The sequence below is a fragment of the Oreochromis niloticus genome, linkage group LG7 (genome assembly GCF_001858045.2).
Source record: "Oreochromis niloticus isolate F11D_XX linkage group LG7, O_niloticus_UMD_NMBU, whole genome shotgun sequence".
In the NCBI taxonomy this organism is placed as follows: domain Eukaryota; kingdom Metazoa; phylum Chordata; class Actinopteri; order Cichliformes; family Cichlidae; genus Oreochromis; species Oreochromis niloticus.
Window position 1 is genome coordinate 21,195,567 of NC_031972.2, and position 216,157 is coordinate 21,411,723.

Sequence of the window (216,157 nt, forward strand, 5' to 3'; positions counted from 1 at the left end):
ATCCAAAGGGCATTACATGACAGTAGGAAGGAAAACTACCACCTCCAGAATAAAATTCAAAAAGTTGAAGAAGAGAAACTTCAACTGGAGGAGAAGTGTAGACAGATGGAAGCGCAAAATAAAAACCTGGAGGAAAGACAACAACGCCAGCCCGACATAGAAATTATTAATGAGGGCTGGGGAATCAGGTTTGGACAAGCCCGAGAGCAGATCGTCTTCTTGATTAAAGAAAACAAGCAGAAGACGGCGGAACTAAAGGAGATGTCCAACCAGCTTCAAGACAGCAAAGCTACTGTTGAGAAGACAGAATGGGATCTCCAATATATGGACCAAATGAATCAGCTGCTCCAAACCAAGTTCGATGAAGCTGTGAAAAAAAATAAAGAAATCCTCCAACAGAAGGAAGAACAGGAGACAAAGCAAATAGACTTGCAGCACAAACTCAAAGTCACGGAGGAAAAATACAGAATGCTGAAAGAAAAGTTGGATGAAGCACTGTGCCAAAATAAAGTCCTTCTTCAAGAGAAAGTGCAACAGCAAGAAACATTGAAAGAAGAGAAACGTATTGTCAAAGACTTTGAGGGTAAAAATCTAAAACTGCAACAGTTTTGTAATGAACTGAAGAACAAAACAAGTGAACTAGAAGGGGAAAAGGAAAAACTGGACAAAAGATGCTCACAGATGCAGAAAAGGATTGATCACATGGCGAGAAACAACTCCGAGCTCACTAAGGGGATATTGTTGGAATACAACAACTTGAAGCGCAAACACACTGAAATGCAGGCGCAAAAGCAACACCAAGACAAAATACATGACGACCTGCAGCGTACTCTCCAAGACATCCACAGAAGAAATGAGGAGTTAGAAGACATGTACAAAGAAGTACAAGAGAGAAATGCAGACATGCACAAGGACAAGCTAATGCAGGAGGCAACATCCAAAGAACTCAAAGAAAAGCTTGAAGAAAAACAAGCAGCATTAGAAGAGGTGGAGCAAACATGCAAGAAACTTGACAAGCAAAACGCAGAAACAATCGATCAGCTAAGAACCCTCATCTTGGAGAAAAAGGCGCTTGTGGAAAAGTCCATGAAAAAAAAGAAAAAATGCTTCCGCTTGCCCTGGAGGAGGGACTCTGCTGCTTCACCTGATGTAGCCTCATCTTGCTCCACCTCTGTCCTTCCCCCAACCAGTCCCGGCAGTTGACTGTCCCCTCCTGAGCCTGGTTCTGCCGGAGGTTTCTGCCCGTTTAAAGGCAGTTTTTCCTCCCCACTGTCGCCTAGTGCTTGCTCAGAGGGGATTGTTGGGGTTTTCTCTCTTTTACCTTGTTTCATTAGTTACTTGTTTAACATTTTTGTTCTTACTTCGTTTTACCTTGTTTCATTAGTTACTTGTTTAACATTTTGTTCTTACTTCGTTTTACCTTGTTTCATTAGTTACTTGTTTAACATTTTGTTCTTACTTCGTTTTACCTTGTTTCATTAGTTACTTGTTTAACACTTTTGTTCTTACTTCGTTTTACCTTGTTTCATTGTTACTTGTTTAACACTTTTGTTCTTACTTCGTTTTACCTTGTTTCATTAGTTACTTGTTTAACATTTTTGTTCTTACTTCGTTTTACCTTGTTTCATTATTTACTTGTTTAACTTTTTTTGACTTGCTTGTTTATAATAAACCAATTGAATTTATCTTTTGTGTATTTTTGTCTAATCTTTTCAGAATTTTTCAAAAACATTCATATCTGTCGCTTATTTTCTTCTTGAAACCTCATAAATGGTGAAGGAAAAACCCTGGAACATGGTTTGAAACACTGAAATTGTTTCAGCTCAAACCGCCAAAGTCATACGTGTGTGTGTGTGTGTGTGTGTGTGTGTGTGTGTGTGTGTGTGTGTGTGTGTGTGTGTGTGTGTGTGTGTGTGTGTGTCACAGGTGACACGGTGTCACTGATTAGGTCATCATGTTTAGGCTCATTCACTCGAGAAATTATTTAGGCCAAATCTTTAAAACTGTATCATTGCATACACATTTTCAATTCATTTCAATCACAAATGCAGAAATAATTATTTGCAGTATCTTATCTCATTTATTATGAGAACGTCATGCCTGATCATTTGCACCCACACCATCAAAAATGGGGGCAAAAGGGAGGAGATCGCATTTAATCGGTTATAACAAGAGGTCAGAAATATAAGTGCTGCAGAAACCTCTGAATCTCAGCTAAAAGCTCATGTAAACCATTTCTACAATCACAAAACAAATCGAAGTCACCAAACAGTTAAAAGAGCAGTTACGTCACCATGAATCTGTGGACAGGTAATATCCATATTTTGATTTATGATTTCCTGGAGTTCAATGTGTGTGCTTAATCCTTTATGAAACTGATCTGAACCTGCAACTACAACGATGCAGGGAGGAAAGAAAGAAACAATACTTCACCCATGCTTACATTTAGATCACTCTCCTCCTTTTCTGTGATGTCACAGTCAGCAGTAGTGGTGGGGTTGATTGGCTGCTGCAGCCTGCTTTCTGCAGCTCGGTCCTCTCTCTGCTTGCTGAATTTGTCCACTAGCCGAGTGTCTTTAGAGCGTTTGGCCCGCATCACCTCACTGGCTGGTGTCTTACTACTGGAGTTGATTTCGAAGATGGTCTATTTCAGGAGAGAATTATATGTTTCTTTGCTTATTAGAACACATTTTACCAGAAAATGCAGCGCTGTGACGTGTCTGCATCAAACTCACCGCTTTGGATTTGTAGCTCTTGATGGCATCGACTATTTGAAGGCACTCCAGTTCCATTTTTTCCAGACCACACCCTGAAACAATTAAATCAAATTCTCTTACTTAACTGCCATCAGTTCCTCACTATTCCTTTTGATTATTTTCATAATTTCTCTCTTCTTGTTATAATTTATCCTCCTTTGAACTTACCGAGTACTGGATGGACACCCATGCTGGACAGATCTATGTTTTTAACCCGTCTGATGGACTCCGGCGAGGGGTTTGGCCGCGACTTGAGGTACTGCTTGTAGGCGTTCTCTGAGACACGGAGCAGATTTTGCAGGTCCAGCGAGTTTTCATGAGACGTGATCACATGAGCACTTTCATCATCCAAGATCCTCTGAGGGACTCGACCAAACACACCTTCTGAATCTGGAGTACGAAAAGAAATGCAGACATTTCAATACAGTGACAGATAAAAAGAGCACTAAATAAAGTTTATTAGCAACCTCAAATGTGTAGCACATCAGTTAAACTGTTCATCTGACAGGCATGCAGTAGAGTCTACCTTGTGTGTGTTCAGGTGAAGCAAACTGAACTGGTCGCCCTAGGAAGAGGTAGAGGTCATAGACATAAGGCATTTCATCAGGACAAATCAGACTATAGGCTGTGCCACTTCGGCCCGCTCGTCCCACACGCCCTGATGGAAAAGACAGGGGAAAAAATACTCGTAATGCTGGCCTAATCATTTCAAATTCAACAGTCTGAATCACTTTGTTCATTCTGCATACAGCTGCTCACCAACTCTGTGCAAGAAGAGTTTGGCCTTGGAGGGGAAGTTGTAATTGATGACATTATCCAGCAGGGCGATGTCTATACCACGAGCAGCAACATCAGTCACCAGAAGCACCATGGCTTTCCGGTGCACAAATTTCCCAATGTTGATCTTCCTGGCAGTCTGATCAAGGGCACTGTAGATGTAGGCACACTCTAAACCTTCTGACGACAGCAGCTGGACATCAGAAAAAAATAAGAAGTCAACTAAAGCTCTAGTTTTTTAAACAATATTTAACATTTTCACAAATCTATGCTACACTGTTATCTTACCTCCTTTAGGTACTCCACATGGTGTTTGGTGGCAGCAAAGACCACTGTCTGTTCCTGAGGCTTTACTACGTTCCTCAGGAGGTGGAGCAGCAGAGCCGGCTTGTCATCCACACGCAGGTGGAAGAATGACAGCTGATGGAAGTTAGAAGAAATGAAAACATGCTCAAAGCCATGGAAACATCCAGGTGACTGTAAGGACTTTTGCTTTGGGCTTTACATTTAAATCATTCAACATTTCCAGGAGAAGAATACAAAAGGTTTGAATAGCAAGTGTCTGAAGACAGAGCGCCAAGTAGAAAGACCAAGACACTGACACAGAAGCTGATTTGGCATAAGTTAGCATGTAGAGTAGATGCAATAATCCTGTACTGAGGTTGTTAAAAATGTATCAAAACCTTCCATCTAATTTCTGAGATTAAACAAAAGGTAAATAAAACAAAAGCAAGTTCTGCCTTTTACCTTGATCTGATCACTGAGCTTAGAATCCACATCCAAACGAATCAGAACAGGTTCTGTGCCGCCTGTGCATCGAACCACCTGGGGGGCTCTTCAACTGGTGGGGGAGGTTGTCAAATCCTGCAGGAGATTTCCTCTCTTCAGGAACTCTCTCTGCAGGAGGGGGAGATACAGGAGAGGTGGAGGAAGATCTCAGCCTGGGCGTCTATTGTCTTGTGTAGTCTGGAAGATGAGTGGATGATGGGGTGGGTGCAGTTTTCTCTGTGGTGGGGTCAGGTGGACTGTCCCGGGCTCTGTGGGGCCGGGCGGCGTTGCTGCACTGGCCCCGGTCCGGATGGGCCTGGGCCCCCCTTTCCCTGGCGGGTTGCAGAGTATGGGGGTGCCTACTGGGGTCAGCGGGGGAGCTGGCCCCAGGGAGGGGTCACTTGCCCCTCCCTTCCTTCCCTCCCCATCTCCAGCTGCCTCCCTCTTCCCGCTCCACCACAATCACCCACACATGCAGGGCCTTGGGGTAGGGGTGTGTCACCAGGGTGCAGAGGAGACATCCCCCCCTCTGTCCCCTTCTGGCTGCCTCTGCCTCAATTTATCCCACAACTTAGACATTCACATTACTCACACTCTCATTACACATACATATAGGATCTTGGGGGTGGGCACGCTACACGGATTCCAAATTACCATCAGGGTGTACACTTCACCCCTGGCGTCGTTGCCCACCTCTCAATTTTAAATACACGTAGACATTGAGGGCTAGCAGGAGGGCTATACGCTTACCTGCTGCTCTGGCAGGTAGCTCCATGCCCTCCTGGGTTTTAAATGCACCTTAGAACACACATACATCAACACTACATATGAGCGGGTGGAGGGAGGTTTGGAGTCTTCCTACACCCCCGTTCTCTGCAGCCTGCTGGAGCGGGGGGCTAGGAGGAGGAGTTGGCCGTCCGACTGGGGTCTGGAATGTGGGGCCTCCCTGCTGCTGCGGAGTCAGGGCAGTCTGCTTCTCCCCACCGCAGGGAAAAGGGTAACACCACCTGGGTCTGGGCGCAGTTTCCCCCTCCAGGGGCAAGGGTACCTAGACCCGGGGCTTAGAGTACGCTTGGGGAGTGTGATTGTGTGTACAGTGTCTCTCTATGTCTGTCTCCACGTTGGGTGAGTGTTGAGTAATTGTATATGAGAGCATGAGGGTGGGAATAGATGTTTGTATCTGTGTGTGCCTGTTTGTCTGTGTCTATATGTCAGGTTGGGTATCAGACGCCACCTCTCTGGGGACATCTCAGGCCCTCCAAGGTTTGGAGGCCCATCTCCCCCCACCACTTCCCCTGCCGGTGGCAGACGCCCTCAGACATCGGTGCGTTGGTGGTTCTTTGTGTCCGGGGGTGGGCGCCCAGGTACCCACCGGCTCACTCCTTGGCGGCTGCTTATCGGGGCATGGAGCCTGGGGCTCGCTCGGGCCACTTCGGGGATGGGGTGCCCTTGGCCTCTCGGCCCGGGGCTCGGTCACTCAGGCACAGCTGGCTGCCGGCGGAGCTCACGGGCACGTCACTGCAGCCCCCCCGGCTTCTGCTCCGCGGCTGCTGAGTGACCCCTCATCTGGGACTCTCCTCAGCTCTTTCTGGGATAGTGACGCGGCTGCCCCTCTGTTGGTCTTCCTTGGTCTCTTGTGTTCTGGGGGCCTCTGGATGTCTGGAGTTTTGATCTCCTCCATACCTGCTTCATGCCCTGGAGGACGGGGCAGTGGCCCCCACACCCTCTAGCAGATCATTACATGAAGGAACCTTTTAAAAACAAGCGCGTTCATGCTCACAGGTGTACACACAGGTGATCACACACACAAACTACACCCTTTTTGGCTCCTACCTCAAAGCACACACTGCGCTGTCGATCTCACGTGCTGCACCATAATGTTTAATATTTAGTATTTACTGTCATATTCCCATATATCATTGTGATCTTGTTTATTACTCTCGTTTCTTCTGCTTGCTTTCTTTTTCTTTCTCAACAGGTGATCCAGGTGATCGATATATGTATTTTTTGTCTGCTTATTCTGTTGGTTTTTGTTTTTGCCCTTTTCCCCGTCCCTCTTCTCAGGTTTTTTTTTTTTCCCTTTCCCTCTTTCTTTCTCCCCTTTCTTTCCACCAGTCAAGTCTGTCCCGTATTCAGCAAGTGAAAATAAAATAAACAATAAAAGGTGAATCAAATGGACCATTACGGCAAGGCTGGGATGGTCCATTTGGTAAAGTAAATCCGTTGGGCATCTTTCTTCGCCTTTAGACAATAATTCTGATGGCAAAAGAACCAAACGGGACAGGTTAAAAAAAAAAAAAAAAAAAAGAACAGGTTCTGTCAGGCCTGGGAAAAAAGTTTGTATACACCGGTGTGAATATAATTAGGATTATTTGCCTTTAGATGCTAAAAAACATGGAAGCTAAGTTGAATGAATATGTTTTATGATGAGAAAATAAGCCAGAAAAACTTGAGAACCTACACCGTGGAGGGTTAATTTTTTAGATGAACCCAATGTGTAAAGAAAACATTACTTCTTTAGTTATACACAACATTTCATAAAACAGACTGGAACATATATTTGGGATAAAAGCAACTGCACTACCCTGGTTTTAATCATATTTACCAGATAAATTCCAGTTTTTTTACCACATAAAACCAAACAATTTTCTCTTTTTGTTCGGAGCTTAATATTGGTTTCTCAACAAAGGACTGCAAAATTTTAATAACACGCTGATTAAGTTTGCCCAGTGACACACATTTGTAAGCTTCATTTTAATGGTTCTTTTAATACAAAAATGAACATTTTATTTAATTCTAAAAGTCTCTTTTTGCATGTAAGTGCATGAATGGCTTTTATGCCCCGTTATATCTATCATGTGCTGATTGTGAGTTCAATGGACAAGATAAATTCCACAGGGTGTTCATGCTTATCGTACATGTACATGTAAATATACAGATACAATGAATAATAATATCTGTAAATACATCTATGGTTCATTTTGTAGAATATGATCATGTTCCAAAGCCCAAATAAATATTTGTAGATGTGTGTGCATGTAAAAATAAGGTTAATGGACAATCGCTTATATTTTCTTCATATTGCATGATCGCGTTTCTACATGCTACATTCACTGTAGAAATATAATGCATTTTATTTGAGTTATTGGTTTAGCTAGATTTTATATTGTATGCACTGCTTTAGTTGGTAATTATATGTAGCCTTATTTTCTCTCTCTCTCTCTCTTTTAACAAGTAACTGAGGCTTAAAGTGATACTAACAAATTAAAATGCATTCAGGATTTAAATCACAACATGAGTACCGGGTTCAGTTTTGGCCTCTGTTATAAAAAGTGCATTAAACACAAGATCTGCTTACTTTACCCACAGAAAGATAAGTTGATGCGTTTTATGAACGGGTGTGATATAAAGAGCCCACTACTGGGAATTATGACAGTGCTCCATCTCCATGTGTTGTGTTTGCACCAATCAATTGTTTTTCATCTTCAGCTGCATTTTCATCTTCAGCTGCATTCACACAGACAACTGTAAGCCTCAAGTCTTCATGAGCCAGGAGCCAGCAGCAATCAATAAATGGTATGCATGCATATCATCCCGAAACAACAGGAGCATTATAATCACATCCAGATGGACCAAATTAAAATTTGATCTAATACTGCTGTTGTGATTTGGCCCCATTGCATAAAACTGAATTGAACTACATTTAATTTCTTTTGTAAATTTATCTAGTAATTTCCAATTTTATGAATAAAAATAAATGTGGATATTATAGGCATATAAAGTAACTGATGACTTGGTCATTGTGGCTTTTTATAAAACATGAATTATATTTCTTATTTTGTTGGTTTGTTATTTTTGTTGGTTAAGTGAACATGCCCAATACAGTTATAATAAAGGTCGTCAATGTCACAGTTATTTTTCAACATACATGTCAAATTTCCTTTCTTCAAACTTTCCTTCCCTAAATGTCCTTTCCTTCCCTTAGTACCTGGCAAGGTACTAAGAGCATGTGCCCACCAGCTCACCCTCATCTTCACCAGACTCTTCAACTTCTCACTGGATCAGGCAGCCATCCCATCCTGTCTAAAATCAGCCACAATCATCCCAGTGCCGAAGAAGTCTCCCATCACCAGCCTGAATGATTACCGCCCTGTGGCCCTCACGCCGGTAATCATGAAATGCTTTGAGAGACTAGTCCTTCAGCATATCAAGGATTACCTCCCCAGAATTCGACCCCACCAGTTTGCATACCGCACAAACAGATCCACAGAAGACGCCATGGCCACAGCCCTCCACGCTGTGCTGAGTCACCTAGAGCAGCGGCAGAGCTACGTCCGAATGCTCTTCGTGGACTACAGCTCAGCCTTTAATACAATCATCCCGGACATCCTCATCACCAAACTGGTCACTCTTGGCCTCCCTCCTCTCACATGTGCCTGGATAAAGGACTTTCTCACAAACCGGCCCCAGACTGTAAGACTCGGCCCTCATCTCTCCTCCACTCGCACACTGAGCACCGGCTCCCCACAGGGCTGTGTGCTGAGCCCCCTCCTGTATTCTCTCTACACCCACGACTGCAGTTCGACCCACAACAACAATCTCATCATCAAGTTTGCTGATGACACCACGGTAGTCGGACTCATCTCAAAGGGAGACGAGGCAGACTACAGAGAGGAAGTCCTGAAGCTGGCAGCCTGGTGTTCAGAAACAACCTGGCACTGAACACTAAGAAAACCAAAGAGCTCATTATCGACTTCAGGAGACACAGCACTGACTTAGCCCCCTTTACATCAACGGGGAGTGTGTGGAGAGGGTCCACACCTTCCGGTTCCTTGGTGTCCTTATCTCTGCTGACATCTCCTGGACAGACAACATCTCAGCGGTCGTCAAGAAGGCCCAACAGTGGCTGCACTTCCTGAGAGTCCTCAGGAGGTACAAGCTGAACTCCAACCTGCTGCTGACCTTCTACCGCTCGTCCATTGAGAGCCTGCTAACCTACTGCATCACAGTATGGTACGGCAGCTGCACTAAGGCGGATAGAGCGAGGCTTCAGAGTGTAGTCAAGACAGCACAAAAAATCATCGGCTGCCCTCTCCCCTCCCTGATGGACATTTATTCCTCCCACTGCCTCAGCAGAGCAGCAAACATCATCAAGGACAGCTCCCACCCTGGTTTCAACATGTTCAGCCTGCTTCCCTCAGGGAAGTGCTACAGGTGCATCAGCACAAAAGCCCACAGACTCAAATACAGTTTCTTCCCTGAAGCCATAACCATCCTGAACTCACACATGCACCGATAACACAGCCCCCCCCCCCCCCCCCAATTTGTTTTCTTCCCATGTCCTCTATGAACCACCACTGTGCAATACCAAATTCTATGTGCAATAACCCAACTGTACATACACAACACTATTTATTATTACATATTACTTTTTTTAAAACCGGCTTGTATATTTGTACATTTTATATATATATATTTTTCCCTCTGTTAATACTGTCCATATGTATATAGTGCTGCCCCAGCATGTTTGCACTGAGTAGGAGATGTTCTGTATCTCATTGTACAACCGTATAGTGACAATACAGGCATTCTATTCTAAGTGACTGACAAAAAAAGAAAACTTTACCAGACAAGATTAAAAATATTTTATATTTTATAATGATGTTTACTATTAGGTCTGCACTTTACATAAGCAGAGATGTTAAAATTAATAAATTACTTGAAGAAAAAAAACTTCTATACCAGAGCAATAACTGAAAAAACAATATACAATAACACAGTACAGACTCACTATCCACTAACCTATTCAGCTGCTTGTTAATGCACATATCTAAACAGCCAATCACACACCAGAAAAAAGAAGGAAGGTGATTTAAGTGACTTTGAAGGCAGCATTGCTGTTGGTGACAGATGGGCTATTTTACCTCTTTCAGACACTCCTGATCTTCTCAGATTTTCTCAGGAATTTACAGAGAATAGTCCAAACAGAAAAGCGAAATAAACATTTCCCTGGGTAAAAATGCCTTGTTGATGCCAGAAGTCAGAGGGGCATGGCCATGCTGAAGGCAAGAGGAATTCTAAGCCAGTTTCTCAACCCAGCCCATCTGATATCAAAAACCACAACACATTCAAAGTCAATTAAAAGTCGCCTTTCTTGCCCGTTCCGATGCTCGCTTTGAACTTTGAAATGAGACCACTTGGGGAACAGTAATGATAAATAATTGTGAATAGGACATGTTTACAGAATTTAATGTGGTTTTTATACAGCACCTAACTAAGTACTCCAAATTACACATCAGACGCCATTGCTGCTGCCCTTCACTATTCCCTCTCCCATCTGGAAAACAAAGACTTATACATCGAAGTACTTTTTGTTGATTACAGCTCCACCTTCAATACAGTCATCCCTTACAAACTCACTCACAAGCTGGCAACACTCGGCCTGCACCCCACCCTCTGTGGCTGGCTACTGGACTTTTTGACTGGCAGGCCCCAGTCCGTCAGGATCGGCAACAGGACTTCAGCCAGCATTATTACAAACGCTGGCGTTCCACAAGGTTGCGTCCTCAGTCCCATCCTCTACACCCTGTACACCCACGACTGTGTCACCTCCAACAAAGATAACATCATTTTGAAGTTCGCGAGCGACGCTGCACTGATTGGTCGCATCACTGGAGGGGAAGAAGCAGCTTACAGGAGAGAGGTGGCCGGTCTGGTGTCATGGTGTGAGGACAACAACCTCACCCTCAACACTGATAAGACAAAGGAGATAATAGTGGACACGAGGATGAAGAGGAGGCCTCACCAACCGCTGTTTATCCAGGGCTTGAAGTGGAGAGGGTGAGCAGTTTTAGATACCTGGGCGTCTACATCTCTGAGGACCTCACCTGGACACCGAACACCACACAGCTGGTCAAGTCCAGAGTCCAGAGGAGAGCTGCCTCCATCCTCAAAGACCCCACACACACCCAACACGGACTGTTCACACTTCTGCCCTCGAGACGAAGGTTCAGAAGTGTGAAATCCAGAACATCCAGACTCAACAACTCCTTCTTCCCCACTGCTATCAGGCTCATGGACAGCTGACCTATTTTTGAACAGTAATAATAACTTTTGCACATCAGGTCATCCTGCATATTAAGCTCATTACTCTTTTACACACATCTCTGTTTCACACTTCAATATTTGTCTTCTTTTTGTCTTCATTTATTTATTTGTACTATTTGTATTTTATATGTTGTATTTCTATTGTACATATTAATCAGCATCTGTGTGTGGACAGCAAAGAAAGAATTTCATTGCACAGAGAAATGCCTTTTTGTTCTTTGGACACATGACAAAAAACAGTTTGAAATTTTGAATCTTGAAATTAAGCACCAAATATCTGTATTTTCCCAGTTTGATAAGACATATTTCAGTACTCCAAAACACTTTTATTAGACTGCCAACATGCTTACAAGTAGTAAATCCAGATTAGTGGATCATAATTAAACATAACTCTGTGGCAAACGCAGAGTTCAGCAGGCCATCAAGGAAGAAGTGACGTGCATTTCTGCAGCGTAAAGATGCACAAATCATTGTCTCCTTAATCTACAGTCACACAAAGCGCCAGGAAAATCTTTGGTGATGTTCTCAGGTGATTCTGACGCTTACTTCCTCGTGATGTCCTCCACACCATCAACCCTCTGTCCTCCTCACAGTTTCTTCCTCAGCTTGCCTTTCTTATGGCCACCCCTTCCAAAACCTGACTTTTTCACTTCTCCGAGCCACTTTTTGTTCTTGGAGCGGAGCTTGCTCATCCCCCGCCCTGCAGGAACTGGTGCTTCTGCTTTTTCTTGCGCTGCTTCATGATCTGATCCTTTGTTTTCAGCTCCGAGCGTGCTTTGTGGTCACCGGAGCTCTGTACGTTTGGACCTCGTCGGCCACGGCCACGACCTGGGAGAGGCACGACACAACAAAAAGGTTGGAGGTTATAGCTTGCAAGGCTGGAAGAGTGACGTTAAGTATTTACTTTTAGACTTGAGTTAAAACATGGTGGCTGATGGTCTATATTTAACAGGCAGACGTGTTTGTGCTATTCATTTTGATGCCGTCCTACCTCTTGCTGGCTTCCTGCCTCCTCCGCCTGTTTCTCCGTCTGATCCAGATCCTGTATCATCAATCTTGTATTTTTTCTTCCACTCCTCATAACTGACATGTTGTCAAGTGATACAACATCTTCACAGTACAGCTTAACATTGACATAGGAGTAGAGAAGAGGGTCATTAAGAGCAGCACACAGAGAAGCTTTTTGTTGGAAGGATACAAGTTCTTCCTGTTCTTCTTGTTACTGATAACCTGACCGCTGTCTGTTTTGATCTTCTTCTTCTGGTCTTCTTTTCCCGTTTCTCTCACAAAACGCTTCTTCTTACGGTCCCTAATAAAACAAAGGGGGGAAAAAAGACTTTAAATTGTAGTTTTAAATGACCATTTTATGGATATTGAGTCAAACCATAGGGAAATTTGTACCATTTCATCATTTTTTTCTGCTGGTTAAGGCGATCGCCTTCATCTCCCATGAGATCAAGGACAGCTGAAGAGGCCTGCTGTTCAAAAGCACTGCCCTCTCCACCGAGACTCAACCTGTCGACGCGTAACACAGGACAAAACGGCATAAAACACAAAGCCATTCACATTTTTTAGTGAAGAAACAGATGCAACAGTTTAATGCCTCACCCTCTCTCAGAGTCAAAGTCTTTAGGTCTGTAAGGGATATAATACTCTTCATCTTTGCCTGACTGCCTTTTTTTCTTGGTCTTTGGTCGTTCTTCACCATCTTCCTGCTGACCTCTTCTTTTACCACCTACCACCTCTGAAAACACCCCCTGGTGGAAATGGAAAGAATTACATGGTACAAAGTGACAAAACATGATACAGAGATCCTACTATCTTCCTCTTCTAGTTTGTATACAACATCAGCTACATCAAAACTGCATTTTATTTTGCTTCATCTCCATCAGACAGCACAAACAACTTTCTTTTTTTGACTCAAATGTTGGTTTTGAATGAAAATGATGAAACAATCCTGGGTGTTTATTCAACTTGTGAGCAGGTTTCTAATCCACCGTACTATTATTATTGACACTAGTACATGTTCATGCTGCTGGCGAACTAATACACTTAAGAACATAAAGCAAAGCAAAAAAGTGAAAAGTAGGTCTTGCCTATATAAATAAACATAAGACAATTGTGAGACTTTGACATAGTAACATCTGCAGTAATATTTACACCTCTGATGACATCTCACAAGGGTTAGCTTTATTTTGAAACCAAGATTGTTTACACAAAGTTTGTAATTGCAGAGAAATACTCCATTTATTTTGGTCATTTCATTTTCGAGCAGGAAGCTCACCTTTTTTGTTATACCCTTTAGATGAATAGAGAGTTTATTAATTAAATACATATTCTTTAAATAATGTTCCCTCTTATAAAAAGTAGGATAATTAAAAAAAATTTAAATAAAACAGAAAAATGTCTGTTTTTCTGTTGTCTGTTATATAACATTAGGTATGTTCGTGGCAATTAATTTCTTAATCAGCTAAACAGGTCATTTAAGAAACAGTCAAATATTAAGTTAAATTTGAAAACAGTTTAAAAAAAATATCCCCATTCCAAAATTTCACATGACAATCTCATTGGCTCACGGAGTGATGATGTCACAAGGTCGCCTTAAGAACCTTTAATCCTTTGAAGTTTTTTCCACAAATAGGGGTGAGACACAGCTATTCTTAGTTCGTTTCTTCGCAGCATTTGTGTGTGCAGCCTTCAAACGTTCACCACAGAAAGTTTTGGAAAGCTTTTCAGAGTCGTCGTGTACAACCTTCAACATGTATCCAACAAGACACCAGCCAAAACAAAATGAATACGCCGCTTCTCCTTCCTGGCGTGGCCGGCCAATTTCCCCAAATGACCTCTTATCCATCCAAAGGGCATTACATGACAGTAGGAAGGAAAACTACCACCTCCAGAATAAATTCAAAAAGTTGAAGAAGAGAAACTTCAACTGGAGGAGAAGTGTAGACAGATGGAAGCGCAAAATAAAAACCTGGAGGAAAGACAACAACGCCAGCCCGACATAGAAATTATTAATGAGGGCTGGGGAATCAGGTTTGGACAAGCCCGAGAGCAGATCGTCTTCTTGATTAAAGAAAACAAGCAGAAGACGGCGGAACTAAAGGAGATGTCCAACCAGCTTCAAGACAGCAAAGCTACTGTTGAGAAGACAGAATGGGATCTCCAATATATGGACCAAATGAATCAGCTGCTCCAAACCAAGTTCGATGAAGCTGTGAAAAAAAATAAAGAAATCCTCCAACAGAAGGAAGAACAGGAGACAAAGCAAATAGACTTGCAGCACAAACTCAAAGTCACGGAGGAAAAATACAGAATGCTGAAAGAAAAGTTGGATGAAACAGTGAGCCAAAATAAAGTCCTTCTTCAAGAGAAAGTGCAACAGCAAGAAACATTGAAAGAAGAGAAACGTATTGTCAAAGACTTTGAGGGTAAAAATCTAAAACTGCAACAGTTTTGTAATGAACTGAAGAACAAAACAAGTGAACTAGAAGGGGAAAAGGAAAAACTGGACAAAAGATGCTCACAGATGCAGAAAAGGATTGATCACATGGCGAGAAACAACTCCGAGCTCACTAAGGGGATATTGTTGGAATACAACAACTTGAAGCGCAAACACACTGAAATGCAGGCGCAAAAGCAACACCAAGACAAAATACATGACGACCTGCAGCGTTCTCTCCAAGACATCCACAGAAGAAATGAGGAGTTAGAAGACATGTACAAAGAAGTACAAGAGAGAAATGCAGACATGCACAAGGACAAGCTAATGCAGGAGGCAACATCCAAAGAACTCAAAGAAAAGCTTGAAGAAAAACAAGCAGCATTAGAAGAGGTGGAGCAAACATGCAAGAAACTTGACAAGCAAAACGCAGAAACAATCGATCAGCTAAGAACCCTCATCTTGGAGAAAAAGGCGCTTGTGGAAAAGTCCATGAAAAAAAAGAAAAAATGCTTCCGCTTGCCCTGGAGGAGGGACTCTGCTGCTTCACCTGATGTAGCCTCGTCTTGCTCCACCTCTGTCCTTCCCCCAACCAGTCCCGGCAGTTGACTGTCCCCTCCTGAGCCTGGTTCTGCCGGAGGTTTCTGCCCGTTTAAAGGCAGTTTTTCCTCCCCACTGTCGCCTAGTGCTTGCTCAGAGGGGATTGTTGGGGTTTTCTCTCTTTTACCTTGTTTCATTAGTTACTTGTTTAACATTTTTTGTTCTTACTTCGTTTTACCTTGTTTCATTAGTTACTTGTTTAACATTTTTTGTTCTTACTTCATTTTACCTTGTTTCATTAGTTACTTGTTTAACACTTTTGTTCTTACTTCGTTTTACCTTGTTTCATTAGTTACTTGTTTAACATTTTTGTTCTTACTTCGTTTTACCTTGTTTCATTAGTTACTTGTTTAACACTTTTGTTCTTACTTCGTTTTACCTTGTTTCATTGTTTACTTCTTTAACATTTTTGTTCTTACTTCGTTTTACCTTGTTTCATTATTTACTTGTTTAACTTTTTTGACTTACTTGTTTATAATAAACCAATTGAATTTATCTTTTGAGTATTTTTGTCTAATCTTTACAGAATTTTTCAAAAACATTCATATCTGTCGCTTATTTTCTTCTTGAAACCTCATAAATGGTGAAGGAAAAACCCTGGAACATGGTTTGAAACACTGAAATTGTTTCAGCTCAAACCGCCAAAGTCATACGTGTGTGTGTGTGTGTGTGTGTGTGTGTGTGTGTGTGTGTGTGTGTGTGTGTGTGTGTGTGTGTGTCACAGGTGACACGGTGTCACTGATTAGGTCATCATGTTTAGGCTCATTCACTCGAGAAATTATTTAGGCCAAATCTTTAAAACTGTATCATTGCATACACATTTTCAATTCATTTCAATCACAAATGCAGAAATAATTATTTGCAGTATCTTATCTCATTTATTATGAGAACGTCATGCCTGATCATTTGCACCCACACCATCAAAAATGGGGGCAAAAGGGAGGAGATCGCATTTAATCGGTTATAACAAGAGGTCAGAAATATAAGTGCTGCAGAAACCTCTGAATCTCAGCTAAAAGCTCATGTAAACCATTTCTACAATCACAAAACAAAGCAAAGGAGCAGTTACGTCACCATGAATCTGTGGACACGTAATATCCATATTTTGATTTATGATTTCCTGGAGTTCAATGTGTGTGCTTAATCCTTTATGAAACTGATCTGAACCTGAAACTACAACGATGCAGGGAGGAAAGAAAGAAGCAATACTTCACCCATGCTTACATTTAGATCACTCTCCTCCTTTTCTGTGATGTCACAGTCAGCAGTAGTGGTGGGGTTGATTGGCTGCTGCAGCCTGCTTTCTGCAGCTCGGTCCTCTCTCTGCTTGCTGAATTTGTCCACTAGCCGAGTGTCTTTAGAGCGTTTGGCCCGCATCACCTCACTGGCTGGTGTCTTACTACTGGAGTTGATTTCGAAGATGGTCTATTTCAGGAGAGAATTATATGTTTCTTTGCTTATTAGAACACATTTTACCAGAAAATGCAGCGCTGTGACGTGTCTGCATCAAACTCACCGCTTTGGATTTGTAGCTCTTGATGGCATCGACTATTTGAAGGCACTCCAGTTCCATTTTTTCCAGACCACACCCTGAAACCAATTAAATCAAATTCTCTTACTTAACTGCCATCAGTTCCTCACTATTCCTTTTGATTATTTTCATAATTTCTCTCTTCTTGTTATAATTTATCCTCCTTTGAACTTACCGAGTACTGGATGGACACCCATGCTGGACAGATCTATGTTTTTAACCCGTCTGATGGACTCCGGCGAGGGGTTTGGCCGCGACTTGAGGTACTGCTTGTAGGCGTTCTCTGAGACACGGAGCAGATTTTGCAGGTCCAGCGAGTTTTCGTGAGACGTGATCAGATGAGCACTTTCATCATCCAAGATCCTCTGAGGGACTCGACCAAACACACCTTCTGAATCTGGAGTACGAAAAGAAATGCAGACATTTCAATACAGTGACAGATAAAAAGAGCACTAAATAAAGTTTATTAGCAACCTCAAATGTGTAGCACATCAGTTAAACTGTTCATCTGACAGGCATGCAGTAGAGTCTACCTTGTGTGTGTTCAGGCGAAGCAAACTGAACTGGTCGCCCTAGGAAGAGGTGGAGGTCATAGACATAAGGCATTTCATCAGGACAAATCAGACTATAGGCTGTGCCACTTCGGCCCGCTCGTCCCACACGCCCTGATGGAAAAGACAGGGGAAAAAATACTCGTAATGCTGGCCTAATCATTTCAAATTCAACAGTCTGAATCACTTTGTTCATTCTGCATACAGCTGCTCACCAACTCTGTGCAAGAAGAGTTTGGCCTTGGAGGGGAAGTTGTAATTGATGACATTATCCAGCAGGGGGATGTCTATACCACGAGCAGCAACATCAGTCACCAGAAGCACCATGGCTTTCCGGTGCACAAATTTCCCAATGTTGATCTTCCTGGCAGTCTGATCAAGGGCACTGTAGATGTAGGCACACTCTAAACCTTCTGACGACAGCAGCTGGACATCAGAAAAAAATAAGAAGTCAACTAAAGCTCTAGTTTTTTAAACAATATTTAACATTTTCACAAATCTATGCTACACTGTTATCTTACCTCCTTTAGGTACTCCACATGGTGTTTGGTGGCAGCAAAGACCACTGTCTGTTCCTGAGGCTTCACTACGTTCCTCAGGAGGTGGAGCAGCAGAGCCGGCTTGTCATCCACACGCAGGTGGAAGAATGACAGCTGATGGAAGTTAGAAGAAATGAAAACATGCTCAAAGCCATGGAAACATCCAGGTGACTGTAAGGACTTTTGCTTTGGGCTTTACATTTAAATCATTCAACATTTCTGGGAGAAGAATACAAAAGGTTTGAATAGCAAGTGTCTGAAGACAGAGCACCAAGAAAGACCAAGACACTGACACAGAAGCTGAATTAGCATAAGTTAGCAAGTAGAGTAGATGCAATAATCGTGTACCGAGGTTGTTAAAAATGTATCAAAACCTTCCATCTAATTTCTCAGATTAAACAAAAGGTAAATAAAACAAAAGCAAGTTCTGCCTTTTTACCTTGATCTGATCACTGAGCTTAGAATCCACATCCAAACGAATCAGTACAGGTTCTGTCAGGCCTGGGAAAAAAGTTTGTATACACCGGTGTGAATATAATTAGGATTATTTGCCTTTAAATGCTAAAAAATATGGAAGCTAAGTTGAATGAATATGCTTTATGATGAGAAAATAAGCCAGAAAAACTTTGAGAAACTACACCGTGGAGGGTTAATTTTTTAGATGAACCCAATGTGTAAAGAAAAAATTGATCTTCAGTTATACAAAACATTTCATAAAACAGACTGGAACATATACTTGGGATAAAGCAAGTAAACTATACTGGTTTTAATTATATTTACCTGATAAATTTCAGGTGTTTTTTCCCACATAAAAACAAAATTTTCTACACACACACGTTTAACAATACTTATATATTTTACAGGCTTTCTTTAAATGCCTCGGCATAAAACTCAAATCAAACATGCAGAGCTACCCACTGTGGTGACCCCATATAACAAAGGAGCAGCCAAAAGGAGCTTTTCTATATGCTTTCCTTAGGAGAGGGGTTGTGCAGGGCATGTCCCACTGGTGGTTCATAGACCCAATGAATTCCAGTGTAGGTAACCAGGGTAAAATTTAGAGTGAAGCTATGACAGGCCCCGTCACACAGGCTTAGAGACCAGTTATCAACCACCTGGAAGCCTCTGGTTTCTAGGCAAAATATATTCCCCAAATGTTTGTCTGCTGGAGGCTCTGGCTGGAGGCTCTGGCTGTTGCCAGGTTAAAAAAAATAAAAAGTAAAAACAAAAAGGTTTATGTCAACTAAAAGTATTCTTCACTCTTATTGGTAGTTGCCTCAATCGTTTAACAGGAAGTTGAGGAAAGTTTCTCAGGTTACGCCCACTTCTCGTCGTCAGCAGTTATTTCCCATAATCCCCTGAAGTCAAAGAATGTCATTCACTCTCTATGGTCTCTGGTCACATGTCCCTCTCCAGTGAGGATCCAGGTAACAACTGTAGAAGTTTGTGTATTGTATCTATCTTTAAAGCAGGCTTAGGCTACAAAAGAATTTCCCAAGCCTCGAACATCCCACGGAGCACTGTTCAAGTGATCATTCAGAAATGGAAGGAGTATGGCACAACTGTAAACCTACCAAGACAAGGCCGTCCACCTAAACTCACAGGCCGAACAAGGGGAGCGCTGATCAGAAATGGAGCCAAGAGGCCCATGGTGACTCTGGACGAGCTGCAGAGATCTACAGCTCAGGTGGGGGAATCTGTCCATAGGACAACTATTAGTCGTGCACTGCACAAAGTTGGCCTTTATGGAAGAGTGGCAAGAAGAAAGCCATTGTTAACAGAAAACCATAAGAAGTCCCGTTTGCAGTTTACCACAAGCCATGTGGGGGACACAGCAAACATGTGGAAGAAGGTGCTCTGGGCAGATGAGACCAAAATGGAACTTTTTGGCCAAAATGCAAAACACTATGTGTGGCGGAAAACTAACACTGCACATCACTCTGAACACACCATCCCCACTGTCAAATATGGTGGTGGCAGCATCATGCTCTGGGGGTGCTTCTCTTCAGCAGGGACAGGGAAGCTGGTCAGAGTTGATGGGAAGATGGATGGAGCCAAATACAGGGCAATCTTGGAAGAAAACCTCTTGGAGTCTGCAAAAGACTTGAGACTGGGGCGGAGGTTCACCTTCCAGCAGGACAACGACCCTAAACATAAAGCCAGGGCAACAATGGAATGGTTTAAAACAAACACATCCATGTGTTAGAATGGCCCAGTCAAAGTCCAGATCTAAATCCAATCGAGAATCTGTGGCAAGATCTGAAAACTGCTGTTCACAAACGCTGTCCATCTAATCTGACTGAGCTGGAGCTGTTTTGCAAAGAAGAATGAGCAAGAATTTCAGTCTGTAGATGTGCAAAGCTGGTAGAGACATACCCTAAAAGACTGGCAGCTGTAATTGCAGCAAAAGGTGGTTCTACAAAGTATTGACTCAGGGGGCTGAATAATTACGCACACCCCACTTTTCAGTTATTTATTTGTAAAATATGTTTGGAATCATGTATGATTTTCGTTCCACTTCTCACGTGTGCACCACTTTGTATTGGTCTTTCACCTGGAATTCCAATAAAATTGATTCATGTTTGTGGCTGTAATGTGACAAAATGTGGGAAAGTTCAAGGGGGCCGAATACTTTTGCAAGCCACTGTATGTAACCGATTAGACCCTGCAAACACCAGCAACCTCTAGCACCCACCAACTGGTCAGGGAATACACATTTTGTGCTACCAACCAGTGGTTGGCAGGTGTTCACCAACTGTTCTCTAGATCTGAGTGACTGGGACTTAAATGGATATGACTTTGAATGTAATTTTGGTAGTGAAAAGGTAACAAGAGTTCTTCATTAGATTCTACTAACTTTCATTTCCCAAGAAAAAAAGATGCTAACTTTTGTCTTTGTTTCATGATTAACAAAAACTGAGGGATGTGGGGCATGAAGGTGAGAGAAAGGCCAGAAGACAGTTAAACAGCAGCCATGGGAAAATATTAGAAGACAGTTTATGTATTTTCTCTAATATGCAGAAGATATCTCTGCATATTATATCTCTATCTATAATTTAGGCTGTTTACTTACAACACAGAGTTTCAATATTGTGACTTGGACTCAACTGAATTAAACCTAACAGAATAGAAATGAAACAGTTAATCTTACCAGCTCTGGCAAACTCCACCAACAGTTTAGGCAGGGTGGCAGAAAACAGCAGAGTCTGTCTGGTGTCTGGAAGTCTGCGGATGATCTCCTGAAGCTGCTCAGCAAAACCCATTTCGAACAACCTGATTGAGGAAAACATTCCAAAATTCAATTTGGAAAATTAGAACAATAAATAAAAAACAAAACAAAAAAATCATGAAAAATGCAATTTCTCACCTGTCAGCCTCGTCAAACACCACATACGCCACACTGTGCAACTTCAGGTTCATCTCCATGACAACGTGCATAAGACGACCAGGGGTACCGATGATTCTGAAGGGGGAGAATGCAGCTTAGCATTTCAGCATAAAAATCCATAAAATCCTATCTACCCTTTTTCTTAAGTTAAAACATAACTTTCAAAAAACTTGACCTCTGAATCCTAACCTTAAGGTCAAGGTCAGTGGGATTTGATACCTATTTGCAGTAGACACAACTATGGTATCAATTTGAAACTTCTACATGTCTTTGTTAACATATTCATTAACTTAGGTCTCCACGTTGGGGGGTTGGTGGGGGATTAAATAAATAAATAATTAAAAGCACTCACATGTCAGGGTTTTCATGAAGAGCAGCAAACTGATCTTCCATCCTGAAAAACAGCAGAGGTATTCACATTAACAGACGACATGAAAGAGCAACAAGAAGAACAAAGTAACAAGACAGCTAAGTAGTCACGCACCTGTCTCCACCAAGGATCAAAGCAGTCTTGAGACCGGTGAATTTTCCCAGCTGCGAGACCCCAATAGAGAAAGGAAAAGAGGTAGTACATTAATGACACGCCTAAAGATGTAGTTAACGGCTTTATTTCACACTTTTCACCTGCAAGACCTACATGAACGGTAATTTCCACTCACCTCTTTCGTGAACTTCATGGTCTGTAGGGCCAACTCCCTGGTGGGGGTCAGAATGAGGGCCCTGGCTCCTGTTTGGGCCTGAGGGGCCTTCAGCTTCTCAAACATGGGAATCAGGAAGGCAGCAGTCTTACCACTGCCAGTCCGAGCCATGGCTACAACATCTTTTCCATCCAAAATTACAGGTACAGTCTAAAATGGTGAAGAGAAGGATGTAATAATTCACATATTTACATCACAGTGTAACATGACACAAATGTTTGATTACATAACCTTGAACCAGCACAAACAAACCTTTCTTTGGATGGGAGTAGGAATTTTGTAACCCTTCTTCATGACGCCTTTAAAAACAGGGTAACTGAGACCTGAAATCAGATATCAGACAGGTCATCGGGCTTTGTTTAAGCTCAAATGGACACATCCAAGTAGGGAGATAGTGGAAAACCTACCCATGGACTGAAACCCTCCAGATTTCTTTTTCTTCTTGTTTTGAGCTCTGACCAGCTCCCTGGTGTCTGGCTCCACATCTGACAAGCACTCTGATGCTGCGGGGAACCGTGGCAGTTTCCGCCCAGGCTGTGAGACAAAGAAACACGAGCACCACTTCTTAGTAAGATGAAATCTTCAAGACGTCTAAAAACCTGATCAAAACGTTTTACAGTGAAAGATTTCCATATTCCATATACTGAGAATGAATTAATAAAAATCTGAAGTGAGGTGGTCTCAAAACGGTTGTTGCTGTGATGTAAGAGCGGGAGACCTACATCTCTGATGCAGCAAAACACTAAATATCCACAGTGGCCACTTTGTTATTTACAGCTAACAAGACCTCATATAGTGTAAAAAGATGTCATGAAATAAAACACCTGTTCATCTGCCAATCTCACTGCAGCAACTTAATGCATTAAGAATGTCGTCATGGTCAAATTAAGCATCAGAGAGGGGAAGAAAGATGATTTAAGTGGCTCTGAACGTGATATGGTTGTTGGTGTCAGACGGGCTGGTCTGAGTATTACAAAACCTGCTGATCTACCACACAACCATCTCTAGGGTTTACCGACAATGATCCAAAAAAACGAGGAAATATCCAGTGAGTGGCAGTTCTCTTGGTAAAAATGCCTTGTTAATGCCAGAGGCCAGAGGAGAATGGCCAGACGGCTTGGACCTGAAGGTAACAGTAAAATTGTACCCAAATAACCACTGGGTACAGTTAATGTATGCACACGAGCATCTCTGACAAATATTATGGACAAAAATATAGAGAGAAATTAGGGCAGTTCTAAAGGCAACAGTTAATTTAACCTTTTTCTTATTCTAGAGACTAGTTTTTCATTCTACTTTCAGGGTTTAGTTTAGTTTAAAACTAGAGCGGAATGAAACAAACTGCTTTTGTTATTGTACTAACAAATAATTCAGAGTCTATGAGAAGAAATTGTTAAATAATTTTTTCAGGGGGCATCCGGATTTGAACCGGAGACCTCTTGATCTGCAGTCAAATGCTTTACCACTGAGCTATACCCCCTCTGCCTTCCACTAGCTCAGCAAAACCATGAGTAGCTGACACAGGTGCGGGCTCAAAACAGCGAGGCTAGAAATCGCACAGATCGCCGATCAGATGATTGAGAGACTCGAGAGGATGTGTAAGAAGGTTTTAAGGATTCAAAACTTACCGAATCATCGTTTTTAATTTCAACAGCCAGCTCAAAGTCTCCGTCAGAGTCCGTCTCCGGCTCTCTGTTGGCTGTGTGTCTCTTCTTCTTCGTCAGCTTCTTCTTTCTCTGGGCCATCCCGTCACTTTAGTGTCCTTTCAGCCCGCGGCAGGAAATTTGTTTTTCTCTACAGATTTCTGAATTATCGAAATGGCATCAAGTTTTCAAAACACCCCATCAAAAAACACAGCACGCAGACATGTTGAAAACACGTGTGAGCTTCGTTTTCTTCTTCTACCTCCAAGTGCAGTCGTGTGGCTTGAAGCTCAAGGCTGCCCCCTACTGCCAGGGAGTGTGTAACACATCCTAGATCACTGCTGCGCGCGTTAAAGCTTTTTTTCCACCACAACAATATTTCATTTACATACATTATTTAAAGACTGTTTGAATAAGTCTGTGATTACGTTTCTTAAATTTCTAGAATTAATTTGTTCACTCACCCTAAAAGTTAGATTGGATTTTTTTTAAAGAAAGCACTTATATAGTTTAAAATCTGAACGCTTTTAAAGATTAATCTGAATGCTGGTGTGCAGATTCTGAGCTCTCTGGGTTAATCTTTATATGCATGCACCCAAGATTTCACTTTTTATATATATATATATATTGCCAGACTATTTAAATTCTGTTAAAAGCAGCGCAACGTTTGCCACTTGGCCTCTCACAATGGTGGGGTAACATTCATTTCTTAATGTATTCATCTATTTTAATCAGTGTATTGTACAAATGGAATCAAACAGGAACGCTGCTTTTCATTACTTTTTGATACGAAGCATCCTCACCCATTTGCCCTATTGTTTTAGTGTTTCTATATACATATAAAAGCTGGCACAGATGTCTCATTGCTGAGTCATAGTTTGAATCTCTACGATGTATTATTCACAGTCACAGACAGTTCCCGTGTCTTGCAGCTCCAGTGTATCCGGCAAATTCACATTAAGATCACTAGGGTTGCACATTTTCGCAAATATAATCTCTCTTATCTGACTGATAAAAAAATCAAAGTAACAAAGCTGTGTTCTTTTTTTCTTTTCTTTTTTTTGCTTGGTGCTGGGTATAGCTTAGCCGCAGGAAACAACTAAAGAGATAAAAATATTCTTCAAGCATGCAAAAGAGCGTTACCCAAATATGATTTCATTCTGATGACTGTGTTTTTACATGACTCAAAAACTCGTGGAAGACAAATTCTTTCAGTTGCATAACTTTTTGTGAGTGCACAGCACATTTTGGCAGGGAAAGTCTACCCATCCACGCCACAACTGTCCTATATACAACCGTCACCCTGAAATATGCTCCAAAAAAACAGATTTTAGTTGCTGGCACAAACACAGGCTTGGGGGACAGAATCTCTAAGTTTCCGCATTAATTACGTGCAGTGCTAAATTTAGGATTATGCTTTTTAAATGCCACCTTATGAGCACATTAAGCAGAAAAAAAGCATTTTAATCATTGGTTATAACACTATCATTGATGGTATTACTAAACAGAGTGCTCCCTCTACTCTTTAAATGCGCCGTGTCAAAGATATATAGAACACATTCCCCACAAATCTTTGAAATTCAAATTAATCTTACACAACCGGATGAATGAAGGGATCAAATATTAGGATCAAATCTGAGCTTTTTTTATTTCTTGTCTTGTGGTCTTATTTCATTTTAGGCTAAAATGGTTTCGCATAAGACATTTTGGCAATATTTGCCTCTGGTAGTCTCCTGTAATCCACGCATCCATGTATTGATTTTTGCACAAAATAAAATGTCCTTTGTGGTTTCATTAAAATGCAAGTCGTGGTGTTGCTCAAGAAAACAGCTGCCCAAGATATCACCTCCCCACCCCCCAACGGTCATGTTGTAGTCATGCTGTCCGTTCACAATCACTCCCTTGTCCTTTTTCACACCTTTTTGATAAACTACTTTTTTGTTTCCCTCTCAAGGGAACTCTTTTTATTATAAGTATATCATGAATTAAAACTAACAACACGTTTTCTGTTGGGTCGGTGTATCTCCAGCTCAGAGCACATTGTGCCCCTGCTCATAAACTTCACTTGTTCACAGCCAGCCACAGTTGAATTTTTTAAATCGCCCAGTGGAAATGTGTCCTTTGGATGATAACACTGACACTGACAGCCAAAAAAAAAAAAATATGTACTGTGCTGCTTGAAGTCAGTGGGCTGATGTACAGTAAATAAGTCAACACCATGGCAACAGCCTGGAGCTAATGCCATTCACACACACAGACATAGCCTGACTTTGGTGGCCTGCATCCAAATCTGTTCAGGGAGCTGAGAGGGCTGTGGGGCTTGCACACAGGCAATAGGTGCAGCGAGTCGCCAGGATAGGATTCCGCTTTTGTCCTTATGGGTGATTTAAGTGATAAAGCCTCGGGGGGATTAAGATATGAAGCTGGCAGCAGCGGGAAAGTTGTGGTGGTTTCAACTAGGCATTCAAATAAAACCGGGATTTTGGCATCAGCGTGCCTTCGGGTCAGCCTCCAAAGCTCTTGGCAGTGTCTTAACTCTCAGTTTTCCTACTTTGCAGAGCCCTTCTGAATCACTGCTTCATCTCCACATCATGTGACTCGGGCAGTTTCTTTTCTGGGGTTATTTATTATTCATCAGGCAGGGCTTTTAATGTTTTTGTTGATGGGTATCTTGGGCTACAGAGAAAAAAAAACAACGCTACAGTAGCATGTTTTAATTTTCCTGTTGGGGACGTGGCTGCAGAACTTATGTGATCATAAGATCTTTAAACTGCAGATGTATTTTTGGTTGGAGGAGACTTTGCATAGAAGCTAAAACCTCTAAAAACTCTGCAGTGTGTGTTTTAGTGAGTGCACAAATACACTCGTCTGCCATTCAGTCTGTGAGCGAGTGAACGCTGAATGAAAGTCATTAAGGAAACAGATGTCAACATGTGTCAGGTTGGATTTTTCTAAAGATGTTTCTGTGCGTGGCAGATGCTGCCTCTAAGCCTCGGAGATTGAGGGGAATGTTTAAATTAAGAGATTATTGAGCTTATGGTTCGTAAAGCTTAGCTTTTAAATGGGGGTAGCAGTGAAATATTCTTCCATATCTGTGTCGACTCAATAATTTATCACGGCGCTCTTCAAAAAGCTGGCCGTGGGTTCAGTGGACCTTTTAAAAATAGTCCAAACATCCAATTAGTGTTGCGACTGATGCACTGTAGCATATCAGGCATTCAAATCCCTGCAGCAAGCCTTCAAACACTGGTTTGATTTTTCATGCCAGACGCTGTACATCCAAGGGGCACATTAATCTCGGAAATCTGATAACAGCTCCTCAGATAGTTTTAAATGGCCGTATGGGAGGAAATATCTGCTTTGGATTTTTGTTTCATGAAAGAAAATTATATCCAAGTTGTCAAATGCAAGAATTACACTGAGTGATGACCTAAAAAATGCATTTTTAAAATATTATTATTATTACAGCAAATTCTTTCAGCCCTTAAAGAAAACTTTCCATTACCATAATTTTAAAATCAGTCAAGTACAGCAGTTTGGAAAATATGAAGAACAAGACCTCAAATATTTGGACGTGTATTTAAGTTGTATATTTATTTATTATCTCTGTAGTTCTTATTTATACGTTCTGCTCAATATGCCAACAGGCAGAGTGAATCATGCTGATGTGAATAACCTGGTGAGGTAGATAAGTCTCGGAGCTCGAGCAGAGAGGATGTTCTGCACAGTGAGTGTAATTCTCCTACCCCTAGTGAGAGCAGCAGATGGCGAGAGGGCCCTGGGCTTTAACTGCCACCCCCACCCCCCCAAGCTCCTGGGCAAGAAGACAGAGCAGCCATGCACAAAATATCTGGCCACTGACTGGACCCTGCCACGCTTAGTGCCACAGGCTGATAAGACGCTCAGAGGAGCAGCACTCACATGCTCGAGTAGACTTACAAGTATGTTAACCTGGTGATTTCTCTGGACCCCGACTTAAACCATCATGATAGACATTGTAACCTCTGAGATCAACTCTTAATAGGTGATTTTGAATTTTGAAATGTTTCGTGGTTTTTGATCAAATTCAACTGAAAATAAAACACAAAGACACTTTGAAATGTTGAAATGGAACTTTTATATTTGGCCTGTTTTTTAATAATATGTCTTAACTTTGAATTTGGCACTAGCAGCATGTTTTCAGAACTATGCAATGCTGTGTATTGATGTAATAAAAAGCTCTTTAGGTTAGGTGTTTTTTTTAAAAGCGTGTCGGAGAAACTGATCCTATCAGATGTAAAAATGGGCAGGGGCTCGCCACTTTGTAAAAGACAGAGAAGATAAAAGGTTCACCAATTTAAGAATAACTTTTCTAAACGTAGGATTGCAAAGAATTTAGGCATGTCATCATCTACTGTAATATTATTAAAAGATTCAGAGAATCCAGAGAGAAAGCTCTTTATGCGAGGCTCAAGGCCCAAAACTAAGCTTGTGTTTGCATTACACTTCTTGAAACCGCTCAGTCTTTTCTCAGAACTCTCACTAAACCTCGTTCTCTTGTGGCAATATCTCACAATCGGATCAAAACACTTTTATTTATGCTCGAAACCATACAGCACCATCACGCGCAAGACACAAAGCAATGACTCTACTGAGGTTTCATTACATGCTACATCAGAAAATTGTACGGGTGGGTTTTTCCAGCCTCATGAGGCTGTCTGGCAATTCTACACAAGTTGCAAAATATGGAACAAATCAGGGATTGAACGCAACCCCCTCGCCTTCCTGGATCTCCTGCAACATGACTATACAGTAAATAGCAAAGATTATGGCAGCAACAGAGGATCTCTACTGAGGTAGGTTGTTCAATGTGTCCTACTTGTTTTATTCACAAAAGAAACTCAAACAAAGAACAAACGATATGATAAACATTTATGCTTTACGTGTACGATACAGCTCATTGGACTAACTATACGTCTCATGCTGTGTTTACAGTTTTTCCTCATTTTATACCCCAAAAAAATAGAACTATGCAGACATTTCTAATATCATGAAGCTTGTGTGTCAACAACGTGACTTCAAACTGCTGAACTCTGAGCACAGTTCCATCGGTCTCATCCAAATGTAATTTGAAATCGGTTTTGGAAATCTCTCAACACAATTTGCATCATTTAAGCATTTAGCACACTTTGTATTGATAACTCAACTGGAATAACAATTTAATCCTGCATCAGTGTATGAAACAGCCCTCAAGCAACTTCGACTGACTTGTACAGGTGTTAGGCAAGACGATGGTGCAGCAAGAACACAGAGGAAGGTTAAGAGGAGGCCTCGGAGAGAGCAGAAGGCAAATTTGCTCTTTTTTGTAGTACCTTTGTTACCTTTTTGCATCTGCACACTGTTTTTTTCTTTATAGTGTTTCTCATTGTCCATGCATTATGTAGGCGAAATGATTAGTTTTGCTATTTATTACTTAAAATAGGTGATGTAGTACTGTGAAAGCTATTCAGGATCTTTTATGAATTTTATTTTTAAATAAATAAATACAAATAAAATTGAAACTGTGACATCATTATCATGTTTATTTGATGGTCTGTAAAGCATAAGCATTGTATGGCTGTGTGTACATACAATGTTTTAGCGGAAGGAATTGTTTTTCAGATGGGAGAGCGTGTTTTTAAGTGCTATGTTTCATTTTGCAAGAGAAGTGTGGAGCTTTGACAAAGTGGTGAACTCTTTTCTGATTGTGTTGAGAGTTTTGATGATTTCATTTTCTGGAAACGTGTTTTAACATCTGCCTCCGGTGGTGAATCACTGTGAAGAATGTGTTCTGGTGACTGTTAAGGTCTTTAGAGTTTTGTAAAAATGCTCAATGGGGCCTGGGAAATGTGTCTAGGTTGGAAACTGATGCCAAAACAGTGACAATTAAGAAAAAAAAAAGTTTAGGATGTTGAGAATTTGGTGTTTTGGGGATTTAGAAAAGCAGACTGACTCTGTGGTGTAATTCACTGCTCAGAAGCACTTCTGGAAACCATTAGGTTACCATGCGACAAAAAAAAAAACAAATACAAGCAAGATCCGGAAATGCTGCTTATTTAAGGACTGAGGGAAAATGGAAAAGGGTTCGGCGGTCTTACAGATGAAGAAATTTAAAAAGAAATTAGAGATGTGGCATCCACTGAGCCAAATGGGAGAAGGATCGTCTGGCTTATTACCAGTGCACAGTGTAAACCAGTGTCTGGAATGCTATGAAGGTGCCTTAGAGAACATGAAGTCATTGCTTATTCCAAAATGTCTTTAAGGATTCTAGCTGCTAAACTGAGCTACCTGCTGACCATTCAGAACATCTGGTTCATTCTGACACAGCAAAGTTGACACAGGAAGCCCTGAACTCTTAGCAGCTGAAATCTTACCTCATGAATAAATGTGGGGAAAAACATTTTGGAAAATACAGTAATTGGCTTCCTCATTTCTCAAACGCTTAGAGTGTTGGTAAAACAAGAAGTGATGCAACGCGGTGGTAAACATGCCCCTGTTTCAACTTTCAAATTCAAACCTCTGATATGTTGTCTCTGCAAACTTTTTTATTTAGATATACCTTTTAACTCTGCAACTTTTGGAAGCATGCTTTTTATACATTACAGCACATGCATGAAGTACTATTTCATGAGAAACAGGGAAAAAATGTTTCATTTTAACTGCAAAGACTCAAGAGGAAATGCACATAAATCCATAAGAACGATTTGAGCTGTTTCAGAGCAATAAATCAAAACGCAGAAGCCCTTACGTACCTCCAGCTGAACCTAAGCCTTTTGCTTAGAGATCTCCTTTGCTGTATAAGGAGAATCCGGCTTTTCACTGCCTTCAGTGTAAAACTGCAGAGGTATGTACAATCGGTCAAACTTTCAATTACTTTTATATTTTGGGCACTAAAAGGCAGCTTCCCCTTCTGGGCTCCCCCAGTTAATCTTACAGCTGGTGCCAGCATTAAACCAGTAATCACAGGACATGTCACAAATGCACAAAAATGCTCCCTAAAGGGGAGAAAAAGAGACCCGTGAGAATTTCTACAACCAGGCAAACTGGTGGTTCCTGAGACGACCTCAGACCTCACTGTTTCTCATGCAGCTTCTAGAGTTTTGTTTTGATTTTGCTCTGCATAAGCCCCCCCAGAGTGTCCTTACATGTTGTGAAGCAATGTGATCAAACACTGGATTACTGCTCATTAACACAGCAGAGAACCCACGAGGCTGTGGTTAGGATTTAATGGGCATTTTCAGTTTCATCTCCTCCACAATGTGTGTTTAAGTTGCTGCTTGCACAGCCTCGGGCTCAGTTCTTCCTCTGGTGTCTTAATTGCAATTTCATCAAGAATTTAAAGCCATGTAGTCTTCCCTATTCTTGTCACTGTCACTCTAAACTAGCCACCAGCAGGGACTTCAAGGGTATTTTAAGCGGCTATTGTGTATCAGAAGCGGCTTGGGAAAGACTTACTTTCATCATTGTACTGCTGGACCTCCTCTTCCCCCCTCGGAGTCGATCCTTCTCTCACTCTCTTTTTCATGGCTTTATCACTCAAAGACTCAAGCAGCTCAGCAGAATGTAAATGAATAAGGGCTGTGAGATGGTGAGAGAAGAAAAAGGTTGTGACTAAAACGGCATGTGCGCATCAGCACGGGGACTTTCACAAGCACTGCTCTTTTATTTGCTTTGGTAAGACGTGGAAGAAAATTTCACATTACAGATTCATCAGCCCTGACCATGACGAATCAGAACCATGGCACGCTGAGCTGCGCGTGTGTTTCCATGTGTGCAAGCATGGGCAGTATTACTTCCACAGTTAGCTGAATAATGTGTATTCTCTCCCCACATGGATATATTCTCCTTAGGCCCACAACAACCGTCCACATAAACCTTTCTACCTCACTAATGCCTCGCGCAGACACTGCTCGCACTTTTTTTGTCCTTGCTCTGCTTGTCGTTCTCTCACACGCTCACAAACAATGACTCATGGATAAAAACACAAAAAAGTGAGGCAACTCACACGCTGCTGCACTAATAACAAGAGGCACATGCGCACAAGTGTAACACAAAACACAAGAGAAGAACTGCAGGACATGATTATCTATTTAATTTCTAAATGTGCTCTCTAATGAAGTTATTCCATATCTGCATTCCTCTGTGTTGAAAACATACAAACATATGTGGCAAAGTCTGGATTTGACTCTGTCAATATGTCTTAATATGAATGATAGCAATCATTGGCAGCCATCTATCAGGCCAGACCATATGTAGCTTTGGGTGGGGAGGGGATGAGGGCTTACCACAAAGCCTGCCTTATCCGCTGGTATTACAGTCTCTAAGAAAGGATTTAGTCTTTAATTCTTGATTAGATAGAATTTTCTCCACAGTGTGCAAGTGCAGTGATACACCAAGCTCAGATAACCTGCCCAATTGGGAAAGTGTGTTTGCAAGTCCTCTGGCATTGCTCCCTCTCTGAGAGACACACACATGCACACTTAGACCCACATCAACCCAGGACCCCTGCGTGCCATCTCATTTAGCTGCTGGGCTTTTAACACATTGTGATAGAGCTATTATTAGGAGCAATGGATTATCAATCAGGAATTAATCCTGACTGATGTGCTTGGCCCAACTGGAAAAGGACCACACTCGATGCTTCACTGTTCATCTGTGTGCTCATTTGCTTTCTTCAGGAGCTGACATGAGAGATGAGATGTTTTTTTCCTTTTTGTGCTCAAAGTTTTGCCAGCTCCTGCTTCTCAGGACACGAGGCGCTCGCTGAAGGAGGCACTGGTTTGTCTAGCTAATTCATTCAATCATCTTCCTCTCCTTTGTCTCTTTGCCTGACTGGCTGCTGAGCTGACTTGACTCCCTGGATGGTTGGCTCCCTTTCTCACTGGACTCTCACTGGCAGTTCGCTCACACGCTGCGCGAGCTTCACTGAGGCAGGGGTGGAGAGAGACAGCAGGGCTGCTCAGTGTTTGGAAAGTGGGATCTTTGCTAGATTTCTCTCTGTGCCTGGTTTGGTAGAGTATTAGATGAGAGCAGGGAAAATCTGTGCCTACCTGTCCTTCAGCACAGACCACTGACTGTCATTACTGTGCTGCATCCATGACTTTACATACCTGGCTGGTGTATGGGTTTGGATTTATATTGGTTTGGACACTCTGCTTTGCACGAGGTAGGTAGGATGTGTTCTTCGGTATGAAAATATGTGTTGTGGGTGTTTTTTCAGAGCAAAGGAACAAATGAGCAATGTATGTATGTTTGTGTCTGTGGGTTGAGATAGAAGTGGCAGTGGTGGGAGTGTGTGTGTGTGTGTGTGTGTGTGTGTGTGTGTGTGTGTGTGTGTGTGTGTGTGTGTGTGTGTGTTGGGGGGGGGGGCATGCCCTGAGCCCTAGTGATAGCCCAGATACAATAATCTTCACTTAAAACAGTCTTTTCCAGACAAAGTAATTGACAGCATGATTGCCACTGATAGAAAAAAAATCTATATACATATATATATATATATACTGCAGGATATAATAAATGCAGCAAAAGTATTGTTAACATTAATTGTATGCATCTGCAAAACACTAAAATAACACAAACAGTAATAATAGTAAAACAAACAACTCGATCAAAATTTAGACCAAAAGCAGAGTGCATCACATTAATACGGTGAACAAGTGTGTTTGGAGCTCATTCCAGTTAATATCGCTTCGTTCTGCTCGTAATTGACCTGGGAGTTAAAATCTATGCCTCCAAACAATAGGTAATATCCATAAAAGGCAAAATGAATTTCCCTGTAGAGCAATAGCAATTGACCTGGCTCAGTTTGGCAATAACCTTTGTGTCAGTGACTGCCAGGCAAACAGAAAATGTCGTTTTGCTTTGTTTTATCCAAGTGAGACGTACCCCGCTATCAACTTCAGACGCAGGGCTGAATTCACCTCCTGTGCAGATTATTGATTTGTTGTTTATCGAACAATGCACAGATATGTCAAAACAAATGCATATGCACACTTCCACTTATAAATGATTGCATTTCTGGAATATAAAACCACAAAAGCACACCATTTATCACCTATTGTGTAGTATAATGCTTGACTATAGCCATCATCCTTCACTTAGTTCTTTTTAATGTGTTTACGGTGCGTTAAAAGATCATTTTGAGCACTCCTTTATCTCAGAGCTGCTGAGAAAGGGAAAAATCAACTCCACATAATGAGACAGAGAGGCAATAGTCTCTACTGCATTTAATCCCTGTGTCTCTTTCTTATTAAACTAATTCTTATTGAAAATCCATGAAGCTCATAGTAATACTATGGCAACAACATGGCTGAGTTTTTACATGATGACAGATAACAAATGTGGTGCTTGCATGTGCTTGAAACTAATGAATGAATAAAATTGGATTCGGGTCACAAAAGATTCAGAGTTAATCAGCATTTGCAATGCATACTGGGAGAGGAGCGTGTGTATACTCATATAATAAACTGCACCGTATCGTGGGAGCTGAATGTCGTTCTAATATGGCCTCATTATGCTGACAAATGCTCATATAGGGCAGCTTTTTAATGTTTCATGAGAGCTGTGTGTAACATCTCAGCACATTGGACAGTTAAATCAGGTTATTTGCCAGATGTAAATGACTATTTCACTGCTTTCATTTCCACAGCCATTACCTCACTCTAATGAAATACTGCAGTATTTATGTGAGCTTTCACTACCACCAACAGGGGAATATGACACATCCCCTACAGACTGGCACATGCTCTGTGTCCCTGCGAGGCTTTACATTGATTCCAGCAGATTTCTAAAGTGATTTTTGTAAGAGCATTTGCCTGGGATTAGTTTACTCCTGAAAGCTCCATGAGAGCTTTCGGTGGGCTATTTAACGGCGCAGGGCAGCGAGAGGCTGGCGTCCTCTCTCTGCCCACTCTGAGTCCACAGGGCTGCACAGATAAAGAGAGAGGATTGGTTTCAGCCAAAGCTGATCTTCCATCTTGTGTGTACAGGATTTGGGAGGTCAGGCGCAGGTATGTGAGGGGTCTGAATTCATGGGCAATCCCTTTAAGCTCTGGTGGATTTGTTCTGGTTAGGCTTAGCCTCACTTTCTTAGAAGAGTTAGGCATTTCAGATGAGAGACAATTACACAAGAAAGGGAGGACGTTAAAGATGAAAGAATTCCTTGAGGAGCTTTATTTATTCAAAGAAATACTTCTATAAATTCCACTGTATTGCAGTCAGTTCAACTGAAATGTATTTGTATGGCCCAATATTACACATGGAAATCCAAACGGCTTCACAGGCATAAAAAACATGGAAGAAAAATAGGTGGCTCTGTCTAAATATTAAAAAAGACATTTTAACAAATAAACAACCCGTCATAAATATAGACATGCCCCCAACCCACACACACACACACACACACACACACACACACACACAATTATTTAAACAGTCCATATATAATACATGAAATCCCATAAAACAGAGAAATGTGAAAAAGATTCAAACTTGGAAGTAAAGGGCCAATAAGATATGAAAACTGTGCAGAGGAAAAAACTCTGTATCTGCCAGATTACTGAAGGCATGGCTGTTGAGTGGTATTATTATTAAGAGGAGGCAGTCGTTAAATGCCAGATTTAAAAAGGTGTGTTTAGAAGAGTTTCTTGAAAATATCCATAGAGTTTGTCTCCCTAATATTTTGAGGTAGGCTGATCCAGAGTTTAGGGCTTAAACTTTTCTCTTTGAAGAGTTGGATACCTAACAATTTGACAGAGGAGGATCTAGGAGGGCAAGTTGGGACGTAAAGTGTCAGACGTGTAAGATGATCCAAGACCATTAAAGATTTTACGTACAAGTATTCTAAAATCAGTTCTATAGGATACTGGGAGTCAGTGTGGCTTTGCTAAGACTGGACTGTGCTCCCTGTTATTGATTTTCATTAATATCCTTGCAGCAGAATCCTGGATAAGCTCGATTAAATCAGTGGCAGCTTCTCTTTTAGTAACATAAGTGTTGGTGGAGCCAGAGCATTTTTTATATAACCCTCAGTTGATTAAAAAAAAAAACTGCAATAGCTGTAAAAAATAATTTCTTATTAATCATGGATAAAGTACAAAAATTAATTATTAAAATGGGTGGTTGCAGTATTAAAATGTGTCAGTGTGGGAGCATCAACTGTGGAGAAATGTTCCCACAAAAGGTTACCGGATGTAACTTCTGTGTGTGTAAAACTAAAGGGCCTCGCCATATGTTGCACTTCAGTCAGCCCCACCCACCAGCTCCACCCCTCAGTATATGAACTCATTCTGAAAGCTGATTATGTTTACTCATAAATCTCTCATTCTTATGTGCCAGTTAAAAATGCAAAATAAACAGCAAACAGATCCTTCTTTCTTATAACTTCCACTACTTTAACTCAGTTGATTGGTAGACTTGGCTAAGAGATCACAAGCAGTGGAGTGGTGGAGTCAGTGCGTTACGCAGGAATCTTGGTCGCATGCATCTCATGAAATAACATGTTAGGTAGTGCTTGAAGTGAAGGATTGCTTTAAATTGTGCTCATTTTCAGTTTAAATGAATGCAAATGCATCATTACAACTCCCATAAAGATAGAACATACAAATCAGAGTCAGTGAAGATGTCACTTGTGTAGATTTGGATGCTAAGTAAAGTAAAATATCACCACTGCTAACACTGAAGGTGGTTCTTATGCATTCAGCATTAAACAGCCTTTAAAAGAAAAGGCCTGGCAGTTATGTTTAGCTAATATTCAAACCAACTCAGTGGACTTAGTTTATCATAAATTAGTAAACAACAGGAAGCCAAGAAATCAAATGACGTCATGCACCAAGAGCAAAGTTAAATGTGTCAGACACTCATAAATCTGAATTCTCTCAGGGATGAAACTGTGTTATGATAATCAAAGGGTTGACAAATGCAAGTAACTGCCATGAAAAGTAATACTATCCACCTTTCTTCCACTTCTGTACTCTTTTCCATACCCTTTGTTTTCAGAAGGCCTCTCGTGTGTTGTAGGTATATTTTACTGGATGGAGTATAATTTAGACAGATAAGCATATTATTTTCAAATCTATTCACATCTTCCCTTTTATATATAAGTGACATTTTGAAACCACAAAAATAACAATAAGAGCATATGGTGATGGTGCTAAGTAGGTCTACCAGTAAAAACAGTGGGTTCTCACACACAATATGTGTGAGCTGATAAGACTAATACGCTCTTCCATCATCTAAGCAATTTAATTCCATAATAATATCTCTTCTATCTGTACTTTTTCCCCCCCATAATCTAAATACTAGTAAAGCACTCAAACACTGTATTTATTGTTCTATGCTTTCCTTGCAGTCCATAGTCTGCAGTGCTATGGCTGTAACATCATCCAGGGCCAGAGGTACGTTGACGTGGGCTGCTCCAACCCAGAGGTCATCACCTGCCCCCACTCTCACAAAGGCTTCAAACATCGTTTCTGCATCAAGACAGAGAGCAGTGAGTGCTTAATGATTATCTTCCTTTTCTCTTTATCCTTTAACACAGTGAGTTAATGCGCTTGTGTGTGATACTTCTTTGGAGAATATTTATGGAGTAGCAGATTATAAAATCATGACGAATTGACTCTAGCGCTGGACATCGGCGTAATCGTTTTTAATCATACTTTCATGTAAATGTTCTTTGTTCGCTGATGTGAATATTCGACTTGTCCCAGCGCAGAGGATAGTTACATAACTCTGCTGTAGTGTGCTTTGCTGACCAAATTGTAACTCATTCATTGTTTCATGTTAAGGCAAACTGGATGTTGATGGTAAAATGGATACATTCGTGGAGGTGTGGGCAATCCAGACCTTTTTTGTTTTGTTTCGTTTTTGATTTTTTGTTTTTTGCTTGACATCTGAAGAAACCTCTCCTACCCAAAAGCCTGATGAGGCACCTTTTTCCATTGGCTCAGAGAAACAGCAAGCTCAGACAAGCTCTGATGACAGCCTGACAGACACAGTATGACAGGCATTTTGTCAGAATCTTGTAGCTGTGTCTTGGTAGTAATACGTGGCTGGACAGGCTGCTAATCTTCCTGTGACCCCGTCCAAAGCAAATCAAACAGATGCTCCTGAAGTTCTGTAAGAGTCTTAGATTTTTTTTGGTGCCATTTATCCTCATATCCCCAAGACATCTGCCCTTAACCCCCAACAAGTTCGGTGTTCCTTCCTCTGAGTTATAACAGAAATAAAGAAGAGGAAAATATCCAATATTGTAATTGTGTGATATTAAAATGAGCGCTGAGGTAATTTAACTGTTAAAAAACACCATTGTTGCCAAAATTTTGATAGTGCTCGCTTACTGTAAGCCACAACTTTCAGGAGACACTGTAATGCTTGTTATTAATTACCATTCAACATATGCAAAGACAGTTTAAAGATCATTTAAACAGCAGATCAACTATTAGCCACGTTAATCTTTTCATGCTGGCACGGCTGATCTCAGACGTGATCACTCTGTTTGCGTTTAGATAAATAACAACTGCTTCGCCATCTGGGGAAGTCAAGAGATGTTGACTGGTGCTAATCAGGAAGGTGATGAGTGAGGAAATGAAAAAAATGCTGAAAATGCATTGCTGATCAGAAGAACTAGCAAACTAAAAATATGCATCAATTCCTTTTGAATTAAAAACATATATAAAATGCCTAAAAAAAAACCTTTGGGACCCTCAAGGTCAAGTGGTTGAGGTGCAAACCAAATAAAGTCCCTGAGCAGATTACAAGTAACAAAAATCCTGACAGCTTACAATTTTTTGTTTGAGGCATTCAAGAAAGAATTTTTTTCACCTTCAAAAAAGATAGAGCAATAACTGTGAGTAAAATGAAACTGAAATATATCAAATCAAAGGCTTATTCGTTCAAATATTTAATGTTTAAGGAAAATGTGCTCGGTATAAACTGAATATATGACCCAGGATAGCTGTGCGGTGGGCTGGGAGTGGACCCAAATGCAGAGGATTGACAACAACATAATAGGGAAATGACAGAAACGGAGCACTTGAGTACACACAGGCAGTAATAAGGCAAAGTGGAGACACCAGGGGACACAGCTGAACCGAATCTGAGATAGGAGGAAGCAAAACCAGGGACTGTCAAAATAAAACAGGAAACATAACAATGAGACAGAGACAAAGACATACAAACTTGACACAGACAAAATGATAAACAAACACAGAGACGTGACTAACTGGGATGAAAGACTAACTTGACTAAAGTAAAGAGGGAGACCAGACAGAGACACACAGAGGTACTAACATCAACCAAGGAACAGAACTAGAAACAAAACAAAGGAAGAAATAATATAGACCTCTAACTTAAATCACTTCTTAAATCCTCAAAATAAATCTTGAATCCACAAATCTCAAAGCACTAGATCATCGACCCAAGAACCATGACGACAATATAATACGAGTCAAGTAAATTTCACTTGACCAGATTCCATCAAATGTAACATTTTACATTTTAATTGTGTAACACTATTAAATTAGTTAAAGTAAGAATTTGGGGGCAGACATTTTGTGCATGTTAGTACATATTTAAGAACATAAGTATTTTCTTAGTTATTATCAAATAATACACTACATATATGCCAGATTCCAAACTGTGATGATGTTTTTATTCACGACTACAAAATGTACTCTTTATCAGAGGATTCGTTTCTCAGCTGTGTAAGCATATCCCGTGGAGATCTCTTAATGTCTTCCTCATTATACACTTGCAGTATTTAATGCTTACTTTTGCTTTTTTTTCCTGCTGAGCCAAACACCAGCTAATCACTCTTATCTGACTGACTGACTGTCTCTCCCTTCTGTCCCTGCAGCGGCCCTGGGTATCGTCCTGACAAGTGGTTGCGCTACATCCAGACACTGCCAGCAACAAGAACTGCCAGGGGTGCGAATCCACTGCTGTGACTCAGACCTATGTAACAGCACCCCCTTCTGGCATCCCAGCACTCTCCACTATATCTGTGCACTGCTCACCCTCTTACTGCTAAGGATGTGGTTGTGATGTGAAATAACTCTCAAGAGAAACATAAAATCAGTGGCCTCTTTTCGTAGCTGCTCATGTGTAGGACTGAATTGGGGGATTTTTGCTCAGTATGGCTTTATTGGTATGCACCTTTACATTGTGGTGTTCACATTGCTTGGACTTACAGTCAGAGGGGTGGCAAAAATAACCTTGTAAATAAAAAATAATGATGAAGCAGCCATCAGTGAATTTATGTCCACATCCACTTACTGTACCTTAAAGTATGGAATATTATGGAAGATTTGTTGCCATACAGCATTACTCTTGTCACGGCTATACTGTCATTTCATGAAAAAATAAAGTGAGTAATGACACTTTGTATGAGCAAAGCAGTAACACACTGACTTCAGTTGAATTCACTTGTACAGGAAGACAGTCATTTCCTTCCTTGGTTAAAGTGTTCACTATCATTTTTAAGATAACATTTTTGTGTGGTGTCCTCTATGAATTCACAGGCTATTCATATTGAATTGTTTTATAATATTATTATTAGTTTGGGAACGCACACTGCATGTGGTTCTTCTGTCTATGTTTGTAAAAAAAAGAATATATTGTTCAGTGACAGCATGTAATATTGTGGAAAATATATTAAAATGTTTGATATTTTTCAAAAGAAAATAGGTTTGAATTTTGGTCGTTTTTTTGTACATATAGTCTGAACTCGCATCAAAGCATTATCTTCTACCTGTTACATTCACCCTGCCTTTGGACTGTGGGAGGAAGTTGGGGTACCCAGAGAGAACCCATGGAAGCAAGGTGAGAACATGCAAACTCCTTACTGAAAGGCCCCAGTCAGCTGCTGGATTCAAACGCAGGACCTTCTTGCTGTGATGCCACAGTGCTAACCACTGCACCGTCGTGCTGATCAGAAGAATCAGAACAAAAATCAAAAATTAAAAGAGCAAAACAGGAGGTAGAGCAGGTCATTTACTAATGGAAAGTTTGGTGGTTTGATCCCTCCAGTCTGCATGCCAAATATCCTTGGGCAAGATACTAACCACAACTTGCTCTCTGATGCATCCATCAGAGTGTGAATGTGTCAGAATTTTAGACACAAGCACTTTAGCATAGAGAAAAAGTGCTTGAATGGGTGTATGAGGCATGTTGTATGAAGTGCTTTGAGTGCTCAGGTAGAGTAGAAAAACGTTATATAAGAACCAGTCCATTTACCATAACCAGCCCAAACAACAAAACAGTTCACTTAGTATACAGTATTGACAACTGTCTTTAAAAAACTGAAGGATGCTCAGGTAAGAGAGTTATACATTTACATATATTGTGATAATATATAATTATAGCACAAGTTTTATTTGTCACAAACTGTTATCTACAAAACAAAAAATTCAGTGCAAAGATCACATGAAAGAAGAAAAACATGCTTCTTGCTGAATTATTTTCTTATTTAAGTTTCATTTTATTTTATTCTTCTGTTTTTTGTGCATCTATCAAAATTATGTATTTCTAGAGCCCCTACTGGTGATACATTTTTGAGGCAAGTGTTATATGGCTAAATAGATATAGATAGGCTTGCAAACTCTGCTGTGAAAGGATGTGAAGGCCTGTGTTATGCAGTTGTGAGTTTTGGAGGCCATTAGCTGGTAACATTGCCAGTTGTTATAAGAGTGAAGCACAGTGTCTGACATTTTATATTAACTTTACTATAAAATATATAGTAAGCATATTGGAAGAATATCACTGTTTTCCAGTGAAAATCCAAATGATTTCATGGCTGGGCTTAGCTCCCAGTGTTTCAAGATCTTAGCGATGCCTCTCGGTGGAGTTCTAATACTGCTTTCTGTTGCAATGGTGATGTTGTAACTCTACAAACATCTGATGAACAGAAGCATTTGAGCTTACACCACAAGCCTAAACCTCTCAGGTGGCAGATGAAGCTTGCTAAAATTTTGAACTTTCCCTCTTATAGTGGCTCATGATTTCACCAAAGTGATGATTTCATAATGTGACATGACGATTACTCCCTGTTAAGCAGTTTACGAGAGTAGTAACCTTTGCAAGAATACACCTGTGAAGGTGATTACCTTCGAGGAGGCAGTGCACAAGTTGCAAATCGCCGCATACGAGGCTCTTTGTCCCAGAAGCCCATTGTATAGAGCGGAGGAAACCCTGTGCCGTGAGCAGCCATCTTGGATAGACAGATCATACTTGAGCCAGGATAACCTGCATACCTCCTGTGAACAGCTCAAAGCGCAAAAGACTTAATATCTGGTAAGGACAGAAGAAGGGGAGTATTTGATTGCACTCATAGACGCCCGTGTAATGTGTAATAAACGTAGAGAAACTGATATTTAAACGACGAAACCCTTGGAAGTGTTAAGCTTTCTTGTGTTTTCTAGGAGTTAGCTAGGTGGAAAGCTAACTATGGTAGCTAACAGATGAGTAATGCAAGGTTGGGGTCTAAGTCCAATATTGTGAGGCATCACATATTAAACGGTTATGGAAAAAATGCTACTGTTTACGACAAAGGGCTTGGTTTGCTTGAAATAACAAGATAACGCGTTACGTGTTTACCATTAGCTGACAAACTAGCCTGCTAAAACTGTCGCTAGCTTTCGTTAAGTTAGTGTATTGTGGCATTTTTCATGAAATTGGGCTCAGGCCAGGTTGGGTATCTGAACCTGTTTTTACTCAATAATGCATCTAAATCAGCTGTTTATGTACTGATGAGGGCAGGTGGCTTACGTGCTTTGATTTATGGGATTTGTTGTTATCCGTCTCTGTCGGCTAGCAGGTGACTAGCTAACGCAAACTTGTTTGTCAAAACATCCCATTTAGGGCCGTATATTTATCTGAATTTGCCATCTACATGTCTGTTCAAGACAGTATCGGGTTTTCCGCTTCGTAGTAGCGCTCTTTTTTTTTTCATGCATGGTGTCTAATCTCAGAGATTTAGACATAGAGACGCTGTCATTTTTGCCGGTTGTTAGGCTAACGTTAAGCTAGTCGCCGTCGGTAAGAGACAGGCATTTTGTTAGGGTGTCATATTGAAGGGTCAACCTCCGATACCCCAGTCGGGTTTGATGATGGATTTGACCGGCCCGTCCAATTCCTTGTTTTTGTGTAAGAATAACTGTAATAAAGCGATTTTTTTTTTCTGTACTGCAATGCTTATCCATTAGCCGGCGGTGTGTTAGCCTCTTATTTTGGTGTCCTTTTTCCAAAGAGCAGACGTGCAAGATTTAAAATAAATAAATAAATACAATTGCTCATTAAGTTAGCCATTGTAACTTTTGTATGTTCGAAATTTAGATAGCTCTGCCTTCGTCGATATTAAAAGTGCTGCATCATTTCTGTTTCTGGTGTCAGTGCACTGGGTATTAGCGGACTTCATCTGAAATTATTACCGCGTTACTTAATATTTTGTTTTACTGTAAGCATGTATGCACGTCACTCATTTTTGTATCGCGGTAGCGTCCTTCTTCAAGAGTGTATATAATATCTATGGGGTATCTCATTTTTTAGAGTCACGTGATTTGAATGGTGGGTCTGAACATCACGGAGACAGTGTGACTATATATGTGTCATGATTTCCTGAAATCACATCATCTCTTTGCATCTATGAGGAATGTCGGTTGAGAGGAAGAAAGGCAGTGTCCCTGTTTCTCTAGAGAAAGCTTCAGGAAAGGAGAAGTGCTGAGGCTGCAGTCTGGTCACATGTTCTTGACTCGCCTTCTCTTTGACTGATACTCATGGGGTTTATTTCTGTGCCATGTGTAGCGGTGGGAGGAAAAAGGGTGTAAAATGAAGTCGAACGTCACAGCCGAGTCACATTTTACTTTTCCTCTTTCTGGGGATTGTGCAAGATCAACAGGCCATCACACTGGAGCTAGAGAGACCACATGAGGGTCATGTGACAGCAGGCAGCCTAGAAAAAGTGTGTGTGAAACATTATGTTGGGAGTTAAAAGGATGGTAGTGAGGTGTGACTGCTTCAAGGTCGTATACTAAATCAGGGTGTGGAGCATAATTTCATTACAAACGCTCTTCACTTAAGTGAATGGTGAGCAAATAAAAACATACTGTGTAATTTATTACCTTTATGGAGCTACCCCAAGTCTGGTACCTGGATAGAATATGATGATTTATAAATAGCAAGTTTATACATACATTTTTTTAAATTATTATTATTATTATTAATTTGCTGTAGTTATCTGCTTGTTGTTGGTGTGATTAAACACTAAAGCACAGGTCAAGTTGCAGAGTTTGTGGAGGACTGTGCCAAATCTTTTCTTGGACCACCCACAGAAACACAGTCACAAAGGCACTGCTAGCGCTAAGAGTTGTTTACATCTCTTGAAAATATAACACTCAGGAACCTTTGCTCTTATTAATTAAGGGAAGTGCAACTACTACATTGTTAGCTGTCAAGTTTTAATTTGTCTTTGTGAACCTATATTTCTGTCTTGTTTTCAGTGGTCACATTTCCAGTTTTTTCCTCAGTCAAAACTCGAGTCAATATGAGTATGTGTAAACATGAGGGTTTGTGACCCAACATTGTTTTTACTGTTATTAAAGCTAAGGTTTAAGTGATGTCTTTATCTGACTCAGCCTCAATTAAGTAGCCTGCAGCGTCTTATGTCCTCTGTATTTCAACCATGTACTCAATTTTCTTTTTCTTTAGCTGTCAGTATTTTTCCATTTATTTGCTTTTTCTATTTCCACTTTTTCTCTTGCTACATGCATTTCTAACAATTGAGTTTAAATTAAGCTGACCAGTCAAATTTGGTTACCAATCTGCAGATGTAGAAGTACATGCGTAAAACCAGCATTGTGTTGTGTTCGGGCACTGTGATTTCAGTTTTTAGGAACTGCTTTGACTGCAGTATAGTTTCCTCTGAACTTCATGTGAGAGAATGACACTGGTTTAAGGCAGATTTTCTTTGCAAGTTACAGAGAAATCATTTGTCTGCTGAATGATTATTCTTTTGATTAAGCCTGAATTATTTACTACTCCTACAGCAGTCAATCTTGTACAGCAGCACCTCGATTTAATACTGTGCAGCAGTAATAAAGGTAACTATCACAAAATAATTTTCCGTCATAGAAGTATGAGATGTCAGTATAGAATTCATTCCATCCATGTTTTGACAGATAACACGAAAGGCCAGTGAGAATGACAATATCACTGCACTGAGCCAGTTGTGTGGTTGGAACAGCTGCATCACGTTAGGTTGATGCAAATAGCATATGAGAAGCAGCCAACAGTAGCAGTTGTATACAACAGTACATTAGGTTTGTGATTGAGATGAAACAAAATGACAACATAAAATATTGAAACTTGAGTAACAGCGTTACAGAACATAACAACCTGTCAGACTTGGCCCAAGGCCCAAAGATGAGGATATGATATAGGATAGGATATATGTTTGAGGAGTTCAAAGAGTTAAGTGGTGGGGAGGTTGGCTATATATTTTTGTCTTTTTAAAGTCTGACAAGAAAGAAAAGTAGCATACACTGAAAAATGTGTCAAAAACATGTTTTTACAAAAGCTTTGAATCATTTTTGCCATGTGCACAGTTGACCATTTGCCTACACAGCACAAGACTTTACAGTCCCAGAACTTTCTCCCATACCACACCTTATACAAAATACAGAGAGAAACAGACATCACTAATACAACAACTTACTTGTATTGTAAAAATCATGATGCCCGTAAGCACATTTGAAAATTTCAGATGCAACCAGCTGATTCAAGTAATTGATCGTTGTCACCAACTCCCTGGGCATAAACATTTCTCACTTTGCCAACTACACACAGAGCGTAGAGAGACAGCTTGGTGACCCCATCACATTTGTGGTCAAGTCACATGTCTGATCCATATACGAGTCTCACTGCCTCTCAGAGGCAGTACTGTACTTCTCGTACATTTTTTGTTTGTTTAATATTATTCATATACACACTGACACACAAATACACACACCTGTATAACATTCAACAGTGAATTTGTTGAAGTTTTGACAAAAAAGTGTTTACATCAAAATTAATTAAAATTGAGCTTGAAAAACAGTGATTTCATTTATATTGTGGTTTATATCAATAATCATCAATATAATCTGGTGAAAAGGAAAAAAAAATAGCGTGGCAAGATTCCCCCCCCCCCCCCCCCCCCCTTTTCTTGCCCAGCCCTAGTGTTAAAGGAATTATATACCAAAATTGACTGTTTAAAAAAAAAAAAAAAAAAAAAAAATTTATACCAAAATTGGGAAAAAAAAAAAAAATTAAATTAAAGACTGACACCCTCATACCTGCTTACTACTACTACTAGTAATTAAGATTTTAAAAATCACTGGTAAGCCAGCTGCTGGTATTTCTTTATTTTTACCACAATATGGTGAGTATTATTAATAAGGGGTAATTACTGTTATCAGTATTTGGTATTTATAGATCCTAACGATACCTATAAAGGAACCTAGTCGTAATATAATCGTTGTAATTCTGGTTTCATTGTGAACATTGAAGTATCAGTAGTTGCTTCAGTGCTATGCCTCCCATGCAGCAGGTCTTTTGCATTGTTGAAAATTAGCACTGTCAGCAGCAACTGTGGAGTCAAACGACCACACCTTTGAATGTTTAGTTCTCTGGATCGTTTCTTCTAAGAGCAGAGTTTGTGGGTGTGAGTGTGTGTCTGTGTGGGTGTTTCTCGGATGTTGTCAGATTAATGGAAAGGAGTGCAAGTCTAAAAGAGCCTTCTCAGAAGTGAGATTGAGACAGGAGGGTAATGTGATTCCTTCTGTAAAGTCTTTCTAATAACTGAAAAGCTCTAACACTGTTAAAAAAAGATCCATCAACTCTCTGGTCTCACCCATCAAAGGTTGTCATAATTATGAGTGCTCTGAAGCATATTTGTGATTTTCTGTAGTAAGGGTGTTGCAGACTGGTATACACCGTATTATTTTGTAAAATTCATAATTCCATCCATTTGGGCAAGATCACCAGCAAATGAAGCCTCAAACTATGACCAGGCCTCTGCAGCAAGTGTCCAAAGAAAAACTTTAAAAGACCTTCAGAAAGCCTGCAGAACTATTGCTTAACACTACTTTTTAAAAAAAAAAAAATAACACTGGAAACTTCCTTAGAAGAATTCAAGTTAATATAAATGAAATAAGCAGTGGTACAAGACTTTTGCACAGTATTGGAATCATATCCCCTGTTAGCTTAATATCCCTCCATCTAGTACAAAGTATTGTTGGATAGTTCATGCATGGAAATGTACTCTGTGGTTGCTGTACAATTAAAGCATAGGGATTTTCATGTTATTTTTGTCCATTGGATAAATAAAATGAATTCAAAGCATTATTTATAGGATTTATTATTTAAAGTATTTTGAATGAACCTAAAACAATTTAATTTAAATCACAGTTCTGGTGAATTTATTTTGGAGGAAGGTCAGTACCTTTTATGCTTGGTGCCAAAATTGTGTTTGGCAGGTTTTCCCTTCATATTAGAAACAAAAACAACATTGGTTTATAAAATTACACATTGAAAAAATCCATGTTCAATTGCTGATGAGTTAAATTTGTTTGTGTTCTTGAAGCTCTTGTGTAGTTAGCCCTTTTGGTCATGAATGTAAGCGGCCTTCTCAGCTGTCTGAACCTTCACTTCAGGACTGTGCTAATACTGTAACTCCTCGCTGGAATTTGTACAGCTTTTACTGGAGATTAATGACTCTGTGTTACAGGTGTGATTACTAAACAGTAAGCGGCTCCAATACTGTTACTACAGGACTTGTTGTTTTATTTATATCCACACATGCTTTGTTTTGAATCGTGTTGTTTTTGCATAAAGTGCAGAAGGTGTGAGAAAGAGCTGTCGATACTTAATTGCCTTTGTCTTTTCTTATTCATTACATCATGTGCAGTTTATTTATATGGAGTCAAAACCTTACCAGATTAGTGAACCTCTTGATAATCTGAGTGAAAGATTAGTGGAAGTATTCAGGGAAACTGATTGTAAAAGTCAAATGATTATAATCTACACGTATTGACCTCTTTTAAGGAAAAGTTGCTTTTCTCTGTTAAAGGTTTTAAGTGGCTAAACTCTTCTTCTGTTTTTCCTCTTTCAGAGCCACAATGGCCACCGCACCGTACAACTACTCCTACATTTTCAAATACATCATTATCGGTAAGTGATCAGCACCAATTGCCAGCAGTTTGGAGTCTCTCTAGTGACCAACATTGATGGCATTTCTCACAAACTGCACATATATTGTACTTCCATTACATGGTGGCTTTGAGTGGGTCCAGCGTGTGTCATAGTAGTCTATTTTTAAAGGTAACATAACTGAGTACTTCTAACAAGGGGGTGTTCTGGCATCTAGAAATGTGCACCTCAGCGTGCTCATGCTCTGTATTTGTGCTCCTCACTTGCAGACACACGTCCACAGCTCCAGCTTGTTTATCCTGGTTATCCCAAGTTTAAAACATGCTGCTCCACACTTGATGCTCACTTCCCATCTTAGAAGACTAAATAAATAAGTAGAAGAGATGGGGCCTGGCTTTTTACTTTCTTTATTATTACTTGGGGAACATGGAGGGGAAACTTTAACTGAAAGTTTTAATACTCTGTAAGTGTTGCAGCTCTTATTGATAATTAAGGTATTAAGAAGTATTTTTAGTCAGTTTTATATTGCTTTGACTTAGCTGTATGATATTGTGTTCATAGCAAGTTTGTTTGTGTGTTTGGGTTTTTTGAAGTGCAGAAGTACTTTGAGGCTTAATCAAATCACAATATAGATGTACCATTCATGAGAAAATGTAAACATTGTCAAAATCTGCAGGACCATATACACTCAAGTGCATCTATCCCCGTCTGTCTCCGTTTTCTCCTGTCTCTCTAATTAAGTCCACATGAAATTTTAAGTGTAGTTGCTGACTGTCACTGAGGGTCTGCTGCATCATGCATGGGGGCAACACTTCAGGCTTGAATAGAGAACTGTTGTTCTTCTGTTATTTCCTTGGTTGACCTGAGTTTCTCTCCACAGGGGACATGGGGGTAGGGAAGTCATGTTTGCTTCACCAGTTCACAGAAAAGAAATGTAAGTGCTGCCCTGCTTTTTTTTTTTCTTTTTCTTTTTTTTTCTTTTGACTCCTTTTCATCTGTGCGTGTGCCCCAGTGCATGTGAGATTTGCCAGGTTTAACTGGAGTGCCTAAATGTCTTTGGATTTCTTTTATACACCAGCGGAAGTCAGCAGCATAGATGTGGAGTGTGAGCTCAACAGTGAGAGTCTCTTCTTCTGTGTATGAGCCAGCTGCAGCCTCCCATTACCATTCAGCTCAGTTGTGTTTAGTGCTACTATTAACAAGCCAGATGCTGTGTTACTCATTCACTTGTCCACAATCGCATCCTGCCTGCACCCATACACCAGTGCACACATGCATACACACACTGGAGTGATGTAGAAGAGGGTTTCAGTGGCAGTTTCAAACAAATTGATACATCAAGAGTGTTTGCAGTTTAGACAAAGTGATGACTTTAAAGACTGCGATTAATTATTGATGCAACTGCTGCTGTACAGTAGAAACAAGTTGGCTATGTGTGACCCATACATATTAAATAATGTTTGTTACTCTGTAATTTTAATTTCGAACTAGGCACGTGTTTTGTTAAAGTTCACAAAACAGATGACAGAAGAAAGACTTGAAATACAAAAACATTAGTAAGGGCAAAAGTAGAATTCATTGACATACTTCTTCTCCCCCAGTCATGGCTGACTGCCCTCATACTATTGGCGTGGAGTTTGGTACGAGGATAATCGAGGTAAGCGGGCAGAAGATCAAGCTCCAGATCTGGGACACAGCAGGACAAGAGCGCTTCAGGGCCGTCACCCGCTCCTACTACCGCGGGGCCGCAGGGGCGCTTATGGTCTACGACATCACCAGGTAGAGCATGCTTGTTATGTATTGATGCAGTCATGGTCACCGCTTACTACAGAAGCTTTTACAGTGTACGCAATAGCCATGTAGTGCATTGTGCAGAAAGAGGAAGTTAAAGGAAAACATGAACATCTGATAACCGCACCATTCAGCCCAGCAGGCCTCCTCCTGAACAAATACGAACAGTTTGTGTTACTGCGTGCGACTGACCTTCTTACCTAAACTGCTAGATGGTATCAGTGGTATGCCAAACAAACACAGCTGAACATGTGGAATGTCTGCGCAAACTGCAACCACCTCCAGTATGGCCTCTAGGGCTAAATGAGTGCCAACGCAGTGTTTTCTCTGTCATCTATGGTTGCTGTGACTATACACCTAACTATAACCATATCCTGTAATGAAAAGATGTGGCTTTCATTTGCATTCTTCTGTTTTTATGTATACATTTGTTATTTACATGGCCACACCAGTGTAGACAGTGGGTTGTGTTGGATAAATAACATTTAAATTATTTCTTATAGAGCAGGTCATCTGCTAATCTGAAGGTTGGTGGTTTGATCGCTGCTGCAAGGCAAATATCCTTTGCTGTGCAACATCCAGGTTGGATGGATGCATCCGTTATTACATGAATTGGTGTGAATGGGTGAATTAGGAAAGTTGTATAAAGTGCTTTGAGTGCTCAGAGTCAAAAACTGCTATATCAGAACCAGTCCATTTACCATATGAAGACATGTTTTTCTTTGTAATTACTATGTAACAAAGTGATCACTTCCCTTTCGAGGGCAAAGTTTAGTTTATATACTTATCAGTCCATCTAATCACAGCTAAACAGAGTTACTTTGACTGAGTTACTTTGGGAAATAAGTGAGCAGCTCAAAAGGTCACCACTAGTGGATGGATTCACATATTTGATGTGGCACAGATATCTAAATTTACGTCGGCTGCCCTTTCTGATGCAACCCACCTATTTATCTCCACACAGAGTAGCTTGTCACCCCTGAGGCTACATTTGTGTCCAGATGTTTTGCGTGTAAGACAAATGTGTTAACCACTATCTAGGAGAAATTAAAAATGTATTGGAAACAAGAGCTCGGGTCTCTGGAGGTTAAGAAACCAATGCAGAATTGTCTGTGTCCCATAACCTGCCTGAAATCTTGTGAGCAGACTTTAGAGTGTCTGGATTTGTTCATTTGATGGCTCAAAATAAAATTTTGAGGACTGGTTAATTTATTGGAAAATGGAAATGAGGTTTAACTTGGATAATGTGGCACTGGAGTTGGTAGCTGCATCGTCAGCCACAGAAAGCTGTTAATATAAATAAAGTTTATACTTATGATCTGGAGAGAGCAGTATCACTTCCAGATGTATCCATAACTCCCAGATGATTTCCTCCATGGTTATTGTTGCCTGTATTATATGGCAGCTGCTGCCTCTTTTCAGATCCATCCTCAGAGATGGCAGGATGTTATGTCTTTGCTTGTCGTCATAGTAACCTCTGTCCCTCTGATGTCAAACAGGAGAAGCACGTACAATCATCTCAGCAGCTGGCTGACTGATGCCAGAAACCTCACCAACCCCAATACTGTGAGTACACGCACTGAAATTAATGATTGTCTTAAGCTGCACACGTGTTTCCACAGCCTTGTCTCTGCACTCTTTCTGTGTCGATTTCTCTTCTTTTAATTGCTTTAAGTTGTCGCTTTGCTGTTTATCCCTTTGTCATCCTCCTGTGAGTCTTTTTGGAGCCTCTCAGCCTTGTCCATTTCTTAAATAGGTTTTTCTTGGTAAATATGATTAGCTCTAAACCTTCCTGCTCTCACTCTCAGAGGTCTGTGTTCCATCAGGGAAGTGTGTTTGTGCAACATGACACTTCCTGTTCACATTTTAGATGGCAGAAAGCAAAAAGGGATGTTTCTGTACATCCAGTTAAACTATACACAGGCTTTGTATGGAGCTGTGTTATCCACTGCTCATTTTAATTACGAGTACAAGTAAACTTTACTAAGCTAATATGAACAGTATTAAGTTCTTGCTTTCTCTCTGACACAGTCCACTTTTAACAACTTCAAAGTGTTCAGATTCTGTTAATCTGGGGCTTTTACTATGAAGTGAATCCAGCATACCCAGGCCAGCTTCTCTTTATCAAGCTACACTAACATTATTAATACTGCTAAACATTTACACGAAGGTGGTTATCAACTTAAAGTCAACATAGACTTTTACCCAGTTTAGTTATGAATGCAAACATAAAAGAGGCAGTGTTGGCAGCATGTGAACAGTCGCGAACACAGAGGCTTACTGGTATCAGAGCTGAATTATTTTACTAACAGAACTGTAATGTTAGATAAATCTGAAGAAGTTAAACACGTGATGCACAATATTCTGAGCAGAGCTTCTGCAGCCAGTGTGTGAAAGAGTACAGTATGTATAGGAATAGTGCCATACAGCACTGCAGTTAGTGACAGTGCGCTACATAGCCTATTTAAAGTCAGCATGGAAGTTGCCCCAAAAACATTTTTAATTACATAAATTTGAGTAATCCCCCATCTTTAACTCATCGGAACATCTGACAATATTTATAATTAAATTCAGTGCGACTAGGCTTTTCTTTTAGAGCCAGCCTGAAAGAAGATGCCAAGTAAAAGAAGAAATCAAATCCTAAAATTCAATAATAATAATTCATATTTAATTAATTTTATATGCAATCAACAACTTAAAGGTTTAGGGTGATGTTGCTATACTAATACATGTTTTAAAAAAAATAATTTAAGAGTTGCATGTGTAACCATCCAGTTTTTGATGCTTGTCACAAAAAGACAAAATCCTTAGAGCCCCCCCCCCCCGGAAAAAAAACCACTTTCTTACAAAGATCCACTGGATCTTCTAGAAATGATAATGTTCTAAATTTTATTTTATTTTTTTCAGGGGACTGATTGGTGAGCAGGCATTGATTTCTGTCCAAGTTGATCACTTATCTAATATAAACTGCAGCATAAGTTACCATGGTGATGTATCCTGGATCCTTGGAAGTGATCCCACTTCTAAACACTAAAAAGACTGGAGATAAACCTGAGGCCTTTACTATGAAGCAGAATGTGCTTCACAGAAAAGGCCTCAAGTTGAAGGAAAGATATCAAAGGATTTGTTTTCATGTCCCTAAACAGTATATACAGCCATCCTGAATACATTTATAACAGCTTAGAACAATTTTGATTAGTCTAATGGGTTTAGTCTGTTTCATTTGTGCTATAAAGACAAGGATTCTTCTAAACTTGTGTTGATGTAGTGAAACAGGCAGATCTGACTCCACTGACAGGTGGTTTCTGATCTTGTTTGTATGCATACCAGAGAGGAGAGCGCCAGATCACAAATGAGTGTTCAGTGCACACAGCGCTGTGGGCAGTGATGACTGTACATCTTCCAAAACCCAAAGCCAAAACTACCCTGAGCTGTTCAGTAGAGAACTGCTGTTTGTGCTAAAGTATATAAAAATGGCCAAGTGGTGGCACCGTTTGTGTTGTCACCTCATATGAGCCATCTCCCAACATCTGCCTGCCTTGGTTTCAGACATCTATCATGAGCAGCACCATCTTAGTGGATTTAACTTGACGTACCTGTCACCCCTGACAGTCTTAAAGTCATGACTCCAGCTGAATAAAGATCGCCTAACCTACTCAGCTGAGATTTTTGTCATTTAGATACCACATTTGAATTCTCTTGACAACTGATTAAGATAAGTGGATGATGTGCTGAACAATTCTGCAGTAAAAGCAAAAGAAATCGACATGTAAAAAGGTGGTGTGCAGCAGTTTTGGTGGAGTCACTTTGTCACTCATATAGAAAGAAGTTCAGTAAATCTCTAATTACATGGCAGTTGCTAAGGACCCTGTTGAGCACACGTGTTCTCTCAATCAATATCTTAACAATTAGCTAAGCAACCTAGTGAAGTCCTCCTGGATTGCCCTTCGCTTTAGGATTAGACAGCAAATTTCTCCCAGAGAAAGTGTCCAGGGGATCATCTCACACTCTCTTCCCTTGTGTTTATCATCAGGTGATCATTCTCATAGGAAATAAAGCAGACTTGGAGGCGCAGAGGGATGTTACGTATGAGGAAGCGAAGCAGTTTGCTGAGGAGAACGGTGAGCGAGACACCAACCGCTGCATGCTGGGAGGTTAAGGTGGAAAAGGGTTTCAGTGGGAGGCAATTTTTTCCATTTACATCTGTCTAAGAATAACTTTCAACAGGATAATATTCACAGGATTCTCAACAAAATGTCCACAAATATTGACACTAAAAATGAGTTTTATCTGTGATCTGTCTCTAAGATGGTTTTGATTTGATCTGAACTGAATTTGAAAAAAAAGGAGGGGAAAAAAAGCCAAGATAACATCCTTCTGTTTGGAGACTTTTGGAGATCCTTCTGTTTACTTTGGTGGGACAGTAAATTCTAGGAGAAATGGAGCAATATTAATTAAAAGTGGGGGTGAATGATGACTTGGTATTTGAGGCATGCACACTTGGCGCTGTGTTTTAATGACTCAGTCATTGTGTCTGTTTTATCTTGAACAGGTTTGTTGTTCTTGGAAGCCAGCGCAAAAACGTAAGTCTGCACAACTTCAGCTTTCCAGTTCCTGCAGAACAAGATCCAATCAGCTGTCTTCTGTGTCTCACATTGGTGTTATGCCCTGTCTGTTTTCAGAGGTGAAAACGTTGAGGACGCCTTCCTGGAAGCTGCTAAGAAGATCTACCAGAATATCCAAGATGGCAGCCTGGACCTGAATGCTGCCGAGTCGGGGGTCCAGCATAAGCCCTCGGCCCCTCAGGGCGGCCGGATAACAAACGAACCACAGCCCCAGAGGGAAGGCTGCGGCTGCTAATGACCAAGCAAAAAGCCCCTTTGCCCCCTTTCTCCCACTGTCTGTCCCACCCCATCCCTTCCTGTCCTGCCAACCCCCTCCATTCCATCCATCACCTCCGTGCATTCACACCCCACCCCCTCCCACTGCACCAGGTGCTGCATGAGAGCAGGGCTGCGGAGGGAAGGAACAGAGGGGGGCGAATATCGACTTGGGCCAGGCTGAGCTGGGCTTTGTGGACTACATCTCCCCCTTCTCCTCCTCTTCCTCCTCCTCTTTAATCTCTATCAGTGTATTGTCATCCCATACCACTTCTTCTTCCACCTCACCCCCCCCCACAAACCTCTCACACCGTTCAGCCTAGTTCCCTCCATCATAGTATCGTAGAATCCACCACACATTACACAGGTCACTGACACTTTAGGTAGATGTAATGTTCATACGATAATGATAAAGCAAGACTGTTTTTTTATGTTGGATTTTATAGCTATATGCGAAATGTAAACACTGCGTTAAGTTTCATCCACCACCAATCAGTTGGAACTAAATTATATTCCCAGAGTCCGCCTCCCCTGCATGGGTTACATTTCCTGTATTCAGTACACGCAGGTGTGATATCTCACTCGTGCTTATTTGCTTGGGAGCAGAACGCAAGGGCGATGAAGTCATGTATCAAGCAGCCACACGGGTAGACGCTCTTAAGCACGCGTCCAGGAATGTGTAGTTGAGGGAGCTTTTTCCAGCGGTCTCGATTCAAACCTGCCTGTGGCTTTTAAATTCTGCTTTCTCTGCTTTGGCACAGTCCTATGCCAGATGTGGCAATGCTGATATTCTCAGAAAGGAGGGAAGGGGGAGTTCTAGAAAACTAGGAATTACCCAGAAATTCCTTGGGGATTATTCCCTGGGCCTCTCCGCTGAGTTATTACAGGGAATACTGGGTGTTTTCCAGCTTGTCTGTGTTTGTTTAGACCGAGCTAAAAATGACACTTTAGCAACAACAGCCACCCCGTGACTCGTTTTGTCACACAAAGATTTTTTTTTTTTTGCACCAGCTCTTCTTCATCTCCCATTTCACACCCAAACTCTCCCTCACGTCACATATAACAAGATTGTCTTTACCAGCATTTTCTTTGTCATTGTTTGTTGCCTTATTATTATTAATGTTATTACTCTGGAATTTTTGTTTTGCTGCACTTGCTCTTCACACTGCTCTCTGAATTCAATTTGATTCAATAAATCAGCTCTTTTAGATTCGTTCTCACATTTTAATGAAACAAATAACCGAAGAACTTGAGGTAGTCGGCACAGTCTCAGTATCTTAAATGGCAAAGTATTACGAGCATAGCCCCTACTGTTTGAGTGTGAAAATATACTCGTCATCCTGTATATCAGCGAGTCCGCACTGAAGGGCCCATTTCTTCTTCATTTGGGCAGTTGTTCTTCTGCCTCCCATAAAGCGACACCAAGCAGCGAGCCCCTCGAAACATGACGAAAGAAAACGAAAAAACGGTCTCCTTTTTCAAGTACGAATATTTGTACCATAGTGTTTCCCTGATTGGACAGCTGTATATATTGCTTCTTAACTACTGGTGATGACCTCGCTACTGTACTTTGAATTTAGAAATTTATTTGGTCGCTCTGCCAATTTCTGTACAGTCGGTGTGCTAGTGGGTTGCCTGTAATTCATGCTTGGGAAAAATTCTGTAACATAGTTTCTATTAATAAATGTATGTAAAGGACAGATAACTAGACACCCTCCCCCACCACCCCGTCTGCACACTACTGAACCTGCCGATTGGTTGAGGGGAGAGGAAGCGAATTGAGATGATGCGCAAACTAGTATTTATGTCTGCCTTGATTCTTCTCATATCTAACGGAGCGGAGAGTGGGGCACTCTGTTTATATTCTGTTTTCTTTTTCCACCCCTTCATCGCTCCTCTGTACGGGAGGGGCTGCATCGCTGTCTTAACTCTTTTGGGAAGTGGGGGATTGGTTTGTTATCGTGGGAAGTGGGCCGGCCGGGTCTTCCTTTTTTCCTTTTTTTTCCTGTGTCCCCCACCTGTTCTGCAGTTTGAGTGACCACTTCCTGCTTTTGTCTAAGTACAAAAAGAAACGTACATATGTATAAATTTTTAAGGAGCTGTGCTAACATTTAAATGCGTTCTCTTGCGTGTATATGATTTTAAAATGTTGACATTTTGATTTTAATGAAAAAAAATACTCTAGACAGAAAAAAATAAATTATACATAACCTGTTGCTGTCCTTTTTTTTTTCTTTTTTTTTTTAAATCTGTGGCTGCAAATGAGAAGAGCACTTTTAATATCCTGTCTACTGCAAGCAATGAGCATCACACCGTTCCAGTTTGTGCTAGAGGTATCGTGTTAGCACAACACACTGTCTGAAATTTTGCAGTGACAAAAAGCTCTGCCTAGATGTTATCATACTCTAACCATTTTAGGTGGGAGAGAAGAGTCAAATGGTTTCTGAAAGATCATTTCTTTCACTTCACAGCCAAAATTACCAAATAAGCCATACACAAAATGTATTTCAAGTAGCACAACTGCTTTGTTTTTTATTGCAACGAAAATTGCACCAAGGATAGAGGGGAGAAAAGGGGGGGAGGGGGAAACGACATTTACAAGTGAAAGTTTGTGTACAAAATTGGCAAGGAGGCTTAGAGACAAAAGTCGAGTAGTGGTATGGTTGGTACAGGAAGTTTTTTTTTCTTTTTTCTGTTTTAAAGAAGCCAACACTGACAGTACCATGTTGAAGTCAAGGCAACTAGCAGTTGATTTTTGTCCTCAGGCATCGCAGTCAGACGGGGCACACGGGGATGAGACGACAACACAAATACTGACAATGTCCGAGAGATGCAGGTGAGGAAAGAACGTATGATGGAAGTGGAATTTGACGAGTTCTTTCAGTCCGTATTGGTCACCTTCTTACATCATTTTGTAGCACAGCAAGTGACAGCTCCATAAACATTTCAGTCCAGTGTTTCCCCCAGGATTTTTTTTTCTTCTGGGGTGAAATGGCCTCGAAACAGCATTCAGACCATTCGAACATGCAAGGGAGGCCTGTCAGAGTCGGAAACGCTGTTTCAGTCTGTTACCCCCTCCTAACAGATCAGACAGCGTGCTGCTGCGGGGCCAATCTGCTACTGATGGCTTTTGACATGTAGTGAAAGTTGAATCAAACTTGTTTAGTAAAAAGAAGTCCAGTCTAAGGACAATGCAAATCAACAGATCCACTGAGAACCCTGGTCCCTCTCCCAGTATAGACTGGAAACAGGTTTTTTTTGGTATGGCAGACATGGAAATTCAAGAAACACGTCTAAAAACAGTCATTCTAAACCACTTAATAAAAGCGTGTTTCTGCACTTGTAAAGTGTCAAGAGTAAGAACAGCTCTGCCGGTAAGTGTTTAAGGCACTAATTGTTACCCAAGTGTGCAGAAAAGCAGAACTGTGAAGGCTAGAGGCTCATCCTGCCTCATTTGCTCGCTCCCATTATAACATTATGGCACGTGGATGCAAATACTGCAGAAGAGCATTCATACAAAAACACTGACACAATTCCATCACTCAGCACACAACCAGTCATTGATGGCATTATATTAAAAAAAAAAAAAAAAAAACAGGAAAATGTAGGGGCATGTGGGACAAAACGCAGAGTCTTACAAACACTGTGATAAGAGAAGTTCCTTAACACTTACATTTAAAAATGGCATTTGTGTTACAAAGGCAAACTACAAGATGAGGTTAAGCATTTTTGTTTTTGTTCACTGTTGTCAGCATCAATGATTAAAAAAATGAAACACTAACAGTGATGGAAACAATTATCACAGGTCTTTTTTTTAATACTCGAGTCAGTGATAAAGGGAAGAAACCAAAAACATAAGACATGATCATTTCAAAAAGAAAAATCAACCATGAAAGGTTACGTTGATGAAAGATTTGGCCCCTCGCCTCATGTGAAGGCCAAATGACAGTGTTTATTCATAGTTAAGGCTTTTCAATGTTACAGACTGTCTGATGGCATATACATAAAGCTTTCTTTGATTCCGTCCAGACTAACCACAGGCTTAAGTGTTTCAGAACATACTTTAGTGTGAACCTACACCTCTGCTGCTCTCCAGCATGAGCTGGGCCTGGGCGACAGTTTGCCCACATGCACGGAGGGGGGGAAAAAAGGGTAGTGTAACATAAAGTGTTATCATTTTTATGTCTGATAGTGTCACATTCTAGGCGCTACCTCTGAACAATGTCACTGATCTCTTTGACGGAGGACAGCAGCTTGCTGAAGTCCTGCTGTGCACTGGAGCCCCCCGTGGCATTGGGGCAGATCTGAAGCTCTCGCAAGCTGCTCTCAAGCTTGTTGATGGCCTCGCGAAAGGCAAACTTGTTCCTCATCTGCTGGATGGAGTCAACATAGCTCACGCAGTACTTTGACAGGTTCTTGCCGGCCTCCAGCACGGCGCTGTGGCTACCCGTTTGCTCGGAGTTGCGAGAAATGGCGGCGCGGAGCAGCTCGGTGCCCTCCAGCACCATTTCGCGTGTCACGGCTGAGTTTGGAGTGCGCTCGGAGGCTTGGCGCGGTGCAGTCTTGCGGAGGGAGGATCGGGTTTTCGCTAGAGGGGTGAATGCAGTGGGTGAAGTTGGATCGGTGGGGGAGGTGAGGGGAGAAGACAAACCTCCAAGGCTCTGGCTGGAGGGGGAGCTGGTTACTGAAGTGGAAGAGGCGGAGGTCTTTAACGGTTGAGGTTTAGAGGTGGAGCCCAAGGGCAGCTTCTTGGAGGCCTCACTCAGGGGTAAGCGGGCTTGGTCACCGGGAGTGGCTGTGTGGTGGGGATCTGAGATGGAAGGGAGGCACTTAGCTTTGATTTCTGAAGCAGTCGGGGAGGGGAGCTCTTGAGTGGGGCTGCGGGAGACCTTGCCCGTTTTTGCATTAGTGGGTGGTGGAGGTGGGGCTGGCTTGGGCTTCTGTATTTTTACTCGATCCCTGCTGGAGGAGAACTCTGTGTGCTTGTTTCTGCGAGCCCTGCACTCTTCTCCAGCTGCCCCCATAGGAGGGAACACATTGGGCTTCAGAAGCTCGGCATGCAGAGCGCTGGTCTTGGAGCTCTCCGGCCCTGACGCATTGGGTCTCTTCACCACCTTAGGTGTCAAAGCCTTGGGACTGGAACCAGGACTGAGATCATTATCTCTGCCTAAAAAGGTGGAGGAAATATCTGGAGATGTATTCAGGCGTGGTGGGGGAGTCAGGGTGCCCATCCGTGGAGTATTCTCTCCTTTCTGCTGCTTTCGTGGCAGAGCTGGCTTGCCCCCGACGGTGCCTGTGTCGAAGCGGCGATGGCTCAGATCTCGCGGCAGTGTGACAGATTTACATTCTGTGCCATCTGAGCCAGTGGGCATGGGCCAGAAAAACCTAGAGTTAGAAAAGGGTTCCTCCTCACTAGGTGGAGTTGTTGCTCCCTTTCCGCCTGGGCTAGTCACTACAAGATGTAACTTCTTTCTAGGGCAAAAAGGTACTGGGTAGCTAGGAGCCCCATTAGTTATACCTGCTGCTCCATTATTATTGGTACTGAGGAGGCCATGTATGGTGTCATTAATGCCCAATGATGCCCCGTTGTTAAAGATATCACTGTCTCGAGAATCTTGAGTAACGCCCCTCCTATCAGAGAGGCAGTCTCCTTTAAAAGAGGAGCTGCGTGTGGGAGGAGTTGGCGCACTCTTTTTCTTTTTCTTGATGAGACTGAGAAAGCCACGCGTCTTGTCCTTGTCCTTGGGCAGCAAGCGATCGTCCTCATTCAGGTTGCTGTCCAGGACGGGGCGCTCTTTCCTGGGGAGCATGGGTGACGACACAGCCCCCTCCGTTTCCAACAGATCTGTGGAAGAGCATGAAAGAACCAGGGGACTATCAGCAAAGGCAATCAAACAACTACAGATTTTTATTTGTATTTTTTTCTAAATTGGTTTAAAAAAAAAAAAAAAAAAAGCGAGCTCCACCAGTGTGTCTGCCAAACATATTTAGAGCAATGTTAGGGCAAAGAGAAGGGCAGGACAGCAGATCATGTGTAATTAAGTCCTCACAGCTGGAAAAAAAAAATGCTTTGGTGGGAACAATCCTTATTATGTGGTTACAGCCAAACAATTCAGTAAGAACTTGATCTTGCAGGTTGTCAAAAGCTCAGACCATCTTTACTTCAAAGGGAAATTGGCGGTGAGACATTGTTTCATTTTACCCACAGAACGGTTTGTGGTCTTTACTTCTTACCGATTATTAAGATTATGAATGTGAGGATCAAATACTGCACTACTTATTTCAGGGTAATGTAAATAAAGTGTGAAGGTATATTTAACAACTAGCAATAAAGGCACCAGGCATACTCTCTAAGTTCATGTCACCTGGGCTCTCTGTATCTCGGCTGTCTATGTTGCTCTTGCGAGGTCTGGTCTTGGTGGGCAGCTCCGGAGCCTGCTGGATGGAGCCTAATGTCTTCTTTCCTTTCTTTCCTAACTCCTTTTCCACCTCTGAAATCACAAATACAAGAAGGTTTGGACATATTAGCAACAGACAACAGGCTTGAGTGCGTTTACATCAGGATATCTACGAGTATCAGAACAGTTTGCCCAAAACTGAAGGGGTTTTAGACAGAAAAGAAAGCAGCACTAACCATCAGAGATGCTGGATTCCTGGAACATGGTCTCAAAGGCTTGGTGGGTTTCAGCAAACGTTGGACGTTCTGAAGGGTTCCACTTCCAACCTGACAAAAAGAAAAGGAAAACAAAAAAGTTATTCCAAAACAGAAGCGTGCCTTTAATCATGTTTTTACAAGATGGGTTGTGGTACTCACAGGCCATCATGAGCTCATAGACCTTCTCGGGGCAGCCCTCTGGTCGATCCATACGATAGTCTTTTTCTAACAGTTCATAGACCTGGGACAGGTCAATGCCAGGGTAGGGAGACATGCCGTATGTGGCAATCTCCCACAGTAGCACACCAAATGCTGCAGGAACAAGTTGAACAAGACAATAAATCAAAAAAGAACAAAGTCAAAGACTACGAATTGAGATCATGTGAGGAATATGTGCAAAATTAGAATGAGGGAAATTAAATTTGTTTCTCATTGTTTAACAGCAGAGTAAAAGACAGGAGCTCACCCCAGACATCAGACTTAATCGAGAACTTGTTGTAAGCCAGACTCTCTGGAGCTGTCCACTTGATCGGGAACTTGGCCCCGGCATGAGCCGTGTAGGTATCTCCAATCATCAGCCTGCTCAGGCCAAAATCTGCAACCTTCACCAGGTGGTTCTCCCCAACGAGACAGTTACGAGCTGCCAAGTCCCTACAGAAGAAAAAGCAGTTATGAGAGGAAACGATGAATGGGAAGCTGTATAGAAATGCAGACTTTGAAAATGAGAAATGAGAATTTATTAAGCTGATATGAACCCAAAAGAAAAGAAACAACAGAACAGCAGTGTGTTTTGTTAGAGAATCCTCCCAGGTGCCATATTTCTCCAGATGAGTGCGGTAAAAAAAAAAAAAAAAGAAAAGAAAAAAAACTTACAATTGCAAGCTGAGTCGTGTCAGGCTTAAAAATTAAAATCCAGTTTCACAAATATGCAAGTCATAAATCATATCATCGCTTCGAAAAGATACGGCTGGACGTGCCAGAACAAACGAGCTTTGCTACAACATCAACTTGTCTGTGATACAATGAGAGTGTGAGAGGAGCACTGCTCAGGAAGGAGAGGGGAGAAAAAAAAGAAAAACAAGAGAAAATGGGATATGAAGTGAAAGGTGTTTTTTGTCCCTTCCAGCTTAAAACTGAAGATGGGTACAAAAAAAACATTTGTCTTATAAACCCAGGACAGGTTAGCAATTTTGCTTTTTAGGCCTTCAAACCCACCTATGTATAAAGTTTTTTTTCTCCAGGTATTCCATGGCAGAGGAGATCTGTGTGGCCATGTGTAGCAGCACCACAGCATTGACCTCCTCTCTGTTGCACTCCCTCAGGTAGTCCAGCAGGTTACCGTGGGTCATGAACTCTGTGATGATGTAGAACGGGGGCTCCCGTGTGCACACGCCTGCCAAAAACACGAGTCCCACAACACAAATCATCATTTCACAGCTTTTTTGGGCGCAGTTTTTATTCCAGATGCAACCCCAAAGTGAACCATCTCTCCTCCCAGCTTGTTAGGCATCTACACTATGGAGCCACTAACAACAAAATACATCATTTCTAACAGAAGATTTTGCATACATGTGTTACATGTAAACACTGTTTATGTAAAACCCCCACATTAAAGCAATGATTGTTGTTTTTAGTCACATACCTAACAGCTGCACTAGGTTAGGGTGTTTGATCTCTTTCATAACCGCAGCCTCCTTCAGAAACTCCTCCACCTCCATCGTATCCTCCTACACAGTTTATGGAAAGAAAGAAAAAAAGAAAAAAGCAAGTGAGGACAGCAAAGGATGGCTGGGTGCAGTTGCATCTGTGCTACACCAGATGGTAGTATTATTCAGCCAAATTAAAACCTTGGAACATTAATATGTAACACCAGTAGGTGTCAAAATGTTTCCACATGAGTAGGTGGATGCTAATCTTCTCTGTGTCTTCGTACCTTTAGTGTCTTGACAGCGACAGTGAGGTTGTACTTCTTCCAAACGCCTTCGTACACTTCCCCATACTGGCCCCCTCCTAGTTTGTGCTTCATGGTAATGTCAGTGCGCTCCATCTCCCACTTATCGTAGTTGGGAGAAACTCCATAGATGGTGGGCTTGTTACGCTTCGGCGCTGGGTAGTGCAGTGTCGTGATGAGGCCGTCGGCCACGGTGGAATGGTGGTGCACCAGCTCAGCCAGTGTGTTGAAACGGCTGTCAGATGAGACGTAAAGCTGTAGAGGAGGGGGGAAAAAGAAAGAGATTCTATATTTGAGTGGATGCAAAAGATTAGAGATCAGATTTTTTTAGCCACTGCTGTGTTACAGTGAAAGGGGCACATGCCTGCTAAGCATGTACAGTAATTGGCAGGTGGAAGGATACTGGACAGAACAAAGTGGACAGATTTTCTAGCCTTTTCAGAACAAAAACTGATTTTTGTTCCACAATGTGACTTCTGCCTTTCTTTCATTCTTGTGAATAGGCTCTTTGCGCAAGATGAAGGCCTGTGGAGGGGGGGGGGGGGGGAAGAAAGAGAACAACCTTGACTGCGGTGAAAAGCCCGTAGAAACCTCAAGACGATTTAATGGTTTAAACCATGACCATTTACTAAATCTAGGAGGGGGAAGAAAAAAAGAGCTTACCAACATGAAAATCTTTTTTTTTTCTTTATTCAGAGCAGTGTTAATCACAGAGCCAATGTGCAACAAAACCTGCAGCTCCAGGGAGTGCTGAGGTAATTTCAAATTATTGGCGAACTCTATCATACCAGACGCTTGACTTGTAGCTCAGTGGGAGGATGGAAAACAATATGCGATGGGGAACCAAGTGTGTGTATGTGTGTGTGAGATAGAGCGCCTGTGTTTGTCCATTCGCTTCTTTGTATGTGTGTGCATACTTGGCTGCATCTGTGCTAATGCATGTCTTTGCATGGGCGTCAGTGTCTGGCCAGGCCTCGCGTCTGCTGGTCATTATGAGAAGCACAGTGGTGGTTAGAGGCATTCTTCTCATAGCTGGCGTTCCTAAAGCTAGTTCACCTCGCTCCATCACAAACAGCAGGGTGACACGGCCAAAAGTGGCTTCTCGACCGATATAGACTTTGGGGGGAGGAGGGGGGAATCCCACTCAAGAAATTCAGCCACCTACGTGGATCTGCCATGAACATTAAATACTGGTAGTCTGCATTTTTAAAGTTCTTAAAATAAACTTCCTCTTAAGTTGTTGGTCAGCCTCAACTCCAAAGGATTTAAGCAAAAGGTTACAATTAGAAGTACAGAAACATGTACAACTTGTAGGTCTTTAGTCTTGAATAAAATTAAATCAAGCACGAATTAAAAACAAATCTCTTTCATCTTTTTTCCCCCTCTAGAGACACTGCACATTTAAAACTCAGGAGTAAGACTAGTGTGACAGTGGATTGTGCAAGCAGGAGGTTGTTTAATCCTTTCTTTGTGCTGGTGCAATTATACCTGCAGCACTGTTGCCACTGCTAGCCAATATAAATAATAGGCCTTCTTGTCCCCACTGGTTTTCCATCATTCTTCGGCCGGAATGACGGTGGAAACGGTATTAAATTATACAATTGTATGCTGTGTGGTTTTAAATATGCCATTAAAAATATTTGATTTAATTTGACTTGTACAGTGCCCGTAAGGCAAGACAGGAAGGCAGCATTTAGTGTGTATTAGAGTGAGTGTATGTGAGTTGGTAATGCTGTGATACTCAAGGAGACAACAATATGAACAATATGTGCACGTAAGTTAAACGATTACTTCCTATAGATATTTTTTGGCAAGAACGCAGCACTCTATAAAAATACACTTACTAAATTAAATGACTTCACACTCATCAAACAGGGATTGGCCTACTGTGGCTTGCTGGTGTGTGTGTGTGTGTCTGTGTCTGTGTGTGTGTGTGTGTGTGTGTGTTTGTGTAGCGTTAATTAATTAAATTACTTAAAAACACTGAGCTAGAGTTTTGAATGTGTTGCAAGCACACACATTTAAAAGCTATCATGAACACACTGTTAGCACTACCTGATTACCAAGACGTGCTGGCCAGTCAGACACAGATGAACCATCCCAGTACCAACTATTGTGGAAGCATGTGAGAAAACAACCACTTAGAGACGTGGAGTAAGTTGGAAAAGTGCTTGTAAAGAACCCATTTAAAAAAAACAAAACAAAACATAAATACTTTCTTATTGTGTGACTCTTTCTCTCCGCTGATACCCACCTTGCCATCAGACGCAGTGTTAATCCTGTAATGGTACACTCTCCCCTCATACCGCAGAGAAATGGACCTCTGACCGGGGCTGCTTTCGCTTTCACGGACCAGAAAGCTCCCGTTGATGCCCGAGCTGAGCAGGTACTCTGCCGCGTTCCGTGACACGGGTCCGTGGTACCAGCTGTGCTTCTCCAGGCTGTTGACTGGGGTGATGTAGTTGGACGGCACCCAACCTTGGCCATTCTTGGTCTGTGCTTCACACCACTCGCCGTTATGATTGTAACACAGCACACGCAGCTTCTCCCCTGGTCAACATAGAAAGTCAACATTATTGTATCATGTCTGGAATATTGTAATTAATTATTCAGGAGTTGCAAAAACTCCTCGGAACATCTCAAAGTTGTTTGGAACACCCCTACAAGACTTCTGGTTGAGTCTTCTAAGTACTCAGATCACACTGTTGCCAATTCACTTACACTGACTCTCTATTAACCTCAGAGTCCATTTTAAGATTCTGATTTTGACTTTTAGAGCTTTATTTGACTTTTACATTCATACATTCCCAGCAGGTCCCTGAGGTCATGTGATCAGGGGTCTGTTGGCTGTGCAGTATATAAGGCTGAAAACTAAAGGAGCTGCGACCCTGAGATCTGTGGACTTGCTAATCTCTTTCAAAAACCAGCTAAAAACTCATCTTTTAAGACTTGGGTTTGGTTAACTTTTGTTCTCATGATCTGGCATTTAGCTGTGAAGCACTTTGTGATGTTTATCTTGAAAGGTGCTATCCAAATAAATTGCAACTTATCCTGAAGACACCATAATATGAAAACATTCTGAGAATAAACTATTCATATACACAACATAAAAGACATTAAAAACATACACAATTAAATAATGATGGTGGCCTATTTTTGCTTTTATATTAAATAATTGTGTAATCCTTTTGTTTGGCAATAAACAGCCAAAGTAAACTGAGACCTAATCTTTGCAACATTATAACAAGCTGGAAGGCAGCATTGTACAGGACATTTTCTTGTTTATTCCTGTGCTTAAGATCCATTCTTCCTTCCTCTGTTTGTCTGTGTCTGCAGCATTGTTTTACAATCGCTTCAGTGGAAAACGACCCACGTGTGAGGCCATCGTCAGGAAGTGAGAGTCAGATGGGAGCGAAGGCAGAACGGGAAGGAGACAGGACACTAATAAGTGGATTCCCAGCAATGGTAAGAATCGTATAAAGACTTCAGCAATCTCCAGTAGAGATCATTTTGTAAGTTACATCCCACTCACATTTAATAGATGTGTGTTGGTTTAGATTACAAACTCAACCAAGCCTTCTTCAGAAACTGACCTGACTCATTCTAAATTAGAGTTACTCTTACAACAATTGGGCAATGGTCAGCATTATTTCCTTCCTTGTAGTGCCCTTGTGACCTGGAGTTTAATAAGGTGCTTAGCTTGCCTGGTTCATTTCCACTTGCATACTTTTGTATGTAATCCTTTTCTTTCTGCCTTCACAAGTACTGCTTTGTAATTATTACTATTTGCTAAATGGAAAAACTGACCCCCCAAAAATTAAATATATATAAAATTTTTTATAAAACCTTCATTAATTACCCCCACCCTCTTACCTTTAGTAATGCTTAAAGTGTTGTCACCACTGGCCACAAAATCATAGAGGGCAACAAACAGGTTGGGGTCATTCTCACTGGGTCCAGCCAAAAGGTTTTCTTTGGAGTTCCAGCGGGCTGCTTCTGTCAGACCCTGACCCTCAATTTCTGGCTTCTGGAGAGCTTCTGGAAGAACAACAACAACAAGCCTGTCAGAATACAAGTATGAAACTTAAATATGAGCAAAAATATTAATTATGAAGTCCAGAAGAGACACCACAACACTGACCCTGTGAAGCATTTTCACACACAAATTGGATGATTCAGAACTGTAACCTCTCCATCTGTCATTTTATACTTTTTTCTATCACATTCAGCCCATGTTTTGCTTCATCAGTTGTGATCCCACCATGAAATCAAGAGTAAAGAGGCCAATCATGTGATCTAAATTGTCCCTCATGCCTCTACAACTTTTCATTTCCTGGATTATCCCTGCTTAGATTTAATTTTCCTAAATACCTAGACAATCACCCTCCCCCCCAAGTTAGGCCATGAGAATATGTTTCACCACTGATCTTGTCTGTAAATATAAAATAGATAAGTTCAAAGTAGTTTAATTTAAAATTTTGTTATATACGTCTTAAATTATAACAAAGCATAAGAAGTAAACCTGATTGATAACATTCAGAATGTAACAGAAATAAAATAATACACAGAAAAAAAAAAAGAAGGATTTTGCTTACAGTGAAGAGCAAGAAGAAGAAAAAGAGGAGAAACTATTTAAATGCAGTTTGGCCTATAAAATGAGCTCAACTGTGCGGTTTCCTCAGCTGTTGTCACACGTGTTTTGGACCCATCTTGCATTTCAATCTTTCAAGCATTCCCAAAAAACAAATGGCTAGCTACTAGCATGTGACAAATTAAGTTTTACCGGCAAAGCGCAGCAGTGTAGATCTTATCATTTAACAGCTTTAGGCCATTTTACATCCATTTTATCTGTGAGCTCAGCAGGAAACTTCTTGACTCAGAAACGCTGTCAGCTGATCTGGGTCACCTGGGCATCACAGGCTATAAAACTGACCCATGTGCTCACTTTTCTCTCTCCCTTACAACAGCTGACAGTCATCTTGCATCACTTTCCTTTGGTTATCACCACATTCCTTGCTGTGCTCTTAATGCTCACTGCTCCTTTTGTTTTATGTAAAAGTCTTGCATGGATTACAACACATACCACCATACCATACCAAAGGCCAAATGTTTGACTGAAAGGGTGAATGATTAAGAAAACATCTGATTTGGTAACAGCAGACAAAATATTCTGACTTGTAATTGTGTTTATTTAGTAATTTAGCAATTATGCTCAACAGTTGTGCCTCTGACCCAACTGAAAAACTGCAGACAAATCAAGACTCAGCTAAACACATGTGATTAATTGACCCGATGAAAAAGAAACCAGACAATTTTCCATTAGTGCATCTATGAAAATCCTGTAACAGAAATAAGTAACCTATTCCAAGACTAACAATGGACTAAGGACAACTTACAGCTTCAGATGAGGAAGTTGGGCTCGTTCATAGAACAAGATAGCTCTACCTCAAGCCAATAATGTAACCTAAAAGGCAAAAGTCAATAAAATATAGCCAATTATGCATTTACATATGCATTTTTCATTACAATGCCTATTTGCAATTAAAGAAAAGCATGTTCTTATCTACTCTACATTCACCAACCAAAACAAGCATGTACCCCAAGGGGTGTGCCATTAATGGTTCGTCCAGTCACGCTGTCACTGGTACAAACCTCCAATCACAGGTTTTTGCTTGTTTTGTACAAAGAAAACAATTTCTACTCCATTTTTTTGTAACTGCCTCATGATGGGTGTAAAAAGATATTACACTAGTTTCAGTATACTGAATACATTTTTAAAGTGGATATCTCCAAAACTGGCAACTCACACCAACATTTTGAAGATTGATACCACAATTTGATTTAATGCATTATTATTGTATGAGTGAATAACCATATTGCAAAGATAACAGTTTGTGGAAAAAGCAGTGGCTGTTATTCAATAACAGCAGCAACAAATGTGTTCATTTCAACATGAGCTTAAAGGACCATTGTGTAATGGACAAGCTTTCTAGTCACAGCGGGAGATGATATGACTTCCAAATTCCTCACAACCTAAAGTATTTCAAAGATTTAACATACAGGAGTAAACTAATATAACCCTATACAAAGTAAACAGGCCCACAACTTGTCACATGACATTGTTGACAAGTTCCAGGCATCAGTGTATTTGGAGGCTAATGAAATCCTTTCACACCAACTCTTCTGGCAAGCTAGGCTCACCAGCCTACTCACAGTGAGACTATCATAACTAAATGTGCTGCTTTTTTTTTTTGTAGCTAAAGGACCAGATGGCTCAGCTGCTGATGACACACAGGATAGATCTGGCTCATACCTACATTTCTATATTTCTCCTGTCCTTTTGTCCAAGGTGTAAACCTTCAAAAGCACAGCCAGCCATTCATTCATAAGCTTAATTTTAGCAACAAAAACAGATAAGACCAGAGATCGAGCAAGATAGGAAACCGGCTCAAATGGGCCGGGGGACTGCATACACTTTGGGCTGGTCGTACAGTGTGTGGGCAGCGATTTTAACAGCCCATGCCACACATGCCCACTTAACAGGCCAGAAATACTGCAGCTATTTGTGAGAGGATGACAGCATGCTGACACATGGGTCAACAGAGAGAGAGAAAGAGGGGGGAAATGAAAAGTCATATGAAAACAGAAAAAAGGAGGTAAATGAAAGAAAGAAGCAAAGAATGGGAGCAGCCCTCATATCAGACCGCAGCTCTCCCCAGTCATGGAGTGGGAGAAGTTACAGCATGTCTTGGCTGCATTAGTGAGATGGCAGTCAAAATGATTAAATATGTGAGGAACTCCTAAAGAATTTACAGCCATGACTGCACTTCTATCAGCATTAGAAATGCACTGGAAGTCAAACACTGATGCAAGAAAGAAAATTTCTGCAAAAAACTAGGAGCTGTGTCATTCTGGTGATTCTACTTATCTCTAATGAACCAGTTTACAAATGCAACTAACCAGCTGGTACAGCTGTTAGTTCCCATCAATTAGTTCCCATCAACTGGTAAAACAGAAAAAAAGGCTGATTTATTGCAGATGGAACACACACAGTACAAAATTACATATTTATGAGTGCTCAAAAAGGGAAACCCTCTACCCTAATATATTCCTTTTGCTTAAGATGCTATGACTGAAGTAGGAAGTGGTGATGTACTTCGACTGACTGTAGATATGTTTGCAAGATGTTCGTGGGAGATAGCAGGGAACCAGGTGAAAAAGTAGGCAACTATGCATGAAGGAAACACCATTTAAACCCCAAGTTCTCTGAAAATATCCACAATCTTCCTGCTATTATGCCCATGGATTATAATTATTCCAACAATGTCAAATAATTTGCTTTGTTCATGGATCAAAGACAAACACAGCCTCCCTGAGGCATAATCAGGAGATTTGTTGTGCCGTCTACAATAAGATCTAAGAGTTAGAGGCTCTTTATCACTGTCACTTACTTCAATGGGGCCGTACAAGTACTATTAACTCTATTAAATCATTTGGTTGTGCAATCTACAGAACACACAAGACTTCAGTCAGTCTCCCAGTACTAATCTTTTACTATGTACAGACCCAATATGTCCTGGATTTCGTTGAATTCCCCTTGTGTTGCATAGATAATCCGGAAATCAACTGTGCGTGACGCTAGGAAAAAAGTTCACAACCCCCCCTCCCTCTTTCATTATCTACTAACTTCATTATGGGAGCACTAAACAAGATTGAAGTAGTGTAATACAGCAGAGAAGAAAAAGGGAGCGCAGACTGAGATTAGATCCCCTCTCCACATAAACAAGAGTTAAGTGGGACATGGGCAGGAGTCAGATTTCCTTGTATTCTCTTCTCCGTCTCATTTTCCACTTTTTTCCTCTCCAGCTAGCCAGTGTGTCTGGGCTCCCCAACCCTCCCCTGAGCTTGATCTCCGCTTTCCCCTCCCCATTCTTCACTTTCCAGAACTCAGAAATGATTGTTGAGATTTTACACGGTGATACTTCAACCTTTTCTTCCTTTCCCGTGTGCTCATAAGCCTTTACTTTTTCTCCATTTCTCACATCTCTCCTGTGACTGTTCCTATTTTGGCAAACTGTAAAAATCAATAGAAAAAGAAAAATAGATTTCTTTACCTGGCAAATAACAGCTGGAGGACGACGTGAGGCCTTTCTTAGATTTACACCCCACCAATTTTAGGCATATCTCCAACATTTTCATTTGCTTTCTTTCCCTTCACGCTGAAAATATTGTTGCTTGTTCAAACCAGACGTCCCTTGAACGTATCTCGTCTACATGTGTCCAACAAAAGAATAATAAAAAAACCCCAAAGAAGCTGACAAAAGTAAGAAAGAGCACCAAGTAAAGAAGAAATTGATACTGGTTTGCTTTTCCCGGAGTCCTTCCAACTGAAATGTATCCTTTTATTCTTCTCACTCCTTTTCGAAACAGAAAGAGTCCGCTGTCCGGCAAAGTCTACCAACTTTTCCTTATGAGCGTCTCCATGTTTTTTTCCCCCTCTTTGGCTTTAGGTTGCCTCCACAGTTGAACAATCACCAAAAAAACCCAACAAAATAGCGCAGATTTGGTCCAAACATTTACTCAACTTGTAGATTTATCAGTTGAGTACACACTAGGGCCGTCTGTGCGGTGCCATTCCTCTCTCCTGTCCCCCTGTGTGAGTGAGTATCCGAGGCACAGGGACTACTCGTGCTGCAGCTGCCAACAAAGAGCCTCTTTCAGGCTCAGTTTGCTGCACTCAATGACATCAGCTGAGCCCTCCCACCTCAAAAGTAGGAGGGAGAGACCACTACCACACACACTCTCCGAGAAGAATACAAACAACACCCCACCAGTATCCCAAAACCCATGCCAACATGTGAGTCAAACGCTCTAATTTCAAACTATGAAAAGAGTTCAGATGGTGTATACTTCTAAATAAATTCCTCCTTTCTTTCTGCTGAAGTCATAGGATAATTACAAGACACTCCTCCTCCTAAAATGCTTAAATCCCCTCCCCCCCTTCATCTTTCTGCCACTATCCCCTCTCTCTCAGTTCTCCCTCTCTCTCTCTGCAGTCTGAAATGTTTACAGGTTGAGGAATCTGTTCTGGAAACAGGTTGTTAAAGGCATAGCTAAAGTGCTCAATCAACAGGGAGAAAAGTATAACTTCTGCCAGTGTGTGCTCTGGACTTCACACTCATTTACCACAGGTCATTTGAAACGGGAATTAAGTGAGCAACATATTGAAATTAATCAAAATGAGGGCCTGTCACCGTCTCTTGTATTTGTTTTACTTTTAGAGAAACATACGTGGCTCTGTGGTTTTGAGGCAGGGTCTCTGCCTTGACCATAACTAGAAGAAGAAATAACCCTTGGCAGAAGTTGCTGGACAACTTCACAACTCTCTCTTTCCCTCAGCTATCTCTGTATTAATCACTAAAGCGGAGGTTGCAACACACTACCGTACTAAATCTACTGAATTAAATCACATGAAAAAAGTCAAAATTATAATTAAAAGCAACAAAGTCTGGAATGTTACTAAAGCTGCCAATGGCATTTGTCAAAAAACCTCAAAAACTATAAACTATTTGACGCAAGCTTCTTAACTAAATCTAGGAATCCATTCCTAAAAACATATGCAAGAAGCCCCCTCCTGTGCCCCAACTGACCATTATATTGTATGTGTGCATGTGTGTGCATGTGTGTGCGTGTGTGTGTGTGTGTGTGTGTGTGTGCGCGTGTGTGTGTGCGTGTGTGTGTTATTTAAAGACACAAATATTAAGACGCAAAGGTATAATGCAAAATAACTGGAAGATGAGACCAGATTTCAACCAGCCTATCTATGATTCCTCTTTTCATACATACAGCGCTTGACTCATCAAGTAGTGCAACAGGACAAAGAAAAACAATTACTACAAAACCTGCATAGCTACAATTACCATATATACTAGAAGACAGAGAGAAAAGGAAAAAAAAGTTCTCCCCATTCATCATAACAGGAATACACAAGTGAGAAAGTACGGAGTCTTCAATCATCTTATTTTGTCCCACCATGCTATATGACAGACCGTTGGTCATCAATACACTGAATCCTGAAACTGCTTTGAAAACCACAGCATTTAACATGCTTCTGACTACCCCTGGCAAATATTTTCCACATAAATGACTTACATTTCACTGTGTGTATGTGGTTGAATACAGAGATCAGAAGTCCAGTCATGTAGGTGTTGTTGGGAAGCTGACTGGGTGGACACCATAATGCATAGAAGGAGTGCCAAGCTAGTTTGCTTGGTTGACCTTTTCATTGGAATTTCATTTCAAAAGCAAGGACTAAACATACACCCTACACAGGAAAGCATACTGACGACGGTGACTTATCTTTGAAACACAATGGGAATGTAGTGACATTGTTGACTGATGTAAACTTTGTCAACTACTGGTTAAAATAATATTTTCACACGGGATTCTACAGAGTCATGTAAAAACTGTAGAAACTGCTTCATCAGCAATAACATGAAATAATTTTTTGTATGACTCTTGCACATTTTTAGAGGAATGGAGGAATTTTGGCCTGCTCTTCTTTAGGTTGCTTCAGTTCATTGAGGTTACAGGCAATTTCTCATGCAAAGCTCTCTTAAGATACCATCAGAACATTTCAATCAGATTGAGGTCTGGACTTTGACTAGGTCAAAGTAACACCTCCTGTTTCATGACCCAATTTCAGCCAAGCTGTTGGACGAATGGCCTCAAATGGCCTCACATCCGACTCTAGAATTCTTTGGTTTATAGAGTGATAGCATGTTTGTGGTGAGTGTGTGCTTGGCTTTCACCAAACGTTGTACTGTGGTACATGGTCCAAAGGACATTCTTCCAGAAATCTTTTGTTCAGATGCAATTCCACCAACCTAAACCACTGTTTTAGAGAGAAGAGGCTTTCTCCTGGCAACACTTCCAAACAAGCCATACTTGTTCCATTTTTATCTAATTGAGATGTCATTAAAATTTTACATGATACCTCAGGCTTGTATAGTCTGAGATGTTTTGCAGTTTCTCTGAGCATTGCATGGTCTGCCCTTGGGGTGAACTTGCAGGGATTCCTGAGAAGACTGTGGCAAACATGTGAATGTTAATCAAGTGGACTAGCAGCACCTGGCTGCTACTTACCCTCTTAATTCCTATGGATGCCAGTAAGGGTGTACTTAGTTTTTAACAAAATACATTGAGTCCTGTGAAAACATTCTTCTTCGCATGACTGTATATACATCTTAGTAAAATATTACTGATTACTGAGCATTAGACTGATTGTCCAACCTATAATTGGCTAGTTTTATGAGCAAGTGTATATGTCACTTCGTGTGTGGCTCAGTTAATGTGTAGACTGATGCAGTCAAGGACAAAGAGAGGAGAAAGCATGAAGGTTATTAAAAATAAATCACTAAATCTCTTGATCTTGTTAACATCTCCAAAGCCCTTCTTTCCAATGCATGTGAGTCTACACTGCACCTAGTCCTTTACTATTAGCTCTTTCATATCACAGTCAAGTAGCAAGCTCTGTCATGTACCTCCATTTGTGTTGTTTTAGCTCAGTGTGAGTCTACATTACAAAAAGCAGAGGAAGTAAGAATAACATTGGTCAGGTTGATGACAACTTATGTTCCTATGTGTGTAATAAAGGTTTTCCAAAAAATATTACTCCGTTTAAATCATAGGCAGTATAACAGTTGGACATAGCCACTGTGACATCACCTATACATCAATGAAGCCCCGTTACAAAGGCTCGAGGTGAACGTTTCCACTTTCCAAATCGGAGGGTCCACAAACTTAATGGCCAATCAATCTGCCTATCAATCTGCTCATTTGTGATAATTTACAAAATGAGACCCATGTTTTATTCAACTTGAGATTAAACTAACCATTAACCCTGTAAAGTCAGTGGGGAAAGTGTTTACTTAGGTAACAGAGAAAGGGACTCTATAGCCATTTTCCCATAGACCTCTATACAATGACCAACCAGAGGAGTTGGTTGGTCATTGTTTCTATTTTTTGTCTCTCTTTTTTATATATATGTATAAGCGTAGCTTAAGGTATTTCGGTGTTGGTATCCACTTTTTGTACTCTATAGTCATAGGGTGCTTTCATTCCTGCACTGTTTAGTCGGTTTAAATAAAACTCTGGTTGTTTTTTTTCCCCTTTGGTGCAGTTTGCTTGTGCAGATGTGAACAGAGTAAAAACCAAATCAACTACAAAGAGACCCTTTGAAGTAGGTGGTCTCGCTACAGTTCCAAATGATCTCCATTTAACCTCGATCCAACCCAACTTCCATGTCTACGCTCCAAGTTTGAGCTGAACACCGTCCTGTAGCCAGGTATATTTTGATTTCAGGGGTGTGGCAGACTAACGCAGACATCCCGAATATACAAACTGCACCAACTAGCCGTAAAGTGAAGTTATAATTAGAGAAATTCTTCATGTTATCTACTAGTCCAAAAGGGACGCACTGTGGTTTGCTTGGAGTTTTCTTTGTGTGAAACAAATCAAACAATGGGGAAAAGGTACAAGTTCAACTCATCAACTGATTCTGACCAGAGAAAATTAACTGTAGGTGTAAAAATACCCTAAATTCTTTGTCTTGACAGTTTTGATTAGTGTTATTTAGTTTTACCAGTTAGCACCTGGCCACTGTACATTTTGCCCCAGGCATTGCAGATTTGTTTGATGTGTTTCATAACTTTTTCTCTTCCTTGCCCAGGCAGAAAAGCACCCTGTCTTTGTTCCAACTCACCTCCAGATTTACAAATTAAAAACAGGATTTTCCTCCTGCTTAAAAATTTTTTAAAAAAATATGGATTCCATATCCGACGAGTGACGTCACATTGGGTACGTCCGTTTTATTTTGTCTACGAGATGAAGCTTAAGGGACAAATTTTATTCAATGCTGGGGAAAGGCTGAAAATGAATGCATAGAATGGTGCAGCGGAAACTGCAGTGATGGGGTTTTTCTTCCTTTCATTTTTTATTTGACGGGTATTCTGGAGGCTGCAAGTGTCAGCCAAACTCAGATTGGCTTTTTAAAATCTAAAACTAAGAGGAATCCCGCCAAGAGGTTGAGGTGACTCTATACAAATAACAGCACTGACATGGGTGGGCCTAAAACAACATATCCATGATACTCTCAGTACTTTAGCACACTATTGTATGCTTGTCTGTTAGTCTCATTAGTAATTATGGGAATTGTTCAATATGGCACAGTCTGACTGGCTTTGAGCAACAAACTCAATACCCTGAACATTCAGTCACATGCCACTAGGCCCTACATCATTGCTTCAGTGCTGGTATGGCAAACATTTGTGTTCCTCTCATGCACCACCCCAAACACCAATTAAGAAGAAATGCAGGCTCCCTCTGACTCCGAGAAGGGCCCATTAACTTACCGCAGTCACAAAGTGTTGGGGAGATGAGGATGAGGGGAAGAGGAGAGGGGCTATAAAAAAATGGAGGAAAAAGGAAAAAAGGTTGCAGATGGAGAAACATGAAGCACATTGTTTGGAAGTGAGATCATAGGAGAATCATTCGCTCGCGTTTTATAATCTGAACCTAGTGTGTTAACAGTTAGCTGACGTACATCCACCCACGAGGAGGCTTTTAGCCCTTTATCTCTCTCTCTCTGTTTCCTATGTACCCCCCCTCTTGCCTTCCTGATTTCTTTGTCCAAAACTTGAAGTATGGGATGAGCGCTCATAATAAGACTCAAACTATTTGTGCACAGACGTTCAGGTAACACTGACGTGACCCAGACTCAGATTTCTCTTCCCAAAACACGAACAAAATTAAAAAGACCCGCTAGGAACATTTTCATATGATGACATTTGTTAAGGCAACGAAGGCAGAGGTATACAGTGAACTTGCATGATAAATCAAAACTGGAACAAAGAAGAAAATTAGAAGGTGATGAAAAACTACAGCTTTCATCAGTCTGATTTCTGTCCTGCACATACAAGAGCACAGAGACCAGCATATCCACACTGTGTAAAAATGCTATAAATTCCATGGATCTGCATTATGGAAAAATAATGAATATACATTTAAACTGCATAAACTTTTAGAATACAACAAGATGGGGTGTAGCGAGTGGCACAAAGCTATGTGGCCTCTTCTTAACAATTTCGCATTAATTTTTATTGTACACAATTTAGCACCCAAGGTAATCCACATCTGTCAGTTGTCCTTAATCTGTCATATGAACAGACACTCAAGAATCAGGTTTCATGTATACATGTGTGTACACATGTGGCTGTTTATCCAGGACCCTCTAGAGAATGCAGCCAGAGTGTCGGAGGCATGCAGACCAGCACTTGAGGTTAGGGGGTTTAGATTTCCACGTAATTCTCCACAGGGAGACACTTAAAAAGAAAACAGTTGCTGGTCTAGTTCAAGGTTAATGTTGTAGAAGTGTAGCTGCAGGTGGTAATAAGTTACTAATATTGATGGAAGGGAAGCTAACCATACAAGTACATTCACGTGTATAGTTTAATCCTCGCCATTTGATTGGACAAGAGTATACTAACAGCTCAGCTTTGCAGCAATCTTTAGTACAGACGGTCTGGCAGCTAAACCCCGCCGACCTATTGGAAAAGGAATGAGGGAACCATTTTATCATGATGACAGAAGCAAAAATAGGGCAACTCGTATCAGGTGACTAAGCAGAACCTCATTTTTCCACATGATGGAGTGTTGTGGCCCATCCAGAGAATGTGCCAGAAAGATGCAAACCTTGCATAAAAGTCATAATTATGCAAACCTGCCGAGTACTGGAACATATGGGTGATAGCCTAGAGTTAAAATTTCATATACCGAGCAAACAACACAGGCGGGGTCGAATATACACAACAATCCGTCATGTTTAAAATGACGACATAATCATCTGTGTTGCAAATGCCTGAAAGTTAGCAGAATAGAAGAAAGGCCAAGCAAATGGGCTATCCTCAGAAATAGGTGCTAATCCAGTATTGTTTCAGATTTTAGGGAAACTCTGAAATTTTACCCAGAGTGCTGGCATTAAACAGCTTATTTCAAACATATATCGCAAACATATATCACATATTATTTTATGAGTACGCAGATAAAGAATAGGACAGAAACTTTCCAGAGGGAAACAGAAAGCTGCACAGAAAAGGTTGCATGTGAGTAGATGGATTGCAGTGCTACAGAAATTAAGAAAGAGTGTTAGCACAAAAGCTTCTATTACTACTTTTGGATGTAAATCAGTGGGTAACACAATCACCACACAGTGACAAGACAGCACAGACACACAAAATAAAAGTAAAGAAAGAAACAGTCTTTGTGCACAGTTTTCCTGCTATCAACATTACATGTCTTAGAGACATTATCTAAATGCCTGGGGAAAGACCCATTTGTCTGAATGCCCACTGGAGTAAAAACAGCAACAGATACACAAGCAAGCCACTCAGGCTATGAGACTCTCAGGCTGCAGCAGTGGAAGTGCTTATGCTCTTCTTAGAGTCTAAGTGGATCCAGATGCAGCGAGCATTGCAGGCCCCCTCCTAAAGCTCTGTGAAGAGAAGCTTACTACAACATAAAGGGACAGGACGGCATGACATACTTCATAATAAACTGGACAAGGAGGGGAAAAAGTAAACAAATCAAAGAATGATTGCTTACTCCCGCTTAACTGACACTGGAACTTTTTTTTTTAAGACAAACAAAGGGGCACTGACCACATATAAATGCCCTAACGTCAGCTTGTGCTACCCTCATGTCTGCCTTTGATCGTATCATCTGCAAGAGGAAAATTTCTGAACTGTAAAGCTGAACTGTTTACCAAAAGAAAGAGCTGGCACGCTAGGTAGCAGGTTGTCTGCAGAGAAAACAACAGCTGGGGCTGCCTGCTTGGGTATGGAGTGGAGAACAGGGTGAGTGTGTGACAGTGTGTGTGCTTGTGTTATGGAACCAGGTGGTGACAAGCTCCCACGCTGCATTCCTAACTCAACTTGGAAGTTCTCTGTAAGCACACAAGTCTGTATGTGCGATGGGGAGATAAGTTGGAAGATCCCACATGTTGCACTGAGACAGCGAAAACTGCAGTGATGCCAACATAAAAGAAGCCGATTCAAGTTTGAGCAATCTATCAGTAAAGACAGTCTAACTTGGCTACAAAAGCTTTAAACAAACACAGATGGTTCAGTAAATACTTATTTTCTAGTCAGAAACGGCGCAATCACAAGCCGAGATTTCATAACACAGTCTTTCTGATGCTGAAGTGATTTCAAATAACAAAAACCAGGGTGAGAGTCAGTGACTCAACAGGAGTGTTTGTCCTAAATCCACATGCATACACTTTCAATTGTTCTGTTTAAAACATTGTGTGCCCTACGCATATGGAAAAGGCTTTGGTTTAAGCTTTGGTTTGGCCCTAGTGTCACTTTTTTCCTTTCTTTGCTTCCAGTTGGGATTTCTTTACGTCAGGTTAACTTAATTACATGTAGGCATGCGTGCAGCTCAATTTGTAGTTCATTAAAAGGGAACCTATTACTTTCTTTCATATACATACTGCTGCACTGTTAAATCGGCTCATATGAGCCAATGCTTCAAATAATGAGGTCAGCATATCTGCAAGAAATACCTGTGAGCCAAAAACTTGGGCTTTGGACTGTTCTGCACAGTCCATTTTACAGTTTTTGTTTTTTCCCCCACTGTTGGCTATGCATGATTTCAAAGAGAGCAGATATTCATAATATAATCATCTCAGGAGAGCCAGGTAGAAGGAAAGTGGGTTAAAAGACAGTGGTAGAGCTAAAAACAGATTTGTTCAAAGGGCAGCTGAACTAAGGGGCTCCACCACATCCCAATTCATGCAAAGTTACTCAAGTAGTTTCCAACAATAAAATCATGCAGTCAGAAAAGAACATAATAATACGTCCCCTTCAAGAATGTGATATACGGCATGATCTGAATGGAAAACAACTTGCAAAACAGAAAGGGGGATTGCACCAGTTATTTGAGAGAGGAATGCATAAGAGGTTGCATTCTTCTCTCCACTGCTGTAGCTTTCCCTGTGTGCATCTCTCTCTCTTTTTGTTTTTTTCATTTTGTTTTTTTGTTTTGTTTTGTTTTTTTAACTGTGAATAATAGGCAATATTACTCAACGGAGCCTGGAGCAACAGATCACATATAAACATATGTTATTCCCCAGGAAACAGAGTGGAGGATGAAGAGGCCTTGGCCAGAACCCATTGATGATATCATCATACTGGTCAGATAACAGTTACACAATAGGCCTTTCTGAAGGAAAACATTTGGATATGTCACAGTAAAGAAAGAGTACGGGTAAAAACAACAGCATTAATGACAGCTGAATTATTTATTTAGGTGCTTTGTTCCGCTGTTGTGTATACTGATTAATTGCAGCTTAGCATGACAACATCATTAAGAGTTAAACCTGTGCTCTTTTCTACAGGCATGTTAAAATAGGAAAAAGCCCATTTACAGCAGGTTTTAATAACTGCTCAATACCGTCTACTGTAGGCTTACATTGTCCCTCGACAATGTAAGCCTGCTCGTTAGAGAAGGTCTAAAACCAAAATAGTGTCTCTTCAGTGCAACAGATGAAAACTTGTAAGGCATATACTACCTTGATTTATACAGGCAGCTGTTTTGGCTACTGTGGCTACAAAGCAGACTCTTTTCCAGGTGGTCAAGACCTAATGAGAGAGGAAATGCTTACTAATCAGCAATGTGTCATCCAGACAGGGGCAAATTTATTTTACTCACATTTCCCAACAGTATGACAACATGACAGCATCACCAAAGACTAACCAACCACTGTCGAGATTAGGAACTAAACATTAGATAAGAGAAAAGTCCATTTAGTTGGGAGTTGCACAAGTCTTTGTGTGGGTTTGTGTGCCCGTTAGTGTAGAGACGGGGTCTGCCACGGTAAGGGAAAAGCCACCAGGGGCCTAACAGCTGGCCTGAATGAGTATTACTATGAGGCGCCTGCTCTGTGGGTATGTATGTGGGTGCGCACACACGCACACACACACACACACACACACACACACACACACACACACACACACACACACACACACACAGACCCCCCTCCTCCCACCTTCAGGACCCACAGGGATCATGGGAGGAGATTTGGTGTCTAGACTGTATAGATTCCTCGAGTTCCAGCCAAAAAAGAGTCAGTTACTGACTACAAGAGAAATGGACTCCCTTACTGCATACATGCTAAATGCAGCTGCTGCGGGAAAATACACAGATATCAAATGATGTCACTGTCTACTTTCTAGAACAACTTTATAAAGGCAATGTTAACTAGCTTAAATCACTCCAAAGCTCAAAGAATCCTCATTTGCACAGTTACGATTTTTACTCTAATTAATACAATCTTTGAAGTAGATCTGGCCAAAACTAAATGTTTTATAAATACCCAAGTTTGCCATTTATGGGGTCAAAGAGATGATGGTCAGCGTGCAGGAAGAAGTTAGTAAAACAAAGAGAGCGGCATCAGAGAAAAAAATAAATAAAGAGAGCACTGTTTGCTGCTGGGATTTCCAAGAGTGTCACAGGAAAGTAAAACACTCCAGGAATACTACGAACATGAGGGCTCATCTAATACGCCACCATCCTCACATAACATTAACCAAGGACTACAAAGCTAACCTTACATCAGCTCACTTTTAAGTTGACAAAGCCAAAAGAACAAAAATCAATCAATCACCTACTTTAAGTGCAAAGACCTGTGTCCATGCAACATTGTGGAAAACAACAGCTTTTGTTTACATGCTCAAAACAGCCAGATATTCCCACGTGCAGCTTTAACAGACCCAGCTGCACCGAGACAGTAGCGACTGAAGTTGACGAAAGGTAGGCTACAGCAGAAAGGCTTGCGTTAACTTGTGACGCGTGATCGTCACGGGCTGTATATTCCTGTGTCTGTAACTGTAGCTGACTATCTCACTGAGGACTGCCGGCTGCTGGCTCACATTCAAAATACCTGTAAAAGCACAGCAGCCCACATGTTTGCATTCAGTTAAGTTGGACTGTAATACAAACAGTTCAGTTTGTCAGGTGCATGTAACATTTATGACAGTGTTGAGCCATTTTCCAGCAATAAAAATGACTGAAATGAGGGGAACATAATAAGGGCAATATAGACAGATTAGAATTTAAAGTTTAAAGGTCATAAATTGTAATATATCAGGATATATCTTACTGCACTACCAAGCATATCACAAAATGTTTAAAAACTCAAAGATATCATATCGGCATTTAACTATCATGATAACAATTATATCACGGGGTCTCTGGTGATTCCCACCACTAAGATCTACCAGTCCCTCATAAACATGCAAGTCATTTGGTTTATTAATTTAACCACTGATATGTGTGACAGCTTTTCTGTGTTAACCAGAATATTTTGTTGCTCCAATATCCAACAACCCAAAATAAAAATTAGCAAATAGAGACAGGAATCATCTCCCTCTGTGCCGTGAACATACTTTCAAGTTTTGCCAGGCTTTCTTCAGGGCATCAAATAATGAAAAAGTGTGGGGTGAAGAAAAGTCCTGTTGTGCTCATGCTGAGAAACACCCAAGCAAGTATCTACATGCAAGAGCCTCATCCAGTTTCTGCAACCCACCTCATATGGCTGATGACCACAGGTTAGCACTGGTCGCTTTTTGTTGCCTACAAACTAAGATTAACTGCAATTAAAAACAATCAGTGTTTTCTGTTTCCAAAGAAGCATTGTACAACTACAAACCTGCAATATTTAAATGTATCATTTTACACTAAAACCTTTACATTTGCTTTAAAACTGCACTTATATAATTGTGATTAAGTACAGCCTCTTGTTTGGCTTTTTGTGTTTTTTCGTACAGTAGTGGTTACAAATGTCCCCTCCTCCTTACATTATGGTTGTTTGTTTTTATTTTCACAATAAATGCACTAAAGTATTGATATTAGGAACTGTGTGCACTTTTGGCCACAATATTCATGTAATAAGATTGTGACGGCACCACTTCTACTTGTCTGTGTGTATTCCCACCCAAAAACTGAGGTCATCCACTTAGTTTTGTTAAAATCAGCCTCTGGTCCATAGAGACATTATGAGCCCTATTTTAAAAAAAACAAAAAAAACCCATATATACACAAGCTCAAGTACCATACGCAGAGAAAAGAGTTATTAAGCACACTTTTGATATGAAATGGTATCTGGGTCACCACTTCACTGTACTAACACACAACCCCTTAAATAAATGTGACCACCAGGGGGCGAATTTCCCTTTTTATACCACCAACATGTGGGTACTTCAAATATTAAAGCACAGTCAGATAATATTGTTGCAAGCCTTAAAAAAGTTAGAAACTCTTTTCTTTTCTCCAAAACGTTCACAGCTGTCCTGCTTCCAGCGTCAGCCCATTTCAGGGAATGAAAACAAAGGAAAAGAATCCTTTTAAGTCTTTCTATGCAGCCATTTCATTTCTTACAGCTTGCAAGTGGTGCACTTTAAAGCAGTTGCTGAAACATCTAAAGAGAAGATCTCTAACTAAAGTTACATTTATGCTGACACCAACCACGGACACATCAACTGAAAATCTGGTGAAGTCTTCCAGATTCATTTTAGTTTCACTTAGTTTCCAGGGTGAGTCTGCTCAATTCTAGTTTGCTGTGATTTAGTTTTTGTTTAGTTTTGGTTTTAGTTTTACTTCTTTTTATGTGAGGCATTTGTCAGGGGAAAATTTAAGTCCACAATGGGTTTTACAATACAAATACCTGACTCGCAGTCACATACACATCCCAGTTTCCATAAACAGATATTTTTTCTCAGGCTAGTCGTGCTGAAGCATAAAACAAAAACTAAATAAATAAATCATCCATCATTTTTATAAGCACTTATTCAGAATTTTAGGCCCACTGAGCCTTGCTATCACAGGGCACGAGGCAGTGGGCCCTCTGAATCTCTGAGCTTCTGTAGTGACAAAGCATAAAAAAAGGTGCTTAAAAAAACATTTGTGTCTTTAACTCTGTGACATCGGATGCAGCACCCACCACAAGGTTACAAATGTCAAGAGGTGCACCACTGGGCAAAATGAAACCGTGGCTTGACCCAGCAAATGCAATGTCAGTTTTGGAGTGTGGCACCCTTCGCAAGGCCAAGAATGGCGGGTATAATGGCGCCATAACACTACATTAAAAGACACAAATCAAAGCTCTGGACCCTCATCATTTTTAGTAAGGAAATCATCAGTGATGTTAACCAAGAACAAATGACACATGAAGAGTGTTGTAAAGTTGTCTCTGTGCTACAAAGTAAAAACTTATTCAATCACATGCCAACTTTCTGTGTGCAGTTTGTATGTTCTCCTTGTGTTTGCGCGGGTTCTCTCCGGATACTCCGGCTTCCTCCCACAGTCCAAAGACATGCAGTTACTGGGGTTAAGTTAATTGGTCATTCTAAATTGTCCATAGGTGTGAATATGATTGCAAATGGTTGTTTGTCTCTATGTGTTAGTCCTGCAACAGACTGGCGACCTGTCCAGGATGTACCCTGTGGTAGCAGGGATTGGCTCCAGTGCCCCACGCAACCCGGAAAAGAATCACCGGGAGAAAATGGATAGATGGTATAGAAACACAACACAAACTGCATCAGCCATCGTCAACTTAAGCATTAAAAAAAGCGAGCCTGTATTTACAATGCATCACCTCATGCATCAAGCTCACAAAGATGCACTGAAATCACCAACACAATCTCACTTCATTTGTCCAATAGCACAGTCAGTGTACTGAACAATAGATGTTATCCTCTTGCACACTTATTTTTCCAAAGTGACAAAATCTGAAAAACATTGCAGGGGAAATAGAGAGGGAGCTCACAGTGTTGAGTACTCTGCTACTAGTCACATCCATTATGCATGTACAATGAATGGAGGGAAAGACTACATTGTAACTGTAAGAGATGTACTTAGTATTTAAAATACCATGAATGTAACAAAATGAAAAAGCGAAAGCATTGCCCTGTAAGTTTTGGTGCATTTTTAAGTTAAATATATCTTTTATTTTCTTCTTAGAGATGCTCTGAATTTAGGTAAATAAGGAGGATAATAATACTGAATAATTTTGGTCATCCCTACTTTGAATTATGGGATAAAGTGGGAGAAAACCAAGACAAAAAAAATTACCTTAGTTGCTTTAAAAATGTTTAATATCCAGTTAGTTTGGGGGCTGGGAGTTAAGTGTCATTGCTTTTTCAGTTAATTCCCCCATATTCTGGTTTTTAGATTAGTTTCAGTTAACTAGGATAACCTTGGACCAAGTACATCTGTCTTGGCATATAACAGGCTTGTTAACATAGTCCAGCATGTACTTTAATCATTGAACTACACAGTTGTATGTTTAACTTAAGCACGCACACACTGCGATTTGAACCACACAATGTGAAAGCAGCTAAAAATGGAATAGTTTTGTGCAGGCTAACCATGCCTAAACACAGCACATACCTACACACACAGCATGCAGAAGTGCCAAGAGCAAAAACAGGTCTTTGCTTGCCCCTCACTGCCTCTGTCTCTTTCCCAAGCAGCTGCATGCAGAGGTCTGAACCTGCCTGCTGAGAAGCAGCATGGTTCTAAAGATCCTAGTTTTAACTAGTTTGCTTCACCGGGAAGAAAAAAAACAAAACAAAACATAAAATCATGTGTTGATCTTGCCCTCCTCTTGCACTGTGACTCACATCCCCTTTTACGGTCTAACCTGCATATCACAAGAGGAAAAGGATAGAAAGGAAAAGCAAATGCATCCCATATCAGTGACCCTTTACAAAATTTGATCCATTTACCAGCACACAATTTCATTCTGTTTGCATGACCTTCGATGTCCTGTTCCCCACTGTGTTAAGCAAGCTTTAGAGTCAGTGGAAAGCAATCCTGCCAAGGCAATCACAACGCTAAAGACACATTTGGTAAACCTATCAGTTGGCTATATGCATGATTCACATCCACTAATTAAAAATCATATTAAAAATTAAATTAAAAAAAGATGCATCTCTGATAATAATGAGTATCTTTTTTTCTGCACCCCTTCCATTACTTTGAAAAATTGTCTTCTACACTGATAATATCCGTTTACCTCTCTTTCCACTGATGCCTCACATAGGGGTGCACCCAGGAATCAGCCAGTATCAATAATGCAAAAGTTCACCACTAAAATGACATTTACAGATGCCAGTGATTAATAACTTTGCACTGGTGTATAAATGTTAAAAGAACGTGTGCAGAGCTGAAAGGTTTCAAAAACATTTATACTTCTGCAGATTTTGTAAAAACAGTAAACATAACACACAAAAACCCTCATCAGAATCGACACTGTCAGCCATATTCTAAACACTGATATTACCCAAGAATTTCACAATCAGTGCATGTCTGGTCTTTAAACAGAAATGCTTAATGCAGTAATAATTCACTTCCTGTTTGATCCGAACTCCTCACTGAGGAAAATTTAAGACCAATTTTACAGTTTACAGGGACAAATTAAAAATCCTACTATCATAAATTTCTTTTTTGATCTCAAACAGAGTGCAAGCCTTCCTGCACCTTTTTATTTTTTAGGCTTAACTATTCTGGGCAACACATTTAGACAAAGACAGTTTTACTAGTCAAACTGGAAAATAACGAGCTACCAATGACAGAAACATGAGGCAAAGTACTATTTGACTATTCTGATAGTCCATCAATCATTGAAGTCTATTTTTAAACCAAACTACCAACATTCCTGGACTCACCACTCATGTTAAGATTTGACATGTTGACAATGAGCAGCCATTCAAAGTTTATCTCGTGTGTCTGACAGTGTAAAGTCAGAAAAACACTCAGCATACTGCACACATTTGCTAAAAATATTTTAAAGACTGTGTTGAAGGTTTGAAGGCCCAAGAAGCTCAAAAAACTTTTATGCAAGCAAGCAAGCAAGCAATTTATTTATATAGCACTTTCAGATCAGCCCCCAGCTGAACACAAAGTGCTGTACACTTGACATGCCAAAATGATACATTAAACATTATGACATTACATTAAAACATTGCTTCCATCTGTGGAGGTCAATATTATTATAATAAACACACATTTAATAAACTAAATTACATCTTGTAAAAGGTCAAGTGTAAACTCATCTCCTGGTAAAAACAGTTACTTTGGTAATGTTTACTGATAGATTTCCATCAAATACAAGCTACATGTCACCATTTTTCTTAAAAATGAGGTTTAAAAATATACTGCTTGTGCACAAAGTGTGCAAAATTTCAAAAGAACATAAATATAGCAGCTGGACAGCAATTTTTTTCATCTTCATTGATTAATTAGTCAGATCATAATCGATCTTTGGCTAATATGTACAGTGGTTGCTCCAATGTGCGCATTTTCACTGTGGGATTTATTTTGCTGAAAAAAAAAAAACTTTGTTATTTTTGACTCTGCCTGTGACAAAAAAAAAAAAAAAGCTTCAATCAAGAATTTCCCCTACTGAGCAAATTTATTATACTTTAGGAAATCCATTTGCTGTCAATGTAATAAGTGACAAAAATATTTGATCTTACCGTGCACAGCAAAAACATTACAGGGCTGGTTCCCATGGCGTGACGATTCCTTCTTCGAGCCCTTGATGAAGGCCGGCAAACTGGGTCTCCTCTGGTCCCCTACAAGCTTCCCCGGCTGCTGCCCCATAAGGGCAGGGTGCCAGGCCGCAGCCGGGACTCTCCAAGCTGGACTCAGTTGCCCACCAGGAAAAGAGGAGATTGGGAAAAGAAAAGAATCCGTTCCCCTGGCTCGGGCACTCCCCTCCCAGAATTTAGGTGATGGAGGTCACCAGCACAAATCAGTGATGCTCCAGTATGTCTCTGTTTATCATGCATTAATGGAGCGTGAGTGCTTTACGGGACATTTCACAGCGATCTAGAGACAAATAAAACAAGATTCAGTGATGATTTCATTTAACACAAAGATATGTGACCGTAAAGTCAAAATAAAACAAGAACTAATTTGACTGGTAGTTTATGTGCCAAATAACAAACCACAAGCTAATCTTAACTGCCCATTTAGTTTTATTGTGTTCCACTTTAACTGTGATGTCAGGTGCTTCCTTTTCTATACAAATTAGTTTTCCCTGCTGCATATAGCCTAAACTTCAGCTAAATTTTCTATTTTTAATGCACGTCTATTTAATTCAGTTTTATCTATATAGCGCCAAACACAATATCAGTTGCCTCAAGGCTCTTTAAATAAAAAAGATAGCCATTAAAACCTCTAATCTAGGTTAAGCTACACTCATATTTATTACTGCTATCTGCCATTTACATTTTATTCCGCACAGTTGGTGTGGAGCACCCACAATTTAGTTGTACAATAACAATAAAGGGCCATTCTATTTTATTCTATTATAGATATGCAAAAAAACTGCCAAGTGTTAGATTTAAAAACTAGTCACGGAAAGAAAAAGCAAGAAAAGTAGCAAGTATTGATAGCCATAACATTACTGCCCTTATTTTATTGGAATAGCAAAGTTAAAAAGAAAAAAAAAAGAAAGATCATTTAATCATCAGTAACAGGCACTGAAGTAAATGTGCCACATAAAGCAAACTTTTGCTCTAGTTACGAACGCCGTAGGGAGTAAAAACAAGTGTTTAGAGAAACTTACACGGTCACAGAAACATTTATGTGGCTTGTTAGCTGGCGACCTTATGCTAATGTTGGAGATAGCCATGAAAGCTAACCAACGTCTGCTGGTGGTATGCAGCGCCAGACCCTTAAATGCACACCAAGCAGGCAACAGTTGGCTGTCGCTGGCTCGCTGGTAGGGAAACCGCCGACAAGTGCACTTAAACGTCTCACAAAAACATGATTTGACCGCCACCCTTTCAAGACTTTGCAGCTGGTCTTTCCAAAGCCACAGTTGGTTTCAAACTTCCGTGTCCACTTTTCTCGTCTTGCGGAGTTTCTTCCCCTGCGGTACCCGGACTAAAAGGCACTTCAATCAAGGCAAATCGAGGCAACTCAGCGGGGCAGAGAGCGATGACTCTTTTTACAAGTCCTTTCCTCTGTTCACAGTCGCCGAGCTCTTCGTTACCGAACCCCTGGCTCTCGTACTTATTCATAGCTTTCACGTGAAAATCGCAGCAGTAAACTTTGGCGGAGTAGTAGTTCTGTAGCTGGGGCCGCCATACTTCCATACGCAAGGTGGTTTACTGGGTGTGTGGGTGGGGCGACGTACGACGTCACGTGCGTGCGTGGACTAGCACAGGAGGACAAGAGCAAAGGTTTTGTTGTGCTGGAAGAGCAACAACACTGCAGCCACGCTGAGGCAGAGAGAGTACGCTCACACAGGGGAGAAAAGCTGAAGGTCCACAGGTTAAAGGTTCATCCACCCACACATATAATGGTGGATTTTATCAAAGCCATAAAGAACTCAATGCTCAAGAATATGATCTAGCCCAGGCCTAATAGTTTTAAGGATATATGCATTTTGGCATATCAAACTATGAAAACACTTGATTCTTTTCTTACAGATAAATTACACAAATTTAGTTACTTTACTCAGTTTTAAAGCATCTAACTCAACATTTATCCCACTTTGAAGTACTTATCAGAATCAGGGGTGGCATGTTATCAGGATCTCTGTAGGGAGTGAACCTATGATTGTATATAAATATATATTTTACACGATCTATGGGAATTTACCTAATTTAAATCTCTAACATATATATTGTTGTGTTCAGGTGTGTTGTCATTATTCACTTTAAGGGAACTTAAAGACACTAAAAGCAGAGAGAAGTCACAAACTTTCTTCACAGGGTTAGCAAGGGATTCTTACAACCGCAAGAAAGATATTATACAAATCTAACCTACATGAGAGGTGTCAGGGGAAAGCATTTATTGTCCAGGAGGAAAATTAGAATAAAACTACAGTTTACAGTACCAGTGAAGTGGCAAATACCAAAGCCATACTCATACTGTGAATCATGGTGGTGGAAACATTATGGTTTGGGTTTGCTTTAGGTTTTCCACTGTCTCAGTGACTGGGCAGTTTGGGCAACTACTGAGTCAACTATGACTTCTGAATTTTATCATAGAGTTCCAGCTGCTCAAATATTTTTACAAGCTAGTGACCCCTAGCACATTAGCAAACCCACCAAAGGATGTGTAAAACAGAAGAAAAGGAGGTTATGGAGCAACCTATTCAAGAAAAGTCCCATTTCATCATTATTTAGCCGTTTAAAGTGGATGGATTATGCAAGAATACCCTCAAAAACCTAAAATAATAACTAAAAACTACCAATTTCCATGGGATCTACACACTTTATTTCACAACTATAGTATGCTCAAGTATAGTCTTGCACCACAGATGTTTTAATAATGCACACAGACACCATTAAAACCATTAAAATGGTGATTATACGTAACCTTTACTGCTGACGTGAGAAGTTTGTTCTTATGAGCTCAACCAATAGATCAGATTAATGTCTAATAAATTAACATTAAAATGACTGGAGAAAGAGCTCCACAACTTTGAAACTTTCCTGTTGCCAACATGTGTTTGGCACACCACAAACAGAACAACCAGCTGATCCAGTTTGAAAGAGTGTAAATAAATAATGCGTAACTTGTTGCAACGATACAAAAAGATCATTTTAAACAGCACCGTCACATAATCTTAGTAAAGGGTCATTAGTAACTACACGGAAAAGTTCAAGAAATCTTTTTCATGTATCTGAAAGAAGACCAAAAAAAAAATTGGCTACTATGTCAGATTTTTAAAATTGCCCAATATCGATATTAAAAAAAAAAAAAAAAAATCCTGTAAGAACTAGAGGCCAAACAATAAAGGTTTCCAGACACGTTTTTTCCTTGTTCACAGACAGACCACACTGAGATGCAGTGAAAATTTATAGAAATCACAAAATTTATTGTATACAGCTTATATATATATCACATATGTTAAAACAATGATTGACTATTCTTTTGTAAAACTTTAGAATAGCTGAAATGCTGCACACACTGAACAAGTTACACTTCACTTGTGTTTGCTATTAAAAAAAAACAACAACAACAACAATACTGGTTTCCTTTAATAAAACACGTTGGACTTTGACAATTTAATTATATCTCTAAGAAAATAAAGCTAATTCAGCTTTCAGATCAGTGGTCGGGTCCACAGCTGGCCTGATGTGATTTTGACTTCTGACAAAGCTTTGGGCTCTTTAACCCTCCTGTTCCAAGAGCTTCTGATGCGTCAACATTACAATCTCCTCCATCACCTCGGGTTTTAAGATGTCCTTCACCTACAGAGACAACATAAATCAAAAGCATAACCACATACACCCATGGATGTACATGTTTTCAGTCTGTGTTTATGGTAACAGAAAGTGTTTTTATTGAGTTGCAGCTTGAGCGCGAGTGCACAGTAACACTTTATATGGGTTGGCTCGATTGTAAATATAATACAGAAGAAAAATGTGCCACATAGCGGATAAGCTGTTGATATATGCTGATATCATTGCAAGAGTAGTGTTTGCGAGAAGCATGGGCGATTAAGTCATTTGTTCCCCACCCCAAAGGGCAATGAAATCAACCATGACTGTTCCACACTGCAAAAACAGCCGAGTCAAAGTTGAGAACTGCACAGTATTTTTTCCACTAGTGGTGCCCAGGAGCTGGACAATTACAGTATGACCACTAGATGGCACAATATGACACAGAAAAGAGTTGGGGGGGGGGGGGTGTTGCAATAGTTTTGTAGACATATTGTTTACAAACATGGAACAACTGGTGTCATTATAACAAAAACAAAAAATGACTGCAAATTCTTGAAACTAAATTATTGACATTACAAAGGATGGTTTTTACTGGAGTGATTCCTACCTGGTGCTGAAGTGACGATTCGTAGCAGTAGAGAACACTGGTGTCATACAGGAGGACTTTGTGCGCAGCCAAAGCCAGCAGGCAGTTTCTCAACCGTGAAATGACCTCTCGATCCGACAGGCTGACAGGCTGAGGAACCAGAGATGAGAGATGCACAAACAAATAAGCTGTGTGTGTACGGTGTAAACCACAAGCATCTGGAGCATCATTACATATTTTATGTTGTCTAGCATAATCAGTTTGAATGAAACAATTCTTCATTCAAGCTCCACATCTCAGCTTTCATTCGATTAGGCTGACAAAAATAAGAAAGAACTGTGTGAGAGACACGCACAGCCCCTTTAATATTTTCTAATTACATAGCTATAACCAATGTCAAACAAAATCATCTAATATGGTAGAAATAAATCCCCTTCAGTCACTGCCTGAAGTCTTCAACTTGCAAACATCTTTTTTTTCTAATGCTCCTTCAGACTGAAGCTGCCTTCAGCTCGTGTTGCTGAAGGTGCTTTTTTACCAAGCCGAGTGCGGCACAGCTGGATCGAAGGTGACCAACTCAAACAGTCAAGGATGCTCCAACTTGATGGAATATTTGGTTGCTCTGGCCTTGCGTTTAGGTTGAATGATGAAAGTTTGTGCATTTGGTTGAAGCTAAGCACACAAAACACTACTTGTGTGAGCAGTAAAAATCATTAATGGATGGCAGCGTTCCCGTTCCATTGACAGCCATGCATGCCCGAGCCTCTTTCCAAGTTTTAGTTCATCAGTCCATAAAAATCTGTTCCAGAACTCTCACTGATTTTGCAAACTACAACCAGGCCTTTCCATTTAGAAAAAAAAATAAAACTGTTCCTTGTGCTGAATGCTTAGGTTCTCTACATATTCTCTCCACTTAGTTTTTCAGTCCACACCTTCATTTTAAAATAAATGTTTAAATTAACTACCTTTTGATACAAAATATACAATATATTAACTATATATTTTTGCTTTTCTGTATCTTGTTACTTTCTTCGTAAGCATGGTCGTGTGTTGAATCCTCCTACTGATAGACAAGAACAGCTCAATACTCTCAGTGAACTTTTAGCAGCCAAGCTGAAAACTAATATTGCAATTACTATTGCAGACAAAACTGCCACATAGTTCTTTCGATCTTGATGTAAACGTACTTAAATCAATGCTCAAACAGAGGCACAGAAGGAAAAATGTGGGCAACCGCCAGTGCTACCCCTCAGCCTCTGAGCAGACACACCTTTGATCTCAGTATGAAAATTCTAGATGGCTTCCTTTTCGAGTTATCGCATTCACACGAGATTTGTGAAGATCAGAGAACTTATTTTGACCTTTGACCTTGAGGTCAAGGCCGCTGAGATTTGAAGTCAACCAAGATTTTTAGTAAATGCACCAATTGTATCAATTTGAAATTCCTACATTTCCTGAAACAACAAGAAATTGTTTTACAAATTCATATGCCCATTGATCAGTAATAAAAATATGGCGTCCTACCTCAAGGCTGGTGTAGAAACCTCCAGCTTCCTCCTCCTGTTGGCCCGGTGTGGGATACAACCACACAAAGCCGTTATTCCCCAGGATAATGGATGCGCCACACGGCAGGTTGTGGAAATGTGTTTTCTGCCTCTTGATCAGAGAAGGGGAAAGCTGGACCAGCACTCCTTGACCCAACTGATAGTCAGGGGAAGTGGAGACAGGGTGTTAGTTTAAATGAAAATGAAAATAACGATTGTTACTCTTATTATTGAGCTAACACAGTTACTCCAGTTTTTGCTTGACTTCCCTGGCATCCTGTCAGTTTTAGGGTTAATTTGAATATTATATTGATTGTTTTTTGGATACTGATTAGGTTGGCCTGGCACAACTGTATTTGTCTGGTCTTATTAATGTCCACACTCCTGTCAGAGCTCTGAGGTCTGCTAATCAGTTGATTAAAAAAAATAGAGCTCGTTGAGCTTTTTCAGTTGTTGCCCTGAGTCTCTTGAATAAGTTTCTTTTTTTCATTAGATCTACCAAAACGGTTTCTATTTTTCTTTACTCAGTTTCTACTTTCCGGCCTTTAAAAAACCTTGACATCTTGCTCGTGAAGTGCTTTGATTAACTTTGGTCATTTGTAATGTGCTATATAAATAAACTTGCCCGTGACTTTTTCACATGTCTTTGTGTACACTGGAATAACTTACTTTTCCATACTTTAAACTGCGGGTGTGAAGTGACAGAGCTCCATCCATGAAGACAGACTGCACCTCTGCCTGAAACCACAGGAAAGGTTCAACACAGATTATATAACTGGGAAGCCAATGAGAGATTATAATAGAGAAGTCAGACTTACACTGATTAGATCTCCTTCCTGAAGATATTCTCTCATGGTCAGCTCATCTTCTGCTGATCTTCTCCTCTAAAAAAAAAAAAAAAAAAAAAAAAGGAAAGAAAAGAAAAGAAAAGAAAAAGAAAAAGAAAAAGAAAAGATGATCAAATATTAATTTTAATATGTCAGCCAAAGCCGTCTTCTCCCAGTGAATCACATTTTCTATCATCTCACCAGCTCTCCTCCTGGCAGGTTTACAGAAGACAGCAAGAGGACAGAGTCCAGTCGGGAGTTTGTCTCCACTTTCCATCTTTTCTGCTGCACCTATACATTTTAAAGAAGAAGAAGAAATTTTCTTTAAAAGCCTTGGAAACCAAAATGAAAACAAGTTGCTGCAATCACTGTCTTTTATTATAACTAGAGCGGCTGTATACGGGAACAAATACTAGGCATTACCTCTGTAATTCTGCCAACCACAACATCTCCAACTTCACCATTAAACCTGCAATCAAAGCACACTTCACAATGTAAGAACGAGTATATAGATAACAGGCCCATCTAAGTCTTTGACTGTTTAAGAGTTCAACCACTCACCTGGTTTTAAGTGGCCTGACACAGATGAGTTTGTCCACCCTCTGCACCTCTCCTGCGACTGAAGCTGTCAACTTGTCGTCATCAACGTAGGTGCCATGACCCCTGCGGACAGACGGTATCAAACATTAGTTCTGAAGAAAACAGCCAAAAAAATAAAAAGAAATAAGGGGTAAAGTGCAGCATTCAGAGGTCACACAAAACAATGCTGCAGTTTATCCGATTAGAGTCCTTATCCGTACTTACTGTGTATCAGTCTAGAAGATAGCAAATGAGACAGGCTGACTTTATGCTCACCTGCTAATTCAGTATGGCCCTGGCTATCATCTGGAGCATTTTTAGTTTATTTTTTAAATTACCTTTACAAGCCAGATACCAGAAACAGACCCGAACAGCAGCACACTCCTGTGTTTGGTTGATTTTCCATAATAATTAAAATAAAACCAACACCTACCTCATGAACCCAGTGTCTGAAGTAATAACATCCCCCGGTACGACCAGATCTTTTCGGTCAAACGCAGACGCTGATAGCGACACGGTTTTTCTAATAGTCGGTAATCTCATATCTGCAGCCATGCTTCTGCCTTTGCTTCTTCTTCTCTTCACTTTTTTGGCGGTATACGGAACTGATAAGAGTTTTACTGCCCCCTACTGACGCGTTAGTTGTATTTATTTACTTTTTTAAACCACCGAGTCTAAATAAATGTATATTAAAAAAAATAAATATATGTCTTATATCTGTGGCGTTAGTGATATATACAAACAGTAAATGTTAATGAGGAGAAAAACTCACAAACACTGTTTCTTTTTCTTCTTTCGCCACTGGCATAATCTAGCTTCTTCCCAGCCTATCTCTAGCATCCTCTGTCACAACAACTGCACATCCTCCTTCACTACATCCATGAATCTTCTCTGTAGTCTTCCTGTTTTCCTCCTGCCTGGCAGCTCCATCTTCAACATCCTTTGTCCCCTATATGCAATCCTTTGCTCCGAACCATCTCAGCCTTGCCTCTCTTGACTTTGTTTTCAAACCACTCAGCCCGAGCTTTTCCTCTGATATACTAATTCCTAATCCTGGCCATCCTGGTGGACTGCCAGTGGTAATCTCAACATCTTCAGCTCTGCAACCTCCAGATCAGTCTCCTGTGTTTTTGTTAACACTAACAAAGACACAGTGCAATTCCTCCTGACCTTCTCTATACTTTATGAAGTACCATGCATAATTTTAAATGTCAGTTCTCCCTTGTCTTCACACGAGCCTGCAGAGTGCTTCAGCATAGTCCTGTTCCACAAGCTTTATTTGATTTGATTAATATGGGAAGAATGATATACTAACATGATTAAAATGCCACGTTATTTTAATAATACTCTCATTCTGCTAAATAGCGCCACATTTCATGAATGGATTTATGAGCTGGATACAAGAGATAAAATTGATGCACAGGCTCTAAATAATTAGGTTAAAAGCTTGTGTGCATATATGTTGATTTAAAAAGAAAAGAGCACATGTAATGTTGATTATGGCTGCAGGATTCAGTGTCCTGGTTCCAATTTTAATATGGAAATAATAATAATTATTATTATCAAAAGAAGAAGTAGAAATAGAAGAAAAATAATTTATTTCATTTAAAAGATGTCAGATAGACTGCAGTCGCACAGTTCAGAAGTCACACCGCAATTAAATTGTTTTTCCCAGGCAATTCCATTTTCACCACCAGGTGGCAGCATCGAGCCAAGCTGCCGCCACCGCCACCTGGATTCGTACAACGGAGCGGTGACGTCAGATGTCAACAGGACGCAAACTTCCACTGTCTCAGCCAATCAGCTTTAAGTCAGACAGACTCTTGGAAAGATGGCGACGGTGAGGCGCAGAGGAGTGAAAACTGGACGCTTTGCTGTTACTAAACACCGCAGATCCACACTTCGCTAGAACCCACACGGCACCGGGTGTGGAAGTTAATCGGGCCGCTCTTGAGTCTGAACCCGCCGTTTGGGGCCGTATGGTGAACCTGCGGGTCTGCGTGCTGTTGTTTTCGGTTACACTTGGACTGCTCATTAGCTTTAAGTTGAAAAGCCAGCGCTAGCCCGGGGCTAGCTGTGTAGCCTCCGTCGGCTGTTTGGAAGCTGTATGGCACCCTTAACCGGTGTCAACACTGGCTTGTATATACCTTATATTTTTGGGGGGTATTTCCGGAGTTGCTCATGAGTCACCTGGATTAAATATTGCACTTAAGGAGGAACAGGGGACCACAGACTATTTGGCACTGCTGCGCCGAGGCGGAGTGAGTTTGCCGTCATGTATTTTCTAACCGGCTGGCCACGGAGGCTGCTTTGTCCGCTGAGGAGCGAAGAGGAGCCCTTCTACATCCAGCCCAGCTCCCAGCGCTTTTACTTCGCTCTGCTCTCAGAGACCCAGCTCAGCGTCTGGTTTAGTCGGGTGAGTTGAAACTCGGATCGGTCTTGAAATCAGCTGACAAAAACAAAAAAACGCTAGCTAAGATATTGGATCTGGTATCGTTTTCATTTCAAACGCATTGCAGCAGAGGGTGATAGCCTGGCCGGCTGCCCTTCATGTTTTATTAAGTGCCGTAAATAAACACGGGGGGAAACTGTGGTGTCCCCAGATGAGTAACTCAAACTACTTCTTTTTTTTTAACCTTGATGTGTTGGCAGAGGGTTCCACGTACACACCTATCAGACTGCAGGTGAACTCGTTACACATCATTACACGTGGATGAGCTGTCGTTCATTACTTAAGTTATAACAATAATTTGACAGCAAAACTCAACCACAGTGGATTGGTGTTTACCTGATAGACGCTTTATAGCAGTTCAGTTTAAAGTTTCCCAAATGTTAGTAAATTGTGTATTTTGGTAGGTGGACTGGTACTATATAGTGCCTTTCTGCTCAGATGAGCATTCAAAGCACTTTCTTACTATAAGTGTTACACACATTCATACAGATGCCTACATTGCGGGGGTCAGTACCTTTGGTATCTTTGGAGGAGTCAGGGAGCAGTCCACGGACCTTTAGATTGGTAGACCACCTACTCTACCAACTAAGCCAAGTACAGCTACCTCTGCTGTACTCATCAGTTTTACTCAGCAGCATACAGGTCAAAGGTTAAGTTACTGTCAACAAAACATTTGTAATAGTGTTCAAAACATGCCATGGCATGTTTTGCTTACCGGTAGTTTTCAGGAATTTAGGCAGCGGAGTTACAAAATAAATGTCAACATTTATCTCAGCACAATAATCAGGCTGTTTATTTTGCATGTCATGGCCACAAATGCATCACACGACAGGAACATTTCACAGTGACTTAAAACCAATCAACCAATGTTAATTCTGTCTATTTATAAACTTATTGGTGCGGTCCATTAAGTTTATAAAAGTTCCAACATGCTGTGCTGCAGCTGGTTTCTTAACAAAACACCAAACTCTGTCGAGCACTGCAACATCTAAAACATCTGGCTTAATTGACTCCATTCAGTCCACTGAACCTGCTGGTATAGAGCCAAGGGAGCAGTGACTTTGAGGTGCGTGGTAACAACATAAACAGGGCTGACCAGATGGCGATGCCAGTGATGTGACATTTGGACAGACTGTAGAAATTAGTGGTAGGTCAGGAGCTTGTCAAACACATGAATGCTTTATTGGCAAGCTCTTCTTCCCAAGAAATGCAAATAAAAACATCAAGGACTTGATAAGTTGTTGAAACGAGGGTTAATTGATTAAGTCTAACAGCATAAGAAAAAAATATATGCGTATATTTAAATATATATTTTGAGTCATTGCATGTGGGATTCAGGTGATGTTTGACATGGTGGCAGCTTCATCATATTAATTCCTGTTTTTCACACTTTTTAAAAAAAAATCTAAAATGTAAAAAAAAAAAAATGCAGAGAGTAGACGTGGTTTCTCTTTTACTGTTTCCAGGGAACTTCTCTACCCACTAAGCTCAGCTTTCAATACCATAGAAATGTGGAATGGGTCATGAATTGTTTGGTGTGCCTCCATTTTAGTACTTCTTCAGTATCTTCATCAACATCATACAGAGTATTTTGAATTCTTCCGTGTTGGCCTTGTTTATTTGGACGTTTTTGCCATGGTGACATGGAGAGGGAGCATATGATTGATTTTTATAACCTGCACTTGGGTACATTGTTTATAACGGTCTGTGATACACAAACATGCACACACACAGTCTGAATATTATTGAGTTGTGGCAACAATGGATCAGGGTTACAGTTAATTTCCCGAGACCTGCACAGGATGCGACCTTGTTTTGTTTCCCCTCTTTCTTAAGAGTTCTGAGTGCCTGCAAGTATCCGTGGGGCATCCAGGAAAAGGAATGTCGATTGGAGGAACTTCTTCCTCTTAACATGTGCTGGTCACCCCTACTAAGTCCATTGTGTCCTTCAACTTTTCTGTAGAGCTTAGGGGTTATCAGATGGCTAACATCAAGCTACTGCAGGGCTACCAGAGGAAGAAGTAATTTAGAATTTTAAACAAAATAAGGAAACAAAAGTTGGTGAACTAAATAGCACCAAAAATTTAGCTTAGTTGTTTTGTTCAGTCTTGCCAACTGATTGAAAGAAAGTACCAAAAGTACAGACTAACCTCACTGTGATGTTTCCTTTCAAATCCAGTGTGTTGATGTAGAAAGACAAAAGTAAGCTATTGAGCTGCCAACTTGTCAGTGTGCTACGTCTATTTAACTAAGTTTTGCTTTTCCTATTGAGGAGTTGGGTGTCTGTTTCCATCTGGTTCAGGTGTCATTGGCATTATTAAATTTTAATTGTATGAAAGCGACACCATAAGGCAGGAATGGTGAACCCTGTTGTGTCATTACAGTGAGTAGATACCAGCATTAAAGTTGTACAGCTGGAATTACATTACTGCTTTACCTCACCGTAGCCAGTGCCCTATTTTTTCTGTAATACCAAACCTTTTTTATATGTTCTCAATGGAAACCGATTCAACAGCCTTAGACTCCAGGATGCCATACATACTTTGAAAATGATTATGGTGCTGATTGTGCAAGTGGAAGGACTGGATTAACTGAATCAAGAGAGGTCACCAGAGTGAAGCCCACACATGAAAAAGCTCGATTACCACTTTCATTGGCAGTAAAATCAATTGGCAGTCATACTTTTGTAGCAAGTCTCAAGCTTCCATTATTGCTGATGATCTGTGCTGTTATTGTTGAATGTTGAATTGTACTGCGCCAGATGCTTGATCTTAAGAAACCAAATATTTTCACTTTTTTTTTTTTTTTTTTTTTTTTTTTAAAACCAACATTTCTCTTCAGCAGCTGTTTTAAAACTTGAAAATTTATTGGTTGGAGATACATGTTTTCTTTTTGAAGCTGCAGGCTAGTTCTTATTTTGCCGTAGAGAGAATAAAGTGAGGTAAACTAAGGGTGATAGCCTCAAGCATACAGTCGTGGTGATAATTATACTTGCAGATATCATAGGCATGAATGTCATGTTAACTTTGGGCTTGCAGTGATTTCTCTGAACTGTTTTTTTCCAGGGTGATTGTGCAGCATACATCTTTTAAAACACAAGAATTAGGTGCAGAACTTTGAATTCATTTTGGATTTTTCTTAAATCACACAGGGTTAAAAGTTTACTTACTGGCTCAAATACGTAAGTACATCCCCATTATATTTGGTATATTACTTAGCAAGTTGCACTTCGACCAGCTGCTTTTGGTAGCCATCAACAAGCTTGTAGGATCTTTCTGGCTGGATATTTGACCACTCTTCTTGGCAGAATTGGTAGAATTAATTTCAATTGATCAGTTTCCAGGTACAGACCATGGTTTTTAATCGTAGTTCACAAATTGTTTATAAGGTCGACGTTAAAGCTTTGGGAAGACCATTCCAAAAGTTAAATATTAGCCTTCGTTTTCTGTTCCAAAACCAATTTTGATGTGTGTTTCGGATCATTGTCTTCCTGGAACAATGGAACATTCAACTGTGTCCAAAGTTCGACTGTCTAACTCTTAAGTAAGGGTGAAGTTAAAGAATTTGGAGGTAGTCCTCCTTTGTTATTCTATCCAATTTGTGCAATGTGCAAAGGGCAGCAAAATGGCCCCAGAGCGTGATGCTACCACCACCATGGTTGATAGTTGGTACAGTGTCCTCAGGTTTGAAAGCTTCACCTTGACTCCTCCAACCATAACTGTCATTGCAACCAAATAACTGTTTCTCATCTGAAAATAAAATGTTTCTTCAGAAGGCATTTGGCTCCTGAAGGCAAATTTAATTAGAGCTTTGAAGGTGTCGATTTTGGTGCAAGGGCTTCTTTCTTGGTCGACACCTTCTCAATCCAAACTATGTAATCATGCTTCACTATGGATGGTGATGCTAGTGATCCAGCATTTTCCAGGTCGTTGAAGGCTTGAGCCTTGGAGGTTTTGGGGTTGTTGCTCAGCATCCTAGCCAACTGCTGCTCATCTGAGGGTGACAGTTTGGGTTAAGCAGTCCCTTTGGAAAAGTGGTGACACATTCAAGTAACTTGGACTTAAGTACATTTGTTTGAAATATGTATTTGTTTAGAAATGGCTTCCTGTGTCAACTTGTGTAAATCTCAAATTCTCCTTCTTAGGTCATCACTGAGTTCCTTGGAATTCCCCATTGTTCTCAGTATGGGTCAGTCCAATGAGTGCTATCAAACAAAGCATTTTTATGCTGCCAAAGAAAAACCACCAGTTGTAGTCAATCATGATCACTAACGAGAATTTAATAGGCCTTGGTCTTGCCAATTTAAAAGACATTGTAGAATCTTGTGCACCCAGTTCTCGTTTTTTAAAGTCATTATAGATTTATGCTGTAAGGTCATTCAACCCTGGAAAAAGAACAGTTCATGAAAGTCATGAAAAGCCACAAAATTGCCATGACATCTATGCCCATGATGGCTGTATGAGAACTTCGCAACACACCTGTAGTTTATCCGTTTTGCATGATAGAAACAGAAGCCTCAACATGCTTTTGTTTTCTCAGTAAAAATATATTTGGGGCTCACTAGGTAGGAGATTTTTGGCATCAGTGAGGCATTATAGTCATCCCATTTTTGGAAAAGAATTTCAAATCAAATCTGTATTTCTTCTTTGCCAAATACCCACCATTTGAGGCAATAAATCATTCCAGACAAATCCCCTTCCAACACATTGGCTGACAAATATCTTTATAGATTATCTCTGTCAATCACAACCAGCACTAGTAATAAAGCTGCTGTCATCTTGTCACACTGACATTGTTTACTGGGCTGCAGCCTGAGATTTATTTATTTATTTATTTATTTTTTGTAGATGGATGAGTTACTGGCTGTCACACAGCAAGTTTTTTTGTTTTGTTTTTTTAACCATTTTAAAAATATTTCTATATTAATTACTTGATACAAGAGGTATGCTGTTTTCTTTTGTACCTCCAGTGTTATTTTTAATATTGAATCAGATGATTTTGACCTCCAGAGCTCACTTTCTTTCCCATATTTCTGTTTCCCACCCACAGCCCAGTGTTTTGATAGTCAGCTATATCGAGTCTGCAAAGGCAGCGGCTCAGTTTGGCTTCTACCAGAAAGCAGAATGGAAACCAGACGACTCAATGATAGCTGTGGCGGTAAGTACACCATTTGGCAATGTCATATCATATTTGCAGTTTGACTGATCAGCTTACGTCCTCCCCCAAGCTCTGTTACTGCAAAACACTAAAGTGGATACCAACTGCAGAAACGGAGTTTTGACTCAATTTCTCTGGGACAAATTGTGTCGCTTATTAGAAACATCAACACATATTTTTCAGACCTTTTTATTTGTGTTGGCAAAAGTGTTGTCAAACAATCATATATCACAATTATGACTTGGTTAAGCAGAGTCTTTTCTGGCATACACAAACATATGTCTTAGACGTCTGACTGTTCACATAAGCACGATTGGTTCGCATGCAGTTAGTCTGTGCTGCCTTCTTACAAGAACTCTGCCTGCTTCTTTCTTTCTTTCTTTCTTTTTTTTTTCTAAATTGGTTGCAACATCAAAAACTCTTCGGTGTGCATAAAAAACCCCAGTTAAAAAAGGTCAAAAGCAAAATCATGTTATGTAATATATAACATGTCGCACCCAGGAGTGGGCGATACAGCTTCACAAGTATATCACAATATTTAAAGGAAATTTGCAATAATTTTTTTGACAACATAGAAAACAAATTGTGAACAGTGTTGGGTTTTTTTGTTTTGTTTTGTTGGTTTTTTGATGCCCACAAGTTGCTGCATTCATAAGTTTAAATAAATGGGTGTTTTCCATCCTCCTTATGCACCGAGCTACTTTAATTGATGACCCACATCCTGCTTTGAAGTGTGTATCTACCGAGCGTTATGGTGCTCTAGTTGTAACACGACACAAGTCAAAAGTTGACACAAACGTAGCCTCGGTATCTTTTCTAGAAATTTAAGGAAAAGTATAATATGACTGTGTAACATTTTAGTTTAACAATAGCTAATGCTGGAATTTGTCTTCTTCCTGATATTGTTTTGTCTTTGATCGAGTTTTATAACTAGCTGCTTAATGCCCTGCTTTTCCACCACGTAACCAAATCAATAATTTCCATCCACTGTTTGCTCTTCCTGTCATGGTGGGGGGGTCATTTGTTTACTTTTTGGTTGCACATGACCAGCTGCTAGCATCTCGTCATTTACAGCCTGATTGTGCTCACCTGTGTGGTTTTCTTTTTGCCTCAAGTGGGCAACATGTTAGTTGTTTCCATCTTTAGTGGGAGCAGTTTTACCTGTGCTGCTTTGGAGGTTTTTGAAGTAGCTCCCTTTTTAGGTTACTAAACTGTCATCAGAGGCTGACACACGGCTCTTACTGTCAGACATGCCTGGTTGGATGCGCTAGGGAGCATAAATACATAGTTAGAGTAAAAGTTTATGCTGGGATTGGTGTTGTACATGACTGTCTGAAATCACTAATAAACATCTCTGTGTATTATGGTTAGTTTGTGCAACATTAATCACTTTTCTTACCAGTGAAGCTCAATATTTGATAGACACAGATGATGACTGTTGGGATTTGTTACATATGGAGATTTAATTAGTGGTTATATGATGCTTGTGAATGTAGCACTTTTACAGTAATATTAGTAGGACAAATTCAAAGAGAGGAAAATTAAGCTTTCCTACTCTTGGAGACCCATGTACAAGGTGTTCACATGGCAGTGAGAATAGCACTGAAACACAAGTCCATGTCATCAGACTTCACTTTCAGTCACACATACAGCAGCGTTAAGTATGGTGTGATATTACTGTGAAGTTTCCATGTTTAAGGGCTATAATATAACGGTAAATATAATATTAACACAAGAAATATAACAGTTTGTGGATAAAAATAAGACAGAATCACACAAGCGACATAAGCCATATGGCCTCGCTATTCAATAATAGTCATTTTAAAGATCATTTTAGGTACCTGTTGTGAGTATTTGTACATGAGTGTTCACAATTCTGGCATTTTTGATTGAAAAATATGAACTCTTGACGTACTGTCAGGTCCATATGTTTCAGAAAAGCACGTTTGATGCTAAACACACTTTGACTTGTGTCAGGTTTGCAACTTTCAAAAGGACACTAGCAGCTCCGGGTTTAATGCTGCACAAACGGAATAGCCTCCTAAAAGCAATTTGAACATGTGCTGCAGCATTCAAAAGTCTACGGGAGCTGTGTAAGTAAATAACAGTGAAACATCAGCAATGACGCAAAGAATTGTAAAAGTGTAGACGGTTAGAGATAATTTAGACAAGATTAGCATGCTGTAAAGCACAGGGAATGTTGAAGGGAGACTAGTTGCGGAAGAACAGAAAGGATTTCACAGTGACGCAACAATGTCTGTGCTGTGGTTACATTTTGCTCCTTATCTATAGTGTCATACTTTGTCCTTTGCTGAACATTGTACACTGATTAAATATACAGTTGGCTTGAAGTGAAGCAAAAAATGAATTGGTCACAAAAAAGATCGATTTATTTGACTCTCTTTGACATGAGGGACAACTTTATAACTAATGTATATCAAGATGAAGAATATTTTGTGCCTGTAGCATGTTATCTAGATTCTTCAATGGGCATGCTTTATTATGGCAACAGAAATGGTAGGGCTTTAAAAGAAGTTTTTGTTATTTAAATGTAACTATTTTAATGATAATTTGGAAACGGCGGAGTGAAAGCCTGCAAATGTGGATTTGTTTGGGGTTGTTTTTTACCTTAAGAAAAAGAATAATTTTGGTGACCAAAAAAAGAAAGAACTCTATGTTAAAGAGCACTAATATGTAGATTAGAAGCTGTACAAAATGAGATTACGTTTGTAGAGATGTTATAATTGTCCAGAAGATCTTACCATGTTAGTCATGTGGCGATGAAATGTTCTTCCACCATCTGTTAGCATTTAAGCACACATGCTTATTGATATTAATTTAGACAGATATTTCCTTTACTGTCACATCGCCACATCTTAAAAGTGTGTTTGTGTGTGTACATCTGCATGCTGTAAAATATAAATGTTCAATTGTAATCACTAGTATATGTTGCCTGTGACTAGGGATGGGGACCGGTTCTGACATAAACGGTAGTAACCAGACCGAAAAGCAGCGCACATTTCGGTGCTTTATTTCGGTGCTTTTTTTTTTTTTTTACTGAGATGTCATACACTTTAGATTCTAGCCACTCATTTTACCTTTGCAAGCGTAGTAGGCAGGCCCAGGTACGTACGTTCTTTTAGAGCAGAGCTACAGATTAAAAACGCCCAAGGCGAAGCGGTCAAAAGTCTGGCTGTACTTCACAGCAAAAGATGCAAACTCAGCAGCCTGCAACAAGTGCTTTAAGCTGATACTGTGCAAAGGAGGTAACAGCTCGAATCTGATGAAACACCTGGCGACGCATAGCGTTTTTTTAAAAGCCGAGAAATGCACCGTATTTGATAGCTTGCTGCGAGACCTCACACCGTGCACATCTACTGCGGGTGTGGTGCCTGTTATCGGACCCGGAGTTAGCAACATCCCCCGAAAACCCGAAGAGTAGAGTCCTGGCCCCTAGCCCTGCCAGTGTAGCAGAAATGACGACGGATGATGATGGCAGCAGCAGCTGTTCTTGTCTGCGTGAGTAGCTTCATGTTGTCCGTGTGTAATTAACGTTGAGTACGCTAACCACATTATTAAATTAATGCGCGTAAGGTGAACTAGCAAACACCGTCGTAGTTACATGCGGCTGTCTTCTTGTTTGATGGCAGATACTCCCTTCACCCTGGCCAAAAAGGCTAAAATGACCAAAGAAAAAGTGGGAAACAGCTAAACATGAGAGATTTTTGGACAAAGTTTGTGTTTTTTCCATTGATTAAGCACTGCTTCCAGCCAAGAGTTTTACCATAAATCCCTTATAGCTGCAGAAAAGGCTAACATTGTTATCTTTTTACAAAAAAACAGCTGAACATGAGAGGTTTTTGGACAAAGTGTGTGTTCTCCGTTTCAAAAGTACTGGTTTGGTACTGGTATCGGATAAAACCTAAACGATACCCATCCCTACCTGTGACCCCTCTCTGTGTTGAACTAATGTCTTCTTCAGCAAAGTAACAGACGGACGTTGCATCTGTTGTAAACATACTGATGCACATAAAGAAGGATGAGCAGTCTTAGTGGAATCGGGCTGTTTATCTTCTCTTGCATGCAAAAAGAGGGAGCTTGTGGGGATAAATGTTTGATAGGAACTCGTCTCATATATTATCATCTAGTTCCATTCAAAATTTCCTACCTTGATACCTTGTAAGAATGCCTGCTGTACATACAGGAAGTCGTTGGTTACAGTTAGTCATGATTGTTAGCTGAGCCACTGGGATTACCTAACCTGACACTTCCTTCAGACAGTTATCTCACAAAACGAGTAAAAGTGTCTAAGTCAGAAGATGACTCAAGCGGGTTCTAAAGGCCATGTGATCAGCAACACATAGCACGACTGCCAAGACAGAAAACAAAAGGATAGGCATCAAAACAACCCTCACACAGAGCATTGATTCATTAGGATCATTAGTGTCTGCTCCAAAAAATCCACTGCTTTGTGTTTGGGTGTGCTTGTATCCATGCTTGCAAGTGTTTAGACTCTGTGAACAGCCAGAGGATGAGGAGTTTTAACTGTGTAATTTTTAAATTTACTTTGAATTTTCTCTTAATATATACTCTAGCTGGCCACTTTATTAGTTACACCTTGCTAGTACTGGGTTGGACCCACTTTTGCCTTCAGAACTGCCTTCATTCTTCACGGCATAGATTCAACAAGGTGCTGGAAAAATTCCTCAGAGATTTTGGTCCACATTGAAATGATGGCATCACACAGCGTCACGCGGTTGATGCAGATTTGTCAGGTGATGCATGATGCAATTCTCCAGTTTCACAACATACCAAAGGTGGTCTTTTGTATTGACATCCGGTGACTATGGAGGTCATTTGAGTGCAGAAAACTCGTTTTGATATCAAGAAAACAATTTGAGATGATCTGAACATCATGACATGGTTTGTTAATCTGCTGGAAGGCACCATCAGTGTGGTCACAAAGGTATGGATGTTGAAGTAGTTATTCTCCTTCAACCTGTGGCGTTAACAAGACATTTTTCACCCAGAGAACTGCTGCTCACTGGACATTTTCTCTTGTTCAAACCATTCTCCGTAAACTCTAGAGATGGTTGTGCAGGAAAGTCCCAGCACTTTCTGAAATATTCAGTCCACCAGCAACCACATTCAAAGTCTTCTTTCTTCTCCATTCTGATGCTCACTTCTGTAAAATCTGTCTCAAATAATGCTATGTATGGTCATTTTGCCACTCGGCTATAAATGGCAGAATATCCCCTGTTTATGTTCTGTGGAGTTTGGTATACTTTAGTTACATTCCCTTGCATTTCCATGTAAAAACTGTCAAGGGCACAATACATTGTTCAGAGGTGTGGCAGAAGCTGTGCTTGTTTGTCCCAAAACACTACCTCTTGCCCTTGAATCCATTCTGCAGAATCAGGTGTTAAAGAAGCTGCTCCAGTGTACAGACACTGCAGTGTGCAAAGCAGATATGCTTAAGAAAGTTGCTGAATACAAAAGATGATATTTTCTGATTGGCTTTTATATGTAACGAGCTAGAAAATATGGGAAATATACTGGTAATCCCCCCCCCCCAAAAAGACACTGGAACAAATATTAGTGCAATAATCTCATGATGTTCACCTCTTTTCTCGCTCACCTCTTTTGTCCTTGCTGCAAGAGTGCCAAAATATACATGAATGAATGTTATGAATGTGTTTGAGAAGGCAGTAAGTCTGACTCTGTCCCAGGCTCGGCTGTCAACACAACAGGGAGCAGGTGCAGAAGTTAAAAATACTAGACCCACACACCACTCACTTCCTGGGTTTACTTACTGCTGAAAGGAGTTATGTTCATGCACTTCATTTATTTGGCAAAAATGATGCAACCATAAGAAGTCATCGAGGCTTATAGGTCTTAAGTTTGCATGAAGCATTCACAGGATTTGTGGTGTCTTGACAAGCTGCTTATTCACAATGCCATAAATCCTCACACCTTCATTAGCACTGCAGTGTAATTATAGAGGGAACAGATTTGGACTGCAGAACAATAAAGGCCACCACTGCCCAGGCAGTAGTCCTTAATTCAGCTACCAGCTGTTTTCCAGATGTTTGACTGCAGGCCTTGAGGCTAACTAAACCATAGCTAGGACTATCTTTAGCTCAGTGTGTGTGTGTGTCTGTGAGTGTGAGAATGGTCGAGAAATAAGTAAAGCAACTGACAGAGCAGGGAGAGGGATGGACTTCTGCGTGTGGTTGGAGTCAAGCAAGGATGACGTTCTTCAGACACGGGAAATACTTCTTACCATTTAGCTTTTCTCGTGTGTGCTTTGGGATCTTTCCGAGGCCAAAGTGTTCCCTTTCTGTTTTTAGCCTCTCACACTGCAGCGCTCAGGAAAGTGTTTTCACCAAAGACTTTTTCACTGACCAAGAATGCGGTGCAGTTTTCTATCACACAGATGCACAATATACATACATATATTACTAGCTTACATTTATTAACACATTCTAAGATGAAAAAGGATTAGGTTTAAAAAGGTTGTTTTTTTTGTTTTTAAAGAAGGAACTGAATCCTAAAAGTAAAGAGTCAGCAGTTTCAGAACTGTTTCATATTTTGTAAACACAGGCAGCGCTCATTCCCGTTTTATCTTTATTATATAAACACGCAGAATGTTAATGTGTATGTGATTGTGCGTTTGTATCTATAGGATAATGTGACTTGTTGTAAAAAGTGCTTTAGCAGTTAATGTGGAAAAGCCCTACATAAAAGTAAATGTAAACTGTGTCCTGTAACTATATAACTAAAATTCAGCTGTAATATAAATGCTATATATAAATGTGATTATGGCCTATATATTACATAACTACATAATTATAACTATAAAACTATATCATATATGATAACATCCTATAACTATATATTATTGTTGCATTTAGTTTACAACTTGTAATGAGTAACTGTTACTTTTTGTCAAGTGTAGTTTGGTGCACTTGTTGCAGTTAATAATTTGAGATTTATTTCTGAAGTAGTGAACTCCTCTGCAAAGGCAAGCACAAAGGCTCATGGGACTGGTGCTGTGATCTCAGTTATGTGTTGTTTAGGTGTTTATACTAGTGGACATAAGTAGTGGTTTCCGGTGTTGGTGTGTTACACACTGGCTGTAACAGGCCCTTAAGAGTGAGACTCTCATAGCGATGAATGTTTCCCAGTCGGGTCAGTGTGTAAGTGTGCAGTGTATAGGGCACAGGAATGCAACAAAAAACAAACCAAACAATCAGAAACAGACTTCATGAGGGTGGCCTGAGGGCCTGACGTCCTCTAGTGGCCTCTGTGCTCACTGGGCAGCACTGTGGAGCCAGCTTGCCGTAGAATACCAGGATTGGCAGGTCCACCACTGACGCTCTGTGCTTTTCACAGACGAGAGCAGGTTAACCCTGAGTCTGGAGGAGCCATGGAGAATGTTATGCTGCCTGGAACATTCGTCAGCATGACCGGCTTAGTTAGGCTCGCATGAGACTATGTATTGTTATGTTTTGACCCACCTGATGCTGCCAGGTTGAATGTGAGACTGTCCAGGAGCTTAGTGATGCTCTAGTCCAGATCTGGGAGGAGATGCCTCAGGACACCACCCATCGTCTCATTAGACACATGCCCCGATGCTGTAAAGCAAGCATGCAAGCATATAAGCACCATACAAACTACTGAATTCTGAAATTTTGCAATCAAAGTTTGCGATTCTTTAAAAATCAACGTGACAAACATTAGTAGAGTTGCTTTGAATTCAGCCCTCTATAAGCTGATCATTTTGATTTCCATCAAACGATGGAGCATCCTTTTATTTCTGACATCTTTACCAGTCCATATCAGTGTAGATAACCCAGCACGGGTTTTTTCCTCCTGAGGTCTGATGTGTTTTCAAAGTGTTTCTTTCATTTTTGGAGTAGTGTAAATTAAGATTAAGTGATTTAGCTTCTTTAGGCATCCATAATAAGTTTAACTCACTGCTGTTAAACAGATCTTAATTTTCTGAGACCCTAAGTCTTCATATTTCTTTAAGTAAAAACCAGATTATAGAATTTGGTATCAGAGAGCTCTCTGTGCTGTAACAACCCACTCTCACAACAGTTTATGAAATTGCCACAACATTTAATCTAGTCATTCATGTTCCGCAGTACAAATTTCCTAGTCTTATATTTGTGTCCTTGAACATGACTTTTCATCGGGCTCTTTTTATTTGTACAAATTCATGTCCATAGACATGAAATGCTTTCCACTTTTAAAAGGCAAAAAAAGTGCATTTGGAGGTTGGAGGTGGAGCAAATCATTTTGCCAGCACTCACAAAGACCCAGGTTTGAGTCATACACGTCACAGATGTTCGTTCGTATCACTTTAAAACACGCAAGTATTTAGTTTAGAAAAAAAGATCAGGTTCCACTTCTTTTAAAGCTTTATTTTCTGGGTTGCCATGGTGACACCTACCCGCTTTCTCTGGACAAAATACCTGCTCCTGACATGAAATATACTTCCTATTGAAATGCATTCCTTTCAAGCTGTCAGTGTTCACTGAAACACACACACAAAAAAACGTGACAGTTTGTGTCCATGAACACAAAGAAATGGACCGCTTTTTCACGGCCACTTCATATTTTGTTCTGAGACTGCAGGTTGTGTCAGATGTTGCTATTTGTTATGTGATCACAGAGAGATGTTGTATTTTGTTTTATTTCACTGGTTTTTAAAAAAAAAAAATGTGCTTACTGTTTACTATACTAATGATTAAATCAATATGAATTTCCACATTTAAACAGCACCCATCCTCTGCTGTGTGTTTGCCTCTGTTCGTCTGGCACTTCCACTCTTCTGAGAGTTAAATTCAAAGATACTCAAGATTTAACTACCGCACATATTTCCTTACCTGCCACGAAACATTGAGCATAACTTAAAAAAAATAATTGAAAAAGCTAAACCCAAAAGTAGCGAGAGGTTTCTCCTCTTATGTGCTATCGCATCACCAGCGATTTATGTCTGTTATCGTCACCAATCTTGTAGTTGGTCGTCAAGCCAGTACACTGATTGCCAATCAGGTATCTCGACTTCCCATGGTTCATTTAGGAGTGTTAACATCTGTGTGTGTACTTTGAAACCACACTCGGTAAGACTTAACACGCAACAGTTGTAGATAAACATCACACATCTGTGCTCTGCTATTGCATTATTTATACTTGTTTGTAATCCACACTGAAAGGTATCTAATATTTGTGCATCGTGAGAGTTTGCATCCATTTTTTTCCTTTTTTCTCTTTTTTTGTTATAATGCACTTAAACTCGAGGGAACACTGCAGTGTTATGTCCCTTTGTACTTGTGGAGCCTGTTCAGACATGCAGAAGAGCAGCTCATCGTTCTTTCTGTGTACACGCTTTCTGCTGACTTGTTACTTTTGCAGCAAAAACTTTCAGTCTTTCGTTCCGCTTGCAACACTGAACTGGAGCACTTAGCAGTCAGCTATTTCCCACTTTTCATTTCAGTTTTTAAGCGAGCTTTTTTTCCCTCTTTATTTACCTTTTATTTATGTTTTTTTTTTTTTAAAGTGTCCTTTCTGATCTTCCTCTTTTTCTTCCTTTTTTAATGCAATGCTAAGTCACAGTATAGTCCAAGCTGAAGAAGAGGAAGTTTTAAGTGACAAAAGTGAAAACCCTCTCTGGAGAATTAGAATTTCACTATTCTCTATATTTATCATGTGCCAGGAATACACAAGTGCACTGAAGTAATTTGATACTAAATGATAGATTTCTCTCATGTGATTCGCTTTTTCATAAGACTCTAGTGATCACAACATGGGCACAATGGGATACCAAGCCCTTTACTCTGAGGTTTCTTTAGATGCATCTTTTTTTGCAGACCTGCCCTACTGTTGTCCACGGGTGCTGCAGCTTGAGTTTGTGACTGCTATTAGTCAGAGGGCATAGATGGGGGGAAAAAAAACAAAAGTGACACGTAACTTCCCCTGCCCTGGGTCACTGACTGCCTTTGAATTGCAGTGCGTGCTCGTTTATTGGGTTTCAGCAGAGAATGACTGACATCCTGCCTCTTCCTGTACTATCATATGTGCATGTGTGAACCCACCAAGAGTCCTAGAAACATGGGATGCATCCCAATTGAGGCCTTTTCCCTTAATCTGCGATTGCTTTCATCACAAGCACTCAGTTATGAGATAGGACAGGTTGAAATAAAGCTAATCAAAGGCCCATAAACAGATGAATGGATGTCTAAGTGCTTTTATTTGTTAGTGTGATCAAAACTACAGATTAAAAGGGAGGAGATGCGATGAGTTGCTAAGTTTTTCTGCTTCTGCACCTTCCCTCCCATCTTTGATGTTTCAGTGAGATTCCCTGCAGTTCACATGCTAGTGTCCCTCACATTTCCTTTTTTAAATTTCCTCAGGGGAAGAAAGCCTTGTTTGTTTACTCCATATTATAACTGGCCGTCTGCCGTATTTCTCATTGCCTTCCACACTGTCTGTTTCTATTCCTGCTTGATTTGCGCCTTCCCCAATGCTGCAGAAGGTTTTCGTAACTGTGCTACATAACTATATTTAAATTTATGGCTCTTGATGATAAAATTATAGTCTTTAACAGAAGGCTTTGCCACTAGTCTGAAAACTCAAGCAGTTTAATGAATTCCAAACATTTTCTGTTGTTACAATAGTAGATGTGAAGAATTGTGCATCCTTTGCTGGAGGGTGCACTCTGCTTTTTATTTGTATGTGGATCACACAAGCATGTCAGGCTATTATAACTAACTAGGTCATTGTGATGAGACTACTGTTCATCTAAACTATATATAGTGCTGAAATGAAAATGATGAAGAGGCTGTTTTGTCTCTGTAGCCTGAATGCACAATGACTTTCCTCAGCAGACTAACAGAGAATTCTTCAAGCCCACTCATCCCTCTTTAATTCACTTACACAGTAAATTAGACTCTTGATACACTCTTAAAGGGAAGATCATGTTGATAGAGGGGAAATGAAGTGCAGGTGATTCAGCAATGCATTACATTTTTGTAGAGTATTTTGTGATTCAAGTAAACATCTTTGTTGTGTGGTGATTTCATGGGCACATGTGCAGCCTTTTTACTTTTATTAGTGGTTGATTATCTCATACTGTTTCGACATGAAAATGTAGTCTGTGAAGGTTATGTTTAATGTAGCATCGCTTCATTCCTTAACCTTTCTTTGAAAATAATATTTTCATTGTCTTCAAGGTTAAATGGGGTGCCCTGAGATACATCTGTTTTACGGGTAACTACCACAGTGGTGGTTTTGAGTACGTTGGCAGGTGTTTTGTATGTCTGGATTCTCAGTGTGATAGCATCCCCACTGTGCAAGATGAATCTTTACAGCTGTGTAGTTGAGATCAAAATGAAGGCCTTGTTGGAAGATGTGCAGATTATCAGCTCGAGAAGTACTAAATAAAGTACTGCAGAAGTAGGAAGGTCAAGAAAATACCTTAGGAGAGCTCGCTGGCCTGAGCTCATTAACTCATTCGGGCAAAGGAGTGGTGAGCTTATGCCACAGCAAGTTCACAGTAATCACTGCCAATCCTCTAAAATGAATCAAACTTCCTACCGTGACCACCTAATCAGGTCTTCATACAACCTGTGCTTGATGTTAAAGTCAGATTTGTTGTTTTATGGGTTATAAGCTATGAAACATTCAGGTTTTAATATTATTCATCAATTAATTGACCTTATAAATGATACTAAAAATCTCTAGTTTTCACATTCAAGTCTTTGTGAGCGAGTCTTGAGAAATGAGCAGATAAAGCAGACCTTTTTGTTACTGTATTCTCGTCTTTTTAAAGTTAATGCATTTTGCAGTGTTGTTGGTTTGCAGTTTTTCTTATTTTTACCCATCACTGAGATTTTCAAGGCCGTTGATGGCTTTAACAGACCTCAGTCTGGCTCTCTGTACTGTGTCTGGCAATTACCCTTTTTTCTTCTTGGCTTTTCTTAAAACTGTGGTAACGGCACTGTCACCACACTAGTAAAACCGTAAAGGGTTACTGCCACAGACAGAGCAAAATACTGTCCTACAATGGAGCTCAGCTCAGGAGACCATAAGCAGAAGAAATTGGGTTTCGCTTGTTCTTATTCAAGCACCAGAACAGTCTTTATATGCAAACCCTGGATCGTTATTGTGGACACTGGAGTCAAGAGCCGGTTTCGTGTCATGTTTCATTCCACAGGCTCTCAGTTTCAGCAGTTTCCTTGACTGTGTGTGTGTGTGTGTGTGTGTGTGTGTGTGTACCATAATAATATGATGAAAGACAAGAATTGTATTTTGGGTTTTGTGTCATCGATGGTGTAAGATGCTCTACAGAATGGAGCTTTCGGTGAAAATCAGCCATTTTGAAATGCTAACAAAATTTCGATTATCAGTTTTTTTTTTTAACCTATATAACTTTGAACTGTCTCAACTGGTGAGACAATTCAAGCTTGTGCAGTGAAGGGTCGTGGCACAGATGTGTGAGGTTGGATGTTTATTGTTCTACTGTGGCGTTGGTTGTGTTACAAATATAGATGTGGAAAACAACTTGGGCATTAATTAAATACCAGAAAAATGTGACCAAAAATTTTTTCTAGCATGTTTGTGCAGTTAATCCTTGTGGCCTTACACTCCAGTTTGGCAGACTGACTCTTCTCGAGGCAAACACCACATCAGATGCTCTAGTTGCGTCATTTTTCTTAAGATAACCACTATGATTATAAAAACATAATGATGTTAATTATAAAGGCCTTTAAACTGATCTCAATCATCCAGTTACAGTACTGCAGTGATTGTCATTGCAGACCTGTTGATCCAGACCTGCAGCTTCAGTGTTTTCCGTTCTGCGAATTTAAACTTCCTCCCTTCCTTGCTTCCTCCTCCACCCTCCTGCTGTGATGTGGGCTTTTGTTTCTCCATTCCTTCCATTATCTAGTCTTGATAAAGTGTTCTGTATTAATTGACATCATCTGATGGCACATGAAAAGGATCGCCCAGCTATGGAAACAGCTTCACTGTAACAACAACAACAACAACAACAACAATGCTCGATTCTTACTGTAGCCAAATTATGGTTTGACATTACAAGCAGAAACTGTGTAAAGTCCATATATACTCACAGAAATTTGCAAAAAGGCTTATTAGTCAGACTTAGGGCTGCCACAAACGATTATTTTGATAGTCGACTAGTCACCGATTATTTTTGCGATTAGTCGACTAATCGGATCATGCATCCATTGGACGTAAAACGTACAGCTTATTGCACCAGCAGCATCTGCTCTTATATAACATTAGCTTACAGTTTTAAGTGTTTAGGGTATGTGCTAACTAAAAATAAAGACAAGATGATAGTTTATTAAATTTAATGAGATTTACAGATTGTTTCGGTAAAGTTTAATAAACTCCTTGCTATCTAAAATATAACGGGACACCGGAGTATATTCTCGAGCATCTCACACTTCTGATAATCAGTTGTCTGCTTGACGTTTATTCAGCCGTGTATAAACTATAACTTTAATCTCAGCCAAACCGATTTACTCAGGAACAAATAAAATACTAAAAAAAGGCCAAACAATAACATTTTTAAGTTATCTAAGTGACTTATATATGTTTAACCTGAGTAGCGAAAGACGGTGGTGGGTTAGAAAACGATTTGCCGGGAGTCCGGTGTTCTCACGGGCTCTAGTGAGCCTTGCCCCCGGCTAGCTATCGAGCTAGTGGGTAACAGACGTCTCCGAAAACGTCGGAGCGCTTTTGAAAATATGCGGTGTCTTGATAAACTGAGCAGATATTTGAGGTTTACACAGCTACATTCTCTCCTGAAAATATGTTAAACGTTTATTTTGTGACCCAGAAAGATTAATAAGAGTAATATTAAAACTAACTAGCTGCCGCCATTGTTGAAAACTGAGCAGGGCCGCGCTATGAATTCTGGGACACTGCTTCTTCTTCTTCTTCGGAGTGTAACGGCAGCTGGCATCCTTGTACATGCAGTGCTGCCATCTTCTGTTTCAGTCCGTTATTACACTCTTAAATCCTACTACTTATTCCTGCGTCTTTTGTGATCTTACAAAGCTTCAAACGACGCGTCGACTATTAAATCAGTCGTCGACGATTTTGATAGTCGACGTAATCGTGACTAGTCGACTAATCGTGGCAGCCCTAGTCAGACTTTATCTGTGCTAAATTAGAAACCTGAGCCTGACAAGGGCTTCAGACTTAATCTGTTACAGTCTCTATCTTGTTGTCTGAAAAGGCACTCAGGGACTTGGTAATGAAGTTCTTTCATCTTATTGTCTCGCACCCTTTCCTCATGTTTCCTGTCAACAGTTACATTTATGATGTTTTAATGACTTTCCCCCCCCTCTCTGTTTTCAGACTGCCAAAGGCTACATCCTTTTGTTTGATGTGCTAGGTGGAGGAGATGACAAGTACCTCTATGAGCCTGTCTATCCAAAGTGAGTACACCACACATTCAGACTACTTTTAAAGAGCTATCAAACCATTGTTTGATAAATGTATTTAAGATCCCCATTAATATGAAAGAGGGTAATAAACAGTGCGTGCTTGAAGAGGAGCCTACCTTGTGATTGACATTTTGCTGCAGTTTAAACGACATCACTCCATTTGTGTCTTTGGGTACACAGAAAGAGGAACTATGGGAATTCTGTGGACTTGTCTACAGTATGTTGACACAGGAAAGAAAAGGGAACAACAGCAGCGCTCACAACAAATTGAAACAGGGAAAAAAAAATTCAGATCAAAAGACACTCATGAGAAACACAAATGACCATCTGCACAACTGTGCTAGGTGTTTTAGGCAGATCCACCCCTCGCTCTTCATAACAGGTTTGCAGTAACAGAAGTCTGAGCCACACAGGCCTTAGAGACTGGTCACTAACCAAATGTGCATTCCCTGATTCGCTGTTGGCAAGTGGTTGCTGCCTGCTGCTGAGTGAAATCTGTAACAAAGATCACAAAAAATCTTGTAATCACTTTGGTCACTGTCTGATTGCCTCAGTTGTCCAACTTGCTAACAGACAGTCGGGAACTAACCACAGAGAGTTATAGCTCTTTTCCACTAGTACTACTTGACATAGCTCGACTCATTTTTGGGGGGTTTTCCATTAGGTGGTACCAAGTAAAAACTGGAATCGGAGAACCTTCTCCTTCTGTGAAAAAGCTGTGCCTTGCTGTTTCAAGCATCATGTTATAAAGGCCACAGCTGTGAGTTTAAAGGCAAACAGTTTGTGTTTCAGGTTTGCACCCTTCAGTTTCACTTTAGTTTAACAAGGAGTTGGAGTGTTTTCAGGCATGTCAGTGTCTTCCATGCAAACTAGACGCTACCAAATCAGTTGCAAGGACATTATACCGTATATCTCTATGTGACCAGCAAGTACCCTCCTGCAACCACTCTGCAACTGGTTGAGAAATATACTGTGTAAGCTGGTGTTTACAGGAGGTCACTAACGTTTCTCTTGATTTTACAGTCGGTACTTTCATCCTTTATATACAGTTTATAGTTACATGCAGTGATTAGTTGAACATTGTCCACGGCCCAGATTGCACTAGTTACCTCTTCTGTCATTGAATGTTTGCCTCGCTGAACTGCTGCATCTCGAACACCGGTGTCTACATATACAGTCAACCATAAGAGAGAGAACAGGAAACACTGCCTTTAAGTAAAACTCTTAACTTATTCACTCACTTAACTTGTACTGCTCCCTGCATTGCTTTGAATTTGTAGGTAGCTTTTACTTTTCTTTTTAGTAACAGGCAGTTGCCAGTTTAATCTTTTACTGTGTCTGTAACACGAACTTTGACGGTGAAAGGTGGTTATGTAATGTTGTGGGTGTGGTATCAATATGACTGTCAACATGTGTGGAGGGAGAAAAGCGGTAGCAGGTATACAGGTGCAGTTTACTAGTCAATATTCTCATGTTTCCTCATGATTGCATTTGCGTCATTAGAGCAGGCGGTGAAATTATAGCTGCAGTTTCTCCATTACCTCCATAACTGTTCCTCAGAGGATTAGAAATATTCAGAGCACATTCAGATTTTTCATTTATTTCTTTATTTTTTTTGCAGGATTTAGCTTTTTGTAACTGTGAAAAAAACATGTTTTCATTTTTTATTTTGCTATGAAGTCTTGATTAATAGGATCATAAGATAATTTAAACACTCCAAATCTAAAACACAATAAAATATCTGGGAAGTTTAGCAAAGTGAATGCTTTTCTGTCTGCTTAGGGATGTTTGCTCTCTTCTCTTGCTAATCCTCCCATGGTTGTTCTGCATATTATGAAGCATTTGTTTGATTGAAGTGCGGCTCAAAGCGTGTACTTCACATTCCTTTACAATACACCAGCAGCGTTTGAGCAAGTTAGGACATATTCAGTGTTCATTGTCAGCTCTGTGACTTTGCGATTTTAGCATTTCACTGGGTTTACTTTCACGTAAGTAGGAGTAAAATGTGTGTTTGGAATGATGTGGTTGCACAGAGGAAGCCCTCGTGTGAAGGTGACCCCGGGTTTTAAGGAGGAGCAATGTGCGCCCGCTCTCTCTCTAGAGATGAAGAAGCCTGTGGATCTGGAGGCCCCCATCACCAGGTAGGTGCTCTCTCACAGATACGTTCTTTCTGTTGTGTCTACCTGTCTGCCTCAGCCTCACACAGGCATCAACTCACTCCCTCTCGGTCTTTGATGTGTCATCAAGCTCACATTTACACAGGCAAATTCTCCTGCACAAACACACACACACAGTGAAGGTTTACTCACACTCTGTCTCCATTCAAGCACTCCCGGTAAACTCTTAACAATGTTTATGGCCACCCCTTGGGCCTAGCTTCATCATTATGTGTATATATTTCCATGTAAATAACTCTTTCTTGAACCTACAAATATTTACCTGGGTATAAATGTTCTTGTTACTTTTAAAACAGTGATTTAAAATGTCGTAAATTAAACACAGGCAGGATAGCTTCCATAAAACCTGCACAACAGAATCACTGTTATTTTGTCTGAGTGCTAACTATAGTGTTGCATTTGAAACATTTTAAGATTTAAGCTGTGCACAAACGCTTCTCAGGTAGTTTATCAGCAGCTATTTAAAGACTTTTTTTTTTTTTTTAACACATGTAGCTCTTTGTGTATCTGTGAAAGCCATTTGGCTCACGGTAATGGCTCGAAAACGTCTCTTCTTCTGATGGAAAGACAGTGTTGGCAGTGAGAGACAGCTGAGGTGCAAAGAGAAGCTAAAGTCCTCTGATGTGGATTTTTAATGGCAGAGGCCCACAGAGAGGAAATGCATGAATTGGCAAAAATGAGAGGGATGAGTGACTGACAGATGAGCTAACTGATTAAAGCAAAGAAGTAACATTTGCCTGGAACATAATTAATTTAAATCAGGCTCTTATGTTTTCTGGATAGTTTGTATTCAGATCATCACAAGGCATTTTAAAGATGCAAATTGTCTGAGAAACCATCTTTTTTTTGTTTAAAGCTTTTGTCCGTTTCAGGTTTGATGACTGTGCTTTGTCACCAGATGTAACGTGTCTATTTTGCCTGTTGCATTTTAAAGAGCGTGAACGGTTTTTATTCCGTTAATTAGGTCTTTAATTATGTCAGACAACTTGAAGTTCATTTAAATGGCTCAAACTCATTTGTAAAAATTAGGCAAATAGGGCTTTTTTCTTTTTTTTCTTTTTTTTTATGTTTGTATATCAGTGTGAAGATGGATCATTTGCCTTTTACTCTGTGTTAGCCTTGAATAACAGGGAAAATTACTTGATGACCTCACTACATTTTCATGTTTTCCCTCCTGCAGAATAACAAACGTAAAACCTTCAGGTTTAAAATGTTAAACAAGTCTAGGACTTTGTGATGTTTTATATGTGATGTTTTATATGTGACGCACTGAATAAATTAAGAAAATAATCAACAAATTAATTGATTAAAAAGTGTGACCAAAGCATAAACATGATTTCAGAATTGTTACTGTAAAAGCTTGTAGTATATATTAATCAAATGGACAACACATTTAGAGTACTGGGCAAAAGCCTTGGAGGGAAATGGGGGCTGTGATTCTTTGAAACAAGTACAAACATAAATGGAAATACAGTACATAAGGCAACAACAGAGGTTTGTATAGTTCTCCTCAGATTGAACATCAGTATTTGGTGTGATTATTCTTCTACGTTGTCTGAACTCTCTTAGTCAAGCTTTCTTGTAATTTCTTTAACCTCCTAGGACCTGGCGTCCACATATGTGGACATCACATTTTGGGTTATTTAGACCAAAATACTCAATTTTGTTCTACAAGGGCCTGATATCCACTTACGAGGACATTATACTGCTACTGTTCTATTAAAATTTTAAAAGAATATCCTCATATGTGGCTCTGATTTTTTTATAAAAACAAAAATAAGGTAAAAAAAAAAAAAATCTGGTAATTCTTCGTTTTTACATTCATCGGGCCCCAATATGCCCACATATCAAAGAGAAATTAAAAATGCATGCTGTGGAAGAGTTCGGGTCTTAGGAGGTTAAGTTGTCTTGAGTAATAGTTCTCCAGGCTTCTTGAAGGACATTCAAATCTCTTCTTTGGATGTTGGCTGCCTTTTTGTTCTGTTTTCTGTCAAGATGACCTGACACGACTTAGGGTTAGAGTAAGCTTAAGATCTGGGCTCTGGGGAGGCCAAACTATGATTTACAATGATCCACAGTGTGTTTTTTCCATTCAGGTATTTTTTTACATATGAAACAGTTGCTAATCAGAAATATTCCAGATGGTATTGCATGGTGGATCAATATCTGATGGTATTTTTCTTTGTTTATAATTCTATCAATTTAGACTAAATCCCTAACAGCACTGACTGAAATGCAGCCCCCAAACCATGACTGAGCCTCCACCAGGCTGATCTGAGCCAAAACATTTCAAATTGGGATTAATCACCCAAAAAAGACCTGGTGCCATTCATTTTCAGTTTATGTCCAGTTCTTGTGTAATTTGGCATACTTAAGCCCTTTCTTACTGTTTCTCTTCCTTAAGAATGTTTTCCGGGTAGCCACCCATTTCCAATGAGACAATGAGGCTTCAGTGAACAGTAGATGGACCAACCGAAGGGCACGTTCTGCAAACCACTTTAAGATATGCCAACTTTGCGGTTAATAGCGCTTGCAAATTATCTTGTTGGTGGAAAAATGAGATTTTATGCCTTTCAACTTGTTAAAATTTAAAATGAGTTCTTTGTTCAGTTGTTTGTGGAGAAATGGCACTGTTTTATCCATTCAGTTAGAGGTCATTTATGCTTAAATGATAGGTCAGTGTTGAGGGGCGTAATGAACAACAACAAAAAAGAAACATTCCTGTAAAACTGGTGAGGTAAGGAGTGGAATGAAAATGAGTGAAAAAGCAGCCAATGTACAAAGAAAAACTTTGAAGGATCTTCAGAAATCCCAGAGAACTATTGCTCAAGACTATTTTCCAAAATGTATAGTTCGTGTGGCTCCCTGGAGGCACAGAGTGAGGGGAAGCACTAGAACGATGGAGCCAGTCTAATAGAATTGCTTTCTCCTCTATGGTGGTTTGAGTTTTGTGTTGTTTTAGTTTCTGTCTTTGTTCCGGCTATCACCCACATGTTCTGGAGCTTGACGTGTTTGACGTTTAATGAGTGACAAGAACTTTTACTGTTTCTTTTTGTCCGCCTTTTTGTTTTTGTTTGTATTGTCCCGTGTTCATCTGCCATTTCTCCTCCGCTGTCTGTGCTCGACAGAGATTACGGGGTAGTCATCTGAATTAGAGCGCTCTGTTGGCATTTCACAGGCACAGCTTGATTGTGCAGGAGATGAGTGGGTGTCTCCTGCTGCGCGAAGCTGCAGTAAAAGACGTTGCCTCCTCCACAGTGTCAGTCCACTGTGCTTAAAGCCTTTGCTTCCCTTCATTTTTCCACTTGCTGACTCTCGGCTGTTGTCGTCGTGCTTTCCTCTGTGTTAAACCTCTTACCCTTTTTTTTTTTTTTTTTTTTTTTTTTTTTTTTTTTTTTAAGGATACAATGAAGTACTTTACCCACACAAACACACTGTTGTTTGTTCTCCTATGTGTTAGAAGATGGGGAGACTTGGCACTAACAGCTACATGGCCTCATCACAGCTGCCCAGTAAAACTTTCAGTCTTTACACGGGGCACAGCTGGATGATGAATAGCCCACTGTTTTCTGTCTTGTTATATTGTTTCTACCCTGCCTACCTAGCTCCCCCGCCTGCTTTCTTGTACTAACTTCTTTTTTTTCCTCTGTTCCTTTGAATAAATATTTAATTTTTTTTTAAACTTCTTCCCACTAGCCTGCAGTCCCTCCAGGAGGATTTGCTGGTGTGTACCGCAGACGGTTACCTCCATGTGCTGCATTGGGATGGGCTGGGCAGCAATGGACGCAAGGCTATCTGCCTTACTACAATCCCCTTCTCATTGGACCTGCAGTCTGCTCGAGGTTAAAAAATCAATGCACTCTGCCAACTACAACAGAGTAACAATAAAACAAAATCAGGCAGTTATTTGCTAATATTAGTTTTAATAATAATCAAACAGCCTACAGTAGCTTTTCAGCCTGGAAAATGTTATCTTATAAAAGACGTTCTCCCTCCCTGTGTATTTAGGTGGCCCTTCTCTGGACCTGGAGGGGGTTCATATCCGCTGTATGGAGTACTGCGTGACCCTGGATGGCTTTGCTGTCGTACTGAGTGACGGACGCCTGGGCTTTATCACCCCACTGAGCAACACCATCACTGCAGATGTAAGGATGCTCACAGACACGCACTGGTCACGTTCAAGCATACAGACGGTCAAAACAGTAGAATTAGTCATTTTCCACAATGTTGTAATAATCGTAGTCGAGACATTGTGCGCAGTTGGCCCTTTGTTTACGTGCAGCACACAGCAGGAGACGGTTTGTCAGATCTGTTCTCACTGCTCAAACTATTCTGTTTGGTCTAAGCGAGGGTGCTGCAGGCCGGCCGCATGCCATCCACCCGTCTGCAGTGAATTCTTGAATAATTACCTGCTCTATTTTCACATGAGCAAAATCACATTACACAGACCTTATAGTAGGGAGCTGGCAGCGTAAGGGCCATTAAATGTCCAAGGCGACGGAGTCAGACCTTTGCTTTCTCACATAGCGTTCCACTCAGAAATGCTCAAGGCTGCAGTGCATGTGTGAAAAACTGCTGTTGTTATGGCATTAAATAGCCAATTTATTATTACAGGACCTGCACACAGCCTGACACCACGATGACGGGAACACTACAGGCCCTATTTCATGCAGCCAAATCACTAACAGCATAATGATTTCTCTGTTATGCTTTTTATTCTGCAAATAAATTGAGTGCTCTGGTTGACTTTTAGTAGACTAAAACAGCTTGTTTCAGGATATAAAGTTCAGAATTTCTTTTTTTTTTTTGTAGTTTTGCTTCTGTAGCTTTTCGATCAGACATGATGTGATTGAAGTGCACACTTTCAGCTTCAATCCAAAGGGTTTTACGAAACTTTTATTTGGACTATTTAGCTATTGTTGCCATTTTTTTTTATACACATTTACACATTCAAGTTAATTGGGCAAACTAGCATAATTTTAAATAAAGAGACTGTCTTATTACTTGGAGGAAAATCTTTTTCAGTCAATGACTGCCTGATGTCTAGAAAACATGGACATAAAAAGTGTTGTTTGCTCCCTGGAGATGCTCTGCTTGGCCTTTTCTGCATTCACCTTCAGGTGTTTGAGTCTCCCTGCATTCAGTTTTATCTTCAGTAACTGAAAAGCTGCTATACTCGAGTAAGATCAGGTGACAGACTTGGCCATTGAAGAATATCCCATTTCTTTGCCTTGAGTAACTTTTACAGTATTCTTTCCTGTGCACTGTGAAGCTTTGTCTGTTTTGCAGCATTTGGCTGAATCTGAGCAGACAGTGTAGCCATGTACACTTCAGAGTTCCTCCTAAATACTACTGAGCCCACTCCACTGGCTCCCATACATGCTATAACACTGTAGCCCCCACATTTAAAACGATGTGAGCTTATGGATCACCCTTTCACGCTTTTCTCTCCTGTCTCCTTTGTTTTGAATAAGAAAGGAACAAGCCTCACCCAAACATAAAACTGCTTTTCAGTTAATTGTCCAGTTAATTTTGAGCCTCCGAAAAGCTGAAACTGTATAAAAATGACTAATTTTTTGAACAAATGCAAAAGTTCTGTGAAACTCTGAATTAAAGCTGAAAATCTGCACTTTAATCATATATTGATTGTGGTGGTGTACAGAGGCAAAACCACAAAAAGTGTGTCTGATTATGGAAATTATGGAATTTGTTTGCGTGTTTATGTGGAAAATATTGAATAACATATAGTTGTATTATTTTATTTATTTATTTTACAAGAAATGAATTTTTAGTAGTGGCAGAAATTAGTCCCGTCCTTATTTACTGTCAGAAACTCTGATATACTTGCTTTTCCACCATGCAGGAGATGCACAGCAGTACTTCCAGAGAGCAATTATCCACACTAATAATGCAGCATGTTCAAGTACACACAAAGCCAGAACAAAATGTTATTAATAATATTGCGGTAATGACTCAGTTACAGAGCTTGCAGCTTTTAGTGTTCTTGGCACGGTGAAAACCGTAATGACCATCAGGAAAACATTTTCTTGCATCTCAGTTTACCGTTAATATTTTGGCTGGAAAATGGACAGTGGGTGTTGATTTTAACATCAAGACATAAATGTCAGATAAAAATCGTGACCAATCGAGTGATGATGTGCTTTACTCTCAGATTTATTTTATCCTTTTTTGCCAGTCGGCAGCATTTTACTGTTACCTGTTGTTCAAGAAGGCTTCTTGTGTGTGTCCAGCAGTTGCAGGGTGTCTGGGCAGCGGATGTGACTGATGGCACCTGTGTGGCTGTCAACAACAAGTACAGGCTGATGGCCTTTGGCTGCGCCAGGTACATGTCTCTGCAAACGTCTCCCTCTCTCACAGTCTCCCTGCATCGTTTACAGAGCAGTGCTGAAAAGAGATGTTGGGTGTGTTTGTTGAATGTGTGTGTGTGTGTGTGTGTGGTACAGAGAGGTTGTTGTCAGTGTGGTGTGTGTGTGTCCAGTGTGAGAATCTGTCAGTTTGTGTTTGCTGAGGCTAAATAGTGTGTACTTGTCAGGAACTCCTCATGCAGTGCAATAATGCCAGGTTGGCAGGAATTTCTCTCCATGCTGCTTCCTTCCCCCTTTACCATGTTTTAGACACTGTTTTGCACTTTACACATTTCCAATCTCTTAAAAAATAAAGTACAATTGTTTGAACTAAAATCTTTACATATTTGAAAACATGCTTACGCAAAATATCGTCAGGGAGTAACTGCAAATGTTCGATTTTAAAGCATCTGTGTTTAATGGCATTCACATACAGTACAGATGTTGAGCTGGTGTTGCTGTTGTAGTTGTTTTCATGTATGTTTGTCTCATATTAATGTGCAAAGAGACGCACAAACATGCTGGGAGAAGCTCACAGCACAGAATTGTAGCTAGGCGGTGACGTTTCATGCAGTTCCTCTCATCTCACACAGCATGTTACGCTGGTTGAAATGCGTGTGTTGTCATTGCAGCGGCTCGGTGCTGGTGTACATGATCGACACCACGACAGGGTCGATGCAGCTCTCCCACAAACTGGAGCTCACTCCAAAACACTACCCAGGTATCCTCATTTACCCTCAATTCTTCTGCCTTGCTTTTTCACTCCTTTTTCAGATTAGCTTAGCTCCACTTGGCATGCTTTTACAGGATGTAATGTACATTCCTTCAGCTTTCTGTCTTTCTCTTTGTATATCTGATATCCTGCATCACTTTTGTTGGATTTGTGATCCAAAGCCATAGCTCACCCTAGTGGCTGAACTGCCTTATAGACCCACGGCTGTTTAAACAATGAAAATGGCTGGTTTCTTGCTCTTGCTTTGTAGTTAAGAGCTTAGCGTAAAGACACCTTACTTTAAACTCCTGCAGAGTTTAAGGCCAAGTGTGTCACGCAATTCTCCTCCTCTTTAATTAAATAGCAGCTCAATTCCTGTAATATTATCCCAGTTGCATCACATTCTACAAATTAAGCCCTCATTAGTATACCATTTGGTAATATCATTCTGATTTTATATAAATGTTTTATCTACAAGGGCCAAATGTGGCACAGTTGTACCTGAAGTGGCCTTTCTGCACATTCAGTCGACTGTCATTACATGTTTGTGAAAATCACAGTGAATCTAGAAAAGCACAAAGTGTTTGGTATTGCAGTATTGCTCTTTTTATGTCACCCAACCTGCCATTCACAGATTTTGCTCGTCATTATGTATAAAATAAAAACACAATAAAACTTGGTGCATAAATAAAAAAGATCCTGTATACTGTCCAGTACAACAGTAAATCAGAAATGTTGTCATTTCTGTGCATTCTTTGCCTTTTCAGACATCTACAACAAGACGGGCCCTGTCAAACTAATCTGCTGGTCACCTGACTGCAGCGTTGTCATGGTTACGTGGGAGTGCGGCGGCCTGTCGCTGTGGAGCGTCTTCGGAGCTCACCTCATCTGCACTCTGGGAGAGGACTTCATGTGAGTGAAGGCACAGATGCGAGCCTGCGTAATTCATACAGCATGCTTTTAATGATTTTTGTGTGTTTGCTCCCTTTAGACATCGATCTGATGGTACCAAGAAAGACCCCCTTAAAATCAGCTCTATGGTATGTAGATATTTGTTTTAAGAGTGAAAAAAATCAAAATAAAAGTCTTTATTTGTAATAGAGGTGGAAACTTTTTTTTTTTATATGCTGAATCTTGCACTTTGCCCCTTTGTAGAGCTGGGGTGCAGAAGGCTACCACCTATGGGTGCTCCCTCACAAACAGGAGAGGAGAAGACAAGAGGAGCAGGAGCAGGATGTGGAGATGGTTGCACCTCCTAACTCCAGCGCTTTGCAGGCCGGCATACTGCAGTTCCACTTCATTAAGAGCGCCCTCACAGTCAACCCCTGCACGGTGAGAAGATGCACGGCGCTGATGGAAGCATCACCGCACACACGCTCCATGCCCGGCATTCATGCTCAGTTTGCTCCTTTCTTGGCTGTTGCAGAGTAACCAGGAGCAGGTGTTACTCCACGGTGAAGACCGCCTCTACCTGACCTGTGGTGACCCCACACAGATCCATAGCAACTCTGACACACACCCACACACACACTTACACCCGCATGACGGCAGCCCGCTGCACCCGCCCCCCAACCCCGACTCCTCTCTCTCTCAGGGACTCAGCACTTTACTCGGACACAAGCACTGGCACGTGGTCCAGGTAAGGACCGACTTCCTCCTGCTCCTCTGCACACTTCCTGTGTGTCATTATCATAAATAAATTTGTGCATAGAAACTGCAGTCATTTCTGGATGATGAAAGACAGACGCAAATAAACTGAGTAACTTGAAGTGGCCTGTGTGTGTCTGTAAAGTTCAGTAAATTTTAAAATTTAGCTCATTGTCTTTTTATTTATTTATTTTTTTTTTAATTGAATTTTATTTGTCCTCTAGATTCACAGCACATACCTAGAGAGCAACTGGCCTATACGGGTAAGTGTGTGTTTGACTTTAATGTTGATCTCAGAGATGTTTGATAAATAGATGCACGCATTCAGTTTAGTTCAGTTAAATATGAAGTATAGTCCTGTAGTCCTCTTTTTATGTGGAAAGTTTTGGCTTGGTTGCTCCTGCGGGCCTCCAAACCTCATTTTTATATGATGTAAAGCTCTATAAACAAGCTCAACTTAACTTTAAAAAAAAATGTCATCACACTGGTAGCAAAAACGGTGAGAGCTGTTTTTAGTTTTATGGATTTGCTCGTTTTCTGTGTCAACACTTGAAATTGGTGTTTGGTGAATCTTAGTGACGTCTGTGTATGTTTGTAAAGTTTGCAGCCATAGACACAGCAGGCCAGTGCATGGCTGTAGCAGGGAGGCGAGGCTTTGCACACTACTCCTTGTTTACAAGGAAATGGAAGCTGTTTGGGAATATCACTCAGGTATGTTGACACCTCAATAGATGACTTTGGTGCAGTGATCAATAGACAGTCAATGATGCAACATTTTATCTGAGCTCTAAGCTACTTTTATTTTGTCCACGCATTGAAAATACTGCCACTGTAACAGAGACAAATGTGCCAGGAATAACTTGTGACTTTATTTATATTTACAAATAAATAATGAACACCTAGCCATGCAGTCTGCCTACATGAACATTTGTGAGAGAATAGGTCGTTCTTAAGAGTTCACTGAATTTCAGTGTGGGGCTGTAATAGGATGCCACTGATGTAATAAGCCAGTTTGTGACATTTCCTCCAACGTACGTATCCACAGTCTATTTGCCTTACCACAGTAAGTGGTGTTACTGAAAGGTGGAAGCATTTAGGAACCACAGCAACTCAACCACAAAGTGACAGACCACATGAAGTCAGAGCAGGGTCGCTAAGTGCTGCCTAGACGCATAGTGTATAAAAGTCACTCTGCTGACTCAATAACTGCAGAGCTGCAAACCTCCTCTGGCATTAACATCAGCACAAAAACTGTGTGTCAGGAGCTTCACAGTGTGGGGTTCCAATCCAAGGCAGCTTCTATAAGTGTGTTTATAGGTGACTCAGTACTTTTGTCACTATATTGTTTGTATGTATGCGTGTGGGGAGAGCTTTTTCATGCAGAAGCTCTAAAAATGCACTTGAAAATAAAGTTAGAATAACAGTCTGTTAAAAAATGAATTTGTGCACAAACGTGTTTTTGTGGCAAAGTACCTGATAAATGTGTTGTTGCTTTTTTCTGTAGGAGCAGAACATGACAGTCACAGGAGGTCTGGCTTGGTGGAATGACTTTGTGGTGGTGGCCTGTTACAATTTTATAGACCAGCAGGAGCAGGTGAGACTGAAGCACCACCTGTAAACCACCATCTCACAAATCCCTTTGTTTTTTTTGTCTAATCTAATGCTTGTCTTTAATTTTGATGTCTCCGTCTGTGGTCTCTCTGTAGTTGAGACTCTATCAACGCTCATCCAACCTGGACAATGCCTTTGCTTCAGTTACTAAGCTACATTCAGACACTCTGCTGCTCAATGTCTTCAGAGACATGGTCATACTCTTCAGAGCCGACTGCTCCATCTGCCTTTATAGTATAGAGAGGAAGAACGACAGGTGGGCTTCTATACACGACTGCAATCTTTACTTCACAAATTAAGATCCTCATCTGTTGGTGTTACGCTGGGCAGTTTTTATCCAGCTCCCGAACAAATCAGTTCTTGTGCCAGTGACTGTTATGGATGGAGGGCCTTATGTTGTTGGGTTCTGCTTTCAGCTGTTCATTCATCACTTTTCATGAAGGTCATATATCTGGAACGCCTTGAGGGAATTTCCACAGATTTGATACATCTGTTTATTTGGATTTCAGAATTTGTTTGTTTGGAATACAGTGGTCAGAGTCAAGGTTGCTCGGCTCTTATTCAGGAAATTATATGGCAGTCATAACAAGATTTTATAAAAATGTCAAATCTGATAAAAATTATACTTATAAATTAAACAAAAAAACTGTCATGAATGATTCTTGAGATGTTGCTTTCCTGTGACCACTTCATGACTGCCAGGCTTGAACTGGTGAAACAGAAAAATCCTTTTAATGTGAAGCTGTCGCAGTAGAAAATGTACAATCATTGTGTGGTTTTCAGCACTTTTCTTTGCATTCTTGGATTATTTGCTTTCCCGTGCATTAGTCCTCTTTCATTAAGCTCGTAATTATTATTATCATTCCAGTCCAAACCCGACAGCCAGTGTGGAGCTGCTGCAGGAGGTGTCGATGTCCCGTTACATCCCACATCCAGCCCTTGTGGTGTCTGTCACTCTCACGTCTGTGCGCACCGAGACTGGCATCACATTAAAAGCCCCGCAGCAGGTAGTGCAGGAGCACAGTAGCATACAGCAACCACCGACCTGTAACTACAGGTGTTTTAATAATGCCTCTTGTGTGTCTGTGTCAGGCCTGCATGGCAGAGAGCATTATGTTAAATCTGGCTGGCCAGCTGATCATGCTACAGAGGGACCGTTCAGGACCGCAAGTACGAGAGAAAGACACGGCTGCTGTCAACAAGAAGCTGGTGAGTTCACACTGATATCTTTGCATGCAGAATGTTCTAATAATACTGCTGTCTGTGCAAACAGAAATCAGACCTCACACCACTAAAACTGAATTTTACATTTTAGAAATCCCCTCATAACAGCTTTTCTTTTCCCACTAGCTCCCATTCTGTCCCCCTGTCGTGTTGGCCCAGTGTGTGGAGAATGTTTGGACCACCTGTCGATCCAACAAGAAAAAGCGCCATCTGCTGGAGGCTCTTTGGTTGTCCTGTGGAGAAGCGGGCATGAAAGTCTGGCTGCCACTTTTCCCCCGAGACCATCGCAAGCCCCACTCCTTCCTCTCCAGACGCATAATGCTGCCCTTCCACATCAACATCTACCCTTTAGCTGTGCTGTTCGAGGATGCCCTCGTACTGGGGGCAACCAATGAGACTGTGCTCTACGACGGGATGCAGGGATCCTCGGAGCCACTGGAGGCACTGTTTCCCTACTGCACCGTAGAGAGGACCTCACAGATCTACCTCCACCACATACTGAGACAGCTGCTGGTTCGCAACCTGGGTGAACAGGTACTTGGAGCAACCTGGCTCAACATATCTGCTTCTTAAAGGTTTTAAGATGAGATATTTGATACTGGAATCATTTTGAATGAAAAGGTTAAACCCTACCTTTTTCCCTCTGTAATTTTGTTTAGGAAAACTGTAAATAAAGCCCAAAAGGCACTGATCACAATTATGATGATGATGATCAGGGCCTTGTCATTTTTTTGAGAAATGACAAAGCCAAGAGAAACTTTCTTTTTAAATTTGTATGAATTAGTTTGAAGTATAAAGAAATTCAGGTGTGAAAATATCGATAGTCAGTTAAACGGTTGTGCATGCGTTGTTAGTATATGAGTGTTTATTTCTTTCTTTACTGTTTCCTTTCAAGGCTTTGATGCTGGCTCAGTCATGTGCCTCCCTCCCCTACTTCCCCCATGTCATGGAGCTGATGGTTCATGTAGTGCTGGAAGAAGAGGCAACGTCGCGGGAGCCCATACCCGACCCGCTGCTTCCCACCGTTGCCAAGTTCATCACAGAGTTCCCCCTGTTCCTCCAGACCATTGTCCACTGCGCCAGGAAGACGGAGTACGCCCTGTGGAACTACCTGTTTGCAGCCGTGGGAAACCCCAAAGATCTGTTTGAGGAGTGTCTCATGGCTCAGGATCTGGACACAGCGGCCTCCTATTTGATTATACTGCAGGTAACGAGCGGAGTCAACAGCTCATGTTACCAAATTCTGCATGCCCCACTTCAGTTAACTTTATAATGTCATAAAGGCAGAGATTATTTGCATTTTCACCATTGAAAATCTTCAGAAAATCAGAGTGTCATTTTTTTCCAAGATCCTTAAAAAAATCCTGAACGTCTCAAGCTTCCTCTTTCTCTCCTCCTCCGTAAAGAATATGGAGGTTCCAGCAGTGAGCAGACAGCACGCCACTCTTCTCTTCAACACGGCTCTCGAGCAGGGCAAGTGGGACCTCTGCCGGCACATGATCAGATTCCTCAAAGCCATTGGTTCAGGGGAGATGGAGACTCCGCCCCCAACACCCACTACTCAGGTGAGGAGCTGAAAATGTTACAGGAGGACAGTGACTGTCAGTCTGTCTGCTTTCAAGCAAGGGCACCAACCTCGTACGGTTTAATCTTTATTCTTTCTTAATTTTACTGACTGTACTTTAATGATCTTTTATTGTCTCTTCCTGTTTTAATTATTTGTTTTATTCTGTTTAATTGCACAGCCCTTTCCGACTACATCACCTTAAAAAAAAAAACTTTAAGATGAAACGCTTTAAACCGGTAACCTTCAAACATGCATGTCTGTGTTCAGGAACCCAGCTCAACTGGAGGTTTCGAGTTCTTTAGAAATCGCAGCATCAGCTTGTCTCAGTCGGCCGACTCGGTCACCACAGGAAAGTTCAACCTGCAGAAGACCTTCAGTATGCCTTCTGGATCTTCTGCTAAAGGGTACATGTACATTTTGCATAAAATTGGACAGTAGTACTGCAGTTTGTTCAGAATGTGCTCTGTGCAGTATCTAACTATTCCTGTCTTTTCCCCGTGTTGCCTCTTCCCACCAGTCGGGATGTGGAGTGTGCAGAGAACATGTATATTGACATGATGCTGTGGCGCCACGCCCGTCACCTCCTGGAGCAGGTGCGCCTTCGGGATCTGGGATGCTTTTCCGCTCAGCTGGGCTTCGAGCTCATCGGCTGGTTATGTCGCGAGCGAAACCGCGTGGCCCGAGTTGATGATTTTGTAACGGCGCTGAAGAAACTCCATAAGGACTTCCTCTGGCCGTTCCCTGTCATTCCTGTGGGAAACCTCAGCTCACCACTGAAGAATGGACGGTGCCGCACAGGTGAGTGAAGAAGAGGAACGGTTACAGAGAATTCGATTATTACTTTAAATATTTAAAGGTGATGGTTAAATATACATTCGGTACGGTGCCTCAGTTTACATACTACTAACAATTTAATCCATACATGCCATCACTGGTTTCATTGCAGTAATTGTTGCCGTTTTTCCGTTGTTGTTTTCAGTGCTGAGCCCACGGTTGTTGAAGTCACAGTCAGCGGACAGCCTGCTGAACAACGACATGGACACGGCACCGCCTCCAACAGCTCCTGCCAACCACACCTGGATTGACGGGCTCGGGCAGAGACCCAAAGACATGGACACGGCCTCTTCTGCTCACTCGAACCAGCACTCACCACAGACTCATGAGGCCTTCCTGTCACTGCTCACCAACAAAGGTAATAAAAGCTCAACAGCTAGTCCCTCCTTTTGTTTTTATTCGCTTAAGCTAACTTCATCTTTCGCTCACTGCCCTTTCTAGTCGAGGAGTACAGCATCGGCTCGGCCACAGACCTCACAGAGACCAGCTCGGTGGTGGATGGCGACTGGACAATGGTGGACGAGAACTCGTCCACTTTGAGCCTGAGTCAGGCCGAGCTGGAGCACATCTCCATGGAGCTGGCCAACAAAGGCCCGCACAAGTCCCAGGTGCAGCTCAGGTGAGACCTCCCTCAATCTATAGTCGTTTGCTTCAATTCAAAGCGAAAGCAACATGTATATTTAAGCTGCGCCTTCTCTGTGTCCATCAGGTATCTCCTCCATGTGTTCATGGAGGCAGGCTGCCTGGAGTGGTGTGTGGTGATTGGTTTGATCCTGCGGGATGCAAATGTCATCAAGCAGGTGATCAGCTTCCTGGACAACTCGGAGGTTCCTGCAGAAACCGTGCAGAGTGTCAGAAACGGATTATTAGCAGTCGATGCGTGGGCCTCCACGGACTGGTGGGTAGTTCTGTACCAATACTGGTATTGATATTTTTGATCTATTTTAAATTCTTTACCTTTTTATTACAATAAATGTGTTGTTTGTCTTCTTCCCGTAGCCTGGGTTACAAACCGTTCCTCAGCCTGATTCAGCCGCAGCTGCAGCGGCTGATGGAGTCGACGTCGGAGCAGGTGCAGCCTGAAGCCTTCCAGCCTGCCAGCCAATGCTCCAAGCTCAGTGGCTCTGAAGGTCTGGGAGGAGCCGCGGTACCTCGGGCAGAGGACAGCAGAGGAGTGGTGACCCCGCTGGGCCTGGCCCTGCCCTCTCTCGAACCCGCAGGAGTTTTCCCCCGTCCCCCCTCTGAGGACTGTCCTCCCGAACAGACGGAGGAGCAGGGGGAGGAGGAGGGAACCTACGACTGCACCTTGTCCTGAAGCCTCTTCTGGACTTTTTAACCTGTGAACCCTTCAAGGGCCGGAGTGGAGGAAGCTGCAGCAGTGGCTGACTGGAAAAAGACTTCATTTGTGTGAGCGAGTGTGTGTGTGTGCGCGCCTCTTTGTCGGTTCCTACTTCAGTCAGTATTACCCACTCTTAGATCGTGACGCTATCAGCCCGACAGGCACAAAGACATCACAGCACAAACGGTTCCTTTTTAACAGAGCTCATTTCAGCAAGTTGTGCTGGTAGATTAGAGAGGAGGGTCACTCATGTCAGTTGTTTTCCACTTGTGGTGTTTTGGAAGCTGTAGAGCAGCACGCGAAAGCTCGGGTGGAGCGATAGAAACAGTTCAAAGGGTCTGTTTTGATCATCGCGCTACACCGCGGAGCATAACGTAGAACAAAGAAGAAGAAAAAGCTTGTGTCGTGAACCGTTTACGGGACTCGCCGACATGCGTCTGAGCCTACAGTACGTGAAGCGTGCCGTTCTGTCTGTGTGCACAAGAGGTGTTTCATACTTTCATACCTCAGTATAATTTTAAAATATTTTGTGATACCTTTTTTTCTATAATGTAACAGTGTACAGGATGACATTATTTTTCTATCAGTCATGTCCCTCTGCAGTCACCCTGTGACCAAAAAAAAAGGAAAAAAACCCTCAGCGGATGATTCTGTGTGATTCTTAAAAACGATTGAATTTAAGGTTTCTAAGAAAATGATCTCTGAGTAGAATCCCACTGTTCTGAGTGCAGACTAGTTTCTTACCACTGATCAGCACCTTGCACGCTCTCTGCCCGCCCCCTCCCTAGTGATGCTAAAGTACAGAATCAGCTGCCTCGCTCTTTCCCGTTTGGGTTTTTAAGCAAAGCAGATCTGTGTTGATCCTTCTGACACTTCGTGCACTGAACAAAAAAAGATGCTTCTTTTTTTTTTTTTCCCATCATGCGAGAGGCACATCATTAGTGAGTTATTAAAAGCCATCAGGTGGATTGTTGGATTGTCAGCAGTGTTAGGAGCGACGCGTTAGTATTGTTTTAGTTTGAGGGATTGATTGTTGTGCAATAGATAAGTTGCTGTGTGGTTTTTGACCCTCACCCTCTCGCAATTCGTCCGGACCACCCGCGAGACGAGCGGGAGGCCGATCGCCGCGTTCCCGTGCTTCAGAGTGGAAAGCTGAACGTGTGTGCAGGGCTGTGTTCACACCACGTCGACACGATTGGTGACTCTGATCACGTGGAATTGATTTTTATCATATTAGTCCTCGTCATTACTATTATTTATTGGGATTATTAGCTGAGTGATCATTCCTGCTTTATTTTAATGACCGATAACAAAACTCCTTCCTTCTACTCTTTAGTTATCAAAGTCATGCATTGGCTCAACTACAAGCACTAAAAGAAAAACAATGCGTCAGTATTATATTGTGCAATGTATTGAAATGTTACTCAGCTTTATCTTTTTTATGCTTACTACTACTTTTGGGCTTTTTTGTTTTTCTTTCATTCCCCCAGCTGTGCGCTTCTCATAGACCAAAATGATGTTTTATAGTTGGGTGTGTTTATCTGTTTAGATTAGATTCTCTTCTACGAGCTGCCCGTCACTATACACAAAAAGGGCGAGACGGCCCGAGCGGCTCGGTATCGTCTACTTTGACCCTCCTTCCGCTCTGAACAAGCCTACAGCTCCACTACAAGCTTTACTTGAACACGGAAACTTGATGAACCAAAGACTTTACGTCCAGAGGCCTTCTGTTTTAACCCCGTTGCTTCAATTTGAACGCTCGAGTCCTCGTGCAGAGGGAGGAGAATCTCACTCGCGCACATCCCAGCCCTCTCATCAGAAACATCATCGCTCAAATATAATGCTGACGGTATACGAGACAATTTCCTACGGAAATGAATATTTCAGATGTTTTATGGTTTCCTTCTCTGCGGGGGAGGAGCGTCATTCGCTCGCTTGGTCAGACGTGGACAGCAGCTCCCTCCCAACTGTGTACAGTTTAAAAGTATTGCTCGTTTCCTCAGAGTCGAGATTTATTTCTGGGGCAGCAGACATCCTCAATGCAGTGTAAAGATACTCTCTTGTACATTCGCCTTTTCTATTCATGTTTGGTTTTCTACTTCATTTTTTCCCCCTTGTACATAAAGACCAATAAATTATTTTTAAAAGGTTTGTCTGCCTCTTTGACCTCATGTTTAAAGCAACCCATCAAGTGCAGACAAAGCAGCAACGTGTGTGTGTGTGTGTGTGTGTGGAAAAGACAGAGTTAAGACTTATTAACAGTACAACTCTATGAATAACACACGGGGGAATCCGATGGCTTTAAATTTACTGTTCCATTAAATTCATGTTTACGTAAGACCAGCAAGTAGGAGTGGTTGCATTTTCTCTGCCTGTAGAAAGAGAGCAGTTATTTTACTTGTGCAGAAATTCTCATGTTAAACAAGTTTCAAATGGGTGCAATATCAGGGTCAGCTGAAACAGAACTGCAGGCATTTTGTTTGAAGATAAACTTTACAGCCAGAAAATGGACTTATTGACTCCAGTTCAACTCAAAGTGACACTGGTCAGTAGCCAGTTACCATGCCGATGTATCCAAGTAAGATGTAGTACGGAAAAACCAGGTTTAACCCTGAAGTTCTGAAGACTCTGAGGAAGAACCACCTGTCCTCAGACATCCTGGTGAACTTCTATCGCTGCACCATCGAGAGCATCCTGACCAACTGTATAACAGTCTGGTACGGGAACTGCTCTGCCTCGGACCGGAAGGCGTTGCAGAGGGTCGTGAAAACTGCCCAGCGCATCGCTGGAGCACCACTTCCTGCCATAAAGGACATCTACAGGAAGCGGTGTCTGAAAAGGGCTGGGAAAATCATCAAAGACCCCAGTCACCCATCACATGGACTCTTCACCCTCCTGCCCTCTGGGAGGCGCTACAGGAGCCTCCGGACTAAGACCACCAGGTACCGGAACAGCTTCTTCCCCACAGCTGTCAGACTCCTGAACTCTGCCTCCTGACATCTGACCCACGTTAAACTCATAGACTGAACATACACACACCCACACACAATGGACAACTGTACCCTCAAACACACAATAACATGGACTGAACCACCACTCACAACCACTAGCACTTTATATAGCCTCTGTAGAAATTATCCACATATCTCACTTATCTTAACTGCGCTACTGTATAGTTCTGTGTAAATAATCATTCTGTACATACGATAATTTTTAACCCTACAACTGTTTATAACTTGCATAGTTCACATTTCTGTATAACTGTATATCTCATATTTCTGTATAGTTTTTTTATTTCATATTCTGTATAGCTTTTTTCATATTTATATCCTGTTCATAGCTTGTACTCACTACAGCCTGTACATACTTATAGTTATAGCATATTCATAACATACTTCATACCGTGTACATTATAACATACCATAATAGACCCATTTCTGTAATATACTTACATATCTATATTATTGCTAATATATATTGTAATATATCTATATCATGGCTAAAGCACTTCTGGATGGATGCAAACTGCATTTCGTTGCCCTGTACCTGTGACATGTGCAATGACAATAAAGTTGAATTCTATTCTATTCTGAAGTTACCTGGGTAAGAGTGAAACCCCGCCTCACCATGTAGCTGATGTTTGTTTGTGTGGACATCTAAAGAAGTGACACTTGCCAAGATTAAACGTAAGAAGCTTTTTAATTGCTGTACAAGTGTTAAATTAATTCAAACTTTTTGCATAATGTAAAATCATCCCGTAAATCCAATACATGGATACCCTGTTAACAGACCCAATAATCCAAAGCACAACAGTCAACAGTTCCAACTAAGGAAACAAAGATGTATTTAAAGAAAAACTGTTAACGGTTATGTGACGATCACAAAAAAAGGAAATTAGTCTTGTTAGAAATCAAAGTGAGAACAAAACTAACAGTTACAGATGTGGATGAAAGGTCAATTTAAAGAAAATCCCCAAAATGTAAATGTAATATTTTTAGATATGACATTAAGACATTTAAAAGTATCCCACAGTTAAAGAACGTATTTCTTGACTTGAAATGGACTTAACTAGACCGTTATGTGTGATGAAGATAAAGTTCAAAGTCTGAACACAGAAACGTTCAGTGCAGTGCCCGGTCAGCCTCTCAGCCTACACTAGCTCACACTAACACATTAGTAACGCATAGTAAATTCAAATCACTCACATCTGAAAAGGAACAGGGGGAGCAACAGCAGTGTAGGGTGAGCCATTTCTCAGCCTTCCCCCACTCTATTACAGCGGTACCTGCAACCTCTTTATGTCCCTTAAAGGATCTTACATCTAAGGACAAAATGAGACTTTTTACTGGTCTTAGTAAAGAAAACAAATCCATCTTTCAGTCAGGAGCAGCAGGATCAAGTACAGAGTCAGCCGTCAGTGAACAGATCAGAAAGGACTGGACTTTTTTTTTTTTTTCTTCCAGGTTTTAGTGCCGCACTCAAATCAAACTGCAGACACCTGAAACATGAACAGCATGTCATGTCTTTACTCGTCAGAGGGGTGAGGTGATGCATGTTATCATGAGGTAAATGGCAAAAAAACAAATAGGAGTGGTACTTTAGTGAAAGCAAAAACTACTTCAAAAATCTAATTTTATTAAATATTTGTCCTTGTGAAGGAGCACTGAGGTCTGGCGGATCTTTGCAGGAATCAGCTGATAAGGTGAAAAAGTCCAAGCAGGCGCTTTAGCCTGCATCACACGGGCTTCCTCAGCAGGTGGAGTCGAAGCGCTTCAAGTGCCTGTCGTCAAAGTTGAGACTGAAATTTTTTTCACTGCTATGAAACCAGTAAAAAGGATCCTCTTTTATCATTTGATCTGACCTGTGAGGCGGCACGAACACAAACTCCACTCACGTGCTGAGATATAACTCCAGAATAGCTACAGAGTGGCTTAATAGGAATTTTATAGCTTTAAAATTGTTTGACTTTTAGTTTTGCTCATGTGGAGCATAAAAAAAAAACCAAAAACACAGTGGGACAATCTGCTGAAGGCTGTGATGGATGTTAACAATCCACGGGCATGAAAACGCTTCGCAGTGTGGCACTTGATAGCTTTTAAGACCACTGAGATGTTTGTGTCCACAACAGTAAACGTTTTGTGCATCTTTGGAAGCAAAACTTTAAGGCCTCCTTTCATTGTGATTTCTCGTTTTGTGGCAAACGGACAACATGGTTCACGGTGACGCCTCGCTGGGTAGACTCGAGGTGGACAAAAGACTTTTGCTTCATTAGTCAACAACCCGATTCCACCTTTGACTCCTTTAATGATGAGTCAAACTCAGGGAGGCAGGGAAGTCAGACTTTCTGAAAACGCAGATATGTGGACATCTATAAACGGATGTAGCCCACAGATAAGCATGGTGACGCTTTATAAACCATTTAAATAATCTCCCTTTCCAACATTAGTTAACTTTTGTTAGCTAAATCTCCTCTAAAGCTTCCCAACAGTAACATTCAATCTGAAACTGTTATCTCTGTGTTGAGTTTGATCAGTCTGGAGGTAGTGGTGGCACCATGTGAAGCGGACTGTGTATGTGAGCTACGGACAAAACAACAGCACAAATAAAACTGAGCCCTCTCCAGCAGCGTCACAGATATTACATTCAAGAAAGGGAAAATCAAAAAGTAGGAATAAAAGCCCATCCCAGATTCCCGACACTTTAAATTGTCCAAAACCCCCAGAAGGCATTTCTTTTACTTACAAATGCAATAAACAAAAGCAGAGGATCACATTTGAAAATCCGGGAGCAGCGGAAAAAAAAATTACAGCTCTGCTTTTGTTTGTGAAGCAAAAGATTTGTTAAAGTTGCTGCTGGAGACGGCTCGAAGCATAGTCAAGTTTTACTTTTTTCCTCTCTTTACAAAAAAAAAAAACTGCAGTTATTACTACAGTAAGAACAAATGTGAAACGGATGCAAAGGTAAACCCCCTGTGGATTCACGGGGGTGATCATCCTGAACAATTTCAAACCCCAAAACAAAATTAAACTGCATAAACACGTCAGGTGAAATTACACTACCCTCCAGATTTAACCACCATTTCCAGAACAGCTTGAATTCAGCCATCTGTTTTCATTTAACACAGTTTTCTGTCTGCACGCCATGTCCTCTGACAGTTTAAGCGGGTGTTACATTCCTCGTTAAAACACGTAGCTCCAAAGAAAATTTAAAAAAATAAATGAGTGGTCTTAGTAAAGAAGGGCATGTCAGTAAATCAAAAACTATTAACACAAGTGCAGGTTAATGAAAGGTGACTTTCAAAGTATCCAGTTCAATTCAGAGGAGAGAAACAGGAACTCATGAATCATGCGTTATTGCACCCTACGATGCACGGAGTAGGTGGTAGTGACACATTTAATATGACAATGGCCAGAATGGTTTTGCTGATAAAGAGCAGTGGAGGTAGCCGTGTGATGTTAGTCGTTCAGGAGGAGCGCTGGCGTTAGTGAGGAAGAACGGGGGTGGACGTGAGCGAAAGGAAAAGCGAGTTACAGCGAGTAAAGCAAAAGGCACGATCCACCAAGTAGAGAACAGAAAAGAAAAAAAACTAACCCCTTCCTTTCACTAACCCAGGAGTGAGCACAGCACCAAGCATCTCTCCTTGGTTAACTACAGTGCCTACTGACACAGTGGTGGGGGTCTCTCAGGCTGGCTGGGGCGGAGCTCGTGTGTGTTGTGTGTGTTACAGTTTGAGTGAAAAGGCAGCGGGGGTCGCTCCTCCATATTGTTCCTTGTAATCTCTTCTACATCTGTCTCTTGGAGCCCTGTGGGCCTAAGCCCTCCTCAGCAGCAGCCTCGTGGGATGTGTGACATCCTCAGTATCGGTACATGTCATAGGTACTGACCCAGGATGAGGGAAAAGCCCACGTGGGGAACCTGTGAAGCATTTCCTCCAACTGAGCAGTCCTCCGGTCTTTCCCAAAGAAATAGTGGGAAGAGATGGCGACTGAGATGATCCCCTCGGGGCCAGATGGGTCAGGGTCTGCGGGAGGCTGACAAACAGAGGGACAGAAATAAAACAGCAGAACCACATAAGATTAGCAATGTCTTGATTATGCTGTGAAGTTAGTCTGAGCCACGAGGAGCTGCATGCAGCATTCAATGCAAGTCGTGGCTCAGTCCCACTTATTTTAGACCATGGGCCACATGCAGCCAACTTTGATCTTAAGCAGGGAGAATCAGTGAAGCTGATCAGTAAAGCAGGGGAGCTTGTTATAGCTGTAAAAGTTGTAAACTTGATGAAAATATAGTTCAAAGTCCAAAATTCGTCCCCTAATTTACATTTTACAAAGCCATCCTGTGAGCTGCTTTGGAGTTGTTGCCGGGCCGATTCTGGCCCCCGGGCCTTATGTTTGACAGTAACAATAGGACAAAAACCTTGTGACTAGGAAAAATCTGTGGTTTCCTGGTGACTGTGCTGGTGTTTTTCACTTTCAGCAAACAACTGCAAGTAGTGGGGTGAGCAGCTTCAGATGGCAACTGCACAGGTTGTCTCCAAACAATCACGGGTCTCACTGCTGGACTGACTGCAGTCACTCAGGTTTGCAAATAATCACCATCTAATTTATAAATGGAGGCAAACTGACAACATCTTGCTATTAACCAGTTAGTCATCTGTGACGAATTTATTTGCAATACTGGGATTGACTCAGCTGGTTATATTCTGCATCTATTATTCTCTATTAAAAATAAAGTTGCCAGTCATGTGTTATTTTGCACTCAGCAACTATTTGTGGAGAAATTTCTGTCTCAAATCCATGTGGCTGTGGCTGGACTCTGAATGTAACAAGTTAATGTGAATTTCTGTGTATGTAGATGGCAACAGGTACATGATATTTGCCTGTTTATCACAGTTAATTACTGTAATTTGCAAAAATATTGCAGATAATTGTCGGTGCAGACTGCCATCTCTGTCGTGATGCACCAAAGTCACTTTGAAGATGGAAATAGGAAATGTAAATAAGAAGAAAAGGTCAGTACCTGTATTTCAAACCAGAAGATCCATGTGGGGGCGTCAAGGCCGTGTGAATAGAAAACAAAATACTCTCCGCTCAGGTCAAATCGAGGCGTCCCGTCACCAAAGGACCAGGTGGAGAGGCTGGCTCCTCGATGAGGCATCAGATACAAAGACATGTGGCTCGGGCCTGCATGAGACAGGAAAGTCGAGGAGGAAGCACAAAGTGATACCTACAACTAAAAATCAACACGCTACACTCTCAGGTTCTTCACACGGCCTATCACATGCTCTTTAAAAACGGTCATCAATTTTCTTTCTTTCTTTCTTTCTTTCCTTCTTTCTTTCTTTCTTTCCTTCTTTCTTTCTTTCTTTCTTTCTTTCCTTCTTTCCTTCTCTTTCTTTCTTTCTTTCTGTTTTGGGTTTGCTCCTTCTGCTATCACTTGGTACTTCTTTAGATCTCTAAAATCTTAACTCTCCATAAGCTGCTCCTGACCTTTCGCACTGAATGTCATCTTGATCGTTCCCCAGCTCGTCTCCTCTTTGGACAGCAGGCTGAACTCCACTGGAGAGCTCGGAGACACTTCCGGAGCGGGGATGTACCAGTTCTTCCTGCAAACACACTTGTGAAGTTCAAAGCATGACTGAAACAAGCATTTATTACAAGACCAGAGGCATCAAAGCTACGAGGCTGACCTGCTGAGGAACTTGACGGGCAGGAACCAGGGGTAACCACAGAAAGGTCGGTCCTCTCTGCAGCGGGTCCGAACCGTTTCGTTGATCTCGGGGATGTGGGGTGTGATGTGCTGTATGCCAGTGTAGTCAAAGCTGTTTATCCACAGACCCGAGTCTCGGCTCTCCACCTGGCCCTGGAGATTGTGGAAGGTCCGTGTTGTATGCTGCAGGGAGAGTTACAGGAAAAAAAACAAACCCCAAAACAACTAAGTTCTTTGTTAACATGTTCTCTTTTCTTTCTTTGCTTTGTGCCACATCTGTTTAGCTGGAATGACTTAATGGAAATTACATACGTGAGCACATCAGGGAGGAAAATATAATAATAAATAATAATAAAAGATGACAGAATTATTTCCATGTTTAAGAAACACAACTTAACACATCAAGAACACTCTCAGGGAGATAGGCTCCTCGAGAGTGTTTACAACTCGGAGGATTTACACCGAGGTGCAAACCACAGGTTACACTCAAGAACAGGAAGGCCAGATTAGACTGTCACACAAGATCAAAAAGAGCCTGCACAGTTCAGGAAAAAAATATTGGGACAGATGAAACCAAAATGGACATGTGCCGGAATGAATGGGGGAGAATATTATGGAGAAGGAGAGAAACAGCTCATGATCTGAAGCATACCACGTTATCTTTTAAATGTGGTGGAGGTAACACTTTGGCATGAGCACATATTGCAGCCAGTGGACATGGGTTTCTTGAGGGTATGACTGCTGATAAAAGCAGCAGGATGAATTGTGCAGTGTACGGGACTATGAACTCAGCTCAGATTCAGCCAAATGCTGCAAAACTGATCCGACCGTACCTTAGTTCAAGGGTTTCACTCATTTAGAAATATCTTCTTGCATCATTTTCTTTTCAAACCGAGTCACTCAGACCTTAAACTTCATGCAATGGACAGGCCAGAGCTTTAGGTTTTGGCTATTATGAATATGAACACATTTACTGGTTTTGACTTGCAGATCCAGTTTTTCCTTTTCTTACATACTGTATCTGTATCATTTCTGTGTATATTTGTGTTTTGTGTGCATGCTGTGAATTTCAACCTGCAGGAAAACTCTCTTTGGCCGCGGGCTGTCTAGATCGCCTGAATAAGGAAAGAAGAGGCCACAGGACACCAACAGGAACATGATGGTGAAGACGAACCCAAGACCTGCCATGATCCGCTTAGTGCTCCGCACCAAGTAGATAAAATGCAGCTGACAAAGACATGAGCATGTGTTACTGAACAGCAGAAGGAACGGGCATTTGAAAATACAACAAAGGTGGCACGAAATACCTGATTCACCAACACATTCTCTAAATGAAATTCACTTCTGAAGATTATATTCTATACTGTACGTATATTTCCTTCCTTATCTGACATGAAAATAAAGTTAATACTACCAGATTAATCAAAACAGTTCTATAGTGAAGTATATTCTGTCTAATTCAGTGTGTGAATGTGTGTGTGACTGGGTGAATGACTGAATGTAGTGTAAAGCGCTTTGGGGTCCTATGGACTAGAAAAGCGCTATACAAATGCAGGCCATTTACCATGCAGGCCATTTAATTCAAAATGGGATTTCTCTGTTTCTTCTGCTTAATAAAATTCCAGATTTTCTTATCACTTTTATATATATATAGTAGAAATACTCACAAAAAAGGAGGAGAGGAAGATAGTTGCCAGAGTGACTAAGGACGCCAGCACCACCTCGGGGGGTATCTCTGTGCCACTCCGCCCCATGATGGGAGTGAAAATCTCAAACACCACCCAGATGAGAAACATGAAGTGCACATATGGCAACGCCAGGCCCAGCAGGTACAGCACGCAGTACTTCGCTGATGCTCCTGGAGAAAAAAATAAATAAATCTTTGTCAGGTATAACTGAGCCAGCCAAGAGAGACACACACACACATACTGGATTCTCGTAGCTGCCCCCGCAGCTATGAAAATCCATCTTAAAGAGAAAAGTGTTTATACAGTGTTCAAAGTAAAACATGCAAACACTACAGATCAAATGCGACTACAGATCAAATGCGACTCCAGCCCTGTTTTCTTCTCCTGCTGTGCAAGGAGAAAAAAACAACATGCGTTGCATTGAGTTTTGCGGATTCAGTGAATGTGTGCCTTATTTACTGCCTACAATATATTTAGAAACACGTTTCGCTGAACTCTAAAGTCCGCCCAGGAGAAGTGTTCCTCCAATCAGGTGCTACTTAGGATTTGTCTGTAGGAGGCTGCACGATCTGCCCATCATATATTGTTACTATTTATCTAGCGACTTTCATTAAGGATCCAATCCTGAACCCTTTTGATCACTTGGGGGCAAAACCCCCCAAAAAACACAGCTTTTGTGTGTCATTTTTCAAAAGACATAAGACAGTCTGATAAGAACTTAAAGCATACACAGGCCTTTGGTCAAGAGGACAATAGGAGCTAGAAGAGGGTTCACCTCAGTTTATTTCCTGCAGTTACTTGGAGATCTACTTTGACTATTTCTGTGATAACACACTCATCTAAAATAGCCTGATAAGATTACAGTACAATGAGACAATGCTAGCTTCATCTTACTGCTAAGAGACCTAATACAGAGCAGGTATGAGCATTTACATAATTTACTCTTGTGACTCTAGCAAAAGTATTAATAATTAACCAAAGCGTCCTTACTTTCAACAGTTTTTAGTACCCTGCGCTTCATTCAATCATGGTAACCAAGGTCGACTTTGAGATCAAGTCTTTACCTCTGTGTTTGAATTCTTTTGCCAGCAGCAGTCTGGTGGCCAGGGGGAAAGCCACCATTAGCATGGGCACGTAGGCCGAACACAGGCCATGTTGGGTCAACCACACCAGGCTGCAGCACCACAGCAGCAAGCTCACATCAAAGTAAAGGTCACCCAGCTCTACCAGGCGGACGCCCTGTGAGGAAAACAAAAGCTCAAAATACAAGAAACGTGCAGGGGAAGGTGTGTGCTGCTTTGACAGATGAGGATTTAACCTGTAAGTATGGAAATTTAAGGGTTGTTTTGCCAAAACAAAAAACAACAACAAAAAAGTACACAGAAGTTCATCATCATAATCAGAACTTTTTGGGGATATGAGTAACAAATTAATGTCACTAATATACACACCTGCCCCATAAATTAGGCATAACAATCAATGGATTCACTTAAAAGTGCCAAACTTCCAACTTTCAAACTGCAAACAAGTGACTGCCGAGGTTTTTGGTCTGCTGTCAAGTTCAGTTCACATCATTTAATAGTGAAATAGTACATAGAGGTTCTTTTTTTGGGAGAAATGGGATCTTCTCACATAAACTGCAAATAAGATCATCAACTCTCATCTGATGTGGATAAAAAACAAGAAATAAATAACTTCCACTGCTTTATCCCAAAATCACAACTGTAAACTAAAAGGAGGATAAAACCACTGAAGAAAAGGACAATGATTACAACTGTAACTTGTATAAGTTTTATTTGAGGACTAATAATTTCTTTCCTCTCTGTCCTTTGAGCTAGACATTTTTCTTGAAGAAAATACCATTCAGGATTAGAGTAAGGAAACATGCCGTTCTCTCAACAGTCATGTTGTTTCACTGAAGCGTTATGTAATCTGGGACAAAGGTTAGTCTGTGTCCTTACTGGAAAATGGCCATAATAAGCTGCAGTTCACATTGTGGTAAGCTGTGGCTCCAGATCTAAATCAATTCAGTGCAGCTCTTTCAGCTTTAAATTAATCCTTGTATTTTATAAATGTCACACATACAATGCGGCCATTCAATTTCAACCATCCGTTTCTACAAAGTATTCAACAACTTACCAAAGAAATCTATAACACTCTCTTTTAAAGGATGTGAGAAATGGATTTTGCTTTTATGACAGAGGTGCTAACATCTAAGAGCTGAATGAATGCCTATTGAAAACCACAGTGAGAGAGATCAAATTTGGCAAACATACATGTGAAGCACAGAGGACACACTGTCTCACAAATCTACGGTTTTATAACCACATGTACACAAACACACACAGACGATCGTCAGCAGTTTACCGAGTCATCATGACGCATCAGTCACAGTGTAATCCACTTTACTACAATCAGAAAACAATCAATAAGAATAATTTAAGACCGATTTGAACTCTACAATCACCATCCAATTTTTTAGGTACACTTTGCTAGTACTGGGTTAGACCGCTTTCTCCTAATTCTTTGTAGAACATACTGAACAATGTGCTGGAAACACAGATTTTGGTCCATACTGACATGACAGCATCACGCAGTTGCTGCAGATTAGTCAGGTTTTCATCCAAAATGTGAATCTCCCATTCATTCCACCATACCCACAGTTGGTACTAAGGAGCACAAAGTGTGCCAATAAAATAAACTCCAGACTATTTCACTGCCAACAGCCTGAAATGTTCATCCAAGGCAAGATGGATCCATGCGTTCATTCCAAATTCATACCCTACTATCTGAACGTTACATGGGAAATTTAGATTAATCAGCCTATTCAACATTTTTCCAACCTTCTGCTGTCCAGTTTTGAACTGTAGCCTCAGTTTTCTGTTCTAAACTGACAGGAGTGACTTCTGAGTTTTTGTGACCATTCTCTCTAAACTCTGGAGATCCCAGAAGATCAGACTGCCAGCAACTGTGCCACATCCAAAGTCACTTAAATCGCCTTTCTTCCCCATTCTGATGCTCAGTTTGAATATTAGCAGGTTGTCTGCGCACCTAAATCACTGTGGCTCCAATATGATTGGCTGATTAGATATTTATTTGCCTTAATAAGCAGTTGAACAGGTGCAACTAGCAAATTTACAGAATAAAGATATTTTTTTCCAACTAAAACACCACAAATAGTCCAAGATTTGTCTGTGAAAATTATTTTTTCCTATTCTAAAAATATGAGTGGATTTTAGGAAGAAGCCCTTGGACAGTGATGCATAATGTTGCTTCTACCATGCAATCAGACAATGCTCCTAAAAGTTTTAACAGTACATTTCACATTCAATGTTACTGCTACTCTTAATCATGTCCTGCCACTCGGTCTCTGCTTGAAATTTACTGGAAGCTCTATATTTAAAACTCCACTCACTCACCCCGTAGTACAGGTTCTTGGCCAGTGTGTGTATGAGTATCATCTTGCCGGTGGCTGCAGCTCCATACAGGCAGACTGAGGCATAGAAATGGTTGTACCAAAACATGGAGCGGCCCAACAGAGTGACAAGCAGGGCCACAATCAGCACCGACAACAGGGTGACAAACCAGCTGAGCAATGCTACACCGGTGGCACAGGCCAGGTCTCGAACATAGCGCCCACCTTGGAGATACAGAGACAAGTCAATTAATTAGGATTTTACTGATTTATTCTGCAGATCCACAAGAGCTCATCGAAGTTATGTGTTCTAAATCTTAAAACTGTGACATATCATTAAAATATATGCAGCTTGGGGCCATTAATGCAAATAAAACAAGCATTTCATGTTCATTACTTTTCTGCTAAGTGACATAACCCTAAAACTAAATGATCAATTTCTTAGAGAATCCCTGATTTAAAGACCAATCAGTAACAAGCATTAGGGTGCAGGAAATGGTGACCTACCTCCATGGCCAGGCATTGAGGCTTTCTTGGCCAGGTAGAGGAAAGTAGCTGTGGCCACCATGTAGTTGAGGATAGTGCCAACACGGGCTGGGTAAGCTACTACAATTACACCGAGCAGGTCAAAAAACACCATATTGCCATGGCGGTACTCTGAGGAATCAGCCAACTTTTCTGACATTGCCAGATACTTCAGAACGGCCAGGATGTTGTCTCCTGAAAACAGGACGTAAATATGGAGTTAATGCACTGAAGGTTTGACTGTCTTTTGCTCCATAAAGAACAGTGTGCATCATCTGGGCAGCCTGCCATATACAATCCAGTTATCCAGACAGTAAATGACAACAGAATAAGAGGAACTGGGAGGTTTAGTCAATAGAGGTTTGGAGTTTCCACCATTTGTGATTCTATCCTACATACGGGGAAGTAAACAGATTATATGACTGAATATGAAAGTGATGAGCTCCTATGACTTCACAAGACTAAAAGGATCCTCCTTTACAGAGCTGACATGTCACATGCATTACACAAGTTACTGTTGACTTAGCAGAAAAGGCTACACAGAGGGGGTGGCCTGTTAAATGGCACTATATTGGTAAATTACACCCCCCAACACACTACTGCAACCTCTTACAAAAACAATAATATTGTAAAACCAATTAAACACATGTATACTGTTTTACTCACAGAAGAGTTTTTCCCCCATGACAGGACATGTAAGAAAGGATGATAGGATCTGACAGATAACGACAGTACTCTCTCATATTCCACTGCTGTGCCTTATGTGCACTATTACAAAGTGACTGTGTATACATGATCATGTATTTGTTGCAGCGAGGGTGGCTGTGGGAAGAGGAAAAGCTCAGTGGTGTGTGTGTGAGAGAGATGGAGAGCAAATCTTATTTACAGCTGTACACAAGTTTACGGGGCACCAAGACCAAGGGCGTTCTGTTTAAATTGGCTCCAAATATGAAGTTCAGCTCAGATCAGAAATCTGATTACAGGAAGGAACAGCAAGAGTGTACAGTGGATATAAAAATACTGCCAGCGCTACCCCTCAGCCTCCCAGTAGATACACCTATGGTATCAATTTAAAAATCCTATGTTGCCTTATGAGCACACCCTTAAACTAAGACTTTATTGAAGCACCTTTTGATTTTATCACAGCATGCCATTCGTCAACATGGCATGTCTTGACTTGGGAACAGTTGCCCATGCTTCCTTGCAAACACACTCTAAATGTGTCAGATTGCTGTTCTACAACAGCCCTCTTCAGGTCACCCCACAAATATTCTACTGAAAACCTAAAAACCCCAAAACTTTAATTTGCTTCTGTTGAATCCATTATTTTGTTGATTTGGATGTATGCTTGTCCCTCCACCTTGACTAAAGCCCCAGTTCAATCTGGAATGGCCCAACCAGTCCAGATGTAAATCATTAGAAAATGTGTGGGATGACCTGAAGGGAGCTGTGCACAAGTGCTATCTGATAGATTTGCAGCACTTGTCTGAGGAAGAGTGGGCAAATCAAATCCAGATGTGGCATGCTAATAGAGTCCTACTCAAGAAAACTGAATGCACTCATTTTCACAGGTTGTGGGTCACATAATGGCAGGAAGACATTTTGAAATGACTCACTGTGGTCTCGTATTTTAACATTACAAAAACTTGGCATTTTTACAGGGGTGTGTAGACTTTTTTCAGTCCACTGCAGCAAAAAAATCAGTTTTGTTTTTTTTCTCTGTACTACTGTACTATACTACTGTACTATACTACCTCCATGTCTGCACAGTTAACAGCACAAAAACACAAGGCAAGACAAAGCTCCATTGTTCTTCCGCCTGGTAGCTTCACTGTGGCCAAAACAACACTGTACAAAATCTTGATCGTGCAGAGTTCACTGCTTGCAATTTACCCACATCTTTCTGTTTTCTGTTTCTATCACAAAGCCAGCACTGATGGTAATGATAAGATCCATTTTATAAACACGGCAACATGCTCTTTTTAAAAAAAACATTTCACATAAAATCTCTGAGAGATCCGCGCTGTGTTTGCTTTTGACAAAAGTGAATCGCTTGGTCTCTAGATTTTTAAGCAGAGGCCAAAGGGTCTATTCATCACAAGCTTCAAAAGCGCAGAACCGCTGATAGATCCTCGCCTTCCGTGCTGTCTCCTACTCTCCACCTTACAGCACTGTTCTGCCCTCTTCTTTATAGACTAAAAATACCTTCTGCCTCCGTCTGAAATCTCGCCTTCTCTCTCTAATAATTCATGCCTTTCATGGTGAGTTGCTGCACACAGAAGAACAGAAGGGAGATGTCCAGTAGTTGCTGAGGGAGAGAGGAAAGATGCCAACTGATGCCAAGGTTTTTAGTGCTGTCTGACTGGATTCTCTGCTAAGCAAAGCAAAATTATTCAGCAACGCAGAAGCACAAGGGGCAACAGTCTGTGACTGCCGCTGTACGTGTGCACTTCTAAGTTCTCAGACAGACTGGTGGACAAAGCACAAATGCTCAGCAGGTGTGTCTGTAACAGAAAATGGTGCTGTAGTGACAGCTCTCATATATTTGCAATGAGTCTTGAATAAAAGCGTAATAAATATTTGAGCATGGAAGCATATGAGGTCCGCTGCTTACCCGCTCTCTGTATCGAGTCTGTTAGGATCCTGTTAGCTGTGTCGTACTTGGTGTGGTAGATGAAGCCATTTTCAATGAAAGCCAGATCAATGCCTGCAAAAAATATATTAAACCAGAAAGACATGAATGCAACAGCTCATCTGGCTCACAAGTCATCGCAATTCACAGGTTACTGAAACGTGTGAAGCACAGAACGAAAGTGATACATTTCATTGTCAGTGGCTGTACTACGCAAACTAGCAAGTATTAAAATTCTCAGAGAAGTCAAGGAGGCTTGAAAAGTATTACATCACTAAAATCTGGTTTCAAGAAGAATAGGGATTCTTATGAAAATGTAAAATTACCCATGAAACAGGAAATGTGACCTTGAGCACAATTTAGGTGAAGACCTATTAAGTGGATCATTGTGTGCGAGCTACTAAATTCTGACCAGAGCAGCGGGTCATTATTAAAACAAGCACAATAAAGTAATGTTTATCTATAAACATATTCTGCAAAGGAAACGCGCACATCTTCCTTATTGGCTTCTGTTACGTAGTGTGAGTATCGGTGGACTTACCTGGGATGTTACCAAAGTCCCTAAATATGCGGAAGTCCGTGTCTGAGGGAATGACACCGCTCTGAAAGACCTCCTGGCCGACCACAGAGGCGAAGGGGTGTTTGGCTGCATGCACATAGGCTTGGACCAGCCACGGGTTCTCTGGACCTTTAAGGGAGAAGAGGCTGCTGAAATATTTTAGATACCTGACAATTAGCCTTGATTCCTAAATTCTGTCATACAGATTCATCATTTTGTAGACAAGGATACATCATCGAGGTTATTTATCCCGTTCCCTCCACTGTTTCTAAACCTGCCTACTTGCCTACTTACATCACCGTATTTCGGTGATGTAAGCATTTAAGTCTCCTTAAAGTATTAGACAAAGCAGCAGTAGTTGACTGCTTTAACTGGAGAACCTGCCATGCTTTTTTGCATGCTATAGATGGTAGGCTGCACACACATCCACCAAAAAAGAAGGCATCATAACAAACAAACAAGGCTAATTCATCAAACTAGCATGGTACAGTACCTGTCTGGAAAACAACCTCCTTGCCACCAACACCTGCAGCCTCCAAATTAATGAAGGCTCGCACCTGCTTGGCCCATGGGTGCTGGGTAATGAAACCATGACTGGCCTAAAGGAGAGCGTGAGGAACCCGAGAGACAAAGAAACAACAAATGACACAGAAAATAATTTTAAAAAAGTGATACAAATTAAATAAAGTGACACCAATGCTCCTTACAGGCTAGTTTAACATCCCACTACGTGTTCTTTTTACCTGCAGTACATTTTCCTCTGCCCCGTTAAACAGGAAGATGACGCCGTGGTTAAGAGGAGTTGACTGGTTGGCCAGGGAATGGAGGACTTCCAGCATCACTGCACAGCTCACTGCATCATCACTGGCACCTAAGACAGAGAAACGGTCTTAGACAGGGAGCAGTGTGTCACGAATACCAATCGTGGGCTTCTAGTTTACTAAAACATTAGTGAGAGCAACAGAAATCAGTCTTAACCTGCTATTTACATCCAGAGAAATACAATTAACATCCATAACATCCATCTGTCCTGAGCTAGCAAAATAATGTGAGATAACAAAACACAGATGGTAGAAATAAAAGCTCTAAAGTATGGAGTGTAGAGAATAGGCCCTGTGTAAAGGAACATGTGACTACTTGATTACAAAAAAAAAACAAAAAAAAAACCTCCCACTGCTCCTGGTGAGAGAATAAAGAAAAAGGGACACCAATGAGAGGAAAAGAAAGGAGCATGTGATACAGAAAGATTACACAGCTCAGCAGTGAAAATATAACAAAGTAAGGAAAAAATGATCTGCAGATCAGAGGGGCAAACTCATCATGTGCTCTGGCTCTCTACACTCAGTGAGTTCATGAGGTGGGGGTGGGGGCTTGTTCACCCTGTGTCTGCGTACCATCCACATATGACAGCAGCATATTAATTGCTATCTCTCAGTCGCACCGTAAGACTTCAGAATGCATGCATCTGTGCAGGTTAGCTTTAAACAGGAAAAAAGTATTTTCAATTAACTTATGAGTTTATCTTACCAAGTCCTGCCTGTCTTTATTCTTTGTTTTTCCATAAACAAACATTAAGAATTCCAAGAAATCAAAGGCTTGGCAAGCACCGGGGGATGTGAAAATATATGTGTATCTTCCTGGTCCACACCTTTTGGATCAATTTCCTTTTACCAGTGTAGCTGTGCGTAACGTGTATGTGTGTGAGAATGAGAGCTGGGAAAACATGCCTACCCACCAGGCTCGAGGGTGTAGAGTTAAAAAAAATAAAATAAAAAAAATGCTGAATTAAAACCAGACTAAAACGCGATGGTTGCACACTGCAATGTGCTACACATTTAAATCAAGCAGGGAAAAGAAAAGTTTACAATTCATCCTGTAGGGACCATAAATAGTGATGACTGTTGTTAAGAGTTTATGTACACCAGCGACATTATTTAATCTGTTTATAGATCAGATTCTTTATAGATATATCTGTATATCTGTGCCACTTTTACAATTGGGGTGGGGAGGGGGAAGGGGGTGTTTAACTAAATTTTAAGCATCAAAGAAACTATTTTAACACAGTTTTAAAACAGAGTAGAAATAAAGCTCTCATGCACATGTTCTTGCATGCAACTCAGGCATGCAATAGCTCCACTGCAATGACTGTCATTGCTCTGCAATGTGTAATTAGTCAGAAAGAGATGCCAATACTGGAAAAATTGAATTAATAAGGATAAAGCTATAGGATACTGATGGATTGGACACTTTGGACTGGAACCAGTTCTCACCTCCCATCTCTAACCATTAACTTTTTTTTAACCAAATGTCACTCAAAAAAATAAAAAACACCAAGTAGTTTTCTAAATGTGTCACTCTAAGTAAAAATGACAGCAAATCAAGGTCTGATGAGTTCATCCTCTGGGGACCATAAATAGTACAAAAGAGCACTCGCGGTACAACAACAGATTTAAGAAAATGTTTTTATAAAATGCACAGAAGCGCTGTTGACATGGTCTCCAGGTGTTAATTTGCAAGGCGTGGACTATGAATAAAACAAACACCACCATATTCAGGGTTTCACCCTCACAGAGGCATGTCTGTTCAAATGAGTAATTAATTTGTTTTTACCTGGACTGTTGGCCACTGTGTCAAAGTGGCAGTTAGCGAGCATGAGGTGCTGCGCGCCACCCTTGGGCTCCAGCCTAACGGCAATGTTGGTGATGTGATCATAGAAGCTAGTGAAGCCTCCAAGGAAATCAATAGAGAAGGTCCCAGTGGGACGCTGAATATCAATCGTGAGTTGATGAGGCCCTGCGGCAGTCTCGACCTGGATGTCCTCGATTTGCTTCAACAGGTATCCCACTGTCAGGACCTCATTCTCCTGGCTGCCCACAGGCCGAGGGCCTGCACTAGTTATCTGCTCCAAGTGCTGCCTAGATTGAGAGGTGAGAGAAAAGGAAAAAGAGAGAAAGATAAATAATCTGCTATGTTTACTGTGAAACATCAGTAAATCAAGGCGACTTGTCCCAACACATTTTAGCATATCTCATCAATTTAATAACAGTTCAGTCATGTAATTACACAGTCTGATTGAACACCACTGTGCATGTGTAGACAAAGCATCAACAAAGTTTCGAAAAACTTAAAATATATTAAATGCATGTCCTGAAGACATGAGTGAACTCACTCACATGGCTGCACACACTTTTGTGTTTGTAAGAGAAACAACGAGGCTTAAACATTTTTGTGTTAGACCGTGAACTGGCTGCTGGCTTTACTGATTTACAAAATGTTTGTACAAGTACTTTAACCCAACTGTTGTGGGTCGAAACAAGGTTGTATATGACAAACAATGGTAGATCATACTTTACTGTAATTGTGGCTCCAAATAGACAGCTTTTCATAACATATATGGAGGAAAAACTGCTTTAAAACCACAAATTTAACTGTAAAAGATTACAATTTTCACCCTTCTTGTCTTGCTTTCTACTGAAAAGCAATTTGAATACGTGCAGAATAAGACTTGGAAACTGTACTGAGCAATCTGCAGTATTTCCTGATGCTTTGTATACAAGACATTTTTTGAGGAAACAAAACAATTGATCAAAGCTTAAGATTGGAGGTCTTGGGATTGGAGAACAGTGATATTGCCTTAGGAGGCGTTTACCCCTTTTCTTTTTTTATTTTAGAAGAAAACTGCTGTTTGCTTTTACAGATAATAAAATACTGCAGTGGTAACTGATACTTAAAACAAATGAACTCTGCCTGATATCAAACCACGACCTCTAAAGTCATGTGTTGTAGTCCAGCTGTTATCCGTACAGATTAAAAACCAATCTCCTGCTCAATTTGGTTTTCTTGTAGCCAGTGTGGCACCACATGATATTTCAGAAATCTAAAGTGCTGCTTTCACTCAGTTTTTCAATGACCTACTGCAAAATCTGGATTTGTGGGCGACAGACTCAGAGCTCAGAGCTCTAATCAGTTCAAATGGAGCATGTCTCACTCATTTATAGAGCAACGAGCCAAAAGATGGCAAATCCAGCTGCTCGGCACTTTCAGGAGCTCAGCTGCAGCTCTGCTGACCTCAGATTCAATGCTATAATCCCTGCAGCCCTCTGTAACACTGTGAAACTGAATGAACTTTTAATCTGAAAATTCTACAGCATCTTTTACAGGGACAGGGTGTGTGATGTTTATTATGATCCCTCTTGCTCTATTTGAACTTTATTTGATTTTTTTCTATGTTTTATAAAATGTCAGGGTTGATAAGTAGGATAGCTCCTGATGCTTACTGTCACTGATCAATATGGTGATTTCTTCTCCTCCTTCTCCTGTTTATTAATAATGTAATCTAAAAGCCTTTTCCCAAAGGTGTCTTTTCTGTCTCCCACTACAATGGAGAACTAACTACTGTACATGTATATGCTACCGCTATGCTCACGTGCTTTAAATCCGCATTTCCTGTTTCTCAACCGGTCCTTAAAAACTCTTTGTCATGTATTTGCATTGGAAATTCACCAAATAAAAAACGTACTGTGTGCTACTGTATATGAATAAACACCTACTTTTTTAACATCTTACAGCTTTCATTATTAAGACTTAGGCAGTAAACTTGTTATTCATCTACCCAGGGGTGGTTTTAAAAGGCTTGGGGGAGGAATAATGGTTAACTACATCAGATTAGTCCTAATAATCGCTGCTCCTATCCTCTCCTGAGACTGGCACCTGTCCACTTCGCTGCTTAGGTTGAAGGTAAAGGTGGAGATGGAGCGGAACAGGCACCCCGGCAGTGGTTTCTGGGCAGGTCTCTTTCCCAACAGAAGAAAGATTAACCGGGCCAACACCTAGAGAATAAAACTGGTCTTATCGTAAAACTCACCTGGCTCTCACTGCGTTGAACTCGCCCGTCGGTTTTCCTATGACAAGCTGCTGCAAAGACAAGTGAACGAGTGCCCACAGCACCAAAATAAATACAGAGACCAGAGAAGCTGCGAGCCCTTCCCGCAGCAGGTAAAGGTTCACTTCGGGCTTCCTCTTCGGCTCACCGTTGTAGCCGTTATTCTCGCAGCGGTCCTGGGCTCCGTTATTATCCTGAGCAACATATTGTTGAGTCCCGAAGGGTTTTATTCTCCGGACAGTGGTGTCGCCCTCCATTTCTGAGCCAGCGGTATATCAGCTGCAAGCGTCGCTCTCGGTCCTCGCCTTTTTCTTTTTCTTTTTTTCCTTCCTCTCTTCGGACGACAAACGGATCGCGCAGAGGGACAAACTTGAACGAGAGGGCGGGCGGAGGAGGAAAATCTGAAACCAATTGTGAGATTTTTTCGAAACGTTATGCAAATTAAGTTACATTTCTGTGCTTACCAGGACTTCAAAACCACGTAAATTATGTATATTTATTTATATTTGATTTAAAAACGTTTAAAAGTTTTGCTGACTTCGTCCTAAAATAAGGTTTCATAAAGCTTTTTTTCTCTCCTTTGAAGTTATGCTTCTATTTTCTCTATCTCTTACTGTTTAAATTTCCCAGGATTCAATTAAAGATTCTCAGAGTACCATATCTTTTTCTTAAAATGATTCATATAAAGGAGATATTGGGAAAAAACAAAAAAAGTTGAACTGTTCCTTTAAAATGAACTCAATGAACCCCCTGTGCAAAGTAAAGCTTTATATACCCTTCAGTTCAGTTCAGTTCACATTTATGAGACTAAAATATTTAAGTATAATTTACGGAAGAAGAAAAAATAGATAGATAGATAGATAGATAGATAGATAGATAGATAGATAGATAGATTATACCACCCAGAGTAAAGTTAATGAGAGAGCTGCCCTAATATTAAAAGTATTGCTAATTACTAAAATCATATTTTATGTTTCTGTAATGTAAATACACAAGTATGCACTAGATCTTTATTTAAATATTAATATTTCTATTTTTAATGCTAAAATATTATTATTGTCATCCGTGAATTTTCTAATTTTAAGATTATAAATTGTAGTTGTATACTGTATACAGAAAACTTAGTGGTTGAAAGTTCACAACATTATGATAATAATTCATGTTTTTGACAGGTGTTCTAATAAATTTCCCAAGTGCTGCAAATATGTTTTATAACTAAGTTCAGTGTGTGAAAATTAGATGTGGTCATCCTTGTGTTTTGGGAGTATTGCTTCAGTGTTTTTGAGGCTGTTATGAGGTGTGTTATAGTGCAGATGGGACTGAAAGAAGATTCACAAATACAATTTATTTTTTTCAGCTCAAAAGACACACTTGGTTATGCTGTCTCGCCTACTTTAAAACATCAGTGGGGTCTTCTCCATGCAGCTTATAATTAACTTTTTTTTTTATTTCAACCTATAACAATTATCATTGAACTAAAACGAGAATTCTGTATGTTGTCGCCACCTGGTGGACAGAGGGAGCGTCGCACGAAGTCACTGAATGCCATTCATGCCATCACGTCTTGATTGCAGCACAGAATGTATAAATTTTCCAATGAAAATTGACCCATTTTGTTATATTAACTTAGATGTAATTTTCATAGATCTGATTAAACTTGGATTAAAAAATGCTGTAAACCAAACCACCTATCATCTATGTAACTCTAGCAAGAAACGTATAAACACACATTTAAAGGTGGTATTTTTCATGTAACCCTTAACATTATAGTTACAATAAATTCAATCAAGTAAAAAATAGAGATTAAAGATTGACACATATTGTTAGGACAATGAAATGTCATTTAGGGGAAGAAGTAATCAGAAAATGCACAACTTCTTGATGCATTCTCAATCATCCAGGAAAGTAAATCTCCAAAAGTTGAATCTGTTCATCTGGACGTAGCGTTTTGTGGGAGAAACGTTTCGTCACTCATCCAAGTGACTTCTTCAGTCTCAGCTGACTGCAAGACCATCTCTGAATCGAGGAGGGGGCCTAAGGGTACATCTTTCGCCATCTTACAATGCTGTGATTGCAGCCATTCCCCAACTCTCTGTGAATGGGACTCATGGCCATTGATCAGTGTTCTTTGATCGGTGGGTTTTGGTCAGTGATTGTTGATCAATGGTCATGGGAATTTGCATAATTATGATTAAGGAACTGACCTCACAGCCCATTGTTCCTTCAGTGGGCTGGTTTCAGTCATTATGCAAATGTACTGTTCATAAGGTTTGGGGAAACCTGCAGTCAGCTGAGACTGAAGAAGTCACTTGGATGAGTGACGAAACGTTTCTCCCACAAAACGCTACGTCCAGATGAACAGATTCAACTTTTGGAGAAAATGCACAACTGTTACATTAACTAATACAGAAACAGAAGAAATGTTTGGGGTAATTTAGTAATTATGTTGTCGCATTCTTTGTGTGCACTGTTGCACACAACGTGATGTATTGCAAACAATACATCACGTAGTGTTTGCAATACAATACGTGATGTATGTAACCGTCACATCTGAGCAGACTACCTGAAATGCTCTTATTACAACTGACTAGGTTTTAAAATACACAATTCAAAAGTAAGATCATTTTCTATTACATCTGAAAAACTTTATAACCAGTTAAATTTTAAGTGAAACCACCCAGGTAAACATGACATAGGAATACACTAAGAAAATACAATCAGAGGAAAACTGCAGGTGTAAGCAGGTCATAGTGTAGCATCTTTTACTTTTTAAAACGCATACAAATGAACTTCTTTTATTAATAGTGCAGGCAATTACTGTGGAAAATACGAATTTGGATACCATATAGGCCTCATATACAGTCCTTTGTTCTAAGTTTTTCTCTCTAGGTGCCTCCGGGCCCAGTAAACACAGCCCCCCCTCTACTGGTGTGTTCTAGCATAAGACAAGCTAAAGGATATAAACAGAAGAAATCGTCGTTTTAAATGAATGTTTCTATACTTCGAGGAGACATTGTCATAGATCACCTTTACTATTTTCCATTCACAGATCAGGGAGAGTCAGTTTTCTCAGATAGTGGTAATGGTGAGATTCTACATTAACACCCTATCTTTTCCGTTAGCATTTTTAACACGGTTAGCATTAGCTTGGTAATGTAAAGTTAGCTCTAAATAGGCAAAGCTGTTTTAATGCGTCTTCCTCTTTCACAGTAATGGTCCCCGTTAACGTTTGTAATTTGAAATGAATAAAATATACAGACAATAAAGTTAATTTATGACATATAGTTATTAAGACAGAAATCATTGATGTATTACTAAAATACTAGTTGCTTGTTATATTAGAAATAATCTATTTCGACTTTTTAATTGTTGCGGGCAGCAATGTAATCTTATTCCAGATCAGTTTCGTTTATTTTGTAAATAATAATAATAATAATATGTAATAAAGTATACGCTATTTCCAATTGGTAAAAGAAGAATATCATGTAATAATGTGTTGCATAAGACGCAAGGTACTCACAACTATTTTGAAAATAGGAAGTGGTGTTTTGTGTCGTTCTGTGTCGCTTGACTTAATCTTTTTTTTTAACCAGCTCCCAGCTCCGTGAACGGTCACTACCGAGCGGAGCGCAGCAGCGAGCAGTCAGCCCGTCGTGTCTCTACCCGAGGCCGGATGGTAAAATCCAACCTCCAGCGGATCCTAAACAGTCATTGCTTTGCTCGCGAGAAAGAAGGAAAAACGCAGCCTCTTACTACCATGGCGAATTTGAGTAGCGGTATTTGTGACATGATTGGGAAGTAAGTACATGCTGAAAATCACCTCGACTAAGCTAACTGCTAATCGCGATGTGGGGGGAGGGGTGGCTAAGCTAGCGGCCCACCAGAAAAGCGGAAGTAAATAGCATTTAAGTGAAACGCAGTATCATCAAATAGCCTTAAGATCACACTTTTTTGTCTCTCTTGGTTTTAATATTCTTTTTAAAACTGTCATGTTGAAAGTACGTAGGCTTGTTGTGTGACCGAAGAAGCAGTTTGACCAGCATTAGTTAACGTTAGCCGCAGACGTGGTTGAACTTGAGTTGCGTCACTGCAGTTAGCAAGTAGGCAGCCTTTAACAGTTAATCGTTTTGTCAAAGAAAGTAAAAAGAAAATACACAATTTAATACATCATGTTGTGAAATACGTACCGACAGCGTAAACTGATATCCGTCTTGAATGAAGCAGATCTTCATACGGCAGCTGTCGTGTGACATTGTTAATGCTTAAAACTCGCCTCATATCGGGTTGTGCGCATTGAAACAGGGAAACAACGCTAGTCCACGCTGTTCCCGTAAACATTTGATGGCCTCAGATAAATAAAGGAAGCGAGAGGTGTGATACCATTAGACTGATTTTAAAAAAGTGAACACGTTTTTCTGAATTTGCCATCGTGAGCTGACTAGGTAAATTATTACGCAACTGCCATTTTACTGAAGGTGACGTGAGAAGATTACTGTACACGATGATGGACGTAGCGCTATAAATGCGCACACGTATAGCACTGTAACCGAAGAGGACGCTCATTACTGAAGACTTCTTAACGTGGTTTTTATTATTTAGTGTCTAATTTCGAGATAAAAAAGGATAGAAGTTCTGTTAAGTAGTCGTTATAGTATTAATTTATGGCACAGCTAGTGTGCGTACTACTATTGAGTATTGTCTCCGAAATATTTAAAATTCTTATTAAATCGTTCCTTTTAGTCTAATCACTCTTTTAATTTGAGATTTTTCTTTGGCACGTGTTGGTGAATTTGTTGGTTTTTAGGTGCTGGTGAAACCAAACAACCCGATTGTAGTCTTAGGCAGCTGGTAATTACAATTGGTACTTTTTAATTACTGAAGCTATTTTATCTTTTGGAAAAAAGTAAAATAAAGAGTCATAATTTCTTTAGTCTTTCTTAAATTCTTGCTTCTTAATTGTGTGGATGTGTTGCTGCTTTTGTATTCACTCTAAGCAGAGTAGACCGTGAAGAAAGCAGTGCTTTATCTAAGATCAGATTTATGTTTAGCCACAAGGTCAGAAGGTCAGTCCTCTGCTGCTCTAGTCTTTTACATGTTGAAGTGTCCTTGGGCAAGATCCTAAACCCCAGTTTCCCATAGTGCCTGTATTGTAGTGTGAGCTAGGTTAAAGGTGGTTAGGTTTAGACAAAGGTGCTTGTTATAGGAAAGCCCTCAGTGTGCTAAGAGTCAGTAGAAAAGTGCTATTTAATTGGGGGTAACAAATAATAAAGAGCAGAGGACTTAATCAATATTGTGAGAAGTAATCAGGCTCAGCCCAATATGTGATCACTAAGTTATTGTATTGATAAGCAGTCATGTTGCACCATCATCTAAAACAAAAGGCCTACTTTGATCAATGCTTTGTTCTCAAAGAACTTTGACCTGTCAGTGTAGCGCACCACAATCCTCCCACCCCATCCTTCTGTGTTGGTGCGCTGGCTCGTTCAGATACTTTGTAAACATATTGCCATTGTTGTGGGAACTGAAACTGTAAATTATTTAAAAGCTCAGACCTGCTGGTGTTTGTTTTGTAGCCTTTGCTAGTTTAGTTTGTCAATCTTTTTGGCAAGCATAATTCTTAGTCTTATAGATAATTAGTATACAATATTTAAAAAAATTTAAATCAGCATAACGGTGTGATCAAACACTGTAAGAACAAGAACTTCCTCTGAGATGAGCGTACCCAGTGCAACAGTGGTTGGGTTATCTGTAGCCTAGGGTGTTAAGGTTTAGACACACCAGCTGCTTTACAGCTGCTTCACAGTTCAAACAAAACATTTGCACATGACCCATCGGGGTTTTGTTGGCTCCGCTGTGTGCCATAAACATCCTCTATAATTCATTGGTAGGAATAGGAGCCTGCAGGTAGATTTCAGTAGTGCACAATCTGAAGTGCTTCACAAAATCATCAAAAAAAAAAATCACAGGAAATGAATTTCTGCTCCTCTTCTTTGCACACACAGGCTGAGTCTGTATTTTTCTGCAGTCCCGTGACATGTATGAGCCTGTACTTGCACGAAAGATGCCAAACAAAGTAAGGGTGCAATTTGTGTGACTACATTTTCTTTGTCTGCTCTGCCTGCAGCCTGTCCCTGCACTGTAGTAGTACCCGCGGCCCAGGGCCTCTGTGGTGCTCCTGATGCCCCTCTCCCACCCCTGAAGATCCCAGGTGGGCGAGGGAATGGCACACGGGATCACACTCCTTCAGCTCGACTGCTCTACTCAGTAAGTTGGAAGAAATGCCACTTTGTGCAGCGTTTTCAGGGGCTGATATAATAATGTGATGTCACAGACTGCGGTTTTCACGCATGGCGTTTCTAAATTCCAGGATCGAAAGTTGACTGTAACGGAGGAACCGCCAGGGAACGGTCGCCCTGGGATACTCCACTTCCAAAGTCGTCCTACCGTTACCAAGACAATACAGTGGGATGCTGTCCTAAGCAGCAGTGCACTCTACGTGGAGTTACCTCTGGACCCTCTTCCTGATGGCAGCAAGGAAAGGTGAGGCCTGATTAGCAGCAATATGCAGAAAATACCTGCAGATCTCCAGGTTGGCAGACGTGAGCTGCCTCACGAGCAGTCACGAGCAATTAAAGTTAGAATAATTGGTGTGTGCATTTTATGATTAAGATGATTGGACCCTGACGCCTTTGCACACTTTAAACTTTGATCTGTTGTAAAATCACATTTTTGCTGACCGTGAAACATAGCAGGCGAAGCCAAGAGCACAGCGTGTACAGAAATCAGGAAAACGCATCTAATCCTCTGAGGATAAGCTCCAGATTCAGCCAGAGTCAATTGTGGTTGAGCGTGCTTCTTGCGGGCTTGTTTTCCATTTTCTAAGCTAAGCTGCCCTCTGTTCTCCCTGCAGTTTCGCGGCTCTCTTGGAGTATGCTGAAGAACATCTGAAAGTCGTTAGCGTGTTTGTCTGCTTTTACAAGAACAGAGATGATCGTGGTATGTGCCAACAGCTTTGTTTTTTCACCTATTTGACTCTGTGTCCACTCTGTAAACAATGTTAATTTGGACTTATGTATTTTCAATCATCTTAATGTGTCCGCCTTCTCATTCCAGCTAAACTGGTGCGTACCTTCAGTTTCCTGGGCTTTGAGATTGTGAAACCGGGCCATGCCCTCGTCCCACCTCGACCCGACGTTTTCTTCATGGCCTACAACTTTGACAGGGACTCCTCAGACGAGGAGTAGCCCGCCGGACAACCTCCCCTGCTTACGTCTTTTGTTTTCCTTCCCATTGTATGGTTTCCCCATTCAGCCGCAGCTTACTCACATACTGTCTGTGTTAAACCCTGGGCTGTAGCTCTGTATGCAAGTACTCACCTCCCCATGCTTTTTGTGTTTAAGGGAATAAATTGTAAGCTGTGTATCTTCTGTTTTCAGCATCTATCCTTGCAGTTGTTTTTTTTTTTTTTTTTTTTTTTTTTTTTTTTTGGTTTTTTCATAGTGTTTTCCATTTAGTTGATTTAAAAGGAGGGATTTTCTTTTTTGACTTATTGCAGTTGTCATGGCTTTTAGGTTCTCAAGTCTTTATTTCCCTTCACAATTGAGTTGGAGCAGTCTTTTGTTGAATGTACAACAAAAAAAAGTCATCAGGTTTACACTCGGGTACTCCAGCTTTCTTTTAATTGGCTAAAAAAAATACATTACACTTCTCCCCATATCCTCCACCCCCTCTCTGAATTGATGAAAAAACCTTTCAGCAGGACCAGTTTCATTTTGCAGCACCGATATCCTTCTGGTAATATTGTAGATTTGGAAACTTTTAAGCTACACTCCTGATAATTGGTACTTCAGAGCTGGATAATGAATCCATTTCAAGTAGAAGTGGAGCGAAAAAGATGAAAGCTACTGCATGTGTCTGATGTAAGCGCTTCAGTTTCAAGTTAAACATCTTGTGGAGCATATTGGTACAAAACGCAAAAAGGAAAGTGAATAATCCAAAGTGCTTTTGCTTCTTTCTGCCATGTATATCTGACAATATTGTAAAAGTTTGATTTTGAAGGATGTGATGTTGTGATTGGATATTTCTTTTTCTCAGATAAGCATTCCTTTTTAACTATTTGGTTTTTGTTTTTTTTTCATGATAGTATTGAATTTGTTGTTCACCTGCATAGTGGTACCTGTTGTGCTTCTGTGATAATAAAACAACAAAACTGATCATTGGCCTTGTGTATTTGTTCATCCAATACAATTCAGTTTTTAGCAATTTATTTTGTAGGTAATTTCTATGCCAGATATAATTGCAGGAGATGCTTGAATGTTTCTGTACATGTAAATATTACACCTGTAACTATATTTGTGCAAATATAGTTATATGCAGTGGGGCAGACATTGAGACTGCAATATGCTTGTACCACCAGGAGGCTCCAGGCCACTCGATATGATTTTTAGCCCCCTTTAGATGGCTCCACAGAGCAGCCAGAGTTTCCTTACAATTTGGTAGAACGGCCTTCGAGTAGTTTGCGTTTCATAAGTTGAGTTTCTATTGTGTCCGATTTTAATGTGCCCAAATTTCTCCCATGACAATTGTTGTACTCAATTGTAATTCTTCTGTAAGCATGTGATGATGCACTTTCGTTCGTGAGTTTTAATCTTAGTCAACAGTAATTTTAAAGTTGCATGTGTTGCTTCGTGTGAGACGTGCAGTTGCTAAACCCTTCTGAAGGTTACTTCCTTCTCGCCTTTATTTCCGTCACACCATCATTTCAGTAAGATGATGTGATGAACTTGGCTTGACTCATGTGTGTACTCTGTACTGTTACCTTGCAGAGGAACCATTTGCATGTTAATAAGTGTTCACAGTGTGTGGTTTACTAAAATTAGCTTCAAGGCCATGGACTCCCATGGTACACCCACACAGGTGATTGCACTGCTCTTGATTAACATTATCATACCTGTAAGCTCAGGTTTGTGGTCTGTAATGTATTTTATTGTTGGATATTTCACTTTAATTCTCTTTTATTTGTGTGCCTCTACTTGGAGTGCAAAAATAGAACCCTGCAGCCCTACCATTGTTTTTCTGAATGTATATATAAAAGGCATGGATGAAAAAGGTTATCATTTATGACCCCTAGTCATGAATTAAACAAACTAATGGAATTTGTAAATGTTAGCATTTACATATACTTTCAGTATGATAGCAGAATAAAATTTCTACTAAGGTGTAATCTGTTTTATTGGCAAATTGTAGAATATATACTGCTAAAAATAAAATATTTTAGTCAGAGTACAGCATCAAGTCAATTAAACTTGTAGGATATTGATCTAGTGAGCTGGTTCTTAATTGGTTTCAGCTGCTTTGGGATTAATGAAGTTAACAACAGGTGCACTAAAGGGTCAACAATGAGACAACCTCCAAAACAGGAATGATTTTACAGGTGGAAGCCACTCACATTATTTCACTCCTCATCTTTTGTTTATTCCCCACAAATTTTGCATTTAACTAGGGTCAGTATCACTACTAGTGGCATGAGGTGATACCAGGACCCTAAAGATTGCATATCTAGTCGTACTCCTCCAGGATGGCGCATTAACATGTGCAGATTGGCAGAAGGTTTACTGTGTCTCCCAGCACAGTCCCAAGATCTTTTCATTTCCAGGAGTCAGCCAGTTACTCTAGAAGAGCTGGATGGGGCTGTAGAAGGCCCTTAACCCATCAGCAGTGCTGCAATCTGCTCCTTTATACAAGGAACAACATGACAAGCAAAGTCAGAGCCACATAAAATGACCTCCAGCACACAACTGGTGTGAACCAGACATCACGAGGTTGGGCTAAGGGCCCAATGTCCTCTATGTGCTGTGCTCACTGCCCGGCACCGCAGAGTCTGATTGGGATTTGCCATAGAATACCAGAATTGGCAGTTCCACCACTGGTGCCATGTGCTGAGTGCAGGTTCACCCTGAGCACGTGTAACAAGTGTGAACGGGTCTGCAGAAGCTGTAGAGAACGTTATGCCGCCTGTAACATCATTCAGCATGACCAATTTGGTGGTGGGTCATAATGGTCAGTGGAGGGACACACAGACCTCTACAGGTTAGGCAATGGCACCTTGACTGTCCCTAGGTATCAGGATGATATCCTTGGACCCACTTTCAGTCCCTACTCTGGTGCAGTGTGTCCTGGGTTTCTCCTGATGCACAACAATGATCACTCATGTAGTGAGATTATGCAGGCAGTTCCTAGACTAAAAGAATCGATACCATTGACTGGCCCCCACACTCCCCTGACCTAAACCCAACAGAACATCTGGGAAGTTGTGTTTTGGTCCACCTGACGCACCAGGCTGCACCTCTAGACTGTCCGGGAGCTCAGTGATGCCCTGGCTCAGATCTGGACCAAACCATCACTCACTTAAAGGCAAACTTAAAGGCAGATTTAGTGCTAAAAATTTGTAGACACAAAGCTACAATCATCTCTTTTTCCTGTTTCTTGTTAACAGTAGAAAATGGTGATAAAGTGTTGACTATAAGTTACATAATTCCTTTTCAATATGGCAAAGAGAACACTGCATTTTCAGATTTTATTCTAAAAAGAAGAAAAAAAATAACCAGGTGACATAGTATCTCATCCAGCTGACAATCAATCCCAATTCACAGATTATTGCCCATAAACTGAAAAGCACAATTTTGATGAAGACCCATTAAGTGATCACATCCAACATTTCTAAAAACAGAAATGACTAAAATACATTTTGACCCATGAAATGTGGCAAAAATGGCTCAAATTGGAGTAGGTGCTAATTTTCAGATGGCCAGTTTTCCTAAGGTGGGCTTGCACTAATTGGAATTGTGTATGAAATGCTGTAGTGAAATTTTAAGTCTTATCTGTATTAGAGCTTTTGAACTCTAGTATGATCTTAAATTTGACCTTCCGAGTAGCAGGAAACCAGTAATTTCCTCTAATGGTGCCCTACATTGTTAAATAATTAAATACGTTTGGTTGTCAAGACATCTATAGAGTGTCATGGGATTTACACTCACTTGCCACTTTATTATGTACTGGAATGGACTCACCTTTGGCTTCAGAACTGCTTTAAGTCTTTGTGGCATAGCTCTCCCATTCCTCCACATCCCAAAGGTGCTCATATGCATTGAGATCTGATGACTGTAGAGGAAATTTCAGTTTTGAACTCACTGTAATGTTTAAGAAACTATGATCCTCCTGAGAGCAGCCATCAGACGGTGGGTACACTGGTCATAAAGGGATGGGCACGGCCAGTAAGAGTACTCAGAAACGCTGTGGTGTTTAAACGACGCTCAGCTTATGTGTTTACACACCACTCTGCATTTAATCATTAGTTATTATTAATTTCTGGCTCTCTTCCACAGTGTCTGTTGTCCCGTCCTCCTCCCCTCAGCTCCAACAGGTCACGCCAGACAGCTGCCCCTCCCTGAGCCTGGTTCTGCTGGAGCTTTCTTCCTGTTAAAAGTGCTTGTTCAAAGGGGTTCATCTGATTCTTGGGGTTTTCTCTGTATTATTGTAGAGTCTCTGCCTTACAATACAAAGCACCTTGAGACGACTGTTGTTGTGATTTGGTGTTATAAAAATAAAACTGAACTGAATCGTGCCAAGGGGCCCAAAGCTGAGAAAATATCCCCCAATCCATTACATCGTCACCACCAGCCTGACCTGTTTACACAAAAGCAGAATAGATCCATACTTTTATTTTGTTACTGAAAATTTCTGACCCTACCATCTGTCGCAGCAGAGATCGAATCTCATCAGACCTGCAACATTTTTCCAATTTTGGTGAGCATGTGTGAACTGTACCCTCAGTTTCCTGTTTCTTACCTGGCAGGAATGGCACCTGCTGTGACTTTTCTGCTGCTGTAGCTCATCCGCTTCAAGGTTTGACATGCATTCAGAGACGGTGGTCTCCTTACCTTGGTTGTAGTGACTAGTTATTTGAGTTACTGTTGAGCTTTGAGCCTTCAGCCCAAAGCAATCTGGCCATTTTCCTCTGACCTCAACAAGGAGATTGGATATTTGTGTTACCTAGCAGTTTTGATAGATTTACTGACTGTCTTATTTTGAATATATAAATCTAACTATAATAACAAAATACATTATAAGCAGTAAAAAGAATAGCTTCAAAAAGAATAGGATGAAGTTTACACTGTTTATCCTACCTCGTTAATACAAAAAAAAAAAAAAAAAAATACTAATACAAAACATTGTTTTCTTGAATCCAAATATTTAATAGGTACATATCAAGTCATGACATGTATAAAATTTCAGATCACAATATGAAGCAATAAAACTCCTCAGACTGGCGTTTGCTGCAAATGTTTGAAGTCGCCAACATAAAAAAATGACTAATGATTAAAACAGAAGCAACTAAAATGGTTGGAAAAAAAAAAAAAAAGTGTGCAGACACAGATAATAGTAAGCATTCTAGTAAAATCAAATGTGACTTCTTAAACTTTTTTCTCTTCAATAGAGTGCAATAAAAAAACGAAACAAAAAAAGAACAAAAACAACACAGCACTGAAGCCAAGCGTCCACAAGACGTCTAAAAGTTGTTAGTACTGTAGGTTCACGGAGGGCAGGAGACAGTGGAGTGAGAGGAGGAGGAGGAAGCAAAGGTCACGGCAGAGAAAGAAAGTAGGGATATCAGCCTGCCAGTCAATGCATGAAGAAATAAATCTGAACAATATTAAGCAACAGTGGAAGTAATGCACATCACAGTTAGCTTTAAAGACCATAGTAGCATCTGTACTTGCATGTTAATAAAAAAAAAAGAGAAAAAAATAAACAAAAATAACCAAAAAAAAGAAAATCCTGAATGATTGAACAGAAACAAGGACATCACCACAAACAAACAGCCTGCCAATGAAGGGGGAGGTTCGAGGGGGAAGGGAGGGGGTCAGACAAGAAGACAGCGTTCACCTCTGATCTGAATGTCAGCAGAGTTAAAAAAAATAAAAATAAAAAAAAATGCTGAGGCTGCCCTCGTCTCAGCTTTACGCAAAACACGTCTGTGCCTCGAAGGCTTTTGCACCTTAAGGGCTACATTTTTCCCACAAAGCCGACTCGGATGCACGAACCGAACGTCGGCGCTCCAGGTGACCTCTGTCCGAGACTGCGCCGCTGCTGCTCTCCGTGAGGCGTTTGTTAAAGCTGCTATCAGACCTGCCAACCCTGGACATTTTAAAGTACCATATCAGCGCTCGAAAGAGATGCGAATCTGCCTCCCGCGCTCACAATTAAAGCAACAGGTTTTTAAAGTATGATACTTTCAGAGGGCGCAGAGGCTTGTGAATTCAATGTCAACAAAATATCTGATGAAAGGCAACAGCAGAAAAAAATAACACAAGGTAAGTGAACATGGGGGTGAGGATGTGCTGTGTTTGGGTCCAACAAGTGATGACAGGACTGTTACCACATGTTACTATGCAGCTTAACGTACAAATAAAGAACAAGAAATTCAATAACGATTGGAAATTAATGTGATTTATGGTCAAACATTGGGGAAAAAACCCCAAACAACTTATAAGTAAGAATATTTTTGACTGTCAGTAGTATCCTGGACTAGGTGTTGTTATAGTGTCTCAAACTCAAAGAAGCTAATGATTTATGCAGTGCACTCCAAGTGCTTTTAGTAGTCTAGGTTTAACTAGTTAAACATCAGGGATGGGTCGCTAAATATAAAAAAACCATCTTTTTTTAATTCAAAAAAGTGTCTTAAAAAAGTAGTTTTCCAAAATAGAGAATAACATCATGCTGGACACGTCCAGAGCTCTCCACCGACAATTAACTAACAGGTAGAACAGCAGCAGATGAACAATAAAGACCAACCAGCTTTATGTGAAGGCCTTCTTGAGTGCAGGGACACCAGTCACTGAAACAGAAGTGCATCTAAAACCTCTTTAGTCTTTTATTCCTGTTACATCAAAGCATTTGTTAAAAAAAACAAAACAACAACAGAACATATGGACCTGACATATCAGGACAGTTCTGTCAATGTCATCGCACTTAACAAGTGGAACCGTGAACCAGAACTACATTTATAATCCTCCATGCGTGATGTTTATTAATTTCTGACACTGTTAGACTTTTTAGTGCTTCTGAAGGAGTTTCAACAGTGCGCTAGTTCTATTTTATGTTCAGGCACCAATCGCCAGCAGAGGTTACCCCTTTAAACAGACTCCTGCAATCTTTGCCCATAATCAGCCCTGTGGCCTTGTGTCTTTATTAAAGCAAATGGCTTTTCTGACTCCACATAAAACCTAAAGAGGGGACTCACTGGTGCATCTCATCAGTATGTAAAGTTGCAGCTTTGTTGGAACCATAAATTTTCCAGCACTCTAAACAAACTGGATGCAGTTGCCAATTTGTGTTCCCTGCCAATACAAGGAAAGTTACCCCTGGTGAGACATCTGCTATTCCCGTTAGCTCAAGGCAAAGCAATGGCATTATTCCAAGTGACATGAGGAGCAGGATGTTAGCACTTGCTCCTGATTAACCTACAAAACAAGCCTGCTCCACATGTCGGTAATAAAGTGCTTCATGGGAATAAGACATTGTGTGCTTCATTTCATTATAAATGCACGTTAACAACAGATCAACTCTGTGGGCACCCTCTCAGCCAAACGACCTACTCACCCCCGCCGCCTCCTAGCACCGGCCACTTTTTATCAGCCAGCTCAGAAACGGCTCCGATCGGCTCGGTGCTTTGGTGTAAAGCTGCATGCATGGTACACAAAATGCAAACAGGGTGGCAGGAAACTAAACTCTTAAACTGCCGAGCTCGTGATGTTGCCGGGGGAGAATTTGCACTCTGACGGCATAACGCAATTAATTGAACCGGTGGACGACACGGTGGAAAGGGAAAAACTGTTCATGGCTAGTGTGAGCGTGATTTGGGGACTTTTTTTTGTGCATTGGTTTTCGTGTGCGTTCGTGTGGCAGGAAGTTTTAAAAAATGTCCTCGGTTGATTTTTCAGGCTGGTGATGCTGATGGAGACAGTCCAAGTTCAACAGATGAGGTCAGTCCCTACTGAGGTTGTTTGTGTATGAATGATTGTATACATAAATGGCTGTATATGCAATATACATTAGCCCGTGGGTAAGTACATTATGTGTGTGCAATGCATTTTAAAGTGGAGCTCTAGGTACTTGACAGTATACGAGGGTGCACAGAATGGGTGCTTATGTGCGTGTATCCTACTTATAAACGTGATTTCGACCTCATCGGCCCTTGCTGTAGCCCGGAAAGAACTGGTCGAGCAGCATCTGAAGCGTCTTGTTTTGGGTCATAACGTAGTCCTTGCCCAAGTCGTGGCGGCAGGCGGGGCAGGTGTACACCTTTGCCCGAAATGACCGTTGGAGACAGGTCTGTGAAGAGAAGGGTGAACGTTACTGTAATACATGAATACTCTGTGTGTTTGTTCTCCCCCTACACAATCAGGAGCTGACTAACCAAACTTAGTACACATGTACACCTGAGCCCCTGAAGGTTCTCATCTACATCATATATTGTGATGTGATCATGTTGCCAAGCAACCACAGAGCAACAGGCTTAAACTGTTTTTTTAAAATTATGCACCTTTAACACGGCATCAAACATTTTTATTTCACAACAATAAAATCTTATTTATATTCGCAAAACTTCAATTGTGTGTGACATATTATGCTATCAAGTTGCCTGGCAACCACCTAACAACAGGCTAAAACTCAATTCAATTCAATAAAACTTTATTGATCCTGAAGGTTGACCCCGAAGGAAATTGGGTTAAGGCTGCCGACCTTTGCCAGCGCCATCTTACCCTTCTGACCATACATACATTACACAAACATCACATGGGGAAGACAGGTCAGAGAGCTATAACAATGGAAAATGCACAACATGAGGAAAGATAAGGAGAAAAAAATAACTCCCCCCAGACTGAGCTCCAACAGGGAGATCAGTTTGAGAACAGAAAAAAACACCTCTGCACATAGCACATGAAAAAAACTCTTAATACACCAAAGAAACACATGACAAGCAACAGGGGTGGGTAAAGGGTGAGAGGCAGCCAATGTAGACAGTACATCCGGGCCTGCAGCATAAGCGCCTATCTCCTTGATCCACCGTCAGCATCGGACTTTTTTTTTTCGCTTTTACACCCCTAAAACACCATGTAATGGGCATCACAAACTAAAAACTGAAATAAAATGTGAAAAAATCCCATTTTTAACAAAAACAATAAAGTAATAAACTAGACTCTTGATATTAAAAGTAATATGTGATTTTGTGAACATGGACAAAAGACTAAAATATACAATATAAAATATAGGTAAAATTTCCTTATTTTAAGTATTTGTTTGTCCGATGAAGCTTTGATCAACATGTTTATACCTGTACTTACGTACTTGCTAAAATCATTCCCTTTGGCATAATACTTAAAAAGATTAAAACTAACACTGAAACTTATACAAACTAAACATTTTCAAACAATAAAAAGCTCAACTGAAACAAGCAAACCTAATGTTGAAACCAAGTGAAACAAAAAGTCAAAATGAAATAATAATCAAAACAAATTAGAAAAATGATGATAACTAATTCCACCAAGAATGGGCCAAACAATAACCGCATGTCCACATAATAGTTGAAAAAGAAAAAAATCCTATACCTTGCAAACATTGTGTGAGCAGACGGTGGTGATGGGCTGGAAGGCCAACTCCTGGCAGCACACACACATGAAGATCTGCTCCATCTTGCGAAGGAAATTCTTCAAAAAGAAACGTGAAAGGAATGAAGGTGGAAAAGAAACAAAAACACTAAAGTTTTAGCAATTTTGAATTATGGCAGTGTTGCTGCCTTTTTAACCTGCTTTACTTTTAAAGCAACAGCAACAGACAGGCTCAAAATCAGTCAGTAAATCCTCTCACATCGAGAAGATTTATTATTTAGAGCACATGGAGCGAGTTGCTATGTGAGATACTTAACATTTTTAAACATAAACCAGAGATATGTATTGTGGTGTACTAAATTTCATACCGGTCCCTCTTTAAGGTGCTCCATGGCTTCATCCCAGAGTTTCTTGTTGGCTGTGTCCTCTTGGATCAACTGCTGCTGCTGCTCTGACAGCTGGAAGGTTTCCTCTATCTTCACCCGTTTAGAAGGAGGCTCTTCCACCGGTGTTGACTCTACTGAAAAAACAAACTACGACTTCAGAAACAGGAGGATGTATCCTCAGAGACTGAAAAAAAATTATATTTACAGTGGTGTATGGCTAGGTCAAAAAATATCCTAGTGGAGTTTGTGCTTTTAAATATTCATTTCCCATCTTCAAAACAGTTTCAGCGATCACACTGGTCTCACCTGTCCTCGTCTCACAATACCTTGTCTGACCTGCTTTGAGCTTCTAAAAGCACCCACCACTATCTCTTGTTGTCTTCTGCACTCCATTACTTTGTGGAGACTCCTCTTTCACATCGGCCACTGGATGCTCGTCGTCCTCCTCCTCCTCATCGTTTTCCTCTTTCTCCTTGATCTTGCGTTGCCTCCGTGGCCGTCCCCTCCCAGGATAGTGCTTACTGCGGCCGCCCCGACCAGGTCGAGCACAAGCCTCCTTCTTTGATTTGTTGGCCATGGCCGCCAAGTAGCCTGGGGGGTACTGCAGACAGGGAGAGACAAAGAAAACTGAACCTAATTTTTGAAAAGTGGAGATGAACTGTACTAAGAAAGTGCCTAAGTTAAGACACATATCTAACCTGAACAGCAAGGCCCAGTTTCTTGATCCTCTCCACTCCTTCAGGGGTCCAAGGTGCTGGCTCCTGATCATCTCGTCTCAGCAGGTACCTCCACACCAAGTAACCACACTTCCCGATCTCTGGCCAGTACTTTACCACCTACGAGCCGCCATCAACCACAGCAAATTTCATTCAAAAAAAAAGTGAACTGAAGTTTTGAAGCAGCTCTGACTTAAGACTGGTGACAAACGGTTTCTAAGACAGAAGAAGATGAAGATTTAGAAGCGTAGTGTTAGTTATAGAGACACGGCTGTAATAGGATCCCATATAGCTTGAAAGGCAGCTTTTAAAACTTCCATTATTCTCTAAGTTTGTACACAACCTGCACTCTATAGCGACACTGTATTTTATGAAGTGCTGCTTGCAGTAAGCAGATGTATTTCTGGTGCACAAGATTTGGCGATACCTTGTAAATGCCATCGTAGCGATTTCCTTCTTCGGGAGCGTACTTGCTGATGCGGCGACCTTTGGAGCTGCGGACCACTCGTACAGGTTTTCCTGCTCGCCAGTTCCTGGACTCTGCTCCGTCTTTGTCATTCAGAGGTGCATCGCAGTTTAAGGCCAGTGCCCTGGAGCGGTCAGGCAAAACAGAATGATCTTTATTAAATGTGAGAATTAATAGAAATGATGGCTTTGGTTGAGAAATCCTTATTTCAGCACAGAAATAAGGATTTATTTACTAATTTAAAATTGAGACAATGAATGTGAAGGCTATACTTCATGTTGTTATTTAAATCAAGAGAGATTAAAGCAAATAAACCTGAAGCGAGGCAGCTTTTCATATTAAGAAGCGTGGACATCAGAAACAACCAAGTGCCCCACCTGTTCATGTGAGTCAGCGTCTGGTCAAAAGAGTGCTCTCCGATCCGTTTGTTTCCTGAGAGGTCACGACCCCCGCTGCCTGTGTAGGTGAACTCGTCTCCCCGGTCCTACCACAGATCACAGTGACCATAACATCATGAACAGCAGGTAAACGTGCAAGATTCACAATAAACTAGCACGGGGAGAGAAACATTATAGGACCCACCACTTCATCCTCAAAGCCTCCAGCCAGCACCAGCGAATAGGAGCCATCGTTACTGCGCCCGTGGATGCCGCCGACGTGTGGCCTGTGAACCCCTGCCTCGCTCACCTGAGCGGGATACACGGAAGGAGGAACAGAAGTACAGAGTGAGACATGATTTTTTTTAAATGTTCAAAATATATCTGATTATCATACACTGTAAAAAAGTAAATAGACAAATAACCCCAGCTAACCTGAACTCTAAACTTCCAAGTGGTACCAACAGGAACACCAGGAATGGGTCCATAGTGGTTTGAAGGAACAATAGTGCATTCTTTAGTACGCCCCACACAGGCCATACCCTGCAATTATAAGAAGAAAGAACAAAGATGTGGACAAAAATGAGCACAAATGCCTTTATATTGCATTCATTTAGCACAGCGGTCATGCAAATATCAAATGTACAGTAGCTTAAGCAGCAGTTATATTTTAACAACGATCAGCATCCCATTTAGGTAGCACATACGGTTCTTGAAAGTCAGAATGCAAGACACCTTTTGCGAGGAAAAGCATTTTATTTTAAGGGTTCTAAAATCGTGTTAATAAGAAAAGTCAAGTATAAATGCTGCATGACTCACGGCGTATAAATGTGCCCAAACACACAAGCCAGGCTGTTTTCAATTAGTCCACCGAGAAAGGGAGCATTCTGGTAAAGAAAGGAGTTATTTTCCACTGGCAGTTCCAGGAAAGTGGCTAAGTCATGCTTAATGGCATTGTTCACATTACACACACCGCGGAGCAGAGCGTCAGAGAGACAGCAAGGCCAGGATGGAAACAGGCCATGAGAAGAGTCTGAAGGGATTTTGAGGAAAATATTTAACAGCATGCTTAGAAGAGATTCAAATTAAATAAGCAACTAAGTGAACGGGAGAAGTCTCCCCGTCTCATTTTCTGCTTCAGCAGCTGCAAGGATGCAGTTGTTGTTTTGCCAAGTAGGAAGTTTAAATGCGACCTTCTAACGCCTTGAAAAAGTGAATGAAGCAAGTTCACACTCATTATATTAATAATAATAAAAAAAACAAACAATCAATAACACATGAATAAGCAATCATCTAGCCTCTGATTAGCAGATGTCTGACACTTTATTCACTTTTTCCTTTGACCTCTCATTTACACACTGTGGCTCTCACACACACTCTACACTTTGCTTCACACCTGCGACAAGGCGCCAATACTCAGTCACTGTGTTTAATGTCATGGTGCCATTTTTTTTTCTGTTCTGTTGTAGATTAAATTGTGAAGCAAAGCGGTGTGATTTGGAAAATAAATACTTGCTATGGCACAGAGCATCATTGCTAACTTTTTGTCCTCCACTTGAGCCGCAGCTACCAAACGCTGCTCAGAATATATAATTACATAATTTACTCATACATATTTATATATCCACAGCACTTAACAAATTTATTAGACCTTCACATAGTGTAAGGTTTGTGTCACAGCTGCCCTAAATTTAACAGTACTGGTAATGATCAAAAAATATCTTTTTTTAATGTTTCTGCAATGGTTAATGCACCAGAATGTGCAAGCTCTTTCATCAAAATGCTAGTTTTAACTGACATATGATAAATTAATATAATATTTTATATGTAGTTCTGGTTGCATATTCAAATTTACCGCATTAAAAATAAGCAAAAATATAGTAAAGTAGATTATTATTTTCTGATTACCGGTATGAAGTCGAATTTGCACATATATACACTAATGCATAAGTTAACTATATATAACTCAATTGGCCATATTTGTAAAAAAAAAAAAAAATTTTTAAATGCAAATTTCAGTCAAATTCATAATTTCATCCTTCACTTTATTTATTGAAGTGTTTTGTGAATCAAGACGTTTGACAAAGTGGCATTATAAACCAGGACAATAAGACATCCAAAAATACTAATAATTGACGAATAAAAACAACTGACTAATAGGCAAATATGAAAAAAAAAAAGACAAAAACATGAACAAATGTCGCTGATGTATGCAGTGCACCAAATGCACCAAACTGCAGTGACTCATCAGACCAGCCAGAGAACAGCTAGCGTTAACTCAGAACGGCGGCAAAGCACAGAGGAGTGTTGAGGAGCAGCGGCAAAAAACAAACAACAGATCGTTAATTAGGATTGAGGATTAAACGTTCAACAGTTCGCCGTCTGTAAGGTAACCACAGCGTAACTGCACCTGTGCTCAGTCACACCAGAGTAGAAATAAGACCTCCTTGCCACTACTAAAAAGTCAGTGTCTGCTCTGTGATTGGACTGAATTTCTACTCTGTTGGATTGACTAAAATCACTCTCACACAGATCTGCGAAGGTTTGCAAATAATTGTAATTTCTACACAAAGACAGACTGCCAACACACAGTCTGAGAGAGTCGGTGTCTCAGATTGTAAATAATGAATGTGAATTTTGGCTTAATGCACAGTTCTGTGTATGTTGACAGTAACAGATTTGCAATTTTCACCAGTTTATCTCAGTTACTAATCACATTATCACAAACAGATTGCGCGTAATTACCAATTTAGCCCTATTCAAAATTGCCTGACACCATCTTATTGTCGTTTCATTGCTGCTTTGCACCAAAGTTGCTTTGAAGACTGTAGCTGACCGTGAGTGGTGGCAGACCCGGTCCCCAGCTTTGAAGAGTGTGACTATTGCATCAGTCACTCACTCTAACTTAGCGGGTTTGATGTGGAACGTGAATCTCTTGGTCTAACAGGAGTAACCACAGCAGCATAAAAATGAATGCCTTTAGCAGCAGTAACTTTTATTTACTCAGCTGTAAAGTGTGTAACCACGCTGTAGTGTAGTTGTTGCTAATAGTGAAAAGGCTGTGATAAACTTTCAAGTGAACCCAATCATGACTGTACAGACTGCTTGGCCATTTACAGTATTATTATCTGCCTGTTTTGACACAACAATAAATTTTAAATTCAATATTAGAGACAAAATCAGTATATTGTGACTGAAAGTCTGAATTTATAAAGTCCCTTTGGGATGGCGGTATAAACCATAATAAATGCTTAATTTATAATACATTATATCTACTGCTTTTTAAAAGGCTACTTTTGGCTGCTCCCGTTTATCCCAAGGGATCACCCCAGCAGATGGATCTGCATGTTTGATTTGGCACAGATTTTACACCGGATGTTCTTCCCGATGAAGCGCTCCCATTTATCCGGGCGTAGGAACAGCACTGTGTAAGCTAGCTTGTGAGCCCCACTGAGGCTATGCGTGTGTCTCAAACCAGAAATCTTTGGTGTGTAAGGGGAAAGTGTTAACCACAACACCATGGAGCCACATGTACGAGACGTTCAATAAAGCCTTATAAATGGAGTATGTCTGTTACGTGAAAACTTTTAATTTGAAACAAGCTACTCTGTCTCTGATCAAACATAATGCAAAATGCACAACAGACAATAACTGACAGCAAACATGTAAAAAGTAAACTGAAGAAAAAGGCAGCTTGGATAAAGTGAATGAAATACAACGATGCTTGCTTGCATGGCCTGAGCTTTCTTCTTATAGCAGTTTGATTTAATTAGGCCATGTAGCAAGATCATTAGAGTAAACTCAAACTAAGCTAAAACTCTGTGTGAAGAAAAATGACTTTGTCTCACTAAAACAAAAATAAAATTACTACTGCACAAAACTACGTAAAATAACAAAACTATACTGAAAATACATTTAATTTTAGACTGGAGCACTGTAGACCTCACGGCCTCTCTGGTGAGACTTTCACACAAATGCTTACAGAAATTCAGAGTGTCTAAAGCAGGGGTAGGCAACCTTTCTGATGGCGAGTGCCATTTAAAATTTCCTCAGAAGTCAGTGTGCCATATGATTGCATTAGCAATAAATTTAATAACGCTCTATATGAACAATTACACATTATATAGAACCACTTTATAGAATTATATTTGTTCACAGATGTTGGCAGCTATCAGCGAATAGTTATCAGCTATTTTGAAACAAAAAAAAGACACTTTTTATTCATAACAAGAACTCCATAACAGCAAATGAACTGTACAACAGAAAATACAAATGCTATTTATGTTATCCTGACAACAATGATAAGAAAAATAAACTGGGCCAATATGGTATGTTTGTTAATACAGAGACACACACGTTAATGTGATCTCTGGTCTCCCACTCAGAGACACAGGTCTCCAAGTGTCCAGCATTCAGACGGCTACCTGAGGACACACATGTGAGAGAAAATCTGCTCACACAGATATGTAGAGCCAAGTACTGTCAATAAGGCCTCTGCAATGTTCTGAAGACAGTTAAACTTGTCAGGTAGTGATGTCCAGCAGGTGAAAATGCAGCTTCATGAACACGCACAGCTGTAGATTCCAGCTGCTTCGATGTCGCATTAACTGGCATTAACTCAGCCAGTTAATGCCAGACAAATCTAGCTGCTCATTAAAGATTTCTGGTTTGATCAGAAAACAAAACATTGGTCCATACATCTGAAAGTCCCAAAAATGCATTGTGTCTCGAGTCTATGTCTGCATTTTGACTAAAGACCGGCCCCCCAGATATTAAAGCCATAAAGCCTTTGAATGAAAACAAACGCTGTTGTGACAGTGATGTACACTGTCTTGTTGGTAAATGTATGATTTCTATTCATTTTACGTCAGATAAAAACATTGGTTGTAAGCTTCAGATAATTATTTAATAACAGCCAGACATTTTAAATGAGAATAAGAAAGTATTTCTTTGTGCCCCCCTCTCCCTGTTAATGCCCTACCTGGCCCCCCTGGCAACACTTTGCTAGACCCGCCCCTGCACAGTTACCAGCTGTCAGCTACATAGAAAATGATCCTGGTGTTATTTGTCTCTCAGAAACAGTTCATAACTTCCCTTCAACTCATTCATGTCACCTAAAAGGTAAACCTGTTTCTACATCACCTGTTCAGCTCTGATGATTCAGTAAGGACATCTCCTGGTTTCATCTGCATGTTTCCCTCTCACCAGATAACCAAACCCATATCATGACCAGCAGCTTTACAGCTGTGGCTCCAACAAACATCAGCTGATACTAGAAATTAATATTAAATAAATTCTAACAACAGCTGATCAAGCTTAAACGTGCTGCTGTTGTTTAGTGCGACATCCGGCGGTTTCCTCTTTCTGGCGCAAAGTGTGCGATAAACAAACAAGAGAGAAAAGCCGATCAGCTGATCATTGATCAGTTTAATGATTGAAGTAGAAACAGGAGAGGGAGGGGGAGAGAATGAGAGGAGAAGAAGATGCAGCTGTGCAGCAAAGACACAATAACTCCAGCTTTGTGTCTTTTTCCATCCTGGCTGAAGTCCGGGACAAACTGTGTTCCTTCTCAGCTCAACACGAAACGCGTAATAATTTCTCTGAATGCGGGACGATTCCGTTTGTACGGGACGGTTGGCAACTCTACTAACTAACCTTATGAATAAAATAAAGTTCACCATCAGTAACATAGCACCCGCCCAGCAGTATAGAAACTCCGTCATGCTAGCTAGTACGCAGTACGAGTTATTGTAACTGACGGTAAAAAGTCAGCACAACGAAAATAAACTCCACCTAAACTTGGTTTATATCTGACCCAGATAGACTGCAGGTCATAACTTCTTACCTGAAGTTCAGTTCACCTGACACTCGGCCCGGCGGCTGCCTCGGGTCTCTCCTCCTGCCTCCCCTTCCCTCATCCACCTGCTGGCCTCCACCACTTGTTAATTTTACTGAATCTGTGGAAGCTACGCCATGGCCAACACCAAACAACTGAGTTATTTTTACACACCGACCAGCGTCTGGCCAATCCACCACCAAAAAAGGAAAATAAAAATAAAAAAAAATAATCATCGGGCCACCAAGCAAATGCCCTTATGCCCGATGGCCAGTCCAGCTATGGTCGTGCGTGCCATTAGTTAACCCTTCGCGTGCCAACGGTGGCACGCGTGCCTACGGTGGCACGCGTGCCTATGGTTGCCGACCCCTGGTCTAAAGTGTTTTGTTAATTTCTTCCATCTCACTCATTAAAAAGATCACAGCTAATATAATAAAACTGAAGCTACTGAAAACTAAACTAAAACTATTTTTTTCAGACTTGAAAGACTAAACTAAAACTGTCAAACTCACTACAGAAATGAACCGTAAGGAAACTAAATTAAAAACAAAACTTAGGTAAAGTAAGTCATGTTAAAACATGAACATTTCTATGAAAATGGTATTACACAGGAAGTATAAATGTTCACCGTTAGTTCCTTCAATAATCTGGTTATTCGATTTTTGAGAAGTAAACCTCATCTGTTAGAAAACGCCTCTTCTGTCTCTCATAGCCAATAGGACGGAGTGAAGCACTTTTTAGTGTTTTGATAATAAAACCGACATAAGGCCTTCGAGAACCTTGTTTATTTATATTTATCTATATGGCCTTCGCTCCTTGAGGACAATATGAAGACTTCCCTCCGGCTTTCTAATGAAATTCACTCTCATTCTTACAGAGCAGCTGTCAGTCCACCTTTCCTCTATGTGTGCCTGAGGGTGCCCTTGGGTCTCACCTTTCCCCAGTCTCTTTGACTCTCGGTGGTTGCAGAAGGCATTTTGGCTTTCTTCTTGCTGGCTTTAAGCTTCTCGCCTGCCTTGACAACCTCACTGGTGTCATTCTTACAGGTTGGACAGTACCTGGTAAAATAAGAAGGAAACAGTTTCCGTCAGTACTTCCTAAAATTTAAGGCCAGTCTACAAATGCCTCCACTCTGGCCATTGGCTAGCTTTGTAAAATCAAAAAACTGCAGCATAAATGTTACAACTTGACCAATATAGGATTTTTAAGACTGATAGCAACACCGATATTTGGCCATTTTAAAATTGTGATATATCCGCCAATATTTTTGTCTTTCAGACACGTGAAACGTAATTATTGATTTTCATAACATTTGTCATTTATATTATTTTATGAGCCCTTATTAAAATATGACGATGCTGTTTAAAGCAGCGTGGGTTACACATTCACATTCTGCCCAACTCTGCTTTGATCAGCTTCAACAAGTGTTGCCAACATGGAAACTGTACCCTCTGCTGAGTATGGATCATCAACACTTACAACATAGTTAAAGAATATTTGTCCTGCCTCTTCTTTACTTATAAAATTGTAATTGATCAGCTGCTATAAATATTAATACTACTATATCCACAAATAGCTACTATTGGCTGATTATCTGACTTAACATTTAGCAGCCAAAAACAAGGTGTTTTTTAATGTACTGTTAGTATTTCTTCCTTCTACAGTAAAAAAAAAACAAAAAAAAAAACAAACATAATTTCTGTTTTCTAATTATGAGAAAATGTCTGGATAATGAGCTGCCAGCACTTCATTTCTCAAAGTGTGAGCCCAAGAAGCAGTACTAATGGGTTTCTTTGAGTTACAACAGCAGCACTGCTTTGTAATGTAGGGAAAAAAAGAGACATAATAAGTAGTTCATGATATGCGAACAAAATTTCCTTGAACAGTTTTACACTAAAAGGAAAAGCAACAATTTTTAGGTGTTTTTTTTTTTTAGGGGTTTAATCCCATAGATTTAGTGGCCCAGCCAATTTTAGATAAAATTAGCCTTTATGCTCCCCAGGATCTAAAATAAGAGTGAGAGCCCTGATTTATATGAAGATAATTTGACAGTCATGTAAAGAAATGTGCTAATAATGAAAAAATTCAGATAAAAGCACACCAAATGTAATATTTGTATAATTTATTAATGTTTATATATATTTTTCTTATTTTGACAAAACAGTATTTGAAACACCAAAAGGATCCCAGCTGCAGTCACCCACTTGAGAACAGCCAGAGTTTCCATATTTCTGATGTTAACCTTAATTTCACTGTCTGCAAAGATCTCTCAGAACTATATCTGGAACATGTCATGTTTATTGAACAGTTAACTGTTTTGCCCCAAATCTTCGTTCAGCAAACCTCTTGGATAACCTCCACTCAGTGAAGCCACACATGCCCAGGGGTGCGGCAGTCAGCCAGCGAAATTAGCCCCCTTAGTGATGCTGGTGACTTTGCTGCTCGCGCTGTGTGGATTGTGATTGATCAGCGGTTTCTTGCAAATCTAGCAGCATTTTTATTACAAGTTTTATCATTTGTGAATGTATTGCATCATAACTAAAGCGCATCTTCATCTTCAAAACGTATTAGAAGATAACCAAGTTAATCCAGAACATGGATGTCAGACATAAGGTCCAGGGGCCAGAAATGGCCCAGCAAAGACTCCAATCTGGCCCAGCTGGACAGCTTTGAAAAAAGTGAAGGAGGGCATAAAGTTTTTGAATGTTGTTTTTTGTTGATGAGTGAGTATAGGGGTGGGATTTAATAAGTTTTCTTCGTCCCACTCCTTTTCAGGTAAATTTTGTTTTTTGTTTTTGTGCACTTTATGTTTGATATATGTATTTTGTTGTGCCTGAAATGAACAAATTAAAAAAAAAAAAAAATGACACTAAAGTTCCTGTGTTTTCACTATGGACCATGGAAATTTCAGGTTTATTTTTTTTAATTATTATTGTTTTTATTATTTTTTAACAATAGATCCTCACACAGAAAGGGACATTTTCTGTTATTTAACCGAAGCTTTATGTTTTATAACTACAGGAGGCTCAATAAGTAAAGGTTACCAGAACCTTTTCCATAAGTTTCCATATTTTATTTCTTACAATTTAAGCACAAAGAGTCGTGCTGACAGATTTCTTTCATTAACTAAAGCAGCATTTCTTTATCATGTATAAAAACAGATATATTGTTGAAATTGCACTTGCACTTTTTTTTCTTATATTGTGATATCTCAGGGATCTGATCTAATCACTAATCTGACCCACACACATCCAAGTGAACTGTATGTGGCTCATAATGTAAAATGAGTTTGACATCCCTAATCTACAAGTGTTTTTAAGTTTAGGAAACATAAATTGAAAGAATTAAAATTTTGGGATGTTATGCATGTAAATACAAAATTTATTTATTTATTTATTTTTTTGGGGGGGGGGGGGGGGGGGGGAATCAGTGAAAAAAGAAAATACATCAAAAACTTTAAAAAAACGATAGATGAATGGGTCTTGTTTTATTGTCGTTTACAGGCCGATCTGTTCTCAAAGCCTGCCTTACCCAAGCTCTTTGTAAACCTTAATTATTAACAATTTCCATGATTTAATCTTTCTTAAGTTTTTTTTCTAACTTCCCACACTGACAAAATATTAACAATGTTTATTTTCAAAAGCCATTAGTATTATCTTCTCTCCGTACCAGATTCAATCACTACCTGAACTGTTTTTCGAATAATCTCTCTGACTTCTTTGTAATACTGTGGGAGCAACAGACAAAACCCAGAACACAAGATAATGAAGCTTTGCGCCGTTTTAGAAAATGATGCCAAGAAAGGGTGGAGAACCGTTTGGCAGAAAGTCTTTCAAAGATTAGATTAACTCCCACCTGTGAGTGCATGGTTTCATTACTATATATTGATTTTACCCTCAATCACCGCTTAATTACTACACTAATACATTTCAGCCCACATTTAAACAGCACTCAGCCTTTTTTTCCTGGTTAAATGACTGCGAGGCTCAAAATCTCGCAGCTAAATGTCGAGCGGCGCTCTCTCTCACCAGTCCTCGTCATCTGGGATGGTGGCCAGTGGTGGGTTGAGGCAGTAGATGTGGAACGCCATGTTGCACTCATCACACAGCAGCTGCATGTGAGCGTCCTGCTTCCCCCCGCACACGCAGCAGGAACAGAAACGGCACTCTGCGTCAGGGTCGGCCTTGCAGTGCTTACACTCCGGACCGCTCTTTCCTGCAGCGTTCATAAATGCAAACACACGTATGAACAGAATGATAATATCACGGTATTCCTGCACTACATAACGACAAAGGATTAGCAGACGTACGTTTTGTAGGAGCACCGCAAGAGGACATGTTAAGCATGAGACAAATGATTTTCTGCATTATAGCTATTAAGGCAACTTATTCCCAACTGTTTTTATTTAATATTACAAATGCTGGACAATCCACACACAGACATAATTTACTCTTCAGTCTTCAGACTTAACTTTGTTCAAGTAATCCATCTATAATGTGTATTTGTCACATGTTCACATCAATGACACATTAATTTATTTTGTATAATAGCTATTAGTGCTTCAGCTTGATATCTGCTAATTTCCCAAACTGGGATTTGTTTTCTGGGAAGTTTTTTATGCCAACTGTGCTACTGAGGCAGACTGAACAAAGAAGGATGGGCTGCACTGCTATAAGACTAGTTAGGCATCAATCACACAGTCAGCAACCACCTGGCAACCTCTGGTCGAAAAATATGTCCGTATTACTTGGCTGGCTGGTGAGTGGTTCCAAGAGTTTGCTAAATGTCGGTGGGTGAAATCGGTCACAAAGAGGGTTCTGCACAGAGCCTGTCTGCCAACACTCGCTAACTGACTGCTGTGCGTGAAAGCTGGAAAAAAAAAAAGTGCCACAAACCAGAAACTCAGAACGATCCCTTTCAAGGTAAAAATGGTTCCTTACCACTAAAACCGAGTTCTAAAAGGCACAACTTTCACTTTGAGCTGTGTTGCACTCTTCAAAGTTTCACTACTGCTTACAGAGTAGTTGGCAAATGTCTGCAGACAAGTTGGCGTGTTCCAGACAAATTACAGGCAACCGTGGCAAACTGCTGGCAACCAAAGTGATAGCAAAGATGTTTTCATTGACATACTATATTCTTCTTTGTGACCGATTTCACCTAAATGGTAAATGGCCTGTATTTGTATAGCGCTTTACTAGTCCCTAAGGACCCCAAAGCGCTTTACACAACCAGTCATCCACCCATTCACACACTGGTGATGGCAAGCTACATTGTAGCCACAGCCACCCTGGGGCACACTGACAGAGGCGAGGCTGCCGGACACTGGCGCCACCGGACAACCATTTACAACCAGTTGGGGGATACTCATCTTCCATGGTGACTGGTGGTTGCTAGGCAATCTCTAGGCCTGTGTGACTGGGACCTTAGGAAACTATAAACAGCACATCTAAACTCAGAAAACAGTGGCTGACAACTTGGTTGGTTTTCATGCTTTTTAGCAAAATAAAAATCATTTAACATCAGTCTTCCTTTTTTTTCTCTGATTGACACTAATAACTGTGTAAGTGATACAGTGGCTCCACGAACACGTTTCATATTGTGAGAAAAACACAACATGTTGACTAAGAATAAAGTAAACCCACTATAGAAAATGTTTTTATTTCTTCTTTTTTCTAACTAATTCCTCAGCTTTTTTTAATTTGTTAACTTTGGGAACAAATGTATGCCTTTTGAATACTGGTGCGCAAACTATTAACAGCAAGTTTGGTATTATTTTCAGTGCTCGTGATCTTGTTCATACGTTTAAACTGTCCGTCTGCAGCCGATAGTGCACGAGCTCCTGGTTTCTCCACTAGGTAGATTTCATCCAGAAACTGAATTTTACAATCCCCGATCACATCTCCAGGACCCCTAAATGGAGAGCATGTGACATGGAAAGAAAGAAGAAAACACACAAGATTTGCCAAACTGATATTCTGATAAAGAAAATAAAACTAGCACTCATGCCTTCACACCTGAAAGCATCACCCTAAAACCTTGAAGGAAGATGCTCACCCCAGGAGGATATTGACTCGGAGCTCTTTATTAGTGCGGGAGGTTTGCTTGAGGGTCACAATCTCTGCGTCGAACCAGAAGCCCCTTTCATCTGGCGTCTCCATGTTGTAGTTGACCATCACGTGCATGCCCACCTCGAGCTGGTCCCACCGCAGCAGCGTCCTGGCACGTGGTCGCACATCCACCGGTCGCATTTCCACCACACCATTCTCTGGGTAGCTGAGGAGAGACAGATTAAGCGCATGGAATCTTTGTAACAGTTAGATAACCCAATTTGCCTTAATGCTGTATCTAAGCTACTACAAACACTGAATATAGTGCTTGTGAAGTGAGCAGTTAACGTACAACTAAAATATAAACCCATAGGTTAAATTAAAACAGGAAACTTCTTTCTATACAAACAAAAAAGGTCTTCACTTGAAATCTTAAACTTAAAATCATCACAGTTGTGATGTACCTTTGAGGGAAAAAAAATGTAGAATCCCAGGGGAAAGAAAAGATGGAATATGGAGCCATGTTTCTGGTATAAACTGATGGATAAGCACTCCAAGTATTTCAAAGCACAATGGGTTAAGTCACAGACTGCTCCACTGATAACCATTACAACCATTCCTATGAAAGAACATGCAGATCTAAAGAAGTCTGCATGAACCTCCGAATACTGAAAGTCAAATACTGATGATACTGCACTATTCACATCTATTTGTTACAGAAAATCTGAATTCTACTTTTTTCTTTACATGTGAATTTAGCCGTCTTTGTGTCCAGTGAGAAAAGAATGCAGAGGAAATACAGTCGTCACAAATAGTGCAGTTTTTGTCATTTATGGTGTCCTTGTGACACCACAGGTCTACTTACTTGCACTTTTTTGTATAAAATCAAATCTATTCACATATTGTAGCTTTTCAGGGAAACATTTATATAGGAGACATTTGCCCACATCTTTCGGACTGGTGATTTGAGAGAAGGATCATAATAGATTCTTACCACCATGACCTCGTGGCACATTAATCTGCACAGAAAATCAGTTGAATTCAGCAACCTTGGAACTGCAATTGGAATAACCTCTTACCACTTAACAACTGGGCTGTTTTATTTCCAAGAGCTCATGTGTGACTGACAAATTATACATTATACTTTTCAGATATTTTCAGAAGACCTCCACTTGAGGTGTTGTTTTCAGAAAAGAAAATGTCCATTACTCTCTACAGCAGCTTTATTATATTCTCGGTGCTCATTTAACCAAGTCATACACTTAACAAAACAAGAAAACTAGTGTGGTTGGACTGAGCTTTAGTCATCTATCAACACAGCACAGTTTCTGGGAAGCACTCCACCTTTTGCTACAGTCAGCAACAGCAGACAAAAGCAAAATTCATAGTTATGGCGGGATTAGGCTAAATAAAACATCCACTCAGTTTCACAGTTTTGATAAACTACATTTATTTTACCAAGCAATATAAACACTTTGTCACATCTAAAACACGTCCAATAGATCCTCGCAGGACACTGACCTTTTCACGCCAACTGTGGTTGGGCTACAAGCGCAAAGCCGGAAATTTGGCAGAAAAGGTTTGCTCATTATCACGATTCTGAGGAGAATCCAGCTGCCTCACAAGGTGATAAACATCTACCAAAATTCTCAAACCCGTCTTTGTGTTAGTTCCAGGTACAAGAAGTTTCCAGGACCACATTTTTGGAATAGACACAAGCACACACACATTCATGAGATGGAATAGACTGGGCTGGCATTTATATAGCACTTTTCTAATGTTACTGACCACTCAAAGCACTTTGCACATTTTACCCTTTGACATACTCTCACCAGCCACTTCACTGGATAAATCTCAGTTCTGCTGGATTAGAAATGCTTTTGCATTCAGAACTGTTTTAATTCTTCATGGCACAGTTTCAACAAGCGGCTGGAAACATTCCTCAGAGATTTTGGTCCGTATTGACATGATAGCGTCACACAGGTGCTGCAGATTTGTTAGCTCCACATTTATGGTTTAAATATGGAGCTAAGTGGTTACCAGCAACATCTGGCATCTCAGGTGTGTCTCCCTCTGCATTACCTCCCTTAATTCACCTTGTTGCTACAGTTACTGCTTTTACTTTAAAGTCGAAATAGTGTCTCTCCTGTTGATCCAAAGTCAACGACTAGCCTGTTCTGCAGTGCTAGTCAGAGCTTTAAGAACTTGCCACTGAGCTTGCCTTGAATGCCCATGTCCGTCAGAACCCTGATGGTTGACTTCCCTGCAATATCTTATGCAGCCAACTTCAACTGTAAACCTATTGTCATGATCAATAAACCAGTTTAAAATGATGTGAATTTTGTGACATGGCTATATTGGTGGAGGATGACAGATATACTGTGGTCATAAAGGGATGGTCAGCATCAATATTACTGTAGGCTGTGGTGCCTCAACCATTCCAAGTTGGTACGAAGGTGTAAGAGTATGTTTATGGACATTTTTGACCATTTTTCCAGAAGCGCATTTGTGAGGTCAGACAATGATGTTGGACGAGAAGGCCTGGGTCGTAATTGCCGCTCTAATTCATCCCAAAGGTCTATCGCGTTGAGGTCAGGACCCTGTGCAGGCCAGTCAAGTTCTTCCACACCAAACTTACTTATCCATGTATTTTGTACCTTGCTTTGTAAACTGGTATGCAGTCATGTTGGAACAGGATTACACCATTCCTAAACTCTTGCCACAAAGTTGGGAGAATGAAATTGTCCAAAATCACTTGGTATGCTGAAATATTAAGAGTTCCTTCTTCAAAAGCCAACTCTTGAAGAAGAAACCTACTTGGCACAATGCAGTCAGACAAGTTCCGTTCACCTGGCAACCACCAAACCTAATCTGTCCATCAGCTAGCCAGATGGAGAAGTGTGATTCATCACTCTAGAGAGTGACAAATCAGCAGTCCAGTGGCGGCACGCTTTAAACCACTGCATCTCATTTGGGGATGTAAGGTGATGCAGCTGCTCAGCCACTGAAACCATTCCACGAAGCTCTCTAAACACCACTCTTGAGCCAATTCCTCCCCAGTGTAATGTTTATTTTGACCTCAAGCTCGCCTTGATCATACCTACATTCACTAATTTGCTGCCAGATTTGCCCTGAACATGTGTACTAATGAAGTGGCCAGTTAATACGTACTGTATTTTTCAATGAACTGGTATATTTTCTATATATAAAGCGCACCCGATTAGAAGCGGCATTAAGCGAAACAAAACAGATAAGTCAAACTTTATTCAACTCATTCACAATAACTCTCAACAGAACAATGCACTCACTTTTTCCGTTCATTCCCTCTCCGCGAATCCAACAAATTCTTCTGGATCGTCTTTTCAGTGATCTTATTCTTGCAGCAGACGCGAGAAATGACCCGCTTTTCATCGTAATCCTCTAGCAGTTGCTGCGAGATGGTACTTCTTGTGGAGATGGAGAAATTATGCCTTTTCATAAAACGGAAGCACCAAGAAGGACCTCCTTGAAAGTCGTCGATCTTCATGTCACGTGCTATCGCATTTGCCTTGTGTCGAATAGAGGCTGTAGAGACGCTTCTACCTGCCATTCTCTGTTCAATAACCCACTGTTCAATTTTGTCCTCCAATTGTGGCCATCTCGCTTTGTTCCCTCGGAAACTCTGTTGGGTCTTCTTCACGTGGCGCAGGTCATCTTCTTGCTTCCTCCATTTCCTTACCATTGATTCATGAATTCTGAATTTTCTTGAAGCTGCTCTATTCCCATGTTGAAGTGCGTGACGGATAGCCCTGAGTTTAAAATGCGCTTCGTAAGCAAGTCTCTTAACACGTGCCATCTTGGGGTCCTAAACACCTTTATGAATGAATGAATCACAGTACGTATTACTCCGCGAGGCTCCTGAACGTCACTACGGCTACGGTAGCCGTAATGCTCCGACAATCCATCAAGCGGCGCAGGCTTCGTAGCTTACTAAAGTCGAACTAAAACATTTGGACAGATTTTTGAGCGCCGTGTACCACATAAAATCGGTTCGAGATCAGTAAGCACAACCAGAATTAATACATAAAGCGCACTGCCGATTTCGAGAAAATTAAAAGATTTTAAGTGCGCCTTATAGTTTGAAAGGTACGGTAATCCGTGCTTTATTCACGTTATACCTGGATTAATTATTTAACCTAATATGCACGTCTTTGAATTTTAGATGTTCATTGTCTGCAAAACAGTCTTTACAAAGTATTTAAAATGAACCTAATCAAATATTTTCTTTAGGATTATGTTTAAATGTTCATTTGAAATCCTCAAAATGGACGACTGAACACAAAAAACGCTTAAGTTATCGAAAACAACAGTTTTATATTTATTATATATATATATATTTCTTTCCAGATGTGCTTGTGGTGAAAACCATTTTTGGCCAAGAGGAAAAACACTAGCACATCCTGTATAATTTTAAACCTCCCTCTTTTGCCAAATGGCGATTTAAACAAGTGAGAAATGGCTTCTTGTCTAGCAAACTCCCGGTGAATATACGGAGGTTAATTGTGCAGGTTTTCTGCCTGCCAATCATCATCAAGCTGTAAGGATCAGACCTAACTCAGGATAAACTGACAGCTTGTTTGCTTGCTTGCCAATAGCTGGGATTATGCGTACAGATGAACAATGTGTTTAACTGCATAATGGCCCGCACACTCGGTCCGTTCACACACTGGTGGGGGGGCGCTCATGTTGGAGGAAGTAGAGAATTGTGTGCATGAACGAGCAGTGCATGCGTGTGTTTCTCTGGAAAGCTGAGCCTAAAACTGACTACTGACTCAGAAACCAACAATGCCCTGTTGTGCTCAGCTAAAAATGCCTACAACACCCAACATATTACAAATGTATTGTGGACGATTTTATGCTCCTTTACTTACTTCTTGCTTTACTGTCTATTGAGAAGCCTTTGGGGCCTATTTGAAGCCATTTTAAACTGACTCGAGAGAGCCCACAGAGACCAAAATGTAAGCTGTGGCACAACTAGTGTGCTCCCAGGAAGAGGAGGCTGAGGCTCATTTATGGGATTTCCTCTTTTAGGCCCAGGGGATTACTGTGGTTTTAGAAAGAGTACGGGGTGAATACAAGCAATAACCCCCCCAGACAAACGTCAACGTGCACATGTGGTACAAACACACATGTGAGAGAGGAATATCGGCTTTGGAGCACAATGGGGCTCAAACAGGAAGCAGAGGCAGAAGTACCATAAGTTGTAACTCAGTCCTCTGCATGTAAATATAAACAACAACAAAGAATAATAATATGTGTGGACTTTTGGGGACAGACAATCTGATTAACACTGACGTCAACAGTCTAATACGATTCGGTTATTTTCATACGCTTGTAAACGGTAGCAGAATTACATCACGGGTGCACCACAATTAACTTAATGGGAAACATGACTGCACGCTGCCTCAGATGAATTAAAACAAGGCCACTGTCTCTGCATTGTGTTGTGTTAAAAGCTTCAGAAAGACCTTGCTATTATTTTTGTTTGGCGGTTTTTTCTATTTCTGGGATCAGACAGGATTGGTTATTAAGTTTATTCACACAGACTGAAGATGGTGCATGAATGCAGACAGCTCCAGATCTGTATATGGACAGCAGGAGCATTTTTTTAGATATATGAATTCATTTTTTGTGTTTCTGTTCAGTTTGGTCTCAGAGTGATTTGTGATGTAACCGCATAGTTACATATTTCAGGCTGCTCAGACGTCCGCACGGGGGTCACACTGACCCTCACAGCTGCAGAAATCATAGGTTCTGCTGCCATTACTGGTGCACACTGTACAATTACAAACTATTTAAAACTGCGCCTCTACAGCTGCAAACAAAACGTCTTCTAATACCTCTTAAAGCTTGCAGCAATCATTTTTGTTTGGGGATACAGAACAATGACCCAAAGAACAGAAAATCGTCTGCATTGTTTTGTTGGACCGTTTTGGCACCGACAACAGCTGCCAGACTTTTTGGCAGCTATTCAGCGAAGACATCAGTACTCCATACAACAGTGCATGGTTAATGGGTGGAGGCTATTCTCTTTAGATGCTGCTTTCAACTACAATCTAACTGAGTACTGTCTTGCAGCCACTCTAATGCTCCCATTTTACCTGCATGGCTCACAAACCATGTCTGGACAACAGTTGTTAAAGCAACAGTGTTTAATTTCTAAAAGAAAAACACTGAAATAGTAAAAACACTGAAATAGTGACTACAGTGATTGGATAATTTGACCAAATGAGTAACATGCTGAGGTACAGACATGGTAATGGTAATGGTTTTGACCTACTCTGGTGTCCCACTAAGCCATGGGACAGCCACAGCATACACACAGGCACTACAACTGACATAGCTAAACTGAATTAGATTATAATTTATATGTGTGTAATATAAAATAGGAAAAGAGGCCATAAACCAGCCTGTCAGAGCTCACAGTCATACTAAACATGATCTTAAATTTAGTAAGCTACATAATGCCGGTGGATATTCTCACTACAACTGTAAAAAGCCAATAAAAGCCATGTAGTAATATGGTGCTGCAACTCAAACGTTAAACAATAACGGCTCTGTGCAGAAAAGGAAACAGAGAGTGGGTGAGGAGTGAGAAAGAGAACTGAAACTAAACTTTGTTTCATCCTTATTTCCTTGGCACTTACTAGACTAGGAATGAAAGGAGATAAAACTTCCTTAGCGATACTCTCGTGCTCAGATAATGGCAGGCTAACCGCCAGCACTTTAGATATTAATAAGCCCTCCTCTTCAGCATACATGGATCTACGTTAATTAGAAGACGAGACCCACTGAAGCTTCACTTTAAGTTAAACCGACCAAAAAAACACCACCTTTAGCTTAAAAACGTAAATATCGAGTGGGATTAAAAACACATCTCAGTTCCTCACATGAGGTGCAGAACTCCTGATAGTAGCAGAAACTTTTTACAACAGAAGTTTTGACTTCTCATTGCAGGTAAAGTATCTACAATGATAAATAAGTGCCCCATTAAAGAACACAAAAAAGAGAGCCAGGATGCTAAATAACAGGACACTAAAATTAAAACACTTATTTAAAGTTCTGTCCCATATCATAAAAAGTATTCTCTCACAATATCAATGACACAGTGACACCGTGGGTATATGTTCCCCAGCTCGCATAATAATGACAGAAGCCCAAGCATGTCTGAAAGCGAAAGCAGCATGTTAATCTCAGATGACAATTTAACACCTACAGAGGGAGATAATTCAATAGCAGGAAGTGGCTTGCCTACTAAACACCAGACCTCCACAAAAGCACGATACTTTGCAAAAAATGCAAGTGTTAGCTAGCATCTCATAACATCTCAGGCAGGAAATATTTTTCAAGTCCTATTTTATTATGTGTGCAGGCTCCTGAAGAGTTACAAGTTACTTTAATGACTTTTGTATTCAACTGAAGTATTAAATAGCTCTCCCCCGAAGGGAGGGAGTATGTAACTGGTTCTGTTTGTTTGTTACCAGACTAGCAGCCAGTTTTCAAAATATTGTTTTCAAATTTTACCTGATGGTAGATAGCACTAAAAACTCGAGCTGATTTAATTTTGATCATCGTATGGAAAAGCACGTTGGGATTTTTTTCAATACGACACCCTATGACGTCACAATGACGTCCTAACACGCTGCCTGCATTCCACATTTCCTTGTAATATCGTTATATATAATTTTGAGGCTACATAACCCACCGCTATTCTTTAACCAAAATCTCATTCAGCTATTTTCTGTAGCTTTTTGTGGCACTTAAAAGACAATAAAATAATAATTAACCATTAATAACACGTCGATATAATGACTGAAAAGCACTTTAAATATCATACCACCCCACTTCAGTCAAGTTATATCCAGGTCATCCTAAAACCAAAATTATCATCTTTTTCTAAACCATCTGGGGTTTTTTAATTTGGGGATTTTGTGCCATTGTCTTGCTCCATGACCCAAGGTTCAGATCATGGACTGCTGCCCCAAAATTCTCCTATAATGTTTCCTCACACAATTTTGAATTTGTTCTTTTCTACAGGGTTTTTTAGGATGACCTGACCATAATGTAGCAAAGCAACTTGAAATCATGATGCCACCTCCACCATGCTTTACACATGAAGTCTGGATGTTGGTATCCAGGGTTTTATTATGGTTTTATTATGTCCACACTAATATGTTTTCGTTTGAAAACACATCTTTTTCTTTCTGTTTTGGCCTTCCGTCCACACAGAGAGAGCGTTTTTGGTCAAGGAAAACTGAGCTTTTTGAAAAACGCTCTCCAAAGTGGATAAATTTGAAAACGCCGTTTTCGCGTCACACTGTGGACTGTGAAACTGCGGACGGCGTTGTACAGCAGTTGGTTTGTTTGTTCTCAATTTTGACAGCCCTATTAAAGATTAATATCAGTTTGTAGATGCTCCAGATGAAACTTGGCACTTTTCCTCGACGTTTTGCTGCGACGTTTCAAAGAGCCGGAAAGTAAATAAACGGCAGACGGAAATGACGCATGTTGAATCGTCTTACATTTCATGCATGCGCAGTACAGGAACGTTTTCAGTGTGGATGAAAACGATTGAAAACAATAGTGTGGACGCAGAGTGTTTTTAGACGAAAACGCCGTTTTCAAATTTATCCAGCTCACTGTAGACGTAGCTTAACTGGTCGCGTTGAAATCTTTTGAAAGTGGCTTTCCTATTATTATAAATAAATCTTCAGTTTTCATGTTTAGTTTTTCTTATAGTCTTTCATCTAACAAAGATTTTATCAACTTGTCGGGAATTCTCTTACTCCTCGGAAGACCCCTGAATTTTTCTCTATTTGTATTAAATTTATCTTACAATGGACTTATTAACATCTGGGTCTTTAACGTAACAATAAAGCTTCTTCTAAGGTCAAAGGAAAGATGAGTTAAAAGTTTAATTTATATTCAAAGCTCAATTAAAGTGGACCACACTTCTTAAGCAGATCCAATCCTTCTTAAGAAGAGGATTGAATAAACCATATAAATGATTTTTATTGGTTAAATTCTCCAGGCATGTTTTGGAGAAGTTCACTTATGAATTACCTATGAATAGCCTAATTGTAGTTTAGATAAATATCAGCCCATATTCTAGGGGTAGTCAATGCAGAAACCCTCCAACTGTAATTTAGATTTGCCTGTGATGTCCTTAATGATTACGAGAATCTTACGCTTATTTCGGGTTCAGCAAAAATGTAACAGTCTAACGCACACGCTCAGTTCCTCAGAGCAGCCAAGAGGAGATTGTCCCAACATTTAGCCCCGTTTCGATTTTTGCGGCTCATTATGTTCTGTCGCAATACTCTCCCAAACATTGCATGCAAAAACATGGCGGCTCATTTCGTAGGGCTGGTTGTCTTTCTCAGACTGTACAGGCAGGTGTTTGAGGGGGAGTGCGTGTGCGTGGGAAGGCAGAGGAATCTTAACCACCCTCGACTTTTCTCTGGCAAACAAAATGATGGAAAAAACCTGGAATGGCGCTCAGGACAGAGAGGTAAATATGCATTTAGCAGGAGGCAAAAGAATATACTGGATAAGCTCGTACTGAAAACGAAAGCTAATAAATGCGGATAGTGGGAAGAACATTAACTGCAATCATATTCTTGGCTGGTGAAGATGCAAATCAAATATTATGGTAACATCCTGCGTTTAAAGCTGTTCTAACTGTTTTCTCCCTTTCTCTCCCTTTTCTGTCTCTCTTGACTTTCAACAATGAAATAATCCAAATAAGGAACCTGAGACTAAAGCAAACTAAATAAATAGAAGCATATGTGATTCATAAGAATGATATTTTATATGTTTTAATGAAAAGGGGGGAAACAAAATGATGTGGATTTTTGAATTCTCCCTACAGGAGCACTCTTGTCCCGCTGCAAATGATACAAAACTGAATCAAAGCTGAATACTGGAGATTTGGAAAACTGGGGGATGCCAAATGGGAATGAAGCCTACATAAAAGAAAACGCAATGACTGCTCAACAAACCCCCGATACCATTTCTCTGGCGCAGCATCCCTTGACAGAAACACATGCACACTACGATAGACACGGCGAGGAGGCTATGTCTCACCGGTGGCATGTTCACAGCAATTACAGACAAAGCTGAAGAAGGCAAGCAAAGAGGTAATGCTCCTGAGAACTCATGAGTTGCCATGGAAACATCGGCTTTTGAATGAATTTGCTGGAAAAGGGGTATGCGAGAGATAGAGTCCAAATTGTAGTATCAACTACACAAACCCCCTTTCTCCATCCCCCGGACTGCCAGGAGAAAACAGGCTGCTATTCCCAATGAGCCGTACCTCGGTTAGTGATGCTTGCAGCCAGCAGTACCACACACAAGCACACAGCACATTTATGTTTAGTGGTGAACGCACCGGCTGCATGAACAGAAATGTTTTTAATACCTGGGATATGAAACCGTACTTTCTGCTGTGAGGAAGGCAAACATTTTGCATTGGCGCTAAAAAATTCCAAACGGGAGCAGGATTTGAGCGTCTAGAATGATTTTCTTTCACCAGAACAAAATGCCGCCGCACCGATGCGCCGCGTTTGTTATCACTGCTAGGCTGCATCAGTAGAATGGGCCACTACTTACTCTTCATATTTAATGTGGTAAATTACGTCCTCTTCTCTCTCCTTGCTCTCCAATGCTGCTGTAGAGTCTGTCTGAGAGGTGGAGGCTCCGTTACTCTCAGAGTTTAACACAACATTAGTCCTGTTACTGTCTGTGTTTTGACCGTGGCCGTGGGCCTGTCCCTGCTCGGCCTCCAGTTTTCCATTAGTCCTTTTTGGGGGCCGGCCCACCTTGCCCTTGGTGGGCGTTATCTGTCCTTTGGGAGCGCGTGTCACATTTTCAATGCAGGCCTCAAACCAGGCACCGATGCTGACGTCTCTGCAGTCCACCAGCTCGTTAATCTGAGGAGAGAAAATGACTAAATTAACATCCTGTCCTGTTCGAACCCCACACACAAAAATCTTCTTTTGTTTTGAGGATCTGATATGTAAGGGGATTATAAAATCCAGTGTCAAAGACTAATACAACACATGCCAGAGTCAAAATTATAAAACAGCAATGCCGAAAAGATAATAACCGTGTTATTATCTTTTTTACTTTGTAAAAACAAAAAACAAACCATCACAGAGTGAATGTTATGCAGTGGATAGGATAAAAAACATAAAACCTTTGATTGGAAAGAATAACATTATATATTGAAAGACAAAAAAAAGACACATCCTTTTGGGGTTGCATCAGGAAGAGCATCCAGCGTAAAAAATAAATAAATAAAATCTGCCAAATCAAACATACGGAGCTACCCACTGTGGAAATCCCTTATGAATAAAGAAGCAGCTGAAAGTAGCTTTTAGTGAAAGTGAAAATATTTCAAAAGTGATGACTCTTTTGGGATATCCTCTGTAAAAGCACATGCATGTTTGGTTATGTATTTTGAGCTTTCGTGGGCTGAATTTAAGGCTAGGTCCACACGTACACGGGTATTTTTGAAAACGGAGATTTTCCGTTTTCGTTTTAAAAAATAATCCCGTCCACACGTAAACGCAGAAATGAAGGAAAACGCTGCTAGGAACATGCCAAAACAACAGGTGGCGATATATTCCTAACCGTGTAGAAATGTTGGCCAATCAGAAGTCTAGAAGCCTCGGTGGGAAATAGTAAACAAAGATGGGGCATAGAAGCAGAACCGAGTTGTATGTGTGGAGGGACAGTAACTGTGTGTGTATATGTAAGCATTTAAACACTGCAGAGAGTACAATTAACAGTATTGTAGAAATTCATTTCACCGAAACAATAACGTGGCGCACAGTGTGACGTCAAAAAAGGCGCACACCTTTGACGCCGCGTTTTCTCCGTTTTTCTCGTCCACACGTAAATGCAAAAACGGAGATTTGGAAAAATATCCACCCTGGCAGGCGTTTTTAGAAATCTCCGTTTTCAGTGACCGAAAACGCCGTTTACGTGTGGACGAAAGGTGCAAACGCATAGAAAAATCTGCGTTTTCAAAAATACCCGGGTACGTGTGGACGTAGCCTAAATGTTTTGTTTGTTCATTTTAAAGAATAAAAAATATTGTTAAGGTCTTTCACTCAAAAGATAAGAGTTAGATAACACAGTTATGTAGCATTTTCAGTTTTTAGGCTAAAAGAATAGCCAGAAATAGCATAATGCTAAGATATGCCAAGCTAATTAACTAAAAATACAACGTTACATGACTCAACGACTCCTTCATTGCAAATCAACTCTGGATTAGCCTCGCTTTGTTGTCAAAACACTTAGATTAAAACTAAGTACGACCACAGTGAATGATCGCATGATTGTTACAATGTCTCTTTTTTGTCATATATCTCTAAGATCATTTTTTTCTCTTCTCTTTCCCATCACTCTCCAACTGTTTGAGGCAGATTGCTGACCAGTTCTGATCTCTTCCAGCTATAAAAGGAAGTTTTTCCTTCCCACTATCACCAAGTCTGTGGGGTTGTCCTTCTAAGATTGTAGGGATCTTTACCTTACAATTGAGATATGCAGACACGTGGCTGCTTACCATGTGATGTTAACTTGTGTGCCAAAGCAATTAAAGCAGTCCGATTAAGGCTGCTGATGCAGCGCCCTCTGCAACGAATTTTGCCTGGCGACAGCCAGCAACCGCCAACAACCATTCACCAACCAGTTGGGGGATACACATTTTTCCTACTGGCTGTATCACAGATTTAGCACCATGGAATAACGTCCAGCAGTAAAGCTGGAGCGGTACAAACTGTGTTGGGCTGTCTGACTTTTTATTTTAAACTACTGGAGTTGATTAGTTAATTTGTAGGCTATTTATCACCAATGACTGGTGTGCTTTTCAGTCAAATAAAATTAATTTATTTGGAAAGAAAATAAAGCAATTCCCATGTCTCCTTTTAATTACACTACGGGACAGTGTCAGAGCTGAACCCTCTGAGTAACTATTAATTGTATGCAGTAAGGTTGGGCGATATGTAAAAATTTTCCAACCGACAAGTTCAAGCTAGTTCAATAACCGACGATAGGCGATATATTCGCACATGTGCAGACTTTTTGATGGGCGGAGAAATGTAACCATACACAGAACACAGAAGTTTAGAACACAGAAGAAGTCCAAACATGAACAAACTAATTGCCAAATTGCACAATGGAGGAGAAGGCGCAGATAGAAATGCACTGTTAACCTCAGCGAGGAAGTCGAAGACGGAGAAGACGACCCACTGGCTTGGTGGAAAATGCATGAAAAACGTTTCCCATTGATGTCACACAAGGCATGGAAATATCTGTGTAAACCAGCCACAAGCACTGCTTCAGAACGTGTCTTCAACACCGCTGGTAAGATTGTTAACCACCTGCGCACACTGCTAAAACCTGATAAAGTAAACATGCCTGTTTTCCTGTTAAAGAATATATATGTTTTGTTTGGAGGGAATATTTTACCTTCTTTTCTTGTTTGTTTCAGTATTAATATAGCTACTTTTTGAGTTATTCATTCATTTATTTATTTATGTATTTATTTGAGATGCACCGTTTCGCATAAAAAAAAGTCTGAGATTTTTTTATGTTTGTTGGAAGAGACACTCTAATTTTTAACTTATTTGTTGTTTGGTCGAGTGTGTAAGACAGATAAACACTGGAACGGCCTGTAAACACAGTTATAGTGGAAAAAAGAAGCCAATTTCTCTTGTTTCCCTCCCCACCATTGTGTTTTGTTTCTTTTTTAAATAAAATTCTTTTCTTTTTTCTGAACATAGGCTACTGCCATTCTTTCTTTCTCTTATGAGTTTGAGTAAACGAATCACTGCTGCATTTGCTCGCAGCTGAAGGAGGGTGCCGTTAAAACAGCACTATTGTTTATTTCTGTTGACTGCTTCTGTTAGCTCCAACCAACATCATTAGCAAACTTACTCATGGACAAATAAATAAATAAGCTGCCCTTATTTATCGATCGCCCTTGTAAAAACGATCGATAGTCGATATATTCGTCCAATCGCCCAACCTTAGTATGCAGTTTAATGTTTAATGTGCGGCTGTCACGTTAGAAAGAAACAGCACTCATGAGTTCCATGAGTGGAAAAATGAATATATTATTATATTTATTTCACCACTCTGTAAGCTTGTGATGATCAAATTAACAATTTTATGCAGTATTAGGCCTACCATCATGTCTCATTTACAGCACCAGTGTTGCATTTTACTGTCATATTTTTTATATTCTTCATAGATCTCTATCACCCATTCCTCTGATCACATCTGTGATTGCAGCCCTTAGTTGATCCAAACACACTGAAAAAAATTGGTGAGCTTGAAGTAGAAAGCCTGGTTTAACAAAGAAAGTTGAAAACTATCATTGTGATAGCCATTAAACTGGGGTTTTAGGTTCTGTCAAGCCAGCTAACACGAAGAAAACCTGACTATGTTGAATTTGCTACATTGTTTAAAAAAACTTTTAATTGTTAAAAAATAAACATATTAAACCTTAACATTGCACAACACTCCAAGAAGACAAAAGATTTGAAGTTTTTCATATTGAACGAGTTTAAACATGCAAACCACTTATACCTGTGTGTCAATTTTGTGCTCATTTTGTTCATTTTTAATGCTTTCGTGCAAAACTATTTCACAAGTATTCATTAATTTATTCTACTCCTTGTGTTTATCTGTCAACACCATGTCTGTGCTGAATACTTAGAGACTGTGAATGCATGTGAGCTTAAAATCCAGTCAAGTCAGTAGCACAATTTGCACCTCATCTACTTGATTATTGATTTTCCTGCATGCTGGACGGGACTGCACGCATCAAACTGAGTCCAGTCCCACACATATAATTCTCAGCCAGACGCATCCTTACCCAGTATGGGCTTTGACTTTCTATTTATAATTTTTAAGCTGGTTAGTGACCCAGTTGTATAAACCTGTTTCTTATGTGTGGTTGCTATCCTGACAAGGTAAGCGGTGTGTTGTTTATACCCAAAGCAATTAGGGTATCAGACCTAAAGACACTTGAAAAGCGAGGAAAAAACAAAGTATCAACACACCAGAATATGGTTATATATGAGAAAGTTTAGGGTAATTTGTGGCTGGAATATTATATCTAAGCAGATGTGCTAAAACATAAGACAATGGGAAATGTAAAAGATGATTGCTAAGAAAAAAGGAGTACTCAAATCAAACGTTTCCACCCATTTTTCTTCAGGTTACTTTCATCAGGCAGGCTTAATTACATGACTGCAACAGGCCAACATTTAATGCTCAAAATGACACTGACGTCATCTTTGCCGTGCAATCTGAAGTTTTCAACAGCAGTGAAAGAGCAGAGACACATTTACTCTCTAATTTGATTTGACAGCCATACAAACAGGAGAACCTGCCCAAGCGTCTCTGGCAGTGAGTTAGCTTATAGGGCACTAAACTCTCTGTAAGCTGGCCTAGAGCCAGAACAGCCACTCAAATACAAAACCGCGCAAACAGTTCCAAAATATTTACATCCGTCATCCTCACCTTGTACATGCCAATTCCTGGATCGACTAGTGTGTTCCTGCTGGACGTGGGTGACTGAGTGTCCTGCGCAGGGCTGCAGGACTTGAACCCATTTTTGGTTGCGTTACTGGTAATGCTGGCGTCTGGCTTGGTTTCATTAACAGTGCTGGTACTGAAGCTGCTGTCATTGTCTATACTGGTGGTTTCCATAGCAGCGGGGGAGACGAGAGCCGAGGAGTTGTGGCTTTCACACTTAGAATCGGGGGGAGAAACGGAACTACATCCAACACCCGAGGAGTCCTTGGTGGCAGGGCTGTCTGGATGGTCGGTCTGTGAGCGAATCAGCAGCTGAACAATGTCATTGAGACCCACGTTGTAGTCAAACAGTGTCTGGCCATCCTCCATCTAAATGAATACAAATTAAAATGTCACTCTTTAACATTAACAGGCAAAGATGTACAGATGCAGAAAGCCACAGCTGTATAAAGCACTGCAACCAATCATTTTCACTGCCTATAAATAAACACAAGCTATTAAAATGTTGCTAAGACAATAATAAATTTGAAATAATAATAGTTTACCAGTATATTTTAACTTTTATAAATAGGATTATTCCAACCACTACTAAACAGTGCGTTAGTAATACTGTATCTCATTTTAATTCCATAACAAACCCGATCACTTGTTTACTTTTGTTCTACATTTCTTTCTAAATGGACATCTGTGTAAAATGAAATAACCACCGCTGCACTGCAGAGTGCCCTCAGACAAATACACGAGGCTGCTTGTCAAGGACAAACAACACCAGAATACAACACTGAGCACAGTGAGTAGAAAACACACTGTTACGGCACTCGAGAGAGGGAATTAAAACACACGCGGCACTTCCGATACGTTCACGTGCCTTTAAATTCAAAAAGCACGCGGTGCTTAAGGACGCAGCAACAACATTTACTCTCTGTTCTTAAATTGGGCAATTTTCTGCTACTGATTGAATGCAATTAGCTACATGTACAAGTTAAGTGTTTCACTGATTGTTCTGAGCGTAGAGGAAAAGGGAAAAAAAAACTACATTTGTAACAATTAGCACCTATCGCTGCTGACGATGACAATGGAATATGTGCTGAAATGCGGGCGCCGCTCTCTAGCATCCGCAGCGGTTTTTCTCAAGAAAAAATAAATAAGAGATCTGGGTGCATGAATTAAAGTGATAGCAGATGTAGCTGGGGGGAAAGAAATGACTGGGTTGCCATGACAACCAAAAGAGAGCACCCCCCACCCCACCCCCGATGACTCTGAATCATATATAAAATCACTGTCAAAACCAACCTACCGCCAGCGCCACCACCACCACCATCATCATCATCATTATCATCACCAGCATGGCCCTAACAGGCAATGTGGTATATGAGCTTCAGCAAATGTTTCTCCCAAAAAGAGACTGGGGGGGGGGACTTGAGGGCCCATTACAAATCCAAATATGCTCTTCTACAACATACGATCTACTGTTTAGCGTACAGTGCAGCCACTGCCTTAGGAGTGAAGCTTATGGTGGAGACGCCAACTCATTGCAGAGATCAGCTATTCATTTCAGCGCTCAACCCCACAAGCCCATTGTGCCGGGGAGACAAGCATGGCCGCCACTCTCTCTCTTTCGCTCTCGTTTTCGTTATTTGACAATGAGGTGGAGAACGCTCGGACGTGTGGCAGCCGAGCAGTAGAGGGAGCAAGCACAATTTCCCCATCCGTGCATGCTTTTTTTGTGGGGGGTTTTCATAGTCTCATGAAATTTAGATCAGAGAAGCGGTGGTGCAAATACAGCCATACAGTGGTTGTTATGCTTACCTGTCTATCTTTCTGTGGTAGTCTATATCAGCATTTTCTCTGTCTCCCTGCCTAAGCTCGGTCTTCGATTTAGCCTCAGTAATTGCCTATCGTCCGCTGCCTTGTCTGTCTGTCTGTCCATCTTTCGCGACTTGATACTGCATTAAACCAAGAAAAGTACACAAAACAAACAGAAAAACCTCCCCCCAAAAAATATGCATTAGGACTGCAGGCAGAACCTGCAAAGAGGCAGCCTCACTGCTGAGAAGTGCGGGGCAGAGAGATGGAAAATCACCCAGACAGACAGACAGACAGAGTAGGAGAACAACAAACAGCAGAATTGCACTGCACCAAACGCACAAATGATATCTGGGCTGCTTCTACCTGCTTTCCACAGTGACTTCATTACCATTAGTGTGATCAGCCTCTCGCTGCGAGATGTTACAGTCCTGACTTCAGTCATACTCACATGAATAATCCCCAAAACAAAGAACAAGCAACTAACCCAGCAAGTGTTGGGGGTGAAAAAAGGGCTTTAACATTCATGGAGGACGAGATGTATTTGACAGCATGCCGTTAACGTTGACTAAGGACGTGACATTTTATTCCCCACAATAACTGCGGCAGTATTTAAAAACACCTTGCTTCTGATATCTTCATTGTGTGACTCACTGAAATGTCATTTATTGTTCCAGAGGGAGACTGACTTTAGTCACGACCGCACATCACGGCAAAGCTTTAGATTAACCCGACACATTTGACTTGAAGATTTCTCAAAAGGCTCGAAGAGTCGAAAAAAAGAAATATCCTTGGCATGGCAATGTTGCGCGTGAGCGTGTGTGTGTGTGTACGTGCACGCGCCCTCGCCTGTGAGTGTATCACAATGTCGAATTGAATAAAATTAACAGCTACGAACAAGGCTAAATTCTCTGCTGAATTTCGACAGCCCTTTAAAAGACTAATGGTTTATCATACCAAAGAAAACACATAGTATAATGTCAGAAAGAAAAAAAAAAATCAAACAGAGATAAGACAAAGACCTGTAGCTGCTGTAAAAACATGCTGAACTCTTCAGATTACTCTTGAGATATTAAACCACAATGCCTTTTCTGTTTCAGACCTTCCATTGTTAAACTAATCTGTTTATATTGTTTTGAATGTACACCCAATAATACCTACAAAAGAGCAGAAACCGGGGTGTGTGTGGGGGTGGGGTGGGGGGTGATTTGGTAATAATATTGCACTCCATCGTTCGCTTTTCTGACAGCGTACTGTCACACAGTATCACAATGTATGACTTTAAAGGCTTTTAATGCACGAATCACTCTGCCATTAAAGTCACTAGGCAACCTGCTTAGTGTAACGATGAAAAGGTGGAATCAAATAAACAGACCAAGAAACCAACGCAGCGCATTTAATACCAGCACCAGAAGGTCTGAAGTGACTGTGAGAATAAGGCAGAAATTAGCCTCCTTGCTCAGGCAGACCGCCCCGCTCCGGCACAATTTCTTCTTTTTCTTCACCCACGCCCCATGTTTGCAAGGAGTTGAGCAAAATAGGTCAAATTACCAAAAACAATGACACGGGGTGTGTCTGCTTGCCTGCAACATAAAGGCTTCCATCTTGGCTCTTTTATATCCTTCAATCCGCCCACAGTCATCCAATCTATTTACCAAAAATCCCCTGCTCGCCAGCACAAATTACCTAGAAAGGTGACAAAGGTTACTTCCACTCGCAGCTCTTTTCATAACCTGCCGACTGCTCGCACGGCGGGTTTTAACGAGAAGGGGGCGGGCAAGGTAACACATGTCCGTGCTGCTGACGGTGCTGCTTTGCATCGTTTATGCAAAACAGGTCAATTACTTAATCATTAAATCATAAAGAGTACCAGTCGTCTTTGGCCACATTCATTCAAATTAAACAAGTTTGCATAAACATGAATATCTCATAGCTTGTTGCTCATTTGATTACAATTCAATAGGTTTTTTTTTTTTTTAACTTTTCTGTTTTCAAACATTATAAAAACAATCTTTTGTGGTTATCAGAAAGCATCCGTGCACAGTTAAGAGTTTAATGGCCTTTGAACGAGTCTACATATTAAAATAACGTATTACTCTAATTGAAAGTAATAGAGCTTGCATTGCGGGGTTAAACAGGCAGGACATCTGATCACACCAAGCAAGCTTTTTTTTAGTGCCATGAGGTGGAGATGTAGAGCTGTGAAAACATGAAAGCCTATAGTTGTAGTTTAATGCTTCCCTTTGTATTTGCCCTTTGTCCAGTCTATCAGTTGGAGAAGGGTGTGACTGTGTGCACTCAAGGCTGCAGAAAACTCCGCTTCCCTTGAAATTTTCTATGAAATCTACAACTCAATAACAACAAAAGAAAACCCATCAAGTGAGCAGGCAAAACATCAATCCATGTGTAATCAAAGAGTAACCATATCTAGGTCACGGCGAGCGCCTGTGTGAATGGGAGCAAGCCAATAACCACAGCCCGACAACAGGGCAGGAGCAACAGTGGAAGACATCCCGACTCTCTGCGCATAAAACATGTTGCTGCTTCGGTATTAAATTTAAAAAAAAATAAAACAAGCTTTATACTTAAATCAAATAAGCGCAATGCAAGCTGAGCTTGAAACCACTTAAGGAAAAAGCCAAACCTCTAAGTAAATGTGAAGCCTGCTGCAAAATGAGTGTAGGCGCTGAGCAGAAAGGCCGCATGGCCAGTGGAAGGTGTGTGTGAGCCTGCTCGCGAATGTGACTGACTAGAGACGTTCAAAGTGAAACAGAGACACTAGGAGTGCTCGGCGAAAATGCAAACAAACAAAGAAACATCAAAACACCGTGGCAAAGTTGCGCGGCTTCTGGCTTGAGACCCTTCCGACTCAAGGGCAAGCTTGAGTCTGAACTGGTGAGGCAGCGTGAGCACTGAGCTGGAGGGAAAAACAAGACGCCATTTTGAAAAGAGAATTAGACCGAGTTGCTCTGCTACAAGTCTAAATCCTAACACAGAGCGCAGGCACCACTGTGCGTGTAAGGGCACTAGCCAGTGCACGTTGCGTGTCACTGGCTCATTCCATGCATTACTTAGCACATGGAAATCCCCCAATCAACGCTCTCCGCTTGTTTTCCAGTGAAATAAAGGAAGCATCGGATTTAATACACAGGCCTAGCTTTTGCAGCCACAGCTACGACAGTACATAACAACTGCAATGTAACAGCTCATTAATTGTTCATCGAGCAAATAGCACTACTATACTGTATGTACTACCCCTGATTAAATCACAAACAGTTTAAAGAGGAGCAGTTTGCTTTGTGCTTGGTAGCTATTATGGATTTTATAAAAAGTGCTAAGAGCACTGAAATTAGTTTACTAGCCAGAGAGGTGCAGAGGTGTAAAAGCAACTACTCAACCATCGCTTTCCATCACAACAGTTTGTTCTTATTTGATCTACCGTAATGAGTGCGCAACGGCGAGCTAGGCTGTAAAAATCTGCCTACAGTTCTCGAAGTTTCCTTTCACTCTGTCGTGCAGTATATGCGGCAACAAAAAAAAGACACAATAAAATCAACCCATTGTGACACGCATGAGTCAGAATCGAGCGCCTGTTATCATTTAATTAGACAAAGAAGAAGAAAGTTAGGCCCGCTTGAAACTACAGAGGACCATTTTGCAGAGGAATGCCTCGGCCTATAATACAGCCTGACACATGTGAAGAAGGAAGCAAAAACGAATGTAAACAAAGTGAGATCAACATATCATGTAGGCTGCCTGCTTCCTCGGGGCTTTTTCGGCTGGCTGACTCACACTGTGTTAATATCAGCTTTGTAATATTATGCTAAAACTCAGTATAAATCAAGGCACCAGTGTCCTGCCAGCAGCAACCATCCTCTGCTTATTACTGATAGTTACAGCCAGTAATCTTTCACACATTACACATCTTCAGATATCGCAGGTCACGCTGTTATATTTGGATGCTTTCATGTCTTATGCACATATATTTGAAGCAAGACAGAATAATTAAGACCCTGAACTCAAACCTGCAGGACTTGAAACACAGGTGATAGTCATGGATTTTCCTAATGGTTTTTGCATAGACTCCTTCAGCAGGTAGAACGTAAAATGCGGCAGCATGCATTAAAATAAAGAAAGAAAGTAAGAAATATGCACGGGCTGTGAGGCTGCTAGCTGCATGCGACCGTCCGCCATGACACACACAAACGTGCACGTCTGTCTCATGGAAGCTGATTACAGCTTTCACGATCGTCTTCATGGAAAGCTAGTGATGATGATGAGCTTTTTTTTTTTTCATTAATATGAAAGAGAGATAAATTGTGCACTAAAATCTTGCAAGCCAAAGCCAATTACTACATATTCCTGCCATATTCTAGCCTGAAAACCAATCAGATATTGTCTTAATCTCAAATTAGTCTTGAGCTCTTTATTTTTGTAACACTTCCCCTTGAACACTGCTGCTATCAGGTGTGACATACTAAATTACCACACCTCCACTTATATCTCAAAAAATGTTACATTTTGCCTTTCTTTATGAAAGCAGTATAAAAAGCCAAGGTGGTCTATGCGGGCAGATTAAATTACACACAGTATAAATGTTAGATTGTTTACATAATACGTGTAATAGTATTTAAAAGCACACACTAAAAGGTTAAAGCCATATTTATTTGAGAATAGTTAAGAACACACATTAATGCTTTTCTTTAACATTTGACATCTCATGCGCTACAGAAAACAGTTTACTATCATTCATTTAGCAATGCCTTAATGTAATAAATAAGTAATAGTGTGATTATAATAAAACATAACCTTTTAGTAGGTTAGGTATAAACTCCTGGTTGTTCTAGAGCCTGGACTGTTGAAGTAATAAAGGGCACATAAAAGAGACTTTGTCTAATATGAACTCCAACATAGTTTTCTATATATGCCATATTAACTGTGCATTTATGATATAAGTATTAGACTTTTATAGCGGCTAAATAAATACTGGATCAGTGTCTTGCAAATCAAAATCATATGGGATTGACGAGAGTCTCAGAGTCTGGACCCCAGTTCTGTGTCTAATGCAAAACATGCCTCTGATCCGTGTGAACCTGGATGTTACAGAGCGCAGTGTGTGCACAGCGGTGTCAGGCCTGGAAAAGGCAGACAGGGCAGGCAGGCAGGCATGTTTACAGTAGACAGCCCTCACTGTCCTCACTGTACAGTGAGAGTACCGTGGTGACGCCACATTGTAAACACTACACTTGCTTTTAGATGTCAGGGCACGTGTTGTACTTCCTTAAAACCCACCACGAGCGCAAACACAATACAGACTCAATAAAAGCTTGAAAAACGACTCACCCCAAATTAAAAATACAGTGCAGATATACGTGAGCGTGTTTTCAGGATACTTAAATGTACAAAAAAAAAGAAAGAAAGAAGAAAAAACAGTTAATGGGGTGCACATCTGTGAGGGATGTGGGCTGTTTTGTTTGCACTGCACTGCTTTTGCTCTACATGTGGATACAGCTTCCCTATTCTCTCGCGCGGCAATGTAAACAAACATGTCTACTGTGGTGGGACATTTGTTGCATGCAGCTCTCCACAGCACCAACCTAAACAATGTGGGGAGGGGGGGACAAAAATGGGGAGGCACACTCATCCGTGCCGTCCCAGAGGACTGCTGCACACGGTGTACCCCCGGTTCTCTTGCGCAAGAACTATTGGCGAATTCCTATCAAAACAGGAAGCTCGCAAGGGTCCGAAACGGCTACAACACTCAGAGGAGGACCGCTCACTCTCCGACGAGCAACCCGTAACCCTCTCGCCAAGCGTCAAAAAACTGACTGTTGCGTGACAGGGTGAAACAAAAACACGGCTTTACCTGTTTCCCTCGGTAGAAGAGGCGCTGCTGTTGCGGGCTTACATTGAAGATGTCTTGTATTTTCAGGCGTAAGGACTCAATTTTTGTCAATCTAGAAAGATCCTCAACGGTTCGTGTCTCCTTCCCGTCTATAGTGCGAACCTGGATCCACATCGTTGCGCCGCCGTTTTACGCCTCAGATAAACAACAGTTAAAACGGTAATTCGGGGCAACAAATTGTTTTTCCCCCCCAGGGTTGAAGATTTTTTAAAAATGGTCAGTGTTTTTAGGGCTTCATTGCGTTTTCCTCTGCAGAGGTAACGTCTGACTGGCTCGCGCAGGAGGTGCCTCACATGAGGTCGCGGCGCCAAGCAAATCTCGCGAAGTAACGTTAAGCAGGCACAATGTGCAGTTTTAAAGGCACAGCTCCCCCTTTTAGTGTAAAAATAATGGGGGGACCATTTGAATTTGACTTCTTATTGTGTACTTACGAGGTCAAGTTGGCTCTCTTACAATAACACTGCGGGTTTTGTGTGGAAGGCTTAAATACGTAATAACGCAGCAGGGACTTAGGAGTGACATAAAAGGGCCTTTGCAGTATAACACAAGCACAGACCACCGAACAAGCTTATGGTATGTTTAGCAACAACACGTGGGGGCTATATGTTTCTATGTGTGACGTATGCTCCTCGGCCTAAACCAGGGTCCTAACATCAGACCGCTCGTAAAAGTCTACAGTGCTGAAGGCTCCAGTGATCCATATCGTCCTGCAAGGAGTTCTCCAGGCTGTCTGGAGGTCTTTCTTGAGGCCACTTGCTGCTTTTCCCACTCATTTTCAGTCCACTCCTTGTACCGGACCATTTTCATAGGAATGTGTTTGTAGGCTGTTTTGACTTTTTTTCAGTTTAGTTTTTATTAAAAAGGTTTAGTTTTAGTTTAGTTTTTATTACTTTCAGTGTTTGTTTTCTTTTTTGTTGTATGGAGAGCATATATCAGAGGAAAGATTTGGGCAAATCAGTGCCGGTATTACCATAAAACACTGAACTTTTTGAAAACAGTTTACTCACAGATTTTTAGACATCCAAAGTCTCAAGAAGTATGTTCATCAATACCACAACAGGCAGGCTGTAATAGAATTTTATCATATTACCTTTCTATTTTTTAATTTAACTATAATAACTATAAACCACTTAACACTATCTATAAATTAAAAACTGAGCCTAATTCTTTTTTCTTTTCTTTCTTTCTTTTTTTTGCCTGTCCTGTCTGAAAGTGTAGCAATCACAACCGATGTGTGGAGGCCAGAAAAAAATGCCCAACATATTTATATTTCGAATTGGACCATTACGGCTTTTGCTATACTGGTCCACTTGATAGTCATATTTTATCACAGCACGGGTAATGATTTTTATTTAGACTGGATGAAGGAAATGGCATCATGTATTGTATTGGAACAACTTACTTATAGAGGAAAGGGAGTAGAGTTTGAAGAAGTATGGTTACCTTTAACTGAGTTTCTGAGACATTATGAAGGGAATTAACTTAGAAATGATACTCGGTCCTGAGTTGTTTTTTTGGGGGGGGGTTGTATTTATTTTTCATTCTCGTCTTGTTTTGTTTGTTTTACTCATGCTGTGATTTGGTTTTATTTTATTTTTTTTATCTATATATGTTTATTTTGGGGACTATGTTGTTTAATGTAAATCTTATGTTAACTGTACGATTATCGTTTGCTTGTTCTGTAATATAAAACTTAATAAATATATTGTTTAAAAAAAAGATTTTTATTAGACTTTTTTTTTAATTTTTACAATCAGTTTTTACAATCAGGGATGGAAAAGAAAAAGAAGAAAGAAAGAGAAATGGTGGGGAGAAAGTTAACTGAGGAAAGGGAGAGAAAAATAGAGAAGAAGAGGGATTAAAAGAGAAAAAACACTGAAAATCTGTTTCACCACCTGCTGAAAAAAACAAGCAAAAAACAACACAGCTTGGAAACCACAGCAACAACCAACATATGCATAGCTAACAGTAAATAATAAATATAAAATTTTATTGAGCAGCACACAGTATTGTGTGCACACCTGTGTGTGTATGAGCGTGCTTGTGTTGATAAGGTTTTTCCATTTAAGTATCTAATAATGCAGCGGTCCCCAACCTTTTTCGCGCCACGGACCAGTTTATGTCCGATAATATTTTCACGGACCAGCCTTTAAGATGTTACGGATAAATACAACAAAATAAAACCAGTACCGGTACCAAAAAAAGAAGATTTATTCATAACACACAGGAAAAGGCCCAGGGAAACCGAGTTAATGATAAAAAACATTTAAAAAAAAATAACGATTAAAAACCCTGGAAACCATACATTTCTCACCCGAGCCTCAACTCTCGCGGCCAGGTAGCAAACAACTCACGGACTGGTACTGGTCCGTGGCCCGGGGTTGGGGACCACTGTAATAGTGTGTGTGGGGAACCACAGCCCTACCCCCCAGGACATGAAGCAGGCATGGAGGAGACCTGGGCCTTAGACATCCAGAGGCCGCCCAGAGCATGAGAGCCCCAGTAGGACCACTGCAGGGGCAATCGCAGCAGTCACCTAGAAAAGAGGTGAGGAGAGCCCTGGAACGGGGGTCTCACAGCAGCCACGGTGCAGAAGCCACAGGGGGCCACGGCTAAGCCAGAGCAGACCGAGCCCCAGGCCCAGAGACCCGAGGCCGCCCCCAGTCCCCTTTAATCTGGGGTACAGACAAGGAGGTCCCACAGTAGCAGGGAAGCACATCAGCCCAGACCCTGACCAGACGGCAAGTTCCTCTTCCCAGCCGCTCAGTGTGCCCACCACCAAAGCCCTATATATACTGAGCTTAATATAACTGCTGAACCAGTGTTGTGTCTACACATAACAGACAACTTACCAAAGAACCCTTTTTACATTTTTAGGCACTTTGTTACTAGGAGACTGTCACAAAAACACACCATTTGTTCGTATTTTTTTAGTGAGTATTAAAAAATACTAAAGACAACAGAGCCTGACAGACATAAAATTGTATTTTTGCACCAACGAGGGGAGTGCTATTAGCTGAGAATTTGACATATCTTAGCATGGTGTGCAGGACAAAAGGAGATGTGGCAGGCCTGAGAAAGTATCTGAAGCAGGTAAGCAGTATATGGAAGTCATGTCCATAAAAACAGGGGGGAAAATCCAGCAAAGACCTGACACAGGACCCGAGAGATACATTCAATTGCCAAAAGCATTCACTCATCCAAATCATTGAGTTCAGGTGTTCCAATCACTTGTATAAAATGAAGCACGTAGGCATGCAGACTGTTTCTACAACATTGGTGAAACAATGGGTCGCTCTCAGGAGCTTAGTGAATTCCAGCATGGCACTGTGATAGGGTGATAGGATGCCACCTGTGCAACAAGTCCAGTCATGAAATTTCCTCAATCTGAATATTTCACAGCCAACTGTTAGTGGCATTATAACAAAGTTGAAGCGATTGGGAATGGCAACTGAGTCACAAAGTGGTAAGCCATGAAAAATCACAGAGCGGGGTCAGTGCATATTGAGGCATATAGTGCACAGAGGTCAACAACTTTCTGCAGAGTCAGATCTCCAAACTTCATGTAGCCATCAGATTAGCTCAAGAACAGTATGTTCTTTTTCTTCAGTAAGTTCTGGGGTGACAAATAATGGTTCTTCATCTGGCAAGTCAATGGACAAGTCTGGGTTTGGCAGTTGCCAGGAGAGCGGTACTTGTCTGTCTGCATTGAGCCAAAACAATGCAGACAGAACAGTTTGAAGATGGCCTCTTCGTGTTCCAACATGACTGCACACAAAGCAAGGTCCATAAAGACAGAGATGAGCGAGTTGTGGAAGAACGTGACTGGCCTGCACAGACTTTGTGCAGTACAGTATACATCTTGCTCTTCAATTGATCTATTTTTGCCAAAACTTCAGCAGAAATTATTTCAGTGGAAGGGTAACAGTCAAGAAATGATTCTTAAGTGAGGAAAACAGGGAGAAAAGGATGAGGTATGCCATATTACACAATAACTGCACTGAAAGTCATTGGCAACGGGTTTCATGGAGTGATGAATCCAAATTTGACATTTGTGGTTTAAATTGTTGTTAATATTAGGAAAGACCTAAAGCGGAGGTTCTATTGTGTTTGTGCCCACAGTTCAGTCAGTGGTCTTGGGGATCTTGTTAATATGGCTTTATTAAGCCAGAAAAGTACCATCAGATTTTGATCCACAATCCAATATTGTCTAGAAAGACTGATTGACAAGAGCATAACAATGATCTAAAACAGACTAGCAATGCAGTAAAAGCTTATTTGGATAGAAAAACAAGCAGTGGTACGCTATCAGTCATGGATTGGCCTCCTCAGAGGCCAGACTTGCATATGTTTCAGATAACTCTGGCACCTATTTCTAATTTTCCTCTTAAAATATAAAGAAATAAGGGGTGACTCAAGAGTTTTTCCACAGTATTGAATTTTAGTCAAATCTTCCACCTTCTCACAAAAAGGCCTACAGCTGCATCACTTTGAGATGGATGCTGCTATTGCTCCAGCAAGGAAAGCAATTGCTCTTTTTGGTCATTTACATTTTCACTTAATGACACATGTGATCAAATATATGCATTATGTTATACAAAAGCTTGTTGGGCACTTAAAATGCAGTCATAGTATCTCAGCTATGCTACAGACATATGGAAGCAATTTCTTGACCATCTTCAGTATTTCCAACCTTCTGGATATGTCTTTTATGATTTACTGGAGAAAGTACACAGATTTTCGTATTTGAGGTTTTATATATTAGTCGTATTTTCTAAATGTATTTCTTAAGTGTCATATAACTCACAATTATCCATTATTGCGCCAAAATGAGGGCCCATGCTGGACTGAAAACCCACCTCTTAGCTGCGCTGAAGTCTCTGTACAGTACGGTTCCCTGTTGGCATAATTGGTTAATTAACAGTTGTCCCAGCAGGAGATCTCCTCGGTGTCAGGGTTGCTCATTTTACTTTGCCTCCATGTCATGCTTTGCTAATGTAAACCTATGAGTTGTATTACATGTTGTGCTAAATCACACTCTAATCGCAAGTATAGCCATAATGTGTTTTGGGGTCATTAATAAAGAGGTTAAGGGACGACCTGAGAGATTAAAAGAAGGGAAATCTTCACTCTAATCACAGGCGTGTGACGCTCATCTGCCGTACATTGAGCTCTAGCGACATCTAGCGGCCAAACGTCAGACGTGTGCGTTGCAGAAGTTTACATCGTATACGAACATTCTTTTATCT

General features: G+C 40.7%; 9 protein-coding genes, 1 long non-coding RNA gene and 1 other non-coding gene across 17 annotated transcripts in view; 3 read left to right on the forward strand and 8 right to left on the reverse strand.

Annotated features, from left to right (window-relative positions):
- The window catches only part of LOC109202985 (ATP-dependent RNA helicase DDX54-like), a 9,068-nt gene extending 2,168 nt beyond the window's left edge, over positions 1–6,900 (reverse strand). The window contains exons 1-8 of the mRNA XM_019361998.2: positions 6,886–6,900; positions 4,281–4,358; positions 3,822–3,953; positions 3,516–3,726; positions 3,283–3,414; positions 2,925–3,146; positions 2,736–2,809; positions 2,444–2,644 (exon numbers count right to left, since the gene is read on the reverse strand). Coding sequence (XP_019217543.1) covers positions 2,444–2,644; positions 2,736–2,809; positions 2,925–3,146; positions 3,283–3,414; positions 3,516–3,726; positions 3,822–3,953; positions 4,281–4,358; positions 6,886–6,900 — 1,065 coding nt within the window. The remainder of the gene's footprint in view (positions 1–2,443; positions 2,645–2,735; positions 2,810–2,924; positions 3,147–3,282; positions 3,415–3,515; positions 3,727–3,821; positions 3,954–4,280; positions 4,359–6,885) is intronic.
- Positions 6,901–11,713: 4,813 nt separating this feature from the next.
- On the reverse strand, positions 11,714–24,093 carry LOC100701488 (DEAD (Asp-Glu-Ala-Asp) box polypeptide 54). Its single transcript, XM_019361078.2, has 20 exons — positions 23,789–24,093; positions 22,568–22,694; positions 22,413–22,483; positions 22,122–22,310; positions 21,947–21,996; positions 21,815–21,856; positions 21,442–21,537; positions 21,226–21,347; positions 18,514–18,575; positions 18,057–18,188; positions 17,751–17,961; positions 17,518–17,649; positions 17,160–17,381; positions 16,970–17,043; positions 16,678–16,878; positions 13,017–13,165; positions 12,810–12,923; positions 12,607–12,717; positions 12,400–12,491; positions 11,714–12,236 (listed from the first exon to the last, which is right to left on the reverse strand). Exons 1-20 carry the CDS (start codon positions 23,903–23,905, stop codon positions 12,097–12,099), a joined length of 2,454 nt encoding a protein of 817 aa, XP_019216623.1. The 5' UTR covers positions 23,906–24,093; the 3' UTR covers positions 11,714–12,096.
- On the reverse strand, positions 23,569–23,640 carry trnac-gca (transfer RNA cysteine (anticodon GCA)). The gene has a single exon. It is a non-coding gene; the product is annotated as a tRNA-Cys (tRNA).
- Positions 24,094–41,955: 17,862 nt separating the features above from the next.
- Positions 41,956–56,887, forward strand: rab14l (RAB14, member RAS oncogene family, like). Its single transcript, XM_003453869.5, has 8 exons — positions 41,956–42,109; positions 47,964–48,022; positions 48,882–48,935; positions 49,603–49,780; positions 51,292–51,358; positions 53,826–53,913; positions 54,345–54,375; positions 54,475–56,887. The coding sequence occupies exons 2-8, from the start codon at positions 47,971–47,973 to the stop codon at positions 54,650–54,652; spliced, it is 648 nt and encodes a 215-aa protein (XP_003453917.1). The 5' UTR covers positions 41,956–42,109; positions 47,964–47,970; the 3' UTR covers positions 54,653–56,887.
- Positions 56,888–57,173: 286 nt separating this feature from the next.
- Positions 57,174–89,548, reverse strand: abl1 (c-abl oncogene 1, non-receptor tyrosine kinase). Of its 2 annotated transcripts, XM_005470342.4 has the most exons (12): positions 88,975–89,548; positions 87,878–88,232; positions 67,152–67,316; positions 65,533–65,828; positions 63,261–63,533; positions 62,970–63,054; positions 62,543–62,720; positions 61,794–61,978; positions 61,487–61,639; positions 61,307–61,396; positions 61,038–61,163; positions 57,174–60,517 (listed from the first exon to the last, which is right to left on the reverse strand). In XM_005470342.4, the coding sequence occupies exons 2-12, from the start codon at positions 88,002–88,004 to the stop codon at positions 58,881–58,883; spliced, it is 3,315 nt and encodes a 1,104-aa protein (XP_005470399.1). In that variant the 5' UTR covers positions 88,005–88,232; positions 88,975–89,548; the 3' UTR covers positions 57,174–58,880. The 2 variants fall into 2 exon arrangements, with proteins under 2 accessions (XP_005470399.1, XP_005470400.1); XM_005470343.4 differs by lacking the exons at positions 87,878–88,232; positions 88,975–89,548 and adding an exon at positions 71,393–72,118 and having other exon boundaries at positions 58,881–60,517.
- Positions 89,549–91,384: 1,836 nt separating this feature from the next.
- Positions 91,385–95,729, reverse strand: exosc2 (exosome component 2). Its single transcript, XM_003453867.5, has 9 exons — positions 95,558–95,729; positions 95,107–95,208; positions 94,969–95,014; positions 94,747–94,836; positions 94,537–94,602; positions 94,388–94,456; positions 93,699–93,875; positions 92,196–92,324; positions 91,385–91,615 (listed from the first exon to the last, which is right to left on the reverse strand). The coding sequence occupies exons 1-9, from the start codon at positions 95,677–95,679 to the stop codon at positions 91,535–91,537; spliced, it is 882 nt and encodes a 293-aa protein (XP_003453915.1). The 5' UTR covers positions 95,680–95,729; the 3' UTR covers positions 91,385–91,534.
- Positions 95,730–96,927: 1,198 nt separating this feature from the next.
- On the forward strand, positions 96,928–136,849 carry ric1 (RIC1 homolog, RAB6A GEF complex partner 1). 2 transcript variants are annotated; one of them, XM_005470340.3, is made up of 27 exons: positions 96,928–97,540; positions 102,626–102,733; positions 117,134–117,213; positions 119,256–119,363; positions 123,096–123,241; positions 123,408–123,544; positions 125,654–125,742; positions 126,397–126,485; positions 127,244–127,388; positions 127,468–127,516; positions 127,632–127,808; positions 127,903–128,115; positions 128,348–128,386; positions 128,724–128,834; positions 129,628–129,717; positions 129,830–129,990; positions 130,603–130,741; positions 130,827–130,943; positions 131,085–131,492; positions 131,854–132,165; positions 132,365–132,523; positions 132,793–132,929; positions 133,043–133,323; positions 133,505–133,717; positions 133,801–133,978; positions 134,069–134,257; positions 134,359–136,849. In XM_005470340.3, the coding sequence occupies exons 1-27, from the start codon at positions 97,400–97,402 to the stop codon at positions 134,672–134,674; spliced, it is 4,332 nt and encodes a 1,443-aa protein (XP_005470397.1). In that variant the 5' UTR covers positions 96,928–97,399; the 3' UTR covers positions 134,675–136,849. The 2 variants fall into 2 exon arrangements, with proteins under 2 accessions (XP_005470397.1, XP_005470396.1); XM_005470339.4 differs by having other exon boundaries at positions 96,929–97,540; positions 125,651–125,742.
- On the reverse strand, positions 107,844–115,968 carry LOC112847380 (uncharacterized). Of its 2 annotated transcripts, XR_003220895.1 has the most exons (4): positions 115,876–115,960; positions 115,563–115,770; positions 110,254–110,370; positions 107,844–110,151 (listed from the first exon to the last, which is right to left on the reverse strand). It is a non-coding gene; the product is annotated as an uncharacterized LOC112847380 (long non-coding RNA). The 2 variants fall into 2 exon arrangements; XR_003220894.1 differs by having other exon boundaries at positions 115,563–115,968.
- Positions 136,850–138,378: 1,529 nt separating the features above from the next.
- On the reverse strand, positions 138,379–163,219 carry ermp1 (endoplasmic reticulum metallopeptidase 1). Its single transcript, XM_003453917.4, has 16 exons — positions 161,296–163,219; positions 157,091–157,509; positions 154,837–155,141; positions 152,970–153,097; positions 152,720–152,825; positions 152,209–152,355; positions 151,650–151,742; positions 149,018–149,230; positions 148,515–148,735; positions 146,160–146,334; positions 145,075–145,265; positions 144,482–144,634; positions 143,388–143,590; positions 143,188–143,303; positions 142,718–142,881; positions 138,379–141,729 (listed from the first exon to the last, which is right to left on the reverse strand). The coding sequence occupies exons 2-16, from the start codon at positions 157,363–157,365 to the stop codon at positions 141,553–141,555; spliced, it is 2,667 nt and encodes an 888-aa protein (XP_003453965.1). The 5' UTR covers positions 157,366–157,509; positions 161,296–163,219; the 3' UTR covers positions 138,379–141,552.
- oaz1b (ornithine decarboxylase antizyme 1b) lies at positions 160,704–165,322 on the forward strand. The gene is given in 6 exon segments (XM_013276720.3): positions 160,704–160,906; positions 163,233–163,284; positions 163,286–163,372; positions 163,476–163,648; positions 164,019–164,104; positions 164,222–165,322. Coding segments are annotated over 6 exon segments (654 nt in total). The 5' UTR covers positions 160,704–160,781; the 3' UTR covers positions 164,353–165,322.
- A 4,016-nt stretch (positions 165,323–169,338) lies between these two features.
- Positions 169,339–211,232, reverse strand: uhrf2 (ubiquitin like with PHD and ring finger domains 2). 4 transcript variants are annotated; one of them, XM_005470331.4, is made up of 16 exons: positions 210,870–211,232; positions 203,183–203,566; positions 198,257–198,576; positions 187,614–187,832; positions 187,360–187,469; positions 185,588–185,774; positions 182,494–182,617; positions 176,159–176,266; positions 175,929–176,033; positions 175,724–175,830; positions 175,308–175,470; positions 174,863–175,000; positions 174,528–174,765; positions 174,147–174,295; positions 173,779–173,877; positions 169,339–172,501 (listed from the first exon to the last, which is right to left on the reverse strand). In XM_005470331.4, exons 1-16 carry the CDS (start codon positions 211,020–211,022, stop codon positions 172,355–172,357), a joined length of 2,751 nt encoding a protein of 916 aa, XP_005470388.1. In that variant the 5' UTR covers positions 211,023–211,232; the 3' UTR covers positions 169,339–172,354. The 4 variants fall into 4 exon arrangements, with proteins under 4 accessions (XP_005470388.1, XP_005470387.1, XP_019216626.1 ...); XM_005470330.4 differs by having other exon boundaries at positions 174,147–174,298; positions 210,870–211,231; XM_019361081.2 differs by lacking the exon at positions 210,870–211,232 and adding an exon at positions 205,007–205,148 and having other exon boundaries at positions 174,147–174,298.
- Between the last annotated feature and the right edge of the window lie 4,925 nt (positions 211,233–216,157).

Coding starts and splice junctions, on each gene's coding strand:
- exosc2 (XM_003453867.5), bottom strand. CDS start 95,679: ATGGCTGCAGATATGAGATTACCGACTATTAGAAAAACCGTGTCGCTA. Junction 94,603..94,746: donor ACCTGCCAGGAGGAGAGCTG/GTGAGATGATAG, acceptor TTTTTTTTTTAG/AGGAGAAGATCAGCAGAAGA. Junction 91,616..92,195: donor AATCGTCACTTCAGCACCAG/GTAGGAATCACT, acceptor TTGTCTCTGTAG/GTGAAGGACATCTTAAAACC.
- ermp1 (XM_003453917.4), bottom strand. CDS start 157,365: ATGGAGGGCGACACCACTGTCCGGAGAATAAAACCCTTCGGGACTCAA. Junction 153,098..154,836: donor CACAGTGGCCAACAGTCCAG/GTAAAAACAAAT, acceptor TCTCTGTCTTAG/GTGCCAGTGATGATGCAGTG. Junction 143,591..144,481: donor CAAAGAGAGTTTTCCTGCAG/GTTGAAATTCAC, acceptor CTCTCCCTGCAG/CATACAACACGGACCTTCCA.
- LOC100701488 (XM_019361078.2), bottom strand. CDS start 23,905: ATGGCCCAGAGAAAGAAGAAGCTGACGAAGAAGAAGAGACACACAGCC. Junction 17,382..17,517: donor TTCGCCTGAACACACACAAG/GTAGACTCTACT, acceptor TTCGTACTCCAG/ATTCAGAAGGTGTGTTTGGT. Junction 12,237..12,399: donor AGGCAGGAAGCCAGCAAGAG/GTAGGACGGCAT, acceptor TGCCTCTCCCAG/GTCGTGGCCGTGGCCGACGA.
- ric1 (XM_005470339.4), top strand. CDS start 97,400: ATGTATTTTCTAACCGGCTGGCCACGGAGGCTGCTTTGTCCGCTGAGG. Junction 123,545..125,650: donor GCAACACCATCACTGCAGAT/GTAAGGATGCTC, acceptor GTGTGTGTCCAG/CAGTTGCAGGGTGTCTGGGC. Junction 127,517..127,631: donor CCCTTAAAATCAGCTCTATG/GTATGTAGATAT, acceptor GCCCCTTTGTAG/AGCTGGGGTGCAGAAGGCTA.
- abl1 (XM_005470342.4), bottom strand. CDS start 88,004: ATGGGGCAGCAGCCGGGGAAGCTTGTAGGGGACCAGAGGAGACCCAGT. Junction 65,829..67,151: donor CACTTTAAGCATTACTAAAG/GTAAGAGGGTGG, acceptor TATGTTGACCAG/GGGAGAAGCTGCGTGTGCTG. Junction 61,164..61,306: donor GGAATCCAGCATCTCTGATG/GTTAGTGCTGCT, acceptor TTGTGATTTCAG/AGGTGGAAAAGGAGTTAGGA.
- uhrf2 (XM_005470330.4), bottom strand. CDS start 211,022: ATGTGGATCCAGGTTCGCACTATAGACGGGAAGGAGACACGAACCGTT. Junction 203,567..210,869: donor TCTTCTACCGAGGGAAACAG/GTAAAGCCGTGT, acceptor GTATTCATTTAG/ATGGAGGATGGCCAGACACT. Junction 173,878..174,146: donor AGCACCTTAAAGAGGGACCG/GTATGAAATTTA, acceptor TTCTTTTTGAAG/AATTTCCTTCGCAAGATGGA.
- rab14l (XM_003453869.5), top strand. CDS start 47,971: ATGGCCACCGCACCGTACAACTACTCCTACATTTTCAAATACATCATT. Junction 48,936..49,602: donor CCAGTTCACAGAAAAGAAAT/GTAAGTGCTGCC, acceptor CTTCTCCCCCAG/TCATGGCTGACTGCCCTCAT. Junction 49,781..51,291: donor ATGGTCTACGACATCACCAG/GTAGAGCATGCT, acceptor GATGTCAAACAG/GAGAAGCACGTACAATCATC.